The following is a 258,194-nucleotide window of genomic DNA, read 5'->3' on the forward strand; positions in this document are numbered from 1 at the left end:
CCCATAGGAATCAATGTAAAAGTGAATAATGCGTGCAAACCCATTAGGAAAGAGATAAAAGCTGGGAAATTGGGTGGGAGGAGGAGGAAGAGGAGGAGGGCAGTCGCTGCGGAAGGAAGAACGGAAAGCACTCCCTTGAATCCGGGCTGCCCAGAGCCAAGGGAGGGCTTCTTTTCTCTGGGCGCTGGGAGAGACTTCCACCCTCCTTGACAGCCCCGCTGGGGCTTCTGCCCTCGACAGCCCTGCCACCCCCTTCTCCTTTACCTCCTCCTTTTCTCCTCCTCACCCTTTCTTCCTCCTCCTCTTTCTCTTCCTCCTCCTCCAGCATCCAAACGACTTACCCCTGTTCTCCTGTCCCTCCGCTATTTCCCCCCCCGCAAGGTTGCTCGCTTGTTCACTGGCATACAGGGCTGGGAAGGGGATCGCTCTTCCCCAGCTGTGTCTTCTACAGCGCTGAAGGGCAGCGCTGGCACAGCCTGGGGAAGGAAGGAAGGCACTTTGGGAAGGAGGTGGAGGGGTTGGTTACAGGATTCTTTTCCTCTTCCTCCTCCCCTTTTCTTTCTCCTCTTCCTCCCTCTCCTCCTCCTTTCTTTCTCTTCCTCCTCCACAGGCGTCCAAATTACCGCCCCCTGTCCTCCCGGATCTATCCTTGCCACCGCCAGGATTTCCCCTTTGCTTGCCTTCAGTCCTGCTATTAAAGTGCCTCCAAAGCCAAGGGAGTAGGGAAAGAGACTTGGCCATGCAGTTTGGAAGGAGGGGGGTGTTGTGCTGCAGAAGTGGGTCTGGGAGGCAGCGCTGTGGTCCTGAGCTGCGTGGTGTTCATTCTGCCTCCTCCTCCTCCTCCTTCTCCCTGCCCGCTCGTGCGCACCCTCATCCCCAGCATCTACGCTCCCTCCCACCAATCGAGAAGCCTTTTCACTTTTTTGGCCTCGTTTGTTGCACGGGGAGCGGGATCAATAGGAGGAGGAGGGTGCGTGTCTCTCCTTGCTTCCGCTTCTCCTTCCAATTAAGAGTTCTTGAGCCTGGGGGGAGGAGTGGGGAGTTTGTTGTCCATGTGTTTGCGTGTGTGTGTCTGCTGTCCATTGAGGAATCCTGGCGGTGGCAGCCCCAAGGCAGAGGAATCCCTGTGGCAGTAACAGAGCTCATGCACATGGGCTTGGGTTCTTAAGTGGAAAATGGTTCGGAGGTAGAGGCAAAAAAATCTTAAACGCCGGGTTCGTATCTCAAAAATTTCTCAGTAGAGGCGTTCGTAAGTTGAGGTACCACTGTACTTATAAAGGAGGTAGGGAAGTCAAAGTCCTGAGAGAAAACATTAGAATCTCAACAAGTCAAAGAAGTGTGGTTTCTATTGGATACCTCATCCCCTCTCATCAAATTATTCCCTTTATAGCACAGAACAGAGGGACCACTGACATCTTACTCTTCATCTCTATTCTGCTGCTGTTATGTGCATAAAGGGGTTACAATTGGAACAATTAGCTATAGCTTCCATATCTATTCCCGCCCTTTAATACACACTGGTTCAGCAAACTTTGGATTCACTGGATACATCATCTTTGTTGAGACTTCACCCTCACAAAACGGCTGTGTATTAAATCATAATCTGCACTATTATTTCAAATGTCATTATTGCTAGGTAATTCCAAACAACTGATGTGCATGATATAAATTCGGATTTAATGGACATTCCCACAACACCAGTTTATTGTACTTTGGTAATCAGGTGGTGAATAAATAAAGCTGGGTTCTCTCACTTTAAGTGGGCCACTTACTTGAACAGAACCAAGTTTTGAGAATTAAAAGCTGTGTAATGGTACTTTTATGCCAGATAGCTGAACAAATGAGTGCAAAAGTCCAGTTTAAATTTCTTGTTCTCATATTTCAGGTTATTCAGATTTCTGAAGCTGAACAGAAAACTAGTTTTAATACTCTTCCTTTACATCACCCTCATCTCTTTTTGCAGTGTCCATCTACCTTGTTCTTGATACCCTTCTGGAGATATTTAACACAACTGGACTTTCTGATACAGGACATGCTGGAGTCATCTTACACAATGCCAGGATGAAGCATACTTGAGTTTTAATGTAATTTCAATTTTCTCATATATTTTGGGGAATTCTAGGAAGTGGACTGTTTTTAAACAGGAAGTATAAAAGAAGCAAAGTAAAATTGGATTTCATCCAGTATGTGAATTAGCACACCCATACTAGGCCAAGAGTAAATTTGACAATATGCCTTTCTGGCTGCTTAAATTATTTGCTTGTATTTTTAAAAAAAGTTATTTTGAGAGGTATTTTAACATTCAATAAACAAAAACAGACAAACAAACAGGACAACAGAAAATAGATGTGATTTGAGGGCACAAGACTAACCAAACAATGAGAAGAATGAGGTGGGAAGGGCAGTTGGGGTTTTTTTGTACAGAATTGGGAATAAGTGGCAAGAGAAAAAACTCAATTTGCAGGATCCTGACTCCATGTTTTGCCCTTAGATCTGAAAGCAGGTTTGTTGTTAATTGTTTTACCTAGCTATAACAAAATTCTTCAAATATCTACAACTTACCACACAAGTAAAAGAAGATAGATGGTTTTGGAAAAGTAGATGCTGCATTTACCCTCTAATTAAACACATGGAATTTGAGCATAAATGGAGTTTTAGGCTTTTCTAAGAAATAAGCAAGATTCAAATGGAAATGGCTAACAGCTGTGGTGCCCTTCCTGTGTGTTTTGGCCTTGTTCTTTGTTCCCAGGGCCGGCTCTGCTATTGCTATAGAGATGTGATAGTTGAAGTACCTGGGTGTTATGTTTGACTGGTAGTAAAAAAAAAAGTGCTTCCTAGCACAACAGACGCTAGAGAAAAATTTTATTGAAACATTTAAAAGTAAAAAAAAAAGCCAAAGAAGAAAAGTTAACATAGCTCATGACAGGTTGGTATATAAAACAAAACAAAGCATTCAGTTCCATATTGCCAGCAGCTCAGTTTGGCCTCCCAGTACAATATGCTGACCTTCCATAATCTCCAAAATAATGGATTTCAATTTTTAGAATTCCCCAAACATTACAGAGCAGAATGGATCAAGAAAGTCTATCCTCCAGTCTTAAAAGGACACGTTGACTTTGCACTGGCTTTTTAAAAGAGATGGGTTTTTTCTTTTCTATTTTAATTTATCTCTCCCTCCCATCCTTCCCAGAGCATCTTAAAAAATTAAGATGAATATCCATATTTCAATTCTGCCAATTTACATCATCTGGGACACATAACCAGTATGATTTTTTTTTTAAAGATCTGGCACAAATTCTTGTGAAGATAAAACTTCAGTTTGTTGAACTTGGCTCCAATTGGCATGAAGCCTTCATTCTACCTAAACCTTTCATCTCATTTTAGAAATGAACATTTCTGAGCCTCCGTTTTCCTCCAAACATTAAGCACTGTATTGAAAGGGGATTTTTTCTATTCCTTCAATCTCAACATAGGCACTTTTATGGCTTGATTTTATGGCAGATGGTACCACACATGGGATACTTCATTAGCCAATTTATCAGCCAGTTTTGAATCTGGAAGGCATCTGTGTCTCTCCTGCTAATTCCTCAACTCTTTGTAGATGGATTAAAGAAACAGATCCTGTCATTACTGGTACTGAAAAAGGACTTAGGCACATTTACACATACAGCAGTTCACACAATATGACTGATCAGAGACTGCATCATTTCAGACAGCATGCAAGTGTGTGCTCTGCTGGGGGGGGGATCTACATACAGGGCGGGGGGCGGGAAATACCCCAATATACCCAGAAGAAACTCTCCATCACCTGGTTTTCAATACATGAATTTGATTTCTGTAAATCATTTGTCAGCTTGAAGTAACAGAGTGGATAACTTGTTTTCCAATGCGACTTCCAATTTCTCTAGACTAGATATAATCAGTCTGATGTCTTCCAGATGTTTTGGATTGCAGCTCCCATCAGACCCAGCACAAAAGCAAAGAATCTTGGGAGCAGAAATTTAAAACAGCTGGAAGATGCTTCTTACCTATCTTTGTTGTTGACTAGAAGTTACTAACTGCTTCTTTTGGAAATATTGTGTACTGTTACACTGCTCAGGTCAACAGAATTGGCTCAATTGCTGCTCAATTTTCTTTCTTTTTTTTTAGAATGGGAATTTGATTTTATGAAGCAAGACTTCCAACTTGTGAATGCTTTTGCTTTGCTTTTCCCAGGAGCAAAAGCAACACACTTGCCATTTTTTTAAAAAAATAAAAAGTGCAAATTAAAAAACCTAGCAGTCTCCACTTTACTTGATTAAGAGAGGTACCACGTTCAATCTATTGCTGAGAAAACATTTTGCTCCTAATAAAAACCTCTAAAAGGGCAGATATATTTTTAAGCATCCCCTTCTCTTTGCCATTTCAAACTGTTTTTCATCCAACAATATCCCTTAATTGTCCTTCAGCCTATTAAAATTTATATTGAGTCAGGATAGCCAATCATCATCTACACAGCACTTTCCAACCTCAACAACTTTTAGACATTAAGCATGCTGGTTCAGGGAGTTGAAACCCACCCATCTTAAAAGTTGCTAAGTTGGGAAACACTGGCCTACGCCACACTTTCTATTTAAAAAGTGTTCTTTGCTCAAAGCTAACTTTTTGTCCTAATAATGCACTTGATCCATTTCATTTGCTAGAGGACAGAGTCAATAAACATCAAAAGAGAACTCTGGCTGCATAACATATCACCAACTGAACACTGAACAATATTCAAATACGATATAGAAAAAACAAGACAGAAACTATTTAGTTGTACATTTATACACATTTCTCATGGACACCAATAAAAGGCTGTGAGTTACACATATCCATTTTGTACTCTGCTGATCCCAAAGCACATGCACACGCACACACAATATATGTATGTAGATAAAACGTACATGCACAACTGATACCTAGGATTTGTACATATAGTGTAGTCTACTATATTGGATCATGTAACCCCCAAAGCCTTTGAAAACTGGCAGAATCACTTTTGTTTTTAGTGCATGCAAACTTGACATTCAGGGCAGTGTTGCTTTAAGGCTATTTCTAAGGCTAAAAGATGTCTTCCTTATTTCCTGAAAACATAATCAGCAAGACTCTTAGTTTTCTAAGGATTCCAGAAACAAAATGTTTTTGATTTGGGGCAGATATTTAAAGAGCCCCTATGGAGGAATTGAATCTGGTTGCTGCCTACACCAGAAAGTAAAAACAAGAGGCAGTGTGGTGGGACCGAGAGACAAATAAATGCCTAATCAACAGATTCATTTTCTGATCTGTCTTGTGTACCCTGAGATTCTAATTTACACAGAATGTTATATTTGCTCTTGCCTGCCTGAAAGGAGTAGTTTTTACTCCAAATAATTTACTTTAAAAAGAGACAAGAATACAATCAAGGAGGCAGTTAAGTTGTCCCCCCACCACCACTTTCAATGGGAAGAAACTAGTAGTTTAATTTTAGAATTGTCTTCCTTTTAGGTAAATGTGGATTGATTCAGCTCACATCCAGCTCATTTGTTCCAACTACGATTTTAAAGAACACTGATTCCACTGCAGCTGATGTGGCACAGAAGAAACCGAAATTAAAACGATTTCTTCAAGAACAGCATGAAAACAGAGTGGAAGATAAATTTGAGGAGCTAAGAGGTGGTAAACAGGATAAAATTATATCTGTTACTTCAAAAAGAAAACTCTATGCTTATGGCCATTCTATGGCACAGTAAATATTCCCTGATTTGGGAACTTCTAGCTGTATTGGACAACAATACCAATTGTCCCAGATGATTTTCAAACCTCTGGAGGCTAACAGAAAGCAGAAAGAAAGAAAAAAGGAAAGAACAAGACAATATCCAGTTTTGCACTAAGGACCAATGGTCAGAAATCATAAGCAAATCAAAGAGGAGCTCATTTTGTGATCTCTTGGATAGATACGAATAGCTGGATAGATATGAAAGAGGTACAGTATATAACTGTATGGATGAGGTTAGGAGTTCTGGGAAACTGCCCAGCTTATACTTTTGTTGTTCTATTTCTGGTGTGTGGTGATGAGGAAACACAGGGATCTGTAGGGCATGGGACAAACAATTAAATGCATGTCATGGTGCAAAAACCTGGTGATTTGGGTACTTGTGTCTGATTCCAGAATATAAGTATGAAAGGCTTAGGTTTGCTCTGTGACGATGCAATTAAAAAAATATTTCTTTGTCATCACGATCTGTACAGGTTACCTACTGGAATACATAATAGTTCAATATATAGTATAGTTCAAAGTTTTATTTGTGCGGCCATACCCCTATTTATGTATATTGAGGGATATTATCTATCTTTAGTCAAGTCTTTTCAATGACACAGAAAATAGTTGCTTCCTTAAAAACCAATCAATTACATTTAATAAACAGGCTTCCAGAAATTATTTAATTGGTTTCCCCCAATAATTATTTTTGGCATTAGAATACTATACATTTATCAAGCAAACGTTAGGCAATATTTGCAGCGGGAGTAATAATGTAAGCAATGTGAGAGTGTTATGATATTGAAAGAGTGTATATTCCATTATTAGACCTATATCTAAAAAAAAAGAGAGAGAATCATATCAAAATTAAGAAACCAGGTTGGGGGCTAAATCTTCCTTTCTGTAAGATTAGTATTTTGTGAAGACTTGTGACTTTGTCTCCCGGAAACATAATGGACATCAAGGTAATAGATTTATGCAAATTGGTTAAAAATCTTTTTAAAAAAAATGAAAGTGGGGTTATTATTATAAAAAATACTGTCAAATGTGCATGTTTAGTAACAGAATAGCAAAACAGTTTAATTCCACTCAAGGACCCTTGTACACTTATGCTCACACATTTAGTCCAAGAGTCCAAGGGTTCTTTTAACCAAGACAAAAAAAAAATGGAACAGGATGGTTTTACTTTATCTCCACCAGAGGACAAAATAAAAGTAAAACACTTTCCACATTCCTCGTAAGGATAAACCCCTGGAAGAATTAATTCATAAATTCCCTCTTGATAAAACGGGAGCAATGGCCAAGAAGAGAAAAGCTATTTTTGATAAAAGCTCGGAACCACCAGCAGGATAGCTTTTTTTTTTTTTTTAAAAAAACCCAACAACCCATAATCCCGTGTGTAACTAATTTTGCCACAAAGTTACAGAAAACTCCCAATTCCCCCATCCTTTAAAATGAACAAGACGACTTTCAAATAAGAATGATACGCTCTGTAGAATAATATCTGAAAAGTTATATACACAATTTTTCTTTCTTTCTTTCCGTTACAATTGTCTCCTGATCAGGCAGTGGCCCTTTGGCTCACACTGGCACTGCCACTTTGCACTCGTCTTCTTCTCAATAGACAGAACTATTCCTAATGCCACAGCACAGCACCATGCTCAGGATCATCTCAAAGATCTGCAGCGCGAGAAAAAAAGATGAGGACAATGAGACTCCAGACACAATACAGATAGTACTCAACTTGTAAGAGTTTGTTTGTTTGTTTGACCATTCAAAGTTGCAAAAATGTGACTGGTTTTCCCCCAAGTGGGGCATAGGTTGTGCTGGGCTTCTCTGCCAAACACACACACACACACACACACACACAATCATAATCTGGGACTTCCTGCTTTCTGACCTGTGCATCAGTGGTGGGTTGCTGCTGGTTTGGATCAGTTCATCCATACCAGTGGTGGAAATTTTCACCTGCTTGTCCAACTGGCAGCGATGGATGGCTGTCCACACCCCCAAACCTGTTATCTGGTCGCCGCGTCTGGCAAAGAACCCTCTGCACATGCACAGAGGGTCATTTGCATAATGTGACAGAGGCAAAACTCCTACTTCCATCGCGATGTGAACCAGTAGGGAAAGTAAGTGGAACCCACCCTTGATGTATTATGTTGGGATTATGACAACAAGTGGGACTCCTGGTGTTGTTGTTGTTGTTAAATAATGTGGTTGTTTAGTGTTGCCTTTATATCACTTAGCACCAGCGACCCCAGCCTTACTTGCTGTCACAAACTCAAGACTACTGTAAAAAAAGTCTCCTTTAGAAGGAAACCGACATGATAACAAAATCCACCTTCTTCATTGGAAAGGCAGACAGGGATATTTAGCGAGCCCTGATTCAAGGAGGGTGAGTCCCAATTGTCTGTTGCTTGCCTGAAACGGCCTTTCCTCAACTTTTGTCCCTTCCAGATGTCTTGTCAGCATGAATTCTCCTGTTTGAGAAATTTGTGATCTCCACACACTGAAGTGTGTCCAACCTATGAAAGGCTGAGCTAAAAGGTTCCCTTTTGCAGCCTTGCTGCCTGGAGGCCCGAGAGGGCGGCTTTTGCATGGTCAACCTGCAGGTGTCTCTGCTACAAAAGGAGCAAATTAAGCAATACAGTGACACCTCATTTATCGTGGGTGTTCCGTTCCAGGACCACTCGCGATAAATGAAAATCTGCGAAGTAGGATTATTTTTCTCTCCCCCACTACACATTGTCCTTCACGTGCTGGTGTTCTCGCACCTCTACCTGGAGGACCCCTGACGCCAGGCGAACTGGCTTCCCATCCGAATCCTGAAGATACTGAGCACCCACAGCGGTCACCTCCTGCGCCCAGAATACCTGCAGCTGCTGTCCTCCATGCCAAATCTGAGCCTCCTTTTGCCTGCTTAGGTGGGCCTTTCCCCCCCCCTCTTGGCCGCGTGTATTCCCACCTCCTTGCCTGGCTGCTTCCCCAGGCCGCAGCACTTCCGGAGTCTCCTCTGGCTCTCCTTCCTCCCCCCCCCCTCAGGTCAGGGATGGGGAGGAGGGGACGAAAGAAAGATGCATCAAGTTCTTTGGTGCCTTCTTCTCCAACTTTGAACTTTGCGCCGCGGTTTAATTCTGCTGCGTCTTTCTTTCGTCCCCCCCCTCAGGTATTCTGGGTGCAGGAGGTGACCGCTGTGGGCACTCAGTGTCTTCAGGATCTGGATGGGAAGCTGGTTCGCCTGGCACCGGGGGTCCTCTGGGGAGAGGTGTGACAACACTGGGCATGCGAGGGACAATGTGTATATGGGGGAGAGAGAAAACAACCCGCGATGCACCAAAGCCGCGAACGGTGAACCACGAAATGGTGAAGGATCACTGTATTGGAGGAAGTGGCAGGGCTTCTTTTTCTCTTTGGGATAACGCTCCTTAACTTCCCTGATAGCTATAGGAAATAATCTTCACAGCCATCTTAATAAAAGAGGAGAGTGGCATGTCTGCTATTTCTTCTTAGCAAGACTGAATATTATTCTATGAGTTGGAAAGAGCTCTTTTGAGTGTCTATTGCTTTCCAAGTTTATTCTTTGCAACGCGTTCATCTGTTTCTTTGCCTTCTTTCATTTCGGTAATAAACTACCTTCCCCCATCCAAAACCACAAAGTTGAACAAGATAGGTCAAGCTCCTCCACCTTTTTTAAACCTCCCAATGTCCAGCTACACACAATTCCCAAAAGTGTGGCAAGGTATTTTGCTCTTTGGAAACATCCCACCGTGCACAACATAGCCAGCACTTACCATGATTACAGCCACTACTACAGCAACAATGCCAACTAAGTACAGCTTTCCGGAGAACAGATCTTCAATTTGATCGTGACAAGACTTTAACTGAAATTAAAAGAGTACAGATTTGTTTATTACATTCTCAGTATTGCTCTGGGCAATTCACAATATGAAAAAAAATGCAACAATAAGAAAATACAAGTAAACCAAATCAACATCTTTTTGAAAAATAAACTATATGGGCATTAACACATCGAGCAAGGGGATGATACCCATTTGAACTCCAAGGGTGCTCTAGGGTGATTTCCAGAGAGCCAGCTTTACAATAGACAAGACACACAACATGGCTCTTGATAGGGGACACTGTTTAATCAAAGGGAATTGGAGTGTGCCACCCCTGCTAGTTTTTGTCCGCTGGGCAGAAACTATGAGAGAGATATAGAGTTCCTCAGATATCCTGGCCCCGATGTCATCTACGAGGGTTGCTCAGAAAGTAATGCACCACATTTTTCCCCCTCAGCCTACAGTAATGGTACAAATGCGAAACTTTAGCTATAAATTATTTGAATTGTCAGGAGTGCGTGTGTAAATTTTGCATTTCTTCAGACAGATAGCGTAGCTGCAGCAGTGTTTCCAAATAGTGTCTGTAAATGATGTACGTTACAAGCAGCGTGTCATCATTGGATTTCTCACTGTGGAGAAAGAAACTGTTGGGAGCATTCACAAACGTTTGTGTACAGTTTATGGAGAATCTGCAGTCGACAGAAGTATGGTTAGACATTGGGCACAGAGGGTGAGGCCATTACAGTGCAGAAATGGCTTCGTGACCAGAACAAGGAGTGGTACCAACAGGGCATACAGGCCCTTGTGTCTCTCTGGATTAAGGCCATAGAACGGGATAAAGATGACGTGGAAAATAGGGAGTGTAGAAGAAACAGCATTCCTTCTTGTGTGCAAGTTTCAATAAATTGTTCAATAAATAATTATTGAAGAAAAAAAGGTGGTGCATTACTTTCTGGGCGACCCTCGTAGAACTGTATACGTGCATCTTAAATTGAACCTGGAAGCATCCCAGTACAGCAATGGTATGCCCGGGATTGCCCATAGCATTGCATTCTGGATCAGTTGGAGCATGAAGGGAGGTTTCTAAGGTCAGCATCATGTAGTGTACATTGCAGCAATCAAACTGATCAGCAAGGAGCATGTGGCCTTCAAGCTATGCATTTTTTTTCCTTGGGCACAGCTGCCACCTATTCTTCAAGCAGGAGACATGCGTCAAAGGTGATCTCCAGATTGGCCACTAATTTTGAGCAGGGATATCTAATCCCAGTATTGAAGCTGGGTAGCCATAATATCCACAGCTACTCAGTCCTTGGTAGAATTAAATTGGAGATAGCTTAGCCTCCAGATGCTGGGACAAGATTTTTAACAGCATCACTTGACTAGACTGGAGCCAAGAGATAAAAAGGGTGTCATCAGCCTACTGATATTGAGCCTTGAATTGTCAGATGACCTCACTTAAAAAAAAAAAAAATTAAACACATATTTTCTCAAAGTCCTTCCATTTTATTCAGAATTGTAAAAGTGAACTGTCAATACTGATAGGAAACACTGAATTGCCGAGTACTCTTTCTGTTCTGAACTGAGCATGAAAAATACGCAGCTTTATGCATGTCAGCAAATAGGAATAGCAAGGCCAAGGGCATATAATTCAGTCGCGTAACTGAAAGAATACATCATGATCTGTGGTTCATAAATTTACAAATGTAATGGGAAAATCAGGAAAGTACAGTACAGTGGTACCTCATGATACGAACTTAATTGGTTCCAGGAGGAGGTTCGTAAGGTGAAAAGTTCGTAAGATGAAACAATGTTTCCCATAGGAATCAATGTAAAAGCAAATAATGCGTGCAAATCCTTCAGGAAAATCCCAAACTTTAGAAGGGAGGCGAAAAGAGGGCAGGGAGGAGCAGCTAAAGGGGGCGGGTGGAAGAAGCAAGGCTAGGCTAAAGGGTGAGTGGGAAGGAAGAAAGGGAAGGGGGGCGCCCCTCCCTTTTCTTTCTTCAAAAGACACTCTTTCAGTGCCTGCAAACACGCTGTTCTAGTTATTTAAATGCAGTCATTTCCCCCTCCAAGCCGCCCCTCCCTTTTCTTTCTTCAAAAGACACTCTTTCAGTGCCTGCAAACACGCTGTTCTCCTAGTTATTTAAATGCAGTCATTTCCCCCTCCAAGCCGCCCCTCCCTTTTCTTTCTTCAAAAGACACCCTTTCAGTGCCTGCAAACACGCTGTTCTCCTAGTTATTTAAATGCAGTCATTTCCCCCTCCAAGCCGCCCCTCCCTTTTCTTTCTTCAAAAAAGGGAAAAAAAAGAAACCCCTTCATCCCAGCAGCAGTGGCTTGGGTTTGTAAGGTGAAAATAGTTCAGAAGAAGAGGCAAAAAAATCTTAAACACCGGGTTCGTATCTTGAAAAGTTTGTGAGAAGAGGCGTTCGTAAGATGAGGTACCACTGTATATAGAAGCATATATGTGCATGTATGTATGTATATATTTATAAATATTTCTAATATATAATTTACTATAAGAACCTGCAATTATTGGTATAGCACCTATTATACAATATAATACAACAGATATTTTAAATCATTTAGTATAACAACTATGCTCCAGCTAGTGCACGGATCTCACTTTTTATGTTTTTATGCAATCTTTGGTCACCATACCTGTTCGGCATTAACTCCAGTAGCGGGTTGCATGGGTGGGATCAGCGATCTGTTAGTGGAAATGGAGGTGCAGACGCATCTCCGCGCCCCTGACGTGTGCACGTGCACATCCGCACAAGATTTGGCTTTTGTGCATGCACCGGAAGCAAAATCTGGCACAAGGATGCTCTCAAGAGTTTGCCCATTTTTTGGTGGGGTTTTTTTTTGCTTCTGTGCAAAAATAGTGGTGAAAATCACCAAATTTTCACTTGCGCATGCATCCTCACACAGGATTTGGCTTCTGGAGGATGCGCAGAAGCCGAATCTCATGCCGGCACCTGTACCCACCAGCCGGACGTGTGCTTGCATCAGTCGCCGGGAGCATTCTGGTAGCACCGGCGAAGAGGAACCCCCGCCTGATGAACTCCATATTAAAGAGGAGGAGACAGAACTCTCCTTTTTATTTCCACCCACCCCAGGGTCACAAGGATAAGGTAGTAGTTCAAGCTGAGTGCTAACAGCAAGCCAGATTACAGAAGAATTAGCCAAGAAAGAGAAACTATAAACTGTTTTGAAAACTTGTATTATGGAACCTTTTGTTTAATCCTCCGCCTAGTCTGCCTTCTTTGAATTCAGATCTAAGTACAGTGGTACCTCGACCTAAGAACGCCTCTACTTGTTAACTTTTCTAGATAAGAACCGGGTGATCAAGATTTTTTTGCCTCTTCTTAAGAACCATTTTCTACTTAACAACCCAAGCCCGGAAAAATTTCCCAGGAAATTTGAGAGCAGCATGAAGGCCCAGCCAGTTTCCTGCCATTCCCCCTCTCTCTAGCGCAGTGTATGGGAGGCAGCCTCGCGCTGGGTGTATGGGAGGCACATGCTCCTCCTCGCCGCCTCAGAGTCCCTCTTTCTTTTTTTAAAGCCTTAAAGTTTTGGATTTTTTTGATTCTCCTCATCTCACCTTCTTCCTTTGGCAGCGACTGTCCTCCTCCCCACCCCAATTCTGAGCTTTTATTTCTTTCCTAATGGGTTTGCACGCATTATTTGCTTTTACATTGATTCCTATGGGAAAAATTGCTTCTATTTACAAACTTTTCAACTTAAGAACCTGGTCACCGAACAAATTAAGTTCTTAAGTAGAGGCACCACTATATATCCTCCTTCTTTTGCCATGGGGCAAACTAACTGAAACGAATATGAAGCATGGCTTCCTCCCTCCCTCCCTCCCTGCAGAGCAATTCAAATCAATTATCTGTGTATGCATAAATTTAATCTTATAGTTAACCAAATAAACAGACTATTTCTTTCCATCTTGGTATTTAAAAGTTTATGAAGCTTGCTGTTCTCCCCCCCACCCCCACCCACCGATCCACTTTTGCAGCATGATAAATCACACCAGCTAAATTGCATAGAACACTCAAAACAATTCCACATGAAAAGAATGTGTTTTGTTCCATATCTGAATCAAATTCATGGGGGGAGGGAGGTGTGTGTCTTGCTCTGAATTGGAACCACCACACAGAAGACAGCTTTGAGAATTTTTCTTAGTCCTTTTACTAACAATGGCTACAGAAGGCTCTTCACATGTCTATGCAATACCTGTGGATTTCTACATCTGTATGCAGATGCTCTGGCTCACATAATTTGGAAAGGGGAGGATTTAGAAAGGAAGAATCATCAAATTCCAAGCAACTTCCCAAATTCTTGCCCCATGGGGTATGTTGGGTGATTGGATCAGGCCATTTTCAGCTTCTCCCATCATATAAAGTTGGTCTCATTCAACTCAAATGCTAGAGGGCTATCTTCCTGATGGGCAGCCAATCAGACAAGAATGCTAAGCCCCTGTGCATGATTTCTTTCCAGCATTTTGTTGAGTTGGGGAAAAAAATGTAGGGGTGTCAAACTCGTGGCCCAGATGCATCACGTGCTGGCTCCACCCTCACCAGGTTTAGCGAAGGGGGAGAAATTTCCTATATGTCACATGACAATGATGTGAGTTTGACCCCCCCTGGTGTAGTGGCACACTTGTCCCAATCAACTTGCTGTATTGAAGAAAATGGATATATCTGTCATCATTAAAAGATATCATTAATATATATTGTATACATAAAACATATTGATGATGTTCTTACTAGTACAGCGTCTTTTATACTGCAATCAGCTTTGCTTCCAAAAATAGCTGTAGAAGTTATGTCACAGCAATTTAGCTAGGAGGGTGGGGATGGGGGAAAAGAGAAAAAGAAAAAGAAATTAACTGTAGGTATTTTCTACAAATATTTTAAATTACTTCTCCCCCCCCCAAAAAAAAAGATCTTAGTTTTCACCCTGTGTGTTTGATTATTATTATTATTATTATTATTATTATTATTATTATTATTATTAGACTTGTATGCCACCCCTCTCCCAAGGGGGCGGGTCACAACATACAATACAAAACAATATGTACAGTGTTCCCTCGATTTTCGCGGGTTCGAACTTCGCAGAACGTCTATACCATGGTTTTTCAAAAATATTAATTAAAAAATACTTCGCGGTTTCCCCCCCCTATACCACGGTTTTTCCCGCCCAATGACGTCATATGTCATTGCCAAACTTTTGTCTGCCTTTAAAAAACATTTCTTTTAAAAAAAACTTTAATAAATAAACATGGTGAGTAATAATATAAATGGTTGCTAAGGGAATGGGAAATTGTAATTTAGGAGTTTAAAGTGTTAAGGGAAGGCTTGGGATACTGTTCATAGCCAAAAATAGTGTATTTACTTCCGCATCTCTACGTGGAAATTCAACTTTCGCGGGCGGTCTCGGAACGCATCCCCTGTGAAAATCGAGGGAACACTGTATACAAATCTAATAGTTAAAACTGTAAACTAAAATCCCCTTGTGTTAAAAAACAGTCAGTCTACCTAATCACAGCCACACATAACATTTAATGATCAGAGAAGGAGGGGGCATGAACTAGCTGCCCCATGCCTGGAGACATAGATGGGTCCTAAGGCTCTTGTGAAAGGAGAGGAGGGTGGGGGCAGTGCAAATCTCCGGAGGGAGCTGATTCCAGAGGGCCGGGGCCGCCATAGAGAAGGCTCTTCCTCTAGACCCTGCCAGACGACATTGTCTAGTCGACGGGACCTGGAGAAGGCCAACTCTGTGGGACCTTATCGGCCACTGGGATTTGTGCCACAGGAGGCGGTCCTGTAAGTAATCTGGTCCGATGCCATGTAGGGCTTTCTAGGTCATATTGATTGATACCTGAACTTCCCTCTCATTACTTACTCATCATCTGCAGTGAATTTGTATCATTTAATGCAAGGATAAAGGGGAGATTTATTTTTATTTATTTTATTTTATTTATTTATTTTGTCCAATACACAATACACATTGAAGAGAATAGACAAGTAGTAATATATATAAAGAAAAGGATAGGAGAAAAGATATAAAAATAGAGAAGATGTATGAAAGGAAGAAAAGATAAAGGAGAGACAATTGGACAGGGAACGGAAGGCACACTAGATTGTGTATCAGAATCATCAAAAAAGAGAGTTTTCAACCAGAAAGGAAACCAAATCACTTCAGTGATTCCTGAAAGCATTGTGTGGCTTCTGTGGGTTGCTGGTTTGAGGAAAATCCTTTTTGACCTTTTTAGAAATAGGCTAAGCATGAGTTCCATAGGAGAAGGGATGGCAGAACCTGGGAGGTGGAGTGAAAAGGGGAATCGCCCTAGAATCCCTACAAGCTCATCTTGAGTGCTGTTGATTCTTATCTAACTCTAAGCCGGTGTAGACCGTTTAGCAATAACTTTTTTTAATTGATCCTTCATGTGTGGTCTTTTATGCTTGATACATTCTGATTTAAATGCAAATTTGAGTTAAATACAAAGTTAGGAACTGGACTTTTTCTTTACCCAGGGACTGCATGTATACATTGGAAGGCTTGTGTAAACTGCACTGCAGATAGGAAATGTAATATATTTTGAAAATGCAGCTTGTCCTTAAACTAAACACATAATGGAAATATCTACATTTTGTGTAGAATACATGTATGTATGTATGTATGTATGTATGTATGTATGTATGTATGTGTTGTGATTCAGCCTGAGGCTGCTCAGGGACCAGCTGCGTCTCTGCTGGCTCCATGCCCGGAGGAGCAGGAGCTGAGCAGTCGGATGGGGGAGAGGACAGTCAGGAATGGCACGAGGAAGAACAGCATGAGAGCCCTGGGGGGGGGGGCTCTCCCCAGCCAGTAGCTTGGAGTCATTAGGTGATGACGCACAAGCTGTCATTGACATGCGACAGAGACGTTCAGATCAAAAAAAGGAGCAATTAAAGAAGTATTATCAGCATTAAATTAGGAACAGCTGGGCTTGGGGTGTGGTCCTCATTAGCAGGGTTTAAAAGGCAGGCAAGCCCTTGAAGCCATGTGGAGTGTTATCAGTTGGAATTGCGGTGACCTGCTTTATTCTCGGCGTCTCTGTTCCTGGCTTGTGGCCCAGCAGTTTGGAAGACCCTTGGGAGGTGTAGGTCTGCTATCTACAGCCTTGTCTTGGCAGCAAGAATCCTGTATTGCTGCATGGACTTTTGCCTTCGTGTATATATTTGAAGTTCCAGCGTGTTCCTGTTTGTAAGGACATTTTCTGTTACCTGTGTTTTTCTTGATTTTTATAAACTGCCTTTGCCTTTTACCGGTGTGTCTGGCTTATCTTTTTGGGTTGGTCATAGCTTCTGGAGTGACCCAGACAGAACAGTATGTATGTATGTATGTATGTATGTATGTATGTATGTATGTATGTATGTATGTATGTATGTATGAATATATGTACTGTTGTGGTTGGCTTCAGGCCAGCTCCTTTGGCTGCTGATTTTGATGCAGAGGAGTGGGAGCTGTCTGTTCACAGAAGACCCATCTGGCTGGAGGACGAATCAGACAGTGAACTAGAAGGAGAGGCAGGGAGGGAAATGGAGCAGGAAGGGACTGGAGAGACAGAGAGGGGAATGGAGTCAGTCAGATCTCCAGCCAGAGTTTCATCTGAATCAGAAGAGGAGGAGTTAATAAACAATTCTATTCTGAATGTTCGGGTCAGGAGAATGCTGGGAAGACAAGAGCAGCTGCGCAAATGGAGAAATTGTTTATAGGTCACAGGTGATAAGAATGAATGACGCTGCTGCAACCTTGAAAAAGGGGAAGGTTGCAGAGGTCTGTGTGGGAGCCTACTGTTCAGTTTTGAAGAAAGTTTGATGAATTGTGGTTTCGTATTTGCTGTGGATTTCTGGACATTCTGACATTTAAGCTGTGAGTTATTTCTGGCTGACGTAAGCCTTAAAGGCTTCTGCACTGACTGGAGTAATTAACTCTGACCTATTGCTCTGAAACTGTGGTTTGCAGTTTTCTGAATATAAAGAACAACACTTGCTTTATTTTTACAAGCCTGTGTGTGTGTGTGTGTGTGTGTGTGTTTGATTAATTATTTCATTCCTGGGTGACCCGTGGCCACGCAGAACATGTACAAAATAACTATTCTTGTTCAGTCGTTGTAAAAATGAATTTTCTATAGCAGTGACCTAGAAAAGATTCCCTAAAGCCACACAGTTGGCTATTTTCTCCTTTGGAGTCATTGCAACACTTGCATTTTGGTTCCTTCTAGACATGTGACTGCAAGTGTTGTCAATGTAAGCTATAAATCAAGTTAAATTGCTTCACCACCCTGTCATTAGAGAGGAAGGCACTTTCTGTATGTCCTACAATTTTTGATTACAACTACTGGCATGAAAAACAGTTGTGTGTGAGGCCATCTTAAGTTCAGCACGCATTTACTGTAAATTACAGTAATTGTAATTTAGGTTATATTTTAATTTGTAGCTGAATGCCATTTTGTAATTCTATTTTTAAATAGCTATTTTATAAGTACTAAAGTATTTTTCTATTTTTTAAAGTAAGAACAGGATATTATACCCATTTTAGGTTACTTTGGGTTGTATAATAAATGTGAGATATAAGTTAATCATAATAATACTTGTATACAGTATACTATTGTGCTACTTTAATGGCTGCCTACCATTTTTGAGTACCATTTTAAATCAAACATATATTTAAATATATATTTATATTTAAATTCACATATATTTAAATTCACATATATATATTTATTTTGGATGTTTTTATTGCTTTTAAATGTTTTAGTATCTTTCGATACATTTTTGAATTGTAAGCCACCGAGAATGAATGAATAAATAAATGAAATAAATGAATGAATAAATACAAAAGTTAAATTAAATATCTTATAAAGTATGTTGAACTGGCTTTGCATATGGCAATAAATGTAAGAATTCTTTATGTTGCTTCCTGGAAATTATAACCAATTCCTTTTGTAGAAGAATGACAAACTAATTAGATGCTTCAAAATCAAAATTAAATTCATACTGAAAAATAAATCTAAATCAGAAATTATAATCTTATAAACAGGTTCATCTTACACCCAAGGTTTAGGTTTTTCTTAAGATTATGATTTTATAAATCTGTTAAACTTTACAGATTAAGCAATATTGTAATTATTGTAATTTCTTTATCTTCATTTACAATTTGAGTTATACTGGTTTAAGTTGCTAACTATTACATAATAGTCTAATATTGAACTTTAATACAAATATGTGGTTTTTAATTGATATAATTGACTTTTTGTATTTTTTAAAGCTCATTTTATAATGTTGGGAAATCTTTTTTATTCTTTTCATTTTTGTTTGATTACATTTGCAAAATCAGTGAATAATTTTTTTTAAAAAAACTCCTTAGAGATTTCTCCTCAGAAAACTACAAATACTTAAGTCATAAATAATGGGGTATATATCCTTTGTAGCAAGACAAGTTTTTCACAGAATACAGAACTGGACTTAAATAGATATACAGGTAACCCGTGCTTAGCAACCATTCACAGTTGTGATGATGATGAAAAAAATAGTCTCAATTTTGACTGCTGAACAAGGACTACCTCTAATCTACAGATACTGGAAACAGTTACTTCCAACTCACTGAGCAAGCAAAAAACTGTGAAGATTAAATTTGATTCCCAACAAAAGTGTACTGTATAACTTACTGTTTCTTGGAAGGTTTTCACAACAGCGGCTGCCTTTTGTGCTTTGGTTTCATCCTTGTCTTTCGATTGAATCACTGCTTCATCATAAAACAATTTGATATCTTTGGCAATCTGCAAAAGAGAACAAAGGACAATATACTCTCAATGCAACAGATGTGGGTTTTTACAGGTACTCTTTCCACTTTGGTCTATTCAATTGCCTGATCTTGCAGATTCTAATAATCAGATAACAACTGGATAATGAAACAAAAAAGCTCAAATACTTGAATTAAATTTGCAGATCCACAATCACCAATTTATTTGAAGCTAGTTGACAATATAGAACTGTGTATGCACGAAATAGTACACTGACCTTATTGTGAAGCTCTTTTTTCTATTCTGGCTTGTTATTCTAAAATTAGAGGGGGTATAACTCTATCACTGGGGCAAGATCAGAACTTTTTTTTTAATATTCTGCTTTCAGTATGAGTGGAAAATAAATATAATTCAAACATACACTCCCCAAAAGAATATGTTAATCCAGTGATTTACTGGATAAATGTTATTGCTACCAATTTCTGCAAATAAGTAATAATATAGTTGTTGGGAGAACATGATTGGGTCGATCATGTCAAATTAGGGAATTTGCTTAGAAAAGTGGGAATCCCAAAACATTTGGAATACTGTATTGTGTTCAGTTCTGGAGACCTTACCTTCAAAGATATTGACAAAATTGAACGGGTCCAAAGATGGGCTACAAGAATGGTGGAAGGTCTTAAGCATAAAACGTATCAGGAAAGACTTAATGAACTCAATCTGTATAGTCTGGCGGACAGAAGGAAAAGGGGGGATATGATTGAAACATTTAAATATGTTAAAGGGTTAAATAAGGTTTAGGAGGGAAGTGTTTTTAATAGGAAAGTGAACAGAAGAACAAGGGGACACAATCTGAAGTTAGTTGGGGGGAAGATCAAAAGCAACATGAGAAAATATTATTTCACTGAAAGAGTAGTAGATCCTTGGAACAAACTTCCAGCAGATGTGGTAGATAAATCCACAGTAACTGAATTTAAACATGCCTGGGATAAACATATATCCATCCTAAGATAAAATACAGAAAATAGTATAAGGGCAGACTAGATGGGCCATGAGATCTTTTTCTGCCGTCAGACTTCTATGTTTCTATGTTTCTATCTCATGTGAAACTTATAAAGAGGTGAGGAAATCACAGAACATGGCAAAATAGACTTGCAAAGAATTGTGACGAAGCTGAACATTGTAACTTAATTTATTCGATTTATACGCTGAATATAAAGGAAGCTGCATTGGAAGAAAATAAGGATGGTTTTAAAATTGGAAAAAGGCATTAATAGCCTGCACTAAGCCATTATTAATTAGTAGTGATGAGACTACTCTGATAGCTCTGAAATGCAAAAGATCTGCACACTGTAGTAACAGAAACCAAGTGAAAAAAATAAATATAAAGAAGAATTAATGACAACAGCTATTGACATCAAAGATAACGAAGCTGTGAATAGCTCTTGCCTTTGGGATTGAGCGGCATCAGGGGTGGGCTACTGCCTGGACGGGGGGGGGGGGACGGGATGCAGTGGGGTAGCGGAAATGAAGCTCCACTCCAGAGCATCCAATTTGCACTGAAAGATGTTGAAAGAAAATGCAGGGCATCCTGCATAAGCCACAGCCACAGTGTGGTAGTAAAAAGTTTGGTAGCCCTTCACTGGGCGGCATAGAAGTCGAATAAATAAATAATTAACTGCCAATAACAACAAAACATGCAGTCAAGAAGTACATCATATAATAGACCAGCCATAAAAGCCATGGAAAAGATACGATAAATATAGTACAGTGGTACCTCGACATACAAGTCTAATTCGTTCCAGACCCGAGCTCGTATGTCGATCAACTCACGCCGAGATAACTGGAAGTAAGGAATTCTTTCGCCACCTAGTGGAAGCTCGGCTCATATCCCGAATTTGAACTCGGGTGTCGAACAGAAATTTTGCTCACGTCTCGGCTCATAACTTGGAATACTCGCATGTGGAGCAGCTCGTATCTAGAGGTACTACTGTATAAGATACTATACTATACATCTGAACATAAAAAGATCAGAATACCGCAGACAATTATATTCCCTACGACACTTTATGGAAGTGAAAGTTACTCTCTGAAAAAGCTGGGTAGAAAAAAAAACACTGATACTTCTGAACTTAGGTATTAGAGTTGAGAATAAAAGGGATAGCCAAGAAAAGAAACAAGTGAATCCTTGAACAAGTGGATGATTGAACAAATCAACGCAACATTACACAAATCCTTCCCTATGATCTAGTCCTGTTATACCAGCATTCATTTTACAGCATTTTGAGAGAGAAGATAAAAGGAAATATGACAATGTTGTTGTTATTCAAAAAAGTGCATGAGTTTTTTCATATCTCAGTAGCGCCTTGCTTCAGATATGTTTTGAAGAATTACAAAAACATGCAAAATCCATGTGCCTTGGAAATTGGAATGGCATGGAAAACCCTGCAAATTCAGTTCTCTAAGGACCAATTCTTAAGTAGGGAAAACAACATAATTTACATTCAAGGGAGAATGAATAGCAGATCTGAGAGGCCCTAAAATTTGCAGAAACACATCCTTAGGAGATTTGGAGGGACTGAAGAATAACTGTTAAGTGACTGCTATAAAAAGTTCAGGAAGGAAGCCAGAGATAGAAGAATGGGTGACAGGTTAATATAGGGAATAGCAGCCGTCTACACCAGGGATCCCCAACCCCCTGGCCCACAACTGGGCCTTGAACCTTTCAGAACTGGGCCACGGAAGTAGTGAGTGTGCGTGCATCCCCAGTCACGTGACCAGTGGGTGAGCACACTCCATTTATGCGAGAAGCAGGAACCTATGGATGATGCTTGCACAAATGGAGCTGAGTGTGCACACATTTGCCCACCACATACGTGGAACCACCCGTCTCTTCGCCTACCAACTGCAAAATTGAAAAGGTTGGGGGTCTCTGCACTTACATGCCAACCTTACATTCTAAGATCCACCTATTCAACAGTCTTTTTTCTCACTCTATCTGAAATCAGGATTGTTAAACTCTTGGGGACAAGTATATGTCTTCTGCCTGTCTTGACACTTGTAAACACACCATCTATGTAACACCATCATAGTAGCTCCGGTGACAGATAGATAGTTGCAGTGTATTTATTTTTATTTAGCTTCCAGAATTGGAGCCTGCTTTCTGCAACAAGTGGAAAAGAAACGAGGACAGCAGACAAATAGTTTGTTATGGCACTACCAGGTGGGGCATTGTGCTGCTCCCCAGGGACTGATCATCCTCCACTTATTAAAACTGATACCATTCATAGCTGCTGAAGTGACATGGCCTCAAAGTTGGTTTCAGAGGGAATAAATCCAAGACTTGATTCCCATTAATCAGGAATCAATAACTGAAAAGCTTTTATTACCACTTTCTTTCAGAAGTTAAGAATCAAATACAGTGATCCCCCGAGTTTCGCGATCTCGATCTTTGCGAAATGCTATATCGCGATTTTTTCACCCGATGACATCACTCCCTTTCTCATCTTTCTTTCTCTCTCTCTTTCTCTATCTTGCTTCTTCCTCTCTCATACTCTCTTCTTCCCTCTCTCATCTCTTTCTTTCCTTCTCTCTCTTTCTCTATCTCTCCCCCTCTTGCTCTCGAGCGGCGGGCGGCACCCAGGGAAGGTTCCTTCGGCCGCCCAGCAGCTGATCTGCTCGGCAGCGCAGTAGCAGCGAGGAGCCGAAGATGGGGTTTCCCCTTTGCGTGGGCAACGGGGAAACCCCATCTTCGGCTCCTCGCTGCTACTGCGCTGCCGAGCAGATCAGCTGCTGGGCGGCCGAAGGAACCTTCCCTGGGTCTTCAACTCCCAGAGCGGCGGACAAGCGGCGGGCGGACAAGCGGCGGAAAAGCAGCGGCCGGACAAGCGGAAAAGCAGCGGACAAGCGGCGGGCGGACAAGCGGCGGAAAAGCGGCGGGCGGACAAGCGGAAAAGCGCCGGACAAGCTGAAAAGCGCCGGACAAGCGGAGGACAAGCTGAAAAGCGGCGGACAAGCGGGCAGGCAGGCGGCTCCTCAGCTGCTGGGTCTTCCCAGGTGCGGAAGTAAAAACACCATCTGCGCATGCGCGGCCATGGAAAAAGGGGCGCGCATGCGCAGATGGTGTTTTTACTTCCGCACCACTACATCCCGAAAAATCGATTATTGCGAGGGGTCTTGAAACGGAACCCTCGCGATAATCGGGGGAATCACTGTACCATTATTTTTTTGTACTCCCCTAATTGCAAATTATGGCAATAAGCTTTTCTGCTGAAGCAAGTTGACTAACAGAGAACAGAGAGGCATTCAGAAGGATGATGTCTCATGAAACTATTGACACAGGACAACCTTATCTTTTATAAATGCTTAGTCTGGCAGTCAATCAAACCAACCTACTGGAAGGTTGGAAGAGTGGGAAGATGAAAATAAAGTGGCTTTAAACACCTGGAAAACCTATGCCACAATAAACATCAAGTAATTGTAAGGCTCTCAGATGCATCATAAACATAAAAGCTATGCATAAATACTTAAAATAAATCATCATAATAAAATGTTTACCTGATCCTTATTAACAAATCCCCAGATGCCAGCAGCTACTTCACAAGCAAATAAGATGACGAGGCATGTAAAAAACTGAAATAAAAAAGATAAATATCAGATTAAAGAAATCTAGAGGCATTTCCACCAAAGAAAAGGTCTTTGGTTCATCCATATATTTTGCAGTGATAGACTCAACTGTTGATAAAACAGAGCACCAAATGATGAAACACTGGTTTTACTTGTGTCCTTATGATTGCCACTATTGCTTTTAGCCCTCAATTAATAAGGCATAGATTTTGTTTAGCCTTACATTCAAAACTGCTAATAGTTTCTTTCATACGCATATGTATACAGGAAAACTGGAATAAAAATGTTTTTTTCTTTTTCTCTCCATCCCTTCCTATTGATTTTAGACAATCCATTAACTAAGTTTCTAGGTGGGGTACAAGGACATCAACATTTTAATTGTGTTAAATACAATTAAATCATCATTTTGATGAGAGGGTTAAATTTTTTTTAACAAAATTATATTCCAGGTTAATGAAAACAAATTGCAAAGGGGAAATTCAAAGAAAATGGATTGGAGACATGGATTGTGGAAAGGAACAGAACAGCAGGTAGAATGAAGATAGATATTAGGTATATTATGATCTAGAAGCCCCTTTACTGTAATAAGTCATTAAATACAAAAATACAGTAATTATTTTCTGGCCCTGGTGCATAGTGACAGAATACATGAAGATGCAATGGAAAGAGAGAGAGAAACCATTAACAAAACAACGTGAATAAAATGGGACCAGCTACTCTATATAGGGAATTAACTTTCAATTTGTCAGTGAGGAATATGTTTCTGAGGACTATATGCAACTTACTTCAGACAGCTCAATTTTAAATTATCAAAGGAGGAAAATCACTGTCACCATTTTCTTGAAATCTGTTACTTGCTAATTCTCTGGAGCTCAGCCATGTTTGCTTTCCTTCTTCAAATTGTTCTTTCTTTAGCAGATATTTGCAATTATTTTCACATACTCGCACTGGCATATTTTAAATTTAAAACAATAGATGCGATACAGGCAAAGATCTTTTTCAGTGCAAATGACATTATAATTAATGAAAATAGCATGTAAGCTATTCCAAACATCAGTTATACTACTTTAAAAAACAAACAAAGCACAGTCATAATTATTCCTTCCCATTTCTGATCTCAGTCCTTCCCCAAATTATAGTTTATGCATGGAATGATAGTGTTGCATGGTTTTAATGTTGGGTTTTTAAATGTTTTTTAATATTAGATTTGTTATATTGTGTTATTTTGTTGTGAGCCGCTCCGAGTCCACGGAGAGGGGCGGCATACAAATCTAATAAATTATTATTATTATTATTATTATTATTATTATTATTATTATTATTATTTCAGTACAACACAGCAAACGAGATCACTATGCTGGATTTCGTATTTCATCACCAGTCGGGCGCTTCCCAAGCACCTAGGACTGTGTGATGTAGCGGCGAATTAGGTTTGCCGATCCCAGTAAAGCGGCCTTTTGCAATTGACAGATGGAGATTTTGTCAATTCCACTGGTTTTCAAATGTCCGCTGAGATCCTTTGGTACTGCGCCCAGCGTGCCAAGTACCACTGGGACCACTTTCACTGGCTTATGCCAGAGTCGTTGCAGCTCGATTTTTAGATCTTCGTATTTCACTAATTTCTCTAGCTGCTTCTCCTCAATTCTGCTGTCTCCTGGGATTGCGATGATTATGATTATGATTATGATTATTATATCTAACATGCACATGCTGGATGATGATCCCTGCACTTTGAATTAATCGACCTAACAACAGCATTTTACATTAACTGCAGTTTCTGGTCCGGTTTCAAGAGCAGCTCCTAATAAAGTCAAGATAGACTGTAAGTAAGTTATGAGTAATGGCTGCTGAATGTGACTTCCTAAACTAGTCACATTTTTGTCTCCCTAGAGACAAAACTAGCACTGATGTAATTGGGAGATGGCAGTCCTCACCACAACTGTAAATCAAGCGATAACTGTTGAGATATTCATGAGATAGTGGTAACATGGTCAGCCAACAAATTAGCATAGTAACTCAGCCAGCTAATGGGAGTTAACTGCTGCTGAGCCCTGTGCAGGAGAAACTGTAAGCTTTAAGGCTGGGTGTAGTTCCAGTCTCCATGATGTCTCAGTTCGGTCTCAGCTAGGTCTGTGTTAAGATCTGTGTTATGGTCTCTGTAAGGTCTCTGCTCTGAGCTTGCTGTAATGAAGCTAATTCTCAGTAACTGAATGAAGAAGAAATGCTCAGCATATAGAAACATAGAAACATAGAAGTCTGACGGCAGAAAAAGACCTCATGGTCCATCTAGTCTGCCCTTATACTATTTTCTGTATTTTATCTTAGGATTTTATCTTAGGATGGAAATACTACGGAAATAGTATTGTAAATATTGGTTATTATGATTATTAAAAAGTTTTGTAATTCAGCTAAGTCAGTCAACTGTGGTGAGCTTCCGGTTTATTTTTCAACGTAGGAAATCTCCAGTAATAGAAGAAGAACATGCCAAATCATTTCTTTCAGAAGAAGTACAGTACAGTGATCCCCCGGGTATCGCGACCCCGATCATTGCGAAACGGCTATATCGCGAGTTTTCAACCCAGAAGTAACACCATCTGCATGCATGCGTAGATGGTGGAGTTTGCGTTCCGGCAGATCAGCTGCTGGGCGGCCGAAGGAACGTTCCCTGGGTCTTCCCGCCGGCATGGGGGGCTTCCTAGCACCCCCCAAACCCGGGTTGGGGGCTGGGGGGGTGGTGCTAGGAAGCTCCCATTGTTGGCGGAGACCTTTTAAAACACCCGCCCGGCTTCCAAACTGAGTCCTGAAGCCAAGCGCAGAAGTTCGCCTTTGGCGCTTGGCTTTAGGGCTCAGTTTGGAAGCCGCGCGGGTGTTTTAAAAGGTCTCCGCCAACAATGGGAGCCTCCTAGCACCCCCCCGAGCCCCCAACCCGGGTTTGGGGGGTGCTAGGAAGCTCCCCATGTTGGCAGCGACGTTTTAAAACACCCGCGCGGCTTCCAAACTGAGCCCTAAAGCCAAGCGCCAAAGGCGAACTTCTGCGCTTGGCTTCAGGACTCAGTTTGGAAGCCGCGCGAGTGTTTTAACAGGTCTCCGCCAACATGGGGAGCTTCCTAGCACCCCCCCCCCCGAGCCCCCAACCCGGGTTTGGGGGGTGCTAGGAAGCTCCCATTGTTGGCGGAGACCTTTTAAAACACTCGCGCGGCTTCCAAACTGAGTCCTGAAGCCAAGCGCCAAAGGCGAACTTCTGCGCTTGGCTTCAGGACTCAGTTTGGAAGCCGCGCGAGTGTTTTAACAGGTCTCCGCCAACATGGGGAGCTTCCTAGCACCCCCCCAGCCCCCAACCCGGGTTTGGGGGGTGCTAGGAAGCTCCCATTGTTGGCGGAGACCTTTTAAAACACCCGCGCGGCTTCCAAACTGAGTCCTGAAGCCAAGCGCCAAAGGCGAACTTCTGCGCTTGGCTTCAGGACTCAGTTTGGAAGCCGCGCGAGTGTTTTAAAAGGTCTCCGCCAACAATGGGAGCTTCCTAGCACCCCCCAAACCCGGGTTGGGGGCTGGGGGGGGGTGCTAGGAAGCTCCCCATGTTGGCGGAGACCTGTTAAAACACTCGCGCGGCTTCCAAACTGAGTCCTGAAGCCAAGCGCCAAAGGCGAACTTCTGCGCTTGGCTTCAGGACTCAGTTTGGAAGCCGCGCGAGTGTTTTAACAGGTCTCCGCCAACATGGGGAGCTTCCTAGCACCCCCCCCCCAGCCCCCAACCCGGGTTTGGGGGGTGCTAGGAAGCTCCCATTGTTGGCGGAGACCTTTTAAAACACCCGCGCGGCTTCCAAACTGAGTCCTGAAGCCAAGCGCCAAAGGCGAACTTCTGCGCTTGGCTTCAGGACTCAGTTTGGAAGCCGCGCGAGTGTTTTAAAAGGTCTCCGCCAACAATGGGAGCTTCCTAGCACCCCCCAAACCCGGGTTGGGGGCTGGGGGGGGTGCTAGGAAGCTCCCCATGTTGGCGGAGACCTGTTAAAACACTCGCGCGGCTTCCAAACTGAGTCCTGAAGCCAAGCGCAGAAGTTCGCCTTTGGCGCTTGGCTTTAGGGCTCAGTTTGGAAGCCGCGCGGGTGTTTTAAAAGGTCTCCGCCAACAATGGGAGCCTCCTAGCACCCCCCCGAGCCCCCAACCCGGGTTTGGGGGGTGCTAGGAAGCTCCCCATGTTGGCAGCGACGTTTTAAAACACCCGCGCGGCTTCCAAACTGAGCCCTAAAGCCAAGCGCCAAAGGCGAACTTCTGCGCTTGGCTTCAGGACTCAGTTTGGAAGCCGCGCGAGTGTTTTAACAGGTCTCCGCCAACATGGGGAGCTTCCTAGCACCCCCCCCCCGAGCCCCCAACCCGGGTTTGGGGGGTGCTAGGAAGCTCCCATTGTTGGCGGAGACCTTTTAAAACACTCGCGCGGCTTCCAAACTGAGTCCTGAAGCCAAGCGCCAAAGGCGAACTTCTGCGCTTGGCTTCAGGACTCAGTTTGGAAGCCGCGCGAGTGTTTTAACAGGTCTCCGCCAACATGGGGAGCTTCCTAGCACCCCCCCCAGCCCCCAACCCGGGTTTGGGGGGTGCTAGGAAGCTCCCATTGTTGGCGGAGACCTTTTAAAACACCCGCGCGGCTTCCAAACTGAGTCCTGAAGCCAAGCGCCAAAGGCGAACTTCTGCGCTTGGCTTCAGGACTCAGTTTGGAAGCCGCGCGAGTGTTTTAAAAGGTCTCCGCCAACAATGGGAGCTTCCTAGCACCCCCCAAACCCGGGTTGGGGGCTGGGGGGGGGTGCTAGGAAGCTCCCCATGTTGGCGGAGACCTGTTAAAACACTCGCGCGGCTTCCAAACTGAGTCCTGAAGCCAAGCGCCAAAGGCGAACTTCTGCGCTTGGCTTCAGGACTCAGTTTGGAAGCCGCGCGAGTGTTTTAAAAGGTCTCCGCCAACAATGGGAGCTTCCTAGCACCCCCCAAACCCGGGTTGGGGGCTGGGGGGGGGTGCTAGGAAGCTCCCCATGTTGGCGGAGACCTGTTAAAACACTCGCGCGGCTTCCAAACTGAGTCCTGAAGCCAAGCGCAGAAGTTCGCCTTTGGCGCTTGGCTTCAGGACTCAGTTTGGAAGCCGCGCGAGTGTTTTAAAAGGTCTCCGCCAACAATGGGATCTTCCTAGCACCCCCCAAACCCGGGTTGGGGGCTCGGGGGGGGGGGGTGCTAGGAAGCTCCCCATGTTGGCGGAGACCTGTTAAAACACTCGCGCGGCTTCCAAACTGAGTCCTGAAGCCAAGCGCAGAAGTTCGCCTTTGGCGCTTGGCTTCAGGACTCAGTTTGGAAGCCGCGCGAGTGTTTTAAAAGGTCTCCGCCAACAATGGGATCTTCCTAGCACCCCCCAAACCCGGGTTGGGGGCTCGGGGGGGGGGGTGCTAGGAAGCTCCCCATGTTGGCGGAGACCTGTTAAAACACTCGCGCGGCTTCCAAACTGAGTCCTGAAGCCAAGCGCAGAAGTTCGCCTTTGGCGCTTGGCTTCAGGACTCAGTTTGGAAGCCGCGCGGGTGTTTTAAAAGGTCTCCGCCAACAATGGGAGCTTCCTAGCACCCCCCAAACCCGGGTTGGGGGCTCGGGGGGGTGCTAGGAAGCTCCTCATGTTGGCGGAGACCTGTTAAAACACTCGCACGGCTTCCAAACTGAGTCCTGAAGCCAAGCGCAGAAGTTCGCCTTTGGCGCTTGGCTTCAGGACTCAGTTTGGAAGCCGCGCGAGTGTTTTAAAAGGTCTCCGCCAACAATGGGATCTTCCTAGCACCCCCCAAACCCGGGTTGGGGGCTCGGGGGGGGTGCTAGGAAGCTCCCCATGTTGGCGGAGACCTGTTAAAACACTCGCGCGGCTTCCAAACTGAGTCCTGAAGCCAAGCGCAGAAGTTCGCCTTTGGCGCTTGGCTTCAGGACTCAGTTTGGAAGCCGCGCGGGTGTTTTAAAAGGTCTCCGCCAACAATGGGAGCTTCCTAGCACCCCCCAAACCCGGGTTGGGGGCTCGGGGGGGGGGTGTGCTAGGAAGCTCCCCATGTTGGCGGAGACCTGTTAAAACACTCGCGCAGCTTCCAAACTGAGTCCTGAAGCCAAGCGCAGAAGTTCACCTTTGGCGCTTGGCTTCAGGACTCAGTTTGGAAGCCGCGCGGGTGTTTTAAAAGGTCTCCGCCAACAATGGGAGCTTCCTAGCACCCCCCAAACCCGGGTTGGGGGCTCGGGGGGGTGCTAGGAAGCTCCTCATGTTGGCGGAGACCTGTTAAAACACTCGCACGGCTTCCAAACTGAGTCCTGAAGCCAAGCGCAGAAGTTCGCCTTTGGCGCTTGGTTTCAGGACTCAGTTTGGAAGCCGCGCGAGTGTTTTAAAAGGTCTCCGCCAACAATGGGATCTTCCTAGCACCCCCCAAACCCGGGTTGGGGGCTCGGGGGGGGTGCTAGGAAGCTCCCCATGTTGGCGGAGACCTGTTAAAACACTCGCGCGGCTTCCAAACTGAGTCCTGAAGCCAAGCGCAGTTTGCCTTTGGCGCTTGGCTTCAGGACTCAGTTTGGAAGCCGCGCGGGTGTTTTAAAAGGTCTCCGCCAACAATGGGATCTTCCTAGCACCCCCCAAACCCGGGTTGGGGGCTCGGGGGGGGGGGTGCTAGGAAGCTCCCCATGTTGGCGGAGACCTGTTAAAACACTCGCGCGGCTTCCAAACTGAGTCCTGAAGCCAAGCGCAGAAGTTCGCCTTTGGCGCTTGGCTTTAGGGCTCAGTTTGGAAGCCGCGCGGGTGTTTTAAAACGTCGCTGCCAACATGGGGAGCTTCCTAGCACCCCCCAAACCCGGGTTGGGGGCTCGGGAGGGTGCTAGGAAGCTCCCCATGTTGGCGGAGACCTGTTAAAACACTCGTGCGGCTTCCAAACTGAGTCCTGAAGCCAAGCGCAGAAGTTCGCCTTTGGCGCTTGGCTTTAGGGCTCAGTTTGTAAGCCGCGCGGGTGTTTTAAAACCCCAATCTTTGGCTCCTCGCTGCTGCGGCGGAAGTAAAAACACCATCTGCGCATGCGCAGATGGTGTTTTTACTTCCGCAGCGCTACTTCGCGAAAACCCGATCATTGCGAGGGGTCCTGGAACGGAACCCTCGCAATGATCGGGGGATCACTGTATAACCTTTTTCAAAATAATCTGAACCTCAGGCCCCTAATTCAATCTTCTACTTACAGTACTGGTAGAACCTGCCTATTGTCAGATTTAATTTTGGATGTAGCAAAATAATAAAGTAAATCATAATTACTGATACAGGAAGGTCTACTATGGCAGTGTTTCCCAACCTTGGCAACTTGAAGATACAGTAATACCTCATGATACGAACTTAATTGGTGCAAGGAGGAGGTTCGTAAGACGAAAGGTTCGTAAGACGAAACATTGTTTCCCATAGGAAACAATGTAAAGTCTATTAATCCGTGCAACAACAAAAAAAAAACCCCAAAAAACCGCTGCCGCCCGGCTGTCACCTTTTAAAACAGCCGGGGAGGTGGGGGGGCAGCAGCTGCCACAGCCGCCGGCTTCCCCGCCGCTCGCCCGCCCAGGATGCTGACCTGCTGCCTCGCGGGGAAGCCGGGCAAGAGCGATCTTCTGCCCGCCATGGGCGAGCGGCGGGGAGTCGCCCATGGCCGGCAGAAGATCGCTCTTGCCCGGCTTCACCACGAGGCATCAGGTCAGCAAGAGCGATCTTCTGCCGGCCATTGGCGACTCCCCGCCGCTCGCCCATGGCCGGCAGAAGATCGCTCTTGCCCGGCTTCCCCGCGAGGTTTCCCCCCCCCCCGCCGCCGCCCGCTGGCTGCGAGCGCTCTGCCAGGCGGCCAAGAAGCATTCAGGGCGAAGTCACTTCGCCCTGAATGCTTCTTGGCCGCCTGGCAGAGCGCTCGCAGCCTGCTCAGCCTTGCCTCGGCCTTTGTGCGCGGCTTGTCCCGACAGGCCCCCACCCCAGCACTTTGAATCCCGCCGCTTCTGATGAAGACGGGCGGCGCGGAAGCCAGGGGCTGTGGCAGCTCGCCCCGCCCACCGCCCGTATCCAGCAGAAGCGGCAGGATTCAAAGTGCTGGGATGGGGGTGTCCCGACAGTCCCCATCCCAGCACTTTGAATCCAGCAGCTTCTGATGAAGACGGGCGGCACGGAAGCCAGGGGCTGTGGCAGCTCGCCCCGCCCACCGCCCGTCTTCATCAGAAGCTGCTGGATTCAAAGTGCTGGGATGGGGGTTTCCCGACAGTCCCCATCCCAGCACTTTGAATCCAGCAGCTTCTGATGAAGACGGGCGGCGCGGAAGCCAGGGGCTGTGGCAGCTCGCCCCGCCCACCGCCCGTCTTCATCAGAAGCGGCAGGATTCAAAGTGCTGGGATGGGGGTTTCCCGACAGTCCCCATCCCAGCACTTTGAATCCAGCAGCTTCTGATGAAGACGGGCGGCACGGAAGCCAGGGGCTGTGGCAGCTCGCCCCGCCCACCGCCCGTATCCAGCAGAAGCGGCAGGATTCAAAGTGCTGGGATGGGGGTGTCCCGACAGTCCCCATCCCAGCACTTTGAATCCAGCAGCTTCTGATGAAGACGGGCGGCACGGAAGCCAGGGGCTGTGGCAGCTCGCCCCGCCCACCGCCCGTCTTCATCAGAAGCTGCTGGATTCAAAGTGCTGGGATGGGGGTTTCCCGACAGTCCCCATCCCAGCACTTTGAATCTAGCAGCTTCTGATGAAGATGGGCGGCACGGAAGCCAGGGGCTGTGGCAGCTCGCCCCGCCCACCGCCCGTCTTCATCAGAAGCGGCAGGATTCAAAGTGCTGGGATGGGGGTGTCCCGACAGTCCCCATCCCAGCACTTTGAATCCAGCAGCTTCTGATGAAGATGGGCGGCACGGAAGCCAGGGGCTGTGGCAGCTCGCCCCGCCCACCGCCCGTCTTCATCAGAAGCTGCTGGATTCAAAGTGCTGGGATGGGGGTTTCCCGACAGTCCCCATCCCAGCACTTTGAATCTAGCAGCTTCTGATGAAGATGGGCGGCACGGAAGCCAGGGGCTGTGGCAGCTCGCCCCGCCCACCGCCCGTCTTCATCAGAAGCGGCAGGATTCAAAGTGCTGGGATGGGGGTGTCCCGACAGTCCCCATCCCAGCACTTTGAATTCAGCAGCTTCTGATGAAGATGGGCGGCACGGAAGCCAGGGGCTGTGGCAGCTCGCCCCGCCCACCGCCCGTCTTCATCAGAAGCTGCTGGATTCAAAGTGCTGGGATGGGGGTTTCCCGACAGTCCCCATCCCAGCACTTTGAATCTAGCAGCTTCTGATGAAGATGGGCGGCGCGGAAGCCAGGGGCTGTGGCAGCTCGCCCCGCCCACCGCCCGTCTTCATCAGAAGCTGCTGGATTCAAAGTGCTGGGATGGGGGTTTCCCGACAGTCCCCATCCCAGCACTTTGAATCCAGCAGCTTCTGATGAAGACGGGCGGCGCGGAAGCCAGGGGCTGTGGCAGCTCGCCCCGCCCACCGCCCGTCTTCATCAGAAGCTGCTGGATTCAAAGTGCTGGGATGGGGACTGTCGTGACACCCCCATCCCAGCACTTTGAATCCCGCCGGCCAAGAGCACTCGGGCAGAAGCTTCCCCCTCATCGCCTGTGTCTGGCAGAAGCTTCTGCCCGAGTCCTCTTGGCTGGCGGGATTCAAAGTGCTGGGGTAGGAGGTGTCCCGACAGCCCCCCCCCACCCCAGTGCTTCGCCTCCCGCTGGGCAAGAGCGCTCGGGTGGCAGCCCCCGCTCCCCTGGCACAAAGCTAACCCCGCCCCCTGGGCAGCCAGAAGGCTCCTTTGGGAAGGCGGCCGCAGGGGTAGGAGGTGGAGAGGCAGGATAACTTTGCGCCGCTTCGGAGCCCGTTTCTTTCCTGCTGCCACTATCTCCTTGAAGGTTTTCCCAACGATGCGCTGCGCTGGGCTCCGAAGTGGTGCAAAGTTCTCCCTGCCTCCTCTGCGGTTGGGAGGCTCCTTGGGGAAGGTGGCTAGGCTTAGCAGATCAAGCCGCGCCTCCTGGATCAAGCCGCACCTCCCGGGCCTTCCGTCACTGAGCCTCGCCGGCCCGGAAAATCGCAACCCGTGTTGCCTGCGGCGTCGAGGGAAACCGAGCCAGGAGCCGCGGTGATGCTGCTCTCGGCTTGGCGTCCCTCGCCGCCGCAGGCAACACGGGCTGTGATTTTCCGGGCCGGCCAGGCTCAGCGGATCAAGCCGCGCCTCCTGTCACTGAGCCTCGCCAGCCCGGAAAATCGCAGCCCGTGTTGCCTGCGGCTGCGAGGGAAATCGAGCCAGGAGCCGCGGTGATGCTGCTCTCGGCTTGGCCTCCCTCGCCGCCGCAGGCAAAACGGGCTGCGATTTTCCAGGCCGGCCAGGCTCAGTGACGGAAGGCCCGGGAGGCGCGGCTTGATCCACTGAGTGGATCAAGCCGCGCCTCCCATCACTGAGCCTCGCCGCCCCGGAAAATCGCAGCCCGTGTTGCCTGCGGCATCGAGGGAAACCGAGCCAGGAGCTGCGGTGATGCTGCTCTCGGCTTGGCCTCCCTCCCCGCCGCAGGCAACATGGGCTGCGATTTTCCGGGCTGCTCAGCAGATCAAGCCGCGCCTTCCGGATCAAGCCGCGCCTCCTGTCACAGCCTCGCCGGCCCGGAAAATCGCAGCCCGTGTTGCCTGCGGCTGCGAGGGAAACCGAGCCAGGAGCCGCAGTGATGCTGCTCTCGGCTTGGCCTCCCTCCCCGCCGCAGGCAACACGGGCTGCAATTTTCCGGGCCACTCAGCGGATCAAGCCGCGCCTCCTGTCACAGCCTCGCCGGCCCGGAAAATCACAGCCCGTGTTGCCTGCGGCTGCGAGGGAAACCAAGCCAGGAGCCGCGGTGATGCTGCTCTCGGCTTGGCCTCCCTCCCCGCCGCAGGCAACACGGGCTGCGATTTTCCGGGCCGCTCAGCGGATCAAGCCGCGCCTCCCTGATCAAGCCGCGCCTCCTGTCACAGCCTCGCCGGCCCGGAAAATCACAGCCCGTGTTGCCTGCGGCTGCGGGGAAAACCGAGCCAGGAGCCGCGGTGATGCTGCTCTCGGTTTGGCCTCACTCGCCGCCGCAGGCAACACGAGCTGCAATTTTCCGGGCCGCTGAGTGGATCAAGCCGCGCCTCCCATCACTGAGCCTCGCCGGCTCAGTGACGGAAAGCCCAGGAGGCACGGCTTGATCCACTGAGCCTGGCCGGCCCGAAAGTTCGCAACGCACGTTGCCTGCGGCGGCGAGGGAAGCCAAGCAGTCGGACGCACCCTCGCCGCCGCGCCCAGCCGCTGCCCGCCCCGTCCTAGCCTGAGCCGGGCCCGTTCGGTCACGCCTCGCCCGCCGCCCGCCCGATCCTGCGCCTCCTGCTTTCCCCCCCCAAGCCAAAAATACAAAGGCGGTCTGCTCCATGCTGCTCCGCCCTGCCTGTCATGCGGCAGCAGACCGTCTTTGTGTTTTTCACTGAGGGGGGAGCAGGAGGACCTTCCTGACTCCCTTCCCCAGCGCCGGACCTCCTGCCTTCCCTCCCAGCCAAAAACCCAAAGCGGCCTCCTGAACGTTTTCCGTCTTACCAACCTGCTGCCGCCGCCGCCGAGAAGCCCCGCAGCCCGGCTGTCACCTTTTAAAACAGCCGGGTGGCTTCCCAGCAGCCTCCCGAACGCCAAACCCGAACTTCCGGGTTCAGCTTCGGGAGGCTGCTGGGAAGCCCCCCGGCTGTTTTAAAAGGTGACAGCCGGGCTGCGGGGCTTCCCAGCAGCCTCCGGAATGCCGAACCCGGAAGTTCGGGTTTGGCGTTCGTAAGACGAAAAACGTTCGTAAGAAGAGGCCAAAATTTTCTGAACCCCGGGTTCGTATCACGGGTTGTTCGTAAGACGAGGGGTTCGTATCTTGAGGTACCACTGTATTTGGACTTCAACTCCCAGAATTCCCCAGCCAGCATTCGCTGGCTGGGGAATTCTGGGAGTTGAAGTCCAAATATCTTCAAGTTGCTAAGGTTGGGAAACACTGTACTATGGAACAATATGAGTGCCTTGTGATCATTACCTCTTTTTACTGTTTGCCATCAGAATATGATCATTAAACTCAATGAAAGTCTCACAGGAAATGCTGGAAAATGTAAACAAGTGTGTAAAAGGTCTCTTACTGTTCCCAAAAGGCACTGTGATTCCTGGATAGCTCCATAACATCCTAGGAAACCCACAAACATCATCACTGCTCCAACAGCAATCAAAATGTAGATTCCTACAGGGAAAGATGAAAGAAAGGTATGTTAATTAACTCAGGAGGAACATAACTTGTAATGTGGCTAACAGGCTATTCTGTGAAAGTTGGATTACAGAATTAGACAGCAGCAGGAGGACAACAACCTAAATATGAATCAGATTGGATGTAAAAAAATAAGCTGTGCTTTGAATAACTTTCTAAAAGTAGCGAATCAGATGTTTCGGACCACCTCACAAAGATGTGAAGGAAGGCAAATTTCTTACTCAAATTGAGGGAGCTTCTGTAGATGGAAGCCTTTTAATTATCACTTCCAATGCTGCAATTGGTCAACCCCCTTTTAAAGGCATAAAACTAATGGCAATGAAAGCTTTACATTAGTTCAGCATTCTGTTGGTGCCTGAAGTGAACTTTTTGCCGTGTTTGGTAAGTGAATTTGTGGTTGTTAAAGTTTTGTTAAGAAAATCTGATTTCTCCAATTGACTCTGCTTGTTGGAAGCTGGCTAGGAAAATTGCAAATGGTGATCACATGACCACCGGACAGGGCAATCATTTTGAATACATGCCAGCTGCCAAGCCACCTCATTTTGATCACATGACCATGGGGATATTGTGATAATTGTGCAAGGACCAATCATAATTCACATTTTTCACTGCTGTTGTACCTTTAAATGGTCACTAGACAAATGGTTGTTATGACAAAGTTTCTTTTGGGACTGTGTCAAAAGACAACCAACCAATAATTAAATCAAAATACATGACTGTGGGAGGAGTGACGGTGATGGTTTGACAGTACTGAACATACAGTACTGTTGGAATATGAAGGGGAAAAAATAACAACTTAAAAACTGATGATCACACTGGAGTCAGATAATAGCAATATCATTTAGACACATACCGCTTCATAGGGCTTTTACAGTCCTCTCTAAGCAGTTTACAGAATCAGCCTATTGCCCCCAACAATCTGGGTCCACATTCTCCCCACCTCGTAAGGATGGAAGGCTGAGTCAACCTTGAGCCGGTGGTGAGATTTCAACTGCTGAACAACAGCTAGCAGTTAGTTGAAGTAGCCTGCAATGCTGCACTCTAACCACTGCGCCACCCCAGCTCTTTTATCTTATTTATCTTACACATCTAAGATTTATCTTATTTCCACAAAACACCAAGAAGAGATAAATAGAACTGGCTTTTTAAAAAAACAGAAACACTGCAAAGTTTTTCTCAAAACTGGTAAAAATGAAAAAGCAGAATTGATATTCAGTGATGCAAACGCACAGCTTTGTAGCAAAATACAGCCTAAATCTTACAGAGGTGTCCTTCCATTGGAACGTTATCTCCAACAGATAATAAGTACAGAGGAGAACTGAATGCTTGATATGGACAAAGAACAGAGATAATGAAATATTGGCACTCCTGCTCAAAAATCTATGAAGATTTTTAGCTACGAAAAACAACATTTTTAATTTAAGTTTGAATCCCTCCCTGAGGAGAATTAGGTGGATCGTGGCACCTTGTGGCCCACAAGAGCATTTGTTGACTATACGGTGATGCACATAAAATAAAAAGAGTGGGAGTTGCTGCCATGAATGCGATGAGTTCAGTAGACTGGCTGGAGGCCAGAAGAGCAGTAAGAAACCATTTGCAAAGGCTTCATTTTAGTGCACTGGGCTGGGAGAGATGAAGGGATTCAAAAGAAGAGGGGCTTCTTTCAAGAACTGAAGGAATAGATTCATCTTTCAACCAGCCTCTGGTAACACTACTTACCAGAGCTTACAAAACTTTTGCCAGACCCATCCTCGAATACAGCTCATCTGTTTGGAACCCATATCGCATCTCAGACATTAACACCCTTGAAAATGTCCAAAGATACTTCACCAGAAGAGCCCTTCACTCCTCCACTCGAAACAGAATACCCTACGAGACTAGACTTTCAATCCTGGGCCTAGAAAGTTTAGAACTAAGACGCCTTAAACAAGATCTAAGTATTGCCCACAATATCATATGCTGCAACATCCTGCCTGTTGGCGACTACTTCAGCTTCAACCACAACAACACAAGAGCACACAACAGATTTAAACTTAATATTAACCACTCCAAACTTGACTGTAAAAAATATGACTTCAGTAACTGAGTTGTCGAAGCGTGGAACTCATTACTGGACTCCATAGTGTCATCCCCAAACCCCCAACACTTTACTCTTAGATTATCTACAGTTGACCTATCCAGATTCCTAAGAGGTCAGTAAGGGGCGAGTACAAGTGCACTAGAGTGCCTTCCGTCCCCTGTCCTATTGCTCTCCTAGATCTCCTATACCTTTCTTCTATTCCTATATCTCTTCTATTCTTTCATTGATATGTTCTATTACTATATCTTCTTTTCTAGTATTTCTTAGATATATTTTACTATGAGTATTTCCTCTATAACCTTCATCATGTATTTTAGTATGTGTATATAGATATATACCCACTAAAACCCTCATTGTGTATTGGACAAAATAAATAAATAAATAAAAATAAAATAAATAAACAGACATATCATGTCCTATGTCAAGCTATAGTGAAATCAAGGACGACACTGACTACAGGTAGTCCTCGACTTATGACCATGATTGAGCTCAAAATGACTGCTGCTAAGCGAGATGGTTATTAATTGAAATTTGCCAGAGTTGTTCAGTGAATCACTGTAGTCACTGAGTTACTAACAGGATTGTTAAGTGAATCTGGCTTCCCCATTGGCCATGCTTATCAGAAGGCCACCAAAAGTGATCACATGATCCCAGGACCCTGCAACCAGCATAAATATGAATCAGTTGCCAGGCATATGAATTTTGGTCATGGGACTATGAAGATGTTGAAACGGTCGGAGGTGTGAAAAAATGGTTATGAATCTCTTTTTTTCAGTGCTATTGTAACTTCGAATGGTCACTAAATGAACTGCTGTAACTCGAGGACTGCCTGTATTTTACATTTTATTTAGATCCACTTGTTTGAAAGCTAAAAATACTTTCAAGGAATAGAAGTGGATAAAGATACAGCTTGATGTAGGCCTATTCTCTCTGGTTTATGACATATAAACCGAGTCCTCGGAGAGGGGCGGCATACAAATCAAATCAATCAATCAATCAATCAATCACTCAGACTTGCCTGTTCATTTCTTTGGTTCTATTAGGATCTTTTTAAAAAGAACCAGTTTGATGTAGTTATTAAGTAAGTTCTGATCCCACTTTAGGTACAAGGGAAGTTTGGTGACCTTAGGCCAATCACAGGAAGGAAGGAAATGGCAAACAACGTATGAAATCTTGGCAAAGAAACTGCAGGGACTTGCCAAGCAGTTGTTAAGAGTCAACACTTACTTGAAGGTGCTTTTTTTTATATAGCATCCTTTGCTTTCTCTAAAAGGGACACAATGGCTCAGTGGTTAAAGACAGCCCCGGTTCGAAATCCAAGTAGGTGAGCTCCTGTTATTTGCCCCATTCCTGCCCATCTAGCAGTTCGAAGGAATGCAAATACAAATAGATTATCCTATTTTTCAGAGTATAAGATGTATCTTAGTTTTTGGGGAGGAAAATAGGAGGGGAAATCTTACTATCAAGTATTTATCCTTAGTCTGGTCAGCTTCAGCACATTATTTTATCCTCTGGTTAGGGCTTAAAAACAACTTATTCGGAGAGAGCAGCAATGAAAGAAAGCCTGCAAAAACTTAGACTGGAAAAAAACTTCAGAGAGAGTAGCAATGAAAAAGCTTGCAAACTATTAAGAGACGGTAAGATTGTTTGTGTCTTGTTAGGACTGCAGAAAACATTCTTCACAGCAAGCAGCAATTTTAAAAGGCTCCCAGACATAGGGCTGGAAAAAAACCTTCTTTGGAAAGATTAGCAATGAAAAAAATCCCTTGCAAGCAGGTAAGAACCGGGAAGATCGTTAGCGCCACATTAGGGCTGAAAAAATAAAGCTTCGAAAAAGCTACAGAGTAAAAGACACATCCAAATTTTCAGCCTCTTTTTTTTTGGGGGGGGGGGGGGAGGGGGAGGAGGTGCAACTTATACTCCAAAAATACAGTAATAGGTAGGTACCACTCAATGGCTCTTGAAACAGAGATTAGCAGTGCCCCTAAAAGTCGGTAATGACTAGCGGAGTAAAATCCACAGAGATTCCTTTACCTTTAATCACAATTAAGGGGGAGAAATCCATAAACTGAAAAGGCTGCAACTTTTTCATTTGTTTTTTTGAAATCTCATGCATTACATTTCATTTCATCTTCATCTGTGTTTTTAATAGGAAAGTGAACACAAGAACAAGGGGACACAATCAGAGGCTAGTTGGGGGGAAGCTCAAAAGCAACATGAGAAAATATTATTTCACTGAAAGAGTAGTAGATCCTTGGAACAAACTTCCAACAGACGTGGTTGGTAAATCCACAGTAACCGAATTTAAACATGCCTGAGATAAATATAGATCCATCCTAAGATAAAATATAGGAAATAGTATAAGGGCAGACTAGATGGACCATGAGGTCTTTTTCTGCCGTCAATCTTCTATGTTTCTATCTAACACCTTTTCTTATTTTGGGTAGATGTGACAGGATTTATGTTCCCAGAAATCTGAGGAACTCCGGGATGAATTAAAGTTTTCTCACTGGAAGGCATCAGCACAACAATTCTGCCAAATTGTCAGCATAGCTTGCAAAAAGCAAAAAGGGGGAGCAGAGGATAGGATGCAACATAATGGGAAGAGAGAAAGAGAGATTTGATCACTTAATGGCAGTCAGGAAGCAATAAAATAATTGAGAAGCTATTGGGAGTAGAGCCAGAATTTTTCTGAAGTACAGACAAATAGCCTTTATTGAGTTTGTCCCTAACAGCAGAGCCAAGCAGATAACTGTAGACTAATAAAATGAGACTATTTTATGCAATTTAATTTGAAACACAAACAACAGCAAAACACCCAAGTATATAGTGACCTTCTACATCAGCCAACATTATTTGAGCAAATCAAAAGACAGTGTCATAGATTTTTAATAGTATTATTATTATTATTATTATTATTATTATTATTATTATTATTATTATTTATTAGATTTGCATGCCACCCCTCTCCGCAGACTCGGGGCGGCTCACAGCAGTAATTAAACAATATACAATAACAAATCTAATATTAAATGTCTAAAATAACAACTCTAATATTAAAAGTCTAAAAACCCATTATTTAAAAAGCATACACACAAACATACCATACATAAAACTACATAGGCAAGGGGAGATATCTCGGTTCCCCCATGCCTGACGGCAGAGGTGGGTTTTAAGGAGCTTACAAAAGGCAAGAAGGTGAGGCCACATGATAAAGACTGGACCATTATGTCATTCAAATAAGATTTCTCCAAAGAGCTCCATTGTTATGGCAATGCTATATTAACAGAACAATTGCAAGTCCAAAATAATTGAGCGAGAAAAATGGAATGTTTAATTATGGGAAAAGCCTGGGACACCATATATATTATTCTATAAAACGCACTACTTGATTATTAAACCAGCTTTTTAGAGAAAAGCAAAGTTTTTAAAAACTGCAATAAGTACTTACTTATTATATTTTCTTAGCTTCCAAATATATGTTCAAGCTTCTCTTGGCATTCAATCAAATCTGTCTGTCTACCTACCTACCTACCTACCTACCTACCTATCATCTATCTATCATTAAGCAAATTTATATATCTACCCAATTCAAGTAGCTGACTCAGGATGGCTTACAAAATTTAAAAACCCATCATATAATAAAACCCCATAATGATTCCCTCCCATGGCAGCAACTAGAGAGTCATCTCTGTAGAAGAAACCAGTCTGTCCTTTCTGAGACATCTATTCCCTTAAACCTGTATTGTATAATTATTTAACATTATCATCTTATTATTGAGTATGAAGCATCTGAATTAGCTCAAATTCACTTCCCCAAACCTGGTATTCTTCAGATATATGGGACTAAAATGCCACATAGTTATGAATCAATTGATCTAAACCAGGGGCCAGCAACCCATGGCTCTGGAGCTGCATGTGGCTCTTTCATCACTCTGCTGCAGCTCCCTGTCACCAGTCGGCTCCACAATTTTTAGGGCTTTTGATCAGGATAGGTAGAGGGAAAGGATGCTGCACTAGGAGGAGACTCTGTGGTAGGGGAACTAGACTTCTGATTGGCTGCAGAAGTGAACAGAGGGCTTCCAGTTAGGACCTTTGCTGCTCTTTGTGTGTTTAAGGTTGCCTACCCCTGATCTAGACAGAGAGTTATTTGGAAATCATTAAGCTGGAGGATGCTGAAACAATTCAGAACTACAGCCAAAACATTAAAATGGAAAAACAAAACAAATCCAGAAGCTGGTAAGTAGGCAACAGATGCCTCATTAGAAATGTGTGAGAGGCATAGCCTTTCTCTGAGTGCCCTTTCATCTCCTTAATCTTGTCAAAAAAAGAAAGTGCTATCATAAGGAGAAGTTTGGGAGAATATTTTTCTTATTCTCATGCAACATTCTTAAGAATTTCGTTTCAGAAAAACAGGAAAAGTTAAATGTTGCAAGAGAGCAAGTGTAATGTGCATCTGATTTCTTGTTAAAATTGTGGAACTTATGTGGCTAATTCTGCATATGGTTCTGATCTCTATCACTTAATGGTTTATCAGTATTTAGAAACTGTATAAGGTAACTGCCAGTGAACATCAGATAGCAATAGCATTTAGACATATACTGCTTCATAGGACTTTTACAGCCCTCTCTAAGCGTTTTAAAGAATCGGCATATTGCCCCCAACAATCTGGGTCCTCATTTTATCCATCTCGGAAGGATGGAAGGCTGAGTCAACCTTGAGCCAGTGGTGAGATTTGAACTGCTAAATTACAGCTAGTAGTTAGCTGAAGTAGCCTGCAGTGCTGCACTCTAACCACTGTGCCACCCTGGCTCAATATCTATAGAGAGATAGATGATAAATAGATGTTCAAAAAAGCGAACTACGAACTCATTGAAGCCCACCTCTCAACATTAAACTGGAAAACTCTATTCTCTGAATGCTACACTACTGATGACCTCTATAACACATTCCTACTCGAAATGAAAATTATTATCAGACTTCATGTACCTCTAACATGTACCATAAACAAAAAAAATAACCTCCCCATCTCAATAAGAAAATTACAAACAAGAAAAAAATCTCTCTGGAGGAAAAACAAAAAAGGACAAGTTTCCAACTTCAAAAGCCGATATAAAAGCATTTGCAATCAAATAAAAGCAGAATCCCTTAACTACTACAGCAAACAAGAGGAAAACCTCCTACGCACCAAATCTAATAGAGCTTTCTACAACTTTGTCAACAATAAACTCAAAGACTCTAGACCAATCCCACCTCTCAAAGGACCCAACAACAAAGAATACCATGATGATTCATCCAAAGCCAACCTCTTCAACTCTTTCTTTGGCTCTGTCTTTGTTAACAGCAATGGCTCATCCCCCAATTTCATCAGTCGCACCTCAAACTCCCTCAACGACTTAACCCAAGTAGACTTCACTAAAGACCAAGTTGAAAAAGCATTACGTGACCTTAAACCTTCTCTATCAGTCGGACCAGATGGTCTATGTGCATACTTCCTAAAAAAGCTCTCTTCTGCCATAGCTGAACCACTAAGCATAATTTTTGAAAAATCCTTCAGAACCAGCACACTTCCTAAGCTATGGTCGAAAGCAATGGTCATCCCCATCTTCAAAAAAGGAGACCCCTCTCTTGTAGATAACTACAACCAATTTCACTATGCTGCGTCCCATGCAAAGTCATGGAATCAATTATAAACAAATCAATTACTCTCCATTTAGAAACTAATAATTTGCTCTCTAACAAACAATTTGGTTTCAGAAAAAAACTATCCTGCAACCTGCAGCTCCTCCACTGCAAAAATATATGGACAACTCATCTAGATCAAGGGAAATCTACAGATGCAATTCATATTGACTTCTGCAAAGCCTTTGATTCAGTGGTCCACAACAAACTACTCCTAAAACTCAAATCCTATGGCATCTCAGGATCCCTCCACAGATGGATTATAGCATTCCTGTCAAACAGACAACAAGTGGTCAAAATAGGAAGCACCATATCCACCCCCGTCCCAGTTAAAAGCGGTGTTCCCCAAGGTAGTGTACTGGGACCAACGCTCTTCATTCTCTACATCAATGACCTTTGCGATTACATCACAAGCAACTGTGTCCTCTTCGCCAATGATGTAAAACTCTTCAACACCACCGATAACACAACTACTCTCCAAAAAGACCTTGACGCTGTTTCTGAGTGGTCTAACACATGGCAACTCCAAATCTCAACTAGCAAATGCTCTGTCCTACACATTGGGAAGAAGAATCTGAACACCAAATACGAACTGAATAATCAAATTATCACAGATAATCCCCACTCGGTTAAAGACCTTGGTATACTAATAACAAAAGATTTAAGTGCCAAAGCCCACTGCAACAATATAGCCAAGAAGGCTTCAAGAGTTGTAAACCTAATCCTACGTAGCTTCTGCTCTGGCAATCTCACACTACTTACTAGAGCTTACAAAACTTTTGCCAGACCCATCCTCGAATACAGCTCATCTGTTTGGAACCCATATCGTATCTCAGACATTAACACCCTTGAAAATGTTCAAAGATACTTCACCAGAAGAGCCCTTCACTCCTCCACTCGAAATAGAATACCCTATGAGACTAGACTTTCAATCCTGGGCCTAGAAAGTTTAGAACTAAGACGCCTTAAACAAGATCTAAGTATTGCCCACAAGATCATATGCTGCAACGTCCTGCCTGTCGGCGACTACTTCAGCTTCAACCACAACAACACAAGAGCACACAACAGATTTAAACTTAATATTAACCGCTCCAAACTTGACTGTAAAAAATATGACTTCAGTAACAGAGTTGTCGAAGCGTGGAACTCATTACCGGACTCCATAGTGTCATCCCCAAACCCCCAACACTTTACCCTTAGATTATCTACGGTTGACCTATCCAGATTCCTAAGAGGTCAGTAAGGGGTGAGTACAAGTGCACTAGAGTGCCTTCCGTCCCCTGTCCTATTACTCGCCTATATATCCTATATCTCTTCTTCTATTCTTTCATGATAAACTCTATTCCTATATATATATATATATATATGTATGTATATATATATATATATATATGTATGTATGTATATGTATATGCATATGTATGTGTATATGTATGTATATATATATGTATATATGTGTATATGTATGTGTATATATATATATATATATATATATATATATATATATTCTGTTACTATATTCTATATATTCTATATATTCTATTCCTATATATTCTATTCCTATATCTTCTTTTCTATTCTTTCTTAGATATATTTTACTATGAGTATCTCCTCTATAACCTTCATCATGTATTTTACTATGTGTATATTGATATATGCTCACTAAAACCCTCATTGTGTATTGGACAAAATAAATAAATAAATAATAAATAAATAAAATAAAAATATTTGCCACCCATCTCATTTCATGCAAGCCTTGTGTTCAAGTACTAAAAAGGACTTAAAAGTGTGAAAGGGAATTTTTCTAGTTTCTAAAAGAATATATCTATAAAGAAATCAGTTGAAGTGGCAATGAGGACTGCCGTTAATAGTCAATGTGGTCATATTTATGACTGCACACTATATAACCGCTTCGCTTGGTAGTGGAAATTCTGGCCCCAATTATTATTATGAACCGAGCGCTACCTATAGCTAGAATAAAAGGGGGCATGTTTCTTTTAGCTGCTGGGTTTGCCCACATTGCTATTATGTGAACTCTTATCATGTGAATTAATGGCTGGCAAAAAAAAAAGTGGTGGGAAGCCCCTAATGCTTTCTCTTTCCCAAGAATGCATTTCTTAGTCATCAATGAACTCATGATACAGCTGCTGCAACACTAAGCAATCCACCCATAAGAAAAGTCTCTTGTAGTTTTAGCAGTGGTGGGATTCAATTTTTTAAAAAAGTACAGATCCGTGGGTATGGTGTGGTTTGGTGGGCGTGGCAGGATATTACAAAATCCCCATTCCTTCCCCTCTCCAGAAGAAGGATACTGCAAAATCCCTGTTTCCTCCCCGCTCCTGGGGGGAAGGATTCTGCAAAATCTCCATTCTCTCTCCACCTCATTAACCTTCTTTCCAACGGAGTCCTTCGGGATTGGGTGGCATAGAAGTCGAATAAATAAATAAATGAATAATAACTCCATTTTCCAGTGCAGGGCAACAAAAGAAGACCCAGCTGATCAGCTGGGATTCAGGAGGCAGTAAATAGATAGGGGTGGGGCCAGCCAGAGGTGGTATTTGCTGGTTCTCTGAACTACCCAAAATTTACACTACCATTTCGCTAAAATTGGCTGAATACCACCTCTGGGTTTTGGGGTTACTAGCAGTGAATGACTAAGAAATGCCCTGATTAGACGAAAGCCTTTTCTATAGGCAAAATAGAACTGTAATCAACAGCCCATCGCGTTACCTTGCGTTTTTGGGGGTCATCATCAAACTGAAAACAGACATCTAAAGATGTTCACATTGTGATCACAGGGAACTACTAACTTATTTAGTAGTTTAGCAGGACGAGTGCCAGCATTTGTTTATTTATTTAAAATATATGGATGCCTGCCTGTTTTAAAACACCAACTCACAGCAGCAATAAAAATCCTGAAGTAGAAAAACCATAGAACAGTAAAACCCAGCCACAAACCACAAACCCAGCACCTCCTCACTCTAACCCTTAAAAGTGTGTGGAAGTAACCTTAAGATAAGAAAACCCACAGCCTAGGCAATGGTGTGATAAAAGGCAGCTCAGTCTGCAGGTGGGGGAAAAAGAAGCATTTTCACAAGAGACTGTTCCTAGTTTTCCAATTTCTAAAAAAGAGAGTAGGTGAGAACTACAAGATTCTGTTTAATGGATTATTAGAAATACTTTTGCTCCTGGTTGTACTTCTTTTCTGGATAACAACCCCGGTATTTGGGTATAAACCTATGTCTTGATGGCCATCTGAAAAGCTAAATGGGTTGGGTGGGGGAGGTTGCCAGATTAGCAATGGTAGGAGAGTGTTCCATAACATAGGAGCGTCCATGGAAAAGTAGGAAATGCCTAGAGCAGTGATGGCAAACCTATGGCATGTGTGCCATAGTTGGTACGCAGAGCCATATTTGCCGGCATGAGAGCTGTTGCTCTAGCTCGGCTCCAGTGTGCATGTGCATGCTGACCAGCTGATTTTTGGCTTGTGCGTAAGCTTCGGGAGGGCATTTTTGGCATCTGGAGGCCTGGGGAGGGCAAAAAATGGACCTGGCTGGGGAATTCTGTGAGTTGAAGTCCAGATATCTTCAAGTGGCCAAGGTTGTGAAACCCTGCTCTACATTACCGTGAGTCTTATTTAACACTACAGACATACTGTATATCCTAGTCTAAAGAAAAAGGGTGCCGTCTGCACTGCCCAGGCATCTGGGTGCTGTTGTTTCCCAACCTTGGCCGCTTGAAGATATTTGGACTTCAACTCCCAGGTTGGGAAACACTGATGTAGAGAGACAGAAAAAAGGCAATCTCAAGTAGAAAGGTGGAGATCTTCCAAGGATGAGAGAACACAAGCCCTTGTTGTGCCAGCATCTGCTGGGTCATTCGCAATTGGTTGTTTCTTTGGTGGGAGTTTTCGCCAAAGAGATTGATTCCTGTGCTCAGCAAGAGTCGCTGTATCAAAACACTACCTGATCATCCGTATAATAACTGCAGCATTAGCCTATGCACAAATGTGGAAAGATAATAACCTCCCAACAGATAATATGATTATAAACAAACTTATGGGTTGCGCTGAAATGTCCAGGCTCACTTTTGAACTACAAAATAAACAAGAGAAATACTTTTACACAATTTGAGAAAATCTTTATGAATGGCTTGAAACCAGAAGAAATAACTAATAAACAAGTAAATAATATATGGATATAATTGATAACAATAAAAATGTAAAAATTGATATATGGATTAGATAAAGCAATAAGGAGATATATAGTTTGCTTTTTGATTCACCAGGAATGCAAACAAAATGGAAATGATGTACTATGTAACCATTTTCCTTTCTTTTTCTATTTTCTTTTTCTTCTATTTTCTTTTCTCTCTTTTTCACTCTCTCTGTCCATCTTTCTTGTTTCTCTTTCTTCTTTTTTGCTAGGTTTTTCCTTTTCCTTCTTCTCCCTATCCTTTATTTTCTTTCTCTTAATTACATGTTTGTAATAGTCGTTTACTATTCTTTTTGAATTGTATTGTTTTTCTATTTGTGAATAAAAACTTATTTTAAAAAAAGAGTCGCTGTATAAAAAGCCATCTTGTTATTGTTGTGCTGATCCAGTTGCTATTCAATAAATCTTACCTACTTGCTTGTTCTTGGGGCGGATTCAATATTTATGGCTAGGACCGCGTCAAAAGGGGGGGTGATGCTACAGAGGTGTTTTTATATGTGTGACTCGGTCCTGAATGCCTAAAGGGCACTGTCTTCCCATTCATGGAGGCTAGCTCCACCCACTATGGAGAAATGCTAGAATTCTCTTGTGGCATTGCTATTTTCTGTGGCTTACATTAAACTCTTACAAAATGTTGAGCAACGGAACAGAAAAAAGGCCTCTTGAGCAAGAACAGCCAAGCATAAATTCCCCACCCCTGGACAGAATTTCCAAACTAAATTTTGCTTCTGAAGGCTGCCTAAATAAACATACAGCAAAGCCTGGGGGGAGGGAATGCTTCAAACGCCAGGAATGGAAGCCCCATCCTTGGCTCTCCTTCATTTGGAAAGAGTATGAAATGAGATGGAACAACATCAGCCGCGAACACTGTATCTATAGAATCTAGTATGTGAATGGTAAATGATCTTATTCAGTTCACGTCAGTCCAAAGCATGTTGTTATGGGTCGCTGACATTTTAAACACATCTCGTACCTGCAGGACAAATGTAACTGCACTCCTTCGCATACAGGATATCTAAAAATATTTTATATACCAAGTAAACAGCTTCACTTCCTTAAACTGAGTCATAGTAACAGAGTTTGGAGAATGTACCAAGTTTACAGAGAGAGATAATTAAGGCAAAGCGTATCTCTGCCTGGCAGACTTTGTCCGTCATGGGTTGGCTCTATACCTCTCTGCTCCCCACCTAGCTCCAGTATACCAGGAATCATATCATTAGCTAATTCTTTTTAACCCTGACGCTCTGTGGTGAAGACATTATCCCATTGTCAGGAACTTTTGCCTCATCCTGCCTTGAGCCTCTCCTACTCCTTCTAGATCAGGAGCAGGGATGGGCTTGGCGCCAGAACGGTGGGAACGCCATTCCGGTGGCAACAATAGAGGGTGTAGCGATTCTAGTAAAAATTACCAGGTTGTTTGCTTTTGCACATGCGTGGAAGCAAAGAAACGGGCAATTTTTGCTGCTGGAAGGACGTCGGTGTGTGAGATTTTGGCTGCTGCACATGCGCAGCAGCTGAATCTCATTGCGGCGGCTAGAGTGGCAGCTGGAGCCAGCAGCAAAAGCATCCTGCCAAAGCTCTGGCCGTATGGCCTGCTTTCTGCTCTCCTGCACCGCAGGCATCTCTCAGTGTGACAATGGCGCCCCGAGTGAGTTGTGGCCTTTGGGAAGAGTAGCACTGTGCTCCCGAAGACCACGAGTCACTCAGGGCACCATCGCCGCACTGACAGATGGCAAACATGCAGGCTGGGTAACTTACCTTATTTTCGCTTTCCGGCAGAAGCACGAAACCCCTGGAAATCGTGCATCCTCATGCAATATTCAGCTACTGCGCATGCGCAGAAGGTGAATTATGTGTCGTGCGCATGCGTGCTTCTGGAACCATTCTGGTGGTGCTGGGAATGGTGGCTAATCACTGGTCAGGAGTGTCAACCTCAAGGCCTACAGGCTGGATTCGGCCCATGGGGTGTTTAGATCTGGCCTGTGGGGCTGCCCTGGAAACAGCAAAGGACTGCCCTGCAGTGCCTCTGCCACTAAAAATGGAGCTTGGCCCTCCCAAGTTCCATTTTCACTGACACAAGGTTGCTGGAGGCCGTCGCAGCCAAAAACGGAAGCAACCCTCAATGAAATAGAGTTTGACACTCCTGCTCTAGGTCAGGAAATCCCAAACTTTATTTTATTTATTTATTTATTTGTATCTCACCTTTATTACTTTTTACAAAGAACTCAATGTAGCAAACATATCCAGCACTTCCTCTTCTTCTTTCCCACACTATAATAATCTTTTAAGGCTGGTTGGGGTGAGAAAGAGAGCCTGGCCCAAGATCACCTAGATCAGGGGTCTCTGACCTTGTCAACTTTAAGACTTGTGGACTTCAACTTCCAGAGTTCTGGAAGTTGAAGTCCGCAAGTCTTAAAATTGCCAAGGTTGGAGACCCCTGACCTAGATGGCATTCATGGCAAAGGCCTAGAACTAGAACTCAGGGTCTCCCGCTTTCTGGCCTGATGCCTTAGCTAGTAGACCATGTTGCTTTTCTTTTACCATCACATTTGCCTTTAGTGTAATGTACATACCTCTCCTAGAAATTCCAATTCACAAAAATGAACAGTGAAAACAATACAATGCAATTTTGGAAAAGGTGGAATATTGTTAATAATGTGCCACAAAAAGGCTTTTCACTCTTACTGCAGGTCCACAAGGGAGATGACATTGAGGTACTGTATGTCTCAGTTTGGGAAACTTTGTTCTAGAGCCACAGACTTTTCACTTTCGCATCTGACACCCGTTTCTAAATTGCTCAGAAGGAAAGCACCTTGAAAGTTTTAAAGCTGTCACTTCTTTGCAAATGCTCAGACTTTCAAGGCATCACATGCAAAAGCCATCTTTATCGGGTAGATGCACAGCATATAAATTTAATAAAATAAATAAGAGCAGGAAACCTTTGGGTACTTTTCTATAAACTATGAGTCCTTTCATAAGTTTCTTTGCACATTTCATGTACAAGATTCATAGTTGCCAATAAAAAAGCATTACAGAGATATTATTATTATTATTATTATTATTATTATTATTATTATTATTATTAATTAGACTTGTATGCTCACACAATACAATACAATGCAAAAACAATATGTGTACAAATCTAATAGTTAAAAACTATAAGCTAAAATCCCATTACATTAAAAAGCAGTCAATTAACTCAATCACATCCACACATAACATTTAATGGTCAGAGAGGAGTGTGTGTGTGGCATGATCTAATAATTCTCATATCACACTCTTATCACCTGTGAGTAGAGGATGGAAGTTTTCTTTCTCCTGCTTTGCTACTTAGGCTTTGCTATCCAGTCTACCTTCACCAGTAGCAAGTGTGCCTCACTGCTAAACATGGCAATTATTAAGCACAAGTCTAGAGTTGGAGCAGAGTTATTCAGATGTGGCTATGACTAGAGGCTATTCCTATCCATCTGGAAGGGAGAAAGAACTTTCCATGGGATTGGAAAAATCTCTGGAATTTCTGGTCATTTGCTGTCTATGCTGTAGATCTGCTTGGCTTCATACTGATAAATTTCCAGGACAGCAGATGCAAAATGAGTAAATAGCAAAAGCAATAGCACTTAGATATATTGCTTCTCCCTGCCTTACAGCCCTCTCTAAGCGGTTTACAGAGTCAATATACTGCCCTCAACAACCTGGGTCCTCATTTTACTGACCTTGGAAACATGGAAGGCTGAGTCAACCTTAAGCTTGGTGAGATTGGATCTCCTAAACTGCTGGCAGCCTGTGGTCAGCAGAAATAGCCTGCAATACTGCACTCTGACCACTGCGCCTCCGCGACTGTTATACATAACACATAATATCAAAATACAGTCTTATTTAAAGATCTCTATTTTTCTTCGCTTTTATTTAATTTTGCAGTAGGTTGATTCTGCTTTTCTCATTAGCTTAACTCCCACAAACATCCCTTTTGTTTAAATTGGTTCTAAGTTTATGTCTCATAGGAAAAATATTTATCCGATGGAGTTCTATTAAAGACTTCAGAAGCGAAGGGTAAAACAACATTTTTTTAAAAAGGCAAAAACAACAAAAATAAAGAACAGTATAAAACAAAAGGAAAGGGAAACTGAATGTGAGGATGCAGAAGTTTCCAAAGAAATGTTAAATATTGGCTGTGCATCTGAATTAGAGGTAAAATTGTAGTCTAAAATTTTATTCTTTCTCAGACACCAAGAAATAATAAAGATCAATTCATAACTAACTTCATTCAAACATACAAATTTGCAAAGCAACTATATAATCTGGATAAGATGAAAAGTTAAACCTAAAAGTCAAACCTATGAGAAGACCGTAATATATTGAGCTGCAAAGTAATGTAATACATGGTTTTACTATGTCAAGGCAGAAAGGAAACAGACATCAAGAAAAATTAACACAATTTTTATTCTGTTCCAAGAACCAAATGCCACATATATTTGATCAAAACGTGAGAAAATTTACTGGACAGGATACCTATCACTGGGGCGTTCATTTGCTTTCAAATAAAATGGAAAACATGTGTGTTTACTTTATTTATAGCAAGGCAGCAAATTCAATTACAGTAATTTGTTTAAAGTTATTAAATAGAAAACTTTATTTTGCATTTGATACATTACTCTAGGGCTGTGTCAGTCCTTTGAAGTAGTCCAGATAAGAAGCCCCTACCATGAATACTAAAATTACTTATTGTAAGATTGCAGTAGCAGTCTTGCAAGTCTGAAAATAGCTTTCCCCTCCCTCATTTTTACTCTACTCAAAACTAGAAGGGATTATTTCTGAGACTCTCCTTCCACTCCCAACCCTCTTTAGACTCAGATTTTGTTTATCAAATTTATCAGTTTTATGTAGGCTGCATTTCTTTGTCCTCTCTCACAAGGTCATTAATTAACCAAAAAAGATGACAAGGCTAGCAGGAAAAAAAGAAGAAGCATTAAGATGGAATGGTTTGTACTGTATTACTGCAGGATAGGAAAGACAGAGCCTGCAAGGAAAACGAAACTCAACATTTCTTAAAATTGAGTGTTTCAGCACTTGTTTTCAACTGAACAGAAATTTCACAATAGGGCAGAATATTTCAAAATAGCAATAGCACTTAGACTTATATACAGTGTTACATCCCTCTCTAAGCAGTTTACAGAGTCAGCATATTGCCTCCAACAATTTGACTTCTCATTTTATCCACCTCGGAAGGGTGGAAGGCTGAGTCAACCTTGGGCTGGTGGTGAGATTTGAACTGCCAAATTGTAGGCATCCGGTAGGCAGCAGAAATAGCCTGACACTCATGCTTGAAGGATGGTTGAAACAGAACATTTCAGACACAAAAACAGCTCAGTCTGATTGTGAAATAGTTCCAGTTCATACACTGAATTAGCTTGAATTCACTTGTCTACTGTTCTGGTTTTAATGTTCACATATCAATAAAACTATTATTATAGTACATATTATTATATTACTATTATAATTATTACTTATTCTCATTTTTTTAAAATATTGTAATTTTAAATATATTGCTGCCTTGGAATAACTCAGTTTTGACAAGTAATATACCAATGTATAAATAAGCATGATACTGGAATTTTCTTCCTAAAATAAAGCAAAGAAACGTTTCCTGCTTTATATCTATGGGGATCCTCAGCCATCCAGGTCGTGATTGTCCCAAAGATGCTTTTTCAAGAAGCAATCTGGACTCTCTGATTTTTTTTTCAAAGACGTTTTGCTTCTCATCCAAGAAGCTTCTTCAGTTGGATGAGAAGCAAAACATCTTCAAAAAACCCCCACCAGAAAGTCCAGTTGGCTCTTGAGTTGCACTGCTCTAGATTTCCCATAATTTCAAGATTGCAGATTGTTTGATATTTGGATCCTAACACGGTTACAAGGGAGATGCTTCTCTCTCCCTACCCCCCCCCCCTTCCTTCCTTCCTTCCTTCTCCTATCGCTGCATGTTTGTTTCTGCCTCACTTCCAGGAGCTATTATTTTCTTTTCACTGACAGTAACCAGGCTCTACAGCCTGGGGGCCCAGCCAGAGATGGATGGAACAGAGAGCGAACCCTCCCCCTTCCTTTTCTAACATGGAAAGAAATATACAGCTGCTTCACTTATCCTTCCCAAGGTGGAATGAAAGCTGCTGGAGAACAAACAGAGAAAAATAGGACGGAGAGGGAGCAATCTCTTCACATCTTTTCTAGGAAGCAAGCAACTCTAGTTCAGAGAAGGGAGATGAAATAATCCAGGCCAAACCTGGCTAAGAGTTTACACTCAAGAGGCCTATTTTCTGAGATCCTTTGTGATTGTCTGTTGCTTCCCACTCCTCAGGCAGTGCTGGTTGTAATCTAAACTTTGGTAAATGTGACTGCAACAGACTGCAACTGCAAAGATGGGATTGTCTCCTGCCTCCCATGTCCCAGCGACTGATTAGATCGCACAGAGTTGGCCTTCTCCTTGTCCCGTCGGCCAACTAATGCCGGTTGGTGGGACCGCGAGGAAGGGCCTTCTCTGTTGTGGCTCCAGTCCTCTGGAACCAACTCTCCCCCAGAGATTCGTACCATCCCCACCTTCCTGGCCTTTTGAAAGGCTTTGAAAACTCACTTATGGCGGCAGGCCTGGGGCCGTTGAGTGATGTTATACTGCTCCAGCCAGTAGTATGAATGACAGGTGATTTTATGTTTGTTTTTTATTAGGTTTTAAATTTTGTATTTGTTTTATAATATGTATTTTGGGATATTTCTAATTTTTATAGTTATTTTATTGCTGTACGCCACCCTGAGTCCGTCAAGAGAGGGGCAGCTTATAAATTTGATAAATAAATAAATAAATAAATAAATAAATAAATAAATAAATAAATAAATAAATAGGCAATACTTTTTTGAGATTGGCTCCTTGCCATGTTCTGCTCCTCCCAAAACCTTGGGAGATGTTTACCAGGCTCTTTTTATCATATGTGGTGGACATGCACAGAAGTTAAGAAATTTTGGAAAGAGATTCAGCAATGCATACAGAAGATTTTGAAAAAGACTATTGAATTTAAACCAGAAATATTCTTATTAGGTATTTTACTAGAAAATTTTAATAAAGAAGAAATATATTTGATTATACATATTTTAACAGCAGCTAGAATAGCATATGCACAAAATTGGAAGCTGAATAAAATTCCAGACAAAAGAGAAATATTATGTAAGATTTTAGACTGTGCCGAAATGAATAGGCTTACTTTAAAACTTAAAGATAAAGAGGAGTGTGATTACTATAAGATTTGGGGAAAGTTTTATGAATGGTTGGAAATTAAAAATAATTGAGAAGTATTTTCTTTTACATACTTTTGAAGAAATACACGATGATTTAATTTTAATCTATTAAAGACCCAGATGATGAAATAAGGACTGGTGGCAGCATTGGATAAGGAGTCAACACAGAGATGAAAGGATTTAATTAGATATAGAGTTAAGATGTTAAGATGTTTATGTTTTATTATCGAAAAAGGGAATAAAAGGGACTGGATTTTATAATATTGTTATTTGTAGATGAAATATATCTCATGTGTGGTTAATTTTAATTACCTTAGCAAAGAAGAGGATAAAAAGTACATATTGAAAGTATTATTAGCGGGGTTTTTTCTCTCTGAATGTTTAACATATCTAAGAAATATTATTAATTATTATTTTAAGCATTGATTCTGTGTTTTTTTATTGCTTATGTTGTTTTATTGTATTGTGAAAGAAAAATGAAGAAAAATTTTACACCCGGAAAAAGGACAGGGGGGGGGGGTGTATAAATTTGATAAATAAATAAATAAACAAATTTTTTTGGATGATTGGCTCCTTGCCATGTTCTGCTCCTCCCAAAACCTTGGGAGATGTTTCTACATGTTCTACCATCAAGGTTTTTTAAAGACTGTCCAGGACATGCCACAGCTGTTCTGGAATAGAAAGTCCCTTTAGTTATTTTGGCACAGGAGCCTCTCACATAGGCATCAAAAGTACAACAAAATACTAAATCGCCTTCCAGCCTTTGATGAAATAACAAAGTGGCTTCTAAGGAAACTGCTTCGTTATTTTTCTGGCTCTAAGCACTTTCTGGGTGCAAATTGTAAGAGTTATCTAACTAAAAGACTCTATTAGAACTTTTGGATGGATTCAGCAGAGTGAATACAATCCTGGAAACCTCAATTTTTATTTTAAGATGTTGTTTGAGTGGGTGGCTGGGGGATCATGTTAGTTGGCAGTGTCTATAAAATAAGCAAAGGAAGATGAGTGATAAGGACTGTGGCATGTGGAAAAGAACTTCAGCATAATTATCACATACATTTTACATGGCTGCTGTTTGTGCCATTTCATTTATATTTTGGACACATACTGTATTTCCTCATTTCTCATCTCCCAAAGAAATCAACACCATATGTTATATGTATTGGAAACTTTCCCCTTACAAATTATACATAGAAACTGTTACAGCAACTGCATAAAGCACACCGTTGTAAAAAAAAAAATCTATATATTTTTCTAAAATGAGTTCTAGTCACTAGGATGTTAATTGGATAATGCAGCTTTACTTTCCAATCTCAGAGAGATATGATGTAAAAAATAGGGGGCAGAAGTGACTATTGAAGTAACTAATGTACTCAAGGGGCAGCCTTCTTTTTCCTCCAGGAAGCAGGAAGATTACAATGAGAAGAAGAATTTGGAGCAAGCCAGGTGTAGCAAAAATACCAGTTGTATATCATGAAAGATCTGGGAAAATGGCTTTGGAGCAGGTGTAGAAAAGGCATTGTTATTAAAAGGAAATGACAAATACCTTAAAGAATCTAAGCAGAGCCTTCTAAAAATATTGCTTAAACCGCCGAATACAGTATAGACTGCTTCAAAGGGGGGGAGATATGGATATATTTTTCCAGATGCCTAGCTGTACCATTTAATAAGGTGCCTTTCGAGTCACTCTTGACTCCTGGCAACTGCTTAGACTAGTTCCTGCAATCTTCTTGGCAAGTGGTTTTCAGAAGTGCGTTGTGGTTGCAAGCAGTCGGTGGAGGATTAGCCATAACAACATTCCTTTCTTTTGGAGTCAAGGGCATTTGGCCTGCACCTGGATGGGAATGACTGGGGGTGTCTCCAGTTTGGGACAATGAAATGATTGTCCCACGTAATGAACTTGTGAGTGCAGGGGATGGCTCTTTTGACTTTCTTTGGCTGGGGAAAACCCGGGGATTTCACATTCGGGTTTTCCCAGTTGTGTCAATGTGACATCTCTAATAAAACTGAACTTGGAGGTACTTCAAGCCTCAGAATCATCTTTCGTTGGGGGTGTTTGTTACTTGGAACCCTGACAGTTGTGACTTTCAGCAGTTAGTGATTAAATGAATAATTGTAAGTTCTGTATTAGTTTTACTTACTCTTACTTTGAATCAGAAAAAAGAATGCTGGGTGTTTAACTGAGTGCTTGCTTCTCCCCAGCAAAATTGGCAGAGATATCTAAGTAAGCTACCCAGCATAATTTACAGCTTCAGAACGGTTTGATTTTTCTTACAAGACTTCCCTTTTCTCAAACTAAAGATAAAAAGTAAATGTTTCCCCTTTCTAGTTGTGTCTGACTCTAGGGCAGTGGTTCTCAACCTGGGGGTCAGGAGCCCTTTGGGGATCGAACAACCGTTACACAGGGGTCACCTAAGACCACGGGAAATGACAAATTTCCCATGGGGTTAGGAATTTAAGGTTATATTCTGTATTTTTACAATCCGACCAATCAGGCGTTTAAAGTGGGGGTGTCCCTCTGACCTTCCTGCCAATCAGCTTAAAGCTCTGTTGGGAGAACTGGCACTAGACCCATGGTTGGGGATCATCACAACATGAGGAACTGTATTAAGGGGTTGTGGCATTAGAAAAGTTGAGAACTACTCTAGGGGGTGGCACTCATCACTGCTTCTTAGCCAAGTGTTTTCTGAAGACATTTCCATGGTTATGTGGCCAAGATGACTACATACTGAGACGCATGGAACACTCACACAGCAAGGCATGGATTTTCAGAAATAGCTCTGCTCTATTCATTTACCATGCCTTCACCTCTGTGTCCTATTTTGGTTATGGTGAGTGACTTGCTCATGCATGTGTCTCATTTACCACTACCATCATATGCTATGTTCTGAGATTTAAATCTTCCTCTTCAAATAATATTAATATTAATATTAATATTAATATTAATATTAATATTAATATTAATATTAATATTAATATTAATATTAATATTAATATTAATATTAATATTAATATTAATATTAATATTATTAATATTAATATTAATATTAATATTAATAATATTAATATTAATAATATTAATATTAATAATAATAATAATAATAATAATAATAATAATAATAATTTATTGGATTTGTATGCCACCCCTCTCCGCAGACTCGGGGCGGCTAACAACAATAATAAACACAACATGTACAATCCAATAATAAAAAACAATTAAAAACCCCTATTATAAAACCAAACATACAACATACCATGCATAACTTGTAATGGCCTAGGGGGAAGAGCTATCTCAACTCCCCCATGCCTGGAGATATAAATGAGTCTGGAGTAGTTTACCAAAGACAGGGAGGGTGGGGGCAGTTCTAATCTCCGGGGGGAGTTGGTTCCAGAGGGCCGGGGCCGCCACAGAGAAGGCTCTTCCCCTGGGGCCCGCCAAACGATATTGTTTAGTTGACGGGACCCAGAGAAGGCCAACTCTGTGGGACCTTATCGGTCGCTGGGATTCGTGCGGTAGCAGGTGGTTCCTGAGGTAATCTGGTCCAATGCCATGTAGGGCTTTAAAGGTCATGACCAACACTTTGAATTGTGACCGGAAACTGATCGGCAGCCAATGCAGGCCACGAAGTGTTGAAGAAACATGGGCGAATCTTGGAAGCCCCACAATGGCTCTCGCGGCTGCGTTCTGCACGATCTGAAGTTTCCGAACACTTTTCAGAGGTAGCCCCATGTAGAGAGCATTGCAGTAATCGAACCTCGAGGTGATGAGGGCATGAGTGACTGTGAGCACTCATGCCCTCAAGTCCAGAGAAGTGCAGGCTGGCTATCTTAAATGTTAGCATCAACTCTTGCAATTCTCCTCCTAATGAAGGAGAATATTTGTAGCTCGGAATGAAAGGTCCTTCGTGATCTGAAGCTTGGTTGTTTTCTTGCAGATGTTTCATTATCCAAGGTAGGTCCTGATCCTGATTGACTGACTGCACTAATGCTATTACCTAGTTTGGGTAATGAAACATCTGCAAGAAAACCACCAAGCTCAGAGAGCACTAAGGGGCCCTGCAATACATCTTTTTTTTTTAGAAGATCCCATTCAACCTGGGCTCTTTTTTCCACTAATTTCTCTTGCCAAAAGTCCTTATTGTTTTATTAAAACCTGATTTGGTATACAAACTCCCCAACATCTACAGCAAAAAATGGCCAAGGAGGCCCAGAACCCTTTTGATAAATGAGAGGGGATTGTCCTTCAGTGTGGCAATTGGTGTTGCCAACCTCCATGTGACAAAGATTTTTTCCAAAGACAATATTTTGTCTTCCAAGGAAAATGCTACTTTTATTTTAAATCACCTTGGATAAATGTTTTCAGCCAGCTCAGCAGCGGGCTGACAATGAGACTGAGATTCTCTTGTGAAAAGAGGTCCTCAATCTCGGATAGGAGGGTCTTTTACAGCTGAGGAAAGGTATCTATGTAAATGAGCCCTTATATTTTCAAATGGGTAATCAATACCTCTTGGGATAAACTCCTTGTATCAATATATAGCTCTTTCTTGATCTCTCACTTCTATTGTCTTTTTTCTCTTGTTTTTTTTCTCTTGAACTCCCTGGCAAACTCCTATTAGAACAGGAAGTGGTTCATTTGGTCCCAGTTGCAATTTAGTTTCAAAATGCATAAATATCCCTGAGCTTTTCAGTTATGTTAGTTTTGGGGGTAAAACTTTATGTTCTAGAAGAGAACAGAACATTCTGGCAACAAAAAAAATTCTGCTTTGCACATAACTAGTTCTGACACTGAAATGTCAGTGAAACACTGAGACTCAGGAGGTAATTTTCTATTGTTATCCACTTTGTTTGGGGAAGAAAGCAACTTGGACCAATGGGTAATAAACAGCAATAAAAACAAAAAGTTAAACATTAAGAATGAGTCACTTGACAGTATAAGTAACTCAACTGTGGAACAGGCTGTCTTGAAATGTGGAATCTCTTTTCATAACTATTTTTGAGCTGCAGTGGGAGCATTGAATTGCAGAGAAGTGTGATGGCTAGCAATGAAGATGCTCACTTCCTTCTTGGAAGGTTAAGTGTTCTACCCTAGGTAGAGACAGATGCTTCTCTCTCAGGGCGCTACGAGAGAATGTCCACATAAGTTTCAGGAAGGGCATCCAGCCAATAAACACTAAGCTCTTTTTAGTTGTCCTGACCCTACCCAGAATTAAGGGGTCATTGGTTGTAAAAAGAAAAAGGTAGGATGAACACCTATTAGATTTGCAATAATGATGTCAATGATTTATGTGGATGATCTCTGAGAATCTATCCAGTTATGAATTGTTGGCTTGCTCTTGTATTTTATTTTGCTGTGGCTGACTTTCGGGGTGGGCGTGGGGGGGGGGATAGGGGACCGGAAAAAGATATCCTATTCTTTTACTCTTCTTATGCCAGCATGAAATGTGTTACTCCACATTGGAGATTACTGGAGATTCAGAGAACTCCAATTCTTCTTACCCTTTGACAAGGCATTGGGGTTCTGTTTTCCTAGTCATTTGGGCCAGGTGGTACTGATGGCGGTGAGTGAGGTCAATTGTTTATCTTTGAACATGGATACAGTGTTCCCTCGATTTTCACAGGGGATGCGTTCCGAGACCGCCCACGAAAGTCGAATTTCCGCGAAGTAGAGATGCGGAAGTAAATACACCATTTTTGGCTATGGACAGTATCACAAGGCATCCCTTAACACTTTAAACCCCTAAATTACCATTTCCCATTCCCTTAACAACCATTTACTCACCATTATTACTGGTATTCACCATTGAATAAGACACTTAGTAATTCTGATATTTATAAACATAATTATTTATTAACAATAATAATTATTATTATTATTTATTTGCAAAAATTATTAGTTTGGCGATGATGTATGATGTCATCGGGCGGGGAAAACCGTGGTATAGAAAAAAAACCGTGGAGTATTTTTTAATTAATATTTTTTGAAAAACCGTGGTATAGGCTATTCGCGAAGTTCGAACCCGTGAAAATTGAGAGAACACTGTATATATCTATGCGTATGTGTTGCATTAGATGATTAGATGTGTTGTATTAGATTAGATGATGATTAGATGTGTTGTATTAGATTAGATGATGATTAGATGCATTGTATTAGCTGGTTTGTGTTTTAATTTAGTAATGCAGCCACACAAGTTGTTATGGGTGTGCCAGGATATAATACCAATGTTCTGCGAGCTGCACTGATTGCCGGTTGGTCTCCAAATATAATTCAAGTTGTTGGTTATCATCTATAAACCCCTACATGGCTCAGGACCAGATTATCCCAGCGGCCGATAAGAGCCCACAGAGTCAGCCTTCTCGGGGTCCCGTCAACCAAACAATGTCAGCTGGCAGGCCCATGGGGAAGGGCCTTCTCTGTGGGGACTCCGACTCTATGGAACCAACTTCCTCCAGAGAGTCGTATTCCTCCCACCTTACCGGCCTTCTGTAAAGCCATGAAAGCCTGGCTCTTCCAGCAGGCCTGGAATTTTTGAGTGAATGGAATTCTACATTCCTAGGAATATGACTGAGGGTCTATATTTTGATAGGGTTTTAGCAATGTTTTTATACTATTTTTATGTATTATTTTTTATTCATTGGAAGGCACCCAGAGTCCCTTGGAAGTTGGGCGGCATATAAGAACCACTAGCAAGTAAGTAAGTAGGTAGGTAGGTAGGTAGGTAGGTAGGTAGATAGATAGATAAGATAGATAGATAAATAAATAAATAAATCCGCCCAGAATCACTTGTGTGAAATGGACAACTATAAAAATATCATAAACAATTAAATAGGTGTTAAACAAGGAAGTAGGGTATTTTCCCTCTCCCAAAACCCAGTGATAGTCAGTTGCAGAGGCTCCATAGATACAAAGTGGGATGGGGGAAAATAACCTCACACAATTTGGGGTTTGTTTCCTTCCCATTATGTTAGAAACCCTAGATTTTTTTAAAAAAAATATCTTACCAATGTAGAAAGTATTGGGGGCGGAACGGTCTTGTAGTGATGACTGCAAGATGAGCGAGGTTTGTGAATCATGACGAATCCATAATCCCACACCAAGAATGATCCCTCCTGCCAGCTGAAAAGAAATGGGTGGGGGGGGGGAGAGAAAGCAGATGAGTACTTCAGGGATTCCCTCAAATAAATGGAAAGAGTGTTCATACTATAAACATTTCATTGAAATATGACAAATAGTGTATACAGAAATCTACATTCTGAAGAAAAAAAATAACCAATTATCATATCCGTAAAAACAACTGACTTACAAAATTAAGATGGAAAGAAATCCCATATTTATACATAGTTTTATACTTAACTTATACTTTCTGGCTTGATAATTTTTATAAATAACTCAAATCAGTGAACATAACTAATACTCCTACCACCTCCTCTTTCCCCCACAACCACCACCCAGTGAATCAAATTCTGGAAAGTGTGTGACTTGTCCAAAGTCACCCAATCTCTTTTATCTTAAGGCAGGACTGCAGATAGTTACACCAGAGACTGAAAAAAGCGACTTATGACTGTTTTTCAAACTTACAACTATTGTTGATCACTTGATCAACATCTAGAAAGCTTAGAACTACGACACCTTAAACATGATCTAAGTATTGCCCACAAGATCATATGCTGCAACATCCTGCCTGTCAACAACTACTTCAGCTTCAACCGCAATAACACAAGAGCACGCAACAGGTTCAAACTTAATATCAACCGCTCCAAACTTGACTGTAAAAAATATGACTTTAGCAATCAAGTTGTTGAAGCGTGGAACTCATTACCAGACTCCGTGGTGTCAACCTCCAACCCCCAACATTTTTCCCTTAGACTTTCCACGGTTGACTTCTCCAGATTCCTTAGAGGTCAGTAAGGGGCGAGCATAAGTGCACTAGTGTGCCTTCTGTCCCCTGTCCAATTGTCTCTCCTATATTTTATATATCTTTTCTCCCATCCATATATCCTTCCTCTACTCTTCATTGATGTATTCTATTCTCATATCTCTTCTTCTTTCCCTTCCCTGATATTTACTACTACACGTTTTTATTCTCCTTAACTTTCAATTTATATTGGACAAAATAAATAAATAAATAAAAATAAAATAAAAATTTGGACCCTTGGCAATTGATTCATATTTATGACTGTTACAATGTCCCAAGATCAACTTTTGCAAGTGCAGTCAACGGGGAAGCCAGTTTCACTTAACAATTGTGCTGCTAATTTAACAACTGCATTGATTCATTTAATTGTGGCAAGAAAGATTGTAAACCGAGGCAAAATTCATTTAACTATCTTCTTTAACAACAGGAAATTGAAGTTCAAATATTGTGGTTTAAATCGAGGATTACCTGTACTCAACAACTGCCTGATTTCTAGCCTGGGGTCTTAACCACTGGACCAAACTGGTTCTAATATAATTATGAAGGAATCTTTTGACAGAAGTCTATCTTAATGACTTCTTGTTTTTGTATTAGGGAACATTAATCCAATTGTCAAGAGACATTTAAGTACCCTTCACCAATTTCAATTTACTTATAGGTGACAGAGAACAACCTCACCCATATGACCTCAGAAAGGCTAAGCATGCTTGGACCTGATCACTCCTTGAGAAGGAGACTACCAGGCAATTATAAGTTGAAAAGTCAGCCTGAAAGAGGGCAATGGCAAACTATTTCCATATTCCTCGCAATACGTGAATGATATTTATGCAGGCACAGGAATCAAGCTTGACGTAAATACATTACCTTTATGCTTGCTTTAAGCAACTAATACAGAGATTAAAGTGATATAGATCAGTAGGGTAGGTTGCTCCCGTGGTTCTTAGAACTGCTAGCGCCAGCAGCAGGAGGCTCCGCCCACCTACCCAGGACGCTTCTGCACATGTGCGCAAGCGCCCACATAAACTGATGGCAAAATTATTTACAATTCACCACTGGTATAGAAATTTGATAAAAAGAGGTTTCACAGGCTTTTTGGCACAATTTTTGAAATAATTTTGCAGGAATTGCCATGCCGTCCAGTTTTTGGTAAAGCCAATTCCATTAGCAATAAACTGCCCAACAGAAAAAAAACTTGCAGTGCAAACAGGGATTTGGCCTCACCCCTCATTTCTGACTAGCATTTACCCTCTCTTACAATCAATCAAGTATTATGCTGGATGGATGGGACTATGTTCCACATTTACTTTCCTTCCCTGTTCCTATATACATGTTTATATTGTTTTTAATGTATTGATTTCATTGTACACTTTTCTTTCGGAAGATTTTGCAAAGGAAACTGTCAAATTAAAAAAAAACCTCACAATCCTTCTTAATCAACATTCTGTGAATTACAAATCAACTGATTTCACCTGTTTATCGAAAGAGCCCCAACAGTTCTGAATTGCCAGTGCGTATGCCTACAAGTCACACAAAGCTCTAGTAATATTTTTAACAATTGAATTAGTGTTATTATATAGTTAATATTTAACTATTATTACTATAGGGCAGTGATGGTGAAACTTTTTCTTCTTGCCTACCAAAAATGGGAGTGTGCGCGTGCCACCACAATCTTCCCATGCGGGGCATTCCCACACTGCACATGTGCCCCCCCCGCCCCGGTTGCACTATTTTTTATCTTCTGGCTTCCCAAAAAACAGACTTCCAGAAAAACGGACTTTTGGTTTGCCTATTGGGTTGGTTTTTTTACTCTACAGGGAAGCCTCCTGAAGGTGAAAACAGCTTTCCACAAGGCCAAAAATCAGATGGCCAATGTGTGCATGTGCCCTGGGACTGACATAGGGCAATGCCTCACGTGCCCTCTGATATGGTTCTGTGTGTCACCTGCGGCACTAATGCCATAGATTCGCCATCACGGCTACAGGGTACCAGAATTGAAGAGAGATTCCTAATTTCTATTTCAGTGCCTAATTCCAAATTCCAGGTATTGAACAGGGACTGCTGATTTTCCTTGTCTCTGGAAATACTCTAATCCCTAAACTTAGACAAGGGCAAAGAAATCAACTAAATACAGTGATCCCTCTATTATCGCGAGGGTTCCGTTCCAAGACCCCTCACGATAATCGATTTTTCGCAATGTAGGGTTGCGGAAGTAAAAACACCATCTGCGCATGCGCGCCCTTTTTTTCTATGGCCGCGCATGCGTAGATGGTGGAGTTTGCGTTCCCCGCCGCCCACGCAAAGGGGAAACCCGATTCGGCTCCTCGCTGCTGCTGCGCTACCAAGCAGATCAGCTGCTGGGCGGCTGAAGGAACCTTCCCTGGGTCTTCCCGGCCGCCCACGCAAAGGGGAAACCCCGGCTCCTCGCTGATGCCCGCCGCTCGCCCGCCCGCCAGCAAGAGGGGGAAGACCCAGGGAAGGTTCCTTCGGCCGCCCAGCAGCTGATCTGCTCGGCGCAGCAGCAGCGAGCAGACGAAGATCGGGGTTTCCCAGCCGCCCACGCAAAGGGGAAACCCCGGCTCCTCGCTTATGCCCCCGCTCGCCCCGCCCGCCGCCCGCCGCCCGTCAGCAAGAGGGGGAGAGATAGAGAAAGAGAGAGAAGGAAAGAAAGAGATGAGAGAGGGAGGAAGAGAGTGTGAGAGAGGAAGAAGCAAGATAGAGAAAGAGAGAGAGAAAGATGAGAAAGGAAGGGAGTGACGTCATCGGTGGAAAAATCGCGATGTAGCGTTTCGCGAAGATCGAGATTGCGAAACTCGAGGGATCACTGTACATAGATTGAATGTCTGCTGAAATTCCACCAGGCATAATGCAGATTTTCAAGCTCAATTTTTTTTCAGTGTTAAAGCCGAATTATTATTTTTGAAGAAACGTAAAGAACAGACAAGGAATTGATTGATTGATTGATTGATTGATTGATTGATTGATTTAGTTAGTTAGTTCAATACACAATGAGGGTTTTAGTGGGTATATATATATATACACAAAGTAAAATACATGATGAAGATTATAGAGGAGATAACTCATAGTAAAATATATCTAAGAAAGAATAGAAAAGAAGATACAGTGGTACCTCGAGATACGAGTTTAATTCGTTCCGGACCTGGGCTCTTAAGTCGAGCAGCTCTTATCTCGAACGACTTTTCCCCATAGGAATTAATGTAAATAATTTTAATTGGTTCCAGCCCTCAAAAAACTCACAAAGTTAGTCTAAATTATGCAGAAAGACATGTTTTTAATGAAGAAATGTACATGTACATATAAATGAATAATGAAGTTTCTTTCACTTAACTTGTAAACTTTCTTAAACTTTTAAATTTACATATGTTCAACTTCTCTGCCACCCAATCCTGTAGGACAGAGGTCCCCAACCCTTTTTGCACCAGGGACCGGCTTTAAGCGATCAAGAGAGGAATGGGTGAATGAATGGACGGAGGGTGGGAAGGAAGGAAGGAAAGAGGGAAGGGACAGGAACAGAGGAAGGAAGCAAGGAAACTTATGAAAGGGGAGAGTAAGAGAGGAATGAGTGAAGGGAGGGAGGGAGGGAAGAAGGTGGGAAGGAGAAAGAAAAGAAGAAATAGAGAAAGGGAAGGTAAAAGAGAGAAAGAAAAAGAGCAAGAAAGAAAGAAAGAAAGAAAGAAAGAAACAAAGAAAGGGGGAAGGGACAGGAACAGAGGAAGGAAGCAAGGAAACTTATGAAAGGGGAGAGTAAGAGAGGAATGAGTGAAGGGAGGGAGGGAGGGAAGAAGGTGGGAAGGAGAAAGAAAAGAAGAAATAGAGGAAGGGAAGGTAAAAGAGAGAAAGAAAAAGAGCAAGAAAGAAAGCTGCAAGCACCGCCCCGAGCCCCCCAGGCCGGCTGCAACCTTTTAAAACACGCGCGCCGCTTCGCAGCTGTCTCCTGAAGCCGAACGCGGAAGTTAGCGTTTGGCTTCAGGAGACAGCTCCTTGGCGCTTGTATCTCGAATTTGGGCTTGTAAGTAGAACAAAAATATCTCTCCCCTCCCAGCTCTTATCTCGAGTTGCTCTTAAGTAGAGCAGCTCTTATGTCGGGGTTCCACTGTATAGCCCAAAGCTTGTTTGTATTGAATGCTATTTTTGCATAGCTTTTCAACTATATACGCTGCTCAAAAAAATAAAGGGGACACTCAAAGAACACATCCTAGATCTGAATGAATTAAATATTCTCATTGAATACTTTGTCCTGTACAAAGTTAAATGTGCTGACAACATGTGAAATTGATTGTCAATCAGTGTTGCTTCCTAAGTGGACAGTTTGATTTCACAGAAGTTTGATTTACTTGGAGTTATATTGTGTTGTTTAAGTTTTCCCTTTATTTTTTTAAGCAGGATAGATAGATAGATAGACAGACAGACAGACAGACAGACAGACAGAGGCTGTAACTCTATAATCTGTATATATATCAATGGTGCGTTGCTCCCGGTTGCTCCCTACAAACTGGTAGCGCTGGTAGCAGGAGGCTCTGCCCACCCACCTAGGATGCTTCTGCACATGCGCAGAAATGTCTCACGAAGGCCACACACACACACACAAATATGTAGATAAAATGCTTAAGGGTCAATCTGAAACACCCATTCAATGGAAACATTTTTATGGCAGGTTAAATCCTCTGGATTATTTTTGACTAAATTGCCCGATCTGCTTGCTGATGGTGTTGTTAATCAGATGTTCTGCTATATCAGTGGATTCTTATTTTAATATCCACTTGGGAAGCATATATGCATATTTTAAATTTTACAAGTACACTGAAACAAGATTTTCATCTTCTGCTTTAAAAGCTGTTTATATTTTAATCAAAATGACATGAGAAACCGATGCTGTGGTGAAATGTAAAATATAAAAATAACAGGAAAAGCTGTTTTATTGGAAAAGCTAAACTTAATAAAGAATTAATACTTTAAATCAGCTGGTTATAAATGGCTATTGCAAAGATTTTAAGAAATTAGGTTTTCAATTCCCTTTTATAAAATATGAAAGTCACATTTTTATATATTTCAACATGAAATGAAAAATTGGAAATTAACAAACCCAATGTGATGTTGAATTATATTTCTAAACATGGTGTTGTCATATCTTAAAGAACTTTGGCTCTATCAATCTTGTAATATGGCAAACGAAGATTATTTTAGACAACTGGGAAAAGGCTGTTCTCCAAATGTTAAGGAATAGATCCATGATATTGATTTGTTAATTTACTTTGGAAAAGTCTCTGTATTATAAATGTGAGAAAATGATACAACATGTTGTTTATGGTCTTGATGTAATGTTAAGCTTTACAACTGAATTAACTTATATGGCTATTTATAGTTATTACATGGCTATTTTCCCTGTTAATTACAGGTAATTTTGTTAAGTTTATTTTAATCACTATATTTAGTTTCTGGCTTTTTCTCCACAATATAATCATTATTTACTCTTTTTTGAATTGGCAACATAGACTTTTTTTGTATATTGGTATTTTAAATTGAGTTTTAAATGCTGTAGATACAGTTTGAAAAAACATATCTTGAAATACCCAGTCAGTTTACTAACAACATGGAACAGAAATAGATACAGGATGAAAAGTGCTTCAACAACAAAAAATAAAAAGACAAAAAGGTCCCATCTGGGTATTTTTGACCTATAAAGAGTCTTTTGTACAGAGATTGTCAAGTAATGAATATGTATGTGTGAATTCATCTTGCTAGCTTGGCAGTTGCAATAATTAGCCCCAGTTACAGGAACTGAATAAGACCATGGAAAGAACTGAAATGCAGAGAAAGCATAGGCAAACTGGATCACTGGGCAAGAATGCAAATTAAAATACTAACAGCTTCAGTGACAGATTTAAATAGGAAAGTATGGAAGGTGATTAAGCAGCAATGGCAGTTTATTACTTTTTATTACTAACATTTCTGTGATACTCTGACAGGCAATCTGTTCTGTCCGGCTCTCTGGTAGAATCCTCCCAAAAATTCACAGGTACAAATTTCAGACACACACACACACCTTTGAAAATTCAAAACAATGTTCTTTATAATGAAAATTCACTTAAACCAAGCCCTCTTTTGGTACAGCAAAGAGCACTTGTCTCCAAACAAATGGTAATTTGTACAAGTCCCTTATCAGTTCTGTGATACTTAGCTTGCAGCTGTGAGCCAATTCACAATCCTTCTCCTTTCACAAAGTGAAACACACTTTGCTCTGGTTTAGTTTCAAAGCAGGGAAAAATCAGCACACAAAAGGTCAAAGTCAGTAAAGCAGTCACGAAACACAATGATCAGATAATCCTCCACCATGGCCAAACCCACAGGCTGCTATTTATAGCAGCCTCACTAATTACCACAGCCCCACCCAACCATAGGTGGCCTTATTTTCTTTGATAATAATATCTCAGTTGTTGTTGCCTATGCATCGCTCTCCGCCTGGCTGTATCATTAACTCTTGTTCTGAATCCAAGGAGGAGCTAGATAATTGATCTCCTTCTGAGCTTCTCTGGCACACTCTCCTCCTCCCTGTCACTCATGTCTTCTTGGTCAGAGGAGCCTTCATCATCAGATTCCACAGGGGGGGAGGGCAAAACAGGCCTGCAGCATGTGGATGTCTCCCCCACATCCACGGTCCTTGGGGCAGGAGCAGAGCCAGAGCTAACCACAACAGCATACATAGAAAAAAACCCAGAAGATTAAAAACTACCCAGTAATAAATAATGTATATTGTAAGAGCAAGCACCAACAAGAATGAAACAAAATCTAAGATTTCCCAAAAACCTTTTTCTCAAAAATGTTTACTTCTTTACAGTAAGTTCACTGGGCACCAAGTTACTATCCTCAGATCACTGTACTGTACAGCTTTTCATAATCTGCAGAATTAATACTGTATGATAAGAAATGAATTGGTATTTTAAAAGACTGCGTATAATATTTCCAATTCTAACTGGCCAATTGACAGCATAAGGATATGCAAAGAGCGCTAAGCACTAGAACAGGAAAAAAATAAAAGTAACATTGTAAATATGCAAGAAAAAATGTCCAAACATCAAACAGAAACGTTAACCACTCCGTGTATTATTTCCATTTGTAATTTGGGAATTTTGGCCAAAGACAAAGTATATCAAAATAAACTTCTAAGCTTCCCCCACTGTTCAAGAAAAAGGAATATTTATCACATCATTACATTATACAACAACTGAAATCTTTTATGAGGTAGACTGAACAAATAAGGTTGCAAATATACAAGATTTAAAGGCATTATCACATTAGTAAAACTGGAAATGTTAGAATTTTAATGTCAAATCATACTATAAGATAAAAAATAAAGCTAAAACCCACAGGAGGATTAATCAAGTCAGCAAACTTCATTTGCAGGCCGCATGTGCTCAGCTGGCAAGTAGTATATCAATCAGCCCAAATGTTAAAATCTTATTTGGCTCCCTCTTGGAACTAAAGAAATTTATTTAGTTTCTTTAGTTCCAGGCACAGTAATCCCTGGTTTCTAGTGTACCACCATATAAAAGAAAAAAACCCTGCATTGTTATTCATAAACAGGAATAAGAAATTGAAACACTCTCACAAATTGTTTTTCCATTCAAAAAAAAAATGTTGACAAAAGGAAAACTCGTCAATGTCCAGTTTCCTAAGCAAACTGTTCTAAATGCCTTCAGAAGATTACAAGCCCTTCTCTGCAATTAGAATGGCTAAACCAAAGGGCTACATTCAGCATATGATTTAGATGCCTGAATTAATTGCTGAGTTAATTGCTGAGCCAAACAGATTTTACAGATGTCAAAGTTTTTTTTAAAAAAAATTCCCTGTTCAATCTCTGGTACTCTTTCAGACGGAGAAGTAACTGAAATTATTTTTTATATTATAAATATTCTTTGTGTTCAATTTTAGGAAATTACAGCTATTAAAAAGATGAAAGTCAAAGAGTCATGATATGCCCTCTGTCTTAGAGTGCTTTTTAAAAACTAATGTTAGTTTTTTAATGTCGATATTAATGAGTGTAACATTATTTGGCTTTTTCACCCAAAATTGAATAGAACACTAAAAAAATTATGTAGTAATACAATCTTCACTGTACCATTACTTAATGTTTTTGTGTATACTGGGGGGGGGAAAGGGAAGATAGAAAAAATTTGGCAATTAAAATACCAAAAAAATAAAGGGGGAAAAAGGTTTTCAAACTTGCTAATATAAATTCTTCACCCAAAGTCCTATACAGTAAATGAAATACTGCACATCTTTTTTTTTCTTATATGTGTTTCTTGTAAACAGATTACAGTGGTCCCTTGACTTTCGAGGGGGATATGTTCCAAGACCGGCCACGAAAATCAAATTTCCATGAAGTAGACGCTCCCTTCCTCCCTCCCCCTCCCTCCTCCATTCCTGGTTTTACTTACACGCAGGGGCAATGGGGCTGCAAGCTGGGGGCTTTGCTGCGCTCACTGGTGGCGTCTCCCATAGCCGTGGCGGAAGCACCGGTGCTCAGGGTCAGGGAAGGGGAAGCTCAAGACAAGAGGGGTCCAAGCCAGGACTCAAAACTGGGATTCTAGGCCGGTCAGCTGGGAGGTTGGACGCTACCACTAAGAGAGATGGCTTAGGTGGGTGGGGGGAAGAAGAGGCGACAGAAGGCGGCATTAAGCGACAGTGGCGGAAAAAGAGGCTCTGAGAATTAAAGGGGAGGGATTGGGAGGCTGGGGTGGAAGTGGAGCTTTTATTTAAAGAAGCAGGACAACTGGGGGGGAGGAGGAGAGTTAAAACGCACAGTACTGTACATCGGGTGGGAAAAATGTTCAAATGTTCAAAAAAATGCGGAGTATTTTTCCATTAATATTTTTTTTGAAAACCTATGGTATAGCCTTTCTGCGAAAGTCGGACCCGCAAAAGTCAAGGGACCACTGTATATCTTGTTTCAATTTTTTTTTTCCAAATAATTTAGTCTTTTTTCTTTTTGGAAGAGCATTTGCTCTCTCTATATTCCGTGTTAAAAATTTGTAATTCGCAAACATTACAACAATATTATATGCTGTTATCAGCTTTCAAAATTACTTTTTACCCCCACAGAGGTAGCAAAAGATGAAGTGCCTATAGAGAAGAGAACAAATTAGCTGGTGTATTTGTTTTCAATGATCGCCAAGATGGTTTTAGAAGTGAATTTTTGTGCGCTAAATCAAAAGCTTTGTCTTGAGAAAAAGAACAGTTTGTTGGATAGAAATGTCAAAAGGATTCAGTCTCCAGCAAATTGCATTGCATCTAGGCTCCAAGATGTGTTTTTAATCTTTAAGTGCTACAGCATGCCAAATTTCTATTGTGAAAAATAATTAGACTCTTACATCAGATTCCCAGATGAACCGAGCACTCCATTAGGTCTCTAAGTGAGGTGTTAGGAGACTGGATCAATTTCTTTTTTCCACTTCTTAATCTAAAAATGGCCCTCGTGTTATTTGTAATAGAGTATATAAACCAGGGGTGGGTTCCAATAACCTTGTCTACTGGTTTTCATTGTGAAGGAAGTGCACGTTTTGCGCATGCACCATGCAAAACACCTGGAAATGACCATCTGCGCATGCAGAGGGGCTTTTTTTGCAAGCAGCAACCAAAGGACCGGCTTGGGGGCGTGGACTGTCAGTCATGGTTGCCGGTTCAGCAAGCAGTGGTAAATTTCCGCTACCAGTTTTAAAGAACTGGTCCATAGCGGCATTAACTCACCACTGATATAAACTGTAAATTGAAACAGCTGCTGGGAATATAATTCATATCAATCTGGTTGTTATAATTAAGATTGAAATTCCACTCCTGTATAGGATTATGAAGGCCCTTCTTGATCTTTTACTTTTTAAATATAAATTTTATTAAGTGTACCATTTCACTGTTAAGTCATGCTGAGAGAAGGAAGTATATATGAGGTTGTAAAGACAACATGTATTTCCTCCAGCTGTCCTTTGATATAGAATCAGACTGGTAAATTGTTTTTCTTACTATATATAAAGGCCTTCCTATCCTTTTGAAATTCACTGAGATTAATATTGACTCACAAAAGGGAAATCCTTTAATTTTGTCTGGACTGATAAAGCACAAAAAAGCTTCGACAGGAAACAATTGTCCACACCATATATTTATTTGTTACATTTGTGACATCAAACCTTTCCTTCAAAAATAGGTACACATACTATTCTCAGGATTTAGATACAACCACCAATGTATATGCCCAATAGTATTTGACATATGTTTTGGGTGTGTGGGTTAGGTACAAGTTGGTATTGATTTGTGGCAGTTGCTTGAATCCCTGCAGTTTTGTAAGAATCATTTTCAGGATTGATTTGTCATTTGCCATAGTGATGAAAGTGACTGACCCAAAAGCCCAAACCTTTGTGCCTAAGACAGGCACAACTCACAGTCTCATCATTTCCAACATGGTGCCTTGACCATTGCATCAAACTGTCTGTCTACTATTTACAGCAAAAGACAATTTATTTCTGATGTTCAGTCATCAACTGAATATTTTTTTCTTTTCCCCAAATTTCTTTTCTCATACTTTGATAGGAACATTTCCTGTCCTCCAAGCATTTTCGTTCTCCAGAATTTCTCAATACATAAAGATGCAAACAAATTTATCAGATCCCCTTAGTATCCCAGGACACATTTATTCTATTACTGGAAGTTTAATATTATTCAATATATGTAAGTAATCCTGCTTAATGTCTCTATCATGACTCTAAAGTGTGCAATAGAGTTGATATTCCTGGAACATCTGTAATATGGCAAATGATTTAGCTTTACTAGATAAGTGGTCAAAGCAATGGAAACTGCAGTTTAATGTTTCCAAATGTAAAATAATGGACTTGGGGAAAAGGAATTCTAAATCTGAATATTGTATTGGCAGTTCTGTATTAGCAAAAACTTCAGAAGAGAAGGATTTAGGGGTAGTGATTTCTGACAGTCTCAAAATAGGCGAACAGTGTGGTCAGGAGGTAGGGAAAGCAAGTAGAATGCTTGATTGCATAGCTAGAGGTCTAACAAGCAGGAAGAGGGAGATTGTGATCCTGCTGTATAAAGAGCTAGTGAGACCACATTTGGAATACTGTGTTCAGTTCTGGAGACCTCACCTACAAAAAAAACATTGATAAAATTGAACGGGTCCAAAAAACGGCTACAAAAATGGTGGAAGGTCTTAAGCATAAAACTTATCAAGAAAGACTTATTGAACTCAATCTGTATAGTTTGGAGGACATAAGGAAAAGGGGAGACATGATCAAAACATTTACATATGTTAAAGGGTTAAATAAGGTTCGGGAGGGAAGTGTTTTTAATAGGAAAATGAACACAAGAACAAGGGGGAACAATCTGAGGATAGTTGGGGGAAAGATTAGAAGCAACATGAGAAAATATTACTTTACTGAAAGAGTAGTAGATGCTTGGAACAAACTTCCAGCAGGCGTGGTTGGTAAATCCACAGTAACTGAATTTAAACATGCCTGGGATAAACATATATACATCCTAAGATAAAATACAGGAAATAGTATAAGGGCAGACTAGATGGACCATGAAAGTCTTTTTCTGCGGTCAATCTTCTATGTTTCTATCAATCTCCAGCTGTAATTATAGTCCTTCAATCCACTCTTCTTAATTGCTCATGGAACATCTACAGTTTTGTAGAGGGCAGAAAGAATGGCTTCGAAGGACTGAAGGAAGAACCACTACTAAGACAAAGGTCAGATATAAGGGGGATAAGCTCAGGCCAATTAAGTAACTCGAGTAGAAGTCTCAGAAAGTCCTCTCCCTAGTATTGGACTGCCTCTCCTTTTCCAATGCGCATCAATTTTAAGGGTTTTTTTTTTTTGCAGTTACCTATTTCCTCTACTTGTTCTATTTTATTTCCTCCTTATTTGAATAATTTCTGATCTCCCTCCATCTTTTCTATTTCTATTAGTTCCTTCTGCCATGGAATTCAATTACTATTGTCTGTTTGTTTGTAAAATCTGTTCATTAAAATTGAAGTCTATTACAATAATAAGTTGAATTCCATGACACAGCTAAACTGGAGTTACTTCTCCATTTCCAATATGTATCCTTTTTGGTTTTGGTTAGGTTTTTTTTCCCTTGAAGTTACATTTGCTTCTTCTACTGTGTTCGACTTCATTTCCTCTCTCATTAGAATAGTTTCCAATTTTTTTCCTAAATCTTTTGTTTAGGATAAAATCAAAAATAGTTCATCCCCTTGAATCGTCATCTAGGATTCTTTAGCCAGGGAAGTCAGGAATTTCCTGGAGAAGATATGCTTGATAGAATTTGTCAGGATGCCAGGATAATTAATCTGCCATTTTTGCAAATCTTCAGTAGGGCAAGAAATAGCAATGTGCTTGGCTGGAAGTGAACACAGACAATAGTATTGTTTCCTTTTAATCGCCTAATTTTGTTCCAGATGTTTGCAATAGGGCCACCAAATTCATTCCCATGGATTTTTATATCATCTGTTATAAATCTTCATTTATTTTTATATGAGCATATTATAGCAACCAGTGTATGCTAATAATTCTACTTATGCTTATTAATGCACAGTTCCCCACCCCCCACAGAACAAAATTTTTGAATCAAGGCACTTCAAATTCATTAACTTAAAGAATGTGTACAAAATCCCATAACTCCATGCAATTGATATTTTAAGGATCTTCATATCAGTTGTACCAGCCACAGTCATGCGGTCACAATTTCCAATGCTCCCTGCCAGCCTCCCACAAGCAAAGTTAATAGGGAAACCAGGAGGAAGTTGGAAATTGCTCTTACTCCCACTGCATTTTTTGCTTGCACCTGTGGTCATTCTGTTTACCTGTTTTGGTAAGAAAATATCTCTCAATCATGGGTTATTCTAGTACAGTGATACTTGGTCTTACAAACCCCTCGTCATACAAAGTTTTTGAGATACAAACCCGGGGTTTAAGATTTTTTTGCCTCTTCTTCCAAACTATTTTTACCTTACAGACCCAAGCCGCCGCCACTAGGATGCCCCGCCTCCGGACTTCTGTTGCCAGCGAAGCGCCCATTTTTGCGCTGCTAGGATTCCCCTGAGGCTCCCCTCCATGGGAAACACCACCTCTGGACTTCCGTGTTTTTGCAATGCTGCAGGGGAATCCCAGCAGCGCAAAAACGGGTGCTTCGCTGGCAACGGAAGTCCGGAGATGGGGTTTCCCAGTGAGGGGAGCCTCAGCGAAATCGCAGCATCACAAAAACACATAAGTCCGGAGGAGACTTCCGTGTTTTTGCGATGCTGCAATTTCGCTGAGGCTCCCCTCGCTGGAAACCCAACCTCCAGACTTCTGTTGCCAGCGAAGCACCCATTTTTGCGCTGCTGGGAATCCCCTGCTGGGATTCCCCTGCAGCATCACAAAAATACAGAAGTCCGGAGGTGGGGTTTCCCATGGAGGGGAGCTTCGGCTGGCAAAAGGAGTGGTGTTTGGCCTTGCACGCATTAATCGCTTTTCCATTGATTCCTATGGGAAACATTGTTTCATCTTACAAACTTTTCACCTTACAAACCTCGTCCCAGAACCAATTAAGTTCGGAAGACGAGGTATCACTGTACTTTCTACATCTCTTACTTCTGACTAACTAGTTTTATTATTCCTCCCTGTGATCTCTTCCTTGTGGGGAACCCTTTCCTTCCTCCTATCAAGTCTTCGGAGAGGGGCGGCATACAAGTCCAACTAATAAATAAATAAATAAATAAATCCCTGTACATTTTAATAAGATATACTGTAAGCTGTAATCACTGGCTGACACAATTAACAGTTCAAAGGTGAAACTGTATTATTGCGACCAATTTCAAGAGTTTAAGCCCCCCCCCAAAGGAAAAGATTTTACAATAACAAACGGTTATAAAAAAGGCTTAGATAATGTGATCCCTCTTCAAATATTTTAAAAGATGTTTTATTTCACCAGTGATGACAAACTTTACTTTCAAAATAGAAAAGTACTGTATTGTATATAATCAAATATCTTATATGTACTAAGAGAGGGAGGGAAACTATGAATCTGTGGGATCTGTTTTTTAACTAGAACTCATTTGCCAAGCGAAGTCAGGTATAAAGTGTATAATAATTTAAACCATACATTCATTTCACACAAATATTCCTCCTGCTAACCTTCAAGCTTTCCGTTTCAACCGATTTATTTATTGTTGCATTCCTGTAACACAGCAGCTCTATAACTGGTGTTCCCTTGGTGACTCACAAACACTGTATATCACTAAAATGGAATAAGAAGCAATACTGAATTAATCTGGTGAAGTGCCATTTTATTGGTACAATGGAAGCTAGACATCCTGGTCAATTTTATTACAGATTAATACTTAAATATATATATATTTATAGACCATAATTTATCATCTTTGTATCCCTACTCCAGGGAGGCTATGGGGTTTTCTTTTTAAAAACTCACTAGGCATTTATCAGAGATAATAATCCTTTGAAAATGGCCTCGGGAAACAGAATCAAGAAATGACGTACAGATTTGGCCAATTTTGTGATGAAATCCTGCAGAGAGTTCAGACAGAAAAACGAAGGAAGGAAACCAAATTTGTAATGTTCAGATGGCATAGCCTCAGGGGGGCCATAAAAAAGGCTTTTACCTTGGAAGGAAAGTATTCCTGGATGCATACAAATTCCTGTATACATAAAATCACAGACACAGCCTCTGGGATATTTTCCTTTCTTCCTTTTCCTCCAGCCAGAGAGATACTGTTTCGAGGAAGAAATACTGACATTCTCAACTTTGTTTCTACCCAGCCCCTTGCCCCACATTCTTATGGAATAATATTGGACAGGAGCTGAGAAGAAATTTGACCGGGATATATTACACAAAGTACCCCAGCTAAAATATACAGTGGTACCTCTACTTAAGAACGCCTCTACTTAAGAACTTTTCTAGATAAGAACCGGGAGTTCAATATTTTTTTGCCTCTTCTTAAGAGCCATTTTCTACTTAAGAACCCGAGCCCAAAAAAATTTCCCAGGAAATTTGAGAGCAGTACAAAGGCCCAGCCAGTTTCCTGCCATTCCCCCTGGATTTCTCTCTCTGGTGCAGTGTATGGGAAGCAGCCTCGCACCAATTGTATGGGAGGCCCGTGCTCCTCCCCGCTGCCTCAGAGTACCTCTTTTTTTTAAAAAGCCTTAAAGTTTTGGATTTTTTTGATTCCCCTCACCTTCTTCCTTCAGCAGCGACTGTCTTCCTCCTCTTCTTCCTCCTCCTCCTCCCACTCAAATTCCAAGCTTTTATTTCTTTCCTAATGGATTTGCACGCATTATTTGCTTTTATATTGATTCCTACTTACAAACTTTTCTACTTAAAAACTTGGTCACGGAACAAAATAAGTTCTTAAGTAGAGGTACCACTATACTTGGATTAAATTGTGACAAAAGTTACTTCCCATCTGAAAAACCAAGCTATAAAAAGGTAGTTTAGGAGGCTATTGTAAACAAAGCTGGAAACTAACTCTTGGTTTTGAATGGTAACATCCTTGTCTCTGCGACAGATCCAAATCATTCAGAATCACAAAACTGTTTACTTATGTCAGTAATGTTAGAGTCTCTTATCTGGGATCCTTATTTGCCTTAGTACACTTGCCTTTGTATTTAGAATTTGAGATGAAGGAGAGTGGAATGGAACAGACGAACAGACAAACTCCATCCGCAACAATCTTTGTATAACTGTCTTTCCTTAAACAGCGCCATGACTCATTTGAACTCAGGAAACAATTTGGAAATAGTACGGCTACCACACCCTACTGTTTCTTCCCATCTCAATAGATGCTTTAGCAATCCACATAATTGAGAGCTAAATTGATTCAAAAATTGAGAAAGAAATATCAGGATTTGTGTACAAGGTTAAAAGTGTATCTGGTTTGTTTGTTTATATCATTTTATATAGCTGACCATCTTACCAATGCAATTCAAATGACTAACAAGAATACACACAAAAATACATGTGTAATTTTAGAAAACAAATACAATAAAAGACATGCTTCCTGCTTCCCACTAGCTAACACTCCAAACAGATGAATCCTAGAGCATGCTGGTCCTGCATGACCTAATGGGATGGATAGAAACAATGAGAGTAAAGCCGTGACCCTATGCCATATAGTGTTTTATTATAATAACCAGCACCTTTTAATCCTAAATCAATTATCGGCACTGACTTTAATCCTTTTAGTCTTGAAGAAATAAATAAGATGCTTTAAATTTTGGATCCATCTCCATCCTAATTGACCAATGCAGGGCAGAAAGAATATATGGTTGGTTCTGGATTAATGTACCCTTGACAAAGGGGCAATTTCTTCAGGAAGAAGGGAGGGGGCTTGCTGCACAAAAGCCCCAAAGGTCATGCAAACTTCAGAAGACTTGCAAAACAAACTCAATGAATCCCGCAAAAAAGAGGAAGAGAAAGTCGTGGTGACCTTTCTTGCCCTCTTGCCGCTCTGAGTCTTTCCCAGCCTTGAAGGTCCACACCCAACATCCACCATTGTTCAAACAAAAGCTCTGCCCCCACTGCAGCCGCGCAGGAAAATTCCCTGGTGCAGTGCAGTTCTGGGATGGCGGACCACCTTCTGCCACACAAATCCCAGTGACCAATTAGGTCCCACAGAGACGGCCTTCTCCGGGTCCCGTCGACAAAACAATGTCATCTGGCAGGACCCAGGGAAAGAGCCTTCTCTGGGGTGGCCCCAGCCCTCTGGAATCAACTCCCCCCGGGAGATTAGGACTGCCCCCACCCTCCTTGCCTTCCTTAAACTCCTGAAAACCCACCTTTGTCGCCAGGCATGGGGAAATTGATATACCCTTAGCTGTTTTGGTTTATGTATGGTTTGTTTGAGCAGTATGATTGTTTTTTATAAGGGTTTTTAAAATAGTTTTTAATATTGGATTTGCATACTATGTATTGCTTGTTGTGAGCTGCTTCGAATCCCCAGAGGGGGGCAGCATACAAATCTAATAAATAATAATAATAATAATAATAATTATTATTATTATTATTATTATTATTATTATTATTATTATCAGCAGTGGAGCACCCTGTCCCTCAGGACCTGAGCTGCAGCAGGTCCTCCTCCGCCTTGTCCCCTCCCCATCAGCCTTACCTTTTGCTGCTGCTATGGGGCCGAGTGTGAGAGCAGCAGCAGTCAGCCAGGCCCAAAAGGCGGGAAACAGCAAACGGGTGTCCTGAGGCTATTGCACATGTGCACCGCATCTCTTCCAGCGCAGACTCACGTCCTACCGCATGTGCAGTCCTGGGATATCTATTTGCAGGACCGGTTTGGGGGCAGGCCAGCCAGCCACTGCTGCCAGTATGGCGAACCACTAGAAGCCGTCACTACCAGTATGCCCAAACCGGTCTGAACAGGGAGCATTTCAGCCCCTGCCTGCCTGGACCCAACAATTTTAAATGGCTTTTGCTCTATTTTTCTTTGAAGAGGAGAGAAGGTGGCTGAGAAAGTGATGGCCTCGTATTTGAATTAAACAGTTCTCGTTCATAGTTCCCTCTAAGCTGAGCAGTGAGCAATCGCTCACTTAAAAATAATCATCAACTCAGAGTTTTCCAAACCTGCCCAGAAGCCGAGAGGGAAAGTGAGAGGGAAGGAGAGAGAGAGGAAGAGAGAGAAACAGATAGAAAAAGAGAGAGGAAGGAAAAGAGAAAGAAAAAGAATGGGTGTAAGGAAGAGAGAAAGAAAATCAAAATCTAGTTTGAAACTAGTTCAACTATTTAAGTGGCATTTTGATATTGATAGAGTTGCCCTATTATGAGCTCACTGTTATAGACACACAGTACAGTATTTTATTTTGAAATTCTCTGAGGCAAAACAGGGTGGGTTTTTTATTTGTTTGTTTGTTTGTTTGTTTATGTATTTATTTATGTATTTATTTATGTATTTATGTATTTATGTATGTATGTATGTATTTATTTATTTAATATTTCTGTGCCGCCCAGTCCCGAAGGGACTGCTGCTCAGACACTATACTTTTCTGCCCACCCCCCAAAAAAATTAGAGGGAACACTGTTCTCGTTTACTTATTTTTTAATTCAATTTTTATCGTAACTCATCTCGGCCAAGTTAATATGGGTGGCTTTTAATTTGAAAATGATAGAACAGTTGAAACAATTTTGAAAAAATATCCCCCCCTCCAAAAAACACCCCTCAGCAGTCAAGATTTACCTGTTTCTTATTTTTTTTAAAAAAAAATCATTAAAAAGCAAGGTGTGTGTGGTGTGTGTGTGTGTGTGTGTGTGTGTGTGTGTGAACCCAAAATCATTCATACAAGATAAAGTCTACTTTGCTGATGTACGCTGTACCGAAGCAGCATAAACCATTCAGACCAAAGTCATACAGTTCCTCAATTTTGGATAAAATTCAGAATCAGCAAGTTTTGTTTCTTAAATCTAATGTCTGTTAAACTAAGGTTTTTTTTAAATTAATGGTTTACTAGAGAAATCTAGTTTGGAATATGAGCAAGCCATAACTAAATATGTTGGAAGATTAATTAAAGTAGAGCCAGTTTGGTATAGTGATTAAGGCAGTGTTTCCCAACCTTGGCAACTTGAAGATATCTGGACTTCAACTCCCAGAATTCTCCAGCCAGCATTCGCTGGCTGGGGAATTCTGGGAGTTGAAGTCCAAATATCTTCAAGTTGCCAAGGTTGGGAAACACTGGATTAAGGCACCAGGCTAAAAAACAAGAGACTCTGAATTACAGTTCCATCTTGAGCCACAAACCTAGCAGACACTACAGCATTGTTTTTCAGCTCTAGGAAGGAGGCAGTGGTAAACCACTTCCAAAATCTTTACAAGAAAACTGCAATAGCGTACTGATTGGAAGGCACCAAAAATTAAAAGAAAAGTCCAGAGTAGAAAAAATAATTAATGGATTTTTTGTCATTGATTTTAAAAGGCTCAACAGATTGATCTGGATCTAGAGTAGGGTACCTTACCACAGATCTTAACTATGTCTGCCTGATGATGCAGGGGACTCATCAGGCAGACCTCTATATATTTATCACATGAAGGTGTTTTTTTAAAATTATGCTAATAGCTATCTTGTTTTTCAGCAACTTTTTGAAAAATTGATCTAAACAGCACAGATGGAACAAGATTTAAAATCTAAGACCTAACCTAAAATAAATACTCTGTGATTTTTCTAAGCAGCACCATAGCCACATGACTTTTCAGAAAGATTTGAACAATGTATATATGTAGAAGGATTCTACAGCACAAGGCCTCTGGTACCACAGCAATAAAACAAAAACAAAAGCTTTCCTAACAATAACACAAAAATATTAGTTATTGCAATAACAAGCAAAATCTGGCCACTGTTGCACCTGGATGTATGTCACATCTATAATTTCAATCTACACTGGACTGGCTTTGGACATGATAATAATAGCCTACAAATCCAATAACTAAAATTAAATTATAATTATAATTACAAATAATATAAATACAGTATTACTATATTCTTGTTACTAGAATGTAAGATATTATATCCAATGCTTTATATTTTCTACTGGAAAGTAAATACTGGATCACACAAGTTGACTAATCTATAATAATTATGTTATTTGCCCTCCAGATGTTCCTCAACATGCTGGGTTGAGAATTCTGTATCTTTTAGATCAGCAATTCTGGAGGACACTGGGTTGTCGAAGGAAATGTTAAGCTTAGCAGTTTATAACTACTATACTAAGATGCTAACATATTCTAATTAACGGTTTTCCCACAGGAAAGTGTTTCAGTATACAAGTATAATCTGGCCTTCAGAAAGGCAAATAAGGGAAAGATTTTTCAAACACAAAATAGGGCATGTTCACTCCACATTCTAGATGCAGAATAGGGATCTTGCAGAGGCTGATCTCATCTACCAGAAAATATATCAGTGATACAAAAAATATAGCATTGTGAAGGTCTGCTTGGTATCTCCAGATTCCTCCTCCACATTTCAATTTAGCAAGAGAAGACATTGCAGCTCATTATTTAACTAACTTTGGGGGAGGCGAAAGGAAGAGTTTTCCAATATACGAGCATTCATTGGAGAAGAAAAGACAATCATGGATAATATGGGTAGTCACAACTTAGCCAATGAAGAAACTGAAAGACAAGAAGGGCAGTTTGGATCCTTACAGCATTTCTGATAGATGACAACTCAGCTGTTTGAAGAACTGTAGCAAGGCAGTTCATTTAGTCGGATACAGTGGTACCTCTACTTAGGAACTTAATTGATTCCGTGACCAGGTTCTTAAGCAGAAAAGTTCTTAAGTAGAAGCAATTTTTCCCATAGGAATCAATGTAAAAGCAAATAATGCGTGCAAACCCATTACAAAAGAAATAAAAGCTTGGAATTTGGGTGGGAGGAGGAGGAAGAGGAGGAGGAGGACAGTTGCTGCCAAAGGAAGAAGATGAGGTGAGGGGAATAAAAAAAATTCTAAAATTTTAATGCTAAAAAAAAAAAAAGAGGGATTCTGAGGCAGCGCCCAGAGAATAGGAAAACGCTCCATTCGCTCTGGGTTGCCAAAGTCTCCTTAAGCGCCAATGAAAGGCTCCTCTGTCAGCCCAGAAAAGCCCAAGATGGCCAGGATTAAAGGGGGAATGGCAGAAAACTGGCTGGGCCTTCGTGCCGCTCTCAAATTTCCTGGGAAACCTTTCCTGGCTCGGGTTCTTCAATAGAAAATGGTTCTTAAGTAGAGGCAAAAAAATCTTGAACACCCGGTTCTTATCTAGAAAAGTTCTTAAGTAGAGGTACCACTGTACTTCTTTCTGGTAGTGTCAACCCACAGATTTTTGTACAGTCCTCTAAGGCAGCAAGTCCATTTTTTCTTCTGCATGACAAACCTTCATGTCACCCTTCATCCATCTCTTCTATAAGTTAACATACTCAAGTATTTTTCTTATTCCAATTTATTTTTGAATTTTGTTATAGACAACTGGACATGGTATTCCAATGGAAATCTTGATCAGGCAATAGGGTAATTACCTCCCATGACCTGGACTCATTAAATAAAACTCTTTTGGGGAATTATTATATATGGAATCTTCATCAATTAGTCAATGACTGTGAGTCTAATTGTAGATTGATCATAATAACAATATACAGAAAATAGTAGCATCATGAACATAAATCTCATTAAGCCTTATGGGGGAGTTTTCAACGAAATAAGTTATAGTGTGAATGTCAGAAACTCTGTTGAGTACACTATGAATATGTGGATACTGCTATTTACAGACTAAAGGAAGGGTATAAAGGGTAGGAGAGAAGTTACAGTTCCCGTTAACTGAGGTCTCTGATGAGAAGGGAATATTTATATACTAACAGACCAGTTGGCCACCTCCAATACTGGCAAAGAACAGCATGCAATACGATCCAAAAATGAATGTGAATTTTAATCCTTTCAAATGGGTGACTTGGAGTAAAAAAAAAAATTCCTTAATGCAAACCAGAAACCATCATTACAGCAGCAAAGCAAACCAGAAGAAGCAATATTGATAAAAGGCATTACGTGGAAATCATTCCATTGAAATAAGTTGACCTTCCACATTGAAACGTGCAAATGGACCTGGCAGTTTCCAAAAATTTCCCTTGGACATCCGTGAGAGAATTGTACAGGAAAAACTGTATCAAATACACAGAGGCAAGCTTGTCCCTTGGAAGAAAGCAATTCATTCACCAGAAATCCAGAAAGATATGTTGTTACTTTTGCTTATTAATTAAGGCATTATTTGTGTAAATAAAATCTAAACTAATATGTTTCATTTAAAATTATGATATGGTTATATATTTGTAATCAAACTCCAGGTGATTTGAAAATACAACTGCTTAATCTGGCACATTCCTATTTTAGAACATTTATACTGAAGTTTCTACAGCGAACCACTTTTGTCTTACTTCGCAAAAACTGCTTTCTGTCTATGAAGTCACCAAGGATCAAGATCAACTTCAAGACACTTATATTATCCCATCAAGTGGCCACACCTAACAAGATCAGACATGCTATCACTTTGATGACAGACACCATACATCTCGGGACTATAAATTAGTTGAAAGAGTATTCTGGAAGTAGACATTGGTAAATACCATGTCTGTATTACTGTCAAAAAACATTTATTTATTCATCATTTATATAGCCGCCCATCTCTCACAAAACTCTGAGACATATCCACATTGTCCCTATGAGTCAAACTTGAGTCAGCAAATATATTAATATTTTATTTTATTAAGCGGTCTTAAGATCAAGCTAATTTATTCATCTAACCCTATATTGTGTCTTTGATAGGCAAAACTTTTTAAAGGTCTTGGACAGAGGACTCTGAGATATTCTGCAAGTCAACATGATTCTCTGCTGAGCTACAGTCACTAAAGTAATTTTTTGTTTTATAACCGTATATGAAATAGAAACATAGAAACATAGAAGTCTGACGGCAGAAAAAGACCTCATGGTCCATCTAGTCTGCCCTTATACTATTTTCTGTATTTTATCTTAGGATGGATATATGTTTATCCCAGGCATGTTTAAATTCAGTTACTGTGGATTTATCTACCACGTCTGCTGGAAGTTTGTTCCAAGGATCTACTACTCTTTCAGTAAAATAATATTTTCTCATGTTGCTTTTGATCTTTCCCCCAACTAACTTCAGATTGTGTCCCCTTGTTCTTGTGTTCACTTTCCTATTAAAAACACTTCCCTCCTGAACCTTATTTAACCCTTTAATATATTTAAATGTTTCGATCATGTCCCCCCTTTTCCTTCTGTCCTCCAGACTATACAGATTGAGTTCATGAAGTCTTTCCTGATACGTTTTATGCTTAAGACCTTCCACCATTCTTGTAGCCCGTCTTTGGACCCGTTCAATTTTGTCAATATCTTTTTGTAGGTGAGGTCTCCAGAACTGAACACAGTATTCCAAATGTGGTCTCACCAGCATTCTATATAGCGGGATCATAATCTCCCTCTTCCTGCTTGTTATACCTCTAGCTATGCAGCCAAGCATCCTACTTGCTTTCCCTACCGCCTGACTGCACTGTTCACCCATTTTGAGACTGTCAGAAATCATTACCCCTAAATCCTTTTCTTTTGAAGTATTTGCTAACACAGAACTGCCAATACAATACTCAGACTGAGGATTCCTTTTCCCCAAGTGCATTATTTTACATTTGGAAAAATATACAGTGACAAAGTATATTATGGAGTATAATCTCACATTCAGGTTGTTATGAATTGCTATAAACTGAACTTGAAATGAACCTTGAAAACAAGCTGTGTTACAAGCTGTGTTAACTCAAATTGTCTGAAGAGAAGACCTGTATTATTCTTGGATAAGGTATCTAAGATAAGCAAATCCATGTATTATTCTTAAAAGAAAAAAACCCTACAATTGTCAGAGAAGAATGTTATGTTTGGAAATTAGCAAACATGAATCCCTCAAACACTGTCATAATATGCAGTGCCAGTACACTGTCAGCATAACCAAATATAATCAAACTAGATTTCAAACTGTAGTTTTGAGATGTATTTGGCTGTGATGGTTTTTTAAAATAGATTTGCAGTAGTATTTACAAAGCCAGTAATTCTAGAAACGAGGGAGAAAAAAAACATACACGTATATATGCCTTTTTGGAAAGTAAAGTAAAAACTAACCAAATATACTGTTTACAAAGAATAATTTTATTCATACAAAGAGTATAATAGTTACTGCAAGTTAAATTGTGTTCATACAAATGATTGTTTTTTAATCGAATGGTAATTATACATATTCACTTATAGCTTTTTCTGGAGTGGACATTCTCACTAGATGCTCCAACAATAGTCACCCATCATATGTACATCCCATCTACCTTGATACCGTGTCTCCATGACCTTCAAATCTTGGTGGAATCTCTCACCCTGTTCATCACTGACTGCACCAAGATTTTCTAGAAAGTTAGCAAGATGGCTATGTAAAAATGCAATTTGATGCTCATGTTGCCTAATTAACTATATTATATATATATTCCTTCAATATACCAGGGTAATCCAACAGGGGAAAAAAAATCATATAGCCCCTCCCTGGTACAAAGCTGAAGGGATCAGATCTGGTGGCCCAGAGGTTAATTGTCTGCCTTACAAGGCAGAAGCCCCAGGATCAAATCTCAGTAAGGGTATGGCTAGCTGATGAGGCCAGAACAAGGCCGAAATAGCGCTATCCTAGTCTCCCTTAATTTTAAAAAAATTCAGCAAAAACATATTTTTTTATATATATATATATATATATATATATATATATATATATATATATATATTTGTTTTCGTAGATTTTCACGGGTACAGGTATGATGGTCTTGGTATATTCGGGTTTCTTCCCGTGTAGGATTTGGAAATTTCTGGCGACGTTTCGATGAGGTCCCACTCATCATCTTCAGGCTGGTGTTTCTCTCCTTGATCTCAAGTGAGCACTGCGAGACCTGAGCTGCATTCCTTCTATAAATACTGGTGGCTGGGTGTGGTTTGATGGCTCAGCAATTGCCTGCTGTGTAGAAACTTCCTGGTGAGTCAGAGGGGTAACAATTGGGGTCGTTGATGTAGCTGAGGTATGCTGATTAGTTAATGGTTGTAGATTAGGCGTGATGTCCTGAGTAGTTGGGACTTGCAGGTTACTTGATTGCTTTACAATGTGTGTCCTGAGTCTGGTTTCTGTGGCTGGGATATGTTTGAGGGCTGGTTTCCAAATGTCTGGTAAGCGAGGGGTATCATCTCGCTTGTTCATATTTTGGGGATGTTTTTCTATCTCGATGGCTTCCATGATTATTCTTTTGCTGTAGTGTTCTGAACACTACAGCAAAAGAATAATCATGGAAGCCATCGAGATAGAAAAACATCCCCAAAATATGAACAAGCGAGATGATACCTCTCGCTTACCAGACATTTGGAAACCAGCCCTCAAACATATCCCAGCCACAGAAACCAGACTCAGGACACACATTGTAAAGCAATCAAGTAACCTGCAAGTCCCAACTACTCAGGACATCACGCCTAATCTACAACCATTAACTAATCAGCATACCTCAGCTACATCAACGACCCCAATTGTTACCCCTCTGACTCACCAGGAAGTTTCTACACAGCAGGCAATTGCTGAGCCATCAAACCACACCCAGCCACCAGTATTTATAGAAGGAATGCAGCTCAGGTCTCGCAGTGCTCACTTGAGATCAAGGAGAGAAACACCAGCCTGAAGATGATGAGTGGGACCTCATCGAAACGTCGCCAGAAATTTCCAAATCCTACACGGGAAGAAACCCGAATATACCAAGACCATCATATATATATATATATATATATATATATATATATATATATATATATATATATATATATATATATATATATATGTTTTAATGTGTTAAATGTTTTTTAGCTGGAATTTTTAAAATTAAGGGAGACTAGTATATATATATATCATCAAGAATAGTCCTAAAAATGCGAGTTCCAGGTATATGCGTGAGTAATGAGGCAGCAGCCATCTCGATCACCGGAACATAGAAACTTTAATAAAATCACTTAGCTTTCGTTAGCCTGCTGCTAACTTCGTCAGAGTGTTAAAATGCCGTGGGAGACAAATCCATTTATAAAGCATTGCTCAGTCTGCTCATTGCCCGCGTCACAGGGCCACACCCTTCCCTCCCCCTTGCGGTAACTCTGATTGTGGGCTTAGGGGGAGGGAAGGGTGTGGCCCTGTGACGCGGGCAATGAGCAGACTGAGCAATGCTTTATAAATGGATTTGTCTCCCACGGCATTTTAACACTCTGACGAAGTTAGCAGCAGGCTACCGAAAGCTAAGTGATTTTATTAAAGTTTCTATGTTCCGGTGATCGAGATGGCTGCTGCCTCATTACTCATATATATATGTATATATATGGTGTAGAGAAAAAAAACTTGATGTGGTGGAAAAAAAACTAACTGCAGTTTTGAAACCAGCATGCCTAATTAACTATAAAAAACCTCAAAAATCAAACTCAACAGAAATTGTGTTACACACTGTTTCCCAGTGTCATTTAGGCATAATATTTATCACAAAAAAATCATTCTTTCTGATAGCACTATGGAAACACTGTACAATTTGTGTTGTGATCAAAATAATTTTTTCAGGGGTGGGTTCCAGTTTCCTTGCTGTCAGTTCACTCAGGGACACATGAGCACATGTTCCAGTTTCCTTGCTGTCAGTTCACTCAGGGACACATGAGCACATGTTGCACATGGGCCTAGCACTTTAAAAAAGCTTCTGAGCATGCGCAAAAGCTAAAAAAAGATGGCGGTACCTACAGTGCCTCCTGGAAAACCAGCTCAGGGGTTTGGCAGGCCTGGATCGCTTACAGTTCTAGTGGCCAAGGTCGTCAAGTTACTATTGGTTCTACAGAACCAGTCCGCCCACCTCTGATGTGCTTTTATTTCTGTAGCTTTAAATATTTAAATGAAGATAGTGCTATGCTTTTCAATGGCAGGGGTAAGTATTCATGGGCCCTCCCTCAACATCAAAACACTAGAATTCGAGAGAAAGAGTAAAATATAAATGTATCTATAACCTCTATCAAGAAGACCTCAACCCACTTCTTCAGAATCCATGTTTTTTTTTCTATATTTCTTTTTCAGTTTATTACTATACTTTTCTTTAATTCAAATTTCGAACTGTTTTTAATTTTGTTGAAAACCATCAATAAACTATATTTTTCAAAATGTTATTTATTGTACTAGAATTCTTAGTGCCCACTAAATTTCTGGAAGGATCTAATTCTTTCCACTCCTCTGGGACAGCTAGCTGCAGTTAAGAGGCTGTGATCAAGAATCCATCCTCATAGCATTTGAGTCTCTATCCAATGTTACTTTAATCCCACACTAATAGTTTTCACTTCCAGAGCAGCTTTTTACCCAAGACTTTTGTCCTAGAAAAGATAACCTCTAAATCTTCCAAATTCCTTGGGTGCAAAACACAGCCATAGGAGTCAGCTAAATAAAGTAGATTAGAACTTGCAAAATTTAGTAACATATAATCCATCTAACTACACTGTTAGATAGTAATAGATCTTGTTTTAAAATTGACAACTACAAAGATCATGAAGGAGGATTCTAATCACAGCCCTTGCTCAGGAAACAGCCAACAGATAATCAGAATGTATATAATCTCAATGAAATGAAAATGGCAAAATGCATGCCTCAAATCTCTTTATTTTAGGTCTATATCATGTTTACAGCCACCACAAGAAACAGAAACGTGTGTGTGAAGTTTAGGAATGGAAGATTCAACAGAAATGCACTAACAGGTACTACAGTAGTACCTCTAGATACGAGCTGCTCCACATGCGAGTATTCCAAGTTACGAGCTGAGACGCGAGCAAAATTTCTGTTCGACACCCGAGCTCAAATTCGGGATACGAGCCAAGCGTCCACTAGGTTGTGCAAGAATTCCATTTTTTCCAGTTATCTTGGCGCGAAAAGCCAAATCTAAATGCATTCGTTCGAGATACGAATTGATCGACATACAAGGTCGGCTCTGGCACGAATTAAACTCGTATGTCGAGGTACCACTGTACTTGTAATCACTGAAGGGCTACCAAAATTTTGGGTGTGGCTTATGCAGGATGCCCTGCATTTTCTTTCAACATCTTTCAGTGCAAATTGGGTGCTCTGGGGTGGAGCTCCATTTTTGCTACCCCACTGCGTCCCGCCCCATCCGGGTAGCAGCCCACCCCTGCTTGTAATTATATAATCCAGTTTGCAGGGTTAAATGCATGCTCTTGACCTGGACAGCTGCCCCAGTTGGAATTATAGACAGAGATGCATGAGGAATATTTTAGTTATCTAACAGATAAAGTTCATTATTAATTGGACTTGTATGCCACCCCCCTCTGAGGACTCGGGGTGGCGTGGATTCCTTCTGAACTGAACTCTGATTAGGCAAGTTCTGCTGAGAAGGTTGCGTTTATGTTATTAGAGGGAGAAACTGAGCCTGAAGCTCTAATTTAGAGAGGTGGGGTGCCCCAGAGATTGATACTCCAGCCTCTTTTGTCTAGCATTTACATGCTGGATCAGATGTCAACAGCTAAACATCTTGACCTCAGATCAAATGATGCAATCTTGTCCAACACCCAAGGGCTGTAAAGGTCTGGATGAGAAGTGAGAGCCAAGCTCCTTTCTACAGGACAAAGAGACCATAGATTTTCCCCTCTCTTTTTTTTTTGTCCTATTCAGGACTGGGATGCAATCTAGAAATTTTTCTAGATTCATAGCTCTTGCTTAATATCTATAAAACTTGGGCTTAGATAATTATACTGTACATCTTTTTTTTTAAAATGTACAGCATCTTTTAAAGATGTACATCATCTATTCCTCAATATATTGGTTAAAAACTATTCCTTGCATAGCTTATTAAGGAAACCATTTCAAAATAAGTATGAATAATAGTAGAAAATCTTGGGGTGTTAGAATATGCACAACCTGATGTTCACAAATAATTGAGTATAGAGTTAATAGTGTTTAAAGAATCTCCTGTCACTGGAAAGGGAAAAAAAAATTCAGTTATCCTTCTTTCTTCTATTATCTGCTTAGAACATAACAAGAATTTAGCAAACAAATCTTGTATGTCCATGAACAAATCTTTCCATGAAAGAGAAATCTGCTGACTCACTAACCCTTGAACAGTTCTTTTAAAATTCAACCTGTTGCATTTTTTCATGTCTTCGGAGAGGGGCGGCATAGAAATCCAATAAATAAATAAATAATTGTTACTATTATTTACAAGATAATTGTAAGTACCGGTAATATTTGGTTGCTAGAGGATTTTTATCCTTAAAGTAGAAAGGAAGAAATAGAGAAAGGCAATGCAACCATATTAGGAGCAATATCCAAATTAATATTCCAAGATTCAAAGGAGATTAATATAATATAAAGCAATCCAACAAGATTAAGATCAACTTGGCCTAGAGGGAAAATGGCCAGAATGTTTTAAGTTATTAACAGTATTAGGTTTTCGCTCCAAGTTAACAATGCTAATCGGGAAACAGATTTACACTAAATAGGAAACCACAGCTGAGTAAATATTTACTGAACAGCAGCTGAATCCTGAGAGCAAACCATCAAGAAAGGCCACATCTCTGATTCTTCAATAAATACTTTGACCGCCACTAGAAATGCAACTTTATGTTTACCACTAAAGGATTGCATAATGGGGGATGTTTCCTGTAGCCTGATAGTCATATGTAACCCATAGTTATTTTTTTTTAAGTTGAAGGGTTCTGCCTACATTTCTTCAAACACTGTCTGAAGTACAAGTATACTGGCCTTTAGGAACCTAAGTCTGAGGTAACCCTCAGTAATATTTGAGATCAAAGGACAAATCCAGTTGCATCAATTAACTGCTATGGAAACAAACATAATATAGGCAATGTTGGAAGCATAGAAGCTTTTTTTAAAAAAGAATGTAGCCTGCCTTTAATTCTTTATATTATCATAAATACTATACTATGAAGTACCTTATGAATGACATGATAAAATCTCCAATGGAACATCCAACGCTTTTCCTTTTATAGTACCTCCAATGTTCATGAGGTTTAAGGAGACACTTCCAGAGTTCTCAAAAGCAAAGTAGGAGTGGCATAACAGTAGGAGATGAAACTTATTTTATTTTATTATTTATTTATTTGTTTGTTTGTTTGTTTGTTTGTTTATTTATTTATTTTATTTATTTTGTCCAATACACAATGAGGGTTTTAGTGGGTATAAATCTATATACACATAGTAAAATACATGATGAAGGTTATGGAGGAGATACTCATAGTAAAATATATCTAAGAAATAATAGAAAAGAAGGTATAGTAATGGAACATATCAATGAAAGAATAGAAGAAAGGTATAAATGTTCCTTCAACCATGATTAGGAGTACCGTATATCATGAGCTTATATATATGCTTCTCTCCCTTATCTTCATCAATTGACTCCTTCATTCAGGAGTCCTTATGTAAACCTATAAGCTGCTACCAGTGTTTCGCAACCTTGGCCGATTGAAGATGTGCGGACTTCAACTCCCAACGTTGCTGTCTGGGGAATTCTGGGAGTTGAAATCCACATATCTTCAAACGGCCAAGGTTGAGAAACACTGTGCTAAACAAATTGATTTACAAGCCATCTTTTTTTTTACCAACTCTCTCCAACTGTCTTGAGACTATCTCTAAGCAGTTTGGACTTCACAGCAAATTACTGTAAACACAATCCAGAAATAGAGGAAAAGAGCAGCAGCAGCATTATATGACAACAACAAAAATTGTGCTTTTCCCCAAAGCTAAGTAAAAGAGTGAGATAGGTGACTAGATAAGTGGGATAAACAAAATAAATAAAAGCAGTTTCTCTTAAGTTCATGTTCAGGTGTTGATGTTTATTTCAACTTTACTGATGGGAAGTGTTCCAACTCACCTGAAAATAATAATTAGTTGCAAGAATATAGGTAGGTAAAGCTCTGTAACATCTTATCTTTGTTCTCAGATCACCAGGAGCTGCCATGAGACAACTGACTTACTTTGCCCCCCAAAGTGTTCAAGTTTTAACTCTTGGTTTCTAGAGCTACAAGAACCACATGCATTTAAACAATGCTTCCTCTTTTGTTTATTTATACCAGAGCTTAGTACAAGATTAAAATGAAAAATAGGACAACTTTTTTGTATGATTGTACAATCAACATTCATAGTTTTTTTCTTTTTTCTATAGCCTCCAAACAAGTTTTCTCATTCACCTCACAAAGTAGCCAATTTGTTGTTGTTCAGTTTCATAAATCTTGTTGCTTTCAGTGCCCCTACACAGATATGTCAATGAACACTGAGAAAGCAATATGAGAGAGCAGGTTGGCCTTATGATTATTGGGTTTGAGGACATTTTTTAAGGGACTCTTCTGACTTCCTTGCACTTTCTTTGCCTGGAAGCCATAGAGCAGGGGTGTCAAACTCGTATTGTCAGGGTGGCATCATGTGACATATCAGAACTCCCCCCCCCACCTCACTAAACTGGGTATGGGTGTGGGCAGCATGTGACCCATCTGGCCCTTGGCAGCCCATGGAGTTTGATAGCCCTGCCATAGGATATCTGGGGACATATTCAAACAAGAATCATGATTAAGTTCTTAATCATAATTAACACTATTTGCAACAAAGGTTAACCTCTATGCTCTCAATATTACATTTGTCCACAGTGTATTCATTTTTCAGTTACTGATAAGGATAAAAATTCTTATTTTGTGATTCCTCCAACTGCACACCCAGTATAGTTCATAGGGACTGCTGCTTGTGACGAGAGTTCTTTTTAGGAAGAATAGAGATAAATGTTTATCTAGATGTAAATCCCAAATGTAAAAGCATCAAGGAACAGGCTTGACTGAAATGTTATTGGCAAACCCATTTGCAGCTGGAAATATAATTTCTTTCTTTCTGCTTCTCTTCAATTTGTAAGTACTTTTTGGCAAGTAGCTGTTTATAAGAATTTGCTAACTCATCGTGCCCAATACCAAACACAGACATTCTGCATTTATGGACTTTATTTATGCAGACTTTATGGAAATACTATAATGACACATGTGTGCTAATATTAATAGGATCATTTTCCATAATTGTTCTACTTTAGGGAAATGCAAAAAAACCTCACTGCATTGTCTTTTTCATGTGCTGCTTCTTTACATTTCAAGCTAATTTTAATCTTCTCCCCTCTCTTGCTTTTCGGAACAGATTTTTTTTCTTCCTATTCACAATTATTTTATGATAGGCTATAGTATGTTTTGTTCCTCATGGAATCACCTTGAACAACTCATAAAAATACTACAAGAAATGATCAGATCAGGCCAATGTCCTTGATTCTATTCTTGAAGGAGATATTTATTTTTCTTATTCTGGGGAAACATTTAGCATGAAATGCTCTAACCTTCACCAAAAATAATTCCCTTCCATTTGACTCTACACGATTCTGCTGTTGGGATCTTCAGCAAACACCATTCTTGTCTGAGAAGACAAAAATACATTCCAGAAGAAGGGAAACTAAATTTGAGGAGCCTTTTAATGACATCATTAAATTTGAAGAAATTAAATCATTTTTTTAAATGCGGGAAACATTATACCTTTTTGCAGCCAAAGTACCCATAAATATATCTTAATTAGGTCTTCTCTGAATGCAATGTTTCCTGACACCTGTGTGCAACCTTCATATATTCATCTTTTTAAAAGTGTTTGGAAGTAGACTAATGGAGGGCGAGAGAAATGGTAATAATAGCAAGGTAGTTATACCAGTGGTTCTCAACCTGGGGGTCGGGACCCTTTTGGGGGTTGAACCACTGTTTCACAGGGGTCGCCTAAGACCATGGAAAAAGACAAATTTCCTACGGTGTTAGGAACTAAAGCTTCTATTCTGGCACCTTGGAATATATTTTTACAATTCGACCAATCAGACATATATGTGGTGGTGTCCCTCAGCTTAAAGCTTTGTTGGGAGAATTGGTGCTAGACTTATGGTTGGGGATCACTACAACATGAGAAACTGTATTAAGGGGTTGTGGCATTAGAAAGTTTGAGAACCACTGAGTTATACTCTAGAAAATATTTTTGTTATTAAGCAATCAACCACAAGGAAATGTGGAACTGAATGGACTAAACAGTGAGAAAAGTTTAAGAAATCATTATAAGAAGTTGAAACTGCATGGTAACAGAAAAATGAGAACTGATCAGTTGCATAATAAATCTTACATAGTCTTCTTTTAAAGCAGGGGTCTCTAAACTTGGCAACTTTAGGGCTTAGCTGGCTGGAGAATTCTGGAAATTGAAGGCCACAAGTTGCCAAATTTGAAGACCTCTGTTTTAAAGTTTAAGCCTTTTCAGATTTTACCACTGTAAATGCTATGTCAACATACTGTCAAACACTACCTAAAGATAAGAAAGAGTTCTAGATGAAAGTGTGGAGAGATGCTGATGTTATTTTTTTCTCCCCTTCATTGTTTTGGGAGGGAGTATGGAATGATTTGAGATTACAGCAAATTTATTCAATTTGCTTTAGAATACTTTCAGGGACTCATTCCCTAATTTTAAAAATACTGCAAACCTCTCAAGCATATTTATTCATAATTCTCTCTCCATCTGTTCAATGTCAATTGTAGTAATAACAATAATTTCATTTGCAGCTATCCCTTTTTTCTGCCCTTTTCTGGTAACACTTTTCTGGTACCTGACCAGAATCTTTTTAAATTGGAACCCTTCATGATTCCAAGAATCCCAAATTCAAACTGAGAATTTTGATAGTCTCAGAAACAGAGCTCGAAAACATTGTCACAATTAGCCTCCACGAGTGAAGCTAAAAGGTAATTAATGAACTGCAGCTGGTACATGCATGAAGACTAATCTGAGAGTCTTTCTTCATTCTCTAGTCTTCAAATTTAAGATTCTAGGAACAGATTAAGTACCATATTTTTTCGGTGTATGAGAGGCACCTTTTCCTTCCCTAAAAGAGGCTGATCATTAGGGTGCGTCTTTTACTCTGAATGTAGCTTCCCCCCCCCCCAACTAGCTGCTAACGATCTTCCCAGCTCTTACCTTGCAGGCTCTTTCATTGTTTCTCTCTGCAAATAATGTTTTCCAAGCCCTAAGTCTTTGTAGGGTTTTTTTCATTACTCTAACTTGCTCTGAATAAGTTTCTTTCCAGCCCTAACCAGGTGCTAACGATGTTCCCAGCTCTTACCTTGCAAGCTCTTTCATTGTTTCTCTCTGCAAATAATGTTTTCCAAGCCCTAAGTCTTTGTAGGGTTTTTTTCATTACTCTAACTTGCTCTGAATAAGTTTCTTTCCAGCCCTAACCAGGTGCTAACAATGTTCCCAGCTCTTACCTTGCAAGCTCTTTCATTGTTTCTCTCTGCAAATAATGTTTTCCAAGCCCTAAGTCTTTGTAGGGTTTTTTCCATTACTCTAACTTGCTCTGAATAAGTTTCTTTCCAGCCCTAACCAGGTGCTAACAATGTTCCCAGCTCTTTCCTTGCAAGCTCTTTCATTGTTAACTCTCTGCAAAGAAGAATGTTTTCCAAGCCCTAAGTCTTTGCAGGGTATTTTCCATTGCTCTACTTGCTCTGTCTGTTTCTTTCCAGGTGCTAATGATGTTCCCAGCTCTTACTGGATTGCAAGTTCTTTCATTGTTACTCTCTCAGAAAAAAAAAAAATTAGCCCTTAACCAGGGGATAAAATAATGTGCTGAAACTGACCAGACTAAGGATTCTAGCCAGATGAATACCTGGTAAGCAGATTCTTTTCCCTATTTTTCTCCCCAAAAACTAATGTGTGTCTTATACTCCAGTGCGTCTTTACTCCAAAAAATATGGTATACCAAGAGTAGGTGAATGTATTCTAGCCAGTCTTTATGTAACTAATCATTAAACTATATTTCAGAATGAGATTTCAAGTTTACTTCATTTTTTTCAAGCATATTAAATGTATGATACATATGTACACTGTCATCAAGTTGTTGACGACTCTTACGGACCACACAAATATTCTCCACGGTGAGCTGTCCCTACTTGGGCTTTCGGGTCTTCCAATGGAGTGCCCATTGCCATTGTAGGTGAATGTGCATGCATGTATATGTATGTTTATACACACACACAATGGATACAATCTTGAGAAAGAATCTTGATTGAACCTGTTTAGAAGTTGCTTATAAAGAATTCCCAGAGACTCAAAACAGATGTCTGAAAATTGTCCAGCTCTTTTCCCAGAACCCTGGGAATTCTTTGAATTCTATTAGTTCTAAAAACTGGTTGGGGAAAGCTGATTTACTATGTTCAAGTGTTTATTCCGTGTTTCCCCTAAAATAAGACATCCCTTGATAATAAGCCCAATCGGACTTTTGAGTGCATGGAAATAAGGCCAAGCGCTTATTTCGGGGTTCAAAAGAGTATAAGACAGGTCTTATTTTCAGGGAAAGACAGTATCTTATACCAAGTCAAAACATTGTTTGATTTGGACAACAGGGCTGTGTGTGAAACCATCTACTGTTGGGTTTACAAACTACAAAATTATTCAGTAAGGATACATATCTCACAACAGTGACTTTGGTTGATGTACAAGGATGAAACAAACCACAACACATAAAATTACGGTTTACTGTTTGAGAAAGTGTTAATCACACTGGTACCAATACTGTATATGACCTCAGTTGTAATCTACTACCTCTTTTTAATCCCTTTTTCTTTCCAGAGTTTAATGAAGAATACAAGGCACAGATTTAAGGAGCATTACTAAGTGATGAAGCTTGGAAACAGGGTAACTCTAGCACAAAGGGGATAAAAGAAAACACACAAATTTGTTTTATTTAAAACTGTTATGTGTTTACAAATAGGTGTATAAGAATCCCTATCAATTTAGCATTGTATATATGTTTACTCAGAAGTAGGTTCAACAGTGTTTATAAGAAACAGACAAATATGCTGTTTACTTTAAACCTTTACTTATCTGAGATGATGGCATGTAAAACATTTCTGTACAGCTTCTCATTGAAATGGTTCCTTTCAGAAGAGCATTTAGCATCTACAGATATATTAGCCCTCACACTCAACAAGTACTAAACATTGCTAGCATTTGAAAGCAATTAGATTTATAGACATTTTCACACTACACTCCTACAAATTTTTATTTTTATCCAAGAGCAAGCCTCAAAATCTGAAAACTTAATTTCATCCCCGTATGAATTTTAAGCAGGAGGCCTGGATTTCTTTTCTACTTGAAACCAAGGGAACTTGGAGAAAACCAAGACCTTCTGAGATTCAGGGTGTGGTTGGTGCAACAACCAAGGAGGAAAGATGAGATCATGAAAAGCGGTCTTAAAAAATGCTGTAAGTCACCCATTTTAAACCAACATTCCCATGAATATTCAATTTCTTCTTTTACAGACACCAACGCTCTTCTTCCCAATCACTTCAGTTATTAGACCAATTACCTTTGCAATCATCTCCATAATTCATTAAATAATAGAAAGAAGCAAAGCGAATGCTAGATATTTTCTTCCCTCGGACACATTGCTTTGAAAAATACTGTAAATGAAACCCCCTTTAGACTTAGCCACTTAGCTAACATTCCAAAACCACCCTTCGAAAATCTATGGGATACAGGCTCCCTTTAAAGAAAAATAAAAAGCTGTTTAATGAACAAGGAAACTCATGCTTTCCACTAGATTTATAGAGCAGGAATTGGCACCAACTCCAAAGGACAAGAAGTCTCTTGGGAGATCAAAATCTCTGCTCCACGAAACCAAAGCTCTCCCAAAAATCTCTTGTTATAAATCCGCTTTCAGTTGGCTGGGAGAACATGAAAGTTGGCTAAGTCCCCAAGGAGTTGGGCGGCATCGAAATCGAATAAGTAAGTAGTAAGTAAGTAAGTAAGTAAGTAAGTAAGTAAGTAAGTAAGAAGTAAGTAAGTAAATAGACAGAGATAGATATAGGTAGACAGGTAGGTGGATGGATAGATAGACAGACAGATGATAGACAGACAGACAGACAGACAGACAGACAGACAGACAGACATATAGGTAGGTAGATGGATAGACAGACAAAGTTTCAAGACGCTATAAGTACACAGTTGCACAAAACATCACACGGCAACAAAGCCAAATGAAGCTTCTCTACTTTGTATGTTTTTTTTAAAAAAAACAGGTTAAGGGATAAGAAAACACACACACACACCGTTTTTCGAGGTTTTTGGTGCTTGTTTTTTTGGTTGGTTGGTTTGTTGTTGGTGGTGGTGATGGTTTGGTTTTGTTTTTTGGGGGAGGTTAAATTATTTTTTTTGTTTTGGCGAATCGGTGCCTGTTCGGTTTTTCCTACTCTTCCACCCCACTATTCAAGATCGATTTCGGGCAAACCCGAGTCCTGAGCTCTGCCTTATCTCTCCCTCCACGTCCCTTTTCGGTCGATGCAGCAGAGCGCTTTCTTGCAGGAGAAACGTGCCTGGCCGCCCGGATGAGGCAACCATCCCTCTAACTCTTGGAAAGGGGTAGCGGGGGGAGAGAGAACCGGGCTAAAAAGGCTCTCCCAGGCCGGGCTTCCTCGGGCAGCGGGACATGCCAGGGGTGGGCTCCTCTCCAACCCCCCCCCCCTCCTTTTTTGTTTTGGGGGGGAGGCGGGAGAAAAACAATCAGCTCCCACGACACGTAAATCCATCATCACCACCACCACCACTAATAATAATCCTCCAAAACCGGGACGGAGCAAAGCGAAGAAGGCCCAGGAAAAGACCGCCACTCACCCAGAAGACAAAATTGAAGACAAAAAGCAGGTATTTGATGCACTTGGTACAGCCTTCCACTCCCATCGCTGCGGCGAGGATTTTTTTGAGGGGAGCCTCTTGTGTTTTGGAAAAAAAGGAGCTGCGCGTCTCGTCGCTGCGAGGTCGGAGTGAGAGAGATATTTTTCCCCTCCCTCCCTTCAGACGCCCAGACAAGCAAGCCAGCCGCCCCTTCTCTTTTTTCCCCGTTATTTTCCCCTCCTCCCTTCGCTTGGGGTTTACAGACACCCTCCTCCTTGTCTCTGGTCCCTAGCCAAGGAGCTCCTCCCACTGGCTGTAGAAAGGCGAAGCGCGGGGGAAAATAATAATAATGACACGGCCTCCTAAAGGCCGCGGCTCCAGGCGTCGCTGTCTTCAACTGAGGGTGGCGGTGGTAGTAAAGCTTGCGGGGCGGTTCAGTTAATAGAGAAAAGGAACCAGCCCGAGATGTGAGATGGCTTTGCGGTGAAATCGAACCGCGGGGCTGGGTTTTTTTTGTATTGAAATGGAACCACGAGTGTATAAGAACCAAGGAAAGAGTTGCCTTCCCTTCTTCCAAATGGAGGGAAACAGAGTTGCTACCTGGTGACCGGAGCCTTAAAAAGAAAAGAAAAAATCCGTCTCAAGAATTTTTTCATTAATAAGGGATCTGTTGCCCGGCGTCCTGATGGTAGGTATGGATGACGAAAAGGTTTGAAGGGTTGGCAACCAATCGAAAGAGTTGAGAGCTGATGCAATGTTTATTTTATGACAAATAAAATAAAAAATAAAATAAATAAATCATCTGGGATTGCTTCCAGCTTCAAGTTATTTCACCCAAGAAAGCATTTTCTTCCATCCCAGAAAGCAGAACCCTCCAGGATTCAAGCAACAAGTTTGTTCAGAAATGCACCAAATATTTTCAGGGGGGGGGGGCTTTTCTATGGAGCAAAAAGCCTATCTTCCTATCTTGTTTTGCCCCCCCCCCCACTTTATTTCCATATATATATAGCTGATACACACACACACACACACACACACATATGGAAGAGTGTCAGGAATTGAGCGGCCTATAAATCCAATAAAATAAATATATACATATACATACATACATATATATATATACTCAAAACCCAGTGAGGGTATGGCTAGCTGATGAGGCCAGAACAAGGCCGAAATAGATCTATCATAGTCTCCCGTAATTTTCAAATTCAGCAAAAACATGTGACACATACAGAATATAGTTTGTCGGCTATGAATAAATTTAACGAATAGAATAGAACAGAATAAGAGGACCTTGGAGATTTTTCTGGTCTAAACCCCTGCTTAGGCAAGAAACCCTACACACTTCAGACAAATGTCCAGTGTTGGAACATTCACAACTTCTAGAGGCAAGCTGTTCCACCGATCAATTGTTCTAACTATCAGGAAATTTCTCCTTAGTTCTAAGTTGCTTCTCTCCTTGATTAGTTTCCACCCCTTGCCTCTTGTCCTACCCTCAGGTACTTTGGAGAATAGCTTGACTCCCTCTTCTTTGTGGCAGCCCATGAGATATTAGAACACTGCTATCATGTCTTTCCTGGTCCTTCTTTTAATTAAACTAGCCATGCCCAGTTCTTGCAACTGTTCTTCATATGTTTTAGTCTTCAGTCCCCTAATCATCTTTGTTGCTCTTCTCTGCACTTTTTCTAGAGTCTCAACATCCTTTTTACATCATGGCAACTAAAATTGAATGCAGTATTCCAAGTGTGGCCTTACCAAGTCATTATAAAGTGTTATAAACACTTCATGTGATCTTGATTCTATCCTTTTGTTAATGCAGTCTAGAACTGTGTTGGTTTATTTGGAAGCTGCTGCACACTGCTGGCTCATATTTAAATGGTTGTCCACTAGGACTCCAAGGTCCCTCTCACAGTTACTACTGTTGAGCAAGATACCACATATACTATTGCTGTGCATTTTGTTTTTCTTGCCTAAATATAGAGCCTTGCTTTTTTCACCATTGAATTTCATTTTGTTAGATAGTGCCCAATGTTCAACTCTGTCAAGATCCTTCTTTATCTTGAGCCCATCTTCTGGAATGTTGGCTATTCCTGCCAGTTTGGTGTCATCTGCAAGTTTGATGAGTTCCCCATCTTTCCCCTCATCCAAGTAATTGATGAAAATGTTGAAGAGTACTGGGCCTAAAATAGAGTCTTAGGGTACTCCACTGCATACTTCCCTCCATGTAAATGCAGTTCCATTGAGCATTACACGTTGAGTGTGGTTGTTCAGCCAGTTTCGAATCCATCTGATGGTGTTGCTCTCTAACCCTCATTTTTTTAACTTTACCTAGTAGTAGGTTATGGTCTACTTTATCAAATGTCTTATTGAAATCCAAGTAAATTATATCGACAGCATTCCTCTGGTCCACTCATTTTGTCATTTTGTCAAAGAATGCAATAAAATTAGTCTGGCACAATCTGTAGTTGACAAACCCATGTTGGCTTTTGGTTATTACTTTGTTTGCTTCTAGGTGTTTGCTGATTCATTGTTTATCTTTTCCAGACTCTTCCCTGGTATTGGAGCCAGGCCGATAGGTCTGTAGTTTCCTGGATATTTTTTTTCCCCTTTCCTTCTTAGACCATTCTGCAAAGCTCCATTGCAAGATTGGGAACGTTTCCCCAGCAGTGCAAGGGATGGCATATACAGCAACCTATAGCAAGTGTGCTAAAGAAAGGGGAGAATTAAGGAGCTCAAATAAAGCATGCTATTATTACATTGATTAGTCTGCCATAAAATCAACCCCACCCCACTCCCCCGGTTGGACAATGATTGAACAGAGTAAAGATAGACCAAGGGTTTGGCATCTTATGGTCAAATTTCTTTTCCAAGAATTTCTGAGATTTCTTAATTCCAAAGAAGCGATCTGAGCAAACAATTGCTTAATTTCAAATTCCTGTAAGTGGAAAAATCATAGGACCTATGACGGCTTATGCTGATATGGGCTGGACTTGACTCTACCCACTTCCTTCTACAGCATGATTAGATTAGATTAGATTTATTGGATTTATATGCCGCCCCTCTCCGCAAACTCGGGGCGGCTCACAACAATAATTAAAAAAAACCCAGCACAGTACATAATACCAAATCCAATGCCCACCAATCTAATTACAATTTAAAATTAGTAATCTCATAAAAACAGTATATATAAAAACAGGCACACAGTCAATCAATCAACAAAACAACATGGGCAAGGGGGAGGTGTTTTAGTTCCCCCATGCCTGACGGCAGAGGTGGGTCTTAAGGAGTTTTCGAAAGGCAGGGAGGGTGGGGGCAATCCTAATCTCAGGGGGGAGCTGGTTCCAGAGGGTCGGGGGCCCCACAGAGAAGGCTCTTCCCCTGGGTCCCGCCAGACGACATTGTTTAGTTGACGGGACCCGGAGAAGGCCAACTCTGTGGGACCTAACCGGTCACTGGGATTCGTGCGGCAGGAGGCGGTCCCGAAGATATTCTGGTCCGGTGCCATGAAGGGCTTTATAGGTCATAACCAACACTTTGAATTGTGACCGGAAACTGATCGGCAACCAATGCAGACTGCTGAGTGTTGGAGTGATATGGGCATACTTGGAGAAGCCCATAATTGCTCTCGCAGCTGCATTCTGCACGATCTGAAGTTTCCGAACACTTTTCAAAGGTAGCCCCATGTAGAGAGCGTTACAGTAGTCAAGCCTCGAGGTGATGAGGGCATGAGTGACTGTGAGCAATGACTCCTGGTCCAAATAGGGCCGCAACTGGCGCACCAGGCGAACTTGGGCAAACGCCCCCCTCGCCACAGCTGAAAGGTGTTTTTCTAATGTGAGCTGTGGTTCGAGGAGGACGCCCAAGTTGCGGACCCTCTCTGAGGGGGTCAATAATTCCCCCCCCCAGGGTAATGGACGGACAGATAGAATTGTCCTTGGGAGGCAAAACCCACAGCCACTCCGTCTTGTCTGGGTTGAGTTTGAGCATGCAAACAGCAACCTTCATTTTCTGTGCAGGCGCTTGAGCTATTATGATTCCTTGGCTATGTAGTGAAGGTGGTTTATAAATGAAGTCCTGGCCTAAACTTAACTGTTTCTGAAATCTTTTAAAAGTGAACAGCCTAGGACTCATAAACCCAGCCTGTTCTGAGTCCTTTGTTTGTGAGCCTAGAGATGACTGTTGCTGCAATTTTGAGCTAGGAGTTGCTGAAAAATACAGAATAAACCCTTTTAAATAGACTTTGCCTAGTTTAAACAAAACAAAGAAAAGTTCCCCACAAAAACCCTGATACTCAACGATCCCAACTTGAAAAATGGTGGCACTGACCATTTATTCACCCATTTTGTCCATTGTCTTTTGTGTGTGTGTGTGTGTGTGTGTGTGTGTGTGTGTGTGTGTGCAGATGCATGCACACACATGCATTAAATGTGACCTCCAACCATCACAACTTTGCCAGTTTTGAAAAATTCTGAAATGTCTTTGCCAGGAATGGGGAATAGAGAGGAAAGTATTGTCTTTATTAAAGAACAGTGGAAACAGAAAATAATGGATATCCTGGGATATGTGATTATTTTGTAAGTTCTTGATGCGGGTGAAACTTCGTTACTTATAAATTCATGCCTCTGAACTTGCATAATTTAAAGCAAACAAGCACCTAGGTTAATGGGAAATGAATTGGGCTACTTCCAAAGGCCAGGATCTGGCTGTGCAATTGGTCAGGCTATTTGCGGAGCACTGCTCTTTTTCTTGTTGTTATTCTCCTATTTGTCTTTGGAAGGAAAAACATAGATTGGCTCATGATGTTCCCTGCCTTCCCCCCCCCCCCCCCTTTTGAAATAAATTCATCTGAAAATGATCCCAAGCTGGCTTCAAACTATCTAGTGGGAGCACTGGGATTCAAAATTCAGTGGTTTGGAAGTGTCTAATCTTAAACAAAAACTAAAAATAGGATCCTTTGCCTTTAATCTTGGATCTGTATTACCTTGTAATTTCTGTGCCTCTATAATATTTGTTTAAGGAAGCTGTCCTCAAAGTGAGTATCCTCCCTGTATGCAGATTTGAACTCCCAGAATTTATTAACTAGCAAGGTAATTACTAATGGTTTTAGAAATTCACTGTCACATATCCAAAGATTGGAGAAAACTGGGCTAAGACAAGTGCAAGAATCATGTAGCTCTCTAGAGCAGTGTTTCCCAACCGTGGCAACTTGAAGATATCTGGACTTCAACTCCCAGAATTCCCCAGCCAGTGAATGCTGGCTGAGGAATTCTGGGAGTTGAAGTCCAGATACCTTCAAGTTTCCAAGGTTGGGAAACATTGCTCTAGAGGCTTTTGGGGCCCAGCTCACATCAATGGTTCTGCTAGATTTGAGCTTCTGAAACTTAACAATAGCTAGAAGAATACTGATTCAATACACCTGGCTTGAATCATTTTAAATTATATGAACTGTTCTTTACTTAGGAGATTTTTAGAAGGAAAAAAAAAGTAATTTTAGATATTTTAAACATCCTCCCTTCCCAATATTATGGGTACATTTGCTTACCTGAATGGATCATTATTAGGCTCCTCTACATTTTTTTCCTTCCTGAATTAATTGCATGTGTGCATCTCTCCAGTTAAGAATTTTACACTGAGTGGGCTCATGAAACAGGTTTGGCTTTATGATGACGCAACCATATACAAGAATACAAGGTATCCACAATATGCAGATGATACCCAGTTGTATATCTCCATCCTACGTCAGTTCAGTAAAGCAGTGGACATGATGTGCAAGTGTCTGGAAGCTGGAGGGGTCTGGATGGGTGTCAATAAGCTCAAAATTAACCCAGACAAGACCAAGTGGCTTGGGTACTGCCTTCTAAAGACCGTATCAACTATCCATCCTTGGCTCTGGTGGAAGAGAAATTGTTCCCCTTAGAATGGGTCCACAATTTGGGTGTCCTTCTAAACCCACAGCTAAGATTAGACCAACATCTAACAATGGTGGCTAGGAGGATCTTTGCACTGGTTCATCTGGTGCACCAATTGTGACCTGGAGGATCCTGGATCAGGAGGCTCTCCTCACAGTCACTCATGCCTTTACCACCTCATGGTTGGATTATTGCAATGCACTCTACTTGGGGTTACCCCTGAAGAATGTTTGGATACTACAATTGGTCCAGAATGCACCCATGCAAGTGGTTGTGGGTACATCTAGGCACACATTAGATCAATCCTCCGTGAGCTACACTGTGTTGTGTTGGTTATTATCTTTAAAGCCTTATATGGCTCAGGGCCAGGTTATCTTTGAGACCGCTTTCTACCTCATAGTTCCCAGAGACAGGTAAGATCCCACACAGTTGGTCTTCTCCACGTCCCGTCAGCTAAACAGTGTCGGCTGGCGGGCCCACAGGGAAGGGCCTTCTCTGTGGCTGCCCCAGTTCTCTGGAACCAACTATCTCCTGAGATCCAAACTGCCCCACACTCTATTGGCCTTCCAGAAAACATTGAAGACTGGCTTTTCCGGCAGGCTTGGGGCTGTTGATCTCGCAATTGCAACATCCAGCCTGAATGATATGTGATTTTTAAAACAGTTTTTAAATCTTTTATGATGTTTTTAAATGCATTTTCTATATCCTGTTGTAAGCCACCCAGAATCCTTCGGGAGTTGGGTGGCATAGAATTAAATTAAATTAAATTAAATTAAATTAAATTAAATTAAATTAAATTAAATTAAATTAAATTAAATTAAATTAAATTAAATTAAATTAAATTAAATTAAATTAAATTAAATTAAATTAAATTAAATTAAATTAAATTAAATTAAATTAAATTAAATTAAATTAAATTAAATTAAATTAAATTAAATTAAATTAAATTAAATTAAATTAAATTAAATTAAATTAAATTAAATTAAATTAAATTAAATTAAATTAAATTAAATTAAATTAAATTAAATTAAATTAAATTAAAAAATTAAAAAATTAAAAAATTAAAAAATTAAATTAAATTAAATTAAATTAAATTAAATTAAATTAAATTAAATTAAATTAAATTAAATTAAATTAAATTAAATTAAATTAAATTAAATTAAATTAAATTAAATTAAATTAAATTAAATTAAATTAAATTAAATTAAATTAAATTAAAAGAATAAAGGTGGGAAACCAATGTAAATTATTTTCACAAAAGTGCTGAAAAAAATGAAACATTTTGCTATTTTTGTCAGTGGAGTCCTTTAATTTATTTTGTAGTGATAGTAACCCATGGCTTTTCAGTATAAAACACCAGGGTTGTACAGGGAGAGGAGCTTCAACAAAAGGCTCAGATATGTGGAAAATCATTGCACCTTTCTAAAGGAGCTCATACAAGGTCAGTCTCGTTGCAGGAAGCTGCAAGTAAGGAATTCATGATGAACTGAAACAAAAACCTAGGAATAACTAAACAAGGCTTGCTTATTTTGCTTGGCAGATGACTGACTACCTATGGAAAATTTCCCGCTCAGAATTATAGTGGGATCTTACACAGGGCATTTGGGAAAAGGCTGGACTAAGCATTATAGAGTTAACAGAATGTGCCATATGTTAATTATAGCTGGCAGCTCTGTTCAGAGTGGAAAAAATTATTCATCTCTGATTGAGAAACATTTCTGAACTGTGTTGTCTAGTCCACTGGGAACATTTATTTCCTTTTTATGAAGTAAAAAGCGGACCTAGAAGTTACATTTATCTGTCACACATAGTTCTGAGTTTCTGAGAATTCAGCCAATTTTCTGCATACGTATTCATCTATTTTTTTAGATGAATACACTCAGTATTTATTCTTTGGGCTTTTCCTTTCAAAATTAAGCCATTTAAAATCTCATTGTTTTAATAGAATAGTCTTAAGTTTTCTCTCAAAGTCTTGGTGTATAAAAGTTCTTAATTTTGGCAGGGATATGTTCTGTTTTGTTATGTTCTGTTTTGGCAGTTTATATAATTTGATATGATTGAAGTTGGATATATTGAATCAGGACAAATACCACAGGAGAAACACTGTTCTAGGATTTACTGTTTGTTTCATTACCTTTTTTTAAACCGACATGGGAATATTTCTCATGTGTACAATATGGATTTTGTCAGAGTCAAAGATTTATAGTTAAGAAGGATGAGCCAGATTTTTTATCTGTTTCTATTTATTTATATCTATTTATTTATTCTATTTATTATTACATTTATAAGCCACTTGAATCCAGTATGACATGTTTTACATAGGAATGATGGAGAACAAAGAGGGTGATTATATTAGAAGGCTCCTTTAGGAAGCCTAATTACTGTCACAATCAACATGGGGGACTTTCCAAAAATAGGAGAAGAGTACCTACAAATAACAGCAAAAAAGCAATGGATAAAAAAAAGAGTACACAAAATTTAAATACATTTCACATGACTTTCTGAATATTTGAATGTAATGTAATGTGATTGCCATTCTCATGGATTAACAAAATATATGCTAAGAAAAGGAACCTCCTTGAAATACTTTATTTATCCTATATTTAACATTGCCTTATTAGAAATTAATGAGATAAATCTCTTTGTTTTCTTCTTATACCTCTTTATTTATTTTATTTATTTATTTATTTATTTTGTCCAATACACAATGAGGATTTTAGTGAGTATATATCAATATACACATAGTAAAATACATGATGAAGGTTATAGAGGAGATACTCATAGTAAAATATATCTAAGAAAGAATAGAAAAGAAGATATAGGAATAGAATATATACCGTGTTTCCCCGATAGTAAGACCCCCCTGATTGTAAGACATATGGGGGGTTTCAGGGGGGTCGGCTAATATAAGCCATACCCCGAAAGTAAGACATATGTCTTACTTTCGGGGAAACACGAGGGTATTGCGGGGGGGGGCGATGACGTCGCTTCCAAGCTCCCCGCACGCCCCTCGCCTTCGCTCGCCGCGGCGCCACCACCTCTTCCCCTGCCGAGGCTCAGCTGCAAGCAGCCAGTGAGGCCGATCGGCTCCGAGGCGAGCGGCCAGAGCTGCGCCCTCTTTCGCCCGCCTCCTTTCTGGCAGCTCCCCGCGCGCCCCTCGCCTTCGCTCGCCGCGGCACCACCGCCTCTTCCCCTGCCGAGGCTCAGCTGCAAGCAGCCAGCGAGGCCGATCGGCTCCGAGGCGAGCGGCCGGAGCTGCGCCCTCCTTCGCCCGCCTCCTTTCCACTCGCCTTGGAGCCGATCGGCCTCGCTGGCCGCTTGCAGCTGAGCCTCGGCAGGGGAAGAGGCGGTGGCGCCGCGGCGAGCGAAGGCGAGGGGCGTGCAGGGAGCTGCTGGAAAGGAGGCAGGCGAAGGAGGGCACAGCGGCCGGAACTGCACCCTCCTTCGCCCACCCTTTTTGACTGCCCATCCACCCCACGGCCTGCCTTTAGCCAGCCAGCCGAGTGTCCGTGTCGCCGCGGAGTTGGCCTCCCCTGCCGAGAAACATTGCCGGGAGCGGCGAGGGGATGCTCCCCGCAATCCGACGAACGTCGAGGTCTCTCCCTGCCCCGTGCACCAGGTGGACCTCAGCCGGATCAAGAAGGAGCGGGTGGAGCCCGAACCCCCCTTTGCCCCCGAAAGCCAAGGTGCAGGGGGTGGCCCACATCACATCACGCGGGGAAGAAGAATTGGGGGCTCCCTGCAAGATGAGCAGCCAGAATCAGCACAGCCGAAAGGTGAGTGGCGCGGTCAGGCGCCCTCCTTCGCCCGCCTCCTTTCCGGCAGCTCCCCGCGCCCGAAGACGAGCCGGCCCCGGTGCCCGGGACAATATAAGACATATCCCCAAAGTAAGACACAGTGGGGCTTTTGGGGGTAAAAAGAAAGTAAGACACTGCCTTACTATCGGGGAAACACGGTAGGAATAGAATATATAGAATATATAGAATATAGTAACAGAATATATATATATATGTATATATATATATATATATATATATATATATATATATATATATATGTATATATATATACACACACATACATATACTATACATATACACATACACATACACATACATATACATATATATATATATATACATACACACACACACACACACACACACATATATATATATATAGGAATAGAGTATATCATGAAAGAATAGAAGAAGAGATATAGAATATATAGGAGAGTAATAGGACAGGGGACGGAAGGCACTCTAGTGCACTTGTACTCGCCCCTTACTGACCTCTTAGGAATCTGGATAGGTCAACCGTAGATAATCTAAGGGTAAAGTGTTGGGGGTTTGGAGATGACACTATGGAGTCCGGTAATGAGTTCCACGCTTCGACAACTCTGTTACTGAAGTCATATTTTTTACAGTCAAGTTTGGAGCGGTTAATATTAAGTTTAAATCTGTTGTGTGCTCTTGTGTTGTTGTGGTTGAAGCTGAAGTAGTCGCCGACAGGCAGGACGTTGCAGCATATGATCTTGTGGGCAATACTTAGATCTTGTTTAAGGCGTCTTAGTTCTAAACTTTCTAGGCCCAGGATTGAAAGACTAGTCTCATAGGGTATTCTATTTCGAGTGGAGGAGTGAAGGGCTCTTCTGGTGAAGTATCTTTGAACATTTTCAAGGGTGTTAATGTCTGAGATACGATATGGGTTCCAAACAGATGAGCTGTATTCAAGGATGGGTCTGGCAAAAGTTTTGTAAGCTCTAGTAAGTAGTGTGAGATTGCCAGAGCAGAAGCTACGTAGGATTAGGTTTACAACTCTTGAAGCCTTCTTGGCTATATTGTTGCAGTGGGCTTTGGCACTTAAATCTTTTGTTATTAGTATACCAAGGTCTTTAACCGAGTGGGGATTATCTGTGAGAATTTGATTATTCAGTTCGTATTTGGTGTTCAGATTCTTCTTCCCAATGTGTAGGACAGAGCATTTGCTAGTTGAGATTTGGAGTTGCCATGTGTTAGACCACACAGAAACAGCGTCAAGGTCTTTTTGGAGAGTAGTTGTGTTATCAGTGGTGTTGAAGAGTTTTACATCATCGGCGAAGAGGACACAGTTGCTTGTGATGTAATCGCAAAGGTCATTGATGTAGAGAATGAAGAGCGTTGGTCCCAGTACACTAGGGGAACACTGCTTTTAACTGGGACGGGGGTGGATATGGTGCTTCCTATTTTGACCACTTGTTGTCTGTTTGACAGGAATGCTGTAATCCATCTGTGGAGGGATCCTGAGATGCCATAGGATTTGAGTTTTAGGAGTAGTTTGTCGTGGACCACTGAATCAAAGGCTTTGCAGAAGTCAATATAAATTGCATCTGTAGATTTCCCTTGATCTAGATGAGTTGTCCATATATTTTTGCAGTGGAGGAGCTGCAGGTTGCAGGATAGTTTTTTTCTGAAACCAAATTGTTAGAGAGCAAATTATTAGTTTCTAAATGGAGAGTAATTGATTTGTTTATAATTGATTCCATGACTTTGCATGGGACGCAGCATAGTGAAATTGGTCTGTAGTTATCTACAAGAGAGGGGTCTCCTTTTTTGAAGATGGGGATGACCATTGCTTTCGACCATAGCTTAGGAAGTGTGCTGGTTCTGAAGGATTTTTCAAAAATTATGCTTAGTGGTTCAGCTATGGCAGAGGAGAGCTTTTTTAGGAAGTATGCACATAGACCATCTGGTCCGACTGATAGAGAAGGTTTAAGGTCACGTAATGCTTTTTCAACTTGGTCTTTAGTGAAGTCTACTTGGGTTAAGTCGTTGAGGGAGTTTGAGGTGCAATTGATGAAATTGGGGGATGAGCCATTGCTGTTAACAAAGACAGAGCCAAAGAAAGAGTTGAAGAGGTTGGCTTTGGATGAATCATCATGGTATTCTTTGTTGTTGGGTCCTTTGAGAGGTGGGATTGGTCTAGAGTCTTTGAGTTTATTGTTGACAAAGTTGTAGAAAGCTCTATTAGATTTGGTGCGTAGGAGGTTTTCCTCTTGTTTGCTGTAGTAGTTAAGGGATTCTGCTTTTATTTGATTGCAAATGCTTTTATATCGGCTTTTGAAGTTGGAAACTTGTCCTTTTTTGTTTTTCCTCCAGAGATATTTTTTTCTTGTTTGTAATTTTCTTATTGAGATGGGGAGGTTATTTTTTTTGTTTATGGTACATGTTAGAGGTACATGAAGTCTGATAATAATTTTCATTTCGAGTAGGAATGTGTTATAGAGGTCATCAGTAGTGTAGCATTCAGAGAATAGAGTTTTCCAGTTTAATGTTGAGAGGTGGGCTTCAATGAGTTCGTAGTTCGCTTTTTTGAAATTGAATTTTGGTGTTGTATTATTTAGGTGGTTCATAGTGTGGCTTAAGTTGAGACTGAAGTTTATCATGCTGTGGTCGCTGTTGGAAAATGGTTCTGTTATTTGTAAGCCATATATTGTACTTTTGCTGTTACAGAAGATGAGATCCAGACAGTTATCAAGTCTGGTATTTTCAGTTATTAGTTGGTCGTTTGATCTCTTGGCAACATTCAGTAACATTGATCAATGTATATGGCTGGACTGCCTATAACAGTGATTTTGAACCATTTTTTTCCTCGGGTGCCGAAAGAGCGTGAGCATGTGCTATCATGCACGTGCAAGTGCTCACACCCATAATTCAATCCCTGTGGAGGACAAAAACAGTTTCCCCTGGAGGCCCTTTGGAGGCCGGAAACAGCCTGTTTCCAACTTCTGTTGGGCCCAGTAGGCTCATGTTTCTCTCTCCCCAGGCTCCAAAGGCTTCCTTGGAGGTGGGGGGAAGGTAAAAATGTCCCTCTCCCCCAGGCTCTCTGGAAGCCAAAAATTTATTTATTCATTTATTAGATTTGTATGCCGCCCCTCTCCGTAGACTCGGGGCGGCTCACAACAGCAATAGAACAATTCATAACAAATCTAATAATTTTAAAACATTTTAAAACCCCCATTATTAATCAGACATACATACAAACATACCATACATAAATTGTATAGGCCCGGGGGAGATATCTCAATTCCCCCATGCCTGGCGGCAAAGGTGGGTTTTAAGGAGTTTACAAAAGGCAAGGAGGGTGGGGTCAGTTCTAATCTCCAGGGGAGCTGGTTCCAGAGAGTCGGGGCCGCCACAGAGAAGGCTCTTCCCCTGGGACCCGCCAAATGACATTGTTTAGTTGATGGGACCCGGAGAAGGCCAACTCTGTGGGACCTAATCAGTCGCTGGGATTCGTGTGGCAGAAGGCGGTCCCGGAGATATTCTGGTCTGATGCCTTCCCAGAGCCTCTGTGTAAGCCAAAAACCAGCTGGCCAGCACACACATACACATTGGAGCTGAGCTATGGCAACGGCTCAAGTGCCAGCAGATATGGCTCCGATTGCCACCTGTGGCACCCGTGCCATATGTTCGCCATCACTGGCATATAGGATTTGGGAATAAGGAGCACTTTTTAATGGGTAATTCTCTCCTTTTATGGGTTGTTCCAATTAAAGGAAATGAGGAAAGAACCATCAAGTATCAGGGTTTGTCTCTCTTTTGGTCTATATGAAGCCATTGGGAAAGGCTATCTGAGAGGATTATTTGAGGGAAGTTATCAGTATGCTGATTGTTCCAGTCCTGTAAAATACTGTTATAGATTGTTACCCAAGAGAGGAATATTGTTGAAGCTCTAATCTTTTGCTAATGCTCGGAGGCTGGGAGCAACTAAATTGGACAAAACAAGCCTACATTCCTTCCCAGAAAGATGGAGTTATTGGATGATCCAATTTCCGCTCTTCCTGGCCTGGGAAGCCATGGTGACAGTGATTATTGCTCTCATCTTCATGTACTTTAGAACTGGGCCAGATATGGCCAAGAACAATTAATGCAGTCCATTAAGAAGAAAGGAAAGGAAGAAGAGGAAAAGAAAAGAAAGGGAAGGGAAGAAGGGAAGGGAAGGGACTACAGCTCCAGCTCTGGAATATGGATTTGACTTTCCCAACAACATCAGCAAGCCACCATCAAATAAGCTTCAATTATTTTGTAATAATTACACTACCTTTAATAATTTTGTTAAAATTAAACAACCTTTAAAGATTTTGTTATTATTAAATATGTATTTATAATTTTGTTATGTTGAATAGGTGCATTTCATATTAATAAAATGGAAGTTCTCTGATCATTATTTTACAAATGTATTTATCTTTAAAGAATTCATATCAGTGGTCTGCAGGACTTAAAGTTATCAATTAGGATCTGTGAGATTTAAAATTATGAATTTGATGGTTTCTAAGGTCCAAAAGGTTGGGGGACACCTGATTTAGATGACTTTGCAGTTGGAACAAAATGTGAAAATTGGGATGCAAGATACTATTAATTTTGTTGTTGCAGCCTTTTGCCAATAGGCCTTAGGTCCAATTAAAAATATTTGCTTTAACCTATAAATTCCTTTATGGTTTGGCTGTTAGGCATCTTAGGGATTGTCTGAACTGAAGATAATACAAAGATCTGCAAATAGAAGTAGAAAGACTGTGGCAAAAGAAAGCAAAAAGATAGATGTCTTGAGTGCAATCCTGAAATACGGTATTTGGAGCACCACCATTGGCATTTGCAAAATGTCCAGTTAGCTGCAACAGGCAGCTTCATTTGGAACAACTTGCATCTTGTGACCATGGTTTTAACACCATCAAACAACAACTTCCGCCTATCTCATCTTGCAGACGACTTGATAGATAGATAAATATACCAAATTCGGTGTAAACATCTGACTGACTGTATGGCCAACCACAGTAATTTTATTTTTAAATGAAATTAAATTTATTTTTACATTTTATTTTATTTAAGCATGACTTGGAGGATTGAGAATCTTTACAGACTTTTAGCTGTACAATTTGGGATGAACATCCTTTGAATGATGTGGGAATAGGGATGGGTTTTCAGGGGGAAAAACTTCAGACTGCAGGAACCAAGAGCACGACTTGAGGTGACCCTGAGGACACAGATAAACCACCAAGTGCTTCAAGGACCCTCTGTCTGCAAGGAATATAAATCCTTCCATTCCCAATCATCCTGTCAGAGCTTAAATAGCTTCTTGGATGAGAAGCAAAACGTCTTCAAAGAAAAAAAAAATTCCAGTTGCCTCCTGAAAAACTACCTTTGGGTCAACCATGACCTGGATGATTGAGAATCTCTACAGACTTTTAGCTCTTAAATTTTAAGTGTAATTTTACTTCTACACAGTGAAGGGCTACAAAATCTTTTACTACCACAGTGTGTGTGTGTGTGGCTTGCAGGCCATGTGACCAGGTGGAGTGGCTTGACAATCATGTGATGGGGGGTGGCTTAAAGGTCATATGACTGGCTTAAAGGTGGCCAACTTGACATCACTCAAGTCAAGGGTTTGGGTTAGGGTTAGGGTGCCTGGCCTCTCCTCGCCTCAAAGAGATACAATTTCCCTATCTATTTATTATTACTGAACATACAAAATATACTATTTAGTTCTACATATATATGCCATATGTGTACAACATATTACACACAGTCACACAAAAATATACATTATCCACTATATAAACTGTATGTGTATGTACACACATGCATGCACCCCATTTACTGCAATAGGAAAAACATACCCAAAGTCCAGAAGGGAAAAAAAGGGAAAAAAAATTATCTACTGGTTCTGCATACCTGACCAATTTTTTTCTACTGGTTCTGCGTACCTGACTGTTCCCGTAGGAGCCCATCACTGCTTCCACACATACCCCCCTGGCCCAAACCTTGGGGGAGGATGGGATCCAACATCTCAACTTTGCTAACGACTCCAAATATTTTGCATAGTTACCCAGTTACCATGATTCTTCTCATTCCAATGTTTGCTATATCTCTGAGTTTAAATAACACTTGTAAAAAAAAAAGTCAGTCTAGCTCCTCTATGCATCTGATGTAGTGAATTGCTATTAATGAAAGTGTATGCCTTTTAATAACGCGTGTTAACTGGAAACAGTGCCACCAGGCTTCTTTTGGTGTTTTGCTATCATAGACTAACATGAGGCTCCTCAAGCCATTAGCTGTTCTGTAATTTTTAAGAAACTCAGCTCTATTTTCAAGAACAGAAGCAAATGCTATAGGGAGTTTCTCCTTCTCATGATGCGTAACTAGACCAATCTTTTTTTCCCCTCCTTGCTTTAAGCCTATAGTGTAATCAAACAGTTTGACATGTGAAGGATCAATTCTTGGCCCTCCTCCCCACAAACTATGCAATCAAGTCCTAGATTACAAATTATTGTAATTGGGGGGGACGTTTGTCCACGTTCACCTGGTGCACCAGTTGCGGCCCTATCTGGATCGGGACTCACTGCTCACAGTCACTCATGCCCTCATCACCTCAGGATTCGACTACTGTAATGCTCTCTACATGGGGCTACCTTTGAAAAGTGTTTGTGCAGAATGCAGCTGCGAGAGCAATCATGGGCTTCCCAAGGTATGCCCATGTTACACCAACACTCCACAGTCTGCATTGGTTGCCGATCAATTTCCTGTCACAATTCAATTTATGTATGGTATGTTTGTACGTATGTCTGCTTAATAATGGGGTTTTTAAAATATTTTAAATTGTAAATTATTAGATTTGTTATGAACTGTTTTATTCTGTTGTTAGCCGCCCCGAGTCTACGGAGAGGGGCGGCATACAAATCTAATAAATAAATAAATAAAATAACTTCCCCAGGCCTATATTGTTTATGTATGGTATGTTGTGTCCATGTTTTTTAAATTATGGGTTTTTAGTTTTAATTATTAGATTTGTATTTTACATTATGTTTCTATTACTGTTGTGAGCCGCCCCGAGTCTATGGAGAGGGGCGGCATACAAATTTAATAAATAAATAAATAATGGTTATGATCAACAGTTGGAGGGGTGTGTGTCAAGCATTTAGCCTGATATTACTTAGGACACAATCCTTAGGCCTCTCCATTGCATGCCAATGCTGACAGGGATGCTTTGGATTTTGTCTCTGGCTTCGGAAAGAAGAATTTGGAATCTGATCCCCTTGTCCTGATCCCCACGTCCTCCATTGCTGGCTGCTTCGGAGTCTGAAGAGGAAAAAAACAGACAGATTCCAGATTTGTTTCTAGCTTTGTAAATTATTTCCAGGCCTGAGTTTGGCTGTAGTTCTTGAAACTCTGCTTCAGTATAATAGAAGATTTCTGGCTGGATAGCTCAGGCTTCATTTTAAAGCATTCCATTAGCATAGGAAGAACTCAGACCAAGCAAATGTTTTATATTTCTCCCAGATGAAGGCAGACACTGTTTATGTAAAATGGTTCTAGTGCTCCTCCTGTAAAACCTGTTCTAAACAAACAAGAGGATTGAAGACACCCTCAGTCTGAGTTCAACCCCTGGTGAATGCACCAATATATCCATATACTGTATATTATTCTTGTATTCTTGACCACAATCCAGAAGTGATTTAGTATTGCCATCTTCTCACATTATTATTATTATTTTACGTCTTAGTATAGTTTACAATCCTGGTATTCCTGGGAGGCCCTCTCCACATATTAACCAGACCCAATAGCGCTTAGCTTCTAAACCCAGACAAAGTTGGCCACAGGCTGCCAGTTGCTGAGACCAAATAAAAACAGCCTGTTACAGCAACGAGTTAAATATATGTTTGAATAGGACTCTGATTGACCATAACATATGGAATTGGCCACTGTTTGTATTTATTTTTGTTTTTCATTCAGGAAAGTATTTTAAAATAATTCATTGTTTGGCTCCAAACTTTATCTTGGTTGCACAAATCATCTTTTTCCTGCATTGGAAAATGAGGACACACTATCTAAAGTAAACGGATTGCATTAGAGCAGAGTTGCTCAAGTCGAAAGCCAGTTTGGCATTCAAATGGGGCGAATTTCTATTTCACTCTCTCCTGCTCTATATAAAATGAAAACACCAGAGCCAAACTGTGAGATGCTATTCACATAATTAAGAATAGAATGTCCTTTTGAAAATATATAACAAACGTGGAAGGCCTTACTGAGATCAGAATATTAATTTGGTTGGCTTTAAGTCTTTGTCTCCCCCCTATGTTTGTTAGAACTTTGATATTTGCTGTTGACATAGGCAGAGAAAATTCCTTCCATAATAAGTGAGGGGTCTTGGTGGTCTCTGAACTTGGTTCATTATCCAATGAATTGGATAATGAAATATCTGCAAGAAAACAACCAAGCTTAGAGAGCACCAAGGACCCACCCTCCAATTTCAACCCTGAGCTAAAATATTCTCATTTATTGATACCTGTTAAGTGTTAAGGAGTGTGCAAAGTAATCTCCTAGTAGCCAAAGATACACACACACAGAGGAAACCTGGAGGTGGCAGATATCCAGCTGATATCCCAGAGATACTAGTAATAATTCAGTAATACAATTCAGATACATTAAGTACATAAAATATTATTTACTTTGTCAAATATCTTAGTCAAGAACAATCCTAGTCTTACACAATTACACCAGTCAATGACTCTCAATACATATACAAAACTATAAGCTTTACTTGCTTAACTTACAAATACATAAACCATCATTTGAACACACAGTTCTAAAGCATAGTCAAAGACACAACAGAAATAGCAGAGAATAGCTGAGAGAGAGAGACTCGCGTTTCTGGCTCTGAGAGCAATTTCTCCTCTCCTGTCTCTCTTCTTATATCCTGATCTGCATTGGATTCTACATACTTCTTATCTCTCTTTTAAAAGTACAGTGAGAAATCGTATGAACATGAATATTCAGCTTGAACAAAAATAGACAAGTTAAAAGCAACACCAGCCAATTCTGATTCAAAAATAGGCTAATATAAGTGTAGGCACTTAGAGGGTAAATTTGTGTCAAAGTTACCAAAACTGGCAGCTCTAATTTCCAACATGCAAATACGCAAAACAATTCTCAGTTGCAAAACAATTCTTTCAGTATTTGGACAATTTGGACTGTTCACATCCTGTACTGCTGGAAATCAATTTGTACGTCAACTTCCTATTCTGAAAATGATGCCAAATGGGATTATTGGTGCTCAACGGTGAAATCTACTTACCTTCCCTACCGGTTCGGAAGTGCATTGCTTCGCATGCACCTGTGCACTCGTTCTGTTCATGCACATGCATGCTTTTTCACTCTGCACATGCGCAGAACACTTTGTACATGTGTAGAGAGTAAAAAAAGAAAATGGCGGCATCCAGGCGGGTAGGCAGAGCCTTGCACTGCAACTGCTATTGGTTCTCCAGACCACCGGATGCCGCCACTACCCGAACTGGTAGCATTTCACCCCTGGTGGTGCTTTCTTTTGCCCATTTCTGAGAAGACTATTCAGAATATATAGCCTGGTTGTTCCAACAATTGTTGGAAATTACTCACCCTGAGCATTAGTGTGAGTGGTGCAATTCAGGAGAATTTGAAGGGACATAGCATCCGATTCCTGTCCCACCCTCCAATGCTCAATAATTTAGTAGATATAGTAGATGAGGTGGAAAGGGGAAAAGCAAGGTCAGAACCTAGAAAAATACCTCCATCTGAGCCAAATTGAGTTACCTGTCAGGTTTTTTTTTTGTCTTTTATGTTCCTGTCAGAACCACTGCTAGCTTTGACATATTTCTTTATTTATTTTATTTATTTATTTTGTCCAATACACAATGAGGGTTTTAGTGGGTATATATCTATATACACATAGTAAAATACATGATGAAGGTTATAGAGGAGATACTCATAGTAAACTATATCTAAGAAATAATAGAAAAGAAGGTATAGTAATAGAACATATCAATGAAAGAATAGAAGAAGAGATATAGGAATAGAAGAAAGGTATAGGAGATATAGGAGAGCAATAGGACAGGGGATGGAAGGCACTCTAGTGCACTTGTACTCGCCCCTTACTGACCTCTTGGGAATCTGGATAGGTCAACCGTAGATAATCTAAGGGTAAAGTGTTGGGGGTTTGGGGATGACACTATGGAGTTCCACGCTTCGACAACTCGGTTACTGAAGTCATATTTTTTACAGTCAAGTTTGGAGCGGTTAATATTAAGTTTAAATCTGTTGTGTGCTCTTGTGTTGTTGTGGTTGAAGCTGAAGTAGTTGCTGACAGGCAGGACGTTGCAGCATATGATCTTGTGGGCAATACTTAGATCTTGTTTAGGGCGTCTTAGTTCAAAGCTTTCTAGGCCCAGGATTGAAAGTCTAGTCTCATAGGGTATTCTATTTCGAGTGGAGGAGTGAAGGGCTCTTCTGGTGAAGTATCTTTGGACATTTTCAAGGGTGTTAATGTCTGAGATGCGATATGGGTTCTAAACAGATGAGCTGTATTTGAGGATGGGTCTGGCAAACGTTTTGTAAGCTCTGGTAAGTAGCGTGAGATTGCCAGAGCAGAAGCTACGTAGGATTAGGTTTACAACTCTTGAAGCCTTCTTTAGTTGTACACATATAGCTGTCCATATGTCTTTTCAATGTGAGAAGATTTACTCCCTAGTACCCATTAAACAACTCTTATGGATGCTCTTTGCATCCATAAAGGAGGGGAAGCAAAGCCTTTTAATTTAACTTTCCTTGAAACAGGCAAAAGTTGTACATCCTGCTTGCCTGTCCATTGTGACTGCAGTGATAGCCAAGGGCCAAGAGGAAGTTTGTTTAACTCTTTCCTGGTTGTAACTCTGCATAGAAGAATAGGTAGCTGCAGCTATTGGGATGTAGTCAATGAGTGGGGGTAGTTTGGGGGGGAAAATCCCTGAAATTCCTTGTGTCTGAAGCAAAGTGGACTGGAGGAGGGGAGAAATCACCAATAATCAGCTTTTCCTTGGTCTATTGCAACAAAGAGGAAAAGGTCAGTTTTTAACAGATGAGCAGCATAACCCATTGAAAACAATAGTAATGAAAAACTGGAACCAGTAACAGTTGTATAAACTCAAACACCATGGACTGTTCCTTTTCACCATTCCTTGTCTTTTTCTTCCTGTGCAAAAATATGCAGAACACTGTTTTTATTTTGACCTTGCTTAAAAAGAAACTCTCTCTGTTTAGTGAACAAAAACATTATTTCTGCTTGAATGCAATTGTTCATTTTCATTCCAGAGATAGAATTGCTTTTATACAGAGTAGCAGAAAGGATATACACATAGCTTCTTCTTCTTCTTCTTTTTGGCCTAATTTAGTTCTGAATTAATAATGTAACTCCCATCACTTGTTCCATTCAGCTGCAAATCAAACTGCTGACTTGTTTTCATAACTTCAGCCACTTGCTATTTAATATCTTTTGATGTATCATGAATATATGTATGAAGAGTGTCACTTGACATTAGTACCTATTCACTTTTCTTGCAAGATCATCCCCATAGGTCATGTCTATCATGTCTCTATCTCCTGATTTCAGCAGGTCCTCATCAAGAGCATATCATTTGTTTTGCTTTGCAGTCTGTCAAGCAACACAACAAAAATGAAGATTAGGTCGCTGCACAGGATATAGTGTACAGATTTATTAGCTGGAATGTCCAATCTTTGTTGTTGAAATTCTTCTTCTCTATTGATTGCCAGCAAAGGTGCATGTTTAATTTTAAGTTGCTCTTATTTTGCTTCAGCTTATTCTGCTTTAGAAATTCATTAATTAGAATTTCAATACAGATCAAACACGTGAGAAAAGTGAAACTTATCTCCATAAAAATCTTTTTTATATGATTTAAGGATTTGCCTATAGATGGGTTATGGGAAGAAAAGACATTTGCTTGCAAATTTATAGGGAACGAAGAGTTAGTAATTTTGTTTTTACTTATTATGAAATAAAGGCCATTTTTGAAAGTCACTACTTTCATTTTTATCTTTTTCTTTATCATACTTTTTTTCTTTTTTTGCACTTTATTTTTTTAATTCATTCTCCCCCCCTCCTGCGTTTAGTCTGTATTTGAATAGAATAGAATAGAATTTTATTGGCCAAGTGTGATTGGACACACAAGGGATTTGTCTTGGTGCATATTGCTTTTACTGTTAAATTCTTTAATAGCAAATTAATCAAAATATTTAATGAAAATTATATATTTTTATTTATTTAGCATAACCAAAGTTGTATCAGTACTAAATTCCAGCATAAAACTTGACTGAAAGTGATTTAGATAACCCATATCCTCCAAAACTCTCAGCAACCTATACCAGAAAAGGATTGGAATAGTTTATCAAAGGCCATTGGGTCTAGAGATGGCCTCTTTAGGAGGAACCATTGCCTCTTTCAAGGCTGAAGGCATCACCCCAACCATCAAGGAAGCTGATTCTGTAGCACGGACTCAATCCTTTTTGGTTACTTGGTGGCATAACAACATGGAGAGCTATGTCTATTTCCTCAGGAGTCACCGGCTCAAACGCATCCCAGACCACACCAGACCATCCTCCAGGTAACTCAGCCTACATACCCAGTCAGAGTCCAAGGTGGAACAAATCTTGGTGATTATCTGTCAGACAGCCGGAATAATCCTCACAATGGCCCAGCATTTTTTTTTTTTTGGGGGGGGGGGGATCTCCTTACCCAATAGGAATTGGTTCACCCTAAATAGGAGTCCTGGCCAGCTAGTACGGAATGCAGTAATAAAATATTCATAATTGACTGCCTTATTGCCATGAGTTAATCTCTAATATGAGATCCAGTTTGGTGTAGTTTCTATGCCTAGCATGAGCCTGAGGCTGTGATGGCTAACCTTCTTCTCATTGCGTGCTGGAAATGTGCATGCCCCAACTCCTGTGCTTGACCCTCCATGCTCCTACATGCGTGCGTAACCCATGCTCCCCTACACATGTGTGAGTGACCTGCCCCCTGCACTCCCCTTGCCCCCTCTGGAGGGCCTCCAGACCCTGGAGGAGGCAATTTTTGCCCTTCGGGAGGCTTGAGAAAAACTTCTAGAGCCTGGGGGTGCACTCTGCCCTCTGTACATGCATAGCGGTTACCTGAAAATCAGCTGGCCAGAAAGAGGCATGCACATATGCGTGGTGGAGCTAAGCTGGACGATGGCTTGCATGCCCATAGAGAGGGTTTGCATGCCACTGTGGAACACATGCCATAGATTTGCCATCATGCCCCTAAGGCATCAGGCTAGAATAATAATTAATAATAATAATAATAATAATAATAATAATAATAATAATAATAATTTATTAGATTTGTATGCCGCCCCTCTCCACAGACTCGGGGCGGCTCACAACAATAATAATAACAGTATACAATGTAACAAATCTAATATTAAAAATTATCTAAAAACACATCATTTATAAATCATACAACACAAGCATACCATACATAAACTATATAAGCCCGGGGGAGATGTCTCAATTCCCCCATGCCTGGCGATATAGATGGGTTTTGGGCAATTTACGAAAGGCAAGGAGGGTGGGGGCAGTTCTGATCTCTGTGGGGAGTTGGTTCCAGAGGGCCGGGGCCGCCACAGAGAAGGCTCTTCCCCTGGGGCCCGCCAGATGACATTGTTTAGTTGATGGGACCCAGAGAAGGCCAACTCTGTGGGACCTTATCAGCCGCTGGGATTCATGCAGCAGAAGACGATCCCAGAGATATTCTGAAAGAAATTGGGAGACCATGGGTTCTAGTCCTATCTTAAGTACAAACCCAGTCAATTTGTCTCAAGAAAGGAGGCAATGGCAAACCTCCTCTGAAAAACCTTGACAAGAAAACTGCAGTGCTTGCTCAGACAGTCTCCAAGAAATGGATGTGGTTGGATGGAAGGGAAAAAAAGCATCTCATTATAGACTCTTTACCGTATCCAGTCAGACTCATTGTGGCTGATATAGTCAAAGAGGCCAACAAATGTATCAGAGGTAAATAAGACAGATTAATCAAGGAGTGTAAATGTTTTTAAAAATGAAAGAGATGAAATCCTTGTCTCAATTGCCATGTTGACCCAAGGACTACTGTTGCACTCTGCTAATATATAGGTAGGGAGAATACACACAAAAGCTAAATGAGATTTCATTTTTTAAGTGTGGCTGTTAAGTGTGACAAAGTTGGCAGAATTTTGACTAAAATAATATGAGACGTGACAATGAGCAATATTTGTAGAATTTTTTGCAGATGTTTTTGAAACAGATTTTTGCTTTCCAGCAGATAAACTGAAAAAAAAAATAAATTTATTATGTAATAGGTTTAGAGAAGCCATTTAATAAAGTGAATAGACTTGAATTATGTTGTATTTTTCAAGAGAATGAAATTGAAGTGTGGTTGAGGAATGATTCCATTACTTGAATGACAAAACATAAACAGACAGTAAGTCAAGGATGATGTGTTCTCTTTGATGATTTAATATATTTATGGATAAATTTATGTGAAATGCTTGTGATAGCAACAGAATGGTATTTGTGGCGATGTGAATGCAAGTGTACACAGTTGATACTATGTTGTTAGCTGAGAAAAATAACTTCCAGTAAAAATTCAATAAATTATATAATGGAATGTGGAATATGAATCTGAAGATTAACACATCAAAGACCACTAGGTAAATTTGGCAGAGAAAAGGAAGTGACAAGTGAATGAAAAGTAAAGCAAATAGATGAATTTGTGTACAGTATCTTAGTTGGGTTCTTGACTGATTATGGAAACACTTTTAAAAGCCATATGTAGATTAAATAACTTGCATCCCCCACAAATTGCTGATAAAATGAATGACATCATTTGGGTTAAGGATTTCAGGAGACCATCACACTATTTCCTCTAAGATGCAGAACTTTCATTGTACTTTCTTGATTTAGCGTAACGTTACCATTTGATTAGTCATTAATTTTATGAACACCTTCCACTGAAATGTGCAGGACAGTGATGGCATGGATGCCACAGGTGGCAGGCAGAGCCATATCTGCTGGCATGTGAGCTGTTGCCCTAGCTCAGCTCCAATGTGCATGTTTGTGCTGCCCAGCTGATTTTTGGTTTGCACAGAGAATCTCGGAGGATGTTTTTGGCTTCCAGAGAGCCTCTAGGGGATGGGGGAGGACGTTTTTACCTTCACCTGGCACCAGGGAAGCCTTTGGAGCCTGGGGAGGGTGAAACATGAACCTACTGGGCCCACCAGAAATTTGAAAACTGGCCATTTCTGGCCTCCAGAGGGCCTCTGGGGGGGGCTGTTTTTGCACTCCCCAGGCATTGAATTATGGGTGTGGGCACTTGCACCTGCGTGATAGTGCACACCCACACTTTTTCAGCACCAGGTTTGCCATCACTGGTGTAGGGTATAGATATACAGTGGTCCCTTGATCATCGCGAGGGTTCCGTTCCAGGACCCCACGCGACGATCGATTTTTCGCGAAGTAGCGGTGCGGAAGTAAAAACACCATCTGCGCATGCGCAGATGGTGTTTTTACTTCCACCGCAGCAGCGAGGAGCCGAAGATTGGGGTTTCCCCGCCGCCTCGCTGCTGCCGCTTGTCCGCGCGCGTGCCGCCCGGCCTTCCCCCGCCCACCCCGTTGCTCTTATTGCTTCCCAGCTGGGAAGCGGCCCCCGCGCGCGCGCCGCCCGGCCTTCCCCCACCCACCCCGTTGCTCTTATTGCTTCCCAGCTGGGAAGTGGCCCCCGCGCGCGCGCCGCCCGGCCTTCCCCCGCCCACCCCGTTGCTCTTATTGCTTCCCAGCTGGGAAGTGGCCCCCGCGCGCGCGCCGCCCGGCCTTCCCCCGCCCACCCCGTTGCTCTTATTGCTTCCCAGCTGGGAAGCGGCCACCGCGCGCGCGCCGCCCGGCCTTCCCCCGCCCACCCCGTTGCTCTTATTGCTTCCCAGCTGGGAAGCGGCCCCCGCGCGTGCGCCCCCCGGCCTTCCCCCGCCCACCCCGTTGCTCTTATTGCTTCCCAGCTGGGAAGCGGCCCCCGCACGCGCGCCGCCCGGCCTTCCCCCGCCCACCCCGTTGCTCTTATTGCTTCCCAGCTGGGAAGCGGCCCCCGCGCGCGCACCGCCCGGCCTTCCCCCGCCCACCCCGTTGCTCTTATTGCTTCCCAGCTGGGGAAACTCCACCATCTACGCATGCGTGGCCATAGAAAAAAAGGGCACGCATGCGCAGATGGTGTTGTTTACTTCCGGGTTGAAAACTCGCGATATAGCCCTTTCGCGATGCTCGAGGACGCGAAACTCGAGGGATCACTGTACTGTTATATATATCTACATCAGAAATCACTATTATCAGTAATAGCTCTGACAAATGGCTAGATCCAATATTCTAACTACCGTATCTCTCCAAACTCATGCTGGGCTTTGATATGTAATCCTGACATGTGCTTGCGTTAGCAAGGAAGGAGTACATTTTGATGAGGGGCCTGTAGGCATCTGTATCATGAACTGATAGAGATGAGCACTATATTGGATGGGGAAAAGGTGCAGCACAAGGAGAACTTCATGGCCCTTGTTGGCAGTCCCTTGAAGCAAGTAGGTCTTCCCAGGACTTCATGAGTACTTTCTAAAGCTGCAGAATAGTTCTGGGAAAGATACATTTGGTGAAGTTGATGGATGCTCTATGAGTATCCCTGCATCACCAAACTACCTTCTTTTCTGACTCTAAAGGGACACACACAGCACTACTCTATCAATTGACCAATTACAAATGACAAGTGTAATATTTTTCATGACACCTATTAAATTGATAGATGGTATATCCTCAGAACTAACAGGTTTTCACTTCCTATAGAAAGTTAAGAATGTTACTGTACTGAAATTGCTCGATCAATACTTGTCTTGGGAAAAAAGACTGGTTGTTTTTCATTGCCTTCACTAAACACAGAATAAAGCTGGAAGCATGGGAAGTCACACTCAATTCCATAAATTTCTTTAATAGTCCAGCTTAAATAACTGTGAATATCCATTGATTGGAATAAAATCCAATGGTGATGAAACAAACTCAATTTCTTTTTCTTTTTTTAAAGTTTTGTTTATTAGTTTTCAAGTTTTAAAAACAACATTTCTATATTTTAATACAGATCTATGCCTGCTTTTCCCCCCAGTTTGTTACATTTCTTATAACCACCTCTTCATAAAAACATCTATTACATTGCATTTTAATGTATTTCTCATTTTTTTACATCCTTTCACATTTTATCCCAATCTTTTGCCTTTATTACTTATCCAATTACACCAAATATTCCAAATCTCATAATATTCTGAGCTACTAATTTCCTTGATCTCTGTGATCATCCTGTCCATTTCTGCACATCTAAAGATTTTGTCTATGATATTATTTTCTGGAGGGGTCTCTTTGTTTTTCCAGAATTGTGCATAGGATACACTGGTAGCCGTAGTTATATGAGTAATTAGATATTGTATTTTTTTGTGGGGTGGTGGTGGTATTTTTTTGGTCTTTATTCCTAGAAGCATGCATTCTGGAATGAGTTCTATATCCATTTCTGTTATCTCCAATAGCCGCTTATGAATTGTTTTCCAAAATCCTTTTCCTTTGGGACAAGTCCATAAACAAACTCAGTTTCTGTCATAGAAGCAAGCCCTATATTTACATTAGAAAGACACTGTATGTTATCTCTAGAGGCTTACTTAAATCAAGAAAATATACAAAAGTTCCAGTAGGGTTTAAAGTCAGGTACTGCAGCAGAACTGTCTATGTTGAAAATCGACGGACAAAAAATAAATAAAAGCAGGGCATTTTCGCTCATTCATGTGGGTAGAATTTTGAAAGACGTTTCCTAGCTACGAGTTCAGAGTTGTTCTGTTTTGACATGCTATTTTGGGGCTCCCAAATGATGGCTTTCAGTTGAAGAGTATGCTTGTGGTTGAACAATCCTTGCTGCTGGATTTATGCTTACAGTCAATACTGTGTGCTTCTGAGGCCCTGGCTGAGCATCACATTAAGTAGCCTGTCAACAAATAGTGCAGGCTTCTTACTTGCCTATTTGCTCCACTATATTTGCAACAGGTCATTTGTGGAGAGAAAACAGGTGACAAGGAGAATAAGCTTCACACATTTGTTCACTCACATCTATGGGAAGTCCTGGTCCTTCTTCTATGCAGGTCAAAAGCCAGTTTCGCTTAGCTTTGCCAGGACATATTTGCCCTTCCGATCCAAACTGTTCTTACAATGGATAGAGTACCAAAGGAACGAAGTTAATACCATCCCATAAATCTGGACAAAAAAAAATAAACGAAAAGGAAACAAACATTTGAAAATATATAGGTTAACTAAATATAATGCTCCAAAAAAAATATATGGAACACTCAAATAACACATCCTAGATCGGAATGAATGAAATATTCTCATTGAATATTTCATTTGCACAACTATTCCATTTGCACAACAGCATGTGAAATTGACTGTCAATCAGTGTTGCTTCCTAAGTGGACAGTTTGATTTCACAGAAGTTTGATTTACTTGGAGTTATATTTTGTTTTTTAAGTGTTCCCTGCTATATGCCTGTATTTCTAGCCTAATACTCAATTGCCCTGCTGCTTTAAGTGTTTTCAGAATCTCTGGGTTAAGATTGTTACATTGAAAGCTTTAGGCCCAGCATTGTCTATCTGTAGACTGAGCTTCTCAGGAGTCCCCCCATTCCCCCCCAACCAGTTTTTTTGTGGTACAGTAGTACCTTGTGATATGAACCATTCGTCATACAAACTTTTCGAGATACGAACCCAGGGTTTGGAAATTTTTTGCCTCTTCTTACGAACTATTTTTGCCTTACGAACCTGCCGCTGGGATGCTCCGCCTCCGGACTTCCATTGCAATGGCGTTCAGATTCAGGAGACCGCCGAGAAGTGCTGCCCCCCTGCTGTCACCTTCCAAAACAGCCAGGGGGCTTCTCGGCGTTCTCCCGAACACCGAACCTGGAAGTTCGGCAAAAGTTTGGGTTTGGGGTTCAGGTTCGGTAGACCACCGTGAAGCGCCGCTGCCCAGCTGTCACCTTCCCAGAAGAGCCGTGGAGCTGTTGGCCGGTCAGGAGGCTCAAACGGAGGTGGGAAATCCCAATAGGGAATTCCAGGGATGGAGCTTTGATGTCACAGAGACGTCCTTCCTGGCCAGCGTGCCCAGCTGTTTCGGAAGGTGACAGCCGGGCGGCGGTGCCCATTGGAGCGCCCATTTTTGCGATTTTTTGAGGGAGGGGCTTGCACGGATTAATCGGTTTTCCATTGTTTCCTATAGGAAACATTGTTTCGTCTTACAAACTTTTCACCTTACGAATCTCCTCCCTGAACCAAGTAAGTTCGTAAGATAAGGTATCACTGTACTTTTATTCCTGAGCCTTGACTTTCTTAAAGATTGTTAAATGGTTGTTTTCTAGAATGCTTCTAATCTAAACAATTGGAGAACCAACTACTGTTATTCAAACCAGCTTCAAATAACACCTGCTGACTAGCTCTGAGCTCGAGAGGCCATTCCAGTGGGAAGAGGTAGTCATTATGAATAGAAAAAATTATGATCAATAAGTTGACATTGCATAACGTTAGCAAAAAGGAGTGACTTGCAAAGCCTTGTTACGCCCTCAATAATTCCACGAAAGATGGAAAGATTAATGCAAGGAAGAAGGCAAATGTTCTTTCCAAAGGAGAGGATCAATACTTTATGTTCTTAAAACATAATTAGGAAATGTTGTAATCTTTCATCTTAATTCTTACACTGCTATCCCTTCTTTCTCCTCAAAGCAGTTTCTCAGAAATCCATTTCTTTTATATCCTAATGCAGCTTCCAGCAATTAAAGAAACCAATAATAAAATGCAATAAAAGTCTAAGAGAGAAGGGAGCAACACAACAGGATAAAGCAGAAGCAGATAATGCAATTATCTCCATATATCTACTTTCTGTCATGCTATTAATCTTAAATCAGATGGAAAATAGAATATGTGACACAATGACTTTGATCCAATTGTCATGATTTCGGTGGGTGGTGTGGGGGGATGCAAAGCACTAAATACAGTGGACTTTATATTAAGAAATATATTATATTATATAATATAATATATTATATTATTGTATGCTGCCCTCGGAGAATGAATGAATGAATGAATGAATGAATGAATGAATAAATAAATAAGGAAACAATAAAATACAACAACAATAGCAACAATCTGATAAAATATATAATACCCTAAAAAAATCCTCTACAAGGCTTGGGAGAAGTGGTACCGATGGTTAACCAACAAAACAATATGAAACAACTACTAACAAGAAAAAAGGAACTACTCAAACGCACGTTCCCATCTCACAACAGACCACGTTGTAATTACAAAATTTAATACACTTTAAATCTCTAAATAGACATTGGTTTCATAGACTGTCTGAACTCAATCCTATTGATATTGATCCGTTATTACTAATCAACTATCTATTCCTGCAAACACTTATAAGTCGGTGTTAGTGGGGGGTCAGAGGTCGGCTCCGAGGTCTCTCCCTTGTGGGGTGCCTCAGGGGGTCGGTCCTCTCTCCCCTGCTATTTAATATCTACATGAAGCCGCTGGGTGAGATCATCCAAGGACATGGGGTGAGGTATCATCAATACACTGATGATACCCAGCTTTACATCTCCACCCCATGTCCAGTCAACGAAGCAGTGGAAGTGATGTGCTGGTGCCTGGAGGCTGTTGGGGCCTGGATGGGTGTCAACAGACTCAAACTCAACCCGGATAAGACGGAGTGGCTGTGGGTTTTGCCTCCCAAGGACAATCCCATCTGTCCGTCCATTACCCTGGGGGGGGGGAATTATTGACCCACTCAGAGAGAGTCCACAACTTGGGCGTCCTCCTCGATCCACAGCTCACATTAGAGAACCATCTTTCAGCTGTGGTGAGGGGAGCGTTTGCCCAGGTTCGCCTGGTGCACCAGTTGCGGCCCTATCTGGACCGGGACTCATTGCTCACAGTCACTCATGCCCTCATCACCTCGAGGTTCGACTACTGTAATGCTCTCTACATGGGGCTACCTTTGAAAAGTGTTCGGAAACTTCAGATCGTGCAGAATGCAGCTGCGAGAGCAGTCATGGGCTTACCTAGGTATGCCCATGTTTCACCATCACTCAGCAGTCTGCATTGGCTGCCGATCAATTTCCGGTCACAATTCAAAGTGTTGGTTATGACCTTTAAAGCCCTTCATGGCACTGGACCAGAATATCTCCGAGACCGCCTCCTGCCGCACGAATCCCAGCGACCGATTAGGTCCCACAGAGTGGGCCTTCTCCGGGTCCCATCAACTAAACAATGTCGGTTGGCGGGCCCCAGGGGAAGAGCCTTCTCTGTGGCGGCACCGACTCTCTGGAACCAACTCCCCCCAGAGATTAGAACTGCCCCTACTCTTCCTGCCTTCCGTAAACTCCTTAAAACCCACCTTTGCCGTCAGGCATGGGGGAACTGAAACATCTCCCCCTGGGCATGTTTAATTTATACATGGTATGTTTGTGTGTATGTCTGTTAGTATATGGGGTCTTTTTTAAATCTTTAAATATTTTAAAGTTATTTGGATTATTTATGATTTGTTCTATCTTGCTGTGAGCCGCCCCGAGTCTTCGGAGAGGGGCGGCATACAAATTTAAATAATAAATAAATAAATAAATAAATAAATAATAAATAAACTTACTCCTTCCTTTTCATCATATACACCTACCATACGACACAACTCAAAAGTCGTCAATTCAAAACTGCCTGCTGTCTCGCAGGTCTTCCCCTCTCTCCCCTATTCAAACTTCACCTCCTTATACATCTCTCAGTACCTTTTTATGCCTTACTACAATTACTTAACCCAACCCATTTTTGAATTCGTATATGTATCCGATTTGAAGTGATGTTGTTATATTTGCATAAGCTCAACTTTGAATAGAGATGCTACTTTCTTATGCATTGTTTACTACCCTACTTTACTATGTATAGTTCTTTATGTTATTCCATTATATGTTTTGTGTTCTTTTTCTGTATATTTTTTCCTTTCCCCCTTTCCTCCCTTCTTTCTTTTTAAAAAATTCAATAAACTTTTTTTCAAAAAAAAATCCCTAAAAAAGTCCATGCATACATATAGTCATTCCTAGTTTCAGGCCTGCCGGAAAAGCCAGGTTTTAATGGCTTTCTGGATGACCAGTAGGGTGGAGATAGTGCGGATCTCGGGGGGCAGTTGATTCCAAAGTTTCGGGGCCACCACATTGTTTGGCAGACAGGACCCGGAGAAGGCCAACTCTGTGGGCAGCGTGGTGTGAGGCAGGAAGTGGTCCTGTAGACAGTCTGAGCCATTTAGGGCTTTAAAGGTAATAACCAACACCTTGAATTGTGTCTAGAGATTGACTGATAACCAATGCAGCTCACGTAAAGTTGGAGTAATGCAGGCGTACCTTTGTACACCCGTTATTGCATGTGCTGCTGCAGTTTGTACCAGCTGAAGTCTCCAAACGCTCTTCAAGGATAGCCCCATGTAGATCCATAATAATAATAATAATAATAATAATAATAATAATAATAATAATAATAATAATAATAATAATAATTATTATTATTATTATTATTATTATTATTATTATTATTAATAATCAGATTTGTATGCCGTCCCTCTCCGAGGACTCGGGGCGGCTCACAACAACATAAACAGTGTACAAATCCAATTGTAAAATGCAATTTAAAACCTTTATAATAAAATAAAATAATCACACAAACAATCAAGCCATACACCAGCCTTGACAATTGGGGTATGTGTTAGTTTCCCCATGCCTGGCGACAAAGATGAGTTTTTAATAACTTACGAAAGGTGAGGAGGGTGGGGGCAGTCCTAATCTCTGGGGGGAGTTGGTTCCAGAGGGCCAGGGCCGCCACAGAGAAAGCTCTTCCCCTGGGTCCCACCAGATGACATTGTTTAGTCAATGGGACCCGGAGAAGGCCAACTCTGTGGGACCTAATTGGCCACTGGGATTTGTGCCACAGAAGGCGGTCTCGGAGCGGATGTATTCTGGTCCGATGCCATGTAGGGCTTTGTAGGTCATATCTAACACTTTGAATTGTGACCAGAAATTGATTGGCAGCCAATGCAGAATTACAAGGCCTGAGCTTGTTTTGATATGGGAAAGAAATATCTACATCAGGCTGAGAATTAGAAAGGATTTATATCCCAATATATTAGGGAGAAATATGATATAATGTATGCATACAATATTTACATATAAGATTTGCAGTCAAATTCAATACAAATCTAACTCAAATCCCACTGAATTTTCCGAGGTTTCATTTTGCCTACAGGTGCATGGAGCAGCAATGCTTCTCAGCTGATTGATTAAATTAATCCATTAAAAGAACTTATTGATCACTTAATATGCCATATTTAGTTACTGGACAACCTAATGCTGTTTTTAGTTCATTAACTTAAAAGAAACCATTAACAATTAGAAAGCAGGGTGTTTGCACACCCTTACATGTGCAGAAAATAAGGCAAGTTTTAAAATGTTGATTCATACTTGTTTATATAAAAAAACCAAGCAGATATTATTTTATAAAAGAAAAATGTTTACCTCTATGCAAATTTATGCAGGTCTAATTATATAGATTTGTATTTATAAATGCAGTGGAGTAATAAATGGACCATTAAAAAGCAAGGAGTTATATTTCTCAGTGAAAAAAAAATAACATAATCTAAAATCTTGGCTGAATGATACTTTTATTAGTAACTTAATTACTACAAGTTAATATTATGGAGTTCTAATTGGTCATTAATTGGTTGGTTTCACACATAACATTAAGCCATAAACTTTGGTTCACAAGGCAGACTTCTGGGCTAAATTTAGTGCTAAGCCAAAATTAAATCAATCACATTTTGGTTTAAAATGATGGTGTAGATCTTACTATGAAGCCTCTGAAAGATCAGGAAGATCAATATGGAAACATTTCTGATAGATCTGGGACAGTGATTCAGTGATAGGGATCAGAGAAATGTCTAAAGATAGATTTATTTGCTAGTACAAACAAACAAACAAAATACCACTGTAGCAGAATACTTTTTACAACTATGGACACTTTTACAAACTTCAAACTTGACAGCTTTAAGACTAGTGGACTTCAACTCCCAAAATTCCTCCTCCAGTCTTGCTAGCTCAGGAATAGGAGTTGAAGTCCACAAGTCTTAAACTTGCCAGGTTTGAAGATCCTTGCACCCCTAACCCCTAACCCAGGGGGTCTTCAAACTTGACAGATTTAAGAATAGTGGACTTCAACTCCCAGAACTCCTCCTCCAGTCATGCTAGATGGGGTCATTAGAAGGCAAAACCACACCCATTTTTGAGAAAAAAGTCCGTTTTTGCCCGTGTTTTCACAAAAGTGGAGACATTTTTGCCATCGAACAGAGTGATCAATGCCTGGAATTCACTACCTGACTCTGTGGTTTCTTCCCCAAACCCTAAAACTTTAACCTTAGACTGTCTACAGTTGGCCTCACCCCATTTCCTAAGAGATATGTAAGGGGTGTGCATAAGCACACCATTCTGCCTACTGTTCCTGTCTTACTGTTCTATTCTATAATTTACCTGTACCTACTTTGCTTATACTGTATATGTTTATATCAATACCTGCTATTTGTATTGACAAATAAATAAATAAATGAATGGGGGGGGGGAGATGGAAAACAAAGAGTTACCATGAAGAAAATTGTGATGGTCATCAGTATAGAGACAATGTCCATATGTTTTTTCAAGAAGTATTTGATTTCTTGGAGACAGTCCTGCAGTTTGGAAAAAATAGACTTAATAACCACTCACATGGGAATATACTCTTATTGAAACACATTGGAATTTACAGTTCTAGTCAGCCCTTATTGATAGGTTTCGGTTCTACATTACATTCCCTGCTTATATTCTCAGTCACATTCTTGTTAATTAGGATTCAGGTTAATTTTTGTCCCTAAGCTTTATTGCTACATTGTGGTGCGGAAAGAAAGATTTTTGTCTGGATAGTGAGGTGATTTGAAGATAGACTTTCCACTCCATTTCATGCACTATGATGCTCATTTCAATTCTGATCTATGCTTGAAATTAAGGTAGAATTTAGATTTTATTGTAAGCTTAACATTTAGCATGATGTGTTGCCTGTCTGTTACAAATTGGAAATTATGTTCTTAAGTAGAACTCTGATATGGCCTGTCTGTGTCCCGTGCACAGCTGTTCGCGGATCCCAAGGATTGAGAGATGATTGTGGCGTGGTACCATAGGCATGTGCACCTGGCACCCGAATCTGATAGTGAGGAGGTTGGAGGTAGTGTCAGAGGTTGAAAGCCAACCAGGGCCTTCTGTACCTCCCAAGGTGCATATGAGTGACTCAGGAGAAGAGGAGGAGCTTCTTCTTGATGCTAGGGCATGCAGGGCTGCTAGAAGGCAGGAGTGACTAAGCAAAATGAGGCCTCTTCATGAATAGAGCTACAGACCAATTGGCCACACCCTTAGACTATTTAAGGCTTAGCCATGTGACGCTTCAATGCGGAAGTCAATGTTGTTCCATTCCAGAATGGTTTTGTTCCTTTCTCTCTCTTTCTCTCTCTTTCTCTCTCTGACATTCTTGCTCCACTTGTGATATTAAAATTTGACTTCTCTTATTTTGCTAATGAGCTCTGGGCTTTCTGCCAACCTTGCGTAAGTTCCAGGGAAGGATACCTGCTTGGACTCTGGCCAGTGGTTAAGACATTAATTAGCTATCTCACTGAACAGGCTTCTTTATGATTTCTTGAACTTTTAAAAAAGATCCAATTGCTAAGAAAATATTAGAAGTAAATAATTAGTTTTTAAATCTTTTGTGTGGGCAGGCCCAGAGATTTCGTTACTTGACAACCTATCAGATAAAATAAATTTAAAAAAACAACAAACAGGGAGCAGCAGAGATAACTAATTAGCAGACTCCAGCCAAAAATATGTTCATTTATTTTTTTTAAAAAAACCAACATTTGGAACAGGCTATCACTGGTCTATAATGTTCATATTATATTTGTATAGTTCGCTACATTTGCATTTTAAATTCCACAATTTAGGATACAAATGATCTTCAGGATAAAAATGAAGTTTCACTTAATTTAGGTGAAAGATCCTGTGCGGTAATAAATGTTTTTGCATTGCCTCAAACACCTTCCTGCACTAGAAAGGCCTGTCAGAATTAATCATGATGTCATCTTACTATAGTTTGAGCTTTCTATCTCTGTTCCAGGCTAGGAAGCTAAAAAAAAAAATGAAACCAGGTTGTATAGCTTGCTCTGCTGAACAGGAAGAGGGTAAAACAGGAAGTGCAATATACTTTTGCAATGGATAATCATTAAATATGATACTGTATCTCATTTTGGCTTACAGGATAACATTATTAGTCTTATTATTAAATGTATTTGCTCATGGTGACTCAGACACATCATAACCTAAGAGGGTACATATCTTTTTCATGAACAAATCAGCATGTTGCATCTTTGAGCTACAATTATCCATAAGTAGGAAGCAGATATAACAAGAATAGTAGCACGTCTAGATTGGTGCCAGTTCGGACCAGCTTGCCTGAACTGGTGGTGGAAATTTGCTCCTGCTCATTGAACCGGCAGCAATGTCAGGTCATCGCTCCTTGAAAGCAGCTGGCAAAGAACCCTCTGCGCATGTGCAAAGGCTTATGGGCACGCGCATAGGGTCATTTCCTCGATGTGACATAGGAAGCAAAATGCACACTTCCAACACAATGCGAACAGGTAAGGAAGGCAAGTTTGAAACACACACACACACCGATCCAGATCCAGCAATAGTGAAACCAAAACAAAAGGCAGGGGAGAGAAACTTCTAGCATATTCTTCCCACAAATCTCCTCTCAGTAGAGAAGAACAAATAAACGTTCTTTCAAAAGCTTTTTCAGTACAATCTCTCTCTGGCTCAACCACTGAGTATTATGGAAGATCCAGATGCCCTCATAATTCATTTGTAATGGCCCTGTGTTTTCTCACTGCTGCATCTTTTTAATTAACTGCTGAAAGCAGTTGGATTGCAGAGTCACTTTGCGGTTTGCAAAGCAAGTTCTTTCTTTCTCTCAGGGCTTCTCTAAGCTCACAAAACAGGAAGAGAGATTCTACAGAGTACAATGTCCTTATTCTCTGACTAAATATGTGTAAGGTCTGGAAGCAAGACCACAAATTACTGGAATCTGATTCAATTTTATTCACGTTTTAAATAAAACGTCAGTGTGAACACTGGAACAGAGGAAATCCTACTTTTGTTCTAATGGAGACAAAACTGACATAGTTTACATTTTCTTCATTTTCAGTTGTTCCTTTCCAATAGGATTAATAAAGCATCCAAGGTTTGTTTGTTTCTTAAATTCCTATAAATAAGCCTTCTCGGAGAACAGTAAAACAAATTGATAATTCAGCCTCTAGTGATGATAATGTACAATCAACCTTCCTACCATGGTACCATGAAAGCAATAATTTTAAGTCCTGCACCCTAGGGCTGCAAGATCATTTGCACATCCAAGCATTATATGCTTCAAAAGTGCAAGAATGCCATTTTTTTTCTATAATGCCGTTCACAGGTCTATATTTTTTGGAACTGTGTACAGAGAAAGTGACAATTTTTATCACATAGAAACATAGAAGACTGATGGCAGAAAAAGACCTCATGGTCCATCTAGTCTGCCCTTATACTATTTCCTGTATTTTATCTTACAATGGATATATGTTTATCCCAGGCATGTTTAAATTCAATTACTGTGGATTTACCAACCACGTCTGCTGGAAGTTTGTTCCAAGGATCTACTATTCTTTCAGTAAAATAATATTTTCTCATGTTGCCTTTGATCTTCCCCCCAACTAAATTCAGATTGTGTCCCCTTGTTCTTGTGTTCACTTTCCTATTAAAAACACTTCCCTCCTGAACCTTATTTAACCCTTTAACAAATTTAAAGGTTTCGATCATGTCCCCCCCCCTTTTCCTTCTGTCCTCCAGACTATACAGATTGAGTTCATTAAGTCTTTCCTGATGCGTTTTATGCTTAAGACCTTCCACCATTCTTGTAGCCCGTCTTTGGATCCGTTCAATTTTGTCAATATCTTTTTGTAGGTGAGGTCTCCAGAACTGAACACAATATTCCAAATGTGGTCTCACCAGCGCTCTATATAAGGGGATCACAATCTCCCTCTTCCTGCTTGTTATACCTCTAGCTATGCAGCCAAGCATCCTACTTACTTTTCCTACCGCCCAACCACACTGCTCACCCATTTTGAGACTGTCAGAAATCACTACCCCTAAATCCTTTTCTTCTGAAGTTTTTGCTAACACACAACTGCCAATGCAATACTCAGATTGAGGATTCCTTTTCCCCAAGTGCATTATTTTACATTTGGAAACATTAAACTGCAGTTTCCATTGCTTTGACCATTTATCTGTATTCTAACCTCATGAGAGCTGCTCAGAAGCTTGCTTAATAGCAGAACATGGGCCAAACAGTAGAGTAGAGGGATTCTGATGATACTCCCATACTGTAGGGAAAGGATCAGCCTGGTCCGGATGTACCAGTAATGGTGGCCGCCGGTGGTTTGCATAACTGGTAGCAGCAACAGCGTGAGGCTGCGCCCACCTGCCCGGGTGTCATCATTTTTAATTTTTAACTCTTTGTGTATGCGCAATGGGTTCTGCGTGTGTGCAGAGTGTGAAAAGGCATGCATGACGGTGATGCGTGCTTCCAAACCGGTAGGAAAAGTAGATTTCACCGCTGGATGCCTGAAAAACAAAGGAATGGCCTCACAGTCAAGTGTTCTCTTACCTCCTCTTCTATTTCCAGAATTTCTGAAGTACACATTTCATCTTCTATGCTGTTTCTTTCTCCAAAGGGCGACCTCTTCCCACAACATAGAAACTAAAATAGAATGTTAAACGTGTTATTTATTTAGTCATAGAGTAGATTGGAGTTATTACAAGCTTTTGAGAAGAGATCTGCCCACTTTGGATTTTATTTCTTTTTTGTTATTCTTTTAAGTTATTCTGATTTGTTCCTTCTTGGGGTTGGTATATACTTGGTCCCAATTGATTACTCATGAAATTATTTATTTATTTACCTAATTTGCATGATTGGCTATTTCTCATATGATTCTGGACTGCTAATATCAAATTAAAAACCTCAAATTCACACAATATTAATTAAAACACACTGAACCCAAGGCACCTCTTATATACTGTTATGTTTGCAAATTGTTTAAACAAATGTGATTGCTGATTGGATCAGGTGCAGCCAATAAGAAGCCGCAGGCGCGACCAATAAGAAACCCATAGGCGCGACCAATAAGAAGCCTCGGCACGAAGCCTGAAACATTGTCACCAATCCCCTGCGCTGGTAACAAAAGTATAAAAGGTGCTGCTTCGGCCACTTTTCCTCCAAGTCACTACCTGCCTGCGAGCTGGTCACTTTTAATGTTCCTGATTACTAAATAAAGAGCTGTTAACCCTTTCCTCGACCTCCAGCCTCTGATTTAACATATACCCACACATGTAAACTTCTCAAATGGATTCACTTTACTTCTGACCCAATGCCAACGGATAAAACCTGATAAAAACCCAGCAATTTAGACAATCTATACCTGAGATATATGCAAGGATGAAATTCAGCAGGTTCTGACAGGTTCTGGAGAACCGGTAGAGGAAAATTTTGAAAAGTTTGGAGAACCAGCAAAAATCACCTCTGGCTAGACCCAGAGTGCGGTGGGAATGGAGATTTTGCAATATCCTCTCCCCAAGAGTGGGGAGGGAATGGAGATTTTGCAATATCCTCTCCCCAAGAGTGGGGAGGAAATGGAGATTTTGCAGAATCCTTCCCCCAAGAGTGGGGAGGGAATGGAGATTTTGCAGTATCTTTCCCCTGCCATGACCACCAAGCCACGCCCACAGAACCGGTAGGGAAAAAAATTGAATTTCACCCATGGATATATGTTGTTCCATAGAGTCCCATAATACAGATAACCAAGGTACTGAGTTCATTTTCAAAGCCTTTCATGCCACAGGGCAAGGTTATTTGCAGAACCTCTATAAGATCTGACAAGGCTAAGTGCTGAAGAATTCTTCGATTAAACAATGTATTCTGGTGGAGCCCAGAAGATAGAACTTCTGTATTGTGGAACATGCTATACCTCCACACACAGACAGGCCTGGTAAGACTTCTGATCTCTCATACATAGAAACAGATTAACTGTATTTGGGTCATTATGATTATTTAATGTAACCTTTTAATTTTTAATTTATTTAATTCAGTAAAGCTGCTTTCACTTTTCACTCAAGAAGAGAACGAGATTTATCTTATTTATAGTTCAGGGCTGCATTTCTGTTATTTAGTAGGATTCTGAGCAGACACGTGATAATTTTCTGATTGTTCCCAGATTTCACAGTGATTAAAGACAGCAGAGAAAGGCCATAATAAAATTATATTTTCAGGTTCCTGGCAAGGTTGGAAACCAACTCCATTTATATTTTGTAAGTTCTTTAACCATATAAAAAAAGCATCTGTCACTGTTTTAGCAATGTGTTGCCAAAGTTCATAACAGAATCTGGGATTCACAGTTACTTTTGAGTACAATGATAACCATGCAATCCTACACATAAAATACAGCTATGGATTTTGAGTTCTAAAAAAAAGTGAATTTTGTACAGAAGGGAGACCAGAACTGTTAAGTTTCAGAAACAGGTATTTCTTAGAGCCCTTGTTAGATACTTTTTAAAAACAATCTGACAGGAAAATATTTCATTTAGTCATCTTTTGTAGAGGATTTGTATATGACTCTCCTCCCACAACTATTTTCTTTATCATGCAGTATTTTTCATATATACTGTGGGACAGGGATGGGTTCTAACTTATCTCACTGCTGGTTTACTTTCTCCCATGTCATGTGGCTGCACCTTGTGGGCACATGCATGCGTGCGCAGTAGCAAAAAATGATCAATTTTTTTTAAAAAGCCCAAAACAAGATGGGGCAAGTACAAGTGCACTAGAGTGCCTTCCGTCCCCTGTCCTATTGCTCTCCTATATCTCCTATACCTTTCTTCTATTCCTATATCTCTTCTTCTGTTCTTTCATTGATATGTTCTATTCCTATACCTTCTTTTCTATTCTTTCATAGATATATTTTACTATGAGTATCCCCTCTATAACCTTCATCATGTATTTTACTATGTGTATATAGATATATACCCACTAAAACCCTCATTGTGTATTGGACAAAATAAATAAATAAATACATTTGTGCACAGTGTTGGAACCTTGTCTTCTGAAGGGGGAAAAAAACGTGGAAAAAATTCAAAGGAATTTTTTTTAAAAAAAAATGAGAGATGGTGGTGGCCTCCATGGACCAGCACTGACCTATCCAGTTCTCTGACATCATCGTGACGTCACCAGCTGTTTGCTACCAGTTCAGGCGAGCCGGTCCGAACCAGGAGGAACTCACCTCTGCTGTGAGCTGTGAAAACATTTACAGAACCCTCATATCCTGGACATAAACTGTTTCAACTCCTATCCTCAAAATAACACTATAGAGCACTGCTCTCCAGAACAACTAGATGCAAGAGCAATTGTTTCCTGAATGCCATCACTCTGCTAAACAAATAATTCCCTCAACACTATCAAATTATTCACTAAGTCTGCACTACTATTAATCTTTCCATCACCCATCTCCTCCCATTTATGACTGTATGACTGCAACTTTCTTGCTTGTATTCTTACGATTTACATTGATTCTTTCCTAGTATGATTTTATTGCTTATTTGTATCCAGAGCCCCAGACTTTAATTAAGTGTTGTACCTTATGTTTCTTGACATACAATACAAATCTTTTTCTTTTATGTACATTGAGAGCATATGCACCAAGACAAATTCCATGTGTGTCCAATCACACTTGGCCAATAAATAATTCTATTCTATTCTATTCTATTCAGAATACTGCCATTTTTCATGCCTCATTCATTAGCTATCCTCTCATTCATAATTACTATGCTGAGTTGCAGATGTCATTCAGTTACAGCATATTACGTCTTCCTTCCACTTTTGTTTTGTTAATTAGCTTGTATTGTAGATTCCTTGGTAGGGTAAGTTTTTTACTCATGTAGAAATATTCTGCACATGTAACAGTATGGGAAAATTAGGAATTAGTGCGTTGATGACTAAGCAAATTAATTCTTTTCTCAAGGCTCAAAGAGGTGAAAGCAGCTCCAAAGGAAGCACCAGACAAAGGTCAACATAAATTTGAATTAATTGTGTAGGATTCAAACTATAGTTATCTCTTCAGTTCAGTGGAATTATTGATGTTTGCTTATTGTTCTGGCTGCTAATCTATTTTCCACAGTAAGCCATTGAGAAGAGCTAAAAGACTTGCCACTATTACAAAAAGTGGCATGTTTATGCCAAAGCTGATCACTTTGAAATAGAGATTTACCTATGCTAGAATCCTTCTTTCGGTGCCAAGAATAGTATGGTATTCTCCCTAGCTTCTGGACTGTTTTCTTTTTAAACATGACACTATATTTTATATTTATTTGTATGGGGGGGGGGGTTGGGGGCTTTCCCCCCATTCTCTGAAATAAATAAAGGGAAATAACCCCAAGGAATTAATATTTTCAGGTCTCTTCAAGTCTCTTACAGAAAACAATTCAACTTTCTCCATTTAAATCAGTGGCAGAAATGCACTTATCTTGCATCAGATTGTTCCCACTGCTCACTGCTCACTGCTCACAGTTACTCATGCCCTCATCACCTCGAGGTTTCACTACTATAATGCTCTCTACATGGGGCTACATTTGAAAACTGTTCGGAAACTTCAGATCGTGCAGAATGCAGCTGCAAGAGCAATCATGGGCTTCCCTAGGTATGCCCATATTACACCAACACTCCGCAGTCTGCATTGGTTGCCGATCAGTTTCCGGTCACAATTCAAAGTTTTGGTTATGACCTATAAAGCCCTTCATGGCATCAGACCAGAATATTTCCAGGACCACCTTCTGCCGCACGAATCCCAGCGACCGGTTAGGTCCCACAGAGTTGGCCTTCTCTGTGTCCCGTCGACTAAACAATGTCATCTGGTGGGACCCAGGGGAAGAGCTTCTCTGTGGCGGCCCCGACCCTCTGGAAGCAGTTCCCCCCAGAGATTAGAACTGCCCCCACCCTCCTTGCCTTTCATAAACTCCTTAAAATCCACCTCTGCCATCAGACATGGGGGAATTGAGACATCCCCCCCGGGCCTATACAGTTTATGCATGGTATGTTTGTGTGCATGTTTGCTTTTAATAATGGGGTGTTTAGTGTTTTTAAATTATTAGATTTGTTGTACATTGTTTTATTGCTGCTGTGAGCCGCCCCGAGTCTTTGGAGAGGGGCAGCATACAAATCTAATAAATAAATAAGTAAGTAATCCAAGGAAGTTCATCCTTAAGTAAGTAAGTAAGTAAGTAAGTAAGTAAGTAAGTAAGTAAGTAAGTAAGTAAGTAAGTAAGCAAGCAAGCAAGCAAGCAAGCAAGCAAGCAAGCAAGCAAGCAAGCAAGCAAGCAAGCAAGCAAGCAAGCAAGCAAGCAAGCAAGCAAGCAAGCAAGCAAGCAAGCAAGCAAGCAAGCAAGCAAGCAAGCAAGCAAGCAAATAAATAAATAAATGATTAGTTCCATATTATTAAAAAATATTGGATATGGCTGTTGAAACTGGTTTTGTCCAAAATGCCTCAACCGGAGTCCTACATTGAACTGCCACTGATAATTTGCCCATTGGCTATCCCAACTGGCAGTTCTGGGATGAAAGAGTAAAAGATGAATTAAGCTGGGGCAAAACTAACCTATTCCAAATCCACCAGCAACTTACCATCTTGTGAATAGAATGTAGCTCCTGTCTTCTGGTGCTGGAAATGTTGTTTCTCACATCTTCATAAACAATATCATATGCATCAATCATGGCATTTTCCACCTACATAGATGACATTACGATCACAATTTGTGAATGTCAATAATTTGGTAAAATAAAATGTGGTTGGTTTGTATTTGCATGTGTTTTGTGCATGGGGACTGGATACACCATACTTGAATCTAAGGAAGTTCATCTGTCTGCCTTCTGATCTTGCCCCTTGAATTTACGAGTAGAAAATCCAACCCTACTCTTGATCTCTCTATGGTTTTTCTTCTTTGTACTTCTTGTTAGCCATGAAGCATTGCTGCTGTCAGCTTTGTCTTTTTCCTGCTCTCCCTTCTCTGAAATACTTTCCAACTTTTTTCCATTAAGCAATATCCATTTCAAATTCTACATAAATATGAAAGTGGTGGTTCAGTTTGTGTACAGGATGTTTGCACAGCCTTATTTGCATCTCGCTGTAGTTTATTTCTGTTTTAGGCAACTCATACCTTGTTTGTTTTCTCAAACTTAATGAATATGGGACAATTATATAACTTGCGATTCTGGCTGCAGGATGAATTTTTTTTTGGAGGGGGTATTATTTGTGATCACCCACACAATGCTTATTTTCAATATTATTGCCTTTTAAATATAGGAAGGCAACTAATAAAAAAGCATATGCACATTTTGCTAAAACAGACTGGAATATGGGGAGTTTAGAATATTTTATTAGCTTGATGTTAGTTGAGGTTGGCTGATTGGTTGTAAATTATTCAATAAAAAGTGCATTAAAACTGAGGAAAGGTCCAATAAAGGACTAATCCAAGGACCATTAAAATAAATATTGACTTCAGTGAGATTTATTCATTTTTTTGTTTTAAAGCAAAACCATTTTGTGGAGCTGTGTGTGACATCACTCCAAAAAGAGTTTAAAAAAATATAGGGAAGGCTATTATTTTACTATATATTTTTACTGTATATATTTATTGTATATACTGTATACAAACCAATAGCAATAAGCCAATTCTTTTTCTTGCACAGAACTGAGCAATTAAAACATATGGATAAAACACTGTAAAGATTCTATCACCTAGTTTATCACTTCACCATATCACTGCATTATCTGCTCTCTTTCTATTTGCAGGAATTGTAAAGAATCCCTACAAAAGGACTGGCGGGGCACCTTTTTAAATGTATATCTAAATGCTGTGCACATATGTTCAATAGTTTGGTTTGTAAGTTGTTTTCTGCAGATTTTTAAATTATATTTAATTATGTGTGGTATATACCACATTTCATTCAAACAAGTAACAAAGTGGTTTACTTAAAAATATTTTCAGATTCAATAAAATACACTGCCCAAAAAATAAATAAATAAAGGGAACACTTAAACAACACAATATAACTCCAAGTGAATCAAACTTCTGTGAAATCAAACTGTCCACTTAGGAAGCAACACTGATGGACTATCAATTTCACATGCTGTTGTGCACATACAACTTTGTACAGAACAAAGTATTCAGTGAGAATATTTCATTCATTCAATGCTGTTGCTTGTCAATGAGCTACCTACTAAAGTTACAACTGCATTTCCAAGCCTAATCTTTGAAATAGGAGTAAACTGTACTTACTTCATCCCACTGAATGTAATAACCCAATTCACACAAGACAGTTATTTATGTATGAATATGCTTAGGAATCTGTAAAGGAGGGTAGCTGAAGAGAAGACTCAGGCAATGGTCTTTTACACAGGTGTTATTTTGTGCAAAGAAATGACAGATATAAGCTTAGATAAAGCCTAGATTAAAAAATATATGGGCTTGAACCATTCTCACAGATAGCACAGCTATTTCTTGAAGTACATTTGAAAGACAAATTCCTTATGTGTCCAATCATACTTGGCCAATAAAAATTCTATTCTATTCTATTCTATTCTATTCTGTTCTGTTCTGTTCTATTCTTTATCAGGGGTAATATACAGGCAGTCCGTGATTTACAACAGTTCATTTAATGATTGTGGTCATTCAACAGGCTTGAAAAAAGTGACAAGACCATTTTTTAAGACTTAGGACCACTGAAGCATCCCCGTGGTCACATGATCAACATTCAGACGATTGGCAACTGATTCATATTTATGACGGTTGCAGGATCCCAGGGTCATATGATCCCCTTTTGCAACAAGCAAAGTCAACGAGGGAGCTGGATTCACTTAACAACTGTCTTATTCACTTAACAACTGTGGGAAGAAAAGTCGTAAAATGGGGCAAAATGTACTTTAAAAATGTTTCGCTTAGCAACAAAAATTTGGAACTAAATTGTGGTCATAAGTCAAGGACTGCTTGTAGTTCCTGTCCTTTCTGGCTTTGCTCCAAAGCTTTCCAATTCTAGAACTCTTTCTATGTAGAAACACTTCCACAGAAGTATGATTTTTCACTCCCTAAATCTTAGAAACATTTTTAGTTATCCTTATCACTCCTGGTCTCACAATTCAGAAAACCTTTCCTGTGGTAACCAGTACTCCCTCAAATAGCCAAACCAGGAGCAGCATAAAAAACCTGAGGAGAATTGCTATATAACTGCACTTTCTCTTCATTCCTATGATTTATATACAATCCTACTGAAGCCATGCATAATTCAGAAAATTAGCCTTACAGTTATCGTCTAAGCTCCAGTGAAATATTCCTATGGGATAATTATCAAGTCTGCAGACTTCTCTGCAAAGACTTGGAAACAAACAAAAAGGTCTTGAAGACACTTGAGAGGTTCAAAACGTTTTATGGCTCTATGTTTTCATGAATGAGACTGTGATAATTAATATAACTGAAAGTGCAAAACAATTTTGGAAGTTGATGTGTGGGGCAATATTTAACTATACACCTTTTCTCTTCGTTCACTTACCATAGTACTTTTGGTGACCGTCCAATATGTAGCCATTCCCGAAGCACAGAAAACCATAGTAAAACAGAAGAAACACTATAATAAAAAAAGACATCAAAATAATTCCTTAGTAAATGCTGCCATTGCTACTTCAAGTACCTTGTTTAGTGTATGTATACTTTTAACATACAAATTTTGAGACACAAAAAGGTTGTTTTTGTCACGCTGTAGATTGACAGCCTCCAAAGACATTAAGAAACATCCAGTAGTTAGATAGTTAACTCTGTTTAATAATGTAGCTCCTCCTCTATGATGTAACTGCTTTGCTCACATCCTCCTTCTTCCAGGAAGAGGAGCAATTAAGCGGACATTACGATCTATATTATTTAGCAATGTAGACGTTCATTTTATGTCTCCTAAGACAAACTTTATTTTTCTACTTTTTCTAATAAAAGTTTAGTTCATTTGAACATGCTTGGTTTGTACTTTAATAGCCATCTCCTCCGGAAGGTCCTGGCTCAGTCCTAACAGGCTGAGCACCTTGTAAAGGTAGGACCCTCTGATCCAACAGTTTTTTACAGCCATAACAGAACAAAAATATACCGTACTTTTCAGGGTATAAGATGCACCTTAGTTTTGGGGGAGGAAAACAAGGGGGGGAAATCTGCCTCTGCCTCCCAGAAATTTGCCGCAAAGCAAACAGTAAACAGTACATATGATATACACTGTTTGCTGTGTATTTCTGTGCATGTGTGCCTGACCTATAGAAATAGCAAAGAATTGGAGAAATGTACATTATGGCAGTATATTAATGCCAGAAAGGTTTCTTAAATATAGTCACATTAACTCCTCCCAATTATTTAAATAGATCTACCCCAAACACGACTACTGTATTTTTCGGAGTATAAGACGCACCCTTTTCTTCCCTAAAAAAGGCTGAAAATTCAGGTGCGTCTTATACTCTGAATACAGCTTTTTTCCCCTGAAGTTTTCCCCCCAGCCCTAACTAGGTGCTAACGATCTTCCCAGCTCTTATCTTGCAGGTTCTTTCATTGCCTCTGTCTGTGAATAATATTTTCCAAACTCTAAGTCTTTGCAGAGTTTTTTTCATTACTCTAACTTGCTCCAAGTAAGTTTCTTTCCAGCCCTAAACAGGTACTAATGATGTTCCCAGCTCTTAAGCTTGAAAGCTCTTTCATTGTTACTCTCTGCTAAGAATGTTTGGAAAACATTATTCAGAGAGAGTGAAAGAGCTTGCAAGTGGGTAACACTTGCAAGCTCTTTCACTCTCTCTGAATAATGTTTTCCAAACCCTATCTTTGTGTTGTGATTCCGTCTGAGGCCCCTCAGGGAACGGCTGATCCTCTGCCGGCTTCCTGCTCAGAGGGGGAGGATGAGGAACAGGAGGTTCAGGCAGATGGGGAGGAGGAATCTCAGGCTGAGGGAGAGGGAGGACAGCCAGAGTCCCCCGAGAGGGAACTCTCCCCAGCAAGCAGCCTGGATTCCTTAGATGAAAATGCACAAGCAATAATCGATCTCCGGCAGAGAAGAGCAACACAACGAAGGGGACAATTAGCCAGGTACTTTCAGCACTAAAGAGGCAACAGCTGGGTTTGGGTGTGGTGCTCTCTGGAAAGGCTGAAAAGGCAGACCCACCCTTCCTGGCTTGTGGAGTATTATCTTTGGGAGTCCTGGGACCTTGCTGTGATCTTTGGCATCTTGGAATTCTGGTTTGTGACTTTGAATACTGAAACCTTGGGGGGAAAAGGTATGGGTCTTATTCTCTACAGTGGTGGGTGTGCCAGCAAGAAGTCTGCTGTATTGTCTGGCCATCAGGACTCTGCTGTGAAGTCTCATAGACTGCCTGTTGGGAAGAACAGGTTTTTCTCTGTGTTTATTTTTCAAACTATAAAGTGCTTTTGCTTTTACCAGCGTGTCTGGCTGCTTTTTCCAGTTGGTGTTGAAGTCTGGGGGCACCCAGACAGAACACTTTGTAGGTTTGTATTGTTCTACTTGCTCCAAATGTTTCTTTCCAGCTCTAACCAGGTGCTAACAATGTTTCCAGCTCTTATAGGCTTTTATATGAGAGCATATGTACCAAGACAAATTCCTTGTGTGTCCAATCACACTTGGCCCAATAAAGAATTCTATTCTATTGTTACTCTCTGCTAAGAATATTTTCCAAGCCCTAAGTCTTTGCAGGGTTTTTTTCATTGCTCTAACTTACTCCAAATGTTTATTTCCAGCCCTAACCAGGTGCTAACAATGTTCCCAGCTCTTACCAGCTTTCAAGGTCTTTCACTGTTATTCTCTGCGAATAATGTTTTCCAAGCTCTACGTCTTTGCAGTTTTTTTCCCCCATTGCTCTACTTGCTCAGAATTTTTCTTTCTAGTCCCAATCAGGTTCTAACAATATTCCCAGCTCTTACTGGCTTGCAAGCTCTTTCATTGTTACTCTCTCCAAACAACCAGGGAATAAAATAATGTCCTGAAACTGACCGGACTAAGGATGCTAGCCAGATGAATGTCTGGTAAGCAGATTCTTTTCCCTATTTTCCTCACCAAAAACTAAGGCACCTTATACTCTGGTGCATCTTATACTCCAAAAAATATAGTAAGTCAGGGTTTAACTCAGCTGTCTTATATTAGTACTAAAACAAGACACTATTACATTTCAGACTATACTTGTACCGATTCTGTTAAAATTGGTGTGGCTTTCTGGAAGTATAGTTATAGTTCTCTGCTACTTAATGCAATACCACTGTTAAAAAACCCTCTTCAACTTGTTATCTAAAACATTATTAAGCAGTTTTTTTAAAAAAAATAAGTGTAATAGTTTGAACATGCTACAGACATTTAGATTTATTGACTTACCTCCTTTGCATTCAGTTCAGCAGAAAATACAAGAATTGTCTCTGTCTTCCAGCAATTTGTCTCCTTGCAGCTAGTTTCATTTTTCAGTTTAGCAGTGGCTGACTGCAGCCTCAAATCAGCCGAGGGTTGGGAAGCTGATAATGAATTGCTTGGCTTAACAGGCTCTATTCTGTTTGCTGCAAGGATGTAAATTGCTGGGAGGCAGAGGTCAAAGGGTGGAGATGGCTCCATGGGACTACATTCACTGTATAAGACACACCCATGTTTTCACCCTCTTTTGTAGGGTAAAAAGGTGCATTTTATACTCCAAAAAATACAGTACTTACTGATAAAAGACAGTATTTCTTCTATTTCCTTCAATTAATTTCAAACCTAGCATACTTAATTGATTTAAATTGGAAGACATGGAGATATAATTTTTACTCTAGGAACAAATGGATTTTTCTTCCTGCCTGTGAATGAGTGAGGCAGTGAATATTGGAAGCAAACATAGTTTTGGCCTGAGGTTTCCCTTGTTCTTTTGTTAGGTTGGGTGAAAGAGAGTGATTAGCTTAGTCACCCAGAATGCCTCCATGGCTGGAGAGGAACTTGAATCTGGATCTTCCTTGGTGTCAGTCTAACAGTCAAAACTTTACATAACGTTTCACATTCCCCCCTCCCTTTCTTTCTATTTTTTATACATTAAAGAAAATAGAAATCTGATAACATAAGCTACATATGAGCTACATATGATTAGAAGGACACATATCACTTTTAAAATGTTTTTTTCTTTTTAAAAATATTTTTATTAAAGTTTTTTTTAAGATAAGATAATACAAAATAACAAAGAAACATAGAACATATATAGGGGTTCTTTATAGCCCCCTCTTATCAGAAATTGTTTTCCGGAGTTGAATATACTTGAATATACTTAAGCATTGAATATACTTAAGCATTTACAACCTATCATCTTACCAAAATTTTCTATAATTCTAATATTATTTACTATTTACACATTTGTATTATTACTTATCAACTGGTCAATTACATTATATTGTTAAATTCTGTATGATATTCTTTTTTCTAACCATTCATAGACTTTATGCCATTCTTTATAGTATTCCAATTCTTCCTGTCCTTTTAACCTTCTCATCATCATATCCATCTCTGCGCATTCAGCAAGTTTTTTAATCAGATCTTCTTTGGGAATTTCTTCACATTTCCACTGTTGTGTAAAAGTTATTCTTGCTACAGTCAAGATGCATATGATCAAATATTGGATTTCTTTTTTGCAATTTTTAGGAAATATGCCTGATAAAACTAATTCTGGAACTTTCTTAATCCTTAAAATGTTTTTTTTTCTAGAGGTTCATGTATTTGAACAAAATGACCAAAGTAACAGTAAAAGTTCAGGTTTTAATCAGCTAATGCTTTCAGTTAAATGAAGTGCAGCGGTTATTTTTGGCCCACAAATCATTTCCAACCATGTTCTTTCTAGGTGCTTTCCTATATATTTCTTCCTCAGAACAATCTTCATTTTTTATTTGAGTGTTTTTGTACAGGACTCCATTTTAGTGGTTTAGGTCATTATTTTATGAATTAAAATATCCTGCCGCACGAATCCCAGCGGCCAATTAGGTCTCACAGAGTTGGCCTTCTCCGGGTCCCATCGACCAAACAATGTTGGCTGGTGGGACCCAGGGGAAGAGCCTTCTCTGTGGCGGCCCCAGCCCTCTGGAATCAACTCCCTCCAGAGATTCGAATAGCCCCCACCCTCCTCGCCTTCCGTAAAATGCTGAAGACCCACTTTTGTTGCCAGGAGTGGGGATAATTACCATCTTTCCCCCTTTTTTATTATGTTTTTGGCCTTACTGTATGATAAATTAGGTTGAATGTGTATGACTGCATAGTTAGGGGTTTTATTATGTTATTATTGCCTTCTTAAATGGATTTAATTTTTTATTATTAGATTTTTAATGTATTGTATTACTGTTATGCTGTGAGCCGCCCCGAGTCTTCGGAGAGGGGCGGCATACAAATATAATAAACTATAAACTAAACTATAAACTATTAAAAAAGCAGTCACTTTAGTTTCTTGTGATGTACTATAATAGATTGGCAAAATAAAAATAAACAAAATTGTGGAATTGATTGAAGGAAAAGCAGGACGGTTAATTGAATAAATATGAAATTATTATCTCTATGTAGGAAACCCAACAGAGCAAAATCCTGCAGACTGCCAAGCTCTTAAAACTCCTTTTCAGAACTTGGCCAGTTTGTTCAGACCAGATTTTATTTATACAATCAAGGCCAGGCATGCAAAAAAAGGAGGTGCTTTTTTTAAAAAAAATTCTGATTTAAATTTCCATGATAACCAGCTGGAGTCATGAATTGTGAGATCAAAGAAATGAAGCAATCTATTATTCAACAAAATGACGTGCATTACATTGCCAGAATACATTTAAAAAACCCCTTTTTAGCAACATAAGCATCACAAAAAATGAAAACATTTACGATTTGTAGTTCCCTTATTTAAACTATAAAATCAGATGGTGATGTGGAAATCTGACTTGGAATTTTTCTGAATAAATACTCATTACATTCTTGGGTAGACATATTACAGGTACCATATTGGAGGATAATCAAAACGGCAGAAAAACAATTAGTACCAACCTGCCTTCCATTGAGGACCTGTATACTGCATGAGTCAAAAAGAGGGCCGTGAAAATATTTACTGACCCTCACATCCTGGACATAAAAGGTTTCAACTCTTACCCTCAAAACAACACTATAGACTAGAGCACTGCACACCAAGACAACTAGACACAAGAACAGTTTTTCCCCGAATGCCGTCACTCTGCTAAACCAATAATTGTCTCACCACTGTCAAACTATTCACTAAGGCTGCATTATTATTACTATTAGTTTTCTAATCATTCCTATCACCCATTTCCTCCCACTAATGACTATATAACTGTAACTTTTTGCTTTATGATTTATATTAATATTGATTGTTTCCCAATTGCTTATTTATACCCTATCATTAAGTGTTGTACCTCATGATTCTTGATAAATGTATCTTTTCTTTTATGTACACTGAGAGCATATGCACCAAAACAAATTCCTTGTGTGTCTAATCACACTTGGCCAATAAAGAATTCTATTCTATTCCACCTCCCTTTAAAGATCTGGAGCTAAGTAAGAAATGAGGCTTAACCCCCCCCCCCCCCCCCCCAAATATCCTTTGGACAATCTCCTATCAAAAATCCAGAAAACACTTTTTCTACTCAATTTCAGGAAGACTTTGATAATAGGGATTCTCAGAAACACTTTCAGCTGCTGACTTCTGGTCATTGGATGCCTATTTATATTAATTTTATTACTGATATGTACATTTATTGGGTTTGATTATTTATTTATTTATTATTTATTTATTATTTGGATTTGTATGCCGCCCCTCTCCGAAGACTCGGGGCGGCTCACAAATCCAAATAATTAATTAATTACACAGGATCCAGTCTGGGTTGATCACTAGGACCAGAGGTTTGATCCTCCAAGCTTTCAGACTTGTGCTGGAGCCGATCTTCAGGGAATTTCTCTTTGAAGCTTGAAGTGATACAGCATGAGTCTGAAAGCTTGGAAGATTGATCTTTGGCCCTGGTGTCCAAGCCAGCTTGAATCCTGGGATCTATATATTTGCCTTTATTCGTTGATTAATTATGTTGATTTATTTGAATTGTAGCGACATGTTTTGATTTTTATTATGAATTGCCATGAGTCTTTTGGAAGCACATTGATATAAAGTTAGTAAGTAAAAACATCAATCCATCAGTCCTGGACATGATTTATTAATCTTAAATATATATACAGTCTGCCTGACATGGCCTCAAACAATCTTGTTGTACGTATAACTCATTAGGAGTTCACCAGCTGTGTCCCCCAAACTCTGCCAGTTTTAACTGGATTTTGTTTGGAAAATCCTGCTTTCATTTGTTCTGCTTTCATTGTATCGTTGCGCAAAAGCATTGATCACTATATTTATTAAACACATTTATACAGCCACCCACTCAGTTTTGTACCACTCACTTGCAATTGGACTGAGCCAAATGAGTCATCTGCAACACTCAGAAATGATCACTATTCCAGTGACATAAATGGATGCAGCTGCGAGAGCAATCATGGGACTTCCCAAATATGCCCATGTTACACCAACACTCCACAGTCTGCATTGGTTGCCGATCAGTTTCCGGTAACAATTCAAAGTGTTGGTTATGACCTATAAAGCCCTTCATGGCACCGGACCAGATTATCTCAGGGACCGCCTTCTGCTGCATGAATCCCAGTGACCAGTTAGGTCCCACAGAGTTGGCCTTCTCCGGGTCCCGTCAATTAAACAATGTCGCTTGGCGGGACCCAGGGGAAGAGCCTTCTCTGTGGCGGCCCCTGCCCTCTGGAACCAACTCCCCCCAGAGATTAGAATTGCCCCCACCCTCCTTGCCTTTCATAAGCTACTTAAAACCCACCTCTGCCGCCAGGCATGGGAGAATTGAGATACTCTTTCCTCCCAGGCCTTTACAATTTTATGCATGGTATGTCTGTATGTATGTTTGGTTTTTATATTAATGGGTTTTTATTATTATTGCTGTTAGGTGCCCCGAGTCTCCGGAGAGGGGCGGCATACAAATCCAATAAATGAATAAATGAATAAATGAATGAATGAATAAATAAATAAATAAACAAAGCAAGCAAGCAAGCAAGCAAGCCAGCCAGCCAGCCAGCCAGCCAGCCAGCCAGCCAGCCAGCCAGCCAGCCAGCCAGGGGTGGGCTGCTGCCCGGACGTGGGGGAGGGAATGCAGTGGGGTAGCAAAAATGGAGCTCCACCCCAGATCACCCAATTTGCACTGAAAGATATTGAAAGAAAATGCAGGGTGTCCTGTATAAGCCACGCCCACAGTATGGTAGTAAAAATTTTGGTAGCCCTTCACTGCTTAAAACTGTTGCTGTTGCTAGGAAAGCTATCAGTTCCAGGTACTATACATACATACATATTAATTTCACCTGAATCATATAAAGTAATACATTTCAATTTAGTATATGGATCTTTTGCAGGTGATTAATTTTTCTTTGCAACATAAAGCAAACACTTTCAGCATGCATACTAAGTCAGCTAAACCAAGATGTTTACCTTTTCTTTTGCAAGAAGCTTTTACTTGACATAATTACTGGTCCTCAGATTGGTTACAAAATCCACTAATTAATCCCTTGGCAGGAAAAAAATAAGTCCCAAACACAGTTCTACCTATACTGAAGCTCATTAGGCCAGTATGTTGTTCTTTATTTTTTCATAATAACTGGAACATACGTAATATTATTTCATTCACTTCCTTGAAATAAATTAGTCCACTGACTCCTGTATAAAGCCGGCATATAGCAATAGCATTTATTAGACTTATATAGTGCTTTTACAGCCCCCTCTAAGTGGTTTATAGAATCAGCATATGGTTCCCAATAATCTGTGTCCTCATTTTACCCACCTCGGAAAGATGGAAGGCTGAGTCAACCTTGAGTCGGTGGTGAGATTTGAACTGCTGAACTACAACTAACAGTTAGCTGAAGTAGCCTGCAGGGCTGCACTCTAACCACTGCGCCACCCTGGCTCTTTAAAAGTGACATTAAGATAAGTTGTCACTGCCTACTTTGTGAGACTGTAATGTACATTTATGAGCTTTAATGTTTCCTTTTGAATTATGTGGGTAGCCATTTTTTAAAAAAAGATACACAACAATTATAATATACAGTCCAAAATCTAAGAAGACTTGCAGAAAAATAAACATCAATGCATGATAGAAATGCCTCAATCCAACCAGAACCTGTTGCTGTTGCTATGGAAGGATTTAATATTGGTATAAGTAAAGAATCATAAAATTGGAAAAGGCCATTTTGGTCATCAAGCCGAGCCATCTGCTCAATGCAAGAATCCACATTAAAGCACTTCATAAAAAATATTGTTTCGCTGCTACTTGAATTTTCATAGAAATTCAGTGAGTTTCCCCTGAAATGGAAAATCAGATTCTACAGTCCTTAAAAGTAACAGAGAAGGATTAGAAGCAAAAGGTGGGAGAGATCTCTTCTGTATTCTACCAGAACAAGGGGACACAATCTGAAGTTAGTTGGGGAAAAGATCAAAAGCAACATGAGAAAATATTATTTTACTGAAAGAGTAGTAGATCCTTGGAACAAACTTCCAGCAGATGTGGTTGATAAATCTACAGTAACTGAATTTAAAAACATGGGATAAGCATATATCCATCCTAAGATAAAATACAGAAAATAGTATAAGGGAAGACTAGATGGATCATGAGGTCTTTTTCTGCCGTCAGTCTTCTATGTTTCTATTTTTTTTAACAAGTTAGAAATTATTATTGTTTAAAGGACAACATTGAACACATTGCAAATCCATATGAATCAATCGTTTCTCAAATGACAACTTTCACAGAGCGTCTGTTGTTTTGATAGCCTTTCAAATACAAGATGATCTTGCCCCATTGGTAACCTCCTGATAAATTCCCAGCAGAGTTAGACTTGTTCTGAATAGTTCAGAAGTAAAGTAAAGGCAAAGCTGCTAGTAGGCAAACAGTTTTTGCTAGTCATTCCCGATTCTAGGCAGCGGTGCTCATCTCCGTTTCAAAGCTGAAGAGTCAGAGCTGTCCGAACACGTCTCCGTGGTCATGTGGCTGGCATGACTAAATGCCAAAAGTGCACGGAATGCTGTTACCTTTCCACCAAGGGTGGTCCTTATTTTTCTACTTGCATTTGTATGTGCTTTCAAATTGCTAGGTTGGCAGAAGCTAGGACAAGAAATGGAAGCTCACTCCATTATGCACCACTAGGGATTTGAACCGCCGAACTGCCAACCTTTCTGATCGACAAGCTCAGCATCTTATACACTGATAGACCATGTCCCTAGTTCAGATGTACCAATAGTCTTAATTAAAATGGTCTTAAAAATAGTCTTAAAATTAATAGTTTCCAATAGTCTTGGAAACCAAGACATAGGAAGAGAGGTTGCTGGAACTGGGCATGAATAGTCTAGTAAAAAGGAGGGCCAGAGGGGACACGTTAGCACTATATAGATATTTGAGGGGTTTCCACAGAGAGGAGGTGGTCACACTATTTTCCAGGGCACCGGAGGGCCAGATCAGGAGCAATGGATTGAAACTGACCAAAGAGAGATTCAATCTAGAAATAAGGAAGAACTTTCTGATGGTGAGAGCGATCAACTAGTGGAATGGCCTGCCAAAAGGAAATTGGACTGCCATCTGGCTGGAGTGGTGTAGGCTTTCCTGCTTGACCAGGGGGTTGGACTTGATGACCTGCAAGGTCCCTTTCAACTCAATCAATCAATCCATCAATCAATCAATCAATCCAATAAACAAACAAACGAATAAATGTAATTAGCTGCTTAATTGGCAAGAGGCCTTCTATAAATCCAAGATCATAATAGTGAATTCTGATTCTTTGAGTTTGTAACAAAGCAGGGGAATGATGCCCTCTTTGGCTATGATAAACATATTCACAATAAATGCTTTTTAAAATGAAACTGTTAGGAGGATCTGGAAGTGTTCTATCAAACCTTAAGGATTCCAACATGAATTGTTAGAGCAGTGATGGCAAACCTATGGCATGGGTCTTCTGGCATGCGAGCTATTGCCCTAGCTGAGCTCCAACATGCATGTGTGTGCTGGCCAGCTGATTTTTGGCTCACACAGAGGCTCTAGGAGGGCGTTTTTGGCTTCCAGAGAGCCTCCGGAGGGATGGGGGAGGGCGTTTTTACCCTTCCTCAGCTGCAGGGAAGCATTTGGAGCCTGGGGAAGGCGAAACACGAGCCTACTGAGCCCACCGGAAGTTGGGAAGCAGGCCATTTCTGGCTCCCAGAGGGCCTCCAGGTGGTGGGGGAAGCTGTTTTCGCCCTCACCAGGCATTGAATTATGGATGTGGGCATTTGTGCATGCACAATAGCGTGCATTCATGCTCAATTGGCACCTGAGGGAAAAAAGGGTTGTTGTCACTGTGCTAGAGGAAGTTTGCCAATGTGTTTCCTGTAGATTTAGGAAATGGTTAACTCCTAGCAACCTACGTGTGGCTGTGTCAGTACTGTACACTGTATATACCTTCTGGTTAATGGGGTGCAGGAAAACATATATATCAACTTGCAAAATCAGAGATCCTAACTTTCACATGTTATGCCGGGCTTCACGTTACAAGCCCCCAATTAAGTCCAAAGGAGAAATTCAAACACACACGTTTGTAAAGTAAACAAAGTTGGTTTATGAAAAGGAAAATACTGTCCAAAACACACTTTTAATCAGCCAAAGTGTTCTCCCACACGCAACAAGCCTTGAATGCTGTGAAAAACATAAAACAAAAGCAAAGCAGATAAAAAGCAGCTGTGAAGATGTCACAGCCACCCCCCCCCCTTCAAGAGTCCTCATGCTTAGACTTAACTGTGAATTAGTCCAAGAGTCCTGTAAAATCCTGAAACAGTTCAAAGAGTCCTTGTACAATCCAGACGTAAAACACAGTTCTCTCTCTCTCTCCAAATGGATAAACTCCCAAGCCAAGAGGCAACAATGCTGGCAATTTATCAGCAGCCCCATTAGCCTAATTGCCCCAGCCACAGGTGTTCTCCCTTATTTCCTGTAATACTTGCACAGTTGTTCCTTCCTTGACATCAACCTGCATCTGCGAACCTCTATGAATGCCTCCTCTTCTGAACCTAACGATGATAATGATCATCATGATGATGGTTCACTAATGGGGTAATGAGCGAATGGGCTGCCTGTAATTACCTCCTTCGTTGATCCTACTTCACTAGAATCTTCCCCTGACACAGACGCTTCGCTGTCGGAAGCTGTTGGCAGTAAAACTGGCCTCTGATAATGTGAGGATTCTCCCACATCAACCCCCACAGTCCTTTTGCAGGAGCTGGCCTAGAGCCAACCACAACAGCACAGAATAAATTAGTCTGTTTGGGGTACATTTGGGCTTTAGTTGTGCTGATGGCATATAGACAAAATGTACGAAAACAAACTAGATGTGGCATTTATTTTATTTATTTATTTATTACTTAGATTTGTATGCCGCCCCTCTCCGAAGGCATGGTTATGTCTTGGACAAGTAACCCCCACTTCCCTAACACGCACATTGTCTCCCACACATTTAAAAATAAAACAAAAATAAATATTCTGGTCCAATGCCCTTCATGGCATTGGACCAGAATATCTCCGAGACCGCCTTCTGCCGCACGAATCCCAGCGACCGATTAGGTCCCACAGAGTGGGCCTTCTCCGGGTCCCATCGACTAAACAATGTCGGTTGGCGGGCCCCAGGGGAAGAGCCTTCTCTGTGGCGGCCCCGACTCTCTGGAACCAGCTCCCCCCAGAGATTAGAACTGCCCTTACTCTCCTTGCCTTTCATAAGCTCCTTAAAACTCACCTCTGTCGTCAGGCATGGAGGAACTGAGACATCTCCCCCGGGCATATACAATTTATGCATGGTATGTTTGTATGTATGTTTGCTTAGTAAATGGTTTTTTAAAAATATTTTAAATTATAATTATTACATTTGTCATGAACTGTTTTATTTTGTTGTGAGCCGCCCCGAGTCTGTGGAGAGGGGCGGCATACAAATTTAAATAAATAAATAATCAATAATCAATAGCAGCATGAATTCCTTCATTATTACAGATCTCTGAATCTGTGGGCAAATCCAATTCGGTATGCTTGTGGGTGACTATCTTCCCTCAACACAGATCATCTTCTCAAAAGGATTGTTTCACCTTGTAATTGGATGTGGCCCAGAACCATATATCAATGTCATGACAAGTCTAGACAACAAGACTAGTAACAACAGGGAATGAGATGTTTGGGAGGACAGAGATACTGAAAATTATTGACATGTGCTAAATCTTCTCTGGCCTGTTGCACATGGTTGCGTGGATTATTTATAGGGTATAGAAATAATAGGGCTGAGATTCAAATTTATGTGCTTTGCAGGAAGGGCATCCATGTGCCAAGAGCTGTTGTGGCTTGCCAGCAGCCTGTGCAGCTGGTAGCTGATTCCAACAGTTCAGAGGCTGAAGTGGTGAAACGCCAGTGGCCTGTGCAGGTGGCCTCCAAATCAGACAATGAGGAGGCTGGAAAGTACAGTGGTACCTCGACATACGAGTTTAATTCGTTCCAGACCCAAGCTCGTAAGTCAATCAACTCGCATCTCGAACAAATGCCTTTAGACTTTGTTTTTTTGCGCCGAGATAACCGGAAGCAAGGAGATTCTTGCGCCACCTAGTGGAAGCTCGGCTCGTATCCCAAATTTGAGCTCAGGTGTTGAACAGAAATTTTGCTCGCGTCGCGGCTCGTAACTTGGAATACTCGCATGTGGAGCAGCTCATATCTAGAGGTACCACTGTACTCTGTGCCAGAGGCGGAGATTCAGCCAGGGTGTTCAGAACCTCCAGAAGCTCCCATCAGTGACGAGGAAGAAGAGGAGGAGCCAGTGACCGGGGAGGAGTGGCTTGCTGGCCATGTGACCAGGTGGGAGTGGCTTGACAATCGTATGACTGCGGGTGACTTAAAGGTCATGTAACTGGGTGGGAGTGGCTTACTGACCAAGATAAGTTTTCAAATAGGTGCTTGGACTCTATTTCATCTCATTAAGTCACATTATTTGAATAGCCACAAAAAAGGACAAATGATAGACAGCATTATTTGTTGAGGAGCACAGTAATATTTTAAGGTTTTGAACTGAACCCACAAGGTTCAGTATGATAACAGATTAGGCAAGTAGCTCAGTTTTCTTTAATTGCTATAAAAGTTCAGTTCTAGGTAATGATTAAAGCGTTAATGGGTAAAAACATACTATTTAGTTTTTTCCTATTTTAAAAGTAATTAAGGATTATACTAAGGTACTAGAGAAGGAAGGACAATAAAAAAACCTATTAAGTATTCAATAAATAGTGCATAAACTTACTACCTGCACTGTGTCCCCCCTCCGTGGGGGCAGCAGCCCATTACTGGGAGGAGCCTATTCTCAATGCCCTGGCACACAGAGCTGCCAAAAGGCAGGATTGATTCCTCAGGAGGATATCCTCTCGGGGGTAAGGCTTGAGGCTAATTGGCCACTCCCCTAATCTATTTAAGGGATGACAACAAAGGAAGAAATTTGAAGGAAACGTTCGTTCATATTCCTGCATGTCTTGACTCCAGAAACATCTGATCAGCTCTTGTTCTCCCTCTTGGCTTTTTCCTGCAAATTGCTTCTGGGCATTTTGCCAACCATTGTAAGATTGCTGATATCTACAAAACTGTTGACTCAGCATTGTATTATTTTTTTGTGGACTTGTACTGACTATTAATGAAATTGAATTAATAGCTGGTGTTCAGAAATGATCACTTTAAACTGTATTTGTGTGTAACAACCACTAAGAAAGCTCATTAGTAATCCTTAATTACTGTAGTAAACTACGGTTTGTACAGACTTTGTGTGTGCTGCGTTCTTTGTGGTCCGTATCTTGGGCAGTAGCATGGCCTAGCTGATTATTATTATTATTTTATCTATCTATCTATCTATCTATCTATCTATCTATCTATCTATCTATCTATCTATCTATCTATCTATCTATTTATTAGATTTGTATGCCGCCACTTTCAGAAGACTTGGATTGGCTCACAATAGCAATGATCCTGAACATAAAGCTGGTATCAGTTTAGCATTGTAAGAAAATGTATCCTGAACATAATGCTGGTATCATTTTAGCATTGTATGAAAATGTATAGCAAGCATTTCTCGTGTTATCTAATGTCACTGATAACACATCTATCAGACACATTGCTTGTGATAATGCTAAACTTATAGAGGCCATGGTTAGTTAGAGTGTAATGGAAATAATAATAATAATAATAATAATAATAATAATAATAATAATAATAATAATATGTATGTGGATCTGATTAGACAAACTGAAGTATTTGCTTCAGATAATCCAGGCAAATTCAAATCAAACTCAAATGAAATTCAAATTCTGAAACGGAATAAGAGATTATTCGTTTAATTTGAATAAATGAGCCATGCTGCCACAGTGGTTTGAATGCAGTACTACAGGCTAAATTACTGCTCACTTTAGGAGTTAACTGGCTCAAGGTTGACTCAGCATTCCTTCAAAGGTTGGTAAAATGAGGACTCAGATTGTTAGGGGCAATATGCTGACTCTGTAAAGTGATTAGGGAGGGCTGTACAGCACTACGAAGCAATATATAAGTATTGCTATTGAAGAACTATTCAGCCAAGGCTCAGAAATACAATTTATCATCTCAAGTTTATTACATACTGGAAAATATTATTGTAAGCAAAGCTAAAGCTAATAGGAAGCCATTTTAGTACATAGTATGTACATTTATAATAACATACAAAATTAGATAAAAATTTAATTTAGTTTAATTACTTAGATTTATAAGCAGCCCTTCTCCAAATGGACTCAGGATGGTGTACAATAATAAAAATAATATACAATATACAAGCAATAATATACAAACAACAACACAAGAGAACGCAACAAATTCAAACTTAATATTAATCGCTCCAAGATTGACTGTAAAAAATATGACTTTAGCAATCGAGTTGTCGAAGCATGGAACTCATTACTGGACTTAGTAGTGTCAACCCCAACACCCAACATTTCTCCCTTAGACTATCCATGATTGACCTCTCCAGGTTCCTAAGAGGTCAGTAAGGGGCGTACATAAGTGCACTAGCCTGTCTTTCGTCCCCTGTCCAATTGTCTCTCTTTATCTCATATCTCATATATCTTTTCTTCCTTTCATATATCTTCTCATCTACTTTTATATCTTTTCTTTATATATAATACTTCATGTCTATCCTCTTCAATATGTATTGTGTATTGGACAAAATAAATAAATAAATAAAACCCCAAGAATTTAAAAAACATTCATCCCATCAGGCTGGAGATGTATGTTGTTGCTGTATGTTACTTTTGTTTTAAGTAATTTAGATTTGAGCTCTGAGTGGGGGAAATCCTTCTCATCTTAATATGGTATGTCTTTCAATTGCATGACATTGGTTTTAACATATATTTTCATGTACAGTATATTATTTTCTATGCAATTTAGGTTGTACAAGGTATCTCACACAGGAACTTTCCAACATATCGATATCTATAATAATTTCAAGAAAGTATCCCAAGATGGAATCCCTTAGGGTCTTCCTTGAAAGTCACACACCCTTAAATACAGGTATATTTTTAAAAAATAGTTTTTAGAAAAATCCAACTAATTTTTATATTATTCAACAACAGAGCCTACTTACAGCTGCCATAGCACCTTCCAGTTCTTTTATGGTGGCAACAATACTCATCAGAGCAGACATAGCCAGAATGATACTCAGGCACATCCCAACGTAGGAAACTGGAATGAAGGCAATACAGAAAAAGGTATACAAAACTCTTTGTATTAAGGTCCTTTCTGATAGCTATGCTGTAGCATCGGAGTAAGTAAAGTATATATGGACATGCCCCTGTTTTTTTTTTTCTTGACAAGAATATTGTTAGAATCCTTTGACTGGAACTTGGTAAATACTGTAGATAACTGAGCTCCTGACGTTGCATGGCTTAGCTTGACTCTTTAGCCGGATTTGGTAAAAGACTCATTGATTTGAATTGGGCAGATTATTGTCAATGTTCCCTCTAATTTTTTTTTGGTGTGGGTGGAAAAGTATAGTGTCTGAGCGGCAGTCCCCTTGGGACTGGGCGGCATAGAAAACAAACAAACAAACAAACAAACAAACAAACAAACAAACAAACAAACAAACAAGGAAAAAATCCCTTCTTTTTTATTAAAAGAAATTAATAATTTTAAAAAACCAAAATCCATTACTATTAAAACTAAAACAACAGCTTAGAGGGAACAGAGATTATGGTAGCCAAGAATTAAGCCATATCCAAGAGGTGACTGGCTGTCGGTAGTGAAATGATTTTCATAATCTTGGGGAGGAAATTATTGCCTTCTTCCTTTCTGAGTTCATGGGTTTTTAAGTGGCATTTGGTAGCCTTGACACTGAATGGTGATATAGGATAGGATAGGATAGAATAGAATTTTATTGGCTAAGTGTGTTTGGACACACAAGGATTTTGTCTTGGTGCATATGCTCTCAGCGTACATAAAAGAGAAAGATACATTTGTCAAGAATCATATGGTACAACACTTAATGATTGTCATAGAGGTCAAATAAGCAATGAAGAAACAATCAATATTAATAAATATCTTAGGATACAAGCAACAAGTTATATTATGGCATATTATATTATATTATATTATATTATATTATATTATATTATATTATTATATTATTATATTATATTATATTATATTATATTATATTATATTATATTATATTATAATTTTATATTATATTATATTATATTTATTATGTTATGTTATGCTATGCTATGCTATATTATATTATATTATATTATATTATATTATATTATATTATATTATATTATATTATATTATATTATATTATATTATATTATATTATATTATATTATATTATATTATATTATATTATATTATGGCTTTGTAACAGCTGCTGTATTTTTTGGAGTATAAGATGCACCATTTCCCCCCCTAAAAGAGGCTGAAAATTGGGGTGCATCTTATACTTTGAACGTAGCTTTTTCAAAGCTTTTTTCCCAGCCCTAAGGAGGTGCTAAAGATCTTCCTGATTTGCAGGAAAAAACTCTAAAGAAGTTTTTTTTTCCAGCCCTAAGTCTTTGCAGGCTTTTTTTCATTGTTAGTCCCTCCAAAAAAATTTTTTCAGCTCTAACCAGGGGCTAAAATAATGTGCTAAAGCTGACTAGACTAAGGATACTAGATAGGTAGACCCCCCCCCCCGTATTTTCCTTCCCCCCAACCTATGATGTTGTAAGGGAGTACTTGGAATGTGGGTCTCCCTAGTCAAAGTTAACATCTTAATTAACTAACTCCATCAATTAAATTTATCATTTGTTCATTAACCAAGAAATCTATTAGTTGATCCATATAAGGTTAAACCATTTGAAACCAGAACCTAATAAAAAGTTGAAATTAATTATATATATTTTTCCATATAAGGAACATAAATCATGGAAATTTACATCATGCTAAATCTTTAAAATAAATAAATGTCAAATAGAATAAAATTTCTATCTCATCAGTGAAATAAATGACTTTTAATTTTGCACTCCAGTATTAGAGACCGAATCTTGAATTTCCCAATACAGTACTTACCAATTGTATGGAAATTTCTGTAATAGGAGTTTGTCTCTGAAGAGGCAGAATTTATAACAATGAAGTGTTCCCCAGTGTGGGTGATAATGGCCATTATGCCAACTGATACTCCAAGTAGCTAAGAAGAGAAAAGAGGGATATTTACAAAGTTGGAATAAGGATTAGAAAAAGCCAAACTCAATTTATTATTTATCATGACATACTTAATTAAGTCATTAAAAACATGGATATAACTGTTTGGAGAGGAGCGGCATACAAATCTAATAAATATCATCATCATCATCATCATCATCATCATCATCATCATCATCATCATCATCATCATCATGAAGAGGCAAGTAAGACTATGTTGGGATCAGCATATCAAAGGTACAGAACTCCAGATAACCACTATAGATCAGCAAAGAGATACAGAAAGTTTGTCGCTGCCATCTAGTGGTCATTTGCAAGTTTGTAGTCCTGAGCTATAGAATTCTAGAGAATTTTAACAAATCTTCCCCTATTGATCCCAGTCAAAAACAACACAATACAAAACAACACAACAAAATAAACCCAGGAAACATAAAAAGTGCCAGTTCAGCCTCCTTATTTATAACTAATTCAGAATATGAGTTTGACTACTTGTTGCTTTCTTACTGTCACAATGGAGGCAGAAAAAGTGATTCACAAGTATTTTCCTACTCCCACTCTCCACTCAAAAGATAATGTTGTTTGTTGCAAAGTTGTGTCTGACCCATCCCGACCATGGACAGCATTCCTCCAAGCCTTCCAGCTCTCTACCATCCCCTGGAGTCCATTTAAGCTCACGCCGACTACTTCAGTGACTCCATCCAGCTACTCTGTTGTCCCCTCATTCTTTTGCCCTCAGTCTCTCCCAGCATTGGGCTCTTCTCCTGCGAGTCATTCCTTCTCATTAGGTGGCCAAAGTATTTGAGTTTCATCTTCAGGATCTGGCCTTCCAAAGAGTAGTCAGGGTTGATCTCCTCTAGGACTGATTGGTTTGATCACCTTGAAGTCCAAGGGATTCTCCAGCCCCATAGTTCAAAGGCCTCAATTCTTTGGTGCTCAGCCTTTCTTATGATCCAACTTTCACAGCCATACATTGCAAATGGGAAAACGTTGACTATATACACTTTTGTGGGCAGGATGATGTCTCCGCTTTTTAAATGTCTAGGTTTGTCATAGCCTTCCTCCACAGGAGCTAGCGTAATAAGGATAATAAGCAAGATAAGATGGAATTTGTATGGGGGGGGGGCGATCAACACACAATTCAGAAAGATAACACAGTCCTTTGCCCAGTCTTTAATTAACAGTGGAAGTGATGTGCAGGTGCCTGGAGGCTGTTGGGATCTGGATGGGTGTCAACAGGCTCAAACTCAACCCTGACAAGATGGAGTGGCTGTGGGTTTTGCCTCCCAAGGACAATCCCATTTGTCCATCTATTACCCTGGGGAGGGGGAATTACTGACATTAGAGAACCATCTTTTGGCTGTGGCGAGGAGGGCGTTTGCCCAGGTTCGTCTGGTGCACCTACCTGGACTGGGAGTCACTGCTCACAGTCACTCATGCTTTCATCACCTCGAAGATTTGACTAGTGTAATGCTCTCTACATGGGACTACCTTTGAAGAGTGTTCGGAAATTTCAGATCGTGCAGAATGCAGCTGCGAGAGCAATCATGGGATTGCCTAGATATTCCCATGTCACATCAAACCTCCACAGTCTGCATTGGTTGCCGATCAGTTTCTGGTCACAATTCAAAGTATTGGTTATGACCCATAAAGCTGTTCATGGCATCGGACCAGAATACCTTTGGGACCGCCTTCTGCTGCACGAATCCAAGTGACAGATTAGGTCCCACAGAGTTGGCCTTCTCCGGGTCCTGTTGACAGAACAATGCTGTCTGGCAGTACCCAGGAGAAGAGCCTTCTCTGTGGAGGCCCCAACCCTCTGGAATCAACTCCCCCTGGAGATCAGGACTGCCTCCACCCTCCTTGCCTTTCGCAAACTCCTAAAAGCCCACCTCTGCCACCAGGCATGGGGAAATTGATTCCCCCCGGCCATCCTGTTTTATGCATGGTTTGTTGGGTTGTATGATTGTTTTTATATTAAGGGTTTTCACTGTTCTTTTTTTAATCATTGGATTTGTATTGTGTATTGTTGTTGTGAGCCGCTCTGAGGCTTCGGAGAGGGGCGGCATACAAATCTAATTGATAATGATAATGATAGTGATAGTGATAGTGATAGTGATAGTGATAATGATAATGATAAAGATAACAGTGGCAGTTGGGTTCAGATCTGCCATTGTTAGCCAACATGATCATAATGCACAGCATTATGCTGTGCACTTAGCACTTTGACACCCCTGATTGCAGTGGTTAAGCAAATCACAACATTGATCATCATTTGTGACCTCCTTTGTCCCCTCCATTAACTTTTGACCAGCAAAAATAAAAGTTGCAAATAGCATCCATATGATTGTATAGGATACTGCAATGTCATAATTGCAAGCTGGGCACCAGGTACTGGTACTTGGATCATGAACATATGACCTAGAGACATTGCAACAGCCAAACTCCGAGGACCAGTCATATCACTTGTCCAGCCTCATCCCAAGTTTGAATAGTTACTAAATAAACGATTGTTAACAGAGGCTACATACGATATACTGGTACCTGAGATGAAGTGTTTAAGTGTGACTTGGTTCCGGGTACTTAGAGTCTGTTACTAATGTTTTGATCTCAATAAAATAGATAATTCAGTTTGGCTTGCAGAAGTGCTGTTGCTGCTTCTGAAAGATTTTGAGGAGAAGGGGATAAACAGTGTGTGCTTATTTTAATTTCATATGATGGTTAGGATTGTGGACTGGGAGAAATTTGCCTTGAGGAATATTTGAGGTGGAGTTTTTTTGAAAGGGGCTGTAAAGAACTTCCCAGTCTATTTCCAGGACTGAATCCAAAAGTTTCCAACTTTTTTTCTTTTGCACTTCACAATATGAGAAGGAATATATAGAAAAGCAAGATTATCACAAGGAGATGAAGTCTTTAGAGAAAGAAATTACTAAGACTAATTATTTTAAGGGGCAAATTTCCAGGACAAAAAGCCAGTCCCTTAACTGAACGTTAACCGCTCTAAACTAGACTGCATAAAATACAACTTCAGCAATAGAGTAATCAACACCTAGAATGCACTACCTGACTCTGTGGTTTCTACTCCTAATCCCAAAAACCTTTAACCTTAGATTATCTACAATTAACTCCCCCTTTCTAAGAGGTCTGTAAGGGGTGTGCATAAGCGCACCATTGTGCCTACCGTCCCTGTCCTACTGTCCTGTGGTCTTTTATCATAACTTTTTATCGTAACCTTTTGCAATGTTATGTTTATACAAATTTCCATCCTATAATTGTTTGACACATATATATGTAAATAAAAAATGAAATAAATGTAGACATTCTTGGAAACAAAGCATTGGGCTTCGTCCATCTTTTATTCTCATTTTCTACTAATGCCTGTGAGCTTCATGCACAACCTGCTAGCATCTGACATTGCTTTTTTTTCAAAACAAACATTAAGGATCCTTAAAAAGGTCTGACGCATCGTTAGCAAGCTGAGCAGGGGGTTGGAGGAGATATCCCTCGGTATAGCAGGCTCCAAGCTGGGGATCTTATCAAGTCTGTCACATACATTAGAGACGAGGCCTGCAGCTTGCTCCAACCAGGGCTGCAGAGAAAAATATTGCTGAAGAAATACTCTCAATGGATCCTTATGGGAGGGGTAAGAGGTGCTTAGAATGTTGTCAATTGCTCCATTCTAAGGCTCCCTCCTTCCTGGTCACATGATCAAGAGGAAACACACAAACAAACACACACACACCAGCTGCAACACAAGTGGAGGGCCCAAAGACACATGCACACCTCACATGCACACCTTTAGATTAGCAAGAAAGAGCACACATTCATACGCAAAGGCCGCGGACGACTTCTTTACATAGAACGGATAACTTCTTTGGCCGCTGATGAAAAAGGCTTGGAAGGAATTTCAAAAGATATCCTTTGCTTCCCCTGTTTAAGTTATTGCAAAAGTCATCCAAAGCTGCATCTCCCAAGATTTACATTACTGAGCAAAATTGCTTCAAAATCAGGTGCTACCTCAATTTCCATTAAAAAAAAGCCTTTAAATTCATTTATTCCTCAAACACAGCAACAACAACAACAACAACAATACTACTACTACTACTATTACTATTACTACTACTACTACTACTACTACTACTAATAATAATAATAATATGCTTTCAATACGATCTTTGCAACTTTCAAGACTACATTTCCAACTACAACTGACAAAGAGAAACCACAAGCCACTGGTTAAAACAACGGAGTGCTGTTCAGTCCTGATAAGACCTTCAGCATTGTAGAATCCTTCAGTTTTAAGTTCAGAGCCCCTAAAACTATTTAAACATAGCTTTCATAATGATATTACCCCCTTCTTAAAATTTCAGCCTGTGTTACGTTTCCCATTATATTACCATAACAAAGAGGCTGGTCACCAGCAGCTGGCATTTCATAGCTCGGACCCAGGATCTCTTTCCCTTGCCTTCCATTTCTTATCACTAACTATTAGAGAAGTTGCTAAAGGGCGTGCCAGAAAAAGTTGCATCATTGCATCTTGGGAAATGTAGTCATAATGACGAACTGTATTTGTGGTTTTGTGGGTGTGTTTCGATTTGGTACACTTTCATGTGACTGTTTTATTTCGATAGCCTAGGAAAAAATAGTTAGATTAGATTAGATTAGATTTATTGGATTTATATGCCGCCCCTCTCCGCAGACTCAGGGCGGCTCACAACAATGGTGAAAAACAATACATAGTAACAAATCTAATATTTAAAAATCTAGGTTACAGTTTTAGATTAAAAGTCCAAAAAAAGAAACCCCAATATATAAAAAACAACACACAATCGAATCATACATAAAAACTACATAGGCAAGGGGGAGATGTTTCAATTCCCCCATGCCTGACGGCAGAGGTGGGTTTTAAAAAGTTTACGAAAGGCAAGGAGGGTGGGGGCAATCCTGATCTCTGAGGCGAGCTGGTTCCAGAGGGTCAGAGCCACCACAGAGAAGGCTCTTCCCCTGGGTCCCGCCCAGTGGCTCACCCATCCCCAAATACTGTGCGCATATTGTCCATTTCATATGCATGGAAGTGACTGGGATATCCAGAGGCAAATTAGATGATCCCAAGCTGTTGGATCATTCATTGAGAGGAAAGTGGTGCAGTCAGATGTGACCAGAATGAACATTAAATTTTAGGCTGACCATATATATATTTTTACCCCAAAGCTGGTCAGTTCCATGATCATTTAAGAAAAATATGTAACATAGATAGAAGATATGTGTGTTGGCAAATATGCTTCAATACCAAGTCAGTATTTTCTTACCTAAACAGGGGAAAAGAATGACCAGGGTTGAGCAAAACAAAACAAAACAACAACAAAAAACCCAGTGGTAGTAGGGGCAACTTCTGTCTTCCGTTGCCTGTCTCAGAAGTCAGAAATCACAATCATGCTGCCATTAATTCCACAGGAGTAACGGATTTTTAAAACACATTCTTTTAAGTTAGTGCATTTTGGGTATCTTGATTAGAAAAAACTATTGCAGTATTTTGCACCATTTGCCTAATTTGCAGGTACAACAGAGAGACGCGTTCAGAGTTTTAGTAGCATTGATATCTGATCAATGCATAAATGCTCTATAGAATTGCTTGCTTGCTTGCTTGCTTGCTTTATTTATTTATTTATTTATTTATTTATTTATTTATTTATTTACAGTATTTGTCAAATATGTATAGGATAGTAGCAGTTTGTATAAACATAACATTTAATAAAAAGTAATGATAAAAGAGGACAATAGGACAGTAGGACAATAGGACTGGGGTGGTAGGCATAGTGGGTCGACCTCTAGGTTTCTCCCTTGTAAGGTACCTCAGGGGTCGGTCCTTTCCCCCCTGCTATTTAATATCTACATGAAACCGCTGGGTGACATCACCCAAGGGCGTGGGGTGAGGTATCATCAATATGCCGATGATACCCAGTTGTACATCTCCACCCCATGTCCAGTCAACGAAGAAGTGGAAGTGATATGCTGGTGCCTGGAGGCTGTTGGGGTCTGGATGGGTGTCAACAAGCTCAAACTCAATCCAGACAAGACGGAATGGCCATGGGTTTTGCCTCCCAAGGACAATTCCATCTGTCCATCCATTACCCTGGGGGGGGGGGAACTATTGACCCCCTCAGAGAGGATTCGCAACTTGGGCGTCCTCCTTTGGAACACCATCTTTTGGCTGTGGCGAGGAGGCCGTTTGCCCAGGTTCGCCTAGTGCACCAGTTGCGGCCCTATTTGGACAGGGAGTCATTGCTCACAATCGCTCATGCCCTCGAGGTTCGACTACTGCAATGCTCTCTACATGGGGCTACCTTTGAAAAGTGTTCGGAAACTTCAGATCGTGCAGAATGCGGCCGCGAGAGCTATCGTGGGGCTTCCTAGATTCGCCCACATTTCTACAACACTCTGTGGCCTGCACTGGCTGCCGATCGGTTTCCGGTCACAATTCAAAGTGTTGGTAATGACCTTTAAAGCCCTTCATGGCATTGGACCAGAATACCTCCGGAACAGCCTTTTACCGCACGAATCCCAGCAGCCGATAAGGTCCCACAGAGTTGGCCTTCTCCAGTCCCGTCGACCAAACAATAGCGTATAACATTTATCCTGTTGCCCATGTTACACCAACACTTCGCAGTCTGCATTGGTTGCCGATCAGTTTCCGGTCACAATTCAAAGTGTTGGTTATGACCTATAAAGCCCTTCATGGCACCGGACCAGATTACCTCAGGGACCGCCTTCTGCTGCACGAATCCCAGCGACCAGTTAGGTCCCACAGAGTGGCTCTTCTCCGGGTCCCGTCAACTAAGCAATGTCGCCTGGCGGGACCCAGGGGAAGAGCCTTCTCTGTGGTGGCCCCAGCCCTCTGGAACCAACTCCCCCCAGAGATTAGAACTGCCCCCACCCTCCATGCCTTTCGTAAACAACTTAAGACCCACCTCTGCCGCCAGGCATGGGGGAATTGAGATACTCTTTCCCCCTAGGCCTTTACAATTCTATGCATGGTATGTATGTATGTATGTTTGGTTTTTATATTAATTGATTTTTAATCATCAATACCAAATTACTATTGTACACTATTTTATTGACACTGTTAGCCGCCCCGAGTCTCTGAAGAGGGGCGGCATACAAATCCAATAAATAAATAAATAAATAAATAAATAAATATCAAGCAGTGTATATCCCATTCTCTAGTATATTGACATCCACCTACAGATATTAATGGAGCTGAATGTTTATAGTGATTATTGGTGTTCAAGAACATCGGATTTCTTTTGACCAGAGGTTTGCAGTTTTTCTGTGGCTTACAACTGTTATTCAAATTAGTCATGTTAATCACACTGTGGATGTTTTAAGTAGTTTCCTCCCTCCCACATTATGTAAGCTTTCATTAGTGCGGCGAGGTGTGAGTGCAATAAAAGAATAAACTAGTGAGTAAATATTTGTCATTTGAAAAGTATTTAGAAAAGTGTGAGGCATTTGCAGCTTTCATCAAACATATAGTACTGATGCCGTGGTTGTTGTTGTTGTTATCGCAATTCAAGGAATTGGGGGCTTGCTCACTTCTTTGTCCAAGTGATTTGCACGGAATAATGTAATAGTTTCCCCAGGTGCCAATTCAATTCATTAGATTTGTATGCCGCCCCTCTCCAAAGACTTGAGGCGGCTCACAACAATAATAAAAGCAATATTCCAGCGAAAACAAATCTAATATTAAAAAGCACATAAAACCCTATAATATTTAAAAAAGCAAACAACATATACATACCCAAACATGAATATAAAAAAGCCTGGGGGAAAGGTGTCTCAACTCCCCCATGCCTGGCGGTATAGATGGGTCTTGAGTAATTTACAAAAGACAAGGAGGGTGGGGGCAGTTCTAATCTGCGGGGGGAGTTGATTCCAGAGGGCTGGGGCTGCCACAGAGAAGGCCCTTCCCCTGGGGCCCGCCAAATGACATTGTTTGGTCGACGGGACCCAGAGAAGGCCAACTCTGTGGGACCTTATCGGTCGTTGGGATTCGTGCGGTAGCAGGCGGTTCCGGAGGTACTCTGGTCCAATGCCATGCAGGGCTTTAAAGGTCATAACCAACACTTTGAATTGTGACCGGAAACTGATCGGCAGCCAATGCAGGCCATGGAGTGTTGCAGAAATGTGGGCAAATCTAGGAAGCCCCACGATGGCTCTTGCAGCCGCGTTCTGCACGATCTGAAGTTTCCGAACACTTTTCAGAGGTAGCCTTATGTAGAGAGCATTGCAGTAATCGAACCTCGAGGTGATGAGGGCATGAGCGACTGTGAGCAGTGACTCCCTGTCCAAATAGTGTCGCAACTGGTGCACCAGGAGAACCTGGGCAAACGCCCTCCTTGCCAAAGCCGAAAGATGATGTTCCAATGTCAGCTGTGGATCGAGGAGGATGCCCAAGTTGCAAACCCTCTCTGAGGGGGGTCAATAGTTCCCCCCCCAGGGTAATAGATGGACAGATGGAATTGTCCTTGGGAGGCAAGACCCACAGCCAGCTCAGAAGAGAAGGAAGAGCCAGCTCCAGGGACCTCCGGGTGGATTTGAGGAGCAGCATTGAGAAGCTGCGGAAGACTCTGAGCCTGGAGTAGGGGGCCAAACGCAGAGGAGAGATTGCTGGAGGGGCAACCAAAGGGGCGACCGGATATGAAGAGCCGAATGAAGCAGGAACATCAGACAGGCAGCTGTAGTCGGATACCCTTGAGGCCCCACTGGAAGCACCAGGGGTGGACAGATGACCATCTGCCGCTGCCCAATGCAGATGAGGGGGAATTGTCTTGTTCCACAGGCCTGCAGGGTTGAAAGTCTCAGCAGAGGTCAGCGAGGGGCGGTATCATTCCTCCTGATCAGTATTGAGTTCCTTACCAGTACGGGCCACACTGCACATGGGTTGGAAAAATGGCAATGGGTGTGCAGCTCCGGGTGAAGCATGCACAGCTTCTGCATGTGCGGAAGCCAAAACTTGCTGAAATCTCATGCACGTGCATCCTCTCATGAGATTTTGCTTCCTGAGCATGTGCAGAAGCAAGGTCTTGACAGAACGCAAGTGCGCGCCCACCAGTCACCGGGCGTATCGCACCAATAATGGCGGGAACAGCAATTCCCACCTGCTGCTGATGAGGTACACTGACTAGCCACTATTTATCACAGTACCTGGAGCAGAGTGATGCTGCAAACAACTTTACTTTTTTTTAATAAAAGTTTTTTTCTCTCCACATTAAAATCATACACAACATCACATATGCCTTCAATATGATACATGCATGTTTCTGTCCCCAGGGATGGGGACAGACATGTCAGAGTTATCGTGGTAGATAAAGTACAAATTACACTCCTCCCTGCCATATGCACATCATTAGTAAGGTTGTCTTCAATTGAAATGCATCTATTTAATTCAATGGGTAATGATCTCTGATAGCACATCATCACCACCACCACCACCATCACTGGATAAACTTCAAAAATACAATGTAGTCCTCAGATAATTTCCACAAGGCAACTGTATACTCTTTCTTAGTGTGATATAGCTTGTTAATTAATTAATTAATTTGTTCGTTTATTTGATTTATATGCCACCCCATCTCCAAGGACTCGGGGCGGCTCACAACATATAAAAGAACAATGAGCTACAAATTCAAATCCAATTAATATGAATCCACTAATCAAAACTAAAATCCCCATTATTAAAAATCGATCATACCACTTAACAACATCATACATGTCATTCATCGGCTAGGGGGCTAGGGTCTAATGGCCCCAAGCCTGGTGGCATAGATGAGTCTTAAGACTCTTATGGAAGGCGAAGAGGGTGGGGGCCGTACGAATCTCTGGTGGGAGCTGATTCCAGAGGGCCGGGGTCCCCACAGAGAAGGCTCTTCCCCTATCCCCTGCCAAATGACATTGTCTAGTTGATGGAACATGGAGAAGGCCAACTCTATGGGACCTAACTGGTCGCTGGGATTCATGTGGCAGAAGGCGGTCCAACAAGTAGTCTGGTCCGATGCCATGTAGGGCTTTAGAGGTCATTACCAACAATTTGAATTGTGTCCGGAGACCGGTCGGCAGCCAGTGCAGTCCATGGAGTGTTGGAGAAACATGGACATGTTTAGGAAGGCCCATGACCGCTTGCTTAATGATAGATTGGTGTCAGATACATCCCAAAGCAGAGACTGCAAAATATAAAAATAACTTATTACTGTAGTATCACCATCGGCATCTGTTTACTGCTCTATCTATCTATCTATCTATCTATCTATCTATCTATCTATCTATCATCTATCTAGCTATCATCTATCTAGCTATCATCATCTATCTATCTATCTATCATCATCTATTTATCTATCTATCTATCATCTATCTATCTATCTATCTATCATCATCTATCTATCTATCTATCATCATCTATTTATCTATCTATCTATCTATCTATCTATCTATCTATCTATCATCTATCTAGCTATCATCTATCTAGCTATCATCATCTATCTATCTATCTATCTATCTATCATCATCTATTTATCTATCTATCTATCATCTATCTATCTATCTATCATCATCTATCTATCTATCTATCATCATCTATTTATCTATCTATCTATCTATCTATCTATCTATCTATCTATCTATCTATCTATCTATCTATCTATCTATCTATCTATCTATCTGAATCAGGATAGATGGATGGCTCCCATTTCAGCTCTACTAAAGGTCATAAAGATGTACAGTGTTGTCCCTGTATTGTGCTGTGATCTGAAAGCTGACTAAAATAAGTCCAGATCAGGGGTGTCAAACTTGTGGCATCACAACAATGTCATGTGATGTATCACAACTTTCCCCCCCTTTGCTAAAAGGGGCCATGATGCATCAGCCCACAGGCTGCGAGTTTGACAGCCCTAGTGGTGCTGTAGTTAGAGTGCAGTATTGCAGGCCACTTCTGCTGATCATCAGCTGCCAGTAGTTCAGCAGTTCAAATCTCACCACTTGCTCAAGGTTGACTCAGCCTTCCATCCTTCTGAGGTGGGTAAAATGAGGACCCAGATTGTTGGGGGCAATATGCTGATTCTGTAAATTGCTTAGAGATGGCTGTAAAAGCACTGTGAAGCAGTATATAAGTCAAAATGCTAATAGTAATAATCCATTCCTCAAAATTATTTAGAGTTGTAACCTGACCACCTTCTCCATAACCTTCCCTAAAACAAGGAGAGTTGGACTCTGGGAACAAAATTGTCCAAAATTGTTGGGTCTAGTAATAGTTTGTTAAATAAAGATACACTATTTCCTCATTGTGCCTGATAGAGTCATCTCCTTCCTCAAAGAAGCCAACACTACTGTGTGGACTCAATCCCATGTCATTTCTCAAGTGGCCTTAACAAGCCAAGAAGGACATGAATCCAATATTGACTGGGGATTATTTTTGTAGTTTGAAGGAGCTTGTCCAATTTATCAGGGATCACAGCCTCACTGCCATGTCCACAATCCAGATTTTTTGTCTGCCTTATCAACAATAGTCAGGTCTGGAGTGGCAGGTGTGTATCTGTTTGAGTTCAAAAGTCCCAGAGGACTTCAGCATCATATTCTATTCTATTCTATTCTATTCTATTCTATTCTTTTATTTATTTATTCATTCATTCATTCATTCAATCATTCATTCGATCATTCATTCATTCATTCATTCATTCATTCATTCATTTAATTGGATTTGTATGCCGCCCCTTTCCGAGGACTCTATTAGTGTGTTTGTTTTATGGTCCCATCAATTCTTGCTTGCAAACAAGTGGCATTTCTTGCAGATATTCCAATGCATCATTGCTGCTACTTTATCGCACCTGAATACAATAAGCCTGTTTAGGTTTCCTTACCATGTCAGCTGAACCTACAAAAGAACATTAAAGCAAACCAAACTAGAAATTAGAATGCAAATTGGTGGGAGAAACATTAACAATGAATATTATTGAGGGCTATAACAATTAAGTAAAGAGTTATTTGGAAGAAATTAGGGAGGGAGGGAAGGGTAGGGAAGAAGGGAGAGAGGGAGGGAAGGAGGGAGGGAGGGAAGAAGGAAAGTGCATTGCATGGTATAAACTGAAAAATTACTGAACCATTAATATAGCCTTCAATATGAAAAACTGGTTACACAATTTACACTGTTGCATTCCCACCTTTGACAATTATATTGGAATGTAAATCTAGAAAATCAAATCTTGGTACAAAATGAATTTTCTCCCTTTTAATTGGCATCATCCATATACCAATTACAACATTTTACCGCTTAACCTCTTAAATTTTCTTAGTGAACCAGCCCAGTGAACCAACGCTAATATTAAATTTTACTAAATTATTGTTACTAAGTGAATATAAATAGATTAATCTGTGTTTTTCCTTCCAGTAATCAAACAAAGGGAACTTCAGAATATTTCCACCAGAGGTCCTCAGAGATTTAAAAGAAGCAAATAATTTTTTTTAGAATAGATGCAGAAGGTCTTTGATACTCAGTTCAACGCAATACAGTATAAAATAGTAAATTGTGAAACATGTTTTGTTTGTGGTACATGTATGCATAAAAAAGATTGCCATGACATGCTGCAAAAATTTCAAATTATTCTGATAGAGATGGACAACCCTCCTATTCTGTAATCTAGACCATATTCACTATTCCATCTTATGCTATTTGAGCATTTTGGAAACTTTTCAGTCAACTTTCAGCAAGACTTCAAACGTTGATCAGCTCAAGCTAAGTCTAGAAAGAGGCAGAGGTGGATTCCTCCTGGTTTGGACCTGTTCACCCAAAACGGTAGTAACCCACTGGTGATGTCATGATGACGTCATGGAACAGGTTGGCCCGTGGGCGGTGCCATCATTTTTTGGAATTTTTTTTTTTTGGGGGGGATTTTCTTGTTTTTTTTCCCTTCTGTGCATGCACAAAAGCCAAATTTCCAGCACTGCACATGCATCACCATCTTGTTTTTGGCTTTCTGTTTTTGGAATTTTGAGGGATTTTTTGCCACTGCGCATATATGTGTGTGTGTGTGTGTGTGTGTGTGTGTGTGTGTGTGAAACGCACGTGAGCACAGGTCCATGTGGTGCAGCCACGCAGCACAGGAGGAAGCAAACCAGCAGTGGGGTAAGTTACAACCCACCCCTGAAAAATATTATCAAGAAGTGATTATGTTTTAAATATGTTCTTCCAATGTAAATATTTCCTCTTAGCTATAGCTTCTGAGTTGCCCATTTAGATAGAGAGAGAAAAAAAGAGAATAAATGGAAAAGAAAAAGGAAGAAGCTAATTCTTTAAGAATTTTTTTAAAAAATGGGGCACTGTATTTTCCTTTATTATTCTTTTTTCTTTAGGCTTCTGATGGATGGATCTTTAAAATAAGATGATAGCCCAGTGACCTCACTAGAGAGAGTGAAGCAGAAACTTGTTTTTTAAAGTTATTTTTAGCATTCAAACATTATTTTGTTTCTTCTACACACACCTCTCCCCATTACGCTTTTTGCACTTCTGCCAAAAACATTTCAGTAGCATAAACTTGATTGTGCTTCAGGTCAAAATAATGGGTCATTCTGTGTATCAATGGGTCACACATTGCCTACTTCTGGTTTAAACCCAAATCCAAGAACCATCCTTTGCTTTGAGGGATGCCAGAGTCCTAAGATATTATGAAATCCCAAAAAGATGAATTATAATCTCCATTTGTGACTTCTATTAGAAAAAAGAAGAAAGAAGAAGAAGAAGGATTATTTCCAGCATTCTCTGTGTTCCTGAGCCTATTATGATCCTATACCTAAAGACTTGGCCAGTGTCAAACCTGGTGTTGTTGTGGTTAGCTCTGGCCCAGCTCCTGCCCCAAGGACTGTGGATGAGGGGGAGACATCCACATGCCGCAGTGACAGGGAGGAGGAAAGTGGGGCAGACAGCTCAGAAGGAGATCAATTATCTAGCTCCTCCTTGGATTCGGAACAAGAGTTAATGATACAGCCACGTATGTGGAGAGCGATGCATAGGCAGCAACAACTGAGAGATTATTATCAAAGAAAATGAGGCCACCTGTGGTTGGGTGGGGCTGTGGTAATTAGTGAGGCTACTATAAATAGCAGCCTCTGGTTTTGGCCATTGTGGAGGATTATCTGATCGTTGTGTTTCGTGCCTGCTTCACTGACTTTGACTTTTTGTGTGCTGATTTTCCCCCGCTTTGAAACTAAAGCAGAGCAAAGTGTGTTTCACTTTGTGAAAGAAGAAGGACTGTGCATTGCCTCACAGCTGCAATCTAAGTATCTCAGAACTGATAAGGGACTTGTACCAATTACCAGTTTGTTTGGAGACGAGTGCTCTTTGCTATACAAAAAGAGGGCTTAGTTTAAGTGAATTTTTGTTATAAAGAACATTGTTTTGAATTTTGAAACGTGTGTGTGTCTGAAATTTGTATCTGACTTTTCGGGAGGATTCTGCCAGAGAGCTCAACAGAACAGGTGGGAAGCTCGTAACTTGGAGTAAATAATCTTCTTAAGACGATAAAGAAGGCACAGCTGCAGAACTTTGAGAGCAAACCTTGGGGGCATGAAATGGGAGGTTTCTTGGGGTGAGAAGATCAAGTATTATCGTAACCTACAAGAGACCTTGCCTTCTGGCTGTGTTCCCTTGGCCTCTTCTTTTCTGTTGTGCCTATAAGGAAGGGCAGCCCAAACCTTAGAAACAGATAGGCTATTGCCTGAAGTAGCTCAATGGGGATTTTTTCCCTCCTCCGCAAACATTGTCAGCATCTATTTTTCTAACAATGGCCATAACTGATACGTCAATTATAACTGGGAAGATAACCTGCTTTTTGAGCAAGAGCCTCGACCGCACAAGAATTCCCAAGTTCATTTTTGGACAAGGGTGTGGGAAGAACAAAGCCATCAAGGGCTAAAATTGATACTGTTGCAGAGTCAGTTGACATCTGAACTACCAGTCATTCTGTCTTGCTGAGGTTGAATGTCAGGTTGTTTCTTCCTTTCTAGAAAACATAGAAAATATAGAAAATTGACGGCAGAAAAAGACCTCATGGTCCATCTAGTCTGCCCTTGTATTATTTCCTGTATTTTATCTTAGGATGGATATATGTTTATACCAGGCATGTTTAAATTCAGTGACTGTGGATTTACCAACCACGTCTGCTGGAAGTTTGTTTCAAGCATCTACTACTCTTTCAGTAAAATAATATTTTCTCATGTTGCTTCTGATCTTTCCCCCACCTAACCTCAGATTGTGGCCCCTTGTTTTTGTGTTCACTTTCCTTAAAGACACGTCCTGAGTCTTCGGAGAGGGGCGGCATACAAATCTAATAAAATAAAATAAAATAAAATAAAATAAAATAAAATAAAATAAAATAAAATAAAATAAAATAAAATAAAATAAAATCTAATAAAATAAAATAAAATAAAATAAAATAAAATAAAATAAAATAAAATAAAATAAAATAAAATAAAATAAAATAAAATAAAATAAAATAAAATAGAATAGAATAAAAAATAAAATAGAATAGAATAGAATAGAATAAAATAAATAATAAAATAAAATAAATAAAATAAATAAAATAAATAAAATAAATAAAATAAATAAAATAAATAAAATAAATAAAATAAATAAAATAAATAAAATAAATAAAATAAATAAAATAAATAAAATAAATAAAATAAATAAAATAAATAAAATAAATAAGATAAATAAAACAAAATAAAACAAAATAAAAAATAATAATAACAACAACTTCCCTCCTGAACCTTATTTAACCCTTTAACATATTTAAATGTTTTGACCATGTCCCCCCTTTTCCTTCTGTCCTCCAGACTATACAGATTGAGTTCATGAAGTCTTTCCTCATACGTTTTATGCTTAAGATCTTCCACCATTCTTGTAGCCCGTCTTTGGACCCGTTCAATTTTGTCAATATCTTTTTGTAGGTGAGGTCTCCAGAAATTTCTAGATTTTTACAACCTCCAAATACCAGGTCAAGGATTCAAGTGCATGGCCTGACTGGTTGTTGCTCCTCCCATCCCTTCAGTAAAGTTTTGCTTTGCACAGGCCCCAATGAACTCATGTGGGGAGGAATTGTCGGGTTCTCACATTTGAAACTCAGCAGCGCTGCTACAAAACTGATTTGGTGCATTTCTTCTCACCAGTCCCTTCTGTTCCGGGAGCTTCCTGGAAAAAGAGCCAATTGTTCTGATTTTTCAATGTTTTTTTTTTTTTTTGTAGTGCAGGAATCAAGGAAGCAACTGGGGAAAGAAGAAGGAAAATCCCTGTGGATAAAGGGATGGGGTGTGGGGTGTGGGTGCTTTTCAGCCCAAATCAGAGATGGGTTCCAACTTATCTCACTGCTGGTTCACTTGTTCCCTCCCATGCTCCGTGGGTGCGCCTCGCAGTAGTAACCAGGAAAAAAAAACTAAGCAGAAAAAATGATGGCGACCACCTGTCACAGTGCTGGAATCTGGCTTCTTTGCATGCTCAGAAGGAAATTTTTTTTAAAAAAATGGTGGCGCCCATGGACTGGCACCGTGGACTGGTGATGTCCTGCATAAGCCACGTTGACAGTGTGGTAGTAAGAATTTTGGTAGCCCTTCACTGTTTGCAGAACTCAAAGGTCAATTAGATCTAGGTGAAACAAATATAGATTACCATGCCAACTGCATCAAAAACAAGACCCACAATCCATTCCACAACATCCAACCCGCCCAACAACAAAACAACATCACACACACCACCAACTAAGACCAGGTATGTGCACCTCTTACTTTCTCAATCCAATCAAATACTAATCTCAAATGCAAACTAATCAATTGTTTTTGTTTGTGAAACATAGCTAAACACATCCCTCCCTGACTCCATTATCACAGCAAGAAACTACCTTGAAACCTTCAGAGGAGGCAGAGTATCTATATTCTACAAAAAGACACTATACCAGTGATGGGCTCCTATGGGAATGGCCAGGAACGCAGTTCTGGTAGCAAAATGTGGAGCTCCACCCCAGAGCACCCAATTTGCACTGAAAGATGTTGAAACAAAATGCATAAGCCACGCCCACAGTATGGTAGTAAAAATTTTGGTAGCCCATGACTGCACTAAACCTAAAAAATATCCAAGTTACATATGATCTCACCCTTCCTGAGACCATTGTCTGTGATCAGTGAAGAGCTACCAAACTTTTTACTACCACACTGTGGGCATGGCTTATGTAGGACATCCTGCATTTTCTTTCAACATCTTTCAGTGCAAATTGGGTGCTCTGGGGTGGAGCTCCATTTTTGCTACCCCACTGCATCTCTCCCCCATCTGGGCCGTAGCCCTCCCCTGTCTGTGATCAGTCCTTAAATACCACACTTTGCTTCCTTCTTTGTTACAGAGCCCCAGTCTATGACATCACGTGTGCAAACAAATTAATCTCACTGCTAATGTGGGCAGCCTCCTGCCCATACCCCCTTACTTTTCTTGGAGACCTCAATCTACCTCTCATTAACTGGACTTTAAATTAATGCATGACCGAATCCATCCATACAATCCTATAAAATACTATTATCAATCTAGGACTTGACCAACTAGGAACAAATAAAACTAGCCTCAACAACTGCCTTGACCTCATATTCTGCAACAGCAAAAGCACAATTTATGGACTACAAATAAAAAAACCCTTTTCCAATAGTGACCACAGCGTGATAGACTTCAGACTCAATGTTCACCATTGCAAGAATCATCTTAATAATGGGACACCCAAGTACAACTTTGAAAAAGCCAACTATGAACTTACAGATGCCGACCTCTCAATTCTTGACTGGCAAACTCTTCTTTGGCTATAAACTGCCGATGACCTCTATAAATCTTCTTGCTCGAAGTCAAAAGAACTATCAGATTACACGTACCACTAATAACCATCATAACCAAGAATAACAAACTTATTGTTGCCCATATCAATAAGGAAGGTACAATAATAATAATAAAAACGCCCTCTGGCGAAAAAACAAAGCAAGCTAACTTCAAAAATTGCTACAAAAATATATGACACCAAATAAAGATGGAATGCTTCAACTATCACAGAAAACAAGAGGAAAACCTTCTGTGCACAAAATCCAATCATGCCCTCTACAACTTTGTAAATAACAAACTTGAGGACTCAAGATCCCTCCCTCCACTAACAGGACCAAACAACAAATAATGCTATGATGAATCAACCAAAGCTAACCTCTTCAACACATTCTTTGTCTCAGTCTTTGTAAACAGCAATGGCTCATGCCCAAAATTCCCTAGACATACCACAAATACTCACAATGGTTTAACACAAATGGGCGTCACTAAAGACAACATTGAAAAAAAACATTGCACAGCCTAAAACCTTCTCTTTGAATTGGAGTTTGGAGGCTTCAGTGAGGCCTGCATGCATGTGTGCAGGGGGTATAGCACGAGGGGTTGTATACGCATGCGCATGGGGAGGGCATTGCATTATGGGTGTCGGCACGCACAGGTGGAATATCGCGCATGCATGCGCCCTTTTGACACCCAAGCAAAAAAAAGGTTTGCCATCACTGATGAAGGCTATTTTTTTGGGGGGGGGGGCTTTCCATGTCTCTTAATTCTTCCCTGCCAGAAAATGTTCTATTTCTTTTGTTCAAAGTTATGTCTGATATGATACACACCTTTGTATTAAATCCTTGGTTTTTAATTTTTGAAGAGAACCATAGATTTTATTCCTTGGAGGACATTGTCCTCTTCTATTTGAGGGCAGCTTGCATTTCTTGTGGCAGCATTAGTAAGGGCTTGAATCTTTGGATAATTCTTCTTAGGGAATTGAGATAAAAAAAACGAAAAGAAAAATAATTTCACGCCAGACATTCATTGGAGACAGCCAAGGAAGTCAAGGGTTGAAAAAACTCCTCTTTTCCTGCAGAAACCAGTCTCAGAACAGAGCCGAACATTACAGGGGGTGTTCCTCCAACTCCTTGGCATTGAGTCTTTCACCTACTGGCTATAATATGGTTATATGCGCTTTAGAGTTTGCCTGCTAAAAAGAATAAAAGTGATTCGCTATAAATCATCAAGTTCCTTTTTCCTCGGCAGAACACACACACCAACTAAATTAATTAGCCCAAGCTCCCCTTCACAATCACAATTACTGCAGAACAAAAAGCCCCTACAACTCAAGCCCGCATTCTCTAGTGCCTCACAAGGATGCATTGTGAATGCTGATTAACATGCATTAGCAGCTTCGCACAATCGAAGCTAAAATAAACTTTTAAACCCAGGCCTGGCTCTTTCTGCAAGAAGGGGAGAAGCTGAAGGGGTTGTGGAGGAAGGGAGGAGGAGGAGAAAGACTGCTAGGGGATGCCAGGATTAACATTCATGATGGGACTCCACCGTGAATGGAAGCGAGGTTTGACTGTGGCTTGCTTAAGAGAGAGGAAGCTATGTATCCCTCTAGCATATATACAGACACATCTCCCACAAAGCAGGCAGGGAGGCTAAGAGGCGAGGTAATATAAAGGTTTTCAGAATGTATCCAGACAGTTTCAAAATAGTTTGAAGGGAGTGAATGGGATGCCAAGGAGAATGAGTTGAAAAATCTTTTGAAAATGTTGCCCTCAAAAGTCTTCGGTTCCCACCCCGCAAACATACCTTCTATTTTTTTTAAAAAAATTCAACAGATATATATATATGGTGGGGGGGAAATTAGACGCTAAAGAAAATTAAAGCAACTAAATTTAAGAAATAATAACATACATCATCACCAGCACTACAATCATAGAATTGCTGAAGGAATTTTGTAAAAAAAAAAAATTGATTTGAAATAATAATAATAATAGTAATAATAATAATAATAATAATAATAATTTTTTATTAGATTTGTATGCCGCCCCTCTCCGAAGACTCGGGGCATCTCACAACAATAATAAAAGGCAATATAACAGTAGAACAAATCTAATATTAAAAGAAAAAGATATATAAAACCACAACAATTAAAACCATATAACACATACATACCAAACATAAAATATAAAAGCCTGGGGGAGGTGTCTTAGTTCCCCCATGCCTGGCGATATAGGTGGGTCTTGAGTAATTTACGAAATTGAAATGTAAGAAAAATTTAAATCCATGTTTTAAAAAATGAATTTTTCTTTACCTCTGCATGATGTCTCTCTGATATATAAATCCAATGACTCACTCAGTTCATTCTGGGATTTATAGTTTCCTTATTCCACAGCATGCTAACAATAAACTTAAAATTTTAATTAAAACAATTCATTTCTCTTGCAAAATAAGGAGTGCCAAGTAGCCAAAAACTCCCTCTCTCTCCCAAATTTCCATTAGGAACTCACATAAACAAAGACAGAATTATTAGCATTCATGAATAGCTCATGAATAATGAAAAAGAGAGCTTAGAAAGCAAAGAAAATTTAGAGACATTTTAAATGGAAATGTAATGGAATCTGTTTTTTTAAAAAATAAATACTTTAAAATCTCTATTTATTTAACTTTTTGTTCTATTTTTATTTATCTAACATTTATTATCAGTGTTCAGTAGACTGTTAAATTATTTCACATGATATTTTGAAGACAAAACAGAAGTGAAGGAAAGAAAATAATATGGGCTGTCCTGAACAACTTGGAGAAAAACTGGCATTTAGCAATAAATAAAGAATGGAATGGAATTGAGTAGAGTAGAGTAGAGTAGAGTAGAGTAGAGTAGAGTAGAGTAGAGTAGAGTAGAGTAGAATAGAATAGAATAGAACCAAACAGAATAGAATAGAATAGAATATTGGCCAAGTATGATTGGACCCACAAGGAATTTGTGTGTAGCCTAGTAGCCTATTCTATGGAAATGTTCCTTGCATACTGTAATCTTCTGTACTTTACAAAATTTGGTGCCCATAATCAGTAGCAGGTTGCTATCGGTACAATTGAGGATGGTGCACTGGTAGTGAAAGCTGCATGCACGCGCGCACGTCTCGGTGTATTTCTGCATATGTGTATGTGCAGGAAGTAAAATCTCTTGAGGGAACGCACATGCACGTGAGATTTTGTTGATTTTTTTGCTTCTGCGCATGTACGGAAGCAAAAAAATCCCAGAAATCTCTTGCGTGTGCGCATCCCCTTGTGAGATTTTGCTTCCTGCACCTGCGCAGAAGCAAAAACATGCCAGGAAGCATGTGCATACAGGAGAACAGAAGTTGCGCATGTAGCACACCAGTGGCGGTGGGAATGGGAATGCGCCCCTGCCCATAATCCCATATAATTATGAGCCTGAACTTGATAAGTAGAATCATATTGAAGAAGAAATAATGAGAATTTGAAATGTATCCTAGGATATAGGACTCCTTTGTAAGAAACTGGAGGGGTGGGATGTACGACTGCCACTTCTTGCCAAATGCCAGTTCCTCTGTGACATTTGTACAGGAATAAAACACATTTAATTGCGTATAAATTCAGGCGGGGACTATGACATTCTAATCTGCCTCTGCTCTGATTTCCTTTCTTCTTCCAGAACTAACCAATGAAAGTATGATAGATAGTAGCAGCAGGGTTTTTTTTTTTTAAATCAGTGAGCATTGGTTAAAGATGAATTTGGTGAATTTCAATCTATTGTGTAACTATGGCTGGCACGGAGCCTGTAACTGTAAAGGAAGGACAATGTTGTTGTTAATGCAAACAAAACAATGACTATTTATTTATATCTTTTATTGGCTCTTAGAACTCTACTATTTCCCATCTCCTAGCAGTAAAAATAAATGAGCTTCAAGTGAAATAAACTGTTGAGGGTGGTATTCTCCACTGTGCAGTCTACTAAGGGGTTGGTGCTAGTGGTGAAGTGAGGCTGAAACAAGTAAGAGTCCACATGCTAAATTCTCTTTCAATAACCTCCCCAATTTCTACCCTTTTATTTTCTCTTATTTTTTCCTCTCCTTCTTTGCGTCTCCTTTCCTTTATAGAGCTGGGTGAATGGCTGTATAGAAGTTGAACACTGGGTTGTAAAAAAAAAAAAGAGAGAGAGAGAGAGAAGGGGGGGAGGGGGAAAAGCTGCATCTAAGTTTTATAATTCTTTGGTTGGGAGCCGGAGAACTTAGAAAGAAATCAGATAATTTTTTATTCTGGTATTCTAATATTCTTTAGCAAAAGTTATAGAGTTCTATTTAAAAAGGCTCATCAGCATTTTAAAAGTATCATATTACAAATAAACTAAACTTTAAGACCACAAAACCTTTCCTTCTTTCCTTTCTGTAGCGAGCATCTCTATAATGATTTCAGTTTATATAGGTATTTTCCATTGGTGATACTGACTGATGTTGAAAAAGAGTTCAGAAAATACCACATGGTTACTTCAAATTTGACACTGACAGCTACTCATTGTCCGAGATATGGCAGGCTGTCTAGTAACTATGGGCAATGTTGCACAGGTACTCTGGTTGTTACCCTAGTTATCAATTTGCTTCTGGATCAAAGTGCTTTTTATCACCAATATAGTCGTACATGATTCAACTGCCAGGTACTTGCCAGACACAATAATTTCTCTTGGCAGGAGAATGAGAGGTATTTATTTATTTATTATACTGCATTTTAACTTATTATTTATTCAAATTCCCTCTATTTTAGCCAATTTTACTGTATTTTAACCAGTCACAGTTTTATGATGACCGATGTGGTCCTTTTTCTTGCTTTGATATGGTCGATTGACTAATCAAATAAAGTTGATATTGTTAGATATTGTTCATTCACTCACTCACTCACTCACTCACTCACTCACTCACTCACTCACTCACTCACTCACTTATTTATTTAGTCCAATACACAACGAGGGTTTTAGTGGGTATATATCTATATACACATAGTAAAATACATGATGAAGATTATAGAGGAGATACTCATAGTAAAATATATCTATGAAAGAATAGAAAAGAAGATATAGTAAAATAACATATCAATGAAAGAATAGAAGAAGAGATATAGGAATAGAAGAAAGGTATAGGAGATATAGGAGAGCAATAGGACAGGGGACGGAAGGCACTTTAGTGCACTTGTACTTGCCCCTTACTGACCTCTTAGGAATCTGGATAGGTCAACCGTGGATAATCTAAGGGTAAAGTGTTGGGGGTTTGGGGATGACACTATGGAGTCCGGTAATGAGTTCCACGCTTCGAAAACTCAGTTATTGAAGTCATATTTTTTACAGTCAAGTTTGGAGCAGTTAATATTAAGTTTAAATCTGTTGTGTGCTCTTGTGTTGTTGTGGTTGAAGCTGAAGTAGACCCCGACAGGCAGGACGTTGCAGCATATGATCTGATGCCAAAGATCCCCTGCCCATGGGAGTTAAGTGATCAAGACCCAAGGATATTCATCTGGGGCTGCCCCTATATTCTGGAAAAAACTTTCCTACCACAACTTATGTGAGATTCTTTTAACCTGTTTATTTCATAGAGCATTTGGGTTGATCATGAGCCACAGTGGCACAGTGTTTAGAGTGCAGTACTGCAGGCTACTTCTGCTGCCTGTCGGCTGCCTGCAATTTGGCAGTTTAAATCCCACCAGGCTCAAGGTTGACTGGGCCTTCCATCCTTCTGAGGTGGATAAATGAGCACCCAGATTGTTGGGGGCAATATGCTGATTCTGTAAACTGCTTAGAGAGGGCTGTGAAGTCTACCCAAATGTTGGAAATGTAAACCTCCACAAGGGATGTTCTACCACGTGTGGTGGACCTGTCCCAGAGCGAAAGAATATTGGGGAAAAAATTAAAAAATGTATTAAGGAAATAACAGAACAGAAAATTGAGATGAGGCCAGAGTTGTTTCTATCGGGAATAATAAAAGGAAATGCTAAAAAATAAATTTATTTAATCGCAACAGGGAGAATTACATTTGTCCAAAATTGGAAGAAAGAGAAGAACCCTTCAAACACAATGATTATATAATATAATGTTGATATAATTATAAAAAAGATGCGAGAATGTGCTGAGATGGATAAACTAATGATGGAATAGAGATGGGGGGAAACCATGTAGTATAAAATACGGTATAGATGATATGAATGGCTTGAAAAGAAAAGTTTAAAGGATTTTAATTTTAGGATAATTGGAACAAATATATCTGTAGAGTATAAATGATGTGAATCAATATATAAAATGTATAAAGGAATAGTTAGACATAAGAATGTTTATGTAAAAATCAATAGGCCTTCATATGGAAAACATAGAATTAGGGAACAATCCTGTTTTTGGAAAGCTGTATTAGTGAAATTGTGTTTTTAAAATGTGAAAAATCTGAATAAAGAGGTTTTTTTTTTTTAAAAAAAGAGAGGGCTGTAAAGCACAGAACTACTTTTTAATTTGATGTTTTAAATGGGGTATTGTTTTTAATTTTTAAGAACTGTATTCCTGGAAACCACTGGAGTTGGCTGAAGTAGGTGGCATGCAAACTTTTATTTAGATTAATACATGTCTATACAGGTAGTCCTCAACCTACAACGGTTCATTTAGTGACAGTTCAAAGTTACAACAACATTGAAAAAAATAACTTAGGACCATTTTTCACACTTATGACTGTTGCAGCATCCCTATGGACCTTTGATCAAAATTCAGATACTTGGCAACTGACTTGTATTTATAATGGTTGCAATGTCCCAGGGTCATGTGATCGCCTTTTAAGACCACCTGACAAGCAAAATCAATGGGGAAGCCAGATTCACCTTAAAATCACGCTTAGTACCTTAATAACTGCAGTGATTCACTTAAGAACTGTAACCAAAAATGTTGTAAAATGGGGCAAAACTCACTTAACAAATCTGTGTCACTTGCCAACAAAACAAATGGAGCTCAATTGTGATCGGAAGTTTGGGGTTAGCTGTAAAACCACAATGCTTCCCCATATCTTCCAACTTCTTCCCTGGCTTCTCCTACATGAATTACATCCCAAACTTGTAGGGATGTAATGGGACTTTTGAGATCAGTGAGAGCAGCCATACTGAACGCAAAATGATTTACAGGGCCGGAATACGGGAGCAACTACAGTACCCTCATTCAAAACTGCAGGACTAAATTTTAAAAAAATCCTTAAAGAACAACATGGTAAAACCATGCCATAGGAAAAAATATATGTATTTATGTGGGTGAGGGGGAAATCAGGTGATTGGAAAATTGAGTTTGGCACAGTATCAGTTCCAATCCGGATTAAACGAGTGAAGCCAGAGACAAAACTCTCAAGATATTTTCCCCCTTCTTTCTTCCTTTAGTTCCTTGATCTCGAACATTTATTTAAACTCTACAACACAAAGCAGTCTATTTTGGCAACAAATGGTATTTAAACATTCTTTTGATTATTCCTTTAAAACTGTAACTCAGCCCTAAGATGATGAAAGAGCTGAGTATGCAATTAAATAAATGTTGCACGGAGGGTTTGTTATTGTATAAACAAATCTAGGCCATGCAGTAAGTAACAATGGGAATTTACAATGTTTGCAAAGAGCAAGGAGACAAGGTGCTTACTGTGTTTTCCCTTGTAAAGAGAAAACGAACCCAAGAAAACAGGTGACTCTTCTTTTTCATTTAAAACAGAAGTGAAGTTGGGGTGGGATATACTTGAAAACAGGGTGGGTTCCACTTATCTTTGCCATTGGTTTGTACTGTGATGTTTTGCACGCCTGCTCTGTTCGTGCATACACACGTTCTCTCGTGCAATTTGGCTTTTGCGCATGCTTAGCTGGAGTCGGCCCGAAACACAGCTGAGGAGCTGATGAACTGTGCTTCAGGTGGAGGAATAAAGGTCAGTTTAAACCCGGGGGGTGGATGGGTGGGAGGGCCCTTTTACAAGCAGCAGAACAGGAAAAAAATTCAAAATAGTAAACAAAAATTCAATAAAAATTCCAAACAAAGGATGGCAGTGCCCACAGACCGGCACCAGTATCAGGTTGCTACCGGTACGGATAAGGACAGCGTACTGGTAGCGAACATTGAGCTGTGTGCGCAGCTTCGCTTCTGTTGCTGGCGTGTGCATACATCCCAGCGAGATTTTGCTTCTGCGCATGTGCAAAAAAAATCACTGAAATCTTTCTCTTGTGCGTACCCTCATGCAATTTTGCTTCCTGTGCATGTGCAGAAACAAAATCTCGTTGGGACGCACCCATGTGTCCGTAGAAGTAAAGCTGCATGCACTTTACTTCTACAGTAGTGGCAGAGTTGGGAATTGGCTCCTGACCTGTGACACCATCACCATTTCACCAGGGGGTCGCTAACAGTTCAGGCAATCTGGTCTTAACCTAGAGCAGGGGTCCCCAACCACCGGGCCGCGGACCAGTACCGGGCCGCGGGGCATGTTGCACCGGTCCGTGGAGTCAGCAGCTGCCGGCCCTCATGCCGCCACCCCCTCCCTCCAGCGCTTCGCCTCCCGCCGGGCAAGAGGCCTCGGGAGGCAGGTTCTGCCAGCCACAGGACAATGGATGGGACAGAGGGGCGGGAAGGACCGAGAGGCTCAAACCTCTTTTGGCTTCTGCCGTGGGGCGCTTTTGCGTTTTTGGCTGGGGGGAGGCAGGAGGGCCAGCCTGACCCCCTCTCTCCAGCGCTTAGCTCCCGCTGGGTAAGAGGGCTTGGGAGGCAGGTTCTGCCAGCCACAGGACGATGGCGGGAAAGAGGGGCGGGGAGGACCAGCACCCCCATGCTTAATCCCTCCCCCAACCCCGCCCCTTTCCGCCCCCACTGGGCCATAGAAAAATTGTCTTGCTGAAACTGGTCCCTGGTGGAAAAAACGTTGGGGACCACTGACCTAGAGGAACCAACCCCTGCTTGAGAGGGATGCTGATGCAGTCAAGAGTTTTTCCTATATAGGAAAATTTACAACCATAATTGACCCCCAAAATGTATGTTAAAGCGAGACAGCTGTTAAATGCATTTTTGCCCCATGTTACGACCTTTCTTGCCACATTTGTTAAGTTTGCAGTTTTTAAGTTAGTGACACAATGTTAAGTGAATCTGGCTTGGCTATTGATTTTGCTTGTTAGATGGTCACCAAAGGGGATCCGGATACTGCAACCAGGACACTGATTCCCTGGACACTGCAACCATCATAAACGTGACTCAGCTGCCAAGTGTCTGAATTTCGATCATCATATCAAGGGAATGCTGCAATGGTCGTAATTGTGAAAAATGATCAAAAGACACTTTCCAGTGCTGTTGTAACTTTAAAACAATTTACTTAATGAACTGTTTTATGACTCCCTGTATAATAACTATATTATATAGAAAATATGTGTCATGATTCTTTCTTCTTTTCCTCCCTCTATCTCTCCCCCCAAAGTTCCTTTGTCAAAACATTTCTCCAAATAAACCCCCAACGGCCAACATATTTTTGACTTGCAATGGATCCAATCAAGAAAGTATAATTTCTTGAAAATGATATTAAATGTAAGGGAAATCTGAGAAGTCATGCCTGGTTTGTTTCAATGGTAGAGTACAAGCATGTCAATATCTTTGGGACTACCTCCTGCCATATACCTCCCAGTGACCATAAGAGCCCATGGGGCTGTGCTTCTCCAGGTCCTGTCATCCAAACAATGGCAACTGGTGAGGCCATGGAGAAGGACTTTCTCTGTGGCAGTTCTGGTTCTCTGGAACCAACTGCCCCCCGGGGTAGATCCATACCCACCCCAACCTACTGGCCTTTCACAAAGCTGTAAAGACCTGGCTTTTCTGGCAGGCCTGGGGCCATTGACTGAATGAGATACCATTTAGATCTGGTCATGAGAGATATTGAGAGATATGTATGACTTTTACTAGGGTTTTGTAATTATTTTTTAAATTGTTCTTTTAAATATTGTTTTCATTTGTTGTAAGCCATCCAGAGTCCTTGAGGAGTAGGGCGGCATATAAGATAGATAGATAGATAGATAGATAGATAGATAGATAGATAGATAGATAGATAGATGATAGACAGACAGACAGACAGATTGCATTATTAAATTATATATTCAATTTATATCCATCTACAAGTTCAAAAGAAGACTCATGCCAATAGGAGGTAGCAATGTAATATAAACGAACAAGGCAATATGAAAACTTTTAGAAGGGCAATTATTTATGTTTGTTTATTATTTGTATTTACATGCCGCTCACATGCCGCTCACTCCAAAAAGACTCAGGGCTGCTAATAGTCACAAATATTAAAAACAGTAAAAAAACAGTAAAAAAATCCTACAGTAATAAAACACTATAAAACAATACAACCCATAATCTATATTATGCTCACCTATTCTAAAATTAAATGTAATATAAATATTATTTAAATAATACTGTTTTTCCCCCTACAACTCTTAGTCCAAAGTGACGGAATTAGCTTGTAAGTCACATTGACTTTTAATCTGCTTCTGATCAAAGATCAGAATGAAAGGATCTGTAGACCTGATGGATTAGGTGGAAGATGAAGTGGTCCGATTCAGAACGTGCATGTATTCTGTCAATATTTGTGGTGTAGAGATGGATGTGGTAGCAGGCGCAAAGCAATTTTGATGTCCCCAGATGTCTCTTGTTTGCTTGAGTTTGAAAATTCACTAGTTTTTGTCCCAATAGTTATTTATTTTTCCTAATAACCTCCTTACCTTTCGTGGAGTGTGTATACTACCCCAAAATATGAAACTTTTTTTCAGGAATATGTGTTTTCAAGTTCAGTCATTTCATGTGGATTTGGGGATTTCTTGGAGAGTCAGATCTCTACAGACATGAAGAGAACTAGGATGCTAAAATTCAAGATTTTAACTTCCTTTCTCACCAAGTATTTATCTATCAAAGATGCTTTAAGTCAGGAGTCTCCAACCTTGGCCACTTTAAGACCTGTGGACTTGAATTCCCAGAATAAAGTTTTTGGGGTTTGGGGAAGAAACCACAGTCAGGTAGTGCATTCCAGGTATTGATCACTTTATTGCTGAAGTCATATTTTCTGCAGTCAAGTTTGGAGTGGTTTACATTTAGTTTGAATCTATTATGTGCTCATGTATAGCTGCAGTTAAAGGTGAAGTAGTCATTAATAGGAAGGACATTTTGGTATATGATTTTATGAACTACATTTAGATCGCAGGCCACCTAGTTGTAAATTGTCTAATCCCAGTATTTCAAGTCTGGTATATGCTATGCGGGTTCCAGACAGGTGAGCTGTATTCCAAAAAGCAACAGGAAGAGCCTAATTTTGGAGTCTAGGGGAAGAAGGTTGAAAGTTCCTGAGTAGTAGATGCTTGGAACAAACTTCCAACAGATGTGGTTGGTAAATCCACAGTAACTGTAAAGCCGGGGTGGTGCAGCAGCTAGAGTGCTGTACTGCAGGCCACTGAAACTGACTGGTTCAAATCTCATCACAGGCTCAAGGTTGACTCAGCCCTCCATCCTTCCAAGGTGGGTAAAATGAGGACCCGGATTGTGGGGGCAATATGCTGGCTTTGTTGAAAAGTGCTATTGCTAACATGTTGTAAGCTGCCATGAGTCCAAGGAGAAGGGTGGCATAAAAATTGAAGGAATGAATTAATTAATTAATAAATAAACTAAATTTAAACATGCCTGGGATAAACATATATCCACCCTAAGATAAAATACAGGAAATAGTATAAGGACAGACTAGATGGACCATGAGGTCTTTTTCTGTCTATGTTTCCTGCAGCAAAAAAAGGCACGGGACCAAAGCAGACACCGCTCGCTTCCCAAGCGCACAACTTTTCAGATGGCTTGGTATGCAAGCGAAGCAATCACGCCCAGACCCCGACCAGGTTGCATTGGGATGCAAATGAGCCGGAGCGCGTGCTCCCTCGCCAGGAAAGAGGGATTGTTTATGGAACCTCCGCCAGAGCCACGCGCCGGGCGCACGAAGTTGCCAAAGCGAGCTTTCCCATTGGGTGGGGGGAGGCGGCCGGGGAGCCAAGCGGGCGGCGGGAATGGCGTGCGTGTGTGGCGCACAGCGCGTCGCGTGCTGCTCCCGGGGCCCCGCGAGCGGCGGCAGCAGCAGCGCGTGTTGATAAGGGGCCGAGTAAGCCAGGACCTCGCAGCAGAGGCGCTTTGACAAGAGCGCGAGGAGGAAGCCTGCAAAGGGAGGAGCAAGGAAGCCGCCTTCCTCCCCAAGCGCAGCTAAGGAGTCCTTTGCACTGGTTGCGCGAACCCAACTTTTGACATCTTTAAGAAGCGGCGTGCTCATTTTTTAAAATTATTTTTTTTTACAGCCACCGATTTTGGGGCAACGAACTCGAGCTTTTCCCCAAGTGCACCTGCAACCAAGGACCGACACCGGGGTAGATGCTCCAACGATGAACGGCGGGGCTTTAGGAACAACCATGCAACCCGCAGCCCACGCGGTTTGCAAAAGTTACTCGTTGCACAGTTACAATAGCGGCGGCTCTTTGGGGATCAAGGTGCATGGCGGACAGAGCGTGGCGTCCTCTTCGTCCGGGATGCCCCAGCCGTGGGGGGTCGCCACGGGCTGCCCCGGCCAGGTTCAACCGTCCAACCCGACCGCGCGCTGCAAAGGTTCCAAGCGGCGCTCGAGCTCGCCGGAGCTGCTGCGCTGCAAGAGGCGCTTAGCCTTCCCGGGTTTGACGGCGCAACAAGGCGGGGGCGGCGCGGCGGCCGTGGCGCGGCGCAACGAGCGGGAGAGGAACCGCGTCAAGCTGGTAAACCTGGGCTTCCAGACCTTGCGGCAGCACGTGCCCAACGGCGCTGCCGCCAAGAAGATGAGCAAAGTGGAGACCCTCCGCTCCGCCGTGGAGTACATCCAAGCCTTGCAGCAGTTGCTGGACGAGCACGACACCGTCGGCGGCGCCTTCCAGGACGGGCTCTTGCAGGCCGGCCGCGACGGTACCTCCGCCGCTTGTGTCGGCGGCGGCGGCGGCGGCAGCGGTAGCAGCTCGTATTCCTCCGCCTCGCCCTCTTTTGACGGCCGCGAAGGCAGCTCCGTACCGGGTTCCCCGCATTCGGCTTACTCGTCGGACGAGAGCGGCTACGAGGGGGCGCTCAGCCCTGAGGAACAGGAGCTGCTCGATTTCACCAGTTGGTTCGGGAGCTGCTGAGCGTGGACGGTAAGAACACCCGGCAGGCTGATATCTGAGGAAGCGCGCTAGGATTGCGCGCGTTGTTGTTTTTTACCTCAGAATTTCTCTCCGTCGTTACATTTTTACATATCCCACTGCAAAACTTTTTGGGGGTGGGAGGGCAGAGGGGGATTCCATATTCCCAGGTAATGCATTCTGGTTCATTAATAGCAATAGCATTTAGACTTATATACCGCTTCATAGTGCCTTTACAGCCCTTTCTAAGCGGTTTACAGAATCAGCATATTTTCCCCAACAATCTGGGTCCTCGTTTTATCCACCTTGGAAGGCTGAGGCAACCTTGAGCTGGTGATGAGATTTGTTGAACTACAGCTAGCAGTTAGCTGAGTCACCTCGAGAAAGGCGGCAAAGAAATCTAATAAATAAGTAAGTAAGTAAGTAGCCTGCAATGCTTCACTTTGAGAAGGAAGGAAGGAAGAAAGGGAAGAAAGAAAGGAAAGAAAGAGCCAAGGTGATCCTGAGCCTCCTATTGGATTGGATTTTTTTGGATGGCATTGCGCGCCGCAGGCTGGCTCACCAGCCCACAAGGCAGATGCAATTGAAAAAAACACAAAAATTGGTGAGAATTCTGCTCTGCAAAGATTTTAGGGATAGCATCTGGCTAACTCCCAGACAGGAATGCTAACATGTCTCTTGAAGGTTGCAAATTACTTGGCTTTCCTTGCAAGCGCCTCTTGTCCCAACTTTGCAAAAACGAAAGTCCTTTTCAAATGCAAGAAGGTTACTGGGTCAGCAGGCACACTTAGAGAACAGGAGAGCTCATGGCTTAGTTAATTTGGGAGTGTTCTTCTATTTCTGAGGGTTTGACAGGGGAGGCCGCAATGCTTTGACGTTGGACCTAATTGATGGCAGGCATTTAGTTTTTGGTGCTCTCCAGTAAGATATATTGCACAGTGTGAAATAAATTTTGTGTTCCTGAATTTTCATTTGCAAAAGTTTTTGTCCACCTAAGGTTTCCTGCTGGAAAAAAACAACAACATTGATAAGAATAGGTACTTCATATTTACGCACCAGATAGAACATAGAGTAAGGAATGAAGAAATCGAATGGACAAGGCCCATATGAGATTCTTCAGAATTTTGTTCATTGGATTGCAATTTGCGCAAAAGGAAATTTTCATGCAAAGACTGCTGTTGTTTCCCTTTTTCTATCAACAACTCAGCCCCCCTCTTCTTAAAGAAAACAGAAGGAAGGTAGATTTATAGACTGCTCTCCCTGTAGAAATGGGGGTAGATATTGAAAACAACTTATGGACAAAACAATACTTGAATGTGTAGGCATGCTAGACAGTAAATTTCTTTATAGCAGAGTTTGGTAGTTGGGCACAATGCTTCCATTAGTCTGGCTTTGGGATCCGGAGAAAGCCTTGGGAAGCTCTTTCGATCTTTTCTTGTCAGTCACATGATCCTAATGGCTTTTCTGTTTTCTTTTATAGGAATACTGAAAGCAACACTGTAGAACCTCAGTACCTCATTGTCCCAGGCTCCGATGCAGCAGAAGAGCACCAGGAACACCCTGTTTTAACATGCACCTAACTCTCTTCAAGCCTCATTGCAAAGGATGTTGGACAGTCAGATCTTTCTAACTACCTTCTCTAGGTGTTTGTTTATGAAACAAAAGACTGGTGGTTTTGATTATTTTTTTTTAAAAAAAGTGCAATTATGTAAATACATTTTAGGGGGCCATGGTTTTAATCTGCTGTTGTACAGCAGTTTGTGGTACTCTCTGACTCTTGAACAACCAATGAAAAGGCTTCTCTGAATCTATTGGCAGCTGGAGATCTGTTGGGCTTCCAACGTAATGTCTGTCAACTTTTTATAAGGGCAGGGGTAAAATAATGAAAACTTGATGCTTCCTTTTTTTTCTGAATGGGAAGGGAGCTCTTGGAACGTCAGAATTAGACTATATGTGTAACTTGAGCTGCCTATGGGAACAAATATGAAGACTTATTTTTGTGCAAGTCTCCTTAATGCAAGAGGAAAAATTTATAGAAATTTGCTTATTAACTCTATCAGCTAGAAAGAATGAGAACTTACCCAACCTAGACAAATTTCTTAGCCTTTTGTACTAAGGAAACATAGAGCTGTTTATCTTAAATGTGTTGAGGATGTTGTTTGTTTGTTTATTTTGGGTCTGGTGTGAAGGTTCATTTATCTAAAAAACAAACTGAAGTTTTATTTTTAATGTATTGAAGGTATTTTTATATGCACTTGCTAGATTTATTGACTTGCATATATGCAGTTTTTAAAGAGTATCATATTTTATGTAAATCAACTTTATAAATAAAATCTATTTATAATAACCTATGCTTCCACAAATGTCATCTTCTGTTTTCAGGGTTTGTAAGGCTATGGAGAAAAGCTTTCTATGTTTCAGTTAATACAATTGCTGAATAGGTAACTAGACTGTTTATATTATATTATGTATTTTCAGTGCTGACAGATCAAACTATTACTTCACATACAGAAATGACAAAATAAGTCTACTGAAAATGATAGCTTTTTCACAATCTAGGATTTAAATATCTTTACTCATGTTACCAATGGAATGAATTCTTTCATTTCTCAACACATTATTTAAACTACTAGTAGTGATATTACACTAAATCATAATTTGCTTAGTTTGGGCTTAAGGCTAACATGTGGATCAGGCTCCTGCACCTTGTGAATCATGATTTATGGCTTAGCATAGGCGAACCAGGACATTATGCATTGCCTTAAAAACCTGACTAAAGCAAACTAATGTAATCTCATCCATTGAGTTTTAAAAGGAATCCAAGAATAGACACATAAAAGTTGCTGGCTGGCTGATTTGGGCCACACACACACACTCAATCTAACTCACATCACAATTTTTATTGTGGGAAAACAGGAAGGAATATAGTACTAGGTGTATTCATCTCCTTTATTTATAAAAATAAAAAAAGATTTTTTAAAAATAAAAAAATAACAAAGCCATTGGGTTAACCAAAAATAATTTGGGGTTTACTTTGTGTGCACAACAGAATGTAGTTTGTAACTGAATTGGATAATCTTTCTTCATTTTTAATTAAACCACAGGGAACGGCCTAAGTAATAGTTGTGGTTTTGGGTGGCAATCAAATAAAGACTGGTGTGATCACTTCATGTTGGGTTACATGCTATTTTGCTGCTGTGGTATGCTCAGGGTATGTTCTATTAAAATTAGTTAAGCAGGTATGTCAGAATTTGCTTCATTTGTAAAGAGGAAACCATAAAGGACTGATCAATATCTGTTCCATATTTATCCTCAGATTATTTAGAACTATTTCAAAGATATGCCTGGATTTTCAGTGTGACAAGTATCTTTGGAGCTCCTTTTGAGTATTTCAAAATTTCTCAGTTTATAAAATTTATTTTAATGAAAGAAAAGAAATGTTGATGGGGAAAAGAGAGTTTGCTAAATTATTTTAACAGATAATTTGTTGTTTGGAAATGTGGATTTCTTCCAAGGTTGGAGGAAACATAACAGCACCATTGTGATAAAGCTGTGCTCTATGCTTCGGGACATTGTAAAGTATGAAAGGGGTGGAGTTTGTATCATGACAGTATGATGCTGACTTAGTTGTTTTGGTGAAACTCTTTGATCCTGCAAACGCCTCTGCTTGGAAACAAAAATCTGAGTCTTGAGTGCAGAATGAGAAAATAACATAGATTTTTGGTTTTTCAAAAAAAAAAATATCAGTGCTCCCCTTTTTAGCCACCAACCTTTTACTAATTTTAAGTTATTTGTATATTAGAATAGTGGAAATATTCCATGGAATTAAGGATACTTGGCAATGTATTAGTATTAGTGATTATTCCTAAATAGCTGAACTTCACTTTTAATTTAAATACAGTGTTCAGGTTTATAAAAAAAATAATACAGTGATGTATTATGTGAGGAGTAGGGAATATGCTTTAAAAAAACTAATATAATGTATGCTGAACCTGTATAGTTCAAATTGTTATACTAAGTGGATTTTTTTTGTTAGTGTGCACAACCTGCATGTCTTTTGAGTCTTGAACAAAAAATATTTATTTGGTTCACAGGTTCTTCTGTCCAAAGGTTTTTTAAAAAATATACTTGTGAAATAACTTCATTATAAAACAGAAGACGGGCATAGATTGGTTTTGCTGATAGGAACAGAAAAAGCTGTAATTCATTATTCTATGGGTTAAGTATACAATAAAAAAAGAATATCTGCAAGAGAGAAAGAGGCAATGGGGCTTCTCTCATCAGCATATAGGGCTGGAAGCCTTGGAAATTAGAATCAACCTTTTACCCATATTAACAAGAGTCAGGCCTGTGACATCCCTCTTCAAATGGAATTTATCTAAGAATGTGTATGTGGGGTTTTTCAGGGAGGGTAGCACCTCTGGTTTAGGGGCATGTGTCCTTTTACCGCAGCTCATTTTAGGACAGCTCGTTCACCTTTGGTCCCTACCTGAGACTCAGCTCTCACCTGTAGCTCCAAGTAGCTGTAGTATGTGCAGTGAAAGATGGCCTGGTCAACCACTGCGCCTAGCCCATCTCCAACTGTGAAAACTCTTGTCCTGCTACTGGAGCAACTGGGAAGCTACTGGGAAGAGATTGAGGCTGACTATGCGCCTCCCCCTCACTTTAATTCAATTCACGCACAAGTCTTGACACCACCACCCCAATTCCCACTAAGGTCCTTTTCGAACACGATGGACAAACATCATCACCTAAGAATGTAAGGATTAATGGTATGCCTCTTCAAGTGGCTGTTATTTGCACCACATGCTATTCATGGACTAGTTTCACTTGCGCTAAGTCACGGTTTAACTGATTTAAAAATTAAGCTTCAGTATAGAATTCTGTTATAATAAATTGATTACATGTGAAACATGACTATCTGTCGTCATATACTGGCGAAAGCTCAATCAACCGAACAAATTACAGTATATTCAATGGAAAGTATGAACCCAGTCATTATAGAGAGTGGACATTATAAAGACCTCAAGGATGGAGGAGGAAAGAGCTTTGAGCCGTGCCTATAAAATTATTAATACCCTGCTCAGGAAGTTGTCTTACAACACAGCCTTTGCTGAAAGCAAACAGCAACAACTCATTAATGCTGCTGTTACTTTTACTGACTTATTATAACTGACAGGAAGAAAAAAAATTGCAGAGAAAATGCCTTTAGCCAACAGAAAGGGGATTACAGGATGAAGAAAAGTTTTTATATATTGTCATTTTTTTGAGCCTCCCTGTCCTTCGGGGGAAAAGTAGAGGCGTAGTTCTTTTTTAATTCCATGTTGTTGTTGTTGTTCGTCCATTGTTTTAGATGAAGACCTTGACACCATGTGTTATTTTAAATCACGTTAAGACTAGATATGGTGTATCCAAGGATGACTGATCAGGCGAATTCTGGCATAAAATGTTCTTGCTCGTGGTAGACATGTATAGGCACTGCAATTGTAATAATGGTCCAGGTCTTATGCAGCTCACGCTTACGTTGTGTTTTAGCAGTGTGCCTTGCTTCATAAGCTTGGCAGCCCTTGTAGATGAAGCCATGCCAGGTAGGGCAGTTTTGTGCCAGAATTTCCCGGGTGGCCATGTCTATATCAAATGACTTCAGGGAGACCTTTCACGTGTCTTTGAATGGTTTCTTCTGCTTCCAGCAGAGTTCCACTCCAAAAGAGCTGCTTGAATATCCACTCTACTGTAAATAAAACTTCAGTGTCTGGTACTTTCTCTTGCTATCCGATGGCAAAGTGAAGTCATGTGGAAGAATTCAGAGAAGAACAGTAAGTATAGTAAGAACCGCCTGCTACCGCACGAATCCCAGCGACCGATAAGGTCCCACAAAGTTGGCCTTCTCTGGGTCCCGTCGACTAAACAATGTCGTTTGGCGGGCCCTAGGGGAAGAGCCTTCTCTGTGGCGGCCCCGGCCCTCTGGAACCAACTCCCCCCGGAGATTAGAACTGCCCCCACCCTCCCTGTCTTTAGTAAACTACTCAAGACTCATTTATACCGCCAGGCATGGGGGAGTTGAGATAGCTCTTCCCCCTAGGCCATTACAAGTTATGCATGGTATGTTTGTGTGTATGTTTGGTTTTATAATAGGGGTTTTTAGTTGTTTTTATTATTGGATTGTATATGAGTCTTCGGAGAGGGGCGGCATACAAATCTAATAAATTATTAAATTATTATTATGATGTGTTTATTATTAACCGTCCCGAGTCTGCGGAGAGGGGCGGCATACAAATCCAATAAATTCTTATTCTTATTCTTATTCTTATTCTTATTCTTACCTCTACTTACGAACTTAAGTCGTTCCGTGACCAGGTTCTTAAGTAGAAAAGTTTGTAAGAAGAAGCAATTTTTCCCATAGGAATCAATGTAAAAGCGAATAATGTGTGCGATTGGGGAAACCACAGGGAGGGCGGAGGCCCTGTTTCCTCCCAGGAGATTCCTAGAGAGGCCCCATGGAGGCTTCTCCCTGCCTTTTCTGGCCCTGTTTCCTCCCAGGAGATTCCCAGAGAGGCCCCACAGAGGCTTCTCCCCGCCTTTTCCCGGTACAGTGTCAGAGGCTCGAGTTTGTAAGTGGAAAATGGTTCTTGAGAAGAGGCAAAAAATCTTGAACACCCGGTTCTATAAAGTTTGTAAGTAGAGGCGTTCTTAGGTAGAGATACCACTGTACAAGAGCTTGTAAGTTTTCAGCTTTGTCACTAAGCTGATTCCCTCATGTTCCCACATGATGCAGGGCAGTCTACTGATTGTCTTTGCTATTACACAGTTAACTTCTGCAACAATAGTTATAAGCTCAGGAGAGGGCACTGGCAAGGTAAATTGGTCCATTGGCTGTAATTAATGCAGTGATGGGCTCCTACAGGAATGGTCAGGAACGCAGTACCGGTAGCAAAATTTGGAGCTCCACCCCAGAGCACCCAATTTGCACTGAAAGAGGTTGAAACAAAATGCATAAGCCACGCCCACGGTGTGGTAGCAAAAATTTTGGTAGCCCATCACTGAGTTAATGTTACTGTGCACAGTGCATGAGGAGCAAGTTGGGACGTGACTTCAGTCTTGAGTGTTATAGTAAGTTATCACAAGCTGTGGAGAATTTATTGGTACTGATTTGCATCTCTGGCTCTGAGCAAGCATTCAAGCCACAGTCCTCAGCAAAGAGGCCGTCTCTCAGAACTGTCTCCTTCACTTTAATAGCTTGAAGATTCCTCAAGTTGAAGAGATTCTTATGCACTCTATATGTCAGCATGATTCCTGCCTCACTTTCAGGAAGGCATTATTCAATATGGCGGTAAACAGTGGGCTGAACCATGTGGGCGCAAGCACCCAATCCTGTTTGATGCTATTAATGAGTACAAATTTCTTAAGACGATTCCCCCTCATCCAGCACCCATCATGCCATCATAGAACTATCACATCATCTGAATGAATGGCAGCTAATCTTCAGCATGATCCTTCACAAGCCTTGTAACAGGGTCAAAGGATTTTGTGAATAAAAAAAAGATGTAAAGTTCTCAGTTCTGCTTGTGATACTTCTGAAAATGTGCAGCAAAAATCATCAGTAGTTACGTTTGTTCGTTCACTCACTCACTCACTCACTCACTCACTCACTCACTCACTCACTCACTCACTCACTCATTCATTCATTCATTCATTCATTCATTCAACTTCCAGGCCGCCCAATCCCAATGGGACTCAGTTACCTTTATGGAAGTCACACTATGAGTTTGGCAGGAGGCCCATTCCTAGATGAGTGACCAAATGATTTTGCAAAACTCATGCAAAGTTGCTGTTGAAAGAAGAGCAGCGAGATTTTTCAGTAGTTTACACATACTTGTTCATTAATATGCATCTTTAAGTTCCTGAAGAATGGCTCCTTGCTTCCAGAAAGTTTGAAGCAGGGTTCTCCAACCTTGGCAACTTTAAGACTTGTGGACTTCAACTCCCAGAGTTCCTCAGCCAGCTAAGTCTTAAAGTTGCCACGTTTGGAGACACCTGGTCTGGAGCAATTTGGTCACTTTATAAGTAGAGGACCACTATTTTTGTAGATCTCAAGTATGGCATCTGCCCTGGAACTTTGCCACTGAATAGCGACAGAGCTTCAGGGAAGATGCCATACCTGCAGAGATCTACAAAGCTAGGGATCTGTAACATCAGCTACTACAAGCTACTATCTATACAAAGCTGTTGATGTTGACCTGGGGAATGCTGTCTATTAACTCATCATTAATAGATGATGGTTGAGGATGCTTTTAAGTGTTTAATCCATTTCTGTAGAATCTCAGACTTCTCTGTAATAAAAATTGTAACTTCTGTACTCAGGAGGGGGGAACTCTGGAAAACTAAGATCCAGGACCCTAGTTAGTGTTAATGGGATTTCCAGAACTGTTCTAAGTCATTACTGCCTGTATCCCTGTATTTTGTCTGCTTTGGCACTCAGGCAGGCATCTTGCATTTTAACGGGTTTATTCTAGATCAGGGGTCACCAAAAACTTGGACTTCAGGAACCACTAAATTCATAATTTTAAATCCGATGGACAATTGATGTGAATTTTTAAAAAGATAAATAGTATTTAGTGCAATATAAAAAAGGGAAATAATTTTTTTGTGGATCAACAAAATTTTCTCATGGACCATCAACACCATGCAACACTGGTTGGTGACTACTGTTCTAAACAGTGGTCTAGCAAGTAGTGGTAAAAGCATTTTTCTTGGCAACTGATGAAAAGCTATTCTGAGGAACATGATGAAGGTGGTGCTTTTCAACAAGTAGAGCCGCTATCTCCTAGTCATCAGACTTGTCATGCTGCTAATGGGTAGAAGGTCTTAGCAGTGCAGATGAATGGACAGCATTCCTGAAGTGTGTCCAGTGTCCTCAGCACTTTCAACAAGGTATAGGTCACCAAGCTTTTTTTTAAAGTTGTCAGCCAGTGCTGAAGTTATGCTACAGTTCTTCAATCTGCCACACCGATTCTTTGGCTTTGCTTCATTGTAGTTGCCTCTTGGATATAATGCGGAGTTTCCTTTTGGAGACAATGTGAGCCTGTGATCTTTTTAACAGTCAACACCACACTTGGTCTTGGTCACTGTGACATCCTGCTTTTCTTCTTTCCTGCCAGTGACATAGTCAATAAGATGCTTAGAACAGAAGTGCATACAGGAAGTCTTGTTTCAGATAGTCAGGCAGTAAGTAGTGTTGGTGATGAGAAGGTAGTGTTCTGCACAGGTCTATAGTAAAAGTAGGCTGTTACTGTTACATTGAGAGCATATGCACCAATGACAAATTCCTTGTGGGTCCAATCACATTTGGCCAATAAAGAATTTAATTCTATCCCATCCCATCCTATCCTATCCTCTTCTTTCTATTCTAATTTTATTCCATCCATATCTCCCAACAATTCCCTGCAGCCTACTCTTGCATTAAAATTGTTGAGCATGATCAACTTGTTAGTAGGGCATCTAGTTCTTCATAAAACTTGTTTTTCATCTTGTCCAGGTTGGTGCTGATCAGGATGGTTTGACTTCTGTTGTGGAAGTGAAAACCGTAGCATTTCAGAAGAGGACACTTATCAACTAGCTTTATATTATTGGAATGAAAACAACCTGGGTATGTCACTGAAGTGACCAGTAATGGGTCTTAATTCGAAGAAAACATGTGAGATGTAGATTCCAGAAATGCAAGTTGGATTAAATGGAGCAGTTATTCAGATGGAACTTTTTTATATATATGTCCAGGCCAGAGGTTGTGTCGGGTTGGGCTTTTCAGGTCAAGGTCAAATGTGGGTCAGAACCGAAATGACAAAGCTGGGGTTTCAGAGAAAGTATCATCCAGATCCATAGAATTCCAATATTGGGTCAGTGTCTGATGACTATGATCAGAGCACCTCTCTCTCAACTACTTGCTGGTGTATTGTTCTATTGATTTTATGTCTCCTGGATATTGAATTCATATCTCCTTATTTCCAGCAATTAACCGGCTATCCTCTTACAGAATAATGTCACATATATGAATGGCTATCTTCACAATTTGAATCACCATGTAGCTGACGTATGCCAGAAATACAAAAAGGCACAGAGTGTACTGCATTGGTGGCAGTTTGCTTATTAAACAAGCTTCTGCTTTATCAAACAATAATTCTTACCTTAGCATTTTTTCCATCTGGCTGAGATATAAATCATATGTGTACATCCATACATGAGCCAAATTTCTACCAGTCAACAAAAACTCAGTATAGGCCACGAGGAAAACCCCCCCAGCTTATTCAGAGTTCAATAAAAACAAACACCAACAAACTAGCACAAGGGGCATTACATAGAGCCAGTTTGTTCTAGTGTTTAAGGCATCAGGCTCAAAACCAAGAGACTGTGAGTTCTAGTCCCACATTAGGTATGAAAGTTGGCTGGGTGACTTTGGGTCAGTCCCTGTCTCAGCCCAACCCACCAGAAAGGGTTGTTGTGAGATAAATAGGAGGATTACATATGCTTGCTGCTTTGAGTTATAAAAATAGTAAGGACAGATTTTATATATACATATAGAATATAGTTTGTTATCTATAAAAAATTAACTGCTTTGGATATGGTTCCTGGAGGGGCCGAGAGGCAAAAAGGAAGCAGTAAGCTCCCTCCTATATTTGGGTATACCAGGGTGATTTGACAGAAAAAAATATATATAACTCTTCCCTGATACAAGCTGAGAGGAGGAGAACCTGTGGTCTAGAGGTTAAAGCTACTGCCTTACAGGCAGATTCCCCAGGTTCAAATCCTGGTAATGGTATGTCTAGCTGATGAGAGCAAAATAGCTTGAAATAGATCTATACTGGTCTCTCTTCATTTTCATTATCAGCAAAATATATTATACATTTATAGAATATAGTTTATCGGCTATAAAAATTAACTGGGAAAAATTAACAGCAGGGATGGCCCCTGCAGGGGCCGATGGACAAAAAGTAAGCAGTATGCTCCCTCCCATATTTGGGTATACCAGGGTGATTCGACCCAAAGGGGGAAAAAAAACGTGTGTGTGTGTGTCTATATGTGTCTGTGCGTGTGTGTGTTCTCATATATACATATATACATACATATACATACACACACACACATGTATATTCAAACTTACAAAGACTTAATAAAGAAATAAAGGGAGACTAGTATAGATCTATTCCAAGCTATTTAGCTCTCATCAGCTAGCCATGCCCTTCTAGGATTCAAATTTGAGCTGCTTGCCTTGTTTAGGCAGTGCTTTTACCCTCTAAGCCACAACTTCTCCTCCCTTATCAGCAGAGCCAGGTGAAAGATGTTTTTCGGTCGAGTCACCTGGTGTATCCAAATCACAGTATGTATGTATGTATGTATGTATGTATGTATGTATGTATGCATGTATGTGGAGAGAGAGAGAGAACAAGAGAGAGAGAAAGAGAGAGAAAGAGAGAGGGAGGAGAGAGAGAGAGAGAAAGAGAGAGGGAGGAGAGAGAGAGGGAGGAGAGAGAGAGAAAGAGAGAGGGAGGAGAGAGAGAGAGAAAGAGAGAGAGAGAGTGAGGAGAGAGAGAGAATGAGAGGGAGGAGAGAGAGAACGAGAGAGAGAGAAAGAGAGAGGGAGGAGAGAGAGAGAGAAACAGAAACAGTCAATTCTCTCTTTAGCCTTATTTCAGGTTATCTGAACCATTCCTTACAGATATGCTCCCAAATAAAATGAGAGTACTTTTGCTCATTTATATTACCATCACTTTCCATCTCCTCTTTTATTGTCCTATACCACTATGGACACCCTCCCACCCTTTATGAATTTTCAAGGGAACAAAAGCAAAATGAAGAGCAGGAAAATATCCTTTCGGGACACAGGAAGGACCTAACATTGTCCAGAGCAACTTCTGGAACAATAGAAATGCTTCAGCATGTCTACTCTGCCTGGCTCTATCAATCTAAATAAAAGGGAGGTTCTGCCTGGTGTCTCAGCTGGGAGAGGTTTTCTTCTCTTTTTGTGGTTGTTGTTGGTCCCTCCTCCCTCATTGCCCCCCCTCCCCTCCCCTCTGGCTCTCCTTCTCTAAAACCATCAAAGTGGTGCCCTTGCACTCCTCCCCTCCCTCTCTGGAGCTGGCTCAATGCAGCCTTTTGTGAAGGCCGTTTGCACCTCATTATGCCCATTGTGCTCCCCCATTATCTTGATCCACTCCTTGTAAATGAAGTCTGTAGAGTGAAGAATGGGAATGGGTAAAGAGATGCGAGAGGGAGGGGAAAGGCTATTGAAACAGGGAGGAGGGATCACCTGTCCCTTGGTGAATTTGAACTGCAAGAAGTGGATAGTTGCATAGAATGGGCTACAGTCATTGGAGGACATAATATATAGGGTCCTCATTTGCAAATCAGCTTGCGCTCAGCAAAGACATTCTTCTGCATTTATTTCCAACCAGTACTCATTCAACTGGATGAAAGAAAATTTGCTTTCAGAGGCAAAGAGAAATCTTCCTGGGCTAAATGAGATGCTCCTGTATATATGTATGGTAGTTACAGCCAGCTCATATTTTTCATTGCACAAGCACCTCTCTAGTCAAAGCTTCCTGCTAAAGATTTATTTGAGTGGGCCACTATTTCATGTGAAAAGAAAGAAGCTGGCACTGGGCTGGTGTAGTCCTTTTTATCCTATTCAAGCATCTAACTCAAATATTAGTTCAGATTTGCAGCTAGATGCTTTTTGGTACCACAGATGCATCTAGTAATAGATGCTTTTTGGTATGACAATTGCTTCTGATGATTTCATAATGCAAACTGAACAACTTCTGTTCCCCAATAATCTATTTGATAATGTATTCTTTAATGTTTTCTACAATTTGAACCATATAAAGGCAAAAAAACTCCCAGACCCAGGTAACTAGAGATCAATTAGCTTAACATCAATACCTGGGAAAATACTGGAAAAAATAATTAAGAAACAGATCTGCCACCACTTAGAAACAAACAAAGGAATAACCAACAGCCAACATGGGCTTGTTAAGAACAAATCATGCCAAACCAAACTCATTTCATTCTTCAAAATTGTGATCAAATTAATAGACCAGAGAAATGCAGTGGACATAGTATACTTGGACTTCAGCAAAGCATTTGACAAAGTGGACCACTACCTTCTCATAAGTTTTTTAAAAGTGGGATAGACAGCTACACAACCAGATGGATTAACAACTGGCTGACCAACTATACCCAACGAGTAGTCATCAATGGGTCCAAGTCCACACGGATAGAAGTAAGCAGTGGGGTACCACAAGGTTCCATCCTAGGCCCAGTACTCTTTAATATCTTCATTAATGAACTAGATGAGGGAATAGAAGGGGAACTAATCAAATTTGCAGATGATACCAAGCTGGCCAATACCACAGAGGACAGGCTCAGGATCCAGATGGATCTTGACAGACTTGTACGCTGGGCCCAAATGAATAAAATTAACCCTTTTGCTAGGTTTGAATAATACACAGAGCCATTACGGTAATTGACTAAGCAGACTAGGCTTGTGTAACATGCAGAGTCCTAGAAGCAAACCAGGTTAGAACTAACAAACTTAGTATGTTTGCTCATGTAGCAGCTAGGTATTTAATTGACTTGGTTGAGCATGTTAGGTGAACACAACTACAATAATAAGAATTCACAAGTCAGGAGTTTCATAATTTGTTGAATTCAGAAAACAAAATTCCCCTTTTACAGTTCTAGTTATACAATAACTGGTTTTATTTATAGTTTGCCTTTTGAAATCCATTCGTTTGCATGTCAATGCTGATTGCTATCTTTCAAGCACACAGTCAAAGCAATTCCTGTACAATAATGGAACAGTCAAGACTTGCATCTAATACACAAAAACTTTCTAAGTAATACCAGATCATTTCATTAATGTTTACATGGTAATAAAATATGAGATAGTGCTACTTTAGAACTCCTTTGTACAGATTTGTTAAGAACAAAACAAAAAACAATGAAAGGCCTCTTTGAAGTTTTCCTCCTGATCTGACACTTAAGAAGATAAGTAAAAACATAGATCAGACAGACTTTGTTTCATTAATTTTTACATACTGTTCTCAGTAAATTTTACTACTCTGTCACCACTAGTAAGCCTTTACATTAAATCTATAACATTTCATAAATAAATATCCTGCACTATATGTGTAAAATAAAAGCCCACAAAACTGTGATTTTAAGAGAGAAAGAATCCTTCCTTCCTTCCTTCCTTCCTTCCTTCCTTCCTTCCCTCCCTCCCTCCCTCCCTCCCTCCCTCCTTCCTTCCTTCCTTAACTCGTGGCTTTTATTTTATCCATGGAAGTGTATTCAGACATTTTTTTAATTCCACCTTTACTATTTTTAGAAATACTGTACTCAAAATGGCAAACATTCACAATACAGTACTCTTTCTTCCTGTTTTCCCAACAACGATTTTGTGAGGTGAGTTAGGCTGAGGGAAGTGATTGGCCCAAAATCACCAGGTCAGCTTTCATGACTAAGGTAAGGCTAGAACTCACAATCTCCTGGTTCCTAGCTTCACTATTAGATCCAGCTGGATCTTTCTTATACCAGTATATATATCATTTTATACAAATATTTTGCCTATTTCTCTTCTCCTTGTATACCCTGGCACTATTGTTGCTATTCTAGACAACCTTCTAGTCTTTGAATCAGATTTTTGAACAGACTGAAACAGAGGAAAATCTTTCCTTCCCCAGCCCCTACAATCTGGCTAGATCTAATGTTATGTCTGTGCATACACACTGACATCTTTGAAGAACAACACTTTGATCAAATATAACAAGTAAAATATATTCTTACTCTAATACTTGAACCCTATGTCTACATATTTTCAACATATACTTATCTCTATGGTAACCAAATAATTATTGGTTAATTGTTTATTAGTTAATAATTAATTAATAACTACTGTTCTGTCGGGCTCTCTGGTAGAATCCTCCCAAAAATTCACAGGTACAAATTTCAGACACACACACGTTTGAAAATTCAAAACAATGTTCTTTATAATGAAAAGTCACTTAAACCAAGCCCTCTTTTGGTATAGCAAAGAGCACCCGTCTCCAAACAAACTGGTAATTTGTACAAGTCCCTTATCAGTTCTGTGATACTTAGCTTGCAGCTGTGAGGCAATTCACAGTCCTTCTTCTTTCACAAAGTGAAACACACTTTGCCCTGGTTTAGTTTCAAAGCGGGGGAAAAATCAGCACACAAAAAGTCAAAGTCAGTAAAGCAGTCACGAAACACAACGATCAGATAATCCTCCACAATGGCCAAACCCACAGGCTGCTATTTATAGCAGCCTCACTAATTACCACAGCCCCACCGAACCACAGATGGCCTCATTTTCTTTGATAATAATCTCTCAGTTGTTACTGCCTATGCATCGCTCTCCACATGCGTGGCTGTATCATTAAGTCTTGTTCCAAATCCAAGGAGGAGCTAGATAATTGATCTCCTTCTGAGCTGTCTGCTCCACTCACCTCCTCCCTGTCACTCATGTCTTCTTGGTCAGAGGAGCCTTCATCAGCCGATTCCACCGGGGGCAAAACAGGCCTGCAGCATGTGGATGTCTCCACCATATCCACAGTCCTTGGGGCAGGAGCAGGGCCAGAGCTAACCACAACAACTACCAAATTATTGTTCAGATCAGAAACGGGACTCAGTGGATCAGAAACTGGACCAGAAACTCAGTGCACACAGCATATTAGGCTGAATGTAGTTAGTTGTTTGGGTATGGAATTTGGCAGTGAGCACAGCCTATAAATCAAGCAATGATTTAGGTGTAGAATTAATCTGCAAATGTGTTAAAGAACAACCTTCTATTGTTGCACTTTGGGTATAAATTAACAGTTTTATGAAATATCCCAACCTTAAAAAGCAATATATTCATGTTCATGAGTGGTTGTCATCTATTAATACTATTGAGATGGAAATGACAGTTCAAGCCATTTAGTCAAGCCACTTTGCTCTGTGGAGGAATACCAATTAAAGCATCCGAGATAGACAGCTGCCTAGTTTCTGCTTGAATACATCCAATGAAAGAAAACTCACCAACTCTCTCAAGTTATGGATTCCATTGTCCACTATAGATTTTACTATTGGAAAGTTTCTCTTTTCCAACTGTCCAGCATTCTATGGAATCTGTCTGCAGTCTGGAGTGATAAAGACCAGATCTTGCCCTTCTGGTCATTCAGGTGCTAGATAGAAAAGGTGTTGTCAATTTCCCTTCCTTTTGATGTATATATGTATTTATTTATTTGGACTTATATGCCGCCCAACTCCCCAAGGACTCTGGGCGGCTCACCCAGAGTCCTTTGTATTTTCCTAAAGTACCAAACAAGCTAGCTAAATGAAATGGAGATAAGACAGAAACCCATTTTAACTTTTGATAATTATTACATTGTTTTTAAGCTGCTTAGAGATTGATGGCTTTATGATCTGTTCTAGAACAGTCCAGGTTTAATATCAATCTGAGTAATCGGTAAATTCTCCTGATTCCCTGACAGAATTTGCTGCCGTCCGGTCATTTGACTGTTTATTACTTGTTCAAATTTTCTCAGCAATACTACATATTCAGCTAGACCACGGGTGTCAAACTCAGTTTCATTGAGTGCCACATCAGGATTATGCTTGACCTCGGGGGCATAGGTGGGCATGGCTACTCGTGTCGGGGGCACCTGTGGAGTCCCAGGCAGGACTGGGGGCAGTGGTGGGATTAAATTTTTTTACTGGTGGTTCTGTGGGTGTGGCTTTGTGGCTTGGGTGTGGCAGAGGAAGGATACTGCAAAATCCCCATTTCCTCCCGATCAGATGGGACTTGGGAGGCAGAAAATAGATGGGGATGGGATCAGTGGTATTTACCAGTTCTCCGAACTACTCAAAATTTCCGCTACTGGTTCTCCAGAACTGGTCAGAACCTGCTGAAACCCACCTCTGGGTAGGTGGGATCCTCCTGTAGCACTCTGCAAGTGAAAACAGAGGTCGGTCCCATCCAGCCCTCTGCCAGCAAAATTGGAGCTCAGGTGGCCGGGAAGGCCACATAGGGCCCTCCCTGTCTCTATTTCTGTTGCAATGGCATCCAGCCCTCTGCCTACAAAATTGGAGCTCAGGAGGGCCCGTTGAGCTCTCTTTTCACTGGCACAGGCACCACAGGCATGTCCTTCACTGTTACCAGGTTGCCCCGTGGATCAGATCTAAGTGCTTCATGGGCTGGATCAGGCTCACGGGTCTTGATTTTGACACTCCTGAACTAGGCTATCAACAGGTTCCTTCAATTCCCTAGAGTGCAGTTTCAATGGATCTGGAGATATAAACTCATTCAAGATAAATACCGTATTTTTCAGAGTATAAGGCACAGCTCCTCCCCCCAAAGAGGGTGGAAATGTCGGTGTGTCTTATACACTGAATACAGCTATTTTTGCCTAAATAATTAAATAATATATTACTACACCCTATGGTTCAGAATACTTTTTTCCTTGTTTTCCTCCTCTAAAATCTAGGTGTGTCTTATACTCTGAAAAATATGGTAGGCATCCCTTGACCATATTTCTGTCAACCTCAAACATCATCCTATTCTTCACAGCTGCCTCGTCAGTTTCATACATAGAAGATTGCCTCGAAATAATTGAATAGCATGATTTTTATTTTATTATTTGATAATATTTTGTTGACTTCCATGAGCAGTTGATATATTGATTTCCCCCCCACACTTCCTTTTACTTTTAACATACAGTATAAGAATTTATATGCCGCCCCGAGTTTGCGGAGAGGGGCGGCATATAAATCCAATAAATCTAAATCTAAAATAAAATTTATCCAGATAGGTTCAAGTGATCTTACAGTTTTCTGCCAAACTGATATATTATTCTGAACTCCTTCATAACTTTATCCAGGAACTCATATTTTACTATCACTGTTGCTGCTTATGTAATATTGTAATCTCATTTTTCAGTTGTGTAAAAATGTAGATAAATAGATTTGTATTAGTCAATATGCAGTATGTGGTAGTCCTGTAAAATTGTTATTATCTTTTTGAATTGAAATTTTATTGCCTCAGATTCTAAGGTGCCTTTGCCAAATTCTTTGATAATCCAAGCAGCACTTTTAAACTTAACAAATTGTTTGTAATCAGACAGGTAGGAACAAGATCCTGGAAATCAGGAAAAGATTTGAATATTTCCATATGGTGGGGAAATAGGTTGCAAATTTTCTCAAATGGAAAAATTGATCCTCTTCTGCAGAAAAGGTTAGGATGATAAAGATCACAATATTATTGCAACACGGAAGATTATTATTTTTAACTTCATCTGATTTAATATATTATGTTCAAAAAAGGCACTTGTCTACTATCTACTTTCTGGTTCCTAATCTAAGTAGATAAAGTTACAAATAGTCCTCGGATAACAATGGTAATTGAGACCAGAATTTCTGTCTATGGTGGGATCAAAATTGGCTATTAAGGACATTTCAGAACCTTTCAGAGGGAAGTGGGTGCCATAAGTGTGTCTCTGAGGGAGGGATGCTACTCCAGAGGGTGGGACAGAAAAGGCACATAGTTCCAGGGGTGGGCTACTGCCCGGACAGAGGGGTGGAATGCAGTGGGGTAGCGAAAACGGAGCTCCACCCCAAAGCACCCAATTTGCAATGAAAGATGCTGAAAGAAAATGCAATGCTTGCTGATTGGTTTCCAGACACAATTCAAAGTGTTGGTGATGACCTATAATGTCCTACATGGCATCAGACCAGATTACCTATGGGATTGCCTTCTGCTGCATGAATCCCAGTGGCCAGTTAGGTCCTACAGAATTGGCCTTCTTCAGGTCTCATCGACCAGACAATGTCGTCTGGTGGGGCCTTTTCTGTGGTGGCCCTAGCTCTCTGGAATCAGCTCCCTCTAGTTCTAGAGATTCGCACTGCCCCCACCTTCCTCGCCTTCTGCAAGAGTCCCAAGACTCACTTATGTCGCCAGGCATGGGACAATTAGATCAAGCCCCCCCCCCTCCGTCTACTAAATGTGTGGTTGTGACTGAATTGGTTGACTGATTTTAATATACAGTATTGGGATTTTAGCTTGTAGTTTTTAATTAATTTGTTGTACGCATTGTTTTATATTGTATCTTGTGAGCCGCTCCAAGTCTTCGGGGAAGGGCGGCATTCAAATCAAATCAAATCAAATCAAATCAAATCAAATCAAATCAAATCAAATCAAATCAAATCAAATCAAATCAAATCAAATCAAATCACATCACATCACATCACATCACATCACATCAAATCAAATCAAATCAAATCAAATCAAATCAAATCAAATCAAATCAAATCTCTAAGCCATGCCCACAGCGTGGTAGTAAACATTTGGGTAGTCCTTCATTGCACACTTCCTTGGTTCCTTATGATGACCATGTTTCATTGAGGGGATCTGGAGTCTACACAGTTTGCTTGAATACACCAGATAGACAAAAAATAAATAAATTTGAATATAGTCCTGCAGATAACCAGGCCTTGTGTCAAAAAGAGCATTATAGGGGATGACCAACACCTTGAATTGCACCCACTTGTATACCAATAATGACACAGAGGTATAATGACAAATACCTGTTATTGTTTGCATCACTCCCTTTCTGTAGTTTCCGGGTGGTCTTCAAGGGCAACCCCATGTTAAAAACAAACCAATTGTACTTCTAATTTGGAAGAGAATGCACACAGGCAAAAGCATGTAATAAACATTTGATTGCTGGATTTCCATGGTATAATCACAGGAGCCTTAAGATTTGTACATAAAATTGGCCATTCTTCATTAACCACTTCAAAAATCATGTATAAATAGGAATATTTCATGGTCATGCATCCAGTTTACTCCTCTGGTTTTCAGACATGCTTCTCTGAAAAAAAAGGAGAATAGCTGTCATTAGCACATTTGGAAATGTTGAATGTTCCATAGGAAGCTAACCTGGGTTAGTGTTTACTACTTTGTCTTTAGGTAAATAAAATTCCAAACAAGTTTATTTAGTAAGGAGAAATTATCAAGCATTGTCTTTGCCTCTTTGTTTACCTATAACAAAGCACTATGTTTGTTGAGTGAAATGTTTCACTTGAATTATTATGTACAAATAAGAATAATAACTGCTTTGAGATCCTTTAAATAGGCCATGTTCAAACATTTTAAGCAAACAATACTAATTGTATATGTTTGCAACATTCCTTCCTTCCCTCCCTCCCTCTCTCCTTTCCTCTCTCTCTCCCTCCTTCCTTCCTTCCTTCTTTCTTTCTTTCTTTCTTTCTCTCTCTCTCTTTCTTTCTCTTTCTTTCTTTCTCTCTCTCTTCCCTCCCTCCTTCCCTCTCCCTTCCTTCCTTCCTTCTTTCCTCCCTCCCTTCCCTCCCTCCTCTTTCTTTCTTTCTTTCTTTCTCTTCCCTCCCTGCCATTTTTCTTCCTTCCTTTTCTGACACAAATTCATGTACTTTCTGTAGATTATCTGTTGCTTCACAGTACAGTGAACCATAAAATTCTGCACAAGTCCCCGAGCCTCACCAGCAGCAAGCAGGTGTTCAAATCACGTGTCTCCCCGTCACCTATGGCTGGAAGTCTTCACTGATTGGGTCTTGGCTCGCGTCTGGATATCATTGCCCTTCTTCCTTTATCCTTATACAAGCTCCCACCCCAGTGGTTTAACATTTTCCTTTGCTCTGTGTTCAGTGATTAATGGCGCTCATCAATCTGCCATTCCTGCAATGAATGCAGCAGTTGGTTTGCGATTAACCTTTAAAAAAAATCCCACTCCTCCCCCTGTTAAGCTTCATGCTAAGATTATCACATGAAATATTCCCTTTCATATGTATTGCATATTGGACAAAGAATAAATAAATAAATAAATAAAATAAAATAAATAAAACTAGTCCCATTCTGGGTCTTTAGAGAACAGGTCTCTTCTTTGCATATTGAAATAGAGGGGTATCAAAAGCTTCTTTGAAGTGTGTTGCAGGATCTCTCCCTCTCTCAGAAGACAAAACCTGTAACCAGTAGGGCAACTTGGAGTAAAAGGAAACTGTTCCCTTACTAAGGAATATGTTAACCTCCTAAAGATTGCCTTGCCCTAGAACAGGACACTTTTTTTTTGAAGCTTCCTAGCGACTTTCGGTGGGGGTGAGAGTGGTGGAAACAGTTTTTCTTCAATAATACTGGTGCAACGATTTTAGGAACCCCAAACAGTATCTTTGTAATATGCCGGCCTGCATGTCAAAGCCTTCTGCATGCTTATTTCATCTTTGAGTCAACTCGCTTTAGTTAGATTGGCTCACTCAACCTCCATTCACCAAGCCTTTCAGTTCAAGAGGAAAGCTGCTTTGCATATGTTCCATTGCTCAGCTCTTCAAAACGTGAGCAAGGATTATGCCATTCCGTAGCATGTTGTGTGTACTGCCCAGTCAGAGAAGGGCTACCAAATTTTTTACTATCACACTGTGGGCGTGGCTTATGCAGGACGCCCTGCATTTTCTTTCAACATCTTTCAGTGCAAATTGGGTGCTCTGGGGTGGACTCCATTTTCGTTCCCACCCACCTCGTCCAGGCAGTAGCCCATCCTAAGGCGAATCAGGATGTCAAGGAATGTTATGAAAGTGGAGGAAAAAAACTACCATAAAGTGAAACTTATTGCAAGGAACATAATCCCTTCTGATTCTTTCCTAGAGCATTGCCTCAACATCGAGGCATAGTCCTGCACAACTGGAAAAAGTAAAGAACAGGGATTTATTTTGGTGAGAGATTTTCAGGAAGACCCAGGACTTAAATCAGGGACGGCAAACCCCTTTTGGCTCAGGTGCCAAAAGGGTGCGCCTGCGCACATGGCCACACCCATAATGCAATGTCCTCCCCCTGTGCATGCACACAACCCACTCACTGCCCATCATGCATGCGCGAAACCCCCAGTGCTCCCCTCCTACGCTTGCAAACAGGCCTCACTGAAGCTTCCGGACTTCCAGTAGCCCATTGGACCGTTTTTTGCTGTCCCCTGGTTTCAGGAGGCTTTCTTGAAGCCTGGGAAAATGGCTGAAAATGGGAGCTGGAGCTGACATAGGGCAATGCCTCGTGTGCCCTCAAGTATGGCTCCGCGTGCCACCTGTGGCACCTGTGCTATAGGTTAGCTATCACTGACTTAAACCTTCCTTCCTTCCTTCTTTCCTTCCTCCCTCCCTCCCTTCTTTCCACCCTCCCTCCCTCCCTTCCTTCTTTCCTTCCTTCCTTTCTCCCTCCCTCCCTTCTTTCCTTCATCCTTCCTTCTTTCCTTCAACCTTCCTTCTTTCCTCCCTTCTTTCCTTCCTCCCTTCTTTCCTCCCTCCCTCCCTCCTTTCCTTCCTTCCTTCCTTCTTTCTTTCCTTCCTTCATTTCTCCCTCCCTCCCTTCCTTCTTTCCTTCCTCCCTCCCTTCTTTCCTTCATCCTCCCTTCTTTCCTCCCTCCCTCCCTTCCTTCCCTTTCTTCCTTCCTTCCTTCTTTCCTTCCTTTCTCCCTCCCTCCCTTCTTTCCTTCATCCTTCCTTCTTTCCTTCATCCTCCCTTCTTTCCTCCCTCCCTCCCTTCCTTCCCTTTCTTCCTTCCTTCTTTCCTTCCTTTCTCCCTCCCTCCCTTCTTTCCTTCATCCTTCCTTCTTTCCTTCAACCTTCCTTCTTTCCTCCCTTCTTTCCTTCCTCCCTCCCTTCCTTCTTTCCTCCCTCCTTTCCTTCCTTCCTTCCTTCTTTCCTTCAACCTTCCTTCTTTCCTTCCTTTCTCCCTCCCTCCCTTCTTTCCTTCATCCTTCTTTCTTTCCTTCAACCTTCCTTCTTTCCTCCCTTCTTTCCTTCCTCCCTCCCTCCCTTCCTTCTTTCCTCCCTCCCTCCTTTCCTTCCTTCCTTCCTTCCTTTGTCACTTTTTAGCAGCTACTAATTTATCATTGATTATCTCACTTGGGCCTTAATAAAACTAAAAGTTATAGGACAAAAGAAATACGTTATTATTATAGAATGACATTAAGGAGGACAACACAGAAGCAAATGAAGGAAAGTGAAGAATAAGATCCCAGTTTCCATAATGAGAAGGAGAGGATTTTTCATTGCTTTGCCAACATTCTTCAACTCAATACATTTTGCATCAGATATGCTTAGGGTTTTTTTATATTAAGGAGTTTTAAATTGTTTTTAGCTATTGGATCTGTACTGTTTTCTTGTTGTGAGCCGCTCCGAGTCTTCGGAGAGGGGCGGCTTACAAATCTAATTAATAATAATAATAATAATAATAATAATAATAATAATAATAATAATAAAGCTGCCCTGCTTTGTGATAGCGTCTGGAATGAGACATCTCAAGAAATGTCTCTGTTTAATTTTTTAAAAATAATTTCCTCTCTGCTGTATAGGTTCATGACACTTGGATGTCTGTTCTTGGGGGCTGATATAAGTATGACAGTGTAATGCCATACATTTAAACTCCATTTCAAGGTAGACATCAAAGTAGTGGTGGGTTCCTGTTTGTTTGGACTGGTTCTATAGCACTGGTAGTAAAAATAGGGACTGGTTCTCCAAACTGGGAGTAATGGCAGCTTGGCTATGCCCCTGAGCTAGTTCTTTCAGTGCCCCTATCTTGCTTTTCCCTCTGTACATGTGCATGCACAATGCCTGCTGAGTTTCATTTCTGAAGTAGCCTTTCCCCCTACAGTACATGTCAAAGCACGCACCCACTCAGTGCACCATTGAACAAACTGCAGCGACAAAAACCGGAACCCACTCCTGCATCAGAGCAGAGGCATTGGGGCAATATCTTTGATTGTTCAACTCAATTTTTTTAAATGCACATTCCTCCTCCTCCTTTCCTCACATTATCCCTTTAGGTGCTGAAACAAAACAAGTGAAGCATCTTTCAGGACTCATTCAAGAATCAAGTCAAACTTTGCAGTAATGGGACTGAGATGTGCATTTTTTATAATATTTACTCCATTCAGTGTTCAATCTTGCTCCTCCTCTCTGCCTTTCAGTTGGCCCAATAATCAAACAAATATTTTGACTCACAATGAAACGAAGTTTTATGGACTGGCGTTACGTGCCAGCGAACCGCCTGAACACTTTAAAGCTTGTACCTCCACTGATAAGCATGCAAATGATTAAACAAAACCCAATTAATATTCAAATAAGTTCAGCGCTCCATTCCAATACCTGCCGAGTTTCATTTCTGAAGTAGCCTTTTATCAATCTCAAATATTTGTCTCTTATTTGCATGTCCTTTGTGCACTGTTGGCCTTAAAAGCACAGTGCATTGTATCTAAGTATTCTTTAGTTGAGAGGCACACATCACTTGCTATCAGTTTAGCATTTAGAACTTAGTGCCATACAGGTGGTCACCAATGGTGATATACCGGTAACTAGTATATAACAGTTTCCATATTCTAAAAAGTAAATTATGTGACAGATGGAGGTGATATCTGATCTCTCTCAGATCTTATCTATTCAGTAATTATTCTTATTCCTAGTACTATGCCAAGTGTTATGTCGGCATGAAGAAGTTGTTGAATGACTAAACAGTGTTCTCCGCAGAGTGGTGATATTCCATTCTCTCCCGTGCAAATATTTCCCATTAAACCAGCTGGATCTGTTTCTGAAATTATCCTTGTGGGTGCAGTTGGTCTACCTAGTAAATGTTCATAGCTTTAAAGATCAAGTAGGGTTTAAATAACATATTTTATTTAATTCAAAAATTGAGATAAAGAAGACTCATGTAAAGCTTGGTATCTCCCATTGGAAATAATAATAATAATAATAATAATAATAATAATAATAATAATAATAATAATTTATTAGATTTATATGCCACCCCTCTCCGAAGACTTGGGGCGGCTCACAAAAACATAAATGTACAAATCCAATTTTTAAAAATACAATTTAAAACCCTTATAATAAAATAATCACACAATCTAATCAAACCATACACCAACCTTGACAATTGGGGTGTGTATGTTAATTTTCCCATGCCTGGTGGCAGAGATGAGTTTTTAATGACTTATGAAAGATGAGGAAGGTGGGGGCAATCCTAATACCTGGGGGGAGTTGGTTCCAGAGGGCTGGGGCTGCCACAGAGAAGGCTCTTTCCCTGGGTCCTGCCAGACGACATTGTTTAGTCGACGGGACCTGGAGAAGGCCAACTCTGTGGGACCTAATCAACTGCTGGGATTTGTGTGGCAGAAGGCAGTCTTGGAGGTATTCTGGTTCGAATTTCCCCATGCCTGTCAGCAGAGATGAGCTTTTAATGACTTATGAAAGGCGAGGAGGGAAAAGAAATTCACTCTAATCTTAATAATAAGGCTAATTATGGATATAGTATATTGATATGATCCACCCAAACCAGCCTTTACAGAAGCATGAAAGGAAGGGCCCATTGCACTTGTCATTCTCCAGCAGGTAAAAGGTAAGTCTTCTTTCAAGTTGAACTTGACTTCTAATGATCAAGAAGAAAAAGCTTTTATGCATCAAATATATGCTCTTTCTGATAGCCGATTTAGAGAAACTGCATTTAAAAGAATCCCACTTGTAAAAAGGACATATTGTTGACATTTGTCTCAAAAGAGAGTCCATTCGAAAAACTGTTGCAGATCCCCAAATGTTAAGGAAGATTTAAGATTTAAGATTTATTAGATTTGTATGCCGCCCCTCTCTGAAGACTCGGGGTGGCTCACAACAACAATTGCATAGAAAGGTCAAGTTAGAAGTGGCAGAAGCCTATGATTATGTCAAAACATGAAAACCATGTGAAAAATACTGATGGAATAAATAAATACCGTATTTTTAAAATCTCCAACATCAGTATACCCTGAGCTGGTAGCAACCCACTGGTGATGTCTCAATGGCATTATGGAGCCAGTTCGATCGCTGCTGGTCTGTGAACGCCACCATCTCTTTTTTTGGGGGGGGATTTTTTGGGGGAATTTTTTACTGTTTGAGAGGGGTTTTTTAGGTTAGGTTAGGTTTATTGGATTTATATGCCGCCCCTCTCCGCAAACTCGGGGCGGCTCACAACAATAATAAAAAACAGTACAGTACACAATACCAAATCCAATGCCCACCCATCCAGTTACAATTTAAATTAATAATATCATAAAAACAGTATATATAAAAACAGGCACACAGTCAATCAATCAACAAAACAACATGGGCAAGGGGGAGGTGTTTTAGTTCCCCCATGCCTGACGGCAAAGGTGGGTCTTAAGGAGTTTACGAAAGGCAGGGAGGGTGGGGGCAATCCTAATCTCAGGGGGGAGCTGGTTCCATTGTTTTGTCAACAGGACCCGGAGAAGGCCAACTCTGTGGGACCTAATCGGTCACTTGGATTCGTGTGGCAGAAGGCGGTCCCAAAGGTATTCTGGTCCGGTGCCATGAAGGGCTTTATAGGTCATAACCAACACTTTGAATTGTGACCGGAAACTGATCGGCAGCCAATGCAGACTGCGGAGTGTTGGAGTGATATGGGCATACTTGGAGAAGCCCATAATTGCTCTCGCAGCTGCATTCTGCACGATCTGAAGTTTCCGAACACTTTTCAAAGGTAGCCCCATGTAGAGAGCGTTATAGTAGTCAAGCCTCGAGGTGATGAGGGCATGAGTGACTGTGAGCAATGACTCCCGGTCCAAATAGGGCCGCAACTGGCGCACCAGGCGAACCTGGGCAAACGCCCCCCTCGCCACAGCTGAAAGTTGTTTTTCTAATGTGAGCTGTGGATCGAGGAGGACGCCCAAGTTGCGGACCCTCTCTGAGGGGGTCAATAATTCCCCCCCCCCCAGGGTAATGGACGGACAGATAGAATTGTCCTTGGGAGGCAAAACCCACAGCCACTCCGTCTTGTCTGGGTTGAGTTTGAGTTTGTTGACACCCATCCAGGCCCCAACAGCCTCCAGGCACCGGCACATCACTTCCACTGCTTCGTTGACTGGACATGGGCTGGAGATGTACAACTGGGTATCATCGGCATATTGATGATACCTCACCCCATGCCCTTGGATGATCTCACCCAGCGGTTTCATGTAGATATTAAATAGCAGGGGGGAGAGGACCGACCCCTGAGGCACCCCACAAGGGAGAAACCTCGGGGTCGACCTCTGACCCCCACTAACACCGACTGCGACCGACCGGAGAGGTAGGAGGAGAACCACTGAAGAACAGTGCCTCCCACTCCCAACCCCTCCAGCCGGCGCAGAAGGATACCATGGTCGATGGTATCGAAAGCCGCTGAGAGGTCAAGGAGCACCAGGACAGAGGACAAGCCCCTGTCCCGGGCCCGCCAGAGATCATCCATCAACGCGACCAAAGCAGTTTCCGTACTGTAGCCGGGCCTGAATCCAGACTGCTGAGGACCTAGATAATCGGCTTCATCCAAGGACCGCTGGAGTTGAAGTGCTACCACCTTCTCGACAACCTTCCCCATGAAGGGAAGGTTGGAGACTGGACGGTAGTTATTAAGCACGGCTGGGTCCAGGGAAGGCTTCTTGAGGAGGGGGCGCACAACCGCCTCCTTATAAACGGGCGGAAAGGACCCCCTCCCCAAGGAGGCGTTGACAATCTCCTGGACCCAGCTCCGTGTCACCCCTTGACTGGCCGAAACCAGCCAAGAGGGACATGGATCCAGTAAACAGGTGGCGGAACTCACAGCTCCAATGGCCTTGTCCACTTCATCAGGTGTCACCAAGTCAAACTCCTCCCAGACAGATGGACAAAGACATTTAGCCCCAGTCACCTCGACTGACTCATTGTCAGTCGACTCTGTTTCACAATTGGAGTCGAGGTCCGCTCGGATCCGGGCGATTTTATCAGCGAAAAACGTGTTAAAATCCTCGGCACTACTCTGCAAGGGCTCCCCAACTCCCCTCTGATTAAGAAGGGAGTGGGTTACCCTAAACAGAGCGGCCGGGCGGGATTCCGCTGATGCAATCAAGGCAGCATGATACGCACATCTTGCCGCCTTGAGCGCCACTTTGTAATATGAGCTCTTACAAGTGTTGTAAGTGTTGAGCACTTAATATGAGCTCTTACAAGTGTTTGATCGGATTCGGACTTACTCTTCCTCCATCGCTTCTCCAGACGTCTCTTCTGGCGCTTCAACACCCGGAGCTCCTCGTTGAACCATGGAGCTCTACGGGGTCTAGTGCCGCGGAGAGGTCGCAACGGCGCAATCCGGTCAAGAGCCTCCCCTGCAGCCTTGTTCCAGGCCTCAGCAAGAGATATTTTGACCCTCTGCCACCCCAGAGATAAGTGTCCCCTCCCCTCCTGCCCCTCCAGCGTCAGGTGTGCCAAAAATTCCATTCATGTCATATTCATTCATTCCATACATATTATAATCCCCCCACCCACTCCATTCCATCTATCACCCCCCTCCCATTCATTTTCATTCACAGTATTCCATTCATTCCAATAATTACTAAAATAGTCCCATTCATTCATGCCATCACTACCATCCTCCCATCCACTTAAAAATCCCCACAATAATTTAATTAAAAAGAGTTAATATAAAACTAATAGTTCATATTATTAAAATATTAATTATTAAAAATATAGATAAATATAAGTAATAAAAATAAAAATATAGGTAGAAGATATTTCAACTGGTCAGTTAATTAATCAATTAAGCCAAGTTCATATAGATATCATCCAGTCTAAAAAGGTGAGTCCAAGGGATGTATGATGTTATTAGTAGGACAAACAGTCCTGAGTATAAACTCTGTCCTCTGTCCTCCCAGGTTTTCTCTTTGCCACTGTCGTTGTTATCAGCTTTCTCACCTCCACGACACCCCCGGTCTCTCATGGGTCGCCCCAAATGTCTACCAGTACCTCTGCTGTTATTTGAGAGGTATCTCTGTATCTCCTGGTCTTCAGTTATAGCATCCAGCAGCCACAAGGTTTTCATACTGTCAATTTCAATCTGGCAGTTTCTTTCTCACAATCTCCTTGTTCACTATAATGGCAGGCCCTCCTTCTTCCAGGCACTCCAGCACCGAGTGTGTCCACTGCAAAGCCCTCCGACGTCGAGCGTGCCCAACATGTAACCCCTCGGCGTCCGGCGTCTATCCAGTAGATCCCATTGTTTTTGGGAACATCTTGCTGTTGTGGGGGACGTTTTCCTCCATCTACTTTCCTCCTCGGCCCGTGCACAGTCGGCCCAGCATGCTTGCCCTGAACATTCGCACGCTCGCTCGCTCCTTCTCAGTCCCTCTCCACCTCTCCTTTTCCACCTCTGTCCATGTCGGTATGGGTCAATGCTGGGCGGCAACCCCCACTCTTCTTATCTCTGCCAGCCCCCGGGTTGAGCCTCAATGTGATTGCAACAATACAGCTCACCCCACTGTAGAATGCTCTTAAAAAGCGTGGATTCAGGGCAGAATCAAGCTAGCTCGGTCACGGTCGCCATTTTCCGAGCCCCAGCTGATCGGGGCTCCCAGCTTTCTCACAGCAGGAAATAAAGAGAAAAGCACTGCCGAGACACAAGGTAACACGATCCTCCGAAACGGGGGAAGTCTAATCCTTCTGAACTATCTGTTGTTTTTCAAAATTAACTGAAAAATTTCCCTATATTTGATCTTAATGCCGTAGTCCAGCGGAGCAACAGTCTCTTCCCTCCCTCCTGCTACTCAACCGGAACCGGATATTTTTTCCTCTGCTGCTGCTTGAAAAAGGGCCATCCTTCCGCCTCTGGGTTTATACTTACCTTTATTCCTTCACTGAATGCACAGCTGATTAGGTCCTCAGCTGTGTTTTGTGCTGATTAATCATTATATTATATATAGCTATTGAGCATGTGCAGAAGCAGAATTATATTTAATTTATATTTTATATTTAATTGGATTTGTATGCTGCCCCTCTCCGAGGCCCCTGGGCGGCTCACAGCATGAGGGGACATGTACGTGTGCGGGAGTGATGCGAACCGCTGGCCAAGGTAAGTGGAACCCACCCCTGGTATAATGTACTTATGGAGGTTGCAGAGATGGTGTTTAATAGGATGGTATGTCAAATTATAGTAGATAAATCACAGCCCGCGTGAGCTATGATGAATCAAATCTGGAGGCGACGAATAAAGTTACAGAAACGGCTTCAAAAGCGAAGTTACTTTTATTAATAAAAACAATAAACCGCTTTGCCTGGTTCCAGGCTCTTTCTGTACGTCTACATTGCTAGAGAGTTAGAGGAAAGATGGAGATTCTCCTTCTTCTTCTTTGGAGAAGAAAGGAAGTGATGCTGGCTATCTAGACAGGATTTCCATCATAATGGGTGGAGCTAGATTAACATACACAGAGTTAACCATTTAATTACTGAATGTCTCTGGGGCTGGCAATACACAGCGTGACATGGTATTTAGCCATTGAAAACCCATGAAAATGGGAGGCTCATAACCAGTCACTTAGCTTCTGGCATCTTACTTATCTAGAAGAATTGCAAGTCTCTAATGGCAGCCTTTGTCTGAGTGTTTTCACTGTACACTTTTCAAATGCAAAATGTGCTCTTGGTTTGTAAACATTGCCTACGTACCAGTGAAGGGCTACCAATTTTTTTACTACCACACTGTGGGCGTGGCTTATGCAGGATGCCCTGCATTTTCTTTCATCTTTCAGTGCAAATTGGGTGTTCTGGGGTGGAGCTCCATTTTTGCTACCCCACTGCGTTCCTCCCTGTTGGGGCCGTAGCCCACCCTTGCTACGTCCATAAAATAAAGTTCATGTAGTTTTTTCCCCATCATTTGGAAAAGAGTGAGCTATGTTTGGCCAAAACCATTCGGGAATAGAGATATTTTGGAAGTCAAGGCTCACATTTTATTGTTGGTTGTACGCCGAATGTTTGATGCCAGTTATTGTTGAGTCAAAACTAACCCCCCTTTTGGGGGGAGACATTCCCTTTCTTCCCTTCTTCTGCATTGATAGACAGCATTTGATTTTACAGCCCATCTAGTACCCATCTCGCTGACCTAACTCAAGGCAAGTGGCACTCAATGTCTTGGATAAAAATGGGGGAGTTCTGGCCTTGAGAAATTAGAAATAATTGAATGCTAAGAACAATGGAAGCATAGCATTTAAAACAAAGAGGACAAATATAATACATATATTTTGATCTTTATTTTAAAGATACACGTTTTTCTCTAAATAAACTTCCTGATGCTGGAAAAACTCAGGATGAGAAATAATAATAATAATAATAATAATAATAATAATAATAATAATAATAATAATATTATTATTATTATTCTTATTTATTGGATTTGTATGCCACCCCTCTCCGTAGACTCCTTCCTTTTTATTAGTTTATAATATAAATCCTTCCTTTTTATTAGTTTATAATATAAAATGCAAAAATACAAACCCCACAAATAATAGGAAAACTAGGGGAAGGAAAAAGAAAGAGAAAAGTGTATAGTACAAGGGAAAAATAAAGAAAAGGCATTGACTTCTGACTCCATTTGGTGTAGAAGAATTAGAAACCACATGGTCATTTGTTAAGGGCTCCAGATAATTATCCTAGTAATTCAAAATGCAGATTCAGTAACTGTAGCGACTTGTGCATTTATATAATTACCAATAATTTTTAATCTGGTATTATGTGGGTGATGACCTTTGTCTTCACTGCTTACAAGACAAAATATTCCAGTAGATAAAAAAGTGAGAAAGTACTACAAGAAAGTGGGTAGGGGGAAGAGCAGCATTTTTATGACCTAGAATATGATATTTGTTTTTATGAATGGTGACAGAATGAAGTCAGATTGCACTGCAGGATATTTGGCGGCAGAAAGGAAATTGAACTGATGGTACCAGCTACTTTTCTCTTCCATACGGCGGAAAGTAAGCAAGCAAGCAAGAAAAATGAAGAAAGGGAGGGAGAGAGAGAAAGGAAAGAAAGAATGAATGAAAGAGAGGGAGGGAGAAAAGAAAGAAGGAAGGAAGGAAGGAAAAAGATAGATAGAAAGAAAAAAGGAAGGAAGGAAGAAAAAAGAAAAAAGCTGGAAAGGGAGGAGGGAGAGAAAGAAACAAACAGGGAGGAAGAGAAAGAAAAGAAAGAAAGAAAGAAAGAAAGAAAGAAAAAAGAAAAAAGCTGGAAAGGGAGGAGGGAGAGAAAGAAACAAACAGAGGGAGGAAGAGAAAGAAAAGAAAGAAAGAAAGAAAGAAAGAAAAAAGCTGGAAAGGGAGGAGGGAGAGAAAGAAACAAACAGAGGGAGGAAGAGAAAGAAAAGAAAGAAAGAAAGAAAGAAAGAAAGAAAAAAGCTGGAAAGGGAGGAGGGAGAGAAAGAAACAAACAGAGGGAGGAAGAGAAAGAAAAGAAAAGAAAGAAAGAAAGAAAGATGCAAGCTAGTCTACAGAGGTGAAAAACCCCTCCTTCCACAACATAGTTTTGTTTTCAGCAATTGCCTGAGGTTACCGTTTGCCATCTTTTGATGGCAAAGCATTTGATATGTTCAGGTATTATCATCATCTCCACTTAGATATTTGATGTTTGGAGATGTCAGAAGGAACCTTGCATAACTCAAGATAGTTTTCGCATTGCTCACCCAGCTTCACTTAAGCTCAAAACCTTTCATCTTTTGCCCTCAATAAACTCGGTGGCTCTTTTTTCTTTCTGAAACAGCCTGTGGACTATAATTATATATTTACACCAACTACAACACCCCTTTGAGCACCATACTTTCAGGAGTCAGGTCAATGAGTCTGCCTCGAGTCACTGTGGACTGTCTGGCATCAGGAAGATAAACTCTTGGAAGTGATTGTGCAGCAAAATTAGGAAACTCATTTGTGGTATTTAAAGCTACTTATATGAGGTTTTGGATCTGTCATGGAATTTCTGTCAGTACTTAGCCTTCTTTTCTTCCTCCTCTATGTTCCTTTTGCGCAGAGAAAAGGTGAAAGAATCTGATGTCACTTTAAAGATTAAAGCATATAAGCCAGTTTCACACACGCCAAACCACAATGGCCAGGAGCACACATTTCATTAAACCAAAACCAACTGAACTCAAATAAAGTAAGGTTCAGCATAATGAACTGTGGCATAGCGTTTGTGTTAGCCATTGTAGGTCAAAGTCCAGGCTATCAAATACATCATTTTAAAGCCCGCCACTCAAAGAGTGTTTTCTGGGGCAGATATTTTGTGTGTGTGGAAGAACACAGGGAAAAGAGTATCTGTCACTCCACTTCTCCAAGCCAAATAATAATAATAATAATTAATAATTTATTAGATTTGAATTCCGCCCCTCTCTGAAGACTCGGGGCAGCTCACAACAACATAAACAGTGTACAAATCCAATGTTTTAAAAATACAATTTAAAACCCTTATAATAAAATAATCACACAATCCAATCAAACCATACACCAACCTTGACAATTGTGTGTGTGTGTGTCAATTTCCCCATGAGTTTTTAATGACTTATGAAAGGCGAGGAGGGTGGGGGCAGTCCTAATCTCTGGGGGGAGTTGGTTCCAGAGGGCCGGGCCACAACAAAGAAGGCTCTTCCCCTGGGTCCCACCAGATGACATTATTTAGTCCAGGGGACCCGGAGAAGGCCAACTCTATAGGACCTAATCAGCCGCTGGGATTCATGCAGCATCTCCATCTTCATTCTTCTTCCTCTCACTGAAAGGAACTGATTTGATACAAGCATCTTTCTTTCAATAGGACGAAAATCAGCTAAAGATGGGAAATAAAGGGAGTACAAGGTAGTTCTTGATTTATAAGAGTATGTTTAGTGACCGTTTGAAGTTACAATAGCATTGAAAAAGTGACTTATGACCATTTTTCACACTTATGATTGTTGCAGCATCCCAAAGAGCATGTGATCAAAATTAGGATGCTTGACAACTGGCTCATATTCATGATGGTTGCATTGTCCCAGGATCATGTCATCCCCTTTTGACAAGCAAAGTGAAATGAAGTAGCTAGATTCATTTAAGAACCATATTCCTGACTTAACAGCTGCAGTGATTCACTTAACAACTATGGTGCGAAAGGTCATGAAATGGGGCAAAATTCACTTAACAAATCTTTCACTTCAGAACAAGATATTTGGGGCTCAGTTATGGTTCAGAAAGTGCCCAAATGTTTGCCGTTTCAAGAGGTAATGTCTCAAAAGTAATGACAGCTTTTGAAAGAGAAGGGAAAACGTCCTCAGCCAAGCACAGGTCTGGTTGAAAGTCGAAGTTGTTTGAGAGAGACTGTCAGACTCTAAAGCGAATTGTTAGATCGGATTACTCTGCAGAGCTCAATAGACACCTACAGATACGTACAGAATCCAGTTTCCACAAAAACTGTTCGAAGGGAGCTTCACAAATCTCGATTCCACGGAAGAGTTGCAATTAGAAAACCTCTGCTCCCAAAGACAAATGTTTCAAAGTGTTTAGAGTGGTGTAGAAACCACCAGAAATGGTCCCTCGTGCAGTGGCAAAATGTGATTTTCTCTGACGAATCATTGTTTGCCATTTTTTCGACCTCTGGCCACGTTTACGTTTGGAGACAGCCAAAAGAATCATTTCATCCAGACTGCCTTCTCCCAACCGTCAAATATGGCAGGGGTTCAGTGATGATCTGTGGTCCTATTTCTTGGAAATCCGCTGGGCCAATGATTTCCCTTCATGGAAGAATTAACAGCCATCACTATTTAGGAATTTTGCCTGACCAAATTCTATGGTTCAAGAACTGTTTCCAGAGGGGGATGCCATCTTTCAAGATGATAATGCACCAATCCATAGAGCAAGAATTGTTAAAGAATGGCACAAGGAACATTCTAATGAAGTTCAGCATTTATTTATTTATTTTATTTATTTATTGGATTTGTTGGATTTGTATCTCCATAGACTCGAGGCGGCTAACAACAGTAATAAAAAACAGTATGTAAATCCAATACTAAAACAACTAAAAACCCTTATTGTAAAACCAAACATCCATATACACAAACATACCATGCATGAATTGTAAAGGCCTAGGGGGAAAGAATATCTCAGTTCCCCCATGCCTGATGGCAGAGGTGGGTTTTAAGGAGCTTACGAAAGGCGAGGAGGGTGGGGGCAATTCTAATCTCCAGGGGGGAGTTGGTTCCAGAGGGCCGGGGCCGCCACAGAGAAGGCTCTTCCCCTGGGCCCCACCAAACAACATTGTTTTGTTGACGGGACCCGGAGAACGCCCACTCTGTGGGACCTAACCGGTCACTGGGATTCGTGCGGCAGAAGGCAGTCTCCTAGATAGCATCTCATCTAGCCACCACAATCACCAGACCTCAACATTTGAGCATTTATGGTCAATTTTAGAGATTCAAGTAAGAAGTCAATTTCTACCATGATTGTCTTTAAAAGAACTGGAGGGTGCTTTAACTGAAGAATGGGCTAAAATTCCTTTGGAAACAATTCACAATTTGTATGAACAAATACCTTGGAGAATTGAGGCTGTATTTGCTGCAAAAGATGGACCAACACCATATTAAAAGATATTTTGATGATTTTTCAAGGTGTTTCCATTTCTTTGTCCATCCCCTGTAAGTGCCCTTCGATCCCAGTGGGGAAAAAAAATAACCAGTTCTGCTAGAAAAGGGAAAAAGAAGACATTAACAGAACTATTATGTGGACTATTAGCAAATCCAGATTTCTTTTCTTTTAATTGATAAGAAATAGTAAAATCCTCAAATTTGGCTTGCGTTTTGAAGCATCAATACACTTTTTAAAAAGGCAAGATATGGAAATAGTTTGCCATTGCTTTCTTCCAGGATGATTTTTTAATATAAAAAATTCTTGGTCCACCCTGCAACCCTGATACTTGCATTTTTTTCCCTTAAAGGAAAAAAAAAAACAATTTGGGATGGGTGACTTTGCCCTAAAGAAAAGATTAAGCACCAGCAGCCTCACCCAACTACAATTCTTTCACTGAAATCTGCCCAGGGTTAAGAAGGCTCCCTTAGAAATGGAACTGGTACCTCTTGTGGCAATTAGTGCATTCCATTATATTCGGATATGTTATTCAGTATAACAGTTGCCAAAACTCAGCGACAAGTTTTTGAATGACTCTGAATCAGGAGTAAGCCAGGGAAAATTTGTTTAATAGATGGTCCCCTTTGCTGACTTTCGTGCAGCAGGGCAGCAGAATAGGTTACCTTGACCATCTTTCTGACTCTAGAGCAACCACAGCCCACACGTGGTTTTTAATGGGTCTATGCCCACTTGGAGACAGTTCGAAGTAACTTTGGGTTCTGTCCTGGGCCCAGTACTTTTTAAAATTTATAAATAACTTAGATGAGAGAATAGAAGGGATGACAAAACCTTGGGGAGGGATACTGTTGTGTATTGAAAACTCCTCTATTTGCATGCTGGCCACAGATTGGCTAAGACAGAGCCAGCAAAATTCAAGCGGCTATCAAGCCACACCTCCAAAGGAAAGAAGTCATGCTGCTTTTGCTTTTTGTACCAATACCGTTCCAATTGCCCAAGCTTATCCTAATAAAGTGAGTTGAAGCTACAACGTGGTCCTCCATTATTTCAAGATAAAACAGATACAGATCATGAATGCCCCAAAAGATAGATACAGGGTTGAAAAGGATCTTGAGATTCTTGAACATTAGTTCCATTTCTAAAAAAATATTGTTTAATGGTGAGAAATGTAAGAATTTGTAAGCTGACTGTAGATCTGTAGGTCAGCGGTTCAAATCTCATCACCGGCTCAAGGTTGACTCAGCCTTCCATCCTTCTGAGGTGAGTAAAATGAGGACCCGGATTGTGGGGGCAATAGGCTGGCTCTGTGAAAAAGTGCTATAGCTAACATGTTGTAAGCCGCCCTGAGTCTAAGGAGAAGGGCGGCATAAAAATCAATCAATCAATCAAACAAACAAACAAACAAATAAAATTTACACTTAGGTAGGAAAATCCAGATGTACAAGTACAAGAGAGGTAGTACCTGGCTTGTAAGAGGAATCTTGGTAGACCTTGAGCCAGCAATTTGAAACAGCAATTTTGAGCTGCATCAACAGTAATAGAGAGTCAGGATCCTGGAAAATGATAGCGCCTCTGCAAAACTGGAAGAAGTGCAAAGAAGTGACAAGGATGGTAAGGGCCTTGGAAGATTAACCCTATGAAGAGTGATTGTAGGAACTTGGCATGTTTAGCCTAAAGAAGAGAAGGCTAAGGGGACAGACACATAATAGCAGTCTTCCAATATGTAAAGGGATAACACAGAACAGGGGGTGTAGATCTATTTTCTGAAATAGAATAGAATAGAATTGAAACCCATGAAGGCTATGACAATGAGTTGTCTAACTTCTTTTTTATTGGCCAAGTGTAATTGGACACACAAGGAATTTGTCTTTGGTGCATATGATCTCAGTGAGAGCATTTGAGAGCATTTCAGCAAGGCAGCCTTCGTCGGCACCATCTTGGATTATTTTGAATCACTGGATCATCTTGAAACCCATGAAGGCTATGACAATGAGTTGTCTAACTTAATTAAGAGAGACTCAAACATGAAATCAAGAGGAATTTCCTGACTGTGAAAACTATTAAACAGTGAAACAGCCTGGCTCCTGAAGTCAAAACCTTTCCATCACTGAGAGAATGTTTTCAAGAAAAGATTGGGCAGCCATCTGGCTGTAAAATTCCTACCCTGGCCAACGATTTGGCTAGAGGTCCTCCAGAGTTTTTTCCAATCCAATGATTCTGTTATGTACCCTCGGCGGATCTGATTGGCTAAAACCTCCCCCATGACTATTGGTTGTTGTTAGGCAGCTGGTTTTGGGCGGGTTCTTTATAGTTACGTGATTGGATGTTCTGTCAGCAAGCTGTCAGCCTTAAATACCCTGCCGAGCAAAGTTAAGAGTTGTGTTGTTACTGAATTGAATAAACGTTGCTTGCCGTTACCTGCTCTCCACGGGGGGGGGGGGGGGGTCTTTCTTCCGACATATTAGATTCTATGATTCTACTTTATTCTTATAATAAAATGAGATATTTCAGGTTCGGAGATATTTGAAGCTAACCTCTTGTAACCATTGTGACTAATAGCACAGGCCACAAAAATATTTTTTTAATCATCACAGTTGACCTTGTACTTTTCTGAATCATTTTTTTGTTCTGATTTTAAAAATGTATATAGTTTTTCTGTAGCAGTTATAGTTTCCATAAAGCAGCATCATTATTATAAGGTATAGGAAATAAACTGGCAATATTAATAAAACAGCAGTCATTGAAATATGTTTTCATCTAAAGCAATTAAATGTAGTAGTTGTCACTGCATCTTGTGCAAATTGCACTCACAGTATGAAGTAGCATATTCCTTTCCTTGCCCTAAACCTCCTGCCAATCACTTTCATGGCTTGACCCCAGCTTCTAGTGTTATATAAGAGGTGAAAAATCTCCTACTTTTTCTTTCTTTCTTTCTTTCTTTCTTTCTTTCTTTCTTTCTTTCTTTCTTTCTTTCTTTCTTTCTTTCTTTCTTTCTTTCTTTCTTTCTTTGTTTATTTGTTTATTTGTTTATTTGTTTATTTATTTGTTTGTTTGTTTGTTTATTTATTTATTTATTTATGTATTTATGTATTTATTTATGTATGTATGTATGTATGTATGTATGTATGTATGTATGTATGTATGTATTTATTTATTTATTTATTTATTTATTTATTTATTTATTTATTTATTTATTTATTTATTTATTTATTTATTTATTTGATTTTTATGCCGCCCTTCTTGTTAGACTCAGGGTGGCTTGCAACATGTTAGCAATAGCACTTTTTTAACAGAGCTAGGCTATTGCTCCCACAATCCGGGTCCTCCTTATGGTATGCACTCTATTTAATATTGCTACTATATTCCTCTGTAAGTCACATTTTCTTCTAAAGTTGATGCCCATCACAATATTTCTAACAGGGAAGTGCTTCAACTATTTGAATATTTTATTTGCCATTTTCTGAAACTGCTACAGTGAGATCACTTTTTACAGTAGCAACAATGAAAATGGAAGCGGATCCCAAGTATATTAAGCGCATATTGCTATCTAGTAGTTAGACTCAGGGGTGGGTTTTAACTTACCTGGTTGCCGGTTTTCTTCCTCCCATGTCGCATGAGTGCACCTCGTGGCCACAGGCATGCATGCACAGTGCCAAAAGAATTTTGAAAAAATAAAAAAGCTGAAAACAAGATGGCGACCACATGCACAGTGTCTGAAATTCAGTTTCTGCACATGCTCAGAAGGGAATTTTTTTTTTACAAAAAATTAACTTAAAAAAAAAAAGAGAGAGAGAAAGCCCAAAACAAGATAGTGACTGCATGTGCAGTGCTGAAAACTCGGCTTCTGCACATGCTCAGAAGAAAAGATAAATTAAAAATTCAGATTTTTTTTTTTTAAAAGATGACAGCACCCAATTCAGTGACGTTATCAAGACATCATCAGTGGGGCTGCTACCAATTCAGATGAAACAGTCCAAACTGGGAGGAACCCACCCCTGGTTAGAGCTCTCAGATTATGCCACTTTTATATGTTTAATATGCCATACATTTCCACTTGTGTTTCTAAGTGAAAATATGAGTCATCCAGAAGTTTTTCATGGCAACTTTCTTCATCTCCAACCATTGGCTGTGCTTGGCAAATAGATGGAATACAAAACAGGACTATTACAGATTCACAAATAAGGGCTTATGAAATATTTCCTCCCATTCCCTCTGGTCTGCTTGATATCATGTGGTTTCTCTAATCTGGACTAAAGAAGGTCAGTGAAGTCTTATTTTTATGTATTTTATTTACTCATTTTGTCCATTACACAATGAAGGTTTTAGAGGATATACTCATAGTAAAATATATCTAAGAAAGAATAGAAGATATACACGATATATATCTATATATCTATATACTATATATAGATATATATAGTATATAGATATAGGAATAAAATATATCAATGAAAGAATAGAAGAAAAGATATAGGAATAGAGGAAAGATATATGAGATGAGATATCATGAGATATATGAGATCATATATATGAGTACATATCTATAGATAGATAGATATATAGATATACAGTGTTCCCTCGATTTTCGCAGGGGATGCGTTCCGAGACCACCCGCGAAAGTCGAATTTCCACGAAGTAGAGATGCGGAAGTAAATACACCATTTTTGGCTATGGACAGTATCACAAGCCTTCCCTTAATGCTTTAAACCCCTAAATTACCCTTTCCCATTCCCTTAACAACCATTTACTCATAATTATTACTGGTACTCACCATTGAATAAGACAGTGATCCTGATATTTATAAATATAATTATTTATTAACAATAATAATTATTTTTTGTTATTTATTTGCAAAAGAATATTAGTTTGGCGATGACGTATGATGTCATTAGGGAGGAAAATCTGTGGTACAGAAAAAACCCCGTGAAGTGTTTTTTAATTAATATTTTTTGAAAAACCGTGGTATAGGCTATTCGTGAAGTTCGAACCCGCGAAAATCAAGGGGACACTGTATATGAGTTTTCTTCAAATTAAGATCAATTCATGTGATTTATGAGCAAATCCACACAACTCCCTTGCCATTGCTTTCTTCCAGGAAGGCCTTCTGACTTTTCAATCCAGCCTATAGATCTGGGTTTTTTCTGGTTGCCATCTATCAACCTAGAAGCCTAAGTCTACTTAGCTTTCATGCCCCAACAACTTCATTTGGAGAGACACACAGACTGAATGGGGAACATGGATTTTATAATCCAACACACCTGAAGGATATTAAGCTTAGGGAAAAAAGGGAATCACAGTGGAAAAAAAGAGCTGAGTTGAAGGTCCAGAAGAATTTTCAGCTGTTAGACATACTAATATTATGTCTTAGAGATAAAGCTTCTTTATCTCTAGTTTTGCTCAAGGAGGATTTATGAGCGATACCAAGTCAAATTTGATCTTGATTTTAGAAATCCAGCTGTTTTTCCTTGAAGAAGACTCTTTGAAATGCTACGTTTGAGTCTTTTGCTTCTCGTAGAGTGCGGGGTTGAACATTACATAAAGTGCCCTTGGGGAGAGAGATAGCATAAATGTGACAGCGATAAATTCAGTGTAGTGCCATAGGGGAATATTATGCTGGGAGGATCCAAAAAAACTTTAAAGATACCTGGCTGGCTTCAAATGACATAGTGGCTCAGCTCTCTTCCGTGAATCAAATGGTTTTATTTATTTGCCTTAGCATAAGGTTTCTACTTTAGGGTTGACATGAAAAAAAAAATGCAGTTATACTTGATAGTGAGCTGGGCTTTATATACCCAACAAACATATCATCAAGAATCTTGTGAAGATTATAAGTGCATTTCTTTAAAATATAGAGGTTGCACCCTAAAAAAACAAAAACAAAAAACCCTACCCTTGTTTCCATGTAAATAGCTTAGACAAAAAGAAATGTTTTTTTAAAAAACCCCTCTCTATAACTGTTAAATGAGATCAAGGATTGAGCCTTTATATGTTCAATAAATGTGCTAGGAAGGAGTTGTTAATCAGAAAGAAAGTTTATGAAGCAATAGGTAAAAGTGAACTTTGTTCAACTGCCCAACATTATGTTCCTCCTTTGAAAAGAAGATCAACAACCAGTGATTTGAGCTATGCGGCTAAAATGCAGCTAAAGAGCCTACCTACAACGTTCAAAATTTTTTTCAGAGATTTACAGTAGCAAGGAAAGGGCAGCTGGAAGAAACAGATTTTTGCAGATCCCAGCAATAATCACTGGATCTTCTCTGAGGCAAAAAATGTTAATTGATCATTTGCACATTGAGATTCTCCTTAAATGCGCATTATAAAAAATAACTAAAATACGTTTATAAATATCTGCTTCAAGAGGAATTACAGTGATACCTTGTCTTACAAACTTAATTGGTTCCGGGACGAGGTTCTTAAGATGAAAAGTTTGTAAGATGAAATAATGTTTCCCATAGGAATCAATGGAAAAGCAATTAATGCGTGCAAGCCCAAAATTCACCCCTTTTGCCAGCCGAAGTGCCCGCTTTTGCGTTGCTGGGATTCTCCTGAGGCTCCCCTCCATGGGAAACCCCACCTCCGGACCTCTGTGTTTTTGCGATGCTGTGATTTCACTGAGGCTCCCCTTGCTGGGAAACCCCACCTCCGGACTTCTGTTGCCAGCGAAGTGCCCGTTTTTGCGCTGCTGGGATTCCCCTGCTGGGATTCCCCTGCAGCATCACAAAAACACAGAAGTCCGGAGGTGGGGTTTCCCATGGAGGGGAGCCTCAGGGGAATCCCAACAGCACAAAAACGGATGCTTCGCTGGCAACGGAAGTCCGGAGGTCGGGCATCCCAGCGGTGGCAGTGGGTTTGTAAGCTGAAAATAGTTTGTAAGAAGAGGCAAAAAAAATCTTAAACCCCGGGTTTGTATCTTGAAAAGTTTGTATGACGAGGTGTTTGTAAGACGAGGCATCACTGTATATTTTTATGCATTCTTAATATAACGTCTAATTATTCATGAAAACGTGGTTCTATTTTCAGTCATAGACGAATGTAGAGATGAGACAGAACAATGTAGAGTTGAACACATTTGAAAATGTTGTCCAGAAAGGGATTCATTCATTTTGTCCCATTATGAAGGTGAACATTCTCTTCCACCTTATGCAGAAGGTAGACATTGCACTGCAGGTATTATTGTAGGTAGACATCTGACACCCACTTCAACAGGCCTGTTAACCAAGCATAATGTGGGTTGAAAACGTGATGTTTTTCTCAGAATGATGCTCTTTAATATGGGAGTCACTGCGAGCTACACAAATTGTTACATTTTTAAAAACATAACAGTAACATTTAGATGTATATTGCTTCACGGTTGCTTTTGCAGCCCTCTCTAAACAGTTTACAGAGTCAGCATATTGCCCCATATAATCTAGGTCCACATTTTACCCATCTCGGAAGAATGGAAGGCTGAGTCAACCTTGAGCTGGTGAGACCTGAACTGCCAAACTGTAGGCAGCTGGTGATCAGCAGAAGTAGCCTGCAGTACCGCATTGTAACCACTATGCCACTCCAGCGCTTTAAATAAAATGCTATCAATAACTCACTAGAGCATGGATCCCCAACATTGGTGGATTGCTACCAGCTCGCAACGGTTCTGCGCACCAGTAATGGCAGCAGAAGTTACGGATGTCATACAAAATGTACGCTTGCAAAACATGCACCCATGCCCACACACTCTCATTCCTGAACCAGTAGCAAAGGTGAACGGCTACAATTTTTTTTACAATCACCGTGTGGGTGTGGCTTATTGTATGGGTGTGGCTTGATGATCATGTGATCGGGTAGGAATTGTTTGATGGCCATGTGACCAGGTGGGAGTGGCTTGACAATTATGTGACCTGGCATGGCTTAAAGGTCATGTGACTGGGTGGGAGTTGCTTACCAACCAAGATACGTTTTAAAATAAGTGTTTGGACTCATTTTGAGTTGATTAAGTTACATTATTTGAATAGACACAAAAAGGACAAATGATAGACAGCATTATTTGTTGAGGAGCACAGTAACATTTTAAGTTTTTGTACTGAACCCAGAAGGTTCAGTATGATAACAGATTAGGCGAGTAGCTCAATTTTCTTCAATTGTTATAAAAGTTCAGTTCTAGATAATGATTAAAATGATTAAAGTGTTTATGAGTAAAAACATACTATTTAATTATTTCCTATTTTAAAAGTAATTAAGGAACATACTAAGGTACTAGAGAAGGAAGGACAATAAAAAACTATTAAGTATTCAATAAATAGTGCATAAACCTACTACCCCCACTACGCCCCCCCCAGGCCTGCCGGTAGAGCCAGGCCACTAGGGTGGTAGCAGTATGGACGTTGGGGTGGGCAGTTGGTTCCATAGAGCTGGGGCAGCCGCAGAGAAGGCCCTCTGCTTTGCTTAGTTGATGGGACCTGGAGGAGGTCAACTCTGTGTGTTCTTATTGGTCTCTGGGAGGTGTGTGGCAAGAGGCGGTCCCGTAGATAGTCTGGCCCTGCATTGACTATATCAAATTTGATGGCTTCCTCAAGTATTCAGAAATGCTAGTATTTAATGCTCATATCCTCTATTAACAAGAATTTTAGAAGGGTAATAAATGTTGTGTAGCAAAACTGAAATTTATAACTGTGTTTGGGAGAATGATATATCATTCTATAGTCACTACATATTAAAATAATACATGCTGAGAGTAAGATCCTGGATTCATGCCATCTTATATATCTCTAAGTAATACTTGCGTCTAACCCAACCATAGTGAAATGCATTCCATTGATTTATGCATGCATCTTCTCTCAAGAAAGGAACTCTAATAAGATACAGTATGCAGGATTCATCGTTGGACATTATCCAGATTTCACTTTCATAAAATACCGAAAAAAAGGAATGGGATCCTCCTGGATTCATGGATAATGCCTAACTCACAAGGACCTGGTTTGTAGATGCTCTGTAGATCAGTTAATGACTTCTGACTTCCTTTTTTGAAAAGGAAAAAAAAAAGATGGTTATTCATTATAGCTTTCGTACCTGAACCACTTGTTTCTGAGAGTGCTCACTCACACTTCTACTCCTTATTAATAATTAATTATTAATTATTAAAAGCAAATTGGAAATGACCCTATTGCTTTACTTTTGGGTCTCAGCTGAATGGGGATTCTCAAAGTTGATGTTGGAAAGCAATAGTTTACATAGACTTCTGCAAAGCCTTTGACTCAGTGGTACATGACAAACTACTTCTAAAAGTAAAATCTTATGGGATTTCTGGACCTCTGCACAAATGGATAATTGTGTTCCTGTCAAACAGGCAAAAAGAGGTCAAAATAGGAAATGCTCTATCAAACCCTGTAGCTGTTAACAGCAGTGTTCCCCAAGGCAGCGTTCTAGGACCAACTCTCTTTATTCTTTACACAAATGACTTTTGTGATAATATAAAAAGTAACTGTGTTCTCTTCGCAGTTGCTGTAAAACTATTCAACACCACCGACAATACTACTACCCTTCAAAAAGACCTCGACTATATATCAGAAGGGTCAAACAAGTGACAACTTCAAATCTCAATCAACAAATGCTCAGTCTTACACATTGGCAAAAATAATCAAAACACAAAATACAAACTAGATTATCGTGACCTTGTTGACAATCCTCACTTAGTAAACAACATTGGAGGAGTCATCTCTAATGATTTAAGAGCCAGAGCCCACTGCAATATCATTGTAAGAAGGCATTAAGAGTGGTTAACCTTTGGTCAATGGTGTGAATATTTTTTTTTTTAAAAAGAAAAAAGATTAATAAATTTAACAGATTACAGAAAATTAGAGGGACAAAGAAAACAGGTCAGCTGACTTTTAAGTATAAGTTGCTTCTGATTAAGTAGATCATACTGGACTGAATGAATACAATTTATGATAAATTAAAGGCCACTGAATTTCACAAACACAATGTGAAAGTGTCAGAGCAAAGGAGGCCCTATTATTTTCTCTCTCTTGCTCCTCCCTGACCAATTGCCCTAGCATTAGATCATCCTACATGCTGCCCAGTATCCTTTCCCCTTCTGAATCTTTCAGCCACGCCAAATATGACCTCACAACAGAGGGACAATGTTGAAAGCTGACACATTAGCAGATGATCTACCTAGACAGAGGTTACTATCGACATCCACAATAGGACACTTTCAAAAGTATGAAGTTCGCTTGATTTCATGGCTGGGATGGAAGACACTCCTTTGTCTGGCAAGTCTGGTAAGCTGATTCAATGTGAGATGCACCTGCACAGCTGAAACAAGTTGATATCGCCAAATCTACACCAATTGAGAAAAATATCTACTCTTGCTGGCATTGTCCGCTAAGATCAGGAGAGAAGTACCTGCAGATGCCAAGAGGACCAAGCAAAAAAGACCCTCGACACCCTTTGAAAGGTCATATACCCCAAGACCACTGATTCAGATTTAGAAGCAACTTTATGGCAAGAACAAACGTTCTCGAGATGCACAATAACAAAATCGAATTAAAAGATGGATGCTCTTAATGGATAACAACAAGCTTTGTGAACGTGGAGACACCAGGCCTATCTGCTGGTATGTTGGAAACATAATGACTTATTTATGGCCAATTGTAAAGCCAAGAATGTGCTTCATTCTGGCAATTTAAAGTCAAAGAAGAAGGAGGAGAAGGAGAAAGAGAAGGAGAAGAAGGAGAAGAGAAGGAAGAGGAAGAGGTGGAAGAAGAAGATGAAGTTGAAGATGATGAAGAAGAAGAAGAAGAAGAAGAAGAAGAAGAAGAAGAAGAAGAAGAAGAAGAAGAAGAAGAAGAAGAAGAAAAAGAAAAAGAAGTCTTCTAAGAGAGCTCACTGGTTTGGCTTGGGTATTGCTACAGACTTGATGCTACATGACTTCTGAAGTCACTTTGAGGATGTCTGGGAACAAGGGGGCATCTCAACATACCATGCTTGTATCTCCATGAAGCTATTTCTTACTTTCTTTAACATAGTTCTGTGCTGTCTTCCTCTGTGACATACCAAGTGATTTAATGATAGTTTCCCATCTCTGTTTGTCAGAAACGGGTGTGCTTAGCAGGAAATTACACTGTTAAGATGCCTGATTGAAACTGTGTCCCTTTTATACACATGCACCAGCCATTCCCATACTGCATATCCCACAATTCCTGTCTAGCAAGACCTGCACTAAAGTTGTGGCTGTTTTAGTGAATCAGGTTTACCACTCTAGCGCTGGCAAGTGTTTCTTACATGGTGAGGGTGTAGTGAGAATTCCATGAGTGGCCAAGGGGAGCTAAATGGGACCAATGGGACCTTACACATTCACAGTAAATTTGAGACTCTATGAGCTAAACTGCTTATGAAAAGTTTCTTTTTCTTCTTTCTCTTCCTTTCTCTCCTTCTCTTTTTTAAAATGTGTCATGTGATTTACAATTATATATTCAAAGTTCCTATACATTTGTATTTGCACAGTCTCATTTTATGTACCCTTCCCTATTTATTGTCAAACAAAGATTATATTTTGCTGGAGAGACGGAGTAACGACACGGACACAAGAGCTGGATTTAAACTGGGTCATTTTTATTAACATAAATTTGCATAATTTATTCATTAAATTTGCATAAATTAGCATAATCAACTATGACCCGGAAATGGACCTGCAGGGTCAAACAAATACTTCCGGGGCGGAAATGACGTTATGACAAAAAACTTCCTGGGCAACTCATGGGCGTATCTCGATGTAAGTCCAGGTGAGGGACCAGTCCATCACCTGCGACCCTGCCATGCTTTGCATGAGGGGGGTCCCACCGGCTACCCCGAATCCGGGAATTAAAGGTGCAGGACCCAAAGACAGGTTCCCCCCAGCTGCTCAGGCAGGCACTCCCTCCATGAGCTTGCGGAGAACCTGTCAATCATCCCCAAAGATGCCCAAGGGAGAACGCGCGGTTGCTAAACCACCCCAGTTTTCCGCCCCTAACCTGCCTACCCAAATGACCAAAGGTAAGCCAATTAACCTAATAAATGCAAGCACCCCCTAACCGCACATCCATCTCCTCAGTGTGGAATGGGCGAAAAAACAGCCCGGCTAAAAGGCAGAACTGCAAAAAATTCCCATTCGGCCCCCTAATGGCAACCCCTAAGCACACTGCAAAATAGGGAGGGAGGGCGGGTGTCTGCTCGTGGCTTGCTGTCCGGGCAAAAAGGAAGAGCCCTGGGCCTGCTCGCCCTTATATAGGGCAAGCAGGCCCCGCCCGGACCAATCAGCAGCCGGGCCAGACAGGCCCGAACTCCCGAGCGAAGTCTCATCTCACGAGACTTTGCTCGGGATTCAAGATGGCTGCCGCCATGAGGGTCCGGTGTCTCCCGGTCCCTCCAGCAAAGCCTGCTGCCGGGTAAGTCCGGTGCTGCAATTTTATAAAAGAAAAGTTCATGAAATAATTTAGGCAGTTCAATGGCAGTAGCTATCTCACGTTGGCCGATTTCAAAAGTCTCAACAAAGTTGGATCCGGTTAGTGTTTGCCATCAGGCAACCCAAGGGCTTTGGGATGGAATGGAAAAGTGAAAGAAAAACCCAGAAGAAGGCAGAGGCAGCAAACCAATTTCATTCTACTGCCATGAAAATACCAGGATGAATGAAAAATGTCATTTGATGAAGTTTGATGTCCTGACTTTACTTTTAGATATGCCCTTTTGTTTAATTACTCAAAAATATATTTGTTTCTTGACTTAGTCAACTAACTTTCGACATCTCTCTCCAATCACTTGAGGATCCTCGTTTCCCGCCATAAGCAGTAACTTAACCGTTCTTTGACAGGCATACCTTCAGGCACCGAGCCACAGCAGGTGCTTCTTCAAGCTCCATGTGATCCCCTTTCATCTCCTGCACAGGTTGATTTGGAAGATGAATAAAGAACACCGAGACTCCCAAATTTGGTTCAGGAGTTAATAATATTCTCTGGGTGGAGTCTGAGATTTGCTTTCCAGCCCCCTTTTATAGCAGGTTTTTATAGAGCACAAAGAATGCACAAGAAACTACACCTTACATATTGTTTCCTCCAAAGGCTATCTTCAGTGTTAGCACCTCTCATTGACAGAGATCCTGAGGCCAGCCTGGGTATCATTTGCCTCACCTTCAATTATGTAAATGTACTTTCTGAAGTTTGGGTTTTGCTGGAAAACTGAGTAGAAGCCAGGCATCCCTGGCTACTTCCCCCCCTCCTTTCCTTTATGCAGTTTCCAAAAACAGATGCAGAGAATGGGGGAGACTTATAAGCACAGAGGGGCAGAAAAAGACAGACAGAACGGCATAGATAAAACCAGATCCTTGTAATCAAAGTTGCCAATGAACTATTGGGAAGAGAAACCTCTAAAGATTACTCCTTGCCTCCAGTTTCCTCTTGGCTTTCATGCTTACTTCTATAGCTTACTTGCTCAAGAATGCCACCATAACTCCACAGCCCAGACATGTGGGTGATGGGTTGTAGGGGGAGAACAGACAATCTGTCTGAATCTCTCAGTGCATTTTCTCCTCTTGTATCAGGTTGAACCTGTTCGGCATGGGCAGGTGGAGTCAGTGCAGAATCTAAATTTCTTTTTCTGCTCCATTTATTTTTGAACATGCTATCCCCCCCCCCACTCTCATCTCTCTCCCACCTCATTCTTTTCTCTTGCCCTCAGGCTTCAAGCTTTGAGCTGTGAAAGGCATAAGGCAGGGCATTGCTTATACACCTGAAACAGGTTAGGACAAGCCTGGCAGCCTTTCCCATAGAAGGATTATTGCGACGTAAGTTACAAAGTGCTTTGGAAAGCTGCCTTCCCCACTCCCTTGAAATGCTCAGCTAGCATTGTCCTAACATCTCCATTGGTTCCTTACAGGTTTCTGGTCTTTAATTGTTTTTGTGAGTGTATGTGTGTTGATCTACAATTTCTCCTGAATATTCAGCTCAAATTCATGGTGCAAAAAGGAGAGGGTATTATCTAACAGTATAATCCTGGCAACGTCTGTTCAGAAATAAATCCCAGCGAGTTCAGTGGGACCTTCTCCAGGTAAGCAGATTTAGCATTGAGTCCTAAGGCTTTGTTCTGAAAAGGAAAACAATCTGAAAGTAAAGAACGGATTGAGTAAAACCAAGGGTGAGTTCTGATTTGCCCTTAATCTTTAATTTGGTTCTGCAGGATCTCAGGCCTGCTGACTCAGATAATTGTTTGTTGGCTTAATTGTGTGGGTACAATTTCCATTCCTTCTAAGCATTAAGATTTCTACCAGCTGGGGACAACATTGAGTCTGAGATAAATATACATAAATATATTTATGTCAGTCAACAACAGAATAGGACTTCTTGGAATGGCTACATATAAATTCACTGAAAACAGTGTGAATAAATGGGTATTGCAAATTTTATCTCTTTGAAAGATAGGAATTTTTTTTATTTGTCACTATTTCTCCTCTCCAATACCTTGGAAGAAGTCTGAAGCTGAACCATGATTGTAGTTACTGCCTCTGAGTCTTGAAACACTAAGAATGTCTTGCATCAAACAGTAGCCAATTTATTCAGAGACTGATCCTGTCTTCATCTCTCCCATGCCCACCAAAAGGAATTCAAACTGGGCTTCATCTTATTTCTATCATATTTTGTCCAATGTGGAATAAGCCTTGCTACAAAGCTCAAAGTCTACCTAGCAGTAGTGCTAACTACTCTGTTGTATGCCAGTGAGACTTGGACTGTATACAGGAGACATGCTAGACAATTGAACCACTTCCATATGACTTGAGGACCCGATGGCAGGATAAGGTGTCTGAGACTGAGGTCCTCTCCAGAACAGGTTTGCCATCAATTCCCACCCTACTGATGAAAGCCCAGCCACGTTGGGCAGGCCATGTTGCATCACATCCCTAAACAGCTCCTTTTCGGTGAGTTGTCTAAAGGAAAACGATTACATGGGGGAACAAAGGAAACAATACAAAGACACATTGAAAGCCTCCTTCAAGCTCCTCAATATCAACACCACTTCCTGGGAAACCCTGGCATAAGATCGACCAACATGGCGCAAGCTGATTCACCAAGGCTGCCAGACATCTGAGAACATTCATAGTAGAAGAGAAAGCAAGCGCTCCGGAAACCCAGAGCTGCAAATGCTGCGACAATGGTGCCCACACATGTCTGTTCAAAATGTGACAGAACATTTCGTGCATGTTTAGGCCTTACCAGCCACCTGCAGACACATTACGTATAGCCCACAACCGATTAGATGTCCAGGTCCTCTTCAAATATGATGGATGAACATCATCACCACATTTTTATTCATGTCGAGTTTATTTGTCTGCTGAATTCTCAACCTCTTGTAGTTGTAACTTTAGGGGGAGACCAACCAAGATATGAGCTTTGCAATGTCTTTTAGAGATCTTCAAAAGCATGGCATCAACAGGCTGTCACAAGATATAACCTTCTACAGCAGGAGTGTACAGCCTTTTCTGGAAAGGAACTACCCCAAGATTTTGAGGTGCACCCCAGTGGCCATTATCTAATGGGGCCCTGAGGTGGGTTCCTCTCGATTTGGACCAGATTGCCTGAACCAGTAGTGATCCGCTGGTAATGTGATGTCACATAACTGGATTGGCCAGTGACAGTCCATGCATGCCGCCATCTTTTTTTGCTCAGCTGCTTGAAAAAGGGCCCTCCCACCTGCTCCCAAGTTAATACTGACCTTTATTTCTTCACCTGTAGCACAGCTGATCAGCTCCTCAGCTATGTTTCGGGCTGATTCCAGCTCCTGAGCATTAGTGGAAGCCTAATTGCATGAGGGGACAAGTACTCATGTGTGAGCAAAACATTGTGATGCGAACCAGTGGAGAAGGTAAGTGGAACCCACCTCTGGTTCCCATTCTAATGATTTAGAGCCATGATGGTGAATGTACGACACACATGCCACAGGTGGCACACAGAGCCATATCTGAAGGAACACAAGGAGTTAATAATAATAATAATAATAATAATAATAATAATAATAATTATTATTATTATTATTATTATTATTATTATTATTATTATTATTATTTATTAGATTTGTATGCCGCACCTCTCCAAAGACTCGGGGCGGCTGACAACAATAATAAAAACAATATTATAGTGGAACAAATCTAATATTAAAAGAGAAAAAACATATAAAACCCCGTCATTTAAAACCAAACAACACATACATACCAAACATAAAATATAAAAGCCTGGGGGAGGTGTCTCAGTTCCCCCATGCCTGTCGATATAGGTGGGTCTTGAGCAATTTACGAAAGACAAGGAGGGTGGGGGCAGTTCTAATCTCTGGGGGGAGTTGATTCCAGAGGGCCGGGGCCGCCACAGAGAAGGCTCTTCCCCTGGGCCCCGCCAAACGATATTGTTTAGTCGACGGGACCCGGAGAAGGCCAACTCTGTAGGACCTTATTGGTCGCTGGGATTCGTGCAGTAGCAGGCGGTTCCGGTTCAGTTGTTCTATGTCAGCTCCAGCACACATGTGCATATTGGCCTGCTGATTTTCGGCCTTCTGGAAGGCGGGGGGAAGGCCATTTTTGCCCTCCCCAGGCTTCAGGAAAGCCTCTGAAGCCTGGGGAGGCCGAAAAACAGACCCATTGGACATTTGGAAATGAATGTCCAGTAGGCCTGTTGGTAGGCCTGTTGAGCCGGTAAGCCTATTTAGCCATTTTTTGCCCTCCGAGGACCTGGAGACTTTCCTGAAGCCTGAGAAGGGTGAAAAATGGCCCAACAGGCCTAACAGAAGTCCAGAGGCATCAGTGAGGCCTACGTGCATACACGGGGGGAGCAGCAGGGCGGTTGTGTGCACATGCATTGCATTATGGGTTTGGGCATGCGTACATGTGATGGCAAAAAAGGTTCACCATCAACCATTTAGAGTGTCTTCTAGAGTGATCTAACCATCCTTCTGCCAAAATAACAGTTATGTGGCTTTATATTACTTCATTGATGGTTAAATAATCTTGTGAAGGCAGAAATGATCCACACTTTAAGTTCAAGTCATGTTCTTTCAATGGCATTTAAACCAATTGAAACTTAAATTCGGTTGAAACAATTGATCTTCAATGATATTCTTTGTACAGTCAGTGCTCCATTATTTACATTAATTTATTTAATTTATACATTTAGTAATTCGGTTACTTAAACAGCGATGTGGGGAAGACTGGCAATTTTGCATTAAACAATGCCACTTGAAATTTTATTTATTTATTAAATTTATATGCCAGCTGTCTCACTGCTGGGAAATTCTGGGTGGCTGACAATGTTACAAAAAACAACCCCCCTCAAACATTAAAATATTAAAAAATATTAAAAACATTAAAATTAACAGGAAATTGAGTAAACTAGGAACCAGCACAGGAATGGGATGGAGGTAAGATATTCTTTCTAATCCATTGGCCAGTTCCACTATGGAACACCTCAATGGGAGCCCCAAGCCAGTCTGTAGAATAAGATGGTGGAGAGAGATCTCACTTTCCATAGCCCAATATTCCAGAGGGTGGGAGCCACAGCAGAAAAGGCTCTTCTCCTGCACTCCAACATCTGAAATTCCTTTACCAATGGGATCTGCAGCATGCCTCTTCTGCTGAAGCGAGTGAAATGGGCCAATCCCACTAGGATGAGAAGGTTCCTCAGGTAGCATGGTCCCATGCCCCAAAGGGATTTAAATGTAATAACCAACACCTTAAATTGAACCCAAAAGCAAATCAATAACCTATCAGCTTACATAACAGTGGTGTTCCGTGGGCCACCCTGGAGTCCCCTAGAACTGTTTGTACAAGCTGTAGCTTCCAAATAGACTTCAAGGAAAGCACCATATAGAGCACCTAGCAATATTCCAACTTCAAGATGACTAGAGCAGGAGTGACTTGGATAATGAATAAATAAGTTATCAGTTATTTTGCTTAGTTTAGTTTCTAGTTATTCCAAATTCTCCTTTAACTCTTAACAATAATTATGTCCAAGGAAGGCATATTTGTTCTCTCTCTCTCTCTCTCTCTCTCACACACACACACACTATAAACCTCCAACCATATATGGCATTTAAAGCAGGTTTCCCTGATCTCTCACAGTGGAGGTTAATTTGCTTCTCATAGAGAAACATTCTCAGTCATTTCTTTACTTCAGGCTAAGGCACCTAGGCAAAGAAAAATGTACAGACATTACTTCTAATGTGTATATTATTTCTATAATAATTTGTAGTACATGTGACACCATAAGAACCCAAAACATTTCTAAATGATGAATCAGGACTTCACCAGAAAGAGGACTGGAATGTAAATCATTATTTTCAATTAACTTTGACTTGGGCCTGTAATGAAGATTGCAATCAACCACCTCATCCCGAGCATACAATTTATTACTTACTTCAAATTACTTTTTATTAGTGTTTAAATTTCCTTCTACTCTGGAATCCTGCAAATCTAGCCCCACCCATTTCCAAATAAGGAACATGCAAAGAAAAACAAATACAAGAGTAGAAAATGGATTCTGGGAAAATAAAGGTTCCAAGAGTTTTGTTAGATCATTAACATTTTAAAGTATAGTACATGACTCAAGATATGACTGAGTCCTTCGGGATTAAGCAGCATAGAATTTGGATAAATAAAAAAAATAAAATAAATAAAATAAAATAAAATAATAATAAATAAAATAAAATAAAATAAAATAAAATAAAATAAAATAAAATAAAATAAAATAAAATAAAATAAAATAAAATAAACAAAACAAAACAAAACAAAACAAACAAAACAAAACAAATAAAATAAAATAAAATAAAATAATGAATGAATATTAATTTATCCACCTTACAATATTTGGCTGTTTGGGCAAAGTATATATAGGTAGTCTTTGACTCAAAATCACAACTGAGCCCCAATTTTCTATTGCTAAGCAAGATACCGTAGTTAAATTTTGCCTTATTTTATTATCTTTCTTGCCACTGTTGATAAAATGAATCAGTGCAGTTCTTAAGTTAGTAACAAGGAATCTGGCTTCCTCGTTGACTTTGCTTGTCAGAAGGTTCACATAACCCCAGGAAACTACAACCATAATTAATAAGAACCAATTGCCAAAGGTTGATCACATGATTCTGCAATGGTCGTAAGTGTGAAAAAATGATGATAATTCACTTGTTTCCATGCCGTTCAGAGGTGGGTGGCTCCCGGTTTGGACCAGTTCTACAGAACTGGTAGCAGGAATTCTACTCCCCACTCGCTGAACCGGGAGTGATTGCTGGTTGGCCACGTCTCCAAACCAGCCTATGGCACAACCATCTTGCTTTTGGCTTCTGCACATGCACTGCATATGTGCGTGTGAGAAGAAGTGAACCAGCGGCAAGGTAAGATATAACCCACCTCTGTTGTCACTGTAAGTTTGAAGGGTCATTAAATGAATGATTTTAAGTTAAGGACTACCTGTAATATCCCCAAATGGGTTTCCTTTCTTGAAATGTAAACTAAGTGCAATTGTTGTGCAAATGAACTTCTTCATTCTTATTACTGTATTTTTCGGAGTATAAGATGTACTGGAGTATAAGGCGCACCTAAATTTTAGAGGTGGAAAAGAAAGCAAAACGTATTCTGAACCAAATGATGTAGTAATATATTATTTAATAAAATACCAGTGTAGCCGAATACTTTTTTCAACTTTTTACAAACTTCAAACTTGACAGATTTAGGACTAGTAGACTTCAACTCCCAGAATTCCTCCTCTAGTCATGCTAGATGGGGTAATTAAAAGACAAAACCAGTCCCATTTTTGCCAACAAATGGGCCATTTTTACCTGTTTTTTCACAAAAATGTGGTGGCAAAGGATCTGTGAAGCCTGCAGGGAGCTCCTGGGTGCTGGGGGATGGGAAAATGCCCCTGTTTTTGTGAAAAATGGGCCGTTTTCACCCATTTTTTTCACAAAAATGGAGGCCTTTTTGCCTTCCTCCAGTCCCCAGGAGCTCTCAGCAGGCTTCCCAGACTCTTTGCCCACCACATTTTTGTGAAAAAGTGGGTGAAAAATGGCCCATTTTTCACAAAAAACAGGGGCATTTTTGCCATACCCCAGCACCCAAGAGCTCTTTGCAGGTGGGGGGAGGGGGTTAGGGACAGCAAAAATGGCTGCATTCGGTATATAAGATGCACCGACATTTCCACTCTCTTTGGGGGGGGAATCCATGGAATCTAGGAAGTTATCAACTTGGCTTCCTTAGCAACCTGCCGGTGACATCAAGGCTCCGCCCCCGGAATCTCTTCGTGGGCCCCTTTGCTTGCAGCGCCCCTTTGCTTGCAGCGCTGCTGCAGCGTCCTTTTTTCGTAAAAATATCAATGTTTTTTTTTTACGTGAAGACCTCCCTTTGAAGGAGCTGGGGAATCCCCTCTCACAAAGAGATTCTGGGGTGGAGCCTTGACGTCACTGGCAGGTTGCTAAGGACGCCAAGTTGATCATTTCCTGGATTCCATGGATTCCACCCCAAAGAGAGTGGAAATGTCGGTGCATCTTATACACTGAATGCAGCCATTTTTGCTGTCCCTAAGCCTTCCCCCCACCTGCAAAGAGCTCTTGGGTGCTGGGGCTATGGCAAAAATGCCCCTGTTATTGTGAAAAATGGGCCATTTTTCACCCGCTTTTTTGCAAAAAATGGGGTGGGCAAAGAGTCTGGGAAGCCTGCTGAGAGCTCCTGGGGACTGGAGGAAGGCAAAAAGGCCTCCATTTTTGTGAAAAAATGGGGGAAAACGGCCCATTGTATCCAGGAAGTGATCACCTTGGTATCCTTAGCAACCTGCCGGTATACATGACGTCAAAGCTCCGCTCCCGGAATCTCTTGGTGGGATTCCCCGTTTGGGTTCAGGTTTGGTTCAGGTTCGGCCGAATTTTGTGTAAAGTTCATCCAAACTTGCCAAACCCAAACACTGTTGGGTTCGCCAATCACTAGTCCTGAATACATAATTAATAAATAGATGTGCTGTGAATGACACATACATACCAGATATCTTGAGATGCTGCTTATTTGCTTATAACAATACCCCCAAAGTGTGGATCCTGAGATATGTAGCTTCCAGGGTATTAAATATTGCAATGTCAATCCAATAAGGCTAACCAGAATAAGAACAATAGCCATCTACTGTAGATCAGAACTCTTTTTATTGTAGTAGTTGTTACAATTCTGAACTTTGCAAGTCTGAATCTACTTCCTCTATCCCCACCTTTATTGTGCTGTGAATTAAGGAGGGACTTTTTGAGATATTTTCTCAAGTTATTTTCTTGGCTCGATCTGAAGCCTGTTTATCTGATTGTGCCTTGGTAGCAACTCTTCCTCTTGTCCTCCAAAGATATTATACTGCTAGTCTTAAGGTAGCAACATAGCAGGATAGCCCAATATACACTGCTCAAAAATATTAAAGGGAAGACTTAAAAAGACAGAATATAACTTCAATAAATCAAACTTCTGTGAAATTAAACTATCCACTTAGGAAGCAATCTCACATGCTGTTGTACAACTGGAATTGTTGTGCAAATGAAATATTCAATGAGAATATTTCATTCATTTGTTTGAGTAGTATATATTACAAATAAGACTTTAAGGGCCCATTTCTCTTAACTACTTTCTAAATGTCAGTGGTACTCTTTTATTCCTGAAGGCACATGATCATTTTAATGGAGGGTGATGGCTATATACGCTGAGTTCTGGCCAACAACTCTAATTAGTATGACTTGAAATATAGCCTTGGGTTTCAACAAACATGTACATGCAGAAATAGGTCCATCACAAAACCAGAGATCACACACATGCCACTATGCAACAACTATTTTCCATTATATGAATCAGCAGTTCCTTAAGGAGCTAAACCTCTCTCGTGCTATTTACTTTAGCATTCTTAAGTCTGAATATCAACATTCCATATCTAGCCTTCCAAGACCATAGAGATAGGCTGGTTAAATTTCCCCCTTTTACTGTTTACTCTCAAAACTATCTCTGAGAAAGTTGGAACATGTCAGGTTGCTAAAAAGAAACAGTTGACTCACAAACATGAGGTCATTTAAAATCTGTCATGTAAAGTAAGTATGGCTAAACTTGGTACAAAGGTTTGGTATAAAGCAGGGCACGCTAGATTGATCCAAACCCTCCGGTATAGTCTATTTACGAAGGAATAAAAAGGAGAAAGGAAGATTGAAATGGTAAGATACAGGGAGGGCTGCAAAATGACATGAAATGAAGAATTAATGATGGTTATTACATTTGGGCTGCTTCTCAAATGGAAATGGTGGGTTTAGGGGCATTCAGCTGACACAGCCCATGGAAAATAGGGTAGTCAGGTTTTTCAGAGGAAAAATAGAGGAGGGTTACTTCCAGGTATTCATGGGAAAGTCCCCATTCAAGACTATAAAGTTCACTATTCCTGCCGTTGCTCAGTTCACAGGATCCAAGGAGAAAGAAGAGGAGGAGGAGGAGGAAAAGGAGGAAACATAGAAACATAGAAGACTGACGGCAGAAAAAGACCTCATGGTCCATCTAGTCTGCCCTTATACTATTTCCTGTATTTTATCTTACAATGGATATATGTTTATCCCAGGCATGTTTAAATTCAGTGACTGCGGATTTACCAACCACGTCTGCTAGAAGTTTGTTCCAAGGATCTACTACTCTTTCAGTGAAATAATATTTTCTCATGTTGCTTTTGATCTTTCACCCAACTAACTTCAGATTGTGTCCCCTTGTTCTTGTGTTCAATTTCCTATTAAAAACACTTCCCTCCTGAACCTTATTAAACCCTTTAACATATTTAAATGTTTCGATCATGTCCCCCCTTTTCCTTCTGTCCTCCAGACTATACAGATTGAGTTCATTAAGTCTTTCCTGATACGTTTTATGCTTAAGACCTTCCACCATTCTTGTAGCCCATCTTTGGACCCATTCAATTTTTTCAATATCTTTTTGTAGGTGAGATCTTCAGAACTGAACACAGTATTCCAAATGTGATCTCACCAGCACTCTATATAAGGGGATCACAATCTCCCTCTTCCTGCTTGTTATACCTCTAGCTATGCAGCCAAGCATCCTACTTGCTTTTCCTACTGCCCGACCGCACTGCTCACCCATTTTGAGACTGTCAGAAATCACTACTCCTAAATCCTTCTCTTCTGAAGTTTTTGCTAACACAGAACTGCCAATGCAATACTCAGATTGAGGATTCCTTTTCCCCAAGTGCATTATGTTACATTTGGAAACATTAAACTGCAGTTTCCATTGTTTTGACCATTTATCTAGTAAAGCTAAATCATTTACACCACTGCCTTAACCACACTTTAAACAATCTGATACAAGTTGTTTTATCCACCTGGCCACAAACCGTAACACCTCTGAGAAAGGAAGAGGAAGAGAAGGGGAAGAAGGAAGAAAAGGAGGAGGAGGAAAGGAGGAGAAAGAAGAGGATGAGAAGGAGAAGAAGAAGGAGGAAAAGGAGGAGGAGGAAAGGAGGAGGAGGAAAGGAGGAAAGGAGGAGAAGGAAGAGGAGGAGAAGGGGAAGAAGGAGGAAAAGGAGGAGGAGGAAAGGAGGAGAAGGAAGAGGAGGAGAAGGAGAAGAAGAAGGAGGAAAAGGAGGAGGAGGAAAGGAGGAGAAGGAAGAGGAGGAGAAGGGGAAGAAGGAGAATAGGAGGAGGAGGAAAGGAGGAGAAGGAAGAGGAGGAGAAGGAGAAGAAGGAGGAAAAAAGGAGGAGGAGGAAAGGAGGAGAAGGAAGAGGAGGAGAAGAAGGGGGAAGAAGGAAGAAAAAGGAGGAGGAGGAGGAAAGGAGTAGAAGGAAGAGGAGGAGAAGGAGAAGAAGAAGGAGGAGAAGGAGGAGGAGGGAAAGGAGAAGAAGGAAGAGGAGGAGAAGGAGAAGAATAAGGAGGAGAAGGAGGAGGAGGAAGAGGAGGAAAGGAGGAGAAGGAAGAGGAGGAGAAGGAGAAGGAGGAAAAGGAGGAGGAGGAAGGAGGAGAAGGAAGAGGAGGAGAAGGAGAAGAAGAAGGAGGAGAAGATGAGGAGGAAAGGAGGAGAAGGAAGAGGAGGAAAGGAGGAGAAGAAGGAGGAAAAGGAGGAGGAGGAAAGGAGGAGAAGGAAGAGGAGGAGAAGAAGGGGAAGAAGGAAGAAAAAGGAGGAGGAGGAAAGGAGTAGAAGGAAGAGGAGGAGAAGGAGAAGAAGAAGGAGGAGAAGGAGGAGGAGGAAGAGGAGGAGAAGGAGAAGAAGAAGGAGGAAAAGGAGAGGAGGAAAGGAAGGAGAAGGAAGAGGAGGAGAAGGAGAAGAAAAAGGAGGAAAAGGAGGAGGAGGAAAGGAGGAGAAGGAAGAGGAGGAGAAGGAGAAGAAGACGGAGGAAAAGGAGGAGGAGGAAAGGAGGAGGAGGAAGAGGAGGAGAAGGAGAAGAAAAAGGAGGGAAAGGAGGAGGAGAAAAGGAGGAGAAGGAAGAGGAGGAGAAGAAGGGGAAGAAGGAAGAAGAGGAGGAGGAAAGGAGTAGAAGGAAGAGGAGGAGAAGGAGAAGAAGAAGGAGGAGAAGGAGGAGGAGGAAGAGGAGGAAAGGAGGAGAAGGAAGAGGAGGAGAAGAAGAAGGAGGAAAAGGAGGAGGAGGAAAGGAGGAGAAGGAAGAGGAGGAGAAGGAGAAGAAGAAGGAGGAAAAGGAGGAGGAGGAAAGGAGAAGGAAGAGGAGGAGAAGGAGAAGAAAAAGGAGGAAAAGGAGGAGGAGGAAAGGAGGAGAAGGAAGAGGGAGGAGAAGGAGAAGAAGAAGGAGGAGAAGGAGGAGGAGGAAGAGGAGGAGAAGGAGAAGAAGAAGGAGGAAAAGGAGGAGGAGGAAAGGAGGAGAAGGAAGAGGAGGAGAAGGAGAAGAAAAAGGAGGAAAAGGAGGAGGAGGAAAGGAGGAGAAGGAAGAGGAGGAGAAGGAGAAGAAGACGGAGGAAAAGGAGGAGGAGGAAAGGAGGAGGAGGAAGAGGAGGAGAAGGAGAAGAAAAAGGAGGAAAGGAGGAGGAGAAAAGGAGGAGAAGGAAGAGGAGGAGAAGAAGGGGAAGAAGGAAGAAGAGGAGGAGGAAAGGAGTAGAAGGAAGAGGAGGAGAAGGAGAAGAAGAAGGAGGAGAAGGAGGAGAGGAAGAGGAGGAAAGGAGGAGAAGGAAGAGGAGGAGAAGAAGAAGGAGGAAAAGGAGGAGGAGGAAAGGAGGAGGAAGAAGGAGGGAGAAGGAGAAGAAGAAGGAGGAAAAGGAGGAGGAGGGAAAGGAGAAGGAAGAGGAGGAGAAGGAGAAGAAAAAGGAGGAAAAGGAGGCGGAGGAAAGGAGGAGAAGGAAGAGGAGGAGAAGGAGAAGAAGAAGGAGGAGAAGGAGGAGGAGGAAGAGGAGGAGAAGGAGAAGAAGAAGGAGGAAAAGGAGGAGGAGGAAAGGAGGAGAAGGAAGAGGAGGAGAAGGAGAAGAAAAGGGAGGAAAAGGAGGAGGAGGAAGGAGGAGAAGGAAGAGGAGGAGAAGGAGAAGAAGACGGAGGAAAAGGAGGAGGAGGAAAGGAGGAGGAGGAAGAGGAGGATGAAAGGAGAAGAAAGGAGGGAAAGGAGGAGGAGAAAGGAGGAGAAGGAAGAGGAGGAGAAGAAGGGGAAGAAGAAGAGAGGGGAGGAAAGGAGAGAAGGAGAGGAGGAGAAGGAGAAGAAGAAGAGGAGGAGAAGGAGGAGGAAGAGGAGGAAAGGAGGAGAGAAGAGGAGGAGAAGGAGGAAGAAGGAAGAGAGGAGGAAGAGAAGTGAAGGAGAGAAGAGAGGAGGAAAGGAGAAGGAGGAAAGGAGAAGAGAG

General features: G+C 40.8%; 3 protein-coding genes across 4 annotated transcripts; 1 reads left to right on the forward strand and 2 right to left on the reverse strand.

Annotated features, from left to right (window-relative positions):
* Positions 1-2,845: 2,845 nt before the first annotated feature.
* On the reverse strand, positions 2,846-101,502 carry CD81 (CD81 molecule). Its single transcript, XM_070764901.1, has 8 exons — positions 100,869-101,502; positions 62,589-62,703; positions 36,214-36,311; positions 23,955-24,029; positions 19,323-19,433; positions 14,374-14,448; positions 9,553-9,642; positions 2,846-7,438 (listed from the first exon to the last, which is right to left on the reverse strand). The coding sequence occupies exons 1-8, from the start codon at positions 100,932-100,934 to the stop codon at positions 7,376-7,378; spliced, it is 693 nt and encodes a 230-aa protein (XP_070621002.1). The 5' UTR covers positions 100,935-101,502; the 3' UTR covers positions 2,846-7,375.
* A 16,306-nt stretch (positions 101,503-117,808) lies between these two features.
* On the reverse strand, positions 117,809-170,308 carry TSPAN32 (tetraspanin 32). 2 transcript variants are annotated; one of them, XM_070735629.1, is made up of 9 exons: positions 170,212-170,297; positions 165,686-165,803; positions 163,725-163,822; positions 147,513-147,587; positions 144,591-144,692; positions 139,533-139,625; positions 135,397-135,480; positions 128,789-128,934; positions 117,809-117,891 (listed from the first exon to the last, which is right to left on the reverse strand). In XM_070735629.1, exons 1-8 carry the CDS (start codon positions 170,284-170,286, stop codon positions 128,824-128,826), a joined length of 756 nt encoding a protein of 251 aa, XP_070591730.1. In that variant the 5' UTR covers positions 170,287-170,297; the 3' UTR covers positions 117,809-117,891; positions 128,789-128,823. The 2 variants fall into 2 exon arrangements, with proteins under 2 accessions (XP_070591730.1, XP_070591735.1); XM_070735634.1 differs by lacking the exon at positions 117,809-117,891 and having other exon boundaries at positions 127,706-128,934; positions 170,212-170,308.
* Positions 170,309-191,341: 21,033 nt separating this feature from the next.
* On the forward strand, positions 191,342-199,248 carry ASCL2 (achaete-scute family bHLH transcription factor 2). Its single transcript, XM_070735642.1, has 3 exons — positions 191,342-191,400; positions 196,062-196,913; positions 198,382-199,248. Exon 2 carries the CDS (start codon positions 196,146-196,148, stop codon positions 196,902-196,904), a length of 759 nt encoding a protein of 252 aa, XP_070591743.1. The 5' UTR covers positions 191,342-191,400; positions 196,062-196,145; the 3' UTR covers positions 196,905-196,913; positions 198,382-199,248.
* Positions 199,249-258,194: the final 58,946 nt, after the last annotated feature.

This window comes from Erythrolamprus reginae, chromosome 1 (assembly GCF_031021105.1).
Source record: "Erythrolamprus reginae isolate rEryReg1 chromosome 1, rEryReg1.hap1, whole genome shotgun sequence".
Classification (NCBI taxonomy): Eukaryota; Metazoa; Chordata; class Lepidosauria; order Squamata; family Dipsadidae; genus Erythrolamprus; species Erythrolamprus reginae.

Coding starts and splice junctions, on each gene's coding strand:
- ASCL2 (XM_070735642.1), top strand. CDS start 196,146: ATGAACGGCGGGGCTTTAGGAACAACCATGCAACCCGCAGCCCACGCG.
- CD81 (XM_070764901.1), bottom strand. CDS start 100,934: ATGGGAGTGGAAGGCTGTACCAAGTGCATCAAATACCTGCTTTTTGTC. Junction 36,312..62,588: donor CCCCAATACTTTCTACATTG/GTAAGATATTTT, acceptor CTTTCCCTGTAG/GAATCTACATTTTGATTGCT. Junction 19,434..23,954: donor GATTTGTTAATAAGGATCAG/GTAAACATTTTA, acceptor TCTCTTTTGCAG/ATTGCCAAAGATATCAAATT.
- TSPAN32 (XM_070735629.1), bottom strand. CDS start 170,286: ATGGAAGGCAAGGGAAAGAGATCCTGGGTCCGAGCTATGAAATGCCAG. Junction 135,481..139,532: donor TTCTGGAAATAGAAGAGGAG/GTAAGAGAACAC, acceptor TCCAAACTGCAG/GACTGTCTCCAAGAAATCAA. Junction 128,935..135,396: donor CCATCACAATTTTCTTCATG/GTAACTCTTTGT, acceptor TTTTTTGTCCAG/ATTTATGGGATGGTATTAAC.